At 35.0% G+C, this 288,358-nt stretch overlaps 10 protein-coding genes across 26 annotated transcripts in view; 5 read left to right on the top strand and 5 right to left on the bottom strand.

Moving 5' to 3' along the window:
- The window catches only part of muc5f (mucin 5f), a 3,152-nt gene extending 2,084 nt beyond the window's left edge, over positions 1 to 1,068 (bottom strand). Inside the window, exons 1-3 of the mRNA XM_051115258.1 lie at positions 954 to 1,068; positions 608 to 858; position 1 (exon numbers count right to left, since the gene is read on the bottom strand). The exon at position 1 is cut by the window's left edge and continues 183 nt beyond it. Of these exons, the coding sequence (XP_050971215.1) occupies position 1; positions 608 to 858; positions 954 to 1,068 (367 nt within the window). The remainder of the gene's footprint in view (positions 2 to 607; positions 859 to 953) is intronic.
- A 7,491-nt stretch (positions 1,069 to 8,559) lies between these two features.
- Positions 8,560 to 24,782, bottom strand: LOC127168407 (mucin-5AC-like). The gene is made up of 27 exons (XM_051115257.1): positions 24,752 to 24,782; positions 21,497 to 21,749; positions 21,295 to 21,409; positions 21,128 to 21,218; positions 20,795 to 20,898; positions 19,755 to 19,971; positions 19,538 to 19,666; positions 19,320 to 19,437; positions 19,003 to 19,141; positions 18,203 to 18,313; positions 17,984 to 18,053; positions 17,731 to 17,868; positions 16,358 to 16,522; positions 16,166 to 16,260; positions 15,962 to 16,088; positions 15,587 to 15,842; positions 14,497 to 14,549; positions 13,986 to 14,086; positions 13,743 to 13,894; positions 13,234 to 13,372; positions 11,491 to 11,601; positions 11,174 to 11,353; positions 10,804 to 11,043; positions 10,564 to 10,720; positions 10,340 to 10,468; positions 10,041 to 10,191; positions 8,560 to 8,677 (listed from the first exon to the last, which is right to left on the bottom strand). The coding sequence occupies exons 1-27, from the start codon at positions 24,780 to 24,782 to the stop codon at positions 8,560 to 8,562; spliced, it is 3,690 nt and encodes a 1,229-aa protein (XP_050971214.1).
- On the top strand, positions 24,781 to 25,179 carry LOC127168406 (PITH domain-containing protein 1). The gene has a single exon (XM_051115256.1). The coding sequence runs from the start codon at positions 24,781 to 24,783 to the stop codon at positions 25,177 to 25,179; it is 399 nt and encodes a 132-aa protein (XP_050971213.1).
- A 7,859-nt stretch (positions 25,180 to 33,038) lies between these two features.
- Positions 33,039 to 60,140, bottom strand: rph3ab (rabphilin 3A homolog (mouse), b). The gene is made up of 16 exons (XM_051115568.1): positions 59,947 to 60,140; positions 55,975 to 56,140; positions 55,358 to 55,487; positions 50,069 to 50,152; positions 49,836 to 49,986; positions 44,901 to 45,089; positions 44,467 to 44,652; positions 43,239 to 43,318; positions 42,782 to 42,856; positions 39,923 to 40,032; positions 39,257 to 39,383; positions 39,082 to 39,138; positions 37,733 to 37,887; positions 36,939 to 37,020; positions 36,165 to 36,261; positions 33,039 to 33,868 (listed from the first exon to the last, which is right to left on the bottom strand). Exons 2-16 carry the CDS (start codon positions 56,121 to 56,123, stop codon positions 33,738 to 33,740), a joined length of 1,803 nt encoding a protein of 600 aa, XP_050971525.1. The 5' UTR covers positions 56,124 to 56,140; positions 59,947 to 60,140; the 3' UTR covers positions 33,039 to 33,737.
- Positions 60,141 to 64,303: 4,163 nt separating this feature from the next.
- On the top strand, positions 64,304 to 71,360 carry LOC127168400 (group 3 secretory phospholipase A2). The gene is made up of 4 exons (XM_051115249.1): positions 64,304 to 65,028; positions 66,178 to 66,310; positions 67,724 to 67,858; positions 70,733 to 71,360. The coding sequence occupies exons 1-4, from the start codon at positions 64,524 to 64,526 to the stop codon at positions 71,358 to 71,360; spliced, it is 1,401 nt and encodes a 466-aa protein (XP_050971206.1). The 5' UTR covers positions 64,304 to 64,523.
- Positions 71,361 to 77,402: 6,042 nt separating this feature from the next.
- LOC127168051 (probable E3 ubiquitin-protein ligase HECTD4) lies at positions 77,403 to 154,045 on the top strand. Of its 4 annotated transcripts, none has more exons than XM_051114556.1 (76): positions 77,403 to 77,937; positions 82,524 to 83,122; positions 84,947 to 85,036; positions 85,606 to 85,733; positions 87,090 to 87,198; positions 88,066 to 88,204; positions 90,448 to 90,618; positions 90,849 to 91,041; positions 92,081 to 92,239; positions 92,488 to 92,601; positions 94,213 to 94,353; positions 95,274 to 95,503; positions 97,097 to 97,239; positions 97,339 to 97,409; positions 97,524 to 97,629; positions 97,915 to 98,035; positions 101,409 to 101,531; positions 102,075 to 102,199; positions 102,318 to 102,471; positions 103,017 to 103,105; positions 103,221 to 103,425; positions 103,522 to 103,641; positions 105,041 to 105,145; positions 105,412 to 105,575; positions 106,447 to 106,692; positions 107,915 to 108,107; positions 108,197 to 108,301; positions 108,425 to 108,513; positions 109,520 to 109,689; positions 109,781 to 109,916; positions 111,421 to 111,565; positions 111,647 to 111,813; positions 112,336 to 112,482; positions 113,965 to 114,149; positions 114,227 to 114,380; positions 114,831 to 115,111; positions 116,681 to 116,870; positions 116,963 to 117,044; positions 117,131 to 117,333; positions 119,671 to 119,806; positions 119,937 to 120,119; positions 120,225 to 120,389; positions 122,329 to 122,498; positions 122,616 to 122,731; positions 123,755 to 123,858; positions 124,083 to 124,244; positions 125,056 to 125,204; positions 125,338 to 125,417; positions 125,838 to 126,001; positions 127,241 to 127,478; positions 127,949 to 128,085; positions 128,203 to 128,329; positions 129,561 to 129,698; positions 130,687 to 130,823; positions 131,074 to 131,234; positions 131,355 to 131,536; positions 132,130 to 132,335; positions 133,606 to 133,736; positions 133,940 to 134,145; positions 135,803 to 135,982; positions 136,093 to 137,402; positions 139,623 to 139,830; positions 139,945 to 140,168; positions 140,435 to 140,580; positions 141,140 to 141,243; positions 141,741 to 141,864; positions 142,013 to 142,203; positions 142,284 to 142,430; positions 143,610 to 143,729; positions 143,806 to 143,961; positions 145,713 to 145,816; positions 145,925 to 146,146; positions 147,623 to 147,789; positions 147,918 to 148,113; positions 149,755 to 149,977; positions 152,225 to 154,045. In XM_051114556.1, the coding sequence occupies exons 1-76, from the start codon at positions 77,791 to 77,793 to the stop codon at positions 152,359 to 152,361; spliced, it is 13,290 nt and encodes a 4,429-aa protein (XP_050970513.1). In that variant the 5' UTR covers positions 77,403 to 77,790; the 3' UTR covers positions 152,362 to 154,045. The 4 variants fall into 4 exon arrangements, with proteins under 4 accessions (XP_050970513.1, XP_050970511.1, XP_050970512.1 ...); XM_051114554.1 differs by having other exon boundaries at positions 101,409 to 101,537; XM_051114555.1 differs by having other exon boundaries at positions 92,078 to 92,239.
- A 3,071-nt stretch (positions 154,046 to 157,116) lies between these two features.
- mrpl21 (mitochondrial ribosomal protein L21) lies at positions 157,117 to 161,685 on the top strand. Its single transcript, XM_051115281.1, has 7 exons — positions 157,117 to 157,293; positions 157,616 to 157,676; positions 158,847 to 158,932; positions 159,237 to 159,400; positions 160,914 to 160,966; positions 161,312 to 161,415; positions 161,505 to 161,685. The coding sequence occupies exons 1-7, from the start codon at positions 157,203 to 157,205 to the stop codon at positions 161,567 to 161,569; spliced, it is 624 nt and encodes a 207-aa protein (XP_050971238.1). The 5' UTR covers positions 157,117 to 157,202; the 3' UTR covers positions 161,570 to 161,685.
- Positions 161,686 to 161,740: 55 nt separating this feature from the next.
- On the bottom strand, positions 161,741 to 182,639 carry mapk8ip1b (mitogen-activated protein kinase 8 interacting protein 1b). Of its 3 annotated transcripts, none has more exons than XR_007828105.1 (12): positions 182,187 to 182,639; positions 178,981 to 179,092; positions 177,350 to 177,580; positions 174,781 to 174,862; positions 172,129 to 173,004; positions 167,917 to 167,992; positions 166,898 to 167,073; positions 166,459 to 166,562; positions 165,470 to 165,577; positions 165,199 to 165,264; positions 164,560 to 164,658; positions 161,741 to 164,446 (listed from the first exon to the last, which is right to left on the bottom strand). XR_007828105.1 is itself a non-coding variant. In XM_051115279.1 (12 exons), the coding sequence occupies exons 1-12, from the start codon at positions 182,240 to 182,242 to the stop codon at positions 164,374 to 164,376; spliced, it is 2,064 nt and encodes a 687-aa protein (XP_050971236.1). In that variant the 5' UTR covers positions 182,243 to 182,639; the 3' UTR covers positions 161,743 to 164,373. The 3 variants fall into 3 exon arrangements, 2 of the variants coding, with proteins under 2 accessions (XP_050971236.1, XP_050971237.1); XM_051115279.1 differs by having other exon boundaries at positions 161,743 to 164,446; positions 165,199 to 165,269; XM_051115280.1 differs by having other exon boundaries at positions 161,744 to 164,446; positions 165,199 to 165,269; positions 172,129 to 173,001.
- A 3,108-nt stretch (positions 182,640 to 185,747) lies between these two features.
- LOC127168803 (equilibrative nucleoside transporter 2) lies at positions 185,748 to 203,670 on the top strand. 4 transcript variants are annotated; one of them, XM_051115880.1, is made up of 14 exons: positions 185,748 to 185,903; positions 189,413 to 189,449; positions 194,596 to 194,647; positions 196,116 to 196,197; positions 196,702 to 196,847; positions 197,039 to 197,178; positions 197,713 to 197,847; positions 198,916 to 199,013; positions 199,109 to 199,184; positions 200,251 to 200,429; positions 200,522 to 200,624; positions 202,634 to 202,719; positions 203,027 to 203,226; positions 203,529 to 203,670. In XM_051115880.1, exons 3-14 carry the CDS (start codon positions 194,616 to 194,618, stop codon positions 203,638 to 203,640), a joined length of 1,389 nt encoding a protein of 462 aa, XP_050971837.1. In that variant the 5' UTR covers positions 185,748 to 185,903; positions 189,413 to 189,449; positions 194,596 to 194,615; the 3' UTR covers positions 203,641 to 203,670. The 4 variants fall into 4 exon arrangements, with proteins under 4 accessions (XP_050971837.1, XP_050971835.1, XP_050971836.1 ...); XM_051115878.1 differs by lacking the exon at positions 189,413 to 189,449; XM_051115879.1 differs by lacking the exons at positions 185,748 to 185,903; positions 189,413 to 189,449 and adding an exon at positions 194,205 to 194,361.
- A 3,414-nt stretch (positions 203,671 to 207,084) lies between these two features.
- Positions 207,085 to 286,970, bottom strand: LOC127167997 (multiple PDZ domain protein). 9 transcript variants are annotated; one of them, XM_051114452.1, is made up of 50 exons: positions 286,779 to 286,969; positions 283,149 to 283,223; positions 279,063 to 279,232; positions 275,131 to 275,241; positions 272,827 to 272,966; positions 272,073 to 272,286; positions 269,304 to 269,432; positions 267,839 to 268,027; positions 266,043 to 266,145; positions 262,987 to 263,075; positions 262,089 to 262,296; positions 258,846 to 258,932; positions 258,679 to 258,761; positions 256,444 to 256,590; positions 255,910 to 256,077; positions 254,923 to 255,096; positions 253,772 to 253,981; positions 251,085 to 251,198; positions 250,242 to 250,403; positions 248,912 to 248,977; positions 246,130 to 246,241; positions 242,247 to 242,445; positions 241,575 to 241,616; positions 239,109 to 239,204; positions 238,927 to 239,022; positions 237,336 to 237,513; positions 236,702 to 236,812; positions 234,783 to 234,872; positions 232,661 to 232,723; positions 226,786 to 226,857; positions 226,052 to 226,208; positions 224,216 to 224,412; positions 222,769 to 222,860; positions 222,610 to 222,682; positions 222,265 to 222,318; positions 222,080 to 222,172; positions 220,948 to 221,022; positions 219,800 to 219,962; positions 219,549 to 219,694; positions 218,027 to 218,110; positions 217,730 to 217,923; positions 216,023 to 216,170; positions 214,654 to 214,740; positions 213,064 to 213,145; positions 212,931 to 212,968; positions 212,672 to 212,794; positions 212,445 to 212,549; positions 210,812 to 210,900; positions 208,980 to 209,103; positions 207,085 to 208,888 (listed from the first exon to the last, which is right to left on the bottom strand). In XM_051114452.1, exons 2-50 carry the CDS (start codon positions 283,162 to 283,164, stop codon positions 208,742 to 208,744), a joined length of 5,910 nt encoding a protein of 1,969 aa, XP_050970409.1. In that variant the 5' UTR covers positions 283,165 to 283,223; positions 286,779 to 286,969; the 3' UTR covers positions 207,085 to 208,741. The 9 variants fall into 9 exon arrangements, with proteins under 9 accessions (XP_050970409.1, XP_050970413.1, XP_050970410.1 ...); XM_051114456.1 differs by having other exon boundaries at positions 219,800 to 219,875; positions 286,779 to 286,967; XM_051114453.1 differs by lacking the exon at positions 241,575 to 241,616 and having other exon boundaries at positions 286,779 to 286,970.
- Between the last annotated feature and the right edge of the window lie 1,388 nt (positions 286,971 to 288,358).

Here is a 288,358-nt window from a genome sequence, read left to right as displayed (position 1 = left end):
TCTAAACAAACAAACGAACAAACAAACAATCTTGTACATGATGAACATTCCACTTCATATAAAAATCCAACTAAATCAATCAATAAATAAGTTAATTAATTCTGGATGTAATTTTGAGTTCAAAGCCACATTTTGGAAGTGATAGCATAATTACAATAATGCAAATTTTGTGATTTACACTCTTAAAAATAAAGGTGCTTTGAAAATCTTCTTCACAGTGATGCCATAGAAGAACCATTTTTGGTTCTACAAAGAACCATTCAGTCAAAGGTTCTTTAAAGAACCATCTCTTTCTTACCTTTTTATAATGTTTTTATAATCTTTCAGATGTTAAAGGTTTGTTATGAAACCATTTAAACCAAAAAGGTTCTTCTATGGCATCGTGAAACACCTTTATTTTTAAAAGTGTAGAATAAAAGCTATTAACTTGGTTGGGGATGGTGGTATATGAGTCTGGAGAAGTCATCATGCATTTACAATGTAAACATCAAACTGCAAAATTGCCCAGATAATTTGAATGCACTATAAAGCATTTTAAAGTACTTCTTGAAAAGACAACTGTCACTCTTTTTCTGAAATTGTAATGTGAAAATTTTAGCTTATTTACCAAATTGATTACAGTTCCACCAGAAATCCTCTGAGACATGAAGATCTCAGAAGATTTGTAGCTAATCATCAGGGACTTAGGGCAGGGTCTTGAGGCATCTTCAGCATCACAGAAGACATTATCAACTACGACACTGAAATTATACTTAGGATCAATTTCTCGCACAAGCACATAAGTGAGGTTTCCTTTAAAAGGGTAATATAATCCATCAAATGTAATGTAATGTTGGTCGCGAAAGCCACTGCAGATACCTGAAACAACATGTACAATTCATTTTCAGTGCAAAAACATATTGTGAGACAGTAACTGATTATTGAAGAGAACAAAAGATATACATACAACTCACATTGGCACTCATATTTAAAACAGCATCCAGACTCGTCAGCAATTTTCAGTGGTGGAAATTTGTTCTTACACACAGGATACTGGACAGGATCACAATGTACTGCTTTACGCTCCATTGTACCATTTACGCATGTGCCTATAGAGCAGTTTCCCACATGGATAGATTCACCATTCTAAAAAATAAAAAACATATTCCCAATAAGAATTTACTCAAAGAAAACAAAATCTAGATTGAGACACCAAAAATGTATAATATGAGCCTCAATTATGAAAGTACTTACTTTAAGAGGAGGCATATGTTTATCACAGTTGCCTGTCAATGGCATGGAGGCTGAGGGCAACATTGTTGTTAAACAGGGTACTGATAATTTTATCACATTACAATTCTTATCTTTTGTTTTGACACATTTTGCAATGTAACACCATCCATCACCATCTGTTTTATTGTAAATTTCTGATTCTGTGGAATAAGAAAAATATGGCATCATTTACAAGAGGTGAAGCGAAAATAGAGATTTTTAATTCATTGTGACAACAGAAAAATTAATAAATGAAAACATAAACATAACCCAAAATCTTTAGAGAGGTAGACAAGTAAAGAATAAATAATTACCTGGCTTAAACGTATTGCCATCGATTTCACAGAAACAATCTTGATGTGAAGTGATGTGACCTCCTGTTGAACCTGTGGTAACTGGCAAACTTCTTGTGGTGATAATTGTGCTGTTTGAAAAATACTGATTTGTTTGTGTAATTTTGGATGATATTCCACACAATCCATGACAATGTAATATTTTAATCTCATAATCAAAACATTGTTGCGTAACACCTTGGTTCTTGTTTAAACAAACTAGTCCATCCTCAGAATTGCATGTTACTGCCTGGCCCAGCTGTGAAAGAAGTAATCCAGGGTAAAGTTTTGCGTGGCATTGAACCCCAGTTGGAGCAGAGGTAATGTTAAGATATGTGTTCGTTATTGCTTTTATAGGTATAATTTCACCACCTTCAGGCCCTGTTGTTGGGCTGCCAAAGTCCATCCAGTCTGACCACTGGCAAATACATTCAGAGGGGGATGTTTTTGAAATGGTTGTAGTCACAGCTCTTGTTGGGGCTACAGTGGTTGTGCTTACACTTGTGGAGGAATTGTATAAAGCTAGAGTCAATGCTGCTGGTAATGTTGCACTAACACAATCCCGATGACAACACAACAATCTCATTTCATAGTCAAAGCACTGCTGGGTAATATTTTGTTTTTTATTTAGGCAAACAAATCCATCTTTAAGATCACAATTCACTTCCTGTCCAAGCTTTGATACAGGAAGTCGGGGGATAATGTTTTGCACGGCATTCAATTCCCTGTGGTTTTGAGCAGGTGGTTGGATAGGTATCAGTGATGATTTTGACTGGTATAAGTTTACCGCCTTCAGGACCTGTTGTTGATTTACCAAAATCCAACCATTCTGACCACTGACAAATGCATGGAGGGGTGGGAGTAAGTGGGGATGGTTTTTTTGTCTTGGAAGGTGTAGAAGTTGCTGAAGGTGTTTTTGAAGAAATTGTGGGTGTTGTTGGTGCCTGTGTGGAGTTGTCACATTTTCCATGACAGCATAATACTCTGATATTATAATCAAAGCACTGCTGTGTAATATCTTGATTTTTGTTCAAACATAGGAGCCCATCTTTTGCATTACAAATAACAACCTGTCCAAGTTGTAAAAGAGAAAGTCGAGGATAATGTTTTGCATGGCATTCCACCTTCTTTGGAGCTGAACAGAGGGAAGGATAGGTATCTGTTATTTTTTTGATTGTTATTGTTTCCCCACCTTCAGGTCCTACTGTTGGGCCACCAAAGTCCAATGATTTTGACCAATGACAAGTACATTCAGGGGTAGAATTATCCGGTTGTATCTGCTGTACAGAAGTAATTTCTGAAGAAGCTTTTGCTGGCATGGTTGTTGTTGAAAGTGACAACCTGGTAGAGGTTGTTGCTGCCTGTGTGGAGCTGCTACATTGTCCACGACAGCACAATACTCTGATTTCATAATCAAAGCATTGCTGGGTAATATTTTGTTTTTTATTTAGGCAAACAAATCCATCTTTAAGATCACAATTCACTTCCTGGCCAAGCTTTGATAAAGGAAGTCGGGGATAATGTTTTGCACGGCATTCAATTCCCTGTGGTTTTGAGCAGGTGGTTGGATAGGTATCAGTGATGATTTTGACTGGTATAAGTTTACCGCCTTCAGGATCTGTTGTTGATTTACCAAAATCCAACCATTTTGACCACTGACAAATGCATGGAGGGGTCGGAGTAAGTGGGGATGGTTTTTTTGTCTTGGAAGGTGTAGAAGTTGCTGAAGGTGTTTTTGAAGAAATTGTGGGTGTTGTTGGTGCCTGTGTGGAGTTGTCACATTTTCCATGACAGCATAATACTCTGATGCTGTGTAATATCTTGATTTTTGTTCAAACATAAGCCCATCTTTTGCACTAACTGATATTATAATCAAAGCACTGCTGTGTAATATCTTGATTTTTGTTAAAACATATGAGTCCATCTTTTGCATTACATATCACAACCTGGCCAAGTTGTGAAAGAGAAAGTTCAGGATAAAGTTTTGCACGGCATTCTAATTGTTTTGGTGCTGAGCAGGTGCCAGTTATTTGTTTGATGGAAATTATTTCACCACCTTCAGGACCTGTTGTTAAGCTACCAAAGTCCATCCAGTCTGACCACTGGCAAACACATCCAAGGGTAGGAGTAAGCAAAGGGATTTTTGGTGTCAGTGTTGTGATACTGCCACAATTTTCATCACAGCAGGATACTCTGATCTCATAGTCAAAGCACTGATGCGTTATGTCTTGGTATTTGTTCAAGCATTCAAGGCCATCTTTGGCATTACATTTCACAACCTGGTTAAGCTGGGATAGAGACAATCTGGGGTAATTTTTTGCACGACATTCAACTTCCCTTGGTGCAGAGCAGACTGTAGGATAATTGTCCACAATTCTTTTGATTGATATATTTTCGCCACCTTCAGGACCTGTTGTTGGACCTCCAAAGTCCAACCATTCTGACCAGGGACAAATGCAGGTAGGGTTAGGAGTATGTGTGGCTGTTTTGGACAGTGGAGAAGTTGTTGAAGCAGTTGATGGAAATAATGAAGTTACTGGAGTCGTGTATAGGCTAGTACCACTGGAGAAACTTTGGATTGTTGGTGTTGTAGACAGCAGGACAGACATGATAGGAGTTGAAGCTGGTGTTGGAATTATGGATGTGACTGTACTTGTGGAGAAACTTTCATTTGTCTGTTTTGCATTTGGTGATACAGACATGGTAGCTGTTGAAACCATAGTGGTGGTTGGACATTGTGTTGTGTTGCTGCTACAGTTTCCAACACAACAGAATACTCTAATTTCATAGTCAAAGCACTGCTGTTCAAGGCCTTGGTTTTTATTCAAGCAAATCAGCCCATCTTTCACATTACATTTCACAACCTGTCCAAGCTTTGAAAGAGGAACTCCAGGGTAAAGTTTTGCACGGCATTCCACATCCTTTGGTGCTGAGCAGATGGTATGATTGGTGCCAGTTATTTGTTTAATAGGTACTATTTCACCACCATCAGGTCCTGTTGTTGGGCCACCAAAATTAGTCCATTCTGACCAATTACATATACAACCAGGGTTAGGAGAAAGGGTCACTGATTCTGCTGTTGTGGAAGTCGTTAAAGAAACTGTTGAAGAACTTGCAGTAGATGCTATTTTTAATGAAACTGTAGATATGCTTGAGCTAGTGGAGGAACCTTGGACCGTTGGCGATGTTGTTGTTCGTATATGCAAGCTTGTTGATGACATTCTAGAAGTAGTTGGAATTGGTAAGTTTGTTGAGAAATTGCCACAGTTTATGTCACAACAGAATACTCTAATTTCATAGTCAAAGCATTGTTGTGCATGGCCTTGGTTTTTGTTCAAGCAGACAAGTCCATGTTTTACATTACATTCTACAACCTGTCCAAGTTGTGAAAGAGGAACACCAGGGTATAGTTTAGCACGACACTCCACTTCTTTTGGCGCTGAGCAGATGGTAGAAAAGGTAGACATAGGTATTATTTCACCACCTTTAACACCTGTTGTTGGGCCACCAAAGTCATTCCAGTCTGACCAATGGCAAATACACAGAGGTGTAGAAATATAGGTGGTTGTTTTTAATGTTGTGAAAGTTGGAGAAGTTATTGAAGGAGTTGTAGAAGATGTAGTTGTCATTTGAGTTGGAGATATGCTTGTTACATTGTAGGAGATGATAGCCGATGAGGCTGATGAAGGTGAACCAGCAGAAATTGCTGGGAGAGTTGTGGATATACTTTTACTAGTTGGGGAACTCTGGACTGCTGGGGTTGTAACTTGTTGTGTAAGCCCAATTGTTGAAGGTATGGCAGAAAACTTTGTTGAAGATGTTGCTGTAGTTGTTGATTTGCTGATTTTAGTTGAGGAAGTAAGGCCTGTTGAATGTGTTGTTGGTGCTGAAAGCATGCTGGTTAAATATGTTGATGAAGGTATACTAGTAGAATTTATTTTATACAAATTTGTATATATGTTTGTAACGATGGAGGAATTTGGAACTATTGGTGTCAAAGTTGGTAGTATAGTGCTGCTTGTTGATGACATCCTTGTAGCTGTTGTAGTTAAAAATTGTGTTGTCATGCTTGTAGTTTTATGGGAATTCTGGACTGTTGGTTTTGTTGAAGTTGTTGCTGTAGTTTTCAATATGCTTGAGGAGGAATTAAGACTTGTTGATGCTGTAGGCATGGTGGTTGAATTTGATGTTGATGAATCTGTAGATGTGTTTGTAACGGCGGAAGAAGTATGTGTTGTTGATGGTGTAGTTGGTGATATATGCATGCTTATTGATGACATTCTTGTAGTTGTTTTAGTTAAGGATTGTGTTGTCATGCTTGTAGTATTGGAGGAATTCTGGACTGTATATGTTTTTGTCTGTGGTGTAGTCAAGCCCTTGGGTGAAAATTTAAGATGGTCTTTCATGTTACAGTTCAAACTGTTATTGATGTACCTGAGGTACTCTCGGATAATGTTTTGGAACTATGTACTCCTTTGGCACTGAACAAATTAGTGGTATAGGTGTGTATTGTTTTAATAGGTACATTTCTTGTAGCTGGGCCTTTTGTTGGTTAAAGAGTGCGTCCAATGCTTGAGTATTGGAGGAATTACATGGACTGTTGGTGTTTTAGTGATTGTTTTCAGTGTTGTGGAGTTGAAAACAATGGTGAACGTGTACTAGTAGAGATTGTGTTTTGGAGTTGTAAATAAGCTTTTACCAGTGGGGAATACTGGACTGTTGATGTTTAGTCTGTGGTGTAGTTATGCCACTTGAAAATGTTGGTGAAGATGTACCTGTAGACACTGTTGTTGGAGTTGTAGGTATGCTTTTAACAGTTGGGGAACTCTGGACTCTTAGTGTTGTAATTTGTTCTGAAAAGGTGCTTGTTGAAGAAATTGAAGGTGTAGCAGTCATCCTTGTTGAAGCTGTTGCTGCAGTTGTTGATAAGCTTTTACTTGTGGAGGAAGTTATGGTTGTTGATGAGGTAGTTGAAGCTGTAGGCATGCTGGTTGAAATAGTTGGCAAAGTTGTACCAGTAGAAATTGTTGTTGATGGACCTGTAGATATGCTTGTAATGGAGGAGGAATTATGTACTGTTGAAGTTGTAGTTAGTGGTATATGCACGCTTGTTGATGACATCCTTGTAGCTGATGTGGCTAAAGAATGCATTGTCATGCTTGTAGTATTGGAGGAATTCTGGACTGTAGTTGTTTTTGTCTGTGGTGTAGTCATGCCAGGTGAAAATGATGGTGAAGATGTACCAGTAGAAATTGTTGTTGATGTACCTGTAGGTATGCTTGTAACAGTGGAGGAACTATGTACTCTTGTCACTGAAGTAGTGGTATATGTCATGTTGGTTGATAACATCCTTGTAGCTATTGTCTTTAAAGATTGTGTTGTCATGCTTGTAATATTGGAGGAATTCTGGACTGTTGGTGTTTTAGTCGATAGTGTATTCATGCCAGTTGAAAATAATGGTGACCGTGTACTAGTAGAGATTGTTGTTGGAGTTGTGGATAAGCTTTTACCAGTGGGGGAATTCTGGACTGTTGATGTTGAAATCTGTGTGAACCTGCTGGTTGAGGAAACTGAAGATGCACCAGAAAACATTGTTGAAGGTGTTGCTGTAGTTCTCAATATGCTTGAGGAGGAAATAAGGCTTGTTGATGCCATAGTTGATGCTGTAGTCATGGTGGTTGAAAAAATGGTGAAGGTGTAGCAGTAGAAATTGTTGATAGATCTGTGAATATGCTTGTAACACTGGAAACTGTGGACCGTTGATGTTGTATTTTCTGGCAAAGGCACATTTGTGATGACATTGTTGTAGAAGCTGTAGTTGAAGACTGTGTTGTGATGTTGCCACAGTTTTCATCACAACAGAATATTCTAATTTCATAATCATAGCATTGCTGTGCAAGGCCTTGGTGTTTATTTAAGCAAACTAGTCCATCTTTCATATTACATTTCACAACCTGGCCCAGCTGTGAAAGAGGGACTCCAGGATAATGTTTTGCACGACATGCTACTTCCTTTGGCACTGAGCAAATGGTGTGATAGGTGTCAGTTATTCTTTCAATAGGTACTATTTCACCACCATCAGGACCTGTTGTTGGGCTCCCAAAGTCGTTCCAATCTGACCAATAACAATTACATCCAGGGGTAGGAGTAAGGGTGCTTGTTTTCAGTGTTGTGGATGTTGGAGACATTGTTGATGGAGCTGTAGATGTTTTTGTTGTTAGCGTTGTAGATACGCTTGTCATACTGGAGGAATTCTGAGCTGAAGTTGTTTTAGTCAGTGGTGTAGTGATGCCAGTTGAAAACACTGGTGAAGGTGTTGTCATTGTTGATGGAGTTGTGGGTATGCTTTTACCAGTGGGGGAACTCTGGACTGTTGGTGTGGTAACTTCTTGTGTAAATCTGCTTGTTGAAGAAACTGAAGGTGTGGCAGAAAACATTGTGGAAGTTGTTGCTGTATCCTTGTACTTGTGGAGGAAGTAAGGCTTGTTGATGTCTTAATTGCTGTTGTGGGCATGCTGGTTGAAAAAGTTGGTGAATATGTACCAGTAGAAATTGTTGTTGATGATCTGTGGATATGCTTGTAACAGTGGAGGAACTTTGGACCATTGATGTTGTACTTAGTGGTATGCGCATGCTTGTTGATGACACTGTTGTAGTAGCTGTACTTGATGACGGTGTTGTGATGTTGCTACAGTTTTCATCACAACAGAATGTTCTAATCTCATAGTCATAGCATTGCTGTGCAAGGCCTTGGTGTTTGTTCAAGCAAATTAGACCATCTTTCGTATTGCATTTCACAATCTGTCCAAGTTGTGAAAGAGGAACTCCAGGATAACGTTTTGCACGACACTGTATTTCCTTTAGTGCTGAGCATAAGGTTGGGTAGGTGTCAGTTATTCTTTTAATAGGTACTATTTCACCACCATCAGGACCTGTTGTTGGGCTCCCAAAGTCGTTCCAATCTGACCAATAACAATTACATCCAGGGGTAGGAGTAAGGGTGCTTGTTTTCAGTGTTGTGGATGTTGGAGATGTTGTTGATGGAGCTGTAGATGTTTTTGTTGTTGTAGGTAGTTGTCAGGAGAAATTCTGAACTGCTTGTCATAAAACACTGGTGAGGAATTCTTTTACTCGAACTGAAGTTGTTTTAGTCAGTGTGTATTAAATGCTATTGACAGAGTTGTTGAGTTACTTTTAATAGTCGAGGAAGTTTGGACTGTTGGTGTTATTGTAGGTCGTAAAGGCATGCTAGATGACAAACTTGGAGAAGGAGTAGAAGTGGATGTTATAGTTGGTTTTGGAGTTGTGTTTATGCTTGTATTAGTGGTAGATGTAGTGAATGAAAATACTGTATTTGTTGGAAAAGTTTCTGTAGTGTACTTGGCTGTCATTCCTGACAAAGTTGTCTCTACAATAAAATAATAAACATGAAATTCCTTACTGTGAGAAGAACATTTGATTATGCAAAGATAATCAAGTAATTACACGTTATCATACTTTAACAATTATTAAGCAATTTAATAAGCAATTTAGTATGGGTGAAATGTCAACATTTACAAATAGAAAAAAGAAGATATTTTTTCAGTGTCGGAAATCAGTGATAACTAGTAATCACATGAGCATTCACCAACACAATTTTTTTTTTCAGAAACCTGGTTACTTAGAAACAGGTTACATACAATCCTAACACTCAGTGATAAAACATTTCTATAATTTGTATACCCTCTTTTAAATAACTTTTTAATGCCACATATGACCCTCTTTCAAACTTACCTGAAGGATCAGCACATTTAATTCAGACTCAGAAAGATCAACAAATGTAAGTACTTGTTTTATCTTGGAGAAAAAAAATTATATATATATATATATATATATATATATATACACACATATACATATACATATACATATAGATACATATATATATATATATATATATATGTGTGTGTGTGTGTGTGTGTGTGTGTAAAAAACTAAAAACTTGTACTTGAGAAGATGAAATAAAGTAGAAAAACTGTTACCTGGGGTTTTACTGGCAAAGTCAAATATAGTAGTAGAAGTATAGGTTGTTGTTGGATGTGATGTTTGACAAGTGTATGAAGTCTTTTGAATTATTCCATGTTCCCCACAGACAGCTGTCATGCAGGTGCCAAGCCCATCTGTAGTATTATATATTGTATCTCCATACATATATTTGTTCCCTTTGAATGTACAGGTGCAAGCTGCAAATTGAGGAATAAAGACATGTTATTAATTAAGTGCCAGTGAAGGAAGGATGAAGTGCTGATAAAGTATCGATGAAGGAATATGTAAACATTTTTCTTACCAGTTGCATTGTATTTGCATTTGACCTCCATCGAACTGCAATAGCTGTAAGAACAAACAGTTTAAAACTAAACTAAAACTATAGAGGATATCATAGCAGCCTGTATTTGTTTACATGAAATGATAGCATACCATATTTGACAGTTTTCTATTGAAGGAACTCTTTCCTGATCACCATGATATTTCCCCTCTTTATCATAGCAGCCACACTGCTCCCTTTTAACACATTTCATTGTATCCTCATCAAAGTAAGGATGTCCAGCGGGGCATTTGGGGTAACAACCTTATACAATGAAAATAAAATTAGTTATAGCACCATCTAGAAACATAATTTGATCAGATTTGGCATGGTTACTCAGAATGTTCTGTTGTTTATGTGAACCAAATTTTGTGAAGTTTGGACATTGCGCTCATGAGATAAACCTTTTTACCTTCAAGTGCTAGTATCTGACTTGAGCAATGCCCGGTTGGATTTCTGCAGGTCTGCAGACAAGGAGCTCCGCAAGGTTTGTACTGCCACTCACATTTCCCAGGAGCATTGTAATAATCACAGAACAACGCTATGAGAGAAAAAAAAAAAGGTTTCGTGATGTCTCTTTTTCTATGGTCGCTTTCAGTGATTCAAATTAAACTAAGAAAATTAGCGGTGACTCACGGCATATTTTAGGTGTTCTCCAGGCAACGCAGGCTCCAGCCTCATTACAGGCTTGTGCATAGGCTGCTATAGCAGCACACAAACAGTCATGATCCCCGCCACTATCACAAGCACAAGAGTCTCTCACACAAGCATCATAAAAATGATTGGGATCCACCTCAATAAGAAAAATGCAATTCGATTATCTATACAAGAACAACAGGGTATTATACAAGCTCACCATGCTGCACGTTTACTTACTTGTGAATGACATGTTGTAAAAACTCCACTCATAATGATACTACATTGTTTCTGAGCCCATGATTGCCTGTAAGGGTTATCTGAGCAGGGACTTCTAATTTCCATAGTAACAGGACAGCTAGAAGACTCTTTCCAATCGTTTCCAAAGTCCAAGGGTTTAATTACCACCTCCTGACTTCTCAGCATGAAGTCATTGTTAGCGTTCCCATCATAGTTCCCGCAAAGACCACAAACTGCACCCTGTGATAGAACAAGATGCATGTTAACTGCATGCATATTAAACAAAAAGAGCCTTTCAGTCTAAATGATATACTGTAGTTGTCTCTGAGGCAGTTATTCAGTGATAGATCGCTGTACATTTATTTCTCACCTTAAAGTTTGGACTGAGTTTGATGAACATATTTGCCCTCTGGTCCCACATCGCAATTAGTCCATTATTTGCCTCAATGACCATGTAAATTCCTCTTATCAAAATTTGGTAAGGAATGTCCACTCCCTCATCTCTGTGAAGAATCTGATAACCTCCGTCTGTCAATTTGAGCTCCTTGTTCTAAAAGAAGAAAATGCAAAAAATAAAATAAAAAATGTATTTATCAGGCACCTCCGATCTTTTAAATTCAAGGTTTATATACATACACACACATATATATATAAAAAAAAAAATACAGCTGAAACAAGCACTCTCACCCCAAGGAAGAGTCTGACAGCCTTAGAGCAAGTGGTGCCAGTAGATCCACATGGTATGTTTTCAGTGAGAACTCGAAAAGTAGCACTGGTATTGGCATGTCCGCAAAAATCCTGTATAAATCACACAAATTTGTCTCTAAATTTATATGAAAACTGATTATCTTTTGTCTTACTAATTCATTTAGTCATTCAGTCTCTACAGTGGCAACAACAACTCAGTTGCAACTTTTTTATTATCATTAGGGGTTCAAAAACCTATTGTAATTGTTAGAATGACCAAGGATCAGCAATCTCCATGTAAAATTGATTGTGCAAACCATGTCGTAGAGACTTAAAACTTGGAGGGATAGTAGTACTCACACCGCCTACAACGCACCAAGGCTCACTCCAATCTGCCTGACAGGTGTGCTACAGCAATCGAAAGTACTTCTAAACCGTTTGTCGCAGGCTCAGGTGTCATATGTTTTTTGAATCCTTGGCTCACGCTGGACAAAATGCATGTCGGATTAATCCATCACCCTGCAAAATTTTTGTGTATTTTGTTTTGAAAAACCTACTTTTGTGATCTAGTCCTAAGTTTTTCACCTGATTGGAACTAAACCAGTGCAGAAGGATTCTCTGGAGAGTGAATATAAATAATTATTGAAAAAAGTTTAACTTTCGACTCTCTGTCACAAAGGGATGCCAAAACGTTTGAAAGGGGTAGGGCCGCCTGTACTAAAATGGCTATAACTTTTGATTCAAATGAGATATCTTCACCAAACTCACAATGTGTATGTAAGAGCAGAATCTGAGGTCACATGAAAAAAGTTACAGAGCTTGGCCACTTGGTGGTGATATAAGAGGGTAAAAACATAAAAATGGCCATAACTACGCAACCGTTTGTCCTATCGGCGTGAAAATCAGTACGCAAGGTCTTGGTCCAAAGTGCCACAACCTATTAGACAAGGTTAATAGAGGCTGATTGGAACGAAACTTGGTGGGCCTGTTCGTCTCACGGCCCTAAAGATCTGTGAGAAATTTAAAAGAAATCAGCCACTTGGGGTGTTAACGATTGTATATTGCACGTTTTTTCACACAAACGCACAATATTCATATCATGTGATATACCTCCTCGTTCTGAACAACTTTGCCCTTAGAACCATTGCTGTCAATCAAACCATTAGTTAAATGATTGAGAAGATGTGAAAAACATTTGCAAACTAGTCTTAGGTTTTTCGCTCAATCTGGAAAAAAACACTGCAGTACAATTCTCTGGACTCTCTAAGTCAACAATTATCGAAAAAATTGTTGAAATTTACCCTTTGGGAAGCTATAACGTGGTCGTTTAGAAAAAGGGCCTGTCCAAATATGCCTAGAAGCCTGTGAAGCCTAAATAAAAATTCAAAACTTCACAAAACCCGGTGAGGACATGCAACAGGTGATTCTAAACAGGCATGCAAAGTTTTAGCAAAATCAGACCACACCTGGTGCTATAACAGTCATAAATGTTAAAAAAAACATATTTCTATGGCAAATTACCTGTATTTGGCAAAAATGCTTTTTAAAAATCATTTATTTAGGTGGTTACAGGCTTGCTAATATGTAATGTCTTTTTTATACATGCTTAAATGCCTTAAAGTGCTTGAACCCCAGTAATCACTGCTTGCAGCTATATTCTTAATATTGTCATTAATTGTTTAATATGGTTTTATGTAAACAAATGAAATCAATGTGTATTATATAGATTTATTGTATACTTACTGTGATTAACGTGTATTCACATTCTCCATCAAAAGTGTATCGCTTTCCATCAAATGTAATGTAATGGCCATCTCCATGAACTAAACAGGTTCCATGGCACGGGTCTGTGGTACATTCCCATTTCCTGTCCTTACAGGTACTGCATACACAGATGTAAGTGTACATGTAAGTATTCATACAGTAAGTATGATCATACAGTAAGTTGGTCATTGTGTAAGAATTTGTATGCTCCAATTTAGCATGTGATTTAAACTTATGATTTGAAAGTAAAACGTTCCCATGATGGATTTACATCTAAACTTAACCCTTAGGTGGGCATAAACAAATCATACAAATTGAAAATAGACATGCTAGAAAAAATAAACCTAACCTCTTAAGACAATAGCATTTAGAGAATATATTTTATATTTACAATGTGCTGCCGCAGGATGCTATCCAACACAGTATATAATAATGATGAGCAGATGTGTCAGTGCAAATAATGGTTCTGAAGAATAATGAGATTTTACCAGCTATTGCAGTCCACTTTGATTGTATCTCCAGGTTGGTGTACAATGCCATTGTGAATGCAAGGACAAAAATCTTCTTTAATGCAGCCACCCCTGCCATCTGATACCAGTCCAGATGGACACATACAGCCTGAGATGCATTCAGTGCTAATCTGTTTTGGAGAGTTGCATTATAAAATGATCTCATGCACTTTTTTCTTTTTGCCTTAGGATAGCATTTAGAGACCAATTTTACACACTCACACAAGCCATATCTAGAGTGTCGCAGATCTTTTGGCACTCTGATCCTGTAGATCCAGGAGCAGCACTAGTGCAGTCAAAGAACACCATAGGTTTGGGACAAGCTGATGACAGAGACGAGACGTTTATTAGCGATATCAGGAGAAACAAAGGAACTGATTTCACTGGATGCAAAATGATAGTAAATATTGACTTAATTATTTGAACAGTTCCTCACTTAAAGCCATCAAATGGCACATTAATAAATGTTTATTATCACCTTCCAATGTATGGAAAACAGCAGACTGGCCATTTTATGTAACTCCATTTATGTTTCATGAGAAAATACAGATATGAACAAAATGAGGGTGACCAGATGATGACATAAATGTCATATTTTGGGTTTTACTAAAAACTCAGAATCATTTAGTTTTGTCCATCTCCAGTCATTGTTTATGTACAATTAGCTTCATGCATGCAATTAAATAGACAGCAACAGTGTTTAGTAAGTACAATAATTTGTGGGAGTACTCACATTGTTGACTAATTCTCTCTCCAATGCAGCTGAGTTTCCCGTCTTTGCAAGTGCTGAAACAGAAATCATTAAAATAAAAGTCAAACAAATCTGCAGGCTTTATAATGTAAGACATTTAAAGATCATGTAAAGGAATAAATTGAATGAAGTAAAAATACATCAGTATGGTCTCTAAATGTAAATGTATTTGCAACACTTTAAAATTTAAAAATACAACTTCCAAACCATTTTTCTCTTCTGTTCTCACTTCCTATCTTGTTTTCCAGTGCAAATGTATAAATCTTCTTAAATCAAAATACATTTACTTTGCAAAAGGCAAAATGACATCAGATAAGAAGTCTTGTTTTGTGAGAAACTAATAAAAATGAGTTTTTTCTTAACACAAGAACAAATATCTGCCAATGAATTCAGAAAAATCAACTTAATTTAAAAGGGAACACAAGATTTCACAAGATTTTTTGTAGTGCATGCAACATTAAATGCCATGACTTTATGAATTTAAGATTTCCTGCTCCAAATTAAGGTCTTGTTAAAGGAGAAGTTCACATCCAGGACAAAAATTTACAATTTACTCACCCCCATGTCATCCAAGATGTCCATGTCTTGCTCTCTTCAGTCATAAAGAAATTATTTCATAAATATTTCAGCATTTCTCTCCATATAGTGGAACTCTATGGTACCCCTGAGTTATTAAGACAATCGGTTAATTTAAAAAAAAAATTAAAAGTTATATACTTTTTACCCAGAGCTAGACAAGATGAGCATTTGAGCTTAAAATTATATAAATTGGGAATTGGGAATTGCATTTAAAATTCATTTTGGAAGCTCAAACTCAGGGGCACCATAAAAGTCCACTATATGGAGAGAAATCCTGAAATGTTTTCCTCAAAAAACATAATTTCTTTACGACTGAAGAGAGCAAGACATGAACATCTTGGATGACAAGGGTCAAATTATCTGTAAATTTTTGTTCTGGAAGCAAAAAAAAAATAAAAATGTACTCATGCAAAATGTGACCTTAATCATTTTAGATTCATTTTTTTAAAGTTATAAACGTCAGAGCTCTACTAACAGAGATTGGGACACATACCACATGGTGCCATCCCTGTTGATAACTTCTCCTGGTGGAATCACTGTGCCTTTGACGTAGCAAGAACAACTAGATAAGGGGACGCATTTTGCTTCTTCATCAAAGAACATTTCCTCAGCACAGATACAGCCATCTACAGGCTCAAATGTGACACCACAAGTGAAGTCTGGATCACTGTTGCAACGACAGGAACGGCTGTTGTTTTGAACTGTGTAAGAATAAACCATGTTGCCCGGACAGCTGGCTGAAAATTTACCTGTGAACAACAAAGCATTGATTTAATTATTTTAACAAGCACCAAAGCATGTGATATCTACATGTCTAGTACAGTTAATGTACTTGAATGCTTTTTAAAGGCATGAATTAATTACTTACCACATGCAGTGTTTCTCCAGTGAGGAAGATGAATCCCTTTTGCAGCACAGTTGTGTACATATGAAGACAAGGCGGCACACATGCAGTCCTCACTGTTCTCACAATTACAGGCATCATACATGCAGATCTGTTGGGATACAAAATGTTGGACCAATCTCAAAAGAAATGTATCCTTAAATTTGTCAGCAGAACTCTTAAACCTACCATTTGATAGAGATCAGGGCTGATCTCTTTGTGGCACGGAGCAAACACCCCATTAGGGTCTGACAGCAGAGAGCACCATTTCTTAGCATATCTCTCTGCAATAAAGAAGAACAATGAGGTATTACGTGACAGCACAGGAGCCATTATCCCATTACCATCTTCCACCAGTGCAAATAGTGAATCAAGACATACCATCATCTAAGCTGAGACTGCAGGGATCTTCAATGCTATTTTTAACATCAGGGCAGTTGGCTTGTGCTTTCCAGTCATTGGCAAAGTCTACTGCTGTAGCTTCAGGAGATCCACTAACAGTTATGAAGTCATCTGCTTGAATACTGTTGAAGTTCCCACACAAACCTAGCAAAAAAATGGACATAATTTTGGCTGTGCAAAAAGTAAAAAAAAAAAAAAAACTAGAATCTTCTTCTAATTTTTGAATGCACAAAGTCAGTGGAAAATGTACTGGCTATATATGGCATGTATATGCAAGTAGTGTTTGCCATTATTCGTTTATTAATGAAATACACAACTTTGATAGAAACATAGCTGTTAAAGGAGAAGTCCACTTCCAAAACAAAGATTCACAGATAATGTACTCACCCCCTTGTGATGTTCATGACTTTCTTTCTCCGGTCGTAAAGAAATTATGTTTTTTGAGGAAAATATTTCAGCATATTTCTCCCAAATTTCTCTAAAATTTCCAAAATGCAGTTTCAATGCATCTTCAAATGATCCCAAATGCTGTTGTAAACCGTCCCAGTCGAGAAAGAAGCGTCTTATCTAGCGTAGGTTATTTTAATAAAAATTAAAATAATACAATTACATATAAGAGATTTACAATTTATATACTTTTTAATGGCAAACACTCGTCTTGTCTCACTCTGCCTGGACTGTTGTTGTTCCGGTTCATGACAGTTAGGATACGTCGAAAAACTCCCATCTCATGTTCTCCCTCAACTTCAAAATTGTCTTATATCGCTGTTTTACCTTTTTTGTTAAGGGTGTTGGATCTTCCTTGCATTTTCACTTTGCAAAGCCTGGGTCAGTACTTCTGCAGCGATGTAGGATGTCGTTTTTCGACATACCCTAACTGTCTTGAGTCAGAATACACAGAGTTCAGGGAGAGCAAGACAAGACGAGTGTTTGAGATTAAAAAGTATTTAAATTGCATTTTTTAATGAAAATAACCAATCGTTTTGCTAGATAAGACCCTTCTTCCTCGGCTGGGATCATTTACAACCACATTTGGTATCTTTTGAAGCCACATTTAAACTGCATTTTGGAAGTTCAAAATCGGGGCACCATATCAGTCCATTATATGGGGAAAAATGCAGAAGTTTTTCCTCAAAAAACATAATTTCTTTACGAATGAAGAAAGAAAGATATGAACATCTTGGATGACAAGGGGGTGAGTACATTATATGTGAATCTTTGTTTTGCAAGTGGTCTTCTCCTTTAAATGAGCAATTAACTTATTCCATTGTAATTCAAATGAAGGAGCAATGCTGGTAATGTTGTAGTTTTATAATTGTAAAACTAAATGTGTAATATGCAAATTTTCTTACCAGTTGTTTTCTGCTTGTAAGTCGCATCAACTTTTATGTAAACCTGCATTATTGGTATAAGTTGGATCTCCAGCTCAAGCCCAAATGACGTCTGGACGATGATGAAAAATGTGGTGGGTCTGAACACCATTACATCAGCTACAGAAAAACAGTTCATTTTAGTCTGTTTGGTTATTTCATAATATTTCTATTAAGAACAAGGGGTGTTGTAAAATTATATATGCAAGAAAGTTAAACTTAATTGATAACCTACCTATGGAAAGAGGGAGCTGTGAATGCATTTTATTAACAAACACTTCTCCATCAGACTGGATGCTGAACACCTAAGATTCACAACACTCATTTAGAAGGAAAGATTAAAATGCAAAGAGAGTCTCTGAGACTGATAAAAAACATACTCTGAAAATAAATGAATTGTAATGATATCAATTAAAGTAAAAAGTTCAGTGTATTTGAACTTGCAATAACTTACTGTATTCCTCTTTGAGAGAAAAAGAGTTACTGCCTTAAGACATGCATCAGTGTCAGCAAAACCGCATTTCATCAGATCCCCCAAAACTGTAAACTCATTGTCGCTGGTCTGCTGAAATACAGATGTGACACCAGCACATGATGATGTGACATTTTGCCAGAAATGTTAATGCGTGCAAACATGGTTCAGGTCAATTTCTAAGGTCGACTTATTAATAATAACAAAATACTTTACAATGCCGCATTTTAAGCATCACAAGCTTTGCAGCAATAAAACGCTGTGTCAATTTAAAGTGCATAAAATAAATGCATACATTTTAGTGTACTTTGAAACTAGAGTTTGCTAATTTATATTTATCTGATGCAAACATTGATTATCAAAATTAATAGGTTAACATCAACACCTATTTGAATCTACGGAGGACAACTCTTTATAGGCCCCCAAAAATGAAAATTCATCATCCTCATAATTATATTTACTGTGCAAACCTGTTGTTTTTTCAGCAGAACACAAAATAGATATTTTTAAACAGCTGTTACACAGCTCTTGCCATACAGCCAGTGGCTTTCAGAGTCAAACGTGACTTTTTTTTTTGTTTTCACAAACCAAATTTTTACGTTCTGGATGGGTACACAGACGCTTGGTGGAGGGCAAGATTATTAGTAAGCCATGACAACAAACTGTGAAGTAAAGTACTTCATTGCATTGCATCTTTAGTATGCTTTGGTAAGTTTGGTAATGCAAACCAATTTACAAATTAATCTTAATAGGTACATGTTATACTGTCAGAAAAGACTGACCTTAGAAAGAATGTAAGTACAGTCTCCATGAAAACTGTATGTCCTCCCATCGTAAGTGGTAATGTGAGAACCACCTTCTACAGAGCAAGTCCCTGGGCAATCTCTGTCTTTGCAGCTCCATAGATTATCGACACAAGTGCTTCACGGTGAATAAAGTTTAAATAAAGTGTTACGTTTCTTTGTCCAGTACCAAAAAAAAAAAAAAGAAATACTTTTTCCACTATTACAGAAAGCAGTATATTTTCAGAGAAAAACAACCTGAAGGTAGTTAGGAGGTACAAATTACCAAAGTACAAAAATGTTTATTTTATACTCACCATTCTTTACAGTTACTTCTGTAAATTTCTCCAGGTTCATATATTTTTCCATTGTTGATGCAGGGACACTGATTCTTCGCAATACAACCTCTATCAGTGAGGTCATCAAACAGATATCCTATAACGCAGTATATCATGGCCATTTGAGTAATACCATTTGCATGAAAAAAAAAATGAAAGCAAGCTTTAAAATCTGAAAAATTTAAATCTGATTATACCTTCAGGACAAAAACAGCCATCTATGCAGTGGTCCTCACAAATATGACTTCTGTCAGGGTTTGAACAAGTGTTCATACAAGGGTTTCCACATTCTTGATGCACCATATTATGGTAAGGACACGATTTATCTAAAAATAGATAAATAATGTTAAAGCTATTGATATTTAAACTTATTTAAACAGATTAGGAACAGGTTGCTGAAAAGTTTTAACTTACCACAGAACTGCTCAGTCCTCCACGGATCAGGCTTTCCACCCGCCTGAATACACTGGCGAAAGTATTCTGAGATGGTTCTGCAAATACAAAAGGATCCGGTCCTGTTGGTGCAGTAGCACATATCCAATTCACAGGTTTTGATGAAGGACTCAAGAGGTACAAGGTCCTTACAACTGCTGAAAGACAGGCCTGAAAGCAGCTGCTCACATACTGATGTCTAGAAAAAGCATGAAGCAAGAAAACATGATGGAAGTACATAATGAACATAATGGGCTATAGTAAATACAGGGTATCAGAAATAGTGGTGCTCAACTTGAAGGTGGTGAAAAATAAGGTAATGTGCATTTACAGCACCAGTTCATGCTTTCATTTGCTGTGCTCATTCTATGCAAAACTCTTTTGCTGGTTTAAGCTGGTCCTTTGCTGGTTTATGCTGGTCTTAGCTGGTCATGTTGCTGGTCAAGGACCAGCATAAACCAGCAAAGGACCAGCTTAAACCAGTATACCTAACCAGCATCCCAGCATCAAAACATACCTACCAGCATATGCTGGTTTTTTCACCAGGGGTATCAGTCTTTCCTGAAATGTGAGATACTTTTGTAGTGATACTCTTTTTTTTTTTTTTTTTTTTTTTTTTTTTTTTTTTGTATTATTTTTGTTATTTTTGTTTGCAATCCTAAAGCAAGGCAAAAATCTAAATTTTGTTAAGTGTTTTCTGTGTGGATTGGTCTGGATATCATTTGAGTCGCTATAGACAAGATTAGTAGGAGGCAAAACATCAATGTCACATGGCCAGAGTTTGAATAAAATGGAATAAATTTAAATTTAACTTCTGGGTGACATTAATAAAATTATGATCTGAATAAAAGTGCTTTTTTTAGCCAGCGGTGATGGTGCACGGTCGTGGAATAATTGTGACGAATTTCATTACTTTCAAAAGTTAATGGTTAATACGGCTGCAAAGTCAAGACAATAATAAAACAAAAATAAAAGAAATATAGCATAGGATATCAAATAGTGAAGATACATTAGGAACTTACCATTTTTTTGCACGGCTTTGTTGAACTTATCTGTTCCATACAACTCTCTGTTGAACTCTCAGATTTGGCAAAGTACCCGTAGTCATATGGAGATCTGATCTGATCTTAATTAAAGATGAGTTTTATATAGTTATGCATATAAAACATGTTTTAGGATTGTTGTTTTATAAAATTCATATCGGCCACTGAGGTATCAGCAGCTCATTTTCACTAATTTTCTGCAGTTATTTAAATAGCTTTTTTTATGTGAAAATTAGTATCTATGGATATAACTCAGACATAATATATATAAGTATAAAAAAGAAGTATGTATTTATTTCATGTGTTATTTACCATCTGTGATGAACTCATTGTGTAACTGGGTGCCGTTGAAGTCTCCACACAGTCCGCAGGTCTTATTTTGGTACATCATGTCCAATTCAACCTAAAAAGACCAATTACAGCCTCTTACAGTTTCTTGCAAAAACATAAGGTATTTTGCATATTGATGACATACTCACTGTGAAAGCGTCATCCTCATTCCACATGGCCACCAGTCCGTGTTTAGCAGTGATTTTGACATAGGAGGAACTCTTATAGATAAGAATACCTGATTGGCTAAACGGCAGATTCATCCTAACAGGAAAAATATACATTGAATCACAGTATTTCAATTTAAAAAAGTTGCTATAACTCTGACCACCATAAATAACTTTCGCTTACTCTCTTCCGTCTACCCTGACAGAATTTTTGGTGAGCTCCACTACGGTGCTGTCCAACTTCACTGTGATGTTAGTGATGGTCGGTTGCTCATTTACTACTTGGCGTCTCATCTGAATGTTGAAGTCCTCGTAGCTGCTTCCACACATTGCGCACATGATATAATTGCAAGTGGATGGTAGATGGAAAATGTCTCCATCAAATTTCTTGAAGTGGTAGTTACCCCATGTGCTACAGACTTGTTTGTTATAGGCACCTATAGGTGGGTCAACAGTATTTGATATAAAATTATAAACAAATGGCTAGCTGAAAATAAATGCTTTGCAAAGTTTCATTGGCTAAACACCTTTCCTGAACTGTAAAATGAATAAATACAGAAAAAAAAAGCCAGTTGTGGCTGCCAGAATTTACCGTAAAGGATATGGCAGCAGCATTCTACTTATTAACAGACAACTGAAATTTACAGTTAAAAACCATTTAATATTTATTAATATTTAATATTAATCCATTTAATATTTAACACCTATTAATATCCCAAAATGCTAAAATTATTATTTTCATTATTTGCATTATAACATACTGACAACCATTATAAAATGGTGTTAAAACATTGTAAAAGGGTGTTAAAAAGACAGCTTTTCACAAGCTGTCATACACAAAAAAATAATACATTCGTGATAACATACATCGCACTACAATAGCACAATGCACATTAATCTGATAACATAAGATGTAATACAAATCTCTAAAACTAGGAAGAAGCAACAATTATTGGAATGGAAAAAGCATCAAATGTGTCATGTTCTGGAAATTTTTGCCTTTTTACTATAATTTATAAGACTTTTTTCTTCACAATTCCAAAAACTGTACATTTAACAATATTTTACTAAAAAATTACATGAAATGTCCCATAAGATCTATTACAGTTTTCACATAGAAAAGGAACTTGCCAGGTTTTTACTGTATATTTTTGTAGTCTTTTACTGTCATTTTAAACTTTTTTTTTACAGTACAAAAATATTTAAAGTTGTAAAAAACAAAAAGATTATTGGAGTATTATTACAAAAAATACTATTCTATTAAGTTTTCTGCTTGAAAAATTTCATATTCAATATAAATTCTTTGTTATTATTTGCAAAATTTCTTAGCAGTTTCTGACTGAAAAGTATATATATTAGAAATTTCTTCTAGTGACATATGCATTTTCTTTATTTTGTTAAACACTGGATAAATGATTAATTAAAAAATACAAAATGTATGTGTATTTAAATAATGAATAATATAATGAATAATCTTGAGACCATACTTATTGTGGTCGGTTAATGAATAATCACTGATCAATGTCAAACTGAGATTATCTAACACAATACCTTCTTACAATTTCATGTAAATACTACTGCCTTTCTCAAGGATTGCTTAACTATGAATTGTATTTCTGGCTTATGGTCACAATAGAAGGCGTGAAACTGTAAAAAGCAGGATCAAACAATCATGTTCACGTAACAGAATCTGCATTTTTTGATTTACTTCACTTAATATATAATATTCATTAAAGAAAATTAGTTTTTACCTGTCTGTGTAGCTCGTAATCCAAAGTATAGCACTATCCAGTCAAGCATCCATATGACTATTCTGTTGCGTCTCCCCATGCTTGCCCTGTGGATTTGTGAATCCTCCACAGGTGTTTGAGGATGGAAAGCGCTTATGTTTTCATTTTATACCACCCGCTTTTGTGTGAAGGCCTAGGTGGGGCTGAACGACGCTGTGCGTCAAAATGTCTGTAATCATCTGATCAAAGGAATGTATTATATTTGTAGTGAAATGACATTTTTAAGAAAACATTCCAAGTTTGCGTAAGTGCAGATTTTAATAATATGAAATTAAACATTTTCAAACACAGCTCATTTGTAATATCATAAAGTAATTACATTTATTATACTGTATTTATTTACTTTATTTATTATAATTTACTATATTTATACTTTAAAATGGCACATTTAACTGTTAAAGTATATCCCCTTTTTATTTGTCAAATTTACTAGCAATTTCTGAGTGATTTATTCACACTCATTTTGTTCCACATCTACATGTATGTGGCTTGCTTTCTTCTGCTGAACTCCAACAGACACAAAGTCAGTATGAAATTAATCCATGCAACTTGACTGACATATTTTTGAAGCAACAAAATCACTTTGTACTAAGAACAGATTAAATTAAATGCCACTGGTCAAACTAATCCTAGTTTGCTGTTCAGGGGTGCATTTCCCGTACAGCAACTTAACTTGCTGATTAAAGGAGAAGTCCACTTCCAAAACAAAGATTTACATATAATGTTTTCACCCCCTTGTCATCCAAGATGTCCATGTCTTTCTTTCTTCAGTCGTAAAGAAATTGTTTTTTGAGGAAAACATTTCAGCATTTTTCTCCATATAATGGACTGATATGGTGCCCTGAGTTTGAACTTCCAAAATGCAGTTTAAATGCGGCTTCAAACGATCTAAAATGTGGTTGTAAACGATCCCAGACGAGGAAAAAGGGTCTTATCTAGCAAAACTATTAGTTATTTTCATTAAAAAAAAAATACAATTCAAATACCTTTTAATCTCAAACGCTCGTCTTGTCTTGCACTCCTTGAACTCTGTGTATTCTGGCTCAAGACAGTTAGGGTATGTCGAAAAACTCCAATCGTATTTTCTCCCTCACCTTCAAAAATAATTTCAAAATCATCCTACATCGCTGCAGAAGTACCGACCCAGTCTTTGCAAAGTGAACATGCAAAGAAGATCAAACACCCTCAACAAAAAAGATAAAACGGTGATATAGGGTGATTTTGAAGTTGAGGGAGAACATGAGATGGGAGTCTTCGACATACCCTAACTGTCATGAACCGGAACAAAACAGTTCAGGCAGAATGAGACAAGACGAGTGTTTGACATTAAAAAGTATATAAATTGTATTATTTTTTGAAAATAACTGATCGTTTCGCTAGATAAGACCCTTCTTCCTCAGCTGGGATCGTTTACAACCGCATTTGGAATTGTTTGAAGCCGCATTTAAACTGCATTTTGGAAGTTCAAACTCGGGGCACCATATTAGTCCATTATATGGAGAAAAATGCTGAAATGTTTGTCTCAAAAAACATAATTTCTTTATGGCTGAAGAAAGAAAGACATGAACATTTTGGATGACAAGGGGGTGAATACATTATCTGTCAAGTTTTGATCTGGAAGCAGACTTCTCCTATAAGATTTTCAGCACTTTCAGTCTTGAACTGCAAGTTCCACGCCATGCCTGGACACGGTCATGGCCACGGCAATGGACACAGTCACGGTTGCTGTGAATGCAAACACGAGCCAGCAGAGCGAGGAGTGGAATATGAACTGTACAGACGCATTGATATCGAGAAGCTTCAGTGTTTGAACGAGAGCCGAGACGGAGACGGTAAACTGTTGTTTAAGCCTTGGGATCAATGCACTGACAGAGATAAGTTTGTTGAAAGCAATGCTGACGAAGAGCTTCTGTTCAACATACCGTTTACAGGTAGCGTGAAGCTGAAAGGAATCATTATTTCTGGAGAAGATGATGAGTCACACCCAGCTGAAATGAGATTGTACAAGAACATACCCCAAATGTCATTTGATGATACAAGCAGAGAGCCAGAGCAAGCATTTCTCAAGAAGTATTAAAGATATTGCAATATGATTTTAGATTCCCGTTGTTAATAAACTTTTCTTTTGAAATCTTCATTTCCAAGGTCCTACATCATTCAGTCCCTGAGATTTGGGGATCTTAGTTAGGCTCCATGTCCAGATTGCTTACTAATACACATTTTCACTGATCAAAAACCAAATGTTGGTCACTCTGTATACAACTGATACTTATTTTATTTAAAAAAACAATGTCTACAGAAGGAATAATGTTGAATTGAGAAATGTATTTTGTTGCTCTCTATCAAAACAACTGCATAGAACATAACTGTCTGAATGCTAAATTGCACTGTACTTGTCACACTGTAAAATCCTAATCCCTGGGTTACTGTTGTTTTTTGCGTATTTGCATTTGTAAACAGTAATGACTAGGTAAACACAAAACTACATTTGGTTTTGACACTGAAAATGGGTGAAAAATAAACTATACAGGGCCTTAAAAATGAAGATTCGAAAAGAAAAGTTTCCTAAGAACCATAAAATCGTATTAAAATAACTTGAATACTACTCAAGTTACAGGCACACAAATATTGGAAAAACAATATCTATGAGACTCAAACAGGTATGTTCTATGCAATTGTTTTGACAGAGGGAAACAAGATGCAATTATAATTTCAACATTATTTGTTCTTTGGACATTGTTCTTTAAATAAAATAAGAATCAGCTGTACACAAAGTGACCAGTATTTGGTTCTGAATGGGACTGAATGATATAGGGCCTTGAAAATTAAAATTCCGAAAGAAAAGTTAATGAAGAACTAGAATCTAAAATTATATTGTGATATCTTTAAAACTTGTTGAGTTATAGGCATGCAAACTTTGGAAAAAGAATATTTATGGCACTCAGACTGGTATGTTAAATGCAGTTGTCTTGACAAAAAAGAAAGAAGATTCATCTCTAGACATTACTCTTCAAATGAAAAGAAGTATCATATTTTTTCAAACTGACCAACATTTAGTTTTTGACCACTGAAAACGTGTACATTTTAATGATTACTCCTGAAGCTATATTGAAATTCCATTATCTCTGGAACGGAACCATACATGGCCTTAAAAATGAAGATACCAAAAGGAAAGTTTGTTAAGACCCAATATGTAAAAGGGCATTAAGTTACAGGCTAGTAAACTTTGGAGAAAACTTGAAAAGTGCTGTTTCCCCATTTTTGACGTACTGCAACAAAGATTGCTAAATTCAGCAGATTTTACCAATAGAACTAGCAATCTCTGTGTAAAAATAAGATAATGATGCTGCCATCTTTCTGAAGTCATTTTTACCTCCCTGTAACTTGACTCTGAATCTAAGGTGAAATTGCCATTTTGACCTCCTTCTACAAAACATTTAGGATTACTCAGTAAATATGTATCCATGACATTTAATATTTTGGCTTTCATCATTATACTATCTTTCTTTAGAAAAAATATTAGCAAAATCAAAAATTTGAGCCGGGGATGTTTCTGAAATTTTGTTGATTTGATACGGAATGACCCAACTATGAAGCAGCAGCCAACCCAGCAGATCACAAAGTGGAGACCATTACACCCCAGACACAGTTCATATCATGACAAATGGAGGAGAGGGAATCTCACGTGTGCTGTGTGAAACCATAAAAGTGTGCATGAGTTTTGATAAGGCTGAGATGATGAACTGAGAGAACCTGTGTGTTCCTTCATGTGTTCAACAGGGATTTCTTCACAAGGGTTTGTTTATCTACAATTCTCTGTCAAATGTGCCAATAAATCTTAGGCTGTGTAAGCATAAAAAATCAGCTATTTAACTGATTAGAGATCTCTAAAATGCAGCTATATTGAACATGGCACATGATGACTAATTTACAATTTTTGTTGTTCCCCAGTGCACCCCAGTATAGTTTCAGGGTAAAGTTTCTGCAGATCTTGAAATGTCTTTAATTCACCCTTCCATGAATTAAGGCAACATTATTTAACTACATTAGTTAACATGAACTAAGAATGAACAGCATTTATTAATCTTAGCATTTGCTAATCCATTAAAAAGTATTAGTTAACATTAGTTAATGCACTGTGAACGAACATAAAACAAACAATGAACGACTGTATTTTTATTTAACTAACATTAACATAGATTAATAAATACTGTAATAAATATATTGTTCATTGTTTGTTCATGTTAGTTAATAGATTAACTAATGTTAACAAATTACACTTCCTCAGTATTTTTGTCATGCTTTCCAATACAAATATCTGAACATACCTAAAAACATTTACTTGAGATGTAAAATAAAGATAGACATCTTGCTTTCTGATAAACTGAGCAAATATATGTCAATGGGGTTTTTAAACCCATTTGGTAGATATTTGTTATTTTTGATCATAAACTCACTAAATGTTGTTTCATTTCTCAGAAAACAAGGCTTCTCGTCTTAAGTCATTTTGCTTCACAATGTATCCTGATTTAAGAATCTTTAGATCTTTGCACTGCAAAAACCTTGAGAAAGAACAGCACTTTCTGCAGTCTGATAAAGTTATTTCCATATTCTAGTAATCTAGTTGTTTTGTTTTGTTTTGTTTTCTTTTTGAATTACAAGTAATGACATTCTGTTGGACGTTTTCAAACTTTGAAGTGTTGCTAATACAGTATGACTCATTTTGTGCTCTCTAGACATTTAATACCCTTCAATTTGGTTCTTAAATTTTCTTTAGCTGCTCTTAAAATCTTAAATTTACCTTCATAAAACCTGCAGAAAAATATTTTGCGGCTACACCTAAATGATGACCACTATGTTCATTATTACATCCAGCAACAGTGTTCGGAGACTCAGTCGGAGATATTCTTGTCTAACTTACATCCCTGCTCCGGCATCGAATCAATGGAGGTCAGATTGTTACAGCTGATTTAAGGCAGGTCTGAGGTAAGATGCTCTTGTCAATCAGCTATCGTGGGAGCGGCCTCTGTTGACGCGACTCTCTAGACATTTAGTACCCTTCAGTTTGGTTCTTAAATTTTCTTTGGCTCCTCTTAAAATCTTAAATTTACCTTTATAAAAGCTGCAGAAAAATATTTTGTGCCTATACCTTTAAAAATAAAGGTGCTTTACAATGCCATATAAGAACCTTTTTTGTCTCAAAATCTGAAGAACCTTTCTGTTTCACAAAAGGCAAAGGACGGTTCTTCAGATTATAAAAAGGTAAGAAAAAGATTGACTTTGACTGAATGGTTCGTTGCGGAACCAAAAATGGTTCTTTTATGGCATCGCTGTGAAGGACCTTTTAAGCACCTTTATTTTTAAGAGTGTATAAAGATGGATCTGCTGAGCTATACAAAGTTGTATTGTGTTAGTATTCGCTGTCTAACAGTAAAATGTCAACTGTCATCATAAAATACTGTGTTTAGAGGTTACAATTTAATCAAGAAGGCAGACAACATATTGCATCAGTGTGTGTGTATTTTACAAGTCAGGAAAACATTTATGTGGGAGCGTTTTTCAGTGGCAGGGTAGATATCCTTAGATATCCTTAATGAAAACCTGGCCCATTATTGTTCTGTTTTTTTTTTTTTTTTGTTTGTTTGTTTTTTTACAAAACAGTATTAAAGGCATCACATTTACAAACTTCAATTCACAGTTAATAAAGTGTAAATAATACTATAGTATTACTATCTTGTCAGTTTGTATAAGTCTCTATGGAAAACTACAAAAAATAAATAAATAAATAAAAGAATTGAAGAAAACTAAAACAATTCAGTCACTCAGAAAATACACTTGATATCACCTGTGTGCGATGATATTTTCCATAAAAGACAAATAAACTGGGTGTATGGATAATATACTTATGACATTCAGCGAATAATTAGAGATCTGCTTTTGAAATAAAATCAGTTGTCTTAGGCCACGGTTTGCTGAAGAAATATTGCATTTATTATTGAGAGAAACAATGTAATACCATATTCTAGAGATTGTTTAGTATTCTTATGACGTGGTAAATAAACCAAAAGGTGTAAATATAAAGATAAATGGATGAAAGAAAGATGAAGACAAAATGGTTCTATAAATAATAATGTCAACCATATGTTTTAATTAAATTATAAGGGTAATGAAAGAATTATTTTAATTATTCTGAAATTAGAAACAATTAAATATTTACAACATATTCTTACATTTATGGCATTTTCATATATAATGTTTAAAATAGTATTTAAATGTGATTGACAATGACATTTTGAACACAAAAGAGAACACTTTTATGAACAACGGGATTAAAAATGAATTTTATAAGGTTTTGTTGAAAATGTATCAGTTGAGGTCCGTTTCTATGTTCGTGTGCAGAGAATGGGTGGACTCTTGTCTATTATTGTATATCTGACAATTAATTGTCAAACATATGTGCCTTAAAATATTTGCCAACGTAATTAGACGTCAGTATGTCAATATTTATGCAGCCTTTTCTTTAGCAAATATTTGAAAACTCAACTAAATGAATTGCAAAAAAACAAAACAGAAGGTTCTGGTTTTCTCACACAATGTTTTCGTGAGTCCTTAAGCCAATTTAGATGTTGTGTCATAATCTAAAGAGGGCTTTGGTATCAAGGAATGGACTTTACTGCTGTTTAACAAAATACAGACTGTGCTGATGGAAAAAAAAAAAAAAAGTAGACAGTTTCATAAAACAGTTTTGAGAGTTGAGTTAATTCAACAAAATGAATTTAAGCCTGACTATCGTTTATACTGATAATCTAAAACAGGACTGTAGAAAATTATGGTCAGAAATTGGTCAGAAATCTAAAAGCAGCTACAGAAAATGTTTAGTAGACTTTTTTCCCTTTCAGTTAAGAAATGAATTGTGAAAAGTTACTGTTTTATGAATTAGTTTCATCAGACTGTCTATAATTGTCTAAAATCTATAATGAATTCAACTAAAATCATGGCAGAAACCACGTTTTCAAAGGGTTCACAAACTTATGCCACTCAAGATGGGACAAATAAAAAAATAACAAAAACAGTATATCAACATTTCATGATCAAAATAACAAGCTTAAAAAATAAATAATAAACTATTATAAAATGGAAGACTTCACAGAGCACATAAATGAAGTCAACAAATGCCTGCAGTTTATATCGACTTTTATTGGCCTCTGTGTTTTGAACTCCAAGTAAAATCTTTACATGCAAAGTTCAGACATACAGTAAACACTTCCCTGCTGTGCAAGTACATGCACTATATATATATACAATTGCATCATTAATGAAAGAAGAACAAATTTATACCCATAAACATTCACAAACTAAAATGGCAAATGTGGTGTTAAAGTTTCAGACTGGTGTGCTATATTTTGTTCATTTTTTGCCAGTGACACATATAGATAACTCTGTATGTGAATAATGTGTTGTGAAAAAATACAGCAAGATCACATTCATCATTTTAAAGACCTAAATGACTGATCTGGACTACAAAATATTATAGGGGTCGTGTCATGCATTTTTTAAAATTCTGATAGTCCTTAAGGTTCATTTATAATACTTGCAATGTTTTTTGTTCAATTAATATGTGAGCATTTTCCACCAGTCTTGACCAAATCGCTCCCTTTTGGGGATGCTTACCCTATGCTACTTCAATGCAAACCACTATAGCTGTCATTAAAAATAAATCATAATTTCAGGTTTTTCTTTTTTTTATAGTAGCAATAAATGCTCTTTTTGGAGGATATGTTTAATACAGTGATCTCTTATTTATGAAAATATGAAGGAAAATGTGATTCCTCTTGGCATGAAACCTTTAAAATTGTCTGTGATGTCAAACAACAGGCGACCACACTTCCGGGTTCTTCACATGAGCAGCTTTTAGTGACTGTAATGAGCTGTTTTAGCTTTTATTTAAATATATATTAATTGGAGACAGAAATGGTGCGAATAATATATAAACAACTGGCTATAGTCTGACTCTCACTTTTGGAAAAAACAAACCCCAGGTCCCTTTACCATATTCTTTATTCACAGATTTATAGATAGCTTTAGTCTTTTTTTTATATGTGCAAAACACATCCTCACACACTTCTAAAGCCTGAGAGATGACCTATGAAATTAAAAATGACGGTAAAAGCAGATAATCAGTGCATCTTTATTGCTTAAATACACATTTGAACACATATATTAATACTAATTATATAATAATACTAAATATATTAACATTAATTGCAATATTCAAAATACTTTTCCCCCCCAGCTTTACGTTTTCGTTCGAATATCCTTTCACAGTCAGTGATGGTAATTTGGTGTTATAGGAGCAAATATCATGCACAAATTGAAATATATTGTCACCACACTTATGGTTCAAAAGATATAGTTATTTGTAGCTTAAATATTTGCATGATGCCTTAGTAAAGCAAAAATCTACCAACAGCAGCTGTGGGTCAAATGGGTCCTATTACTTGTTTTATGAATTTAAATTTAAGACATTTTAAGACCAAGCAAAGACAATTATCTTGTAAGAAGAAGTCTTGTTTTCTGAGAAACTGATCAAAATGAAGTAAGCTTATGATTAAAACAAGACCAAATATCTTCCAACGGGCTCTTAATTCAGGTTATTTTTAGAAAAAACAAATTTTCATACCCCACTGACAGACATTTTTTTCTTGGTTTAAGCATAAACACTTCATTTGGTTAATTTTTTCAAAAAACAAGACTTAAAATGTTCAGTTTGAATCTCAGGTATTTATCCTGATTTAAGGATGTTTAGATATTTTAACTAAATAAATAAATAAATACTAAGTAAGATATAATTTTTCCCCCAATGCATGTAACATTTAATGCCATGACTTCATGAAATAAAGACTTTCTACTCTGAATTAAGGCCTTTTTAAGGCCTGTAGAAACCTTGTATTAGAGCAGATGGTTTTGCCCAGGATCAGTGAATTATCATAATTTGCACAACTAGATTTGCTAAATACTTCAAAGCTTTAAAAATCGATTGGAAATGTAGTGTAAAGTAATGTAAAGCAGCTCTGTTTTGGAGTTCCTGAAAGTGTCGCCGCCAAATGTTTGTTGGTAAACAGTAATTTCATCTACGGGGAGTAAATTATACAAAGCAAATGAATTGTATTCACTATGATCAAAGACACTCTCATGCATAAGAGCTGGTTATAATAACTGCAAAGAACAGAAATGTTGAGGTCATTCCATTGTAAATGTGCTTTCCTTTCAATGTTCACGTGATTGGACTGCAGTACTTTTACTTTTTACAGTAATCTTGGCTTGCGTCACAGCCACGATGCATTGGACTATTTTTAGTCTGTCCTATTTCATTTGTCTATGGATGTAGTTGTTAATGGTTGTCTTCACACAAGGCAATTGTATTTTCAGCATATTATAGACCATAAATAGGATGCATGTTTGAAGGGTTTAGTGGAATAGTGTGCTTACATATAGTAGTGTTGTTGTAAACCAGACGTACCAAGCAATGTGTTATAAAATCATATTCATTAGATTAGAAGACTATACCTAACCTAAGTCTAAATACATCTTTGCTGAACAAATAATGATTTAAAATGTTCTAGTTTGGACATTCTTTGGATTTAGTCTTATCTGTGCTGTGTAAACATCCCTACATGTTGCTTGCCTATTTGTTTGATATAACTACCCTTTTTTTTTCTTTTTTTTTTTTTGACCTCATGTCAGGGTTATTATAGCTAACTAAAACTAAAACCATTAAAAAAAATGTCACTTGTAAAAAAAAAAGTACTTTTAATTCACTTTAATTCACTAAACAAAATAAAACTATTAATTCAGTAAGATTTCTCATTTTCTTTTAGTTTAACTTGTAGTCCTAAAATAACTGAAACCAAAAAAAAAAAAAAAACTAAAACTAAAACTAAAATGTATAAAAACTATATAAGAAATAAGAAAAATGCCACAAAATTGTAACTAAAATTAAAATGTAAAATAATTTAAAATACAAAAATAAAATCTAATTCACAGATATTAACAAAAATATAATAGTATGTCAGTGAATCTAAAATAACACTGACTGAAGGTGTTTAAACAAGTCACTAAATATAATAATAAGTAATTTAACCTGACATTCTATATGGCCTGTAAACATTCTTAGACTGGTTAAAACTGCTTAAATTAGGGCTTGTACATTCTGTATCGGCCTCTTTTTTTTTTTTTTTAAGGAGAAAGACCTTCATAATGCTTCTTAATAAGACAGATTGCTAAGAGACGTGATATTAACGCATTCCCACAACAAGATAAATATTTTGAGTTTCTACAGTTGTTCTTAAACTATAACTTAAAACACAATGCTACTATGGCCAGATTGGAGAACATGACCTAATTGTGCAGTTCTTTTACACTTCAGTGCTAACCTATCGACGTTCGTGTAGGTCACAGTGAACAGAAGAGCTCCAGACATCACATTTTGTTTCTTGAAAGCATATCATGTGTCAGCCGGACAAGAGCGAGATCGGTATAGCCCAAGATATGCAGTTAGTGGAGGGGAATGGAGTCGCAAACTGGGCCGAGTACAACTTAAGGACGTGTTAAAGGCATGCAGAACGCTTAAAGAGCTTAATCACTGGAGACATGATTCTCGTTGAGCAGAGTATGCCAGCGCTCAATCTTCTTGTCTTTGTTCTTGAGGCATTCGTACCAGTGCTTCAAACGCTCACCTTTGGCAGTGATACCCAGCTGACAGCCTCCTGATTGTGAAATAGTAGTTGTATTAAAACATTTTACTAAAACATTATGAGCAGAGGAATAAAATGAAACTCAGTGATGAAAATATGGTTGGTTTGAAGCATAATGACAATCTAGACCATGTTTACACCTGATATCAATATCTTTTAAAAAAAAATACACTTGGACATTGCTAAATGAGTCAAACTCTGCTAAGGGATAATAATGGAACAACAGTTTGTGATTCTTCACTGTTATTTTTAAATAGACGATAACACTTTATTTTAAGGTGTCCCTGTTACATGTTACATGTACTTACTATTGTAATAACAATAATTGGTGCATAATTACATGCAAGTAACCCCATATCAAACCCTAATCCTAACTTTAACCACATTGTAGGTACATGTTATTAATTAATATTACTCAGTACTTAAATGTAAATTTTACAGTGTAACCAGAACACCCTAAAATAATAATAACTGATTTTTGGTATAAGAGACAATGAAAACAAATGTGCATCAAAGCAAATTTACGGCAACAAATTTACGACAGCTTAAAGTAGAATTTTGTTTGTCAAAAAATAATGTGCACAATGCATGGTACTAGTATTTATGAGAAGCCTGCAAAGGTCAATTTTCTTGAAAACCCACACTTTCAGATGTTTTGACTACATTATTTCTTTCCAAAAAATGAGAGAAAATGCCGTAACGTACACTGACGTTCAAAAGTTTGGGATCAGTACGATTTTTAATGTTTTTTATTAAGGAAGTCTGTTTTTCTTATCAAGGCTGCATTTATTTGATTAAAAATACAGAAGAAACAGTAATATTGTGAAATATTATTGCAATTTAAAATAGTGGGTTTCTATTTGAATATACTTTAAAATACAATTTATTCCTGTAATGCAAAGCTGAATTTTCAGCATAATTTCTCCAGTATTCAGTGTCACACAATCTTTCAGAAAACATTCTAATATGCTAATTTTTTATCAGTGTTGAAACTGTTGTGATACTTAATATTTTTTTGGAACTGATGATATGTTTTTCTAGTTTCTTTGATATATAAAACATTAAAAAGAGCAGCATTTAAAAAAAAATTAGAAATCTTTTGTAAGAATATACACTATCATTCAAGGTCTCGGGTCAGTCATTTTTTCCTTATTTCTTTCTTTGAAAGAAATTAATACTTTATTATTCAGCAGGATGTAATAGATTGATAAAAAGTGATAGTAAGGACTTGTTGAAAACATATTGATAGAATGATATTTTTAGAAAAGTTTTTTGTAAGCACCACAACAGCCTTAATACTGATAATAAATCAGCATATTAGAATGATTTCTCAAGGATCATATGACACTGAAGACTGGAACAATGGCTGATGAAAATTCATCTTTGCATCACAGAAATAAATTCTATTTTAGAAAACATTAAAATAGACAACCACTATTTTAAATTGCAATAATTTTCACAACATTACTGTTTCTTCTGTACTTTTAATTAAATAAATGCACCTTTGATAAGCAGAAAATTGAGTGCTGCAGGGATGACACATTTTTGTAGGGCAAAACCTAGAATGAGCATTTTAACACTTCCAGTTCCATCGTCCTGAAGTCAATGGATTTTTTTAATGGGTTTCTGATTAAATTCCAGAAATAAAGTCTGGTAACGTAAGCTCAAGATATTTTCACATTATATTCTATGACATAAAATACATAAGCAGTACCACCTTGTGTTATATAAGTTTTTACTTGTGTTGTAAAAGGCGGTTGGTAATAACTGGCTAAATGGGACTACAGATGTTGTCTGGAATATTTAGCAGTAGTTTGTTTATAGTCTACATTTAGCTTTCTAATTCTATCGATTGTATTTAAGGTTCAAAACTGATAACATTTTGTGTTGTGCAGACCAAACATGTAAGAATCGTAAACTTTTGTTGGTCCCAGAGCTTGTTTTCTGCAGTAATCTTAAAGTCAGTCAAAGAATTCTGTTGGGCTTTTGTTGAGGGAACAAGGTGATGCAAACTTCTGGGTTGGCCTACAAAAATATATCATCACTGCAGCGCTCTGTCACAAGGGACTGCCTACTTCTGTCAGTCATCCACTAACCACTATTATAAAACTTTTGGCTTTGAAAGAAAAATTGAGATATTTGGAGAAGTTCATACATATACATGCATTTGGGTGTAAACAGCAGTGTGTCTTATCTGACTAGATGTGATCAAATTAGTGGAGACAGATGTTTAAACAAGGTGTAAACATGGATTCAGGCTAGATAAAATGACGTATAATTATATATATTACAATATAAAAGTAAATACCTATATAATCATTGCATTTGCCTATGTCATAGTCCCATACTGAGATGTCAAGAGTCTTTTTGGCCAGCTCTGCATGCTTAATTTCATAGCTGAATTCCTGCAAAACAACAGTTCACATGGCAAAGCAAGAATAATCTAAGAAACTTGATAAAAAGATACAAAATAACAAGGATTCACGTTGCTACACTTTTGGACCAGATTATTTAAACACAGCTACAGGAAAGAGATTAGAAGTGGAAAGAAACATCAGCATTGCAGCGGAGTTGCACACTTATTTACAGTAAAATGAGATTTTAAGTTAATATTTGATCAACTTAACAACACATTTACATAATTTATGCCATCAAGCAGCTAACCCATTTTCGACTTTGGTCGAAGTGGTCATTACAATTGCTCATTACATTGAAAGCTCATTTTCTAAAACATGAAGCCTGTTTAAATGGTAGAAATATTGAAAATAATTGAAAATCATGCAACAACCTTTGATCTTAGAAAGTTCCAGAGGTCTTAATCAAATCTGCAAATATGTTTGCAAAACAATATTAATTATCACAGTTAGAAGATCTCGGATGTATTGAGCGAGGTACTTAGAATGGGATCCTGCTCCTGAACTTAAATAATTAGTAGTTGTGCATGAATAACCTGGTCAAACTCTTGTTCAGTCAAGCTGTTTGTGTTTGCATGTCTCGGTATCCCTGTACACACCTACAAATAAACAACTATTTGAGAAATTAATCAACAAATATGTGTCAGCATTACAAATTTACAACATACCTCATTAAACTCAGGATTGAGTGTCTTTTTCTTGATCTGCGTCTTGTTCTTCGCTTTCTTCCCCATATCAGGCTTCAGACATCTATATTCATAGAAATAATCAGACATTGTACTTCATTGAAATAATGACATTGTCAAGCATTTGTTTTTCTTTTTAGTACTTTTTAAAACAGATTTAGATTTGAATTGTACATATTTTTAAAAACAAGAATCTAATCTCCAGTCGAGAAAAAAACAATGCTTTTAAGTAACTAATGATTCATTAAAAACTATTTCAAATATTCATATTGTTTGTTAATAATTTAGAGTTGTTGACTTCAAGGAATAGTTCAGGCAAAACTGAAAATTTGCTGAAAATGTACTCATCGTCAAGTCATTCAAGATGTTTTCAAGTATGTTTCATATATTACTATTTCAGATTTTAGTCAAAAGTGACAAATGATAACTTGATAAATTTGTTTTTTTACAATTATGCAACTTTTGTCTTCTCAAGATGTTAACTGACGGACTACTCCAGTGTGAATTACTTGTGGATTATTGTTTTCATCAGCTGTTTGGACTCTCATTCTGACGGCACCCATTCACTGCAGAAGATCCATTTGTGAGCAAGTGATGTAATGCTACATTTCTCCAAATCTGATGAAAAAACAAACTTATCTACATCTTGGATGGTCTGAGGGTGAGCCCATTTTCAGAAAATTTGTGTGAGCTATCGCTTTAAATTATGTAAGTGTTTCCTAAGCATACAATAAATGTAATTATATAAATGTTGAGTTTGACAGACAAAAACTTACATTTTGACAAAAGGATCAGAATACCCATTCGCATCCATTGCTGCTAAGTGAACACAGCGTACAACACCTACAATGAGACGGCTCTGCTGACTGTTGTACATGAGGGATATCAGGATACGTCCTCTCTCTTCCAGCTCGGCGCCGTCCTTCCCAGTCTGTTCACAAAAACAAAGCAGTATGAATGATGATGACTTTTAAAAGAGTAGTTAAAGGAGAAGAAGGAGAAGTCCATTTCCAGAACAAAGATTTGCAGATAATGTACTCACCCCCTTGTCATCCAAGATGTTCATGTTTTTCTTTCTTCAGCCGTAAAGAAATTATGTTTTTTGAGGAAAATATTTCAGCATTTTTCTCCATATAATGGACTGATATGGTGCCCCGATTTTGAACTTCCAAAATGCAGTTTAAATGCAGCTTCAAACGATCACAAATGCAGTTGTAAACGATCCCAGCTGAGGAAGAAGGGTCTTATCTAGCAAAATGATTGGTTATTTTCATAAAAATAATACAATTTATATACTTTTTAATGTCAAACACTCGTCACGTCTCACTGTCCCTGAACTGTTTTTGTTCCGGTTCATGACAGTTAGGGTATGTCGAAAAACTCTCATCTCATGTTCTCCCTCAACTTCAAAATCATCCTATATCACTGTTTTACCTTTTTTGTTAAGGGTGTTTGATCTTCTTTGCATGTTCACTTTGCAAAGGCTGGGTCAATACTTCTGCAGCGATGTAGGATGATTTTGAAATGATTTTTGAAGTTGAGGGAGAAAATACGATTGGATTTTTTCGACATACCCTAACTGTCTTGAGCCAGAATACACAGAGCTCAGGCAGCGAAGACAAGACGAGTGTTTGAGATTAAAAAATATATAAACTGTATTATTTTTATGAAGATAACCAATCGCTTCGCTAGATAAGACCCTTCCTCCTCGGCTGGGATGTTTACAACCGCATTTGGGATCGTTTGAAGCCGCATTTAAACTGCATTTTGGAAGTTCAAACTCGGGGCACCATATCAGTCCATTATACGGAGAAAAATGCTGAAATCTTTTCCTCAAAAAACATAATTTCTTTACAGCTGAAGAAAGAAAGACATCTTGGATGACAAGGGGGTGAGTACATTATCTGTAAATTTTCTCCTTTAAGTTTACTTCTTTTTCACAAGGGTATATAATTAGCCTGTATGGTTATATCATATATAGAATAATGCAAATTATAATGCAGCCATGGGTGCATTACAGGTGCTGTAAGTCTACGTGACCTCAATCATAATCCTAATGCAAATGCATTATTAGGTGATGTTAATATTTTGATATACGCTTATAAATATGATTTTGAATATTCACCTCATCCTCATAGAGGGTGATTCCTCGTGCACCTCCTGCAGTTGATGTTCTTTTTGTCTGAAGAAAGATAGAGGCAACATTTTTTCCTTACATATTTGAAAGGAATATATATTCAGTGAATTCAGAGAGGTTTGTCAAAATCTCTGTGTGGTGTATGTGCGTATAAAATACTCACCTGGACAACTCTCTCTAGACACACATTAAAGTTTTTCTTCTGGTTGAACTTGAGTTTTTTCAGCGCAACTCTGGTTTCTCCAATGAACTCATTGTGACCAAACTTGTCTTCATCACAGACAGATATTCTGCACAAACAAAATCCCTTAAAAGTTTAAATATGCATTCATGATTACTGGATGTTCAATACATAAAACATATAATTTTCAATAGTTTCTGTAGTCTATGATTAGCTAATTAACTGGCAGTGTTGTTGTTGTTAACTAAAGCTAAAGCTTTCTGGAATTTACGTAAAGCTGAAATAAAATCAAATATAAATATTAGACAAAAAACAAACTTAAATACTTAAAAATTACAAACGATGCCTTGGCAACTAACTGAAATAACACAAGCTTAAGAAAGTAATAAAATTAAAACTAAAAGCTAAATAGAAATAAAATGACAAAAGCACAAAATCTGTGCTAAACTAAAGTTAAAATAAATTTAAAATAAAATCTAATTTGAAATATTAATAAATTATTATATAAACAATACTAAAATAACACTGTTAACTAGTAAACAGAGGTAGTAAAGCTTCACTAGTGTTATACTATCAAATTAATCTATAATATTTTAGCTGTGGGAACAATTTTCCGATGATGATGATTGTACTGAATCAGACTGAAACCTGAGCGTCTTGCGCTGCATGTCCTCATCTGTCAGCCCGTGGTACACCAGTGTCTCATTCCAGTTTGGGTTTCGAGTGTTGCGTAGGGTCTTGGTGCGCAGTTTAGTTGACTGCATTGACAGAAAAGATGTTTTTTGTTTTACCATCAATGCTTGACCAGAATAAAACAAGCTATAAAAAATATAACTTGTGCATAATTGAGGCCCGTCCCAAGAAGGTTACTGAAAGTTGATTTTTAGTTAACTAATTACGATAAGTGGTTTCAAAACTATGGAAGCCCGTTCCCACCACGGGATGAAAAATAAGTTTTATCTCATAATTCCGACGACTTCTCAGTTATAAAGTTACAAAGTCTGCTGAGGCAAAAAAGTCATAATTCTGACACTTGATCTGATAATTAGAAGTTTGTATCTCGCAATTCTGACTTCATAACTCACAATTGCAAAGGTAAATCACGTAATTCTGAGAAAAATGTCAGATAAGTGAGATATTGTGAGATAAAAAGTTGCAATTACCTTATTTATTATTTTATCCTGTGGCAGAAATGGGCTTCCACACAAAGTGCCACTATATACTATAAAGCTTTTGAGACAGTATTCATGACCTAATGTTCCATTATCTTACAATAAGAATAAAAATGTTAAAATTTATCATAGCATATGTTAACTAAAATTAATGACTATTAATGCTACTTGTTTGCTTTCTATTTGTTTTATTAATAAGTACAAGATGTAACTGCACCTGACGTTACTCTACTGACTAAACTCAGGACCTGGATTCTGTTTTGTAAACTGTTTCAGTCTAAAAGTAGTATTCGGGTACAAAAATGAAAAATTAAATAAACTGCAAATTAAAAACAGATTAAAGTTACCAAAGTTCAGTTCAAAGTTCAGTCAAAGAGCAGTGGGTGATTTTCTGTCTTTTGTTGTTTGATTACATTAACACGGCAGACGGCACAGCTTTATGATGCTGCTGTCACAAGACACTGATACACTAATACACATGCCTTTTCTTTCTCAACTGTTTACATTCACTTAAGACAAAACGACTGTGTTTACAAGGATATCTGCCAGAATGGCCAATGTGACATCAAGCTGCGAAAAAAAACTTAATGTGATACTCGCAAAATGGCTTTTTATGCACACGCTGTGACTGTGAGTGCACAGTAAACTGTCTCTGGAGCACACGAGTACTGAATGCCTTAAAAAGACTTGAAAAGATGTGCAAATGATACATTTTTGTAAGGATGCAACAATGACCCGATTAGGCAAGTGACAGTTCTGTCAGCTGTCCCGAAAGTCTTCAGCGTATCACAGCGTGAAGCAGCTCTTGCAGACAAAATGTGCCAATGTGAAGTCACTTTGAAAGAGTGAAAGAGAGATGCGGTACAGCTCAATCACTCACACGGTTTTCAAATGACTGATTTAACCTGACAGTCTGTGTGGATTTATTTACTCATCTAACCTACATGTTACATTGAATAAATGTGTGTAGGAATTTTCCTTAATTTATTTTATGCCAACCATGCAACATGCACAATCCCGCACCGAAATTCAGGACTTGATTAAATATAGTTCTATTAGCCTAGACAGACATTTGTAACTTTCAATGACTTTTCCAAAACTTTCTGGGTTTATTTATTTTTTTCAAAACTTTTCAAGGCATGGAAATTGCTGTTTTAAAATTCCATGATATTTTTTAGGTTTTTCATGACCGTACAAACCCTGCAGCTTAAATGTCAGAATATAATATAATATAAATAATATATGAATGTTATATAAAATATAACAAATAATCAGCGAGTTTTTACGAATTGTGCTTTTTTGGTGTGGCTTTAATCATTATCAGGGACGAGACTGGTTGGACTGGACCAGTTTTGGTTTATAATCTCTTACTTAGAACAAAACCTTCCATGTTTAGCCATGTGTGTTCATTACTGTGATGATGACACAGGAAAATTTATCTCCCTTCATGAGACTGTAAAACTAATGGTAACACTTTATTTTGATGGTCCACTTTAGACATTCTACTAACAGTAAGTAACTTTGCAACTGCATGTCAACTAGTTATAAGAGTATTAGTAGACTGTCTGCTTAATATTTTCTAACACTCTTTTGAACTTCGCAAGTATATGTCAACTTATTCTACTAACCCTGAACCTTGATTAGCTTGTTCAGGTGTGTTTGATTAGGGTTGAAGCAAAACTCTCCAGGACCGACGTTCGCCACCCCTGACCTAACCTAACAGTCTGCTCTGAGAGTTAGTAGACATGTAGTTGCAAATTAATGAGAATTAGTTGACATTTAGGTGCAAAGTTACTTATAGTTAGTAGAATGTCTAAAGTGGACTATCAAAATAAAGTGTAACCAAAAAAAGATCTATTTGGACCCTTTTCACATTTCCACAAAAGTCACCATAATTGGTAGAACTTGTATGTTGGTGAATAGAATCATTAAGAAGTATGAAATCTTTCCCCATTTGCCTAATAGGAAATGAAAAAAATCTGACAGCATTTCCATGACTTTTCCAAATCCAAAAATATTGAGATATTTATTACATTGGTTGGAAGAGAGAAAGATGTTAAATTTGCCATTACTCCCTCAGTCGTTGTATTTGAAATGCTTGCACATCAGCATTAACCAGTCTTCTGGTCATTTAATGCAATGGTAATAAAACACAAAATATAGTGTTATAAATGTGCATTAAATAATTTAAAAATGAAAACATAGATTTACAATGTTTTGTACAACATTAAAACATTACAACAGTAAAACATTATAGCTATCATTCAACGTTATTCATATTTGAGAATGCCCACCTCATAGGTCCAATATCACACTAAATGGCCCACTATCTCACCTTGCTTGCACCTGGTAACAGATGAAGCTTAACATAAGGATCTGCCAGTCCATTCGAATCCATCGGCTTCAAACCCTACAAGAAAATATTGCAATAACTTAAATTTCTGTCACAACACAAATCAAGCACAGTCCAATATTAATAATGTATCATTTAATTTTTTGCTTATTTAAGATTAGGCACAATTATACACATTTAATTTATGGCCTGTGAAGAAATTTAGACTCTTAAATGCATAAGAAAGACTGAATGAAATATTGAATATTGAATATTGAATACTGTAATTTAAACTCAGGACTTGGGTTCCGTTTTGGAAACTAAAAGTAGTATTCGGGTACAAATATGCTAAATTAAATGAACTGCAAAATAAATGCATACGAAAGAATCAATGAAGTTATTTTTGTCTGTGTGCAAGACTTTGACTTTTAATATTAGTATATGAAAACACTGAAGATACCTTTGCTCTAACAATGCTGCAGTGAAGGCTGCTGTTCCCTTGGTCATACAGTAAAGTGAACTCCAGTGATCCCAGAGTTGCTGAAACAAAAGCAATATATTGCATTAGACACAAGCATTTCATTATGTTTGAATGCATGAGTAGGAGAATCTAATTTCTCAGGTCTACATTTCAGTGTGTGCTATAAATAATTATGTTGCTGCTCCCTGTTGCACTTCATTTAACTGAACGTGCACACACACAGTGCTGTCTGGTTTGCTATCCTTGTGGGGACTCTCCTTAGGTGTAATGGTTTTTATACTGTACAAACCATATTTTCTGTCACTCTACCCTAAACCTACCCCTCATAGAAAACTTGATGCATTTTTACATTTTCCAAAAAATAAAAAATAAAAAACTCATTCTGTATGATTTATAAGCTTGTTTCCCCATGAGGACCTCAATTTAGGTCCCCGTGGGTCTGTGTACATTCAGGTTTAAGTCTCCACACACACACCCACTCACACATCATGTATTCAAAGGTTAATGCAACAGCATCATTTAATGGTGTTAAGACAAGTTGTTTTTCCAAGTCCAAAAGTTATAACATGGTGAAAATCTTTTAACTACACATATTTTTTATAATCAACCACACAACAAATTATATTTTTAATATGGTATAAACAGCACAGTTTAAGGGAATAGTCTGATTCTGCAAAAATAAAAAATGAGTAAATATAGAATATATAAGAAATGAAAATAAAATAAGGAACTGTATAATTAAATATACAAAGAAATATAAAGAAATATATACATAAAGAAATGCAAAACAAAATTAAATAAATGCATAAATACAAAATTTTTAAAAAAGAAAATACATATCTAAATATAAAAACAAATGTAAAACAAAAATAGTGCTGTGACATTTTCTCACATGACTTGCACAATGTCTTATCCAAGCAACAAAGTTACATTTAAGTTAGAACTTTGATCAACAAATTCTGCATTAACTCTAAACTCTTCTTAACTATTTTTGGGAACTACACATCCTTACTGATCAATGTGACCTATAAGTTAACTGTATAGTACTGATTATTGTACTTAACAACTTATTATAACAAAATCCCACAAGGCCAATAATGAAAAAATGGAAAGCAATTCTCACAATGATGATTATTTTATTTATCATAACGTTTAAACATGCTTCTTCCAGACACAAATAAGAACAAGTCGATGAGAAGCTGCTTACTTGCTTCATCGGAGTCATAGCTGTTGGCCTCCTCCTCGTCGTCCATTGACGGAGCTGCCTGATGCTGGACGGGTCGAGGGCCGACAGCAGGTTTCTGCTCCTCTCTCTCTGCGAGATGGGCTCTTTCCTGCATATGAGACGCAGTGCTAATGGACTGATAGGCTCCTCTCTCTGGCTCCTGAGCAGCTAGTAGGGACAAAAAAAATGTCTTTACATTGCAGTTTCTTAATTAATTTATAGTGTGCGTCAAATCTTAAACACATAGTTTTAAGAAACTGTAGTTGCGTATAATATAATAATAATTTTAAAAAAAAAGACCACTGAAGAGACTTGCACAAAATGAAATGAGACTTGTATGCTTGAGGCACATTCTTTTGCAATACTATAAAGAAATAATACTTTTTTTTTTTTTTTGTTTTGTGCATGTTTGTTACCTGGCTGAAATGTGCCTGATGGGACTGGTCTGGCTGCATGGACATTCACCGTCTTTTTCATCATCACTGGAGTATTCTGGGAGCTTCCTGCATCTCCATCCGCCTCTGAGTAACTGTGAGTTAGGTGGGCAGGTTTGGGAGCCACAGGTGGTTTTTGGGCGATTGGTGGATCCACTGTTGGCTCTGGAGCTTAAACAACAAACATACACAATTATGCAAATAAACTACCAGTCATAAGTTTTAAATAATTAGGATTTTTTAAATGTTTTTAAAGATGTCTCTTTTGCTCACCAAGGCTGCAATTATTTGATCAAAAATACAGTAAAAACAATAATATTGTGAATTATTATTGCTATTTAAAATAAGCATTATCTATTTGTATATATGCTAAAATGTAACTTATTCCAGGGATGCAACACTGAATTTTCAGCATCATTAGTCAAGTCCTATTATTGCTGAGTATCTTTTATATCTAACTGTTGCATAAAATGTCACATTTGCATTTTTGCTAAGAGTCAGGAAAACATATGATAATCCCTGCATCATATATTATAACTGTAAAAAAAAAAAAAAAAATTAATTTTAATTAATTTTGGTGGCATTACTGTCCTAGCTTAGTGTGACAAATTAAGAGTTCACCTAAAAATGGAAATTTAGCTTTATTTATATTTTAACTTCACACCATTGCTTCGAGCTAAAATAAGAGTCATCTATTCATAAAATTGCTTTTTCCAGTGAAAAAGTTGTCTGGACGAAGAGAAATCTGCACAGATCTAGCATGTTTAAAGTCCAAAACAGCTCTAAACAAATATATGGGTGGATTTTGATGTGAGAGACAACAGCAGATGGAGTTTTTCAATGGAGGAAGCATTATGAACTCATACTTTGGCCTGATTAAAAAATGATTAAAAATTTTAAAATATCTTAATGATGGATTTGTTTCTTACAAACATGCAGCTTTTGGCTTCACTAGATGCTAATTGTGTCACGTTGGATGTACTAGAGAAAAGGGGTCAGGGTCCAAAATGCAGGGAAAGAATAATTTAATAAAACAAAACACAAATAAACATAAACCAAAAGGCCAACACGGCACAACAAAACTGGAAACACAGAACAAAACCAAACCGAACCGAAACACACACGAAGACCATAGACAATGCAGACCTGAACAGGAGTGAGAAGTGAGAGTTCTTATACAATAGTCCAGAGTGTGAACAGCTGTGAGTGTAATCAGTGCAAATGACAAGACAGACGTGAACAATCAGGGGAGTGCAGTGCAAGGGGAACAGCGACCTCGAGAGGCTGAGGGAAGACCCACAGCCCCGATCATGACAGTACCCCCTCCCTACGGAACGGCTTCCAGACGTTCCCAAAGTCTGGAGGGAGGAGGTACGGAGGAAGGCAACTCAGGGGGAGGGACGGCGGGCCAGGCCCGTGCAGCGCAGCCACCGCCGTGTCAGGAACAGAGAGAGCGGCCACCGCCGCGCCCGGAACAGAAGGCACGGTGAGGGCCGCGTCCGGAACAGAGAGCGCGGTCACCGCCGCGTCAGGAACAGAGAAAGCGGTCACCGCCGTGTCAGGAACAGAGAGCGCGGTCGCCGCCGCGTCCGGAACAGAAGGCACGGTGAGGGCCGCGTCCGGAACAGAGAGCGCGGTCACCGCCGCGTCAGGAACAGAGAAAGCGGTCACCGCCGCGTCCGGAACAGAGAGCGCGGTCGCCGCCGCGTCCGGACAGGAGATAGCGGTCGCCGCCGCGTCCGGAACAGAGAGAGCGGTCACCGCCGCGTCCGGAACAGAGAGAGCGGTCGCCGCCGCGTCCGGAACAGAGAGAGCGGTGAGGGCCGCGTCCGGAACAGAGAGCGCGGTCACCGCCGCGTCAGGAACAGAGAGAGCGGTCGCCGCCGCGTCCGGACAGGAGATAGCGGTCGCCGCCGCGTCAGGAACAGAGAGCGCGGTCGCCGCCGCGTCCGGACAGGGAGATAGCGGTCGCCGCCGCGTCCGGAACAGAGATAGCGGTCACCGCCGCGTCTGGAACAGAGATAGCGGTCGCCGCCGCGTCAGGAACAGAGAGAGCGGTCGCCGCCGCGTCAGGAACAGAGAGCGCGGTCGCCGCCGCGTCAGGAACAGAGAGAGCGGTCGCCGCCGCGTCCGGACAGGAGATAGCGGTCGCCGCCGCGTCAGGAACAGAGAGCGCGGTCGCCGCCGCGTCCGGACAGGAGATAGCGGTCGCCGCCGCGTCCGGAACGGAGAGAGCGGTCGCCGCCGCGTCCGGAACGGGAGAGCGGGCCGCCGCGTCCGGAACGGAGAGAGCGGTCGCCGCCGCGCGTCGGAACGGAGATAGCGGCCGCCGCCGCGTCCGGAACGGAGAGAGCGGTCGCCGCCGCGTCAGGAACGGAGAGAGCGGTCGCCGCCGCGTCAGGGACAGAGAGAGCGGTCGCCGCCGCGTCAGGGACAGAGAGAGCGGTCGCCGCCGCGTCAGGAACAGAGAGAGCGGTCGCCGCCGCGTCAGGAACAGAGAGAGCGGTCGCCGCCGCGTCAGGAACAGAGAGAGCGGTCGCCGCCGCGTCAGGGACAGAGAGCGCGGTCGCCGCCGCGTCAGGAACGGAGAGAGCGGTCGCCGCCGCGTCAGGAACGGAGAGAGCGGTCGCCGCCGCGTCAGGAACGGAGAGAGCGGTCGCCGCCGCGTCAGGAACGGAGAGAGCGGTCGCCGCCGCGTCAGGAACGGAGATAGCGGTCGCCGCCGCGTCAGGAACGGAGATAGCGGATGCCGCCGCCTGCCCGCGGAAGAGCGTCTCCGCCCCCGCCAGAAAGCAGGGCCGCATCTGCGCAGCCTCGGCCCTACAGGTGTCCATCCCCGCCAGACAGGCGTAGATAAACTCAAAACGAGCGGCCGACGCCGCCAAAAGACATCCCCGCCGTATCTGGAACAGAGCGGGTGGTCGCCGCCCCAAGCGGGCGCTCGCCGCCGCTAAACGGGGGACGCCGCCTCCCGGAAAAAATTCCTCCCCGCTGGACCCATCTTTGAGGTCTGCATTCTGTCACGTTGGATGTACTAGAGAAAAGGGGTCAGGGTCCAAAATGCAGGGAAAGAATAATTTAATAAAACAAAACACAAATAAACATAAACCAAAAGGCCAACACGGCACAACAAAACTGGAAACACAGAACAAAACCAAACCGAACCGAAACACACACGAAGACCATAGACAATGCAGACCTGAACAGGAGTGAGAAGTGAGAGTTCTTATACAATAGTCCAGAGTGTGAACAGCTGTGAGTGTAATCAGTGCAAATGACAAGACAGACGTGAACAATCAGGGGAGTGCAGTGCAAGGGGAACAGCGACCTCGAGAGGCTGAGGGAAGACCCACAGCCCCGATCATGACAAATTGATGGAGTGGTGTGGATTACTTGTGGATTATTGTGATGTTTTTTTCAGTTGTTTGGACTCTCATTCTGACGGCACCCATTCACTGCAGAGGATCCATTGGTGAGCAACAGATGTAATGCCACATTTTTCCAAATCTGATGATAAAACAAACTCATCTACATCTTGGATGGCCTGAGGGTGAGCACATTTTCAGCAAATTTTCGTTTTGGGTGAACTGTTCTTTTAATTTATCTGGTGTTGCAACATGTGTCAGTAACCAATACAGGTGCATCTCAAAAAATTAGAATATCCTGAAAAAGTTCATTTTTTGTTTTTAATTTATTTCAAAAACAGAAACTTTCATATATTCTAGATTCATTATGTGTAAAGTAAAATATGTAAAGTTTTTATTTTATATTTTATGTTTTTATATTAAAGTTTTTTTTGTTTTAATTTTGATGATTAGAGCTTACAGTATCTTAAAATATTAGAATATTTCCTAAGATCAATCAGAAAGCGGATTTGCAAAACAGAAAAGTTTAGTTTCTTTAAAGTATGTTCATTTATGCACGCATTACTTGGTTGGCAGCACAAATTACAGCATCAGTGAAGTGTGGCATGGAAATCAGCATCTCCATAAAGCTTGTCAGCAGATGGAAGCATAAATTGCTCCAAAATCTCCTGGTAGATGACTGCATTGACACCAGCAGATGTCACAGCACCCCAGATCATCACTGACTTCAGAAACCTCACACTGGACTTCAAGCAGCTTGGATTCTGTGCCTCTCCAGTCTCCCTCCAGACTCTGGGACCATGATTTCAACATGAAATGCAAAATTTACTTTTATCTGAAAAGAGGACTTTGGACCACTAAGCAACAGTCCAGTTCTTTTTCTCCTTAGCCCAGGTAAAATACTTCTGACGTTGTTTCTGTTTCAGAAGTGGCTTGGTAGCCCTTTTCCTGAAGACGTCTGAGCGTGGTGACTCTTGATGCGCTAACTCTGGCTTCATTCTACTCCTTGTGAAGCTCTCCCAAGTGTTTGATTCGGCTTTGCTTGACAGTATTCTCAAGCTTGCGGTCATCCCTGTTGCTTGTGTACCTTTGCCTACCCAATTTCTTCCTTCCAGTCAACTTTTCATTTAATATGCTTTGATACAGCACTCTGTTAACAGCCACCCCTTTCAGTAATGACCTTCTGTGACTTACTTTCTTTGTGGAGGGTGTCAATGATTGTCGTCTGGACCATTGCCAAGTCAGCAGTCTTTCCCATTAGTGTGGTTTCAAAGAACAAGAGATACCCAGAGATATACTGTAGGGATGGTCATTTAATAAAACTCAAATGTAAATTTTCTTATATTTTAAGATACTGGATTTTTGACTTTCATGAGCTGTACGCCCTAATCATCAAAATGAAAACAAAAAAAAAAAACTTTTGAAATGTTTTACTTTACATGTAATGAATCTAGAAAATATGAAAGTTTCATTTTTTTTAAATAAGTTACAATACATTTTTGAGATGCACCTGTAGATGGATCACAGATGAATCACAGTTTGTCCAGCTCACCTGCGACCGGTGCTTGAGATTGCATAGCCACTGGAGCTGCTGCAGGGCTATGCTGAGGACTGGGATCTCTGGGTCTGGAAACAGGCATAGGTGAGGGTAAGAACTGCTTAGGGAGACCTTTGAAGAACCAGGCTCCAGATCGCTTCCATACCTTTAATGGCAAAATATAAAATCAACATTTACAGACAGTTAGACTTCAGATCACTTCCTTACGATACTTGTTATTCCCCCACCTCTCTCTGCTCACTGCAGATCTTGCAGAGCCACACAGACCGCGGACGAGCGTTCGTCTGCACTCCACACTTGGTGCACATGTTCTGAAGGGAATAACAGGACGCAGTTGAAATCAGCTCATTTAAAAACAGTATTATACTGTAAATAGAGAGCAAAATGAACGAAACAGCTGTGACACTTTCATGCAGTAGCAGGACGAATAGCGCTGACGATTCAAAATGTGCTTTCATGTTTCTGAATCAACGCTCTATTAGTTATTTATTCATGACTTTGCTGCATGTATAAAATGTATAGCATCTCGTAAGAATTCAAATGATCTAATCCAGGTTCCTTAAATCCAATGTGCTGCAGAGTTTAGCTCCAACCCTGATCAAACTCACCTCCCTGTGATTTTCTAGTGATCCTGAAGACATTGATTAGCATGCTCAGGTGTGTTTGATTAGGGTTCGGGCTAATTTTGTGGGCTAGATTTGAGCATCCCTGATCTAAATATAAGATCTCATTAGCCAGGTTTCCATCCAAGGATTTTTTTAGAAAAACATTTTAGCGCTTTAAAATTTTTACCGATATAGCTGATGGAAATGCCATTTATCCATAAAATTTCTCATGTGTCGACACAGTCTTTTTCCATTTAACTTTAGCGCATAAATTCTATATTGATAGTTCAAAAGTGCCAAAAATTAGTTAGGAAACACTTTTTTATAAAAAAAAGGGGCTTTAACGCAGATAAATGTGGTGTCACATGACAAAATTAGCCTATAGGCAGTGTCCGTGTGTCAGGATTGTGTTCTGTTTTGTCTTGGTTTTCCTAGTGTTTTTCCCTTGTGTTTCTTGTGTTTTTGGTTTAGTCCTGGTTTTCCCCCCTTAGGTTTTGTTCAATTGGTTCAGTCGTGCCCATATTTGTACTTCCCCTCATTATCTCGTTTGTGACCACTCCCCTGTTTTTGTATATTTAAGGTTTGTTTGTTCCACTTGGTTTTGTCGGTGATTATATTGTCATTCAGTTTAATGTCTATGCTGTGTCTGGTTTCCTGCCGTTTTCCTGCGTTTGTTTTATGTTCACTTTTGGATTACTTAATAAAACTACACCTGTTGGGATCTCCGCTCTCCTCCAGCTTATTCCCACGCACACCACGACGACGTACAGCGTGACAGAATCACAGACCCGGACAACAACATGAACGCCGAGGAGAGGATTATGAACATTCGGCGGGGATTGAGGCCGTTGGAGCGCTATGTGGAGGAATTTTTGGATGTTTGTCATCTGGTGAGTTGGAGCGATGCCATGGTTAATACGTGTTTTCTAATGGGGCTAAATGATTCCCAGTTGCTAAGTTCCATACCCTATGAGGATCGTTACAAACCGGTTGCTGAATTTATCAACCATGTCCTCACCCTTAGTCATTCCAATTTCTACGTTGATGTGAAAGATTCCGATCTTTCCCCCATTAGAGAACACGTTGCCGCTCCAGCTCACCACCAGCCAGCTTCCTCCACATGCCGTCCCAACCGGCCCGCTCCCTCTGGTCTTCCTGCGCTTCCTCCTGTTCGTTATTCCTCCTCTCTCATCGTCAGTCCGGAGATCGCGGCCAGCCCTCCGAGGTCACGGCCAACCTTGATGGCCAGTGTGCTGGACCCACCACTACGGTCCGTACGCAAGATGGCTGCCGCCACGCCAGAGTCTGCACGCAAGATGGCTGCCGCCACGCCAGAGTCTGCACGCAAGATGGCTGCCGCCACGCCAGAGTCTGCTCGCAAGAAGGCCGCCACGCCAGAGTCTGTCCGCAAGATGACAGTCACGCCCGAATCAGCACGCAAGATGGCCGCCACGCTAGAGTCTACACGTAAGATGGAATCCATTCCTGAGCCCCCGGCCAAGATGGCCGCCGTTCCTAAGCCCCCAGCCAAGATGGCCGCCGCACCCGAGCTCACAGTCCCGCCAGAGCGCTCTCAAGCGACCGCGCCGCCAGAGCGCCCTCAAGCGGCCGCACGCTTTGAGCCAAATCAAGACACCAAGTCACTTTCTGAGCCAAGTCAAGACACTACTTCACTACCCGACTCAAGCTGAAACACAGCCCCATTTCCGAAGACTCAGTTAAGTCACGTCACAACCACTGTTCCAGAAGAGTTTAGTCACATCACTACTGCTGTTCCTGCCCTGCCAAGTTACGTCACAGCTGCCGTTCTCGCAGAGTCAAGTCAAGCGGCTGAGTCAAGTCAAGCGGCTGAGTCAAGTCAAGCGGCTGAGTCAAGTCAAGCGGCTGAGTCAAGTCAAGCGGCTGAGTCAAGTCAAGCGGCTGAGTCAAGTCAAGCGGCTGAGTCAAGTCAAGCGGCTGAGTCAAGTCAAGCGGCTGAGTCAAGTCAAGCGGCTGAGTCAAGTCAAGCGGCTGAGTCAAGTCAAGCGGCGGCTGTGTTCCCCGAGTCAAGTCAAGCGGCGGCTGTGTTCCCCGAGTCAAGTCAAGCGGCGGCTGTGTTCCCCGAGTCAAGTCAAGCGGCGGCTGTGTTCCCCGAGTCTAGTCAAGCGGCGGCTGTGTTCCCCGAGTCTAGTCAAGCGGCGGCTGCCAACCCTGCTAAGTCTAGTCAAGACTCTACAACACCTCCTGAATCACGTCAAGCCGCAGCTGCTCCAGCAAGGTCAAGTCAACTCACAACTATCCCAGTTAAGCCAAGTCAAGTCACTACAGATCTTCACAAGCCAGGTCAAACTACAGCTGTTCTTCATGAGCCAAATCACGTCTCGTCTGACTGCCCAGAGCCTCGCTATGTCTCGTCCCCTACGATCATGATGGTCAGCAAAGAGACCCTGCCACCCGCTACTGCTCTTCCCTTAATGGCGGTTGCCATTTGGTGTGTGTGGGCTGCCCACTGTGCTCCTGATGTCACGTCAGTTCACGAACCTACTCAAGAGCTCACGTCTGTTCACAAGTCAGCTCCTGAAGTCACTGCTGTTCACAAGTCAGCTCCCGAGGTCACGTCAGCTCACAAGTCGGCTATAGAGGTCTCGTCTGCGCACAAGTTCGCCACTGAGATCCCGTCTGGTCTCAAGTCCGCTCTCGAAGCCTCTTCCACTAGAGAAGCCGCGCCCATGCCCCCAGAGGTGTCAGCTCCGGCTGTAGAGCCTCCTATGGGGGCGGCGTTAAACCATAAACTCTCTGCTTCTCCCTCTCTTCTGTCCACCTCCTCTATCCCTGCTCTCCCCAGGTCCCAGGCTGTGACGCAGTTGCCCGCGCTGCCCGGGAAGGCTCCAGCAGGCCCTCCAGAGCCGGAACTCTGTCCAGCGCGCCCTCCAGCGCCGGCTCGCCCTCCTGCGCGCCCTCCTGAGTCGGCTCATCCGCCAGCGCGCCCTCCTGCGCGCCCTCCTGAGTTGGCTCCTCCGCCAGCGCGCCCTCCTGAGTCGGCTCCTCCGTCTGCGCGCCCTCCTGCGCGCCCTCCTGAGTCGGCTCCTCCGTCTGCGCGCCCTCCTGCGCGCCCTCCTGAGTCGGCTTGGCCATGGCTCCCTGAATCCCCAGACCCGCCATGCCCAAATGAACTGTGTGCTCGGCCATGGCCCCCTGAGCTCCCTGATCCGCCCTGGAGGCCGTCCCTATATCCGGTGTCTCCTGTGTCCCTGCCTACCGGCCTCCAGAGCGCCCACCCTCCCACCCCAGTGTGTGTTACGGCGCGAGGCGCGCCTTGTAAGAGGGGGGGGTAATGTCAGGATTGTGTTCTGTTTTGTCTTGGTTTTCCTAGTGTTTTTCCCTTGTGTTTCTTGTGTTTTTGGTTTAGTCCTGGTTTTCCCCCCTTAGGTTTTGTTCAATTGGTTCAGTCGTGCCCATATTTGTACTTCCCCTCATTATCTCGTTTGTGACCACTCCCCTGTTTTTGTATATTTAAGGTTTGTTTGTTCCACTTGGTTTTGTCGGTGATTATATTGTCATTCAGTTTAATGTCTATGCTGTGTCTGGTTTCCTGCCGTTTTCCTGCGTTTGTTTTATGTTCACTTTTGGATTACTTAATAAAACTACACCTGTTGGGATCTCTGCTCTCCTCCAGCTTATTCCCACGCACACCACGACGACGTACAGCGTGACACTGTGTTCATGGTGTTGCTCACGTTACAGCAATGTTTCTCTGTAGTTCAAAAGCACATAAAGTCATATTTATATTATTAAATTGTATCTAAAATTATTTTATATATGGTAAGAAAACGACAAGTTACCTTTCAAACATGCATATCTTAATTTCATGTTCCTTTAGTATGTTGCGAGTTAAAATGTATTCATTTTGTACAAAAAGTAAAAAATTTTCATTAGTTTGTTTTGGCTTGTTAGCTTATATTTTCATTTTTGTTTTGTTCTGTTATTGATTTTTTTTTTTTTTTTTTTTTTTTCCCCTCTCTATAAAAGTGGAAACAACTTACTCCTTTTGTGGTCATAAGAGTAAGACATTATTTGAAACTATTTAAAAAAAAAAAAAAACATTGTGCTTTTGTAAAATAAAGGAAACAAACATGATGTGCTTTATGAAGAGCACTTCACAAAAATGAAACAAAATTCTGCGTATATAAATTCTGTGTTCGCAGAAGCGCTGCAGGTGCGTGATGTGACCATGATGTGAATTCTCACGTTCTGTTGTGCTGCTTTTTGCGTGTATAACATTAATGCCCAGAAAATAAATGTAAGTATTTTTAATGGGTTACAGCCACATAATTTAATTGTAATTTAACGGTATAACGACCGTGGGTTGTTGGTTAAGAGAAATAAAATAACTGAATGAACATTGCTATTTCCAATACAGTCTAATAAAATTTAATCAGAAAAATAATAATAATACAACTGCACCTCTTTATGAATATTGCTTGATGCTCAAGTATATAAATAGTCTATAGGCCTAAGTACAAAAAAAAACCTCATGACACTTGTTAATAAAAATAATTTTATGTAAGCCTTTAAAATTAAATAATAGCCTATATAATAAAGTGTTTCGAATGGAGGAAGAACAGGCTACTAGCCTATGTAATTTGCGCAATAGGTGAAATTATGTATGGAAACAGCTCAAGGGTGATTTTTTTTTTTTCTACACACCAAATTTTATGCAACAATTAATTTTTTGGAATGACGTCATCATGCACACCATTTTATCTGTAAAAAGCTAGTTGGATGGAAACAGACCAGAGACAGCAAATTTTGTAAAGTTGCACATTTTTACGCATATTCTCTTTGTTGATAACAAAACATTGCAAAAACCTGAATGGAAACTTGGCTACTGAGATTATTTTGGTTCATTTTTAATGTAGACTAGTTTCTCACCTTTTTACAGTCCTCACAAACCACTGATCTGTCACCTCCTGTACCCAGCTGCTCTCCACATAAAAGGCAGCGTGACACTCCGTCCCCACAGACGGCTTTTTTCATGTTGTCCAGACGATTCACCAGACGTCTGTCATAAAACGGAGAGCACATATTGGTCACTTATATTGACACTGTTAGTAAACATAAGCAAAAAAAGTTGCATGTCTTTGCTGTTGCTAATGATCATCATTTCAAAATATTCACAATAATGCAACATTTAATTAAAGAAAAACTACTGCATTATTATTTACCGGAAAAAGTCATTTAGCGTAATGATAGCTCATAAACCAAAAAATCTTGTCAGGCAAATTTAGAACCAGAATCATTAAATGATATGAAAGACTATTTAAGGATCAGTGCAGCCGCCAAAAACTAATTAATGGTAACTAATTGTTTCTTTCATTCATCAAATATATTAAACCTTAGATTTTTCTCAGGCTGGCCTCAAATGATGAACACTGAACTGCTCAAATTGAAAATATTCAAATGCAAATGCATGCTCTATTTAACTGTAATACATAAGTCATTACAAAGTGGCGATGACAATCAATAACCATCCATATTTTCTCTCCTACCCAATCCTCTCTTGCTCCATTGCTTCCATTTTTTCGGCCCGGGCGATGACGCTGTTGATGATCTCTTTCTCCTCATCAGTCAGCTCAGCACCAAGACACGGTCCAGACTGCACGTGGACACCTTTTGTGCCCATCACCGCGTCTGTCATTGTGAAATCACTGGAAACTGTGAAGCAAAAATAAATAACAGTGAATAACAAATAATGAACTAATCAAGAACTAAAAATAAATTAACAACCCAAAGTGACATTAACTGGGAATTGTTTGTCATTTAAAGTTACACTATGTAACTATAGCTATATTAATGAGAATGCAAAAAAATACATCTTCCAAGCCATGTCTTTCCCCAAATATACATTGATTACACCTATAATTATGACTTATATTTTAGAGGTGCCGGGAGGGATTTAGTGGAAAATCGCATAAATAGCCCATGCCATTTGCTGCACATCACGTCATTGTCTTGCAGTTTTATTTTTTTAACCACTAGAGACAAAACATAGTGTATATTTAAAAGGTTGAAAATTAGCATCTCTTAAAAAAAAGTCAAATATTTTTTTGTGTGTGTTTTAAAATAAATTCAATAAAATGACTTTTAAAAACAAAGAAAAATATGAAATGCATGTATTCTTTTAGGCCTGCATTGTTTATAGATGGTTGTACAAAGTGCATGATATTGTTATAGCTATAGTGTTGTCCTATCCTGATTATGGATTACATAAACTGATATCTAATATTACGAAATGACACATATCACTCCGTTTAGAACTTTCAAATATAGCAATCATAATAATTCCATTCTTAAGAACACTGCATGGGGACACTGTAAAGTTCAGGTCGTGGATGTCTCTTCTTGATGTGCAGACTACAGGTTTAACATTGGTAGGATTGACCTACTTCAAACCATCAATAGAGGGCACTACAATGAAACGGCTGTAACTCAAATCTGTACCACAAGTAATTCACAAGTAATTTATGTAACATGATAGACCTACTCACTCTGAACAACTTTGTTTCATCAAGATCAATTGCTATAAATAAAACGTTTAGTTTAGTGTTCTATGGAGGCCCAAACAGGAATTAAAGATACATAAATACAAGGAAAATAAATTAAGGAACATATGACTTGATAAGACAAATACAATGATTTTTGTTTTTATTAAATTTAGTCATTAAATTATTTTTGTATTATTATTATTTTTTAACATTTATTTATATTTATTTGTTCTCTGATGTATTTATTTCCATGTTAAAAATTTCCCTTATTTATTTATTTCAAAATTTAGTATTTATTTTTGTATTTATTTGTACATTTCTTTCTCTTTTATGATAATTAGGTGGGCTGGTCATGCTAACCATTACTCTTGACTTGTTTTGGATTCACATCAGGTCATAGCCATATCTTGTGTAAATGTCTGACGTCTTCTAATCGTCTTCTGAGTGTTTTGAAACTCTTCATAGTGGGTGTGGCAACTTTTATTAAATGGCAATAACTCTTGAACACAATGAGAGATTTTTACAAAATCTGGTATATCTATTCAAAGTGTCAGTTTGTGGACACAAGACACATTTGACACTGTAACAGTTACAAACATACAAAAATACACTCTATGATGATTAATAAATAACTAAGGATGAGAACAAATACTACAACAGCATAAAAAAATAAACAGTTATTCATGCCACTGTACAGTGGTGAATATTGAGTTTCTATTACTGTAATATTATCCACAGATTCTCATGTCTGTCAGAAATCCAGGAACTATTTGAGACGCTGTTTGTGCTGAAAGCACATTTGTCTGGCAGAAACAGCACTTCTTAGTGCATAAGGCTTATCTAGGCTTATCTATTTTCTAAAAATGAATTGCAGGCAGCAAATTCAAACACTGTCGATATAAACACACACACAAAACACATTAATTTAATTAACCTATCCAGAGATAGGAAATACAGTACAGTATGTGTATACAGTCATTGCTAATTTTTAATAAACTCTATATATTTTAGTTTAGGTTTATGAATTGTTTGGTTATTATATTACTGGATGCTGATAAATGTCAAAAACTAAAGCTTTAATCAATTTTCACATGTACATGGAGAAATTAATCTTTGAATTATTACTTAGAGGTCTATTCAGATATGAATAAGAACACATAAGATCACGTAGTATGTACAATATATCATGTAGATTATATTGCCAGAGATATAATTTCAACTCTTCAAACTCTATACAAACAACTTCACATTTGCACGCTCTGTTGGCATGGAAAACTTCAAGAGCATAGTGTACATGTCTTTTATTTAATGCCTTTATTAAGATAAGACAGTGTAGTTTGAAGCAAAGTGGGAGAGAGAGAACGGGGTGTGATCTGGAAAGGTCCACGAGCCGGGATTCGAACTCAGGTCGCCCGCAGTGCAATGTGTCAACGCACTAACAACGCTATTGGCGCCAATATAGTCTATGTTCCTGCAAATATATTCAATGAAACCTTTTGCGGTGTAACGTTTTTCATTTTCTTACTCAGTGTATTACTATACAGTGTATATCTGCCAACACAATAAAAAATATTTAAAAGCTAGAGTATAAAAGTGTCAGCATACTTCACTTACATGTTGGCCAAATACCAAAATTGGTTCATTTTGTTTTGTTATATGGACTTTCCAGGCTCACCAGATATGGGACCTGGGCTCTGGGGCAATGGAGAAGTCCCAAGTGTCCCAAATACATATAACAAATCAGGAGCACAAGGACAGAACCGTTACATTACACAGTACAGCAAAAAGCCAGAAAGCCCAAACTGTACTGGGTCTGCTCTTTAAGTAGCTTATACAGTCTGTATGCAAACAATCAGTCAATCAATAAATACAAATCTATAGCTACACATTCATTTTTAATAGCCTTTTCTCAGTGTCTTTCCACATCATTGCTCTACAGCAACATACAAGATCATTTCTGTTTTTTTCTGAAATGTACAAGCATAAAGGTTATTTTGTGAGTAAATAACTGAAAACGCCTTACATCTATTATCAACAGCAGCCAAATAACTGATATCTCATGAAACCACGGCAGTATTATTAAAACTGGCGTTTTACTCCGAGAATCCACGCCTTCATCAATTTCCGTTTGAGTTTTACTGCACATTAAATATTTTTCTCTGACATAAAATTGCAGCGGATCGATACAGAGAAATCCATTCCAAAACTCCACCCGCAAACAAGCAGAATGACTAAATATGTGATGAGTGGAACTAGGTCATATCTGCAGAAATATCTACTTGTGTGAATACCCCTGAAAGCAAGTGCCTGGTCATATACTCCCATTGAAAAAAAAAAAAAAAAAAAAAAAAAAAAAAAAAAAACTATGTTGTAGTCTAGTATTAATTACTGCAAAATGCACAAAGCAATCTTGACCGCTGCCTTGCTGCGCAATAAGAGCCGAACCACTCGCAATTTCGTCTTTATTACCATTAGAGCTGAACGCACCTTGCTTTTCTCAATGGAAAGCAGAAGCAAAACCCGCATTGAGATGACACACCTTACGCTTATCTTCCACAAGACAACAGCATGTTGGTTCTTACACTCCTACAGCACACTCGAATGCGAGCATCGATAGATATTCCTCACCTAAAGCTCACATAGATTTTCATTTTACAGCAACCATTGTTCAGCCATCATGTCGATATCATTTCATACAGCCTGTTTATGGATGACTGTGGGCAGAATGCATTGGTAGAGACTTCATATAGCTCAAATGCGATGTAAAATCAACAGACACCCTTCCTTTTATTCATGCAGGCTTTTTCTGTAATAAAAAATGGCAAAACTCATCAGGTTTGAAACCCAAATGCGTGCGTTATCCACAGAATTCATCACGCTTGTCGATTAGAAAATGATGCTTTACACACGCATTGCATTAATAAACATGTTTATAATAGACCTAGGTGAGGAAAATGTTATTTCGAATATTCTTACCTGATAACAACCGCCCACTTATGAAGAAGGCGACTGCAAACAATGCGGACTGTCGGAGTGAGGTCAGTAGTGAGCGGAATCAGCGACTGCGCATATGAGGAGAGCGACTGGCCGTGTTCATTCAAACGCTTGTGCACATCAAAATCCACTCACTCTTTTCCTCATTTTCATTTCAGCATACGCCTCTAAGCTGTGCATGAATCCCTCTTTACTGATCCACGCCCGTGTTACCTTGCTGTGGAAACCCCAGTACACTGTCTGTGGTGAGATGAGTTCAGAAGCAAAAGATTGAAGGAGCGTTTGTTTTCAGGACAGTTTCAGTCTGTTAACTCTCCTTAAAATCCTGTCACACGGTTCAGGATCTGTACTCCAGATAATGAACCACTTTTTCAAATGAAACCAGTGTGAGATGAAGGATGTAGCAGTCAGGTTGGGGGTTACAGAATGCACACGTTTTTCAATCATCCACTGTAAAACACATACTGATTAATCACTTTTCTGAATATTAAGGCCTCATTCAGAGGCCTGTTTTAAACAAGTTGAGCAAACTTGTTTATAAAGCTGGTTTGAAGACAAAACCAAACAAATCCAGCTCAATTTAGTGGTCTCACAATAAACGTTCTACGCCTAAAAAAAGGTACAAAGGTACAATGCCATTCATTGGGGCGCATCCTAAGGTAAAGCTAATGTACATCTTTGTGCCTTTTTACTCAGAATGGAACATATCAGTTCATTTGCAAAACAGATAACTCAGGGTTATCTCATCTCAATCAAAATGCAGCTGGGTCATTTTGAAATAAAGTAAAAATAATTTAAAAATACGAACGAACACAATAAAAACATGATAACATAAAATCATGATTTTTGAAAAAAAAAAAAAAACTTTTTGCAAATAAACACTTCATATTTAGTACCTTAAAAGTACAAATTAGTACTTTAAAAGTACACCAAAGTACCTAAAGTATTTTTTTAACGGGTGCCGCCCCAGTGTTTTGTTCCTTTTTTTTTCCTGAGTGTATCTTGAGTTATAAGCAACTCACTAGGTTTGTAAAACTTCACCAGATCTTCGTATGCTTTTAAAATTGCATATACATAACAGTATAGGTACTGAAAAAACAACACTGTTGTAATCTAATTTAAAATGTCTGCAAATGATGTACTTGTAACATGTAATCTGTAATAGTTGTCATCTGCACTTTAGTGGTTAAAATGTGCATTTGCAAGTATTTTTGTGTATATGATATATCAGCATGTTATGTGTGAATGTGAGTATTTATTGTATTAAGTAATTTTTTCTAGTGTTTAATATATAAAATACAGTCTTTTTCAATATCATTTTTTAAATGGTTTTGAGACTCTATATTTAGGAAATATAAATTTTCCATAGCTTTGGTGGACAATCAAGTGATCAAGCTTGATCAAAACAAGTCAAGACCTGTACAGTACTTCACACTGTGTCAGTTTTATATATGTTATATATATATATATATATATATATATATATATATATAAATAGACAAGTGGAAAATTCTGGCAAGTCTGCTAACAATGAGTCATTCCTTGCAGCATCTTGCACAGTGATGGGGAGGCTCTTCAAGTAGATTGTTTGAGAAGCATGAAGGCCTGTGGGAAAAAGCTGTTCTCGAGTGTTCTTGTCTTTGCATGGATGCTTCCGATGACATGAATTGTTCTTATGCTTTCTGCACTGAAGAACATTAACACCATACAAGAGATTGTTAGCATTCTGTGTTTGGTTACATGGTCATCAAATTGAATCTCCTGCTCATCACATTTTTCTCTTGAAGAAAAATACTCTTACATTTGTCTCCTAAAGTTTCGGGAAAGATCTCAACAACATCACAATGTACTCAGATTTTTCTCCATGTAGACTCTGTTCTCACATTTGTCTTCTCTAATGTTTTACAAATGTTTCAGTGTGACCCCAAACATTTCTTATATAATGTTGATCATTAAGCACATTTTTCCTGATTTATCAGAGGAAAACATGACCTATATTTAAATGCAAGCAAAATGGGGTTTGCAAGAGAAATTTTTGCATGTCAAACAAACAAAGGAAAAAGGTTATGCAACAACCATGAAGCACTGGTAAACTTGCGTTATAGTTGTTAAATAATTAAGTATTCTCATACACTTATCTAATACTTCTGTAGTGTTTGACTCACAAAAATGAAACTAACTACCAATACCTTTATGTCCTTTTCTTTCTTAAGAACCCAGTACTCATAACATTAATAATGTGTTTGTCTACTAATACCTGCCTACACATCATCACTTCCTCATTCTTCTCCTTAGGATGATCATACACTGTAAAAAACAATTTGTTGAGTCAACTTAAAATAATTTGTAACCTGGCTGCCTTCAAATTTTAAGTTCAGTCAACTAAAAAGAAGTTTATTCAACTTGAAATGTTAAATTATACTAAGTGACAACTTAGATATTTGATTTGAATCAACTTAAAATTTTAAGGCAGCTGGGTTACTTACCCATCTGTTAAGTTTAGCAAACACAAATATCTAAGTTGTTACTTAGTACAACTTAACATTAAAAGTTGACTAAACTTATTTTAGTTGACTGAACTTAAAATTTTAAGTCAGCAGGGTAACAAATTATTTTAAGCTGACTCAACAAATTGTTTTTTATTTTTTACAGTGTAGCGAGGTCTATCCGATCATCTATCGACCATAATACCTTTGGCAAGGATAGGGATGGACTCTAAATCTGTGAATTGTATTTTCCACAATTCCCTGATTTTTACAATTGAGAGACCAGTTAGTCTAAATATATTTATATATATCTCAAATGTATTCAGATTAGAATTGTTACTTATCTAAATTCAATAGTGACTATCTAAAATAATTATGAATACTCAAACCAAAGCTTTAAATGATAATACTACTTGCCATACAGTGCCTGCCAGATGTGAGAGAAACAGCATCACTCTATACTGTAAAAAACACAAAGCAATGAAGTCATACTTCATTGTGCTGTACCAAAATACTGTATTCTGGAAATAACCTGTCAAAAACTCAACCTGTAACCTGTAAAAAAAAAAGTTTGCAGTCATTTATATGACCTGGCAACAAAAACACATTTGGTTACAGTCTAGTAAACACTTCTGTAGTGTTTGTAAAATGTGCTGCATATACAATGCTAAGCATTTTTTGAGATTAATTGAATCTATTGCATAATATTCCTGATATGCATAACAATGTAATCAAAGACAAAAGCTTCTGAACAATGAAATGATTTGAAAGAAACTACTGCAAGACAATAAGGAAATTTCTCATGGTTCTCACTTCATTCTCAATTTTGACTCCTTTGCTGACATTTGACACCTTATTCATGGTCAAATTAGAGTCTTCTGAGCTTAGGAAAAGCAACCTTTGAGCAATACCTCTTCTCTGTAAGGGTTTGTATATGTGGACTGATGCTTTTTGGTGCAGAGTTTGCTTTATTGCAGATGTGTTTATTTTCCACAATCCCCTGATTTTTACAGTAGAGAGAACAGTTAGTCTAAATATATGTGTATATATATCTCAAATTTATTCAGATTAGAATTGTTACTTATCTAAATTCAATAGTGATTATCTAAAATAATTATAAATACTCAAACCAAAGCTTTAAATGATAATACTACTTGCCATACAGTGCCTGCCAGATGTGAGAGAAACATCATCACTCTATACTGTAAAAAACACAAAGCAATGAAGTCATACTTCATTGTGCTGTACCAAAATACTGTATTCTGGAAATAACCTGTCAAAAACTCAACCTGTAACCTGTAAAAAAAAGTTCACAGTCATTTATATGACCTGGCAACAAAAACAAATTTGGTTACAGTCTAGACTAAAATCATGTGCAGCACTGCAATGTAACAACCAGTTTTGGGTGTAATGCAATTAATGACTAATTAATTAGATGATTGATTACTTTTCTGTGAGAATGTAAAGTAAGGAAACACTCTAATTTTCTGCATTAAATTGCATTAAATACTGTTCAGACTGCATTAGATACTGTTAAAACAACAGTATATAAAACAATAGTGAATTTAACATCAACATTAACATCTAATGTTAACATGTATGTTTTTATTGCAAACTTCTCCCTTTAAATACTTAAGTTTGAATAATAAATACAAAGGTTGTTGAGGTTGATAGTGAACTTAGAAAGCAATTAGTAATAATGCAATACTTAGTATGAAGTAATTAGTACGGCTAGTGGTATAGTGGACTTTTTTGATTAACTTTCATTGCGTCTTTGGACAGCAAATCCTTTGGTTGATTTCGAGTCATGTGACTCCTGTCATTTCAAGTTTTAACATGCAGCTAAACCAAATTTCACTTCGACATCTGTGAACAGACCGTACAGAACTGGTAAAAATACTCATTCATTTTCATTTGACAAATCATTCAAGAAGCAAACTCCTTCTTCGTGCATGGACTGAAACAGACTGATGGGTTAAATTTGCGTTGTGCATCTGCGCCAATTATCAAAAATTATCTTAGTTAGGAAACAGAGCGGGACTCTTCAGCTTCCAAATACGCGTCTCTGCAGCAATGCCACTACATCTCCAACATACACGAATCGGAAGTCTGTTTCTTGCGGTGTTAGTAGTGGTACGCTGTTGCAATGGGGTAACAATTCAGAAACCGGCACCATTTTGCCTCCTCATCAAATCTGAACACGGGAGTTCACAGGTTAGTTTTCTCATTCACTCACCGGACACTTCAGCATCTCCTCTCTTTTACTGGAGCAAGTGGACAACAGAGAAACACGTTGAAGGTTGTTACATGAGTAGCGACGGGTCATTGGTTCAGCGTTATTGGTCACTCTGCAGGCAAAAGCGCGCATGGGACAACCATAAGTTACCAATGCACTTCAACTTGAGCGCACTACTGGACGATGCCAGTCTGTGTGAAATGAACACGTATATCAATTTCACTTTAAAGCAAGGCCAGCAGATGGATTCAAAAGCAAGAAGTCGGCATAAACGCGCATGGGTTTTACCGGGAACACTTTGGTGCGGACGCGGCACCAGCGCCAATGACTATGAACAGTTGGGTAGGTGTGCATCCATCAGTAAGCTGCCATTGGTCAGTTTACCCCACAGTTATAATTTGGTGAAGGCTATTATTTTTCAAAGTTGAACATATATGTATAAACTGATTTAGTAAAGTAATTTTGTTGTTCATGCTGGTACAAAATTAACCATGCTGGTCGTTTTTTAATATACTTTTTTTCGATAAAATTATGATGAAGCATTTGTTAAAAATACAGCAGAGACAAGTAGGCTAATATATAAAATAATTAATCATTTGAGCTGTTTGAAAGTTTATCAAATATTGAAATATTATTGAAATAGTAGCCTAAAACTACGTTGCTGGCACATGCAGAAAACAATTAAAGTTTTATTTTTATTTTAGTGCTGTCAAACGATTAATCGCAATTAATCGCTTCCAAAATATGTTTTGTTTAGATAATATATGTGTGTGTACTGTGTATATTCATTATGTATATAGAAATACACACACATGCATAATATATTTTGGAAATATTTACATGTATTTACATGTATATATTTTTATTCATATAATTAATATGATATATACATATATTTAATATATATAGGTAACATATTTTTATTATATATATGTGTGTGTGTGTGTGTGTGTGTGTGTGTGTGTGTGACTTTTATATACATAAATATACACTGTACACACACATATGTAAACGAAAACGTTTATTTTGTATTGACAGAGCTATTTTATCTTTTTGTTGATGCTGATGAAAGTTATCAGCGTGAAAATAAAAATCAAGGAGAACGATAAGACAGAAATTACAAACTTTATTAATAGCAATATCCGACTTTATTCACTACAATTTTCCTGAGGTCAATAAATCAAATTGCAGTTTTCGTGTCAACATGTGTGCGTATGGGTGGGCGTGGTCGACTGAAATTCTATGAATGTATGGAGTGTTCAGGAAAAGATGTGGGAGGTCCAGCACCATAGCCTGAAATTACAGTTAAATCAGTGCCCGTAAATCAATATTATTACAGAGTGTGCCATAAAGGTAGACACGGCAGTCAAGTTTCTGTGCAAAATATTTGCTCTGCGCTTTGCACTTACAATTTCAACAGTTTGTTTATTAAGAAAATGGCGAATGAATGATATTTGTTATTATTACAATTGATGTTCTTCTCTTATATAGGTATGTTTGTGAATGCAGACAGATGCTGTAGAGAGCACGACCACTGTGAGCACATCATACGCTCGTTCTCTGTCAATTTTGGTGTGTTCAATCCCACTCTGTTCACGCTCTCCCACTGTGACTGTGACGACAGGTGAGGACCATCTTTCACATTCCTCAGATGAGAGGCATTTTCAGGTCCTCAGGGGAGACTCTTTAAAGTCATAACTCATTCTTTTGTCGTAACTCATCTTTTCTGTTTAATCACCCTGTGCATTACTACACGTTTTAAGAAATCAAGAATATATTTTGCCCACATTTCAGTGGGACAGAATGACATTTATGTATAAAGGCCTTTCTTTTGATGTGGAACACTCTAAAGACAAATGTTCTGGCTCAAAAAAAGCAACACTTTGCATCAGTTATGACAAATTATATTCAAACAACAAACTATTGAGTTGAAGGAACTTAATTTTTACACACAAAGTGCAATGCTACAAAGGTGTTAAATTAAGTTGTTCCAAATAATTTTCCAATTATACATTTTCACTTCAAAATTAGCATAGCACTTATTTAGCTAAAACATATCTAGCATGTAAACTCCATTAAACGTAAACATAACAGAAACTCATTTAACCCTTTAACTGTCACCGTCCCCTCTGTGGGACGCCTAAGTTTACTTCACCATATTACAAATAAATCCTAATCTAATCATGACAAACTATATATCGTTGGAAAGGTCTAAGACTCCTAAATAAATATTTTACCACTCTTTTGTGTTACAAATTATATATAAAAAAGTAATAGATTAACTTATAGCAAGAGTGCACCTCAAAAATCTACAACATAACAGGAGTTCTGACCTTTTTTACAAAAATATTTTTTTCGTTGCCTTTTTCCCTATCACACAATAGACATCTTAAGAAATTAAATATCAACTGAAAACATAAAATCTCAAAATTCATCCTCTGACAACCATTTTAAAATCAGACATTGCATTACCATGGAAACTGTACATCAAATTCATATTCTAAAATGTTTTCGTTCACGAATTATAAAAATTTAACTTTGGATTGCATTTTTATGTCTATGTTCAATGACAGTTAAAGACAGTTAAAGAGTTAAATGTAAAATATAACAGCATTAAACAATCATTTTTTCCAGAAAAAGCATATAAAATAACATTAATATAAACATTTATTCAAGTTATCCAGTGCAAAGCACATGAACTAGAAATTCTCTACCAGATTTACATTATTACAGCTTTAGAAATGCTGTGGTAATGATCAACATTACTATGTCAACAGAACTATGCAAAATAATGTTTGCAACTTAAAGCTTTAATGAAATCAATATATGAGCTTTTTTTTTTCACTTGCAACTATGCACTTGTTTCAATTGTGGTAATTGATTTGATTCCATAAAAGTTCTGAATGCATGAATAGAAATGCATTGTGCTCAATGGAAAGTTTAGCTGCCATTGAGACACAAAAGGGACAGATATTTGGCATTATGATGCAAATCGTGTTTATTTCTGCCTTGTATCTTCCTGTCTTGTCTCTTTTAGATTTAAACAATGCCTTCTCAATGGAAATGACACCATCTCCAACATGGTGGGCTACAGTTTTTTCAACGTCCTTAAGCTCCGCTGCTTTGAGCTGATCCAGAGGAGGCAATGCACGCAGTACAACTGGTTTGGAATGTGAGTGCAAGAAATGAAATCATGCATTCCAGAAATTATGCTTCAAGGATTTTTCCATTCGCATCACAACTGTATATGATATAATTCACATAATTTGTAATAATGTAAGGTCTACATTGACATCAGTATTTCCATAGAATCATTTGCATGACATCATTATAAAGTAATAAGCTCATAGTCATAAAGCAGGTGCTTTCAACATTTACAGAATCAAGCCCACTACATAATAGTGTTCAGTTCTCACTCAGTGCCAGTTTCTGTATTAACTGTGCATCCTGTAACAGTTTTACTACATTCATTGTCATCTTATATTTGTTTGGACATTCGTTCATAATCATAGTTTTGCATTTTATTGCTGCTGGTAGGATGTGCTTCTCTATAATAACATTGTGCCAGGGGTGAGAGTAAGTTATCTATACACAAGTCATAAGAAAATAAATCCTTGAGTCAAGTCTTAAGTTGCAATGCACAAAATAAAACAAGACAAGTCAAGTCAAGGGTATGGTTCACCCCAAGCAAGTCGTGTTGAGTCCTGCGGAGAAAGTCACTGTCAAAGTACCATTCAGGTTACATTTCCCAAGAAATTATGAACTTGAACAGATCTGACAGACAACTGCTTTTTTACAAAAGTTAAACCTTTCTTAAGGCCCTGTTTGAGCTTTGCAGCATTTTATCAGACATTACTGAGGAGAAAATGAAGAATTAGGAACACAAGTCAATTTTGAGAAATACTGATAAATAAATTCTGTAAAATAAATAAATAAATTTTGTGGGATGAGAAGTTAAAAAATTACCTGTAAATGAGTGTTTGGATATTACAGTATGTGTGAACAAAGCATTTACATAATACATTTGACATTGTACATGACACAGTTACTCTCAGTGTGTCCAAAATCGCATACTGAGTAAGTACTACATTTTAAATTTGAACTTACTTTGTGACCGCTGAAAATGTATGATCATCCGGGCCTCGAAAACTATGAATTTATGGGTGTTCAAGTAAAATTACAAGAGGTCCAGTTTCTGTATCCCAGTTTTTGTATCCCAAGTCTAGACAAAACTTTTTTGGAATAGTTATGCATCTCCATGTGGACAGCAGTAGTACTTTGTAAAAGAAAAACAACATCCTGCACAGCTAAAATAGTTTTTATAAGAATCTACTAACAATAAATAACAATCAAATAATCAGTCTGATCATGAAAACAAAGTCACTAAGGCAACTAGTAAAAGTGTCTCTCCCTAAATCATTAGAACATTGTTTGTTATTAAATGCGGCTTCAAACGATCCCAAATGCGGTTGTAAACGATCCCAGCCAGGGAAGAAGGGTCTTATCTAGCAAAACGATCAGTTATTTTCCATAAAAATAATACATAATAATACATAATTCCATAATACAATTTATATACTTTTTAATCTCAAATGCTCATCTTGTCTTACTCTCCCTGAACTCTTTTTTTCCGGTTCATGACAGTTAGGGATATGTTGAAAAACTCCCATCTCATGTTCTCCCTCAACTTCACAATTGTCCAGTATCACTGTTTTACCTTTTTTGTTAAGGGTGTTTGATCTTCTTTGCATGTTCACTTTGCAAAGACTGGGTCGATACTTCTGCAGCGATGTAGGACCATTTTGAAAAGATTTTTGAAGTTGAGGGAAAAAATATGGAGTTTTTCAACATACCCTAACTGTCTTGAGCCAGAATACACAGAGTTCACGGAGAGAAATACTGAGATTAAAAGGTATTTAAATTGTTTAATTTTTATGAAAATAACCGGTTGTTTCGCTAGATAAGACCCTTCTTTCTCGTCTGGGATCGTTTACAACCGCTTTTGGGATCGTTTGAAGCCGCATCTAAACTGCATTTCAGAAGTTAAAATTCAGGGCACCATATCAGTCCATTATATGAAGAAAAAAACTGCAATGTTTTCCTCAAAAAACATAATTTCTTTACGACTGAAGAAGAAAGACATGAACATCTTGGATGACAAGGGGGTGAGTACATTATCTGTAAATTTTTGTTCTGGAAGTGGACTTCTCCTTCAAGATGCCAAAATAATCATTTAAAATGTAGGAGAAAAAAGTCTTGCACATCAGTGACATGTTTTTAAAAAACATGTTTTCAAAAATCCACTGCCCTCCATATTCCACTGTGCAGCTTTAAATAGTTTTTCTATATAAATAGGTGCTAGATAAATGTGTTTGATGCTGTGCTTGCATCTTGCAGTTTTTCCAGCATCTCATTCATGAGCACAGTGAATTTAAAAACACGTCTTGAAAATTAGCTTTCTTTTCCATTCATCAGCACTGCAGCTCTGCAGTTTATATTAATATCCAGCTATTGTGTGATGTCTTGCGATTTTGTTTTTGTGTGGTCGAGGCCTTACGCTTGTCACTCAGAAGTCAAAAAAACAGTGAAACTCATCCAAAAGTCAAAAGACGCTTCTCCTCATCTGGGTGGATGAAGAAAACAGTGCATTGTTTAAAGGTCATTTCAGATGATTGACGTCACATATAGGCTACTGGTATTTTGGTGCTGATGTGTGACTAGAATCTTTAAGAAAAACATTGGCGTAGCTTGTGTGAAGAGCAGATGAAGCATCTGACAATTTTATAGTATTTACCAAGTTGAATGTGTGAAGTGGCTGTTCTGTCTGGCAGAAAGGCAAAAAACAATCTTTAAACCATGGTTGAAAACCCTAGCCTTGTTACCCCATCCATTTTCTATTCACTCGGTTTTTTGTAGTGAATTTTTTTTTATCTTTATTTAATTTTTTTTTACAAAAATGCAATATGACAGCAATATGTTTTTTTGTCTGCTGGCCTCTAATTACATTTGTACTGGTGTAACTGAGTTCTTCATTCTCTTCCTGCAGGTGCACAATGGTCCAGACTGCACCTGTCGCAGTATTGAAAGATTCAACACCATATAATTCTACCAGTCTGACTAACGAGAACAGCGGCACCATTGACCTTTCATGCAATGAGGTGCCAATCAGACTGTCACACAGCGGCAAACGAAGAACCTCTAAATCAAAACAAATTCAACTGACAAAGGACCGAAAAACCTGCATTCCAGTGGACTATGCAAAAAGGGAAAAATTAAAAAAAAGGCCATTTCAAATTCAAAAAAGTCAAAAGTTGGGAAGCCAAATTGGAAAAAGAAAGAAACTACAAACAAATGGACATCAAAAAGGAAGGAAGGAAACTGTGCAGTCGCTCGCTCCACAAAGGAAGGCATCCAAAGAGAAGAAAGTGATAACTCAGAAGTTCAAAATGGAAACTATTCTTCAAAGCACCCATAGGACTCCAAAAGCAAGTGTCACTCGCTCCCCTTCAGCGTCATCTAAAACAAAATTACTTTTGGTGCAACAGACGATGGCCACTCAGTCTAAGCTAATGTCTGTAACTAAATCAGGAGCAAGGACACATCAAAATAAGAGAAAAAGGGGTAAAAAGAAAAAGACTCAGAAAGAAAAACAAATTAAAACCACAAAACAATGATGAGATAATATTTTAGAGATTCTGTTTTTTTTTTTTTTTAATGTGCATAAAGTCACAATTACAGAGATCCTTGCTCTTTTATACACATACTGTGGTGACTTTTACAATGTTGTTTAACCAGGTGCCAAATAATACAATAAAAAATATACTAAGCAATGATACCTCGTTTGTTTTTAAATGTACAGTTACCAACATCATTGTTGTATGTACATACACTTACTTGCATGTTCTAATGATTTGTTTAAAAAATGACTCAATGAATTGCAATTGCTTCTGGACTTAGTTAACCAATTAAATGTATTGTTAAAGTGAATGTAAGTTTTATTGTATCTGCACAGTTTAAACATTCCTAAAACAAGAAAAAGTCCAGATTGTGGTGGGCGACACTGGTAAACTTGTAGGGGCTGCATTTGAACCACGGCCCAGATTTGGGTGTCACTGACATACAGTATTTTAAAATTAGGTGTTTAAAAATATATTAGCTCAGTAATATTACCAGTATACCAATAATCTAACAACTGCTACAATAAAAGGCTTTTAGATAAACTGTGGAATTACAGTATATTAAAATAATAATAATAATAATAATGTACCGTACATAGTAGTACAAGACAAAAACTTGGCATGACATATATTGCAGGTAACTCTGACTGTCACACCAGCTAAATAAAGCATTCTGAGAGAAACACTGCAAACATTCTCTCAAAATGTATGATACTGAACAATGACACAAACAATAAAAAACACTGCAATTTACAGCTGAAAATACTTAACTAATAACTTAGCTGATAACATTATCAGATTATTTTAGTAGCTCAACTGTAAAAGATTACATGACTTAAAGGGGTCATCGGATGCAAAGTTCACTTTTACATGTTGTTTGAACATTAATGTGTGTTGGCAGTGTATGTACAAATCTACCCTATAATGATTAAAATCCATGTCGTGGTTTTTAATTAATCTATAAAAATAATGTCCCCTTATTCATTTGCATTTAAAGGAACAATCCCTCAGAATGGGATGATTTTTGCAGAGCTCATTTTGACAAGGTAAAAAGGGTGTTGTTTTACACAACCATTGAGAATTTTTAACCAAAGTATGTTATAGACTTTTCATTAAGACCCTAAAGAATCATATCAACATGTGGAAAATTGGCATCCGATGACCCCTTTATTGGAATAATTCATCCAAAAATTTAAATTTGCTAAAACCGTACACATCCTCAGGCCATCCAAGATGTAGATGAGTTTGTTTCTTCATCAGATTTGGTGAAAATTAGCATTACATCACTTGCTCACCAATGGATCCGATGGGTGCCGTCAGAAGGAGAGTCCAAACAGCTGATAAAAACATCACAATAATCCAAAAGTAATCCACACCACTCCAGTCCATCAGTTAACATCTTGTGAAGCCAAAAGCTGCATGTTTGTAAAAAACATATCTGTTGTTAAGAAATTTTTAACTTTAAATCAGGGGTGCTCAACCCTGTTCCTGGAGATCTGCCTTCCTGCAGAGTTCAGCTCCAACCCAACTAATTAGGATCTGAAAGAGCACTTGATAATTACAAACAGGTTTGTTTGATCAGGGTTGGAACTAAACTCTGCAGGAAGGTAGATCTCCAGGAACAGGGTTGGGCCCCCCATGCTTTTAAACCATCACTTCCATCTTAAATACCATAATCCATAATAACACTTCCTCCAGTGAAAAAGTTCATTTCTTGTTGTCCCTTACATCAAAAGCTACATAGCTATTTGTTTAGAGTTGTTTAGGACTGTTTTGGCTTATAAACTGTGCTTGATCTGTGCAGATTTCGCTCCTGATTCAGGCCAGATGATTTTTTCACTGGAGGAAGTGTTAGTATTGATTATGGTCTTGTATTTTAGCTGGAATAAGGCTAACAACAGTTAAAATGTCTTAATGATGGATTTGCTTTGTGCAAACATGCAGCTTCATAAGACATTAACTGATAGACTGGAGTGGTTTGGATTACTTGTGGATTTTTGTGATGTTTTTAACAGCTGTTTGGACTCTCATTCTGATGGCACCCATTCACTGCAGAAGATCCACTGGTGAGCAAGTAATGGAAAGCTACATTCCTCCAAATTTGTTTCCATGAAGAAACAAATCTTGAATGTCCTCAGTAAATTTTCAGCAAATTTAAATTTGTTGGGTGGGCTATTCCTTTAAATGACTTACAACCAATACAACTGTTAAAACTCTGCATGTATTTATTATGAACAAATATGGAAAGTTCTTATAATGAAGTGACACAAAACCTAATTTTGCTATTATTGAGAGAAAAAAGTTAATTGTGCATCATGTCCACATGAGAACCACGTCCATTCTTCTTTAGTCCATCTTAGTCCAGACTCTTCCAGCAGGTGCCATCAAAATACATGTTGTAAATCTAGAGTAAAAATGATTTAATTAGCCCTGTAAGTAATTTATCTTGAGCAGAAAGAGGAAAAAAAGGCATTTAAGTCCAGCTGCGTGCTTGTGTTCTCTAGAAGTGTTTTTGTTTGTTGGTTTCAAACCCAGAGGCACATGCATAATCCTAATTTAAAATAATAATTGTGTCCTCCTAAAATGTCAGTATCATTACCTTACTTTAATCGATCTTGGGTAAAAATAATAATGTAATAAAAGAGTCAAGTACATAATGAAGGTGATCTTAACTGAAGGGTGTGTTCTTATGAAAAGGGAATTTATAATAAATGTCAAGGGAAAGGACGTCATGTTTTCATTATATAGCTTACCAAGTACTAATCGATTACCATTTCTGCAGTGATTTGATAAAACTATGGTTTGATAAATGTATAAAGTACATGCAAGTGCTGGAACCACTTGATGTGAATGTTCAGTGCAATAATTTTATACATTTTAATAATGCCATTTGCTCATACTTACTGTTGATTTTGTCCTCATGAAAATTAAATGCACAGTATATTCTAACCAACAAAATACGCCTATGTTAAAAAAAAATGAAATTGATAGTAGTAATCAACACAATCAGCCAAGTAATATAGTTCCCAGGCCTAAAAACCTAGAACATTAATATACTGTAGAATTCAACTGATGTCAACATTTATCTAGCTGGGGTTTAGATCTCTTACACCAAAAGTGCTCATTTTTTATGAGTTATTGTTATATACAAGTTGATATGAAGCAAAAATAATTCCAGTTGGTTTTAACATCACACAGGGACAGACATTTGTAGAACATGCAAGACACTCATTGCTGTCACTTCTCCAAAAGGCAGCAGTCGAGGTAACATTTAACAGCCTTGCAGCAATTCCTTCTGCTAAAATATTTGATACTTTTGATATGCTGTCTGACAGAAACCTGGCGTGAACGAGACTACTATAAGCATAATCCTCGCCTGAAGTGTCAGGAAATAAGTGTTGCTGGAATTTACTGTGGTATGCTCGGTATTACTCATACAGCAGGATAAACACTTTATTCATTTGAAGTTCTGGCCAGATGGATTTTCTCAAAGACAGCAGCAGATGATAGCACATTCAATGATCAGCTTCATTCCTTTACTGCTGTAGAATGAGCTAACAAAATGCATTACAGCCCCAGAATCATCAACATCATCTTTTTCAGCTTTTAAACCACTTAAGCCTAATTTGATTTAGAAAACCCATTCCATTCATGTCAAAACATCCAAGAAAAAGCTGTCTAGTCGACCATGCTTCTTCTTTCAGAGATTTGATGACTTTAAATTAAGATTTATGTTGGTGGCTCTCCAATGGTTTTCTTCAGGACCCAGATTTTTCTTTAAATAGCAGATCAACACAGTTTGAACATTTATTTATTTATTTTACTTAGAAAATGTCAACAGAAACCTCTTTAAAATCAGACATATTAAACACAAAACGCAGATGAACAGTATTTATAATTATTCAAACGACTAAATGGCTGAACTTGAAATATGTCAGTTTTGGTGTCTAATGTTACTCACTAGATGCTCCTCTACAGGTTTCTGGCCTAAATTAAATAATACAAAGACTAAATGCCTGATTAAACCAAATAAGCATAAATTAGTAATTTAGTAAATAAATAATAACTCTTAAACAGTGCAATACCATAATTAGTAATAATGTATAGGGTAACAGTAATTTGTTATTTTCAAAATAACAATAAATGTATTTTTCACTATAGAAAGTGGGTCTTTATGCAAGAAACTATATAGAGATCTTCTAAATTTTAGGATGGGGGACTGACCTTTGTATCTAAAGGATTCATACTGGTACCTCAAAGGTACATATTAGTATGTAAAGTGCCCAGGTCATATCCCACTGCATCCCACTAGATGATAGCAATGTCTTAAGTTAAAAGTATGCACTGAGCTTCATGCAAATTGAAAAAAACAAGACATACGATACTTTGGGCTATACACGCACCATATACATACCTTAGCATTGCTTAAAACTGAAGTATCACATGCACTATACATATATCCTCGCACACGCATAAAATCGAAGTATACTTTGGGCTTCACATGCACTGTATGCATAAAACTGAAGTACCCTTTATACAATAGGCTTTATTCACACTGTATGGATGCCCTGGCCTAGTGAATGCACAATAAAACAAGTGTACTCTACACATGCCCTAGTGTTTGCTTAAAAACCAAAACATACTTTGAGTTTCAAGTACACGTATAAAACCAAATAGCGTACACATAAATACCAAAGTATGATTCCGGCTTTGCGTGTGCTGTATGCATGCTCTAGCATACATGTGAAAGTTGAAGTATACTTAAGGCTTCATGTGTAAAAGTATACTTTTAGATTTGCACTCTATGCATATCCTATCATATGCGTAAAAGTATACAGTATTTTTTGGGCTTCATGCACTCTGCAACCATATCCTAGCATGTGCATGAAAACAAAGTACATTTCTTTAAGCGCACTGTACATATGCCCTAGTATTGCATAAAAAAGTAACTTCGGACTTCATGCGCATTATGCGCATACTGTTGCATTACTGTAAAAGTGAAGTCTCCATTGAACTTTATGTGCACTGTACATGTGTAAAACCAAAATATACAGTACTGAGAGTGTGTACTGCACATGTGCCCTCGTACTGCATAAAAAACAAAGTTTATTTGGGCTTTGTGCATGCTGTAGGGTAAGCACACCCAAGTGTACATATAAAACAACAAAGTATGCAATACTTTGTCCACTGAAGTGCTTTGAAACATGCAGTGTCTATGTGTTCTATGTGTTAATGTCATTTCAACTGAAACAGGAAGACAGGGCAGGATATATCAAGTAGTCCTGCCCCCTTTTTCTTAAACAGCCAATAGCGTTTCAATGATATCACAGCTTGGTAAAGCCGCATTTGACAGTGTATGATTGCAACAATCTCATCCATATCGTTATAAAATATAGCATTCTGTGTAAAATTCGAATGGGTCCGAAACGTTGCTGTCGTGTCTCCGGACCTGTGTGCGTACTGTGGCGGTTCGCATAACAAATCGTGAAACCACATGTTATTTACCCAAATGGAAAGCATATTTACACAGTCTGAATCGTTCCCTATCCCCTACATAGTGCACTACGTGCCATTCACCGTATCACCATATAGAAAATACTAATTCTGTGAACAAGTGACCTACTTCAGCGTGTATTCATAGTGTAGGGGGCGGGACTCTTTGGATTCTAGAAAGCATTTGATTGGACAGAAAGTTTGATGAGAAGCTGAAGTGCAGGGTGATGTCATCAAAATTTAAGTTTTGAATGCTCATATCTTCTAAATCTTTTGTCATTATTTTGAAGCATACTATCTTACTGATAAGGGTAGGGCTAACATATTCATACTAAAAGCCAAAACCCTTCCTTTTTTTATGTCATGGGGACTTTAAAAAAAGGGGAGCACCTATTTAAACAACCAGATGGTGCCAAATGCTCTGGATTTTACCTGTTGGGTTTTAAAAATAATTCGAAATTAATTATAGAAAATTAAAAACACTCTATTAAATGCAGTGTTTATCTTACACTGCAGTGTAACTCTCAATTGGTTTAGTATGGCGTCTGAATGACAGCTGTTTATGCCGCTGAACGACCGTTAATTCGGTTGCAGTCAGCGCCGAGCGCGCGAGTGTCAGTTCAGAGAACTGCGCAATTGTGTCAAGTTTGGAAAGAGCGAAATTTGTCCCTGTGTCACGCCCACCTTTCCGAAAACACTGGAGCCTATTGAGCTGAGAGGCTGGCGAATCGATCCGCAGCGTTCCAGCGAAAGCCAGGAGGCCTCGCATGGGCGTCGTACATCTGCGCCCCACCGACCGAGCGACCGAGCGCTCAATGATGATGCGTTTTGCAGGGAGCAGGAGATCTGTCGCCGGCTGGAGCTGAATCAGATCCCGTCGTACGCTGCATTTCATGTTTGACCACTTTGCCTTTTTGCCTCGGAGGAGAAAGAGATGGGATCAGGTGCTGTGGATTCTTCCCAGTGGCTGTCAGTGAAGGAAGAGACTATTTTCCTTCACGATGGACTAATTCGGGTCACGGACCTGGCAGAGCTGCCCAGTGAAATCGGAGTGTCTGAACAAGGGGAATCCGAGCAGGAGGTGTGCAATTATTATATGTGTTTCATTCAGACGATCCTCTATACTGCGATTAGCGGCATTAGATGTGAACTTAATTAGCTTAACACCAAAGTTAACTAACTCGGCTCGCCTGGGACTGGATAATGTTCGGCCAAAACATGCGTGTCAGATAGCAGCATGCTAATAATAAAAGGTTCTTGTTGTGTTTATTCTAGTAAATGAAGCACTTAGTCGTTTTAACGAGTGTTCAGCCACATATCGTGTTTTTCCTGTCATTCTGCTGATGTTAGTGGATGTAAACATGCTCGGTCTGTTATGAAGCCCGTTATGAGCAGTATCAAATATTATTGCTACAAACAAGTCGATTTGCGTTGATGTTAACGAAGCGTATGAACCCCTCATTAAGGTTGTTACTGCAAATCTCTATATGTCATATATAAAGACAGACACACAGTTTTTGTGTCTCTGGTGTTTGACGCGTTAGCATAGCACAGACAGACAAGCTAGTAGGAGGAGTTGAATCTCTCACTGGCGTGTGGCAGCCTGCTATTGACCTGTCCGTAGGATTCATGTTACAATTTAAGGTGGAAACCACATACGTTTAAGACAATACATGTAAATCTGATGCAGAACGTCAAAATACGACAGTTATAATAGTGCCATTTACCTCAGTACGATAGGGGGTTTCCCCTAGCATTTATTATTCTAGTAACCTAACGCTCTCACTAATGTTGTCCTAACCGCACAATGTCATTTTCCTCCGTACTATTTTATTAGACTTATCAAATATGAATAGCCGTGTTAAACTGCGCTTATAGTCATATAGCCGGCTAAAGGGCGTTGTTAGGCGACATACTATCTATGTGTCCCATTTCGCATACTATCCACCCTAAATAATATCCGAGATTAGAATTAGTGTGCCCCAAATAGTATGCTGAAACGAGTATACCAAGGAAACCAGAATGGTTTAATGTTTCTGGTGCATTTGTGAGGACAGAGATTGTTTTATGATTCAGACACGTATGTTTCCTATAATATCTTGTGTATTATATGCATCTTATATTGGAGAAAATGTTATTGTAACTTGAGTCACTAGCTGTGTCCCAAATGATAGGCTAGTGCACACTATGCACTATGTACATCTTTGCAATGTTTTCTCTTTTAGATGTCACAGACCTCTAAATATGATCATCCTCGCACAAGAGTCCCCATCCTAAAAAATAGATCTCTATATAGTTTCTTGCATAAAGACCCATTTTCTATGGTGAAAAATACATTTATTGTTATTTTGAAAATAACAAATTACTGTTACCCTATACATTATTACTAATTATGGTATTGTACTGTTTAAGAGTTATTATTTATTTACTAAATTACTAATTTATGCTTATTTGGTTTAATCAGGCATTTAGTCTTTGTATTATTTAATTTATTTTAATTTTTTTACATTGTCTGAACCTGGGTTTGAAAATTGCTGCTCTACTGCATGGTGCACACTTTTTCAGTGTAAACACACTTACTTACTACAAAATAGCATAGAATTACGCAAACTAGGGTGCATCTGCTGTCAGGGTCCGTCCCAATACCACATTTGTGGTCTATGCACTTGACCACTTGTCTATTTACGTGACACATTTCATGTATTTCTGGCTGCCTGATGGAACACACTTACAGTGTTGTAAAAATGCAAGTAAAGTTTTTTTACAGCGCCATTTTTACACAGTTTTATGTTCAGAACTTTGCACGTTAAATTAAACTTCTAAATGTCTGTTCAGTAGTCATAATAGCGAATTTAATACTGCCTTCAAGTGCGAATGTTTATTATTATATTGTCCTTTCATGCATTCAAGGAAACTTAATATTGGAGTAGTCTAAACAGCCTAAATAGCTGAGTTGAAAATGATGGAAAATATTCATTTCTGTCACTTATCTATTTATGGTATCACAACTAAATGTGAATAAAACTGAAAATTAAATGATAAACAAAATTCGCTACACACTTGCTTTCCATTGACTGATCTTTATATATGAAGAGTTCAGACGCAAAACCAGCTAAAAGCCATCTTGGTCAAAAATGAGATAACGATACTGAGTGAATGCTCTCGACACATATTATACGTCCATCAAATACTTTTTCTTCAGACTCGCTAAATTCCAGCCTCAGCCCAGTCAGAAGTACCGGTACTTACATAGAATCCTATACAACTGAGCCTGATAAAAATGCATTTTTTAAAGAAAGACGTCAGATGGATTTAGCTGGTTTTGCATCTGAACTCTTCACATAGATTATATATTATTATCCATATTATATGTCAGTGCTTTCTCCATGTTTCACATGAATATGCCCCTCCTATGTCACAACTTTGTCTCTTGTATCAGTGTTTCATATTTGTAAGTTGGAAGAAGGGTTAGCACAGCTTTTTACCTGGTAGTTATTATTATTATTATTATTATTATTATTTTATTTTATTTATTTTTAATTTTTTGTGGCACTGAATACTGTAGCAAGACTACAAACCTCTCAGTTCAGGCCATCTGAGAAACATCTCCAGAAGCCCCATCTCCTCCTTTACATCCATCTGGTTGTTTTTCCTCTCATTTGTTGCCATCTTGCTGTTTCAGTGTTTGCCATACAAATGTCACTGTGCACTTCCAGTCTGTTATTTTGATCACATACAGCTTGATGAATACCAGTTATTTTTCGGAATTTTTAAAACGTCTGTCTGTTGAATCCTCAAGTGAAATTCTACAGGTGGAAAAACACTGAATCTAATCCACAGAGGTTCACTTTAAAAAAGAACAATGTGACATCAGTGAGCTTGAAGTTTGATGTATGAAAACAACGCAAACTGCAAGATTAGAAAGGGCAATTATATATTATGCAATTTCCTTCTGTTCAGACTTTTTTTTTTGGATGTCCAAACACTAAAACACAAACTTGTCACTAAAAAAATGTCTACACAATGAATCTTATAGTATACGGCGAAGTCAGTATAGACAAATATATTGTAATTGAGTTGAAAACATGAATATTAAGATGCTCTGTGTCGTCAGCCAGACGTATTCAGAATCATTTGTTGTGAATTGGACTAAACTGGATGCTTTTTGTGTGCAGCTTGCACATAAAAGAGCAAGACGTGTTATATTGTGCTGTGCATCACTGACAGTAATGAGTCAGATCTTTACTCTGTAACAGAAGAAACTTCTGATTCATTACTTTCAGTCAGGTCCATCTTGAAATGAAGCAAGTTTTGAGTAGTTCTTGTAACTTAATCCAGTGGAACCAGGCCTTGTTGTTGCGCACTGAGCAAATTATCTCAGCCTAATAACTAGATTAATTATGCATTTATATCAAGTAATTATATATAGTTAGTTACCAAAAGGTTTTCAGTGTGCGAGCCACAACCTGAAACTGGGTAAAATGGAGAATATACAGAAAGAAATGCACATCTAGAAAAGGAAGAGCCTCACTGACTGAATTAAAGAAATCATATATTAATAGCACATTACTGTTCAAATATGTGTAGAAATATGTATATTGTAAGATACATCATTATTGACCCAAATCTTAAGAATATTGTGGTATAATTTTCTATATATTACCCACCACAAGTGCAGGAGTATGATTAATAATTGCTTGTTTTTTCAAAATCTCTATTGCTTGTCATAATGTTAATTGAGATGGTTTATGCAATTTATGTTTTGCACTTCTGAATTTCTATTAAGGGAACATAGTGAGCATCTATTTACTTATTTACTAATGAGTGTCACATTTTCTGCTTTTTATGTATACTGATAAACTTAAAAAAAAATTGCAGGATATTTAAAATATTTTATGTATAAAAAATTATTATAATAATGGGAACTGAAAAATCTCTTATAAAAAATATTTCGTTTAGTTATCCAAACAAAGACTGTTATTTATATTTAAGACATTACAGTAGACATGTCTGGCAGAAAAATATAAAAATCGGCAAAACATACAAATGTTAAATTGTGTGTGTGTGTGTGATTTTATGTAATATATAAATATTTAACTGTTAAAATGTTTTAAAACACAAACACACACATATAGATATTTAGATATAAATTATATTAATTATAAAGAAATATATCAATGTTAAAATGTTTTAAAACACACATATAGATATTTAGATATGATTTATGTTAATTATAAATATAGATTACATATGTGTCTTAAATATATACTTGTATGCGTGTGTATTTTTATATACATATAAATACACACAGTACGCACACATATATTATGTAAAAATAAACTCTTATTTTGAATGTGATTAATCATGATTGATCAGTTTGACAGCCCTAGTATATACATATTATATTTGTTTCAGCCAAATATTAATTAAAAATTATTTAATAAATAACATGAATATTTCAGCTAATATTGGGAATGTGTTCCCATTATAGCTTTTAAAGAGGTGTACATTTTTAATCATTGAATTTTTGTTTCCTAAATTGTCCTCTTGACTTGTTAGGTACATTCCCTGAATTTGACAGCATTGAAGCAAGTAACTAATTTTAGATTAACCTGGCGAGGGTCTTGTGCCAAAATATGCTTCATGTTTTTTTCTGTGCTCTTCCAGATTTTGACATTCGAGACCAAGAACCCAGTGGAGCTTGCTGAGCGCCTGCGAGCCGTCTGCGGAAACCAGAGCAACGCTTACACAAGACTTTTGGAGTACCGTCTCAATGCGCTGCGTGGACTGTGGGGGGCTCAGCGACAGCTGGCCCTGGAGGAGCAGCAGGAGCACGACGGGGTCGTCCCGGGGAGCGCCGGAGGGGCAGACGATGAGACGCTGGCCCTGCTTAAGCGACAGGGCTTCCTGCAACCTCAACATCACCACCATCCTCACCACCCTTCGATGCCCGCCGGCACAGACCAGGCACCGTTTACCTCACGCGTCGGCCTACTGTTGGTCTTTCCACTATTGCAGTCGCAAACTCGGCACGACCCTGCGCTCTGTGGCGTCACTGCTGAGGTCCTGCTCACGTGTCTGCGTGACTGCCAGCCGCTTAGCCTAGGCAAGGAGCCTGCAGACTGCCTTAATGGCCTGGAGAGGTTACTTTGCTCCTGGTTGGAGGAGAAAAGTGAGCCAGAGGGTACGGCCCAGGCGAGACCACTACTGACCCAACAGCAGAGGCAGAACGCAGCTGCTGCACTTGTGGCTCTATCATGTGCAAGGTAAGCACAACAGCTGTTTGTTTTCAGCCTTTATGTACAGCCTTTAGTCACAAAATCATAGTTTCTTCCGGTCAGTTTTAACCATGTGGGCTATTTTTTTTATAATGCACCGGAATAATTTTTTACTGACCGAAATTAAAGTTTTGATGTAGTTGGACTAAAACTGAAAATAAATTGTATTTAATAATCAATTAATCAAATTTGTTTAATAAATCAACACTCAAATAGAAACTGAACATAATGCATTTTTATTAATGACAGAATTATGTTTCTACTCCAGTATGTTGTTAAAATATAAACATTTAAACAATACGTTAAAAAGCTTTTCATAACAGATTTATTCCAGCATATGTTACATAATAAAGACTACACGTTGAGTAATGAATAAATATAGTGCATATGTTTAGCAGAATGCTCCTCTAATTGTTTTATAGCAGACTAATAAGTTTATGGACACTGAATGTCTTTCATGAGATAGTTTACATGACATACTGTTTACAACCTATTTCAGACATGATACGTTTTGGCAAGTTGTACCTTATGCTTCAACACTTTCTGTTGTTCATTCATGTTTATTTTGTGCTATAACTAGCAGTAAAGAGGAAGAGATGATCAGTTCACATGCTGTTTGAATTGAGGCGCTACAGTGGTCTGTCATGCCACATTAAAGAGCATTAAAACCACATTGATGTTTTGTATTTCATGATAAAATGGACAGCATTTGAAAACTGAGACTCGGTAACAAAGCACAAAGCGTATTGCAATTACTGCATGGCAGATGATACAACAGAAAACAGTATAGACTAAAAGATTGATATTGAGATCTATATCAGTATTGAGTAAAAACAAAAAATCGATGTTGTTAAATTAGCACCAAGTTTACATGGTGTAGTTTATACATGTTGTGTGCATGAAATAGAAACTGAAACAGTCAAAATGAACCATCAGAGAAATGCTAATTAAAGTAACTGTTTCAGTCAATGATTTCAGCCAAAACTATGCCAAAAATGTTTTGGTCCGTCACTAGCTATTTTGCTTCCCTAACATGTCGTCTTTCACATTAGTGGAAAGGAAACATCCAAAATACACATTTAAGTGGTTATTTTTATTACACTTCATGTATTTGTGTATTTTGGATTTGATTTACAATTTGTATCTTTAAAGGCTGTCAGTTTTTCTCCACATCAGCAGCACTTACGTAAAACAAACTTCACTAAATTCTAAATTCTGAAGGTTTTTACAGAGAGGTTTCATATACATTATTTATATTATGTTTAATTTCTAAAAACAAGTTGATTTTTTTTTTCTGTTGACAGTATTTTCTGATTCATAGAGTGATTAAAAGTAGATCCAAAATCCCCTCTGTAAAAGCTTTTAACCCTAATGTGTCACCAAAATGATGCAAGATTTTTGAACCTGACTTCATCCAATGTTCTGATTTCCATTCATATTTAATTTTTAATGCCTCATTTTCATATTTAAACATAGCATTTCTGAAAATTTTGTCTGGAGGCCAAAACTGGAGAGTTTTGATATCTTTTAGTTAAATTTTTTATCTCTCTCAGCGCAGTTGCCCCAGTTGTTAACTATGGCACTCTCAGTGTATTTTTGGCCTTTCTGAACCATCAGTTTATCCAGTCTATCACGAGTGGTAAGCTGAGACACACGGCACTTTACTAAAGTGTCTCAGTGCCTCTGCTTAGTCCACTTTTGATCTGATGTGTCTATAGAAGAGTTTCTTGATTTCATTGCTATATGCATTACTATGCCAGTCAAAGAAGAAAGGAAACTCAGAAAACTCTGCTGTTCTGTCTGTGTTTGCAGGGGTTCCCTCAAAACGTTCATTCACACTGTTCACCTGCTGCAGAAACAGACAGACTTGGGTCAGCTTCCAGTGGCCGATGTACTCTATAGGTGAGATGTGACCTGCTGTTACTGTTTGTGAAGACATATTAAACTGCTTCTGTTAACTGTTAACTTTTATGAATGGTACAGAATAAACAGGGTGGAAATTATTAACCAGTTTTAAAACTGTAACTTTACTAGAATGAGTTGTATCTTCATGTTGTATCTGTTTGATAACAGGTTTTACTGGCTGTTTTTTCTGGAGCTTTATTGACATGAGTGGCAAACAGAATTAAAACTTTGGTCACGTGACTGTTTACACCTGCCATGTATACTGCCGGTCAAAAGTTTGGAATAATTACAGTTTTTTAAATGTTTTAGAAAAAAGTCTGTTCTGCTCACCAAGGCTGCATTTATTTGATCAAAAATACAGTACAACTTTAATATTGTGAAATCTTAGTACAATTTAGAATAGCTGTTTTCTGTATGAATATATAGTAAAATGTAATTTATTCCCATTATGCAAAGCTGAATTTTCAGCATCTATACTTCGGTCTTCAGTGTCACATGATCCTTCAGAAATCATTGTAATACGTGATTTGCTGCTCAAGCAATGCATAATATCCTCTCATTTGCAGACTGCTGCTTCTTGAGGGCGGTCCAGGCTCACCGTCCTGTTTGTTAGGGGGGAAACACAGTGTGTCGTGGGGCTTTGAGGACATGCTGCCCACACCAGAGAGCAGCGCTGCTGGAGCAGAGAGTAAAGGTGAGCGACAGATGACGAATGTTTCTACCTGTTCAACAAAGTTGAAAGCGCACAATTTTCTAAAATGTCACTTCATGCTGTAGCATTAATATTTATCATAATGGAAATTGCTAGAATTGCCAGACCCGTTTATTAGCAGGAGTGTCCACATACGTTTACTTTATTGATGCTATTTTACTCTAAATTTCTTACTGGGAATTAATAAAATATTTGTCAACCTCAATACTTTTAACACAGCTGACACAAAATCAACTGTTGAACACAGCATTTACTATAGGAGAAACCTTTTATTCAATTTCAGAAATGCTACAACACCCTATGATTTCCGTAATGCGGAAAACGTGCACAGAATTGCAGTATCCAGGCATAAAAATGGAATTTACAGTCTAACATGGAATGTCATGGAGTTTGACACAGTTTGGATGATTGAGTCACATAGATTGTGATATATGGACCGGTGCATATGAATAATAACCTGCAAACAGACTATTAAAATATGAAGACAACCCGTCAAAATAAAAGCTTGGTTTAAATTAAATAAATTGTTACAGAAATATATAACTATTGTACAGTAGAATTAATTTCTCGAAGTAATAATAATAGTTGTGATCAATGTGTTTTTATTTATTTTTGAAGGGATATCATGCAGTTTTATTTTTTGTTGTGAAGCAATGTGTTTGCCAAAAAATAAAAGAAATTGTTACATGAAAAAAACAACAACAACAACAACAACAAAAAAACAAAAACAATAAATGTCTGCATTTGATTACCACTGTCTGTGAAAATAAAGTTGTATTAAATCCTGATTCTTGAAAAATTAGGAGACAACACAGAATTTGCTGGGGAAAAAAGCCAACATTTTCTAGGGTCCTATTATTGCTCATTTTGTAATTAATATTTAAATATTAATACATTCTTAAAAAGTTAAACAACAACAACAAAAAAAAACTAAATTTGGGAAAATATAAAACACATTTCACAGGCTAATTTATTTTTTTTGGTTTAACTTTTAATAAATTGTTGTTAAATTGCATAAGTTTAATCATTTAAATGAATTAGACATTGTGTATAATTACTTTTTCGTTTACCATTAAAATGGAAACCAGTAATAATAATAATAATAATTATATTTTTAAATCTAGAAAAGTGAAAACAGACAGAAGTGGATTTTGGGAAAATATAAAATGGATTTCATAGGGCCCTAAGCATACCAGTAAAATCCTTTCTCCTATTTTGCTGTTGACTATAAGTAATTTTCCATTTCAAAAAGAATTTCCGGTGTGTCTTTCAGCGCTGCTGTCTTTTGCCTCTTCAGACACTGTCTGTCATCTTTTTCTCTCTGTTTGCCCGTCTCAGACACAGACCTGGGCCGCAGCCTGGCTACAGATGGTTTCTATCTCTACACGACAAACTCTTTTGGGAAGGGCTTAAGCAAGCTGGGCTCAGGGCAGCATGGGACGCTGAGGTAACTCTAAAACGACATAACCAGCACTTCACCTCCTGCCCTGCTCTTCTGTTTGTACCAGTAACCTCCAGGCTACTATTGTGCTCTTTTTACAGCTCCTGCTTTGTTCTGCAGTCTTTCTCATTTCTGCTCTGTGAGCAACTATATTTGTTAGACGTTCGGACCCTGTGAAATTTTGCTGTCATTAAACCTCAGTGTTTCATTCCTCTCTTAAATGTTGCACTTCCTCAATCTTATGGGTGAATCTCATGAAGAAGTGTCTTGGACATGTTCCAAACAAAATGTAAAAAATACTATATTATATTTTAAACTATATTTTGCTTAAAGGAAATTGTCAATATAATAGGGCAGACTGGGATGTTTGTAACAGTAAAATCACATAGAAATTGTTATCCTGCTGAATCCACAGTAGATGTTGTTTGTGTACAAATATCATTTATAAAGATTTCAGGACAAAAACTACTGTAAGGTATATGAATTATAATTAGATTAGTGATTAGATTAATACGTTAGCAAATAGTGTGCTATCTGAATCAATCTCTTGTAATTTGATATATAGCATTAATGTAATTTAATGTATAACATTTACTGAAACCTTTACAACTCTATTAAGGCTTTTCCCGAGCTTAGACACCAAATAGGAAAAGGGAGTGTATTTCGTGCATTAATACCTGACAAGGCATTTGCAAATGTAATGGACTGTAGCAGTAGGATCATTTCCATATTATTTATATACTATTATAGTGTTTATTAAAAATTTGAATAAGCTTTTATTTTTATATTTTCAGTTTTCATTTTATTAAAATTTTTAGTAGTGCGGGGAACTCCCTAAAACCTTAAACCTTTGTCCTTTGCTCTTCCTCTCAGGGGTTTTGTGTACTGTCGAAATGAGGAACTGGAGGCAGGGTGGGTTGCACACAGCAGTGGTTTTTTGCTCCACCGTCCGGCCTCTTTTGACACCAAACCTCATCAGCTGTGCCAGGTCATCGACCCCTTCACCCTGCAGGTACGACCCCTGCGTCTCAAACCATCAGCCTTCACGCTGCACTTTCAAATTGACATTATAAATATGTATTATAATATCTCTAAATCAAATAAAATGTAATAAGTGTACTATTTCTAGGGCTGCTCCCTAATAGTTGACTAACCATTAGCCAATAAGAAGAGACTTGGTTGACCAAAATTTTATTAGTCGCTTAGTTGTAGAAAAAAAAATTAAAAATGCACAGGAAGTGGCGAAATTACGCAGTCTGTAACACAGATAACGGCTGGTCTATGTGACATTGGGGAGGATATCCAAATGCTTGCCTATCATTCATCGACCTCAAATATGGCTTATCATCTAAAATATGTAGTAGCAAATTTAAATGGCTGCTCAATCAAATGTCAACCTAGAGAAATGTGCACTAGTTAAGTGTCAATGTGGAGTGTGGAAGCTGAATAGTAGCACACTTACTGCATGCCAGATAGCGGAAATCACTGACAGTATGTGCTGTTTGTTTAGACACGTGACTGCACGCTGCACAGTGCGGGACACTTCAAAAACATCAACAACGAAACGGTGTGTACAGTATACTGTAGTAAATAGTAGAGCACTTTATTTTCCGTTCAGTATCCGTTTTAAAAATTATCATTCGATTTATCAATGTCGGCCAGTGTGGTCCAACCTAGTTATCGGTATCAGTAAAATCCAATATCGGTCGACCTCTAATACAGATAAGAGTAATGCATCTTTCGAATCTGTAAAATGTTTATTTGTGTGAACTCACAATAGCAGCAAAACATTGCGCTTTTATAAAAGAATGAAAGCAAACAGGATTTGCATTCTGCTGTCTCGGTTTCTGTTTCTTGCATCCAAGAAAAAAAAAATTGACCAAAACTCTGTGTATAGTTCCCTTACAGACATGAAAAATCTGTTTGTAGAGAGCGAAATGTCTACTTTCAAATTAACCAGTTCAAATGGAAAACAAACATTCTCAGATTATGTAATCTGTGTAAAACATGTGTACAGGCACATCCACTACTACAGAGATGACGAGTTAGTGTCGCTGACTTCATCTCTTAAGCTGTAAACAAAGAAAGCACTAGTTTATCAATACATTTTTAAAACGTTAATTGCTGTTTTTCCGTGACACATTCATAATTATTGTATCTGCTGGTGCACTGTGGCAAGCTTTATGTGTGTGCTTGAGTGCTTATTAGGCTATGTAGGCAATTAAATGCTCATTATCATGATAATAAATGGTTTATTAATAAACGTGCGATTAGTCGACTAATCAGATTAAATGACTGCTAGTTGATCAGAAAAATCTTTAGTTGAGGGGAGCACTAATTATTTCTAAGTATGCATAATTTGTGAACATATTTGTTGCATTATTACTGATGCAATATGTATTTTGGAAAACATTTCATTTTCATTTGATGTTCAGCATAAGTTGGTTAAAAATGGATGCCTAATGTCAGCATTTTTGTTTGGAATTTTTTTTTTTTTCAGGTATGTACAACCTCTAGGTTGCAGTTTCAGTTTGTTAAGTTTGGACTTTAATAACACATGTCAACTAGTTGTTATGTAATACTCCTAAAATTTTAATTACAAAAAGGTTTTGAAGAATTAAAATACTTTTTACATTTTTGTCTGGAGGTTCCCTAGATGTTAGATTTCTTCTGAATTGAGCAATCACATTTATCACAGTTGCAAATTGTGGAAATTATGTGTGAATTCGTCATGTGTAGCAAGTTTTGTAACATTTAGATGTCAGTTAACCTAAAACAATACCATTACATGCTATTGTATGTAGACCTGCTTGAGAGTGTCTTTAGGGAAAAAAAAATTGTTAATCTAAATTTAATCAACATTTTTATCAGGTTATGGCAGTGCTGCACTGCAGATTGAAGACCTAAATCCTCACGTTTTTCATGCATTGCACTTTATTTGTACTTAGGTTGTCACAATAACTTAAAGGGACAGTTACCCAAAAATGAAAAGTTTGTCATCATTCACTCTCTAGACCTGTGTGAATTAGTTTCCTTTGTGTGCAGCACCTTATGGGACATAAAAATAATACATGTAATGAAAACAATCTAAAATAAAATGCAATACATATGGCATTTTCTGGCGCTGTACCTTTATTGAGTCATATCAGGTGTGTAACGTTTTTAATGAATCTCTGATATGATGTTATGTATTAACTAGGCCCTTAGAAATGCTTTATTTGTGGAAGCTTTTAATTCCGTTTCTCTCTGTTGAAGGTTTCCCAAGTAGTAGCGATGCCGCTTCATCATTTCCCAGTGGGCAGTTGCTTGACCAGTCTGCGTCTGTGTTCTGATGGTACGTACCTCTACTGGGTTTGGTCACCTGTCAGCATCAACGAGAAAACTCAGAAAGGCCACTCCGTCTTCATGGATGTCTTCCAGTTAACGGTATGAATTTGAAGTCACTTAAGTGGGAAATTTTATTAATATTATTTTATCTGCAAGTACAGTTTTTTTTTGGAATATACTTTTAAGATTTGAAATACACTACAAGTGCACATTCAGTACAGTTAAGTGCACTTCTTTTTCACAAGGGAATTATCATAAATGTAGCAAGTAAATAAGTGTTCATTGAACCCTCACTTCATGAGCTCCCATTATCTGTTTTATTTTTACAGACTGAGTCGGGTCTGTGTGTGGCCAGTCCTATACAGGATCGGGTAATCCTGTCGCGAAAGGAAGGCGAGTCGTCAAAGTGTTTGAATGAGCTGCTCCTGAGCCGTATGTCCCGCTTTCGTGCCTCGCACTCGTCCACACTGGCTGCTCTCACCGGCTCCGCCATCACCAACCCCGTCAAAGAGGAGCAGTCGGGTAATGCTGGCTTAGTTTTTGCAATGAGAGCCGTTGTGAAAAAGAAGTGCGCTTAATTTTACTGAATGTGCACATGTAGTGTGCTTCAAATATGAAAAGACTGTAAATATCAAAAACTGTACTAGTTGGTAAAATAATGTTAATGAATGAAAGACCGCATAAGTGACTTAAAGAGAGACACTTTCATGAGTTTATTTAACAGACTTAAAAAAAAGTGCACTTTGTCATAATGTCAAATTAGAAGTTTTGCTTTAAAATGTATTTTAAATAATTTTAATAATGTTTTGTCATGTTTTAATTTAGGACACTTATTTTGATGTGTTGACTAACATACTAAAGTACATGTAAAGTACTTGATTATCATTTTAACTGTAGTGTGTTATTTGATATTCCATTTAAAGTTAATATAGTTTAAGTGTCAAAATTGCAACTTCCTCATTACAGATGTGTAGTTTGTAGTACATATACATAATTACAAATGTACAAATATATAATTAAATGCAGAAGTTACAACTTTCAGAAGAAATTTGTAGCACCGGCAAAAAGATGTTTGGAATATCTTAAAAACTGTGCGCAAGTGTAGGCAAGAATTGGTGCTGTTTTTAAAGGAAAAGCATGATTGCAGATTTTGATTGGTTGTAGTCTACAATTAGCAGAGGTTCAAGTCGATGGCAATTCTATTTTCTATTTTCATTTTACTTGTTTTAGCAATTTTGTTGTGTGTCTAGAAATTATTAGAAATGTTTCCTTGGCTGCTGTCTGCAAATAAAATAAGTTTGTTTTTATTTATTTATTTATTTTTGTTCCGTTCATTTTAATAATGACTGATTTTTAAACTATTTTTATTTTAAAATATTTCAAGTAACGTTTTTTTTTTTTGTTTCAGTTAATTATAATAACACTGTCGAATGGAAGAATTAGAAAAAACAACCACAACTGCAAGTTTAGGTCTCTTCGGTGCTGTATTTCTTCAGTATATTTTTAATCGCAGTGTTGATCGTGGTTTGTTGTTGTTGTTGTTTTTTCCTCGTCCCAGTAGTCAACACAAGCTGTGGTCTGTCTATAAAAACACTGAGGAAGACGCCAATGTACGTGTGCGGGACGTATCTGGTGATGCTGGCGCCCGCTCCGGGTGTAGCTGGGAGCTCAGCCACACGCTCGCTGTTCGGTGGCTCCAGTGGCCTTTCTTCCCTTAAGAGTAAGATCTAACAAACATTTAACCTATTAATTTGGCATTAGTTCATAACTCTGTCATGGATAGTGTCAGAATGGTTATTAATCATTGAATGTTTTACATTTCTTTATGCCACTGTCATGTTGTTCCAAACCAAGTGAACTTTAATAAAGCATCAAACAGTAAATGCGTTATTTACTTTAGAACTTTTATTTAACATTCTCAAGTTCTTATTAACACTCTTATCCACTGTTTTGTGTTTTCTCTCCTAGTCTTGGCATCTAGTTTGGTGTTTAACCTGTCCGACGGTCAGTTTAGCAGTCGTGCTGATCTGGTGGATGCTCCAGGAAGTTCTCTGGGTCGTGGAGCTCAGGTTGCAGGACTGGGTAAGAATCAGACATTTCCACGCCTTAAGATCCGTTCACACTTGACATGATGCAAAATCAAAAAAAGCAATTCACATCTCAGCCTAATTCCAATATGCACTGGGACATTAATACATAGTTACTGATATATTTTGTTGCCCGTTTTCTTCATATAGGGCAGTAGAATATATGAAAAACATAATTTTAAAAAAGTAGAGGCTTTTTTGGATCACAAACAACAGAAAAAATGTAAAAGGCCTCTATACTTACTTTTCTTTTTAGGAGCACAGTCAAAATTTTAGGATCACCTTCTAGTCAATAATCAAAAAATCTGATCAAAAAATTTGCCTTCCCTTCACGAGGTGATATTTGACTCCTGAAAGTGATTTACAGGGGAATTTTGTTTTTACCCTTGTAATGGCATTTTTCTTACTTTATTAAAAGTATTTTTATGTCACTTTTTTATTATATTTTTTAAGCTTTTTAAAATTTCTAATTAAAACAACAGAATAAGATATAGGTATAATAAGTTACCAATCAAATGAAATCAGTATTAACAAAATTAATTTGTACTACAGAGGTGGCATAGAAGAACATAAAAGTGGCTTGTAGGTGTATTTTTATATGTTTAATGAGGCTCAGAGGTGGCAATCAGATTCATAAATTCATGTTGAGATTAATGTTTTAAATATAACATTTTGAATACAAAAATATTAAATGATTTAAATAACTGAACAGACACTTTTAAAATGAAACTAAATCTGGCAGTAAGTGGCGTCAAGTCACTGATTTAATTACTGAATCATTCATTCATTTGATTCTTTCGAACGGCTGATTCATTCAGGAATAAAGCAAGTGACTGTCTTTATGAATGGGAAATTGAATCATTGACTCTCTAGATTCGTTTAAAAACGCACGTTCATTCATAAACGAAACACTGCTGTGTTTGAACGGAGATGCGCAGCGGCTCAGTTGTGACTTGTTTCAGACTATTTTTGATGACGAAATAAAGCAAAATCAGGCAATAGTGTTATAGTCAGACAATGTAAGTCACTTAATATTATCTTCTTTTTCTATTTAACTGTTGTATTAAATCAATATTTCATTTACAAACTCCCTTAAAAATCATTAAAAGCTGTCACTCATCAGTTCATCGCAGTCTCACTAAGTTCTATTATAACCAACAAAGCTCTCTACACTGCACAATCCTTAGAAACCTCTGAAGCTCCCCTCAGTGCAAACACAAATATGCTGATTGGGTCATTTGCACTGGTGATCCTAAATATTTTTTCTTAGTCGCACCCTATGCTAAAACTAAAACTAAGATAAAAATCAATTAAATATACATAAAGTGACAAAAGCACAAGAAAAATTACTAAAATTTAAACTACAATAAAAAAAATGAAAATATAAAAATAAATGCTAATTAAAATGTTAGTACATACTGTAATAGTGTAAAATAACACTGCATCACATATTATTATTTTTGCATGTTTTATTTGTGTGTTTGATTATAGTTTAAATGTATGTTTTTGCTGTTGGGCTTGTTTTTCATTCTTCAGGTTTTCCTGGAATATCTCTCTTAAGTGTTATACAAGTACTGATGTAATGTTTTTATAATGACTGTTCCAGGGGCCTGTTACGATGCACTTAACAATTTAATCTGGACGTGCTCCAGTGACTACATGGACCAGTGGTGTAATCCTGGGAATCAGGCCTTCCATCATGTGTGTCAGCGTCTGGGCGTCAGTCACGTCATCAGTCAGCCTAAAGGTATTGAAACTATGTGCCTATGTAAGCAGAAAGTACAAAACCATTTGCCTGAATTGATTTTTGTATGGTGTAAGATTGTACAGCAAACATTTTCTGCTTTCAAAACACACCATGTAATAATACTTGATTTTGCTAAAAAGAAGGGCACTTTAGCTTACTTTTTAAAGAGCACTTATTATAGTAAAATACACTTTAAAAGAATGTATTTTGTAATGCTGTGTGTAATGTTTTCAGACACTTAATTGAATGTTAAATGCAGTTAAATTAAATTGTATTAACTTAAATTTATATTAAATGCAATTAGTGATATTTGAGAGTTCTTTTTGAACCACTCAAGTTGGACTTAAGCGCATACGGTATGTAATTTTATAATTACTCCTGTTGTCTTTGAAATATGCTTAAGGTACTGCTGAATATACTGGCAAGAATTTATGTCTTGTATGTCTTGTATTTTAAAAACTATTTGTAATTACGCATTTGTAATGATGAAGTTGCAATTTAGTAAAATTAAAATATATGAACTTTAAATGGAATATTGAATAACACATTACAGTTAAAATGATAATCAAGTAATGTGCAAGATTATTAAAACAATGATTTAAAATGTATTTTAAAGTAAAACTTTTAATTTGACATTATTACAGAGATCACTTTTTAGAAACAGTCATGAAAGTGTCTCTCTTTAAGTCACTTAAGTGGCCTTTTATTTCCTTAACATTATCAGTGTCATTGTTTTTTTAAAATATACTTTTAAGATTCAAATTATACTACAAGTATACATTCAGTACAATTACGTGCACATCTTTTTCGCAAAAAGGTCACTTTTCAGGGTACACTGGAGTGAGATTTTTTTTTTTAAGAAATGCAGATATTTTGTACAGAAATGATCTGTATTGTTATGTTTTCACTCTTTATAACAGAAGAAATGATAGACACATCCAAAGTGATAAACCAGCTGCTCCATCATGTTGGTGCCATGTGCATCCATCAGCTCAACTTGCTGGCAGCCAGCAGCAATCTGCACCTGGGAACCTTCATAGGAAAACAGCCCATGGAGGCCTGCCACTTCAGCTCCATATGTGACGTCATGGAGAAGGCCATGGTTAATGGAGACACATGCATCATCCGCTGCATTCTGGTTGTCTTTCAGGTGGGGTTTCACTAGAATATTTAAAGTGTAAAATATTTAAATGACGTTCAATCAGTTCTGATGAAACTGTTCAGTAGTACAGGGTTCCCACGGGTCCTTGAAATCTTTGAAAGTTTGTGAATCTGAAAAAAAAAAATGTCAAGGCCCTGGAAAGTTTTTGAAAATAAACATACATACATACAGGTCCTTGAAAGTGCTTGAATTTTTTTGTGCAAGACATTTTCTGAAAAAATCCATATTATTCCCTCTGGGCAGCTAATGTGTTATTTTGCCAACATTTTGTGGTCTATGCATACTACCTTGTTTGATTTACGTTAGTTAGGGTGACCATACGTTCTCTTTTCCCCGGACATGTCCTCTTTTTGAACCTAAAAAAAATGCATCCGACCGGGATTTCTATCACCCAAAATGTTGGGGATTCGGCTTTTGCTTTCTACAGTCGCCATTTATTGTGTGCTTTTTTTGTATTAAAGCCCTATGTGGGACTGTGTTCTTGATCCCGCTCCCGCTGACTTTCGGGCCATTACCACCTGCTCATGCAATCATTTTAATATTGAATATAATTTCGTGCATCAGGGAGCCGCTATTGTATGCAGAGTATTTAAGTCTCTTTTGAATGAGTGGCTGTTTACTTTCACTTTCAGTTTCGCAGTCGCACGTACTTTGTATAAAGGGAGCACAGTATACAAGATCAGAAATGAACACATTATCTGCTGAGCAGCACATCCTCCAGCATGATTTGTCAGTCATCTCTCCTTACTCTTGTCTTGACCCCTGATCAGTTAAATCTGATTCCTGCAGCTTGTGTTGGATTCATGGTTGCCAAATCCTTATTTTTTTGCACAGAATTGGATTTTGGATTGGACTGGATTTTAAACTGTTGCTAAAGGTTGATTTTCTCCCATGGGTAAAATGTTTGAAATATTGCATTAATTACATTTGACTGAAATGCTTGTATTGAAATATTTTGCATTCTACCTGTGATAAAACTGCAAGATATTAAGTTTTGTGATGGCCACTAGTAGAAAACATTTTAGGTGTGTTTATGTTCAGTCTGCACAAGGATAAAATCTAAATTTTGGGTACGGAAATGAAATATTTTGAGTTTTGAGGTGGTATATGGTCATTGCACGACTTTGGGGGATTTTTAATTATAATAATTAAGACAAAGAATGGCTTGCCAGAGATCAAAAGGACCATCACTTGGCCAGGTGCAGAGCCGAATATTCTTAAGTTTTATGCAAAACAGAAATACAACAAATAGAGTATCAGATCTCAGATGTCATATGACCAAAAATAAATGCAAAAAATTTTGCATAGTTGTATTTGACACATGAAAACTATAACAATGTATCTTACAAGGTAACACAATGTAACCTTGCTCTCACTTGAAATGTGTCCCACATTAAGTCCTTGAATTTGAGGGTATTGGACATGGAAAGTCCTTGAAAGGTCTTTGAATTTGAAGTTAACCAAGGTGTGGGAACCCTGGTAGTAGTGATGAATTTGTTAATGAAATCCATGCAGAAAAAATATTCATAAAATATTAGAAATTAAATAATATAGTAATATGTTATTTTTTTTTAAATCCAGGTTGTGTTCCAGTTTTTTAATCTAAATTCGGAGCAGAACCGAGACTGTGTGAAGCGTTCCGGCCTGTTGCTGTGGCAGTTACTTATGGCTCCTCATGATCAGATAGAGCCGGAAATACAAAGAGAAGTGTGTCTCGCCATCAGGTGAGCCTTAAAATGAAGTCAGAAAATGTAAAAAAAAGTCAAAGAGTATCTCAGTATCTGAAATAACTATGAACCGTTTTTTTCCCTTTTTCTCATTAGCTCAGGTTTAAACACCTTGTACCAGAGTGAATCTGAGTTGAACAACCTACTGAAATTTGTTTTCACAGAGGGTGAGAATCGCAAATCTTAAGTCAAGTTATCAATGGTTCACTGAGATTGCCCAGTTGCATATTGATAAGCAAAAGTGCCAGTAATAACTGTTTTTTTTTTCCCTCTCTCTGCAGGGGAGAAGAACAGTGGTTTGTCTCAATTACGTGATGTTATATTAAACAACCTTGCAAACCAGTTACAGAAGAACCGCTTTGGTAGTGAGGATGATGACCACTACAGGTAACAAGTTTCACTACCCTTCAGAAGGAAAGTGCTTGAGTTAAATTTAAAGCACTTGCTTTTCACTTCTTTTCACTTCTTTTCACTTCTGTATTTTACTCTACTAGAGCAAGTAACAAAAATACATTCATTTTCTTGTGTTCACAAGATAAGTTGATTCCATGTCAGCTCAACAAAAAAGTATTGAAAGGTTATTCACCTTGATGACCGATTGTAAATTACTGTAGATGTTTTTGTGGTTAATATCTGTCATTCACAAGCACTTTCTCCCATCTTCCCCTGCAGACTGAAAGATGAGCTGTTGCAGTGCATCTTGAAGACTGTTGTGCGTGAGTCATGTCTGCTCATCACCAAATGCCAAACTGTTTCCAAGGAAGACCTTCAGAAACTTCTCTCCACTGTACCTGTATGTGACATTTAAGAATTACTTTGTAAAGAAACTTTTTATTTTGACCTTTATTGTGATTTTTATTTTTTATATAACTTTTAAGTGAACTGAATTTATGTTGAAAGATGAAATTCCACAAGCTATTATCTATGGTATCATAACCCTTGTGAAAAAGAAGTGCACTTTAGCATACTTTAAAAAAAGTACTGTTACTGAAATAATATACTTAAAAATACATAATGTTTTCAGACACTTAGTGTGTTTTTTGACCCACTTATTTAGGACTTAGTACATCTTCATATGTCATTTCATAATGACTTCTATTGTCTTTGAAATGTAGTTAAAAGTACTGCTGAATGCACTGACAAGCATTTATGGCAAACTAAAGTATACTAATTACCATTTCTATTTAATTTGTATGTCAGTTGAAATGTAGTTAATTTAAAAGGTATTAACTTTAAATGTACACTGCAGTTAAAATACTAATTGAATATTTTACGTGTGCTTTAGTATGTTGGTCAAAACATCCAAATAAGTGCACTTCTTTAATGCACAACAAAAGATTATTAAAACAATGATTTAAAATGTACTTTAAATCTTTTAATTTGACATTACTAAGGCCACTTTTTAAAAGTGTACTTAAGTGTGTTAAGAAACAATCATGAAAGTGTCTTTTTAAGTCACATAAGTGGCCTTTATTTAATTAATATATTATCTCTAAGTACAGTTCTTTTTTGAGGTACACTACAAGTGCACATTCAGTACAATTAAAGGAGAAGTCCACTTCCAGAACAAACATTTACGAATAATGTACTCACCCCCTTGTCATCCAAGTGCATGTGTCTTTCTTCAGTCATGGAGAAATTGTTTTTTGAGGAAAACTTTTTAGGATTTCTCTACATGTAGTGGATTTCTATGGTGCCCTCAAATTTGAACTTCCAAAATGCATCTTAAAATGTAGCTTTAAAGGGTTTTAAACAATCCCAACCAAGGAATACGGGTCTTATCTAGCGAAACAATCGGTCAATTTCTAAAAAAAAAAACAAAAACTAAAAAAAACTATTTATATACTATTTAACCTCAAATGCTCGTCTTTTGTAGCTCTGTGTGAACTGGTTTTGTCCGGTCATGACGGTTATGTCTAAAAACTCCCATCTCAAAATCGTCGTACATCACTGTTTTTACCTTTTTGTAAGGGGTGTTTGATCTTGTTTACATGTTCACTTTGTAAACACTGGGTCAGTACTTCTGCAGCAATGTAGGATGATTTTGAAGTTGGAGGAGAAAATGAGATGGGAGTTTTTAGATGTACCCTAACTGTCATGACCGGAAAAAAACAGAGTTCACACAGAGCTAGACAAGAAAAGCGAGGTTAAAAAGTATAGCAATTGTAATTTAAAAACTATTAAAAAAGTTTGTCAAGACAAACTTTAAGTTGGCTTGGGAAAGCCGGACCAGAAAGTTTGCAATACACTCTGTAAGAGATAGACATATAGATAGATAGCATGTTGCTAAGATGTTTTTAGCATGATTAGCAAGTTGCTAGCATGTTTCTAGCATGATTAGCAAGTTGTTAGCATGTTGCTAGCGTGTTTCTAGCACGATTAGCAAATTGTTAACATGTTTCTAGCATGATTAACATGTTGCTAGCATGTTTCTAGCATGATTAGCAAGTGGCTGACATGTTTCTATCATGATTAGCATGTTTCTAGCGTGATTAGCAATTTGCTAGCATGTTTCTAGCATGATTAGCATGTTGCTAGCATGTTTCTAGTATGATTAGCAATTTGCTAGCATGTGTCTAGCATATTCAGCATGTTGCTAGCATGTTGGTAACATGTTTCTAACATGATTTGCATGTTGCTAGCATGTTTCTAGCATGATTAGCACGTGGCTGACATGTTTCTATCATGATTAGCATGTTTCTAGCGTGATTAGCATGTTGCTAGCATGTGTCTAGCATATTCAGCATGTTGCTAGCATGTTGGTAACATGTTTCTAACATGATTTGCATGTTGCTAGCATGTTTCTAGCATGATTAGCACGTGGCTGACATGTTTCTATCATGATTAGCATGTTTCTAGCGTGATTAGCATGTTGTTAGCATGTTTCTAGCATGATTAACAAGTGACTGACATGTTTCTGTCATGATTAGCATGTTGCTAGCATGTTTCTTGCATGATTAGCATGTTGCTAGCATGTTTCTAATATGATTAGCATGTTGCTAGCATGTGTCTAGCATATTCAACATGTTGCTAGCATGTTGGTAACATGTTTCTAACATGATTTGCATGTTGCTAGCATGTTTCTAGCGTGATTAACACGTGGCTGACATGTTTCTATCATGATTAGCATGTTTCTAGCATGATTAGCATGTTTCTAGCATGTTTCTAGCATGATTAGCACGTGGCTGACATGTTTCTATCGTGATTAGCATGTTTCTAGCATGATTAACAAGTGATTGACATGTTTCTGTCATGATTAGCATGTTGCTAGCATGTTTCTTGCATGATTAGCATGTTGCTAGCATGTTTCTAATATGATTAGCATGTTGCTAGCATGTGTCTAGCATATTCAGCATGTTGCTAGCATGTTTCTAATATGATTAGCATGTTGCTAGCATGTGTCTAGCATATTCAGCATGTTGGTAACATGTTTCTAACATGATTAGCATGTTGATAGCATGTTTCTAGCATGATTAACACGTGGCTGACATGTTTCTATCATGATTAGCATGTTTCTAGCGTGATTAGCATGTTGATAGCATGTTTCTAGCATGATTAACACGTGGCTGACATGTTTCTATCATGATTAGCATGTTTCTAGCGTGATTAGCATGTTGCTAGCATGTTTCTAGCATGATTAGCACGTGGCTGACATGTTTCTATTGTGATTAGCATGTTTCTAGCATGATTAACAAGTGACTGACATGTTTCTGTCATGATTAGCATGTTGTTAGCATGTTTCTAATCAAGCAAGCCAACTTAATAAATAAATAAATAAATAAATAACCGATCGTTTCGCTAGATAAGACCCTTTTTCCTCGGGCTGGGGTTGTTTAGAGCCCCTTGAAGCTGCATTTAAGCTGCATTTTGGAAGTTCAAATTTGGGGGCAGCATAGAAGTCTATTACACAGAGAGAAATCCTGAAATGTTTTCCTCAAAAAACATAATTTCTTGATGACTGAAGAAAAAAAGACATGAACATTTTAGATGACAAGGTGGTGAGTATATTATCTGTAAATGCTTGTTCTGGAAGTGAGCTAATCCTTTAAGCACACTTCTTTTTCACAAGGTAAAATACATCTATGATTTGGAATAACAGTTTTCTGTCTGTATAAATCATACAGTTTGTTGTGTGTGATTAACTGACAGCACTTCCACGTTAACAGGTTGCGTCACCAAGCTTGCGTTATTTAATGGCTGTGCAGAACCATTTGCTCAGCAACACCATCCTGCTTCACCCGGACGACATTGATGATAGTGACAGCTCCCTACAAGGGGAAACAATGAAGGTACAGGTAAACATCCCCTTTAAAAACCCTTCGGTCTCTCTGAACGGTTAGCGTGGACTGACGGCGGCTCCAGCCATAAAAGGTGGAACATACAGGAATTTGTTGCGTTGGTAATAAAACGTTCATTACAGTGTGCACTGTACTGTAATATGTACCAGATATTCAGTTTCAAGTACAGGTTCGGCATTGCAGCATCTGCATTATGAGTGTACAGTGAAGTAATTCAGTATTTCATTTCCTTTTCATGTATTATTTGGTAAATAGTGATGTAATAAGCACTGCATTGTAGTGTAGGTTTCTTTAGTAGAATAGGATGTCCACTTTTTGTTTTCCTCTCATTAACACATATAAGCTAAATGCATTTAATATGTATTTAAACTATAATGCATATAACACATTTTTCAGTTAAATGCACATGCAATTAAGTATGTTTTGTTTTGTTTTTTAATTATGCTGAAGTGTATTTATTATTCACAAGTGTTCTGTAGCACCTGTAGATGTTCTCTGAGAAATGTGTGTGTTGAATGAATGTGTTTCCCTCAGGAGCTGCAGGCGAGCATCCTGTCACTTGCCTCTAAGATCCTGGTAGGATGTGATGAGGTTCTGGAGACCCTTCAGCAAGTCACCAGCTCCCTCATCAACAGCAGCATCAGCGATCGAGAGGCCAGGTGCATTCACATATCAGCAACACTTTTTCGATGGTGCTTTATTTGTATTTTGTGCATGTACTGATGCACTTTCTTTTACTTATCGTCTTCTCTACACTCTACTTTTTTTAATATCAAGATTGAGGGGACTTGAACAGGTGACGAAGGCCACGATGTTGGGTCACCTGCTGCCGGTCCTGTTGACGTCACTGATGCACCCGAACCTACAAACCCTCACGCTCGCTGATGCTCTCATGCCACAGCTAGTCCAGCTGGTCCTCTATACTAGTCAGGTGTGGATATGTGGATATTTTTAGAATGATTTCTGAAGGATCATGTGACACTGAAGTCTGGAGTAATGATTCAGCTTTACATCAATGGAATAAATGGTATTTTAAAGTATATTAAAATAGACAACCATTAATTTTAATTGTAATAAAATATTCAAAATATTACAGTTTTTTTCTGTATTTTTGATCAAATAAATACAGCCTTGATGAGCATTAAAAATCTTGCTGATGCCATACTTTTGAATGACAGTGTATATATGCCAGTATTGTGCATTACCACCAGTAAAAACAGTAATGTTGTAAAATATAACTGCAATCTAAAACTGTCACTTTTGATAAACCTAATGCATGTTTGCTGAATAAAAGTATTATTAAAGAAAAGAAAAGAAAATGAAAAAAATTACTTACTCCAAATAGTAGTGTATTTCAAGATTTTTTTTAATTAAAATGTAATGATTGTGGTTTGTAAATATTTTAATTAAAATAATTCATTATAAACCGTTGATATTGTTAAGGTTGACTGCTCTGTGTCTCTGTCTATCCAACAGACTGCTTTGCTTCTAAAGACACATTCACCGTTATTTGTTGAAGATTCTCCACTAAATCAAGGCTCCAATCCACCCTCGTTAAATGACAGGTAATTTATTTTCCATTTTCTAAACTTTTTCAGTTTTATATATATTTTTTTATTATATCAAAAGAAAGATTTTGGACAAAATCATCTGGATTATTCAAAGTTGTTTTTATTTCAGTTTCCAGATTCTGGAGGAAAGAGAGGAGCCGGGTTTTCTGACCGGCCTGAAGATCCCTGCCCCGTGGGCTGCTGGGAAAACAGTGGAAACTGTTCATCCGGTGCGAGACAACTACAAATTTAAAGAAACAGTGCACATACCTGGAGCTCGGTGTCTCTACCTCCGCTTTGACCCTCGCTGCTCTTCCCAATATGACTATGACAAGGTTTCACTTTTCACTTCTCTGAAACCGTTGTTCTCATTCACAGAGGAATAAAAGTTTTAAATTGGATATTCATGCTCATAAACTTTTGTTATTCAGCTGGTGATTTACGCCGGGCCCAACACGAACAGTCGTAAAGTGAGTGAGTATGGAGGAAACACCATGGGTTATGGCAGCCGCAGCGTCTTAGGGACTGGATGGCCCAAAGATCTCGTCAAGGTGAGAAAAGCACAGTTTTTCATCAGATGGCACACGTTCAGTTGTCAAGAATAAAGGCAGGCAGGATAATAACAAAATTATGTTTTAATAATAATCATTTTTTTCATATTTGATACAAGGCTTTCTAAGTAAAAGCCTACTGTGCTTATAATGAAGTACAAGCACTTTTAATGTCATTCATTAAAAATACAGAATAGTGCAAATAGGCCACCTTGTTGGCAGAGGCAATTTACACTAACTCCGCCCACCTGAAGTTCATTTGAAATGACTGACCCGGGTTCGAACCCGCCTTTTTCACACTTTTTTTTCTTCTTTTTCAAATCTTGAATCACATTGGAAAGGCATTTATTTTCAAATCAAGGATATAATTGAAAAGTTGAAAATAAAGTATTGGGTAAGGTTAGGGTAGGTGTAGGGAGGGGTTCATATTGTCCCAATAAGGTGCGTCCATTTAATAATTTTAATTACAATTGTAATTTAAACTCAATACGTTATTATTGCATACTGTTTTATAATGTACTGCTATACTGAGGTGCACATAATTGCCACTATTTGCAATAAGTAGTATAAATAGCATAAAATCCTGCTGTTTTAACATACAGTGAAAATAAAATCCATTGCTATTTGCCCTATCATCTATCACTAAGAAAATATGCTATTCTTATTTAGTGTAAATAGCATCTATTGAACTCTTGAAACACTGTTTACTAAAATGGCAATGGCAGTAACGGCACACGTGACTTTTATATTTAAATAGATAAAAATGGAACTTTCATTGATTAAAATTTAAATGAATAGAAATGCTTTAATGTGAATGCTATAAAAGTACTTTTTTTAATTTTTTTTTGTTTTTTTTTTACTTTTGTGTTTGTTAGAAGCTGGCGTAGTCAATGTGCAACAAGAAAATAATAATAAAAAGTACATTTTTAAAAATATATGTTTGTAAGATTGCAAAAAATATTGTTGTGCTTAAAAAAAATATCAAAATCATCAGGACAACAGAGTGCACATTCACCATTTTTAATAGATCAATGTCCTTAAGATGTTTATGCAACCTGACGTTAGGTAATTATTTATTTATAATGTAAATATGTAATTCATTTCATACAGTATTTAAAGTATTTGCAATACTTAATGTAAATCTCTGTTAATTAAGCCTTCTGCTTAATCCATTTCAAAGTTGTTGTTTTTTTACCTTAATTCTACTCATTTAATTTTTTTATTTACTTCTACTGATATACCCCAGAGAATAGAGAAAAAGAATTAAATGTGTATGTAAGTACCTAGTGCTTCTACAAATCATATTCCTTTTGTGTTTGTGCACACTTGGTAAATATGACACGTTCTGATTCAAAAGCAGTTAACAGATGCTAATGCTTCAAATCTGATGTATTTTTAGGTGGAAGGAGATACTGTGACGTTCTCTTTTGAGATGAGAAGTGGACGTGAACACAACACCCCAGATAAAGCCATGTGGGGTTTCTCATGCACTGTCAGAGCGCAGGTACCGACGCAAGCCTTACATTAGCTTTTAAATACATTCCAATCATAAAATGTACATTGAAAAGTTTTAAATACTCATTAGATGTTCATTTACTATGCTCATCTAATGTGTTTTCCTACAAATGTCTTAGTTGCTGGGTTTCCGTTTTATAGTAAAACTATCGGCATTGTGCTACCATTGTTTTATTTTCATTTACAAAGGCACCTCCTAAAAATGGTCAAAATTTTAACCATGCTTGTTTGCACTGATTATGTTGCTTGTTTCAGGAGTCGTCTGAGGACGTGTCCGGCGGGCTGCCCTTCCTGGCTGATCTAGCTCTGGGTTTATCGGTGCTGGCCTGCGCCATGTTACGCATCCTCTATAACGGGCCTGATATCACACGAGAGGAGGAGGCCTGCCATGACCTGCTCTGCTCCAAACTGCTGCAGAGGTGTGCTGCTTCACCTATCCTGTTGATAAAACCCAGCAAATGCAAGCATCAGATGTTAGCTGCTTTTACAGGGTTTCTAGTTATTTAGATGCTTTTTTTTGTCCCTGTAGGGAAAGTAGTTTGCAAAATCGCTAATAGACAGACTTGTACACATCGCAACAAATCGAAACTACAAATCACAGGTCCCAGTCCAACAGATATGGAGTTATCAGCGTGGCTCCATGTCCTAAATGTTCAGTTTTGCCCATTTTAAATGACTGGAAACCAAATGTGGACCTCTTTGCATTGAGCTGATACTTTTTTCTTTTAAGAAGGAATGTCTGAAGAACAAATAATGTTAAAACTAGAAATCTGTTTTATTTTCTCTGTCAGAACAACTGCATAGAACATACCTGTCTGAATTCCAGAAATATGTTCTTTTTCCAAAGTTACGTGCTTGCAACTCAACAAATGATATTGTAATATTCTTTTAGATTCTGGTTCTTAACAAACACACAAGAAGTGCTTTTTCCCATTTTTAAACTGTTACCATTGGCACATAATGCTACAAAGATTGCTAAAGTCAACAGATTTCACTAATAGACCTACCAATCTCTAAAAATAACATAATTTGGCTCCAAATCTCAAGGGAAAAAAATCATTTTAACCACCCTCATCAAAATAGTGGATTAATCAATAAATATGAATCTATTACATTTAATATTTTGCCTTTCCTTGCTATTTGTTTATTTTTCTTCAGAAAAAATGCTAACAAAATTATTGCATTTTAAACGTCTGCATTGTCACTCTTGATCAGTTTTATGCATATTTGCTGTATAAAAGTATTTCTTTTTTGCTGTTTAATACATGGTTCTCATCTGTTCTCTGTAAGGTGTCAGTGGCAGGTGGAGGCTAATGGTGCGATCTCTCCCGCCCTCACGCCGTCTCCGTCTCCTCTGCCTTTGACCATTGATGAGGAGCGAGAGTTCACCTATCCTTCAGACATCCTCGTCCCTCCTCCAGGTCCGATGCCGGGGGCCTGCTGTGAGCTTCCCCGCATCCACTTACCCCCGGGCATTATGGGCCGCCTGAGAGAGCTGTCTGGAAGAGCCCGGCCTCAGTTTCGCCCCAGCATTAAGTAAGCACATGAGAGGGAGTCTACATATTAGGGGAATGTAATTTAATAATAGCTGAACACGTAACCATAATCAGAAAAGCATCTTTAAATGGATGGAGGACTGAAAATCACACTTACAAATGGAGGGAGTCAGTAATCAGTTTATACACTAAAAAAATAAAAATATGAATAAAGCAAATTGAGTAATAGTGTAACATATTTAATTTGTTTTTTTTTTATGTAGTTAATAAAAAGTACTCATATTTTATTAAAAGTCATATTTTATTGGTTGCTTCCATATGATCAGCTGTATAAATTGAATTGTAATTAACTGTATTGTTTGTTATTGTATGCAAATATATTACAAAATATATTGTAGCTCTACATATTTGAACATAAATAAAATACGTAATAAGGTCCCATTTTTTTAAGATTAGTTAATGCTATAAGTAACAAACTAATGTTTTTAGTATATTTTTATAAATAGCATACTATTGTTATTATTATTATTATTATTATTGTTTGTTTGTTTGTTTTTTGTTTGTTTGTTTGTTTTTCCATAATAAAACACTTTACAAATTGACTAATTACGGTTGCATATTTAGTTTAAATTTTTGTTATATAGTTAATAAAAAAAAACAAAACAAACATATTTCATTGGCTGCTTCCATATGATCAACTTCAAAATTTGAATTTGTAGATGGACAATAAAATGCAATAATAATAATAATAATAAAATGTATATATATTAATGTATTTAAAAATTTATTGTAACGCTGATCTACCTATTTGTTAAGATTAAATAATATTTTAGGCAATTTTTTTAACATTGATTAATTTTTGTTAATGTTATTTATTTCAAATACAGTTGTTTTTTGTTTGCTCATGTTAGTTTATTAACAAATGTTAAGAAATATAACTTTTATGTAATGTATTATAATGTAGAAATTATAAAAAAAAAATAAATGCATTGATTTAATGCAGCAATATTAATAATGCATTAGTGATGTTTACTAATAAACATTATTGTAAAGTATCACTGTAAAATCTTACGAACGTCTATTTGTGTAGTGCGTTTTATTTTATTTTACTTTATTCATACCTGCAAAAGCAAACCACAAAATTCTGAACTATTACATTATAAACATAGAACGATTATTTTCAATAACGTTATACTGCTATGCAAATAAATGTAAATTAAAAAACATGAAATGTGATTTATACCTCCTTAATTTTCACTCAGAGAGGTGATCCGTCCTGATGTGATGGAGGAAGTGATCGTGTCGTGTGTCATAAAGCACTTGGGTCTGGTGGATGCGCTGCAGTCGCTGGTGAACTTCCAGTACAGAGAGATGCACAGAGAGGAGCACAACCTGCTCTGCAAAATCATGGCCGAGACCTTCAAGAAGATCAATGCAATGGAAAGACAGTTGCAAGTATGTGTTACAGCAGTCACAGATGCAGTGCTATTCATATTCATATTGTGTGATGCTGTTAATATATGCTGTGTCTGTGGTTGTTTCAGAGTGTGGCTGAACTGGAGCAGAAGTGGCAGAATGAAGTAGAAGAAGCTCAGCAGGGCAAACTGGAGAACAACTCTCCCTTCTTCCACGACTATCACTTCTTTGAGGTCAGAAATCTGATACATATAATCCATTTTTCTTTGTGAAAAGAGTACTTATTACAGAAATAATACACTTTAAAAGAACATGCTTAGGTGATTGATTCTTTTGTTGTGCTTTGTGGTCCACAGAACAAAATGAAGGAGCTGGAGCTTCTGTGTTCACTGAAGGAGGTTCCTCTGGACTGCACAGATCCAGAAAATGCTGTGATGGCTTTGAGGTATGAAATAAATTTTGACTTCCTGTGGTGAATCTAATTTTTTTCAAAATTTTGCTCAATTTACACCTACACTGATGTTCAAAAGAAGAAGTTAAAAGAAATTAATGATTTTACTCAGCAAGGATACTTAAAATTCTTCAAATGTGACAGTCAAAACATTCGGAATGTTACAGAATGTTTCTGTTTCAAAAAATGTTTTTCCTTTTGATCTTTCTATCAAATAAAAAAAAAAACAATCGAATCAAAAAAAAAAAAAAAAAACACTGTAACACTGAAGACTGGAGTAATGATGCTGAAAATTCAGCTTTGCATCACAGGAATAAATTGCATTTTAAATTTGAATAATATTTTACAATTTTTCTGTATTTTTACTGTATTTTTTATCAAATCAGTGCAGCCTCTGTGAGCATAGGAGACCTGGGCTGTTGTAGTCAACTTCAACTAAAACAAATTAAAATGAAAACCATAAAAAAAATTTACTTTACTATAAATAAAATGGATTTTAACTGAAATAAGATATATATGTGACCCAGGACCAGTAAAGTAAAGTCTTAAGTAGTCTTAAGTAGTTTGGGTATATTTGTAGCAATAGCCCATAAATATCTCTTTTATGCCAAAAATAATTAGGATATTAAGTAAAGATCATGCTCCATGAAGATATTTAGTAAATTTCCTACCGTAAATGTATCAAAACTTAATTTTTTCGTAGTAATATGCATTGCTAAGAACTTCATTTGGACAACTTTTAAGGTGATTTTTCTCTGTATTTACCTTTTTGTTTTCACCCTCAGATAAGTTGTATCTCAAATATTGTCCTGTCCTAACAAACCATACATCAATGGAAAGCTTATTTATTCAGCTTTCAGATATCTAAATCTGAATCACAATTTCAAAAAAATTACCCTTATGACTGGTTTTGTGGTCCAGGGTCACATATATGAAAGTTTTTATTTCAGCTATTTCTCGTTTTAATTTAGTTGAACTTGTTTAATTTGTTTTTAAACAGAGAGAAGTTTTTCCATGAGGTGAACTCCACGCAGCAGCAAAGAAGCTCCGTTCCATTGGCGAAAACCAAAGCGCTCGTGAAGAGCCTGATCAACCGCTCTGAGCTGCTGCTGCATGTTACCATAGCACCGCAGTGCAAGAGTCTGTCTTCAACACCAACATGCACACCAGGTGACTCACATACACATTTACACACACACACACATGCCTGCAAAAACATACAAATGCGCTTAACGGCTCTTTGAACTTTTCCTGCTTACAGCCTGTAAGTCGGTTTCAGACACCAAATCAATGGTTCCCATCGTGAAGCAGCCTGTGTTCCTGCGCAGTATGTCCGCTCCCTCAGATTTGGAAATGATTGCCAACAGTGATGTGGAGTTCACACATGGAGCACAAAGGTAGCATCAAATCACAGTTAGAGAACAAATAGGTCTAATTACTGATTTGTAAAATAGCCAATATATGCACACCTGTAAGCACACATCACTTGATTTTTATATTAATCCACCAAGTGTCTATGTTGCTTGACAACCACAGATGGCCTATATTTAGAAAAATAAACTACATTACATAACATAAACAGCTAGTTTGTGTTTTTTAGAGTTGTTTATGATTGTTATCATTAAAGCTGAATTAGTTAACTTATGCGTTTTTTGTAGTTATGCATTTATTTATAAAAATATGCATTTATTTATACATTTATTAATTAATTTATTTATTAATACATTTACACATATTTATTTGTGCTTTTTTTTATTAATGTGCATATATGCCTTATTTATGCGTTATTTGTACATTTTCTTTGTATACAGATTTTTGCATTTCTTTATTTATATATTTATTCATGGATTTATTTATACATTTATTATTTTTTTTAAACTACTTTCTCCTTTGACAGTTTAATTTGCAGAGACATTTCCAAAATATGACTCTGTGTGTTCAGATGAGGCAGTGATCAGTAAATCAATAATTGGTTATAAAACATTAACTGACGTTTGTGACTCAAAAATTACAAATGTCAGTTTTAATGGTTTTAATGTTTTTTTTTAACTTGGCCTATTGTTGAAATGGGTAAATTGCGGTTTATGCATTCATTTTTTATTTATGTAATTTATTTATGCATTTGTTTCCTTATTTATACATTTGTTTATTTATTTATTAATGCATATATATATATATATATATTATTATGCATCTATTTATTTATACTTGTGTGCATTTATTCAAGCAATTATTTATAAATATGCATTATTTATACATTTATTCATGCATGTATTTATTAATTTATTTTATGCATGTTAAAATACTGTCTCCTATGCCAGCTGTCTGTTCAGATAAGGGAGTGGTCAATAAATAAAAGATTTGTTGGAAACCATTTAGTGACATTTATGGCTCAAAAATTGCACACATTTTTTAATGTTAATTTTTCAGTTTCTTTTTTTTTTTTTTGCTACTTTGCTTATTGCTTTAATAGGTATATTTTATTTTTAATAATAACAATATTATGTTAGTTTTATTTATTTATTTATTTTTATTTGTTTTAGAGTTAATCATTTGTTGTAAAACATTTAGTAACTTGTTTTTTACTTTATTAGTTAAATTGTAGCATTTATTTATGAATTTTATGTATGTATTTGTTTCTTTATTCATGCATTGTTTTATTTATGCTTTTATTTCTGTGTGCATTTTATTTTTGCATTTATGTTTTTATTGTATATAATGTAATAGAATATTAGTATTTATTTCTTTATTTATTAAATAATTAATAATTAAACCATTTAGTAAGATTTGTGGTTTAATTTTACATGTCAGTTTTATTTTTATTTGCTTATTGCTATAATAGGTAAATTCAAAGTGTTGCTACAATTTTTAAACTAACTATTTGCCTGTCTGTCTGTTTAGGAGGCGTCTCCATCCATCCAGTCACCGGAGCAGCTCTTTTACACTACTGCAGTCACTGGTCATTGAAGACAGCAAGGACAAACCCACATACAGTGTGCTGCTGGGACAGCTGTTCGCCTTTATAGGAACCACTCCTGATCAGACCGTAAGATCAGACTCATGCAGCAGGACAGTTGTGTTGCTCACTGACAAACATCAGCACTTAAAGTACATCTTCTGACTGCAGGTGTCCAGCACCAGCTTCCTGTGTGCGGCTCAGACGCGCTGGAGGAGAGGCCGCACCAGGAAACAGGCTCTGGTCCACATGAGGGAGCTGCTCACCGCCGCTGTACGGGTGGGAGGAGTCACACATCTGGTCGGCCCCGTTACCATGGTGCTGCAGGGCGGACCGCGGTATATTTAACCACAGATATTTGAACATACATTACCGTTCAACAGTTTGGGGTCAGTAAGAGTCGTTTTTTGAAGAAAGGAAGGATGCATTAAATTAATGAAAAATTACAGTAGAGACATTTAAAATGTCACAAGATGTCTGTATCAAATAAGTGCTGTTCTTTCAAACTTTCTATTCATCTGTGAATCATGAAAAATAAAATGCATCACAGGTTTCAACATTGATAATAAATTAAAAAATGTTTCTTAAGCATCAAATTCAGCTTTGATCACAGCAATCAATTACATTTTAACATATATTCACTTAGAAAATGGCTATATCAAAATTATAATGATATTTTACAATTTATCTGTTTTTTGTGCATTTTTCTTTAAATAAATCCAGCCTTAGTCACAGAAGAGACTTCTTACCAACCCCAAATTTTTGGTTTTTAGTTTAACATTGGTAGGTCAATCTGCAGATCATTGCATTTCTGCTTTGTAGCTTCAGTTGTTCATATGAATATGTGTGTGTTTGTGTAGGGTGGAGGAACTGACCTGCGGTGGCATGATGGAGCAGGTCCAGGAGGCCTTTGGAGAGACCATGACATCAGTGGTGTCTCTGTGTTCCCGTTACCCAATCGCCTGCGCCAACAGCATCGGCCTGCTGTGCACCATCCCGTACACCAGGCAAGAGCTCCGATTCGGCTCTTATTTCATATCAAATATGGAATTGTGTCCATATGGAATTATGTAACATGACCTAGATGACGTCAACAGAACAGGAAATTATTTCTTTTTAAAAATAATGTGCACTGATTACTGTTTCAGTAACAGTTGGAAGGTGTATTCAAAAACACATTTGTGCAATTTTAAAGTAAATGTTAAATTAAAATCCCAATTTGCTTTTACAGTAAAAAGTGCTATTTTAGTATAATTTATGCAGTATTAAAAATGCTGTAAAGTAGAATTTATTTAAATTTTAGTTTGTTTTAGTTATGTGCTTTTATGATTTGTTTTTCTGTTTAGCCAGTTCATTTTTATTTAGGTGATAAATGTCATTTTGATGATGAATAGGGTTAAATTTAAAATTCCAGCTTGCTATTACAGTAAAAAGTTTTATTTACATTTTAAATTAACTTTTTTTTCTTGTAATTTTATGGATTTTCATCATTTTTATTCATTTATTTCTTTATTTATTTAGCATTTTTTTGTTTCAGATAATGAATAATGTTGCATTTTACAATAGCAGTGTTATTTTAGTATTATTTACATGCTATAGTAGTATTTTATAACATTTTAAATTAACTTTTATTATTATGTTTTTTTATTATAATTTCATTATATTTTTAAGTTTTCATGTTCATTTTAGTTTTAGTAATTTTTGTTTTTGTTATTCTTATTAACTTTTTTGTCAACATTTCTGTTTAGCTAATTATTTTATTTTTTATTAGTTTTAGGTGATGAATAATGTCGTCATTATGATAATGAATAATAGTATTAGTTTTAGTATTACTGTTATTAGCATTATTTATATACTGTTATAATATTCGTTAATATTTAAATTAAATTAGCTTCTATATTTATATTTTCAGTTTTCATTTAATCTTAGTTTAAACATTAGTAATTTTGTTATACTTTGCCATTTGTATTTGTTTTTATTCCTCAATGTTTTAGTTTAGCTCATTTAATTTTATTTAAGCATTATGTGATGAAAATGTTGTAATTTTGATGTCAAATAACAGTAAATAGTTTTTATTTTATATTTACAGTTTTCATTTTAATTTTAGTTTAATCATTTTTTGTTATATTTTTATGTAGTTTTATCATATTGTTTTTAATTGGTGTTTTTCCTTCCTATTTATTTTCCTCAGCCTTTTTTTTTTTTTTTTTTTTTTTTTTTTCACAGTTTTAGCAATTCTAGTACGTTAATCTAAAATGTAGGGCAAGGCAACAGGGCAAAATTACATTACATTTTTTTGCCTAATATGTGGATTTTATTTAATCTTTACTAGTTAAAGCTAACAAAACCAACTTTGCACAATAGAAAATATGTCAGCACTAGTCAGAACATAACATTTTATTAGCACTGATCATACATAATAACATGACGTGGTGTTCCATCTGAAGTCGATCACGCTTTGTAATATGTTGTGTTGTTGTTGTGTTCAGGAGTGAGGAGCAGTGTCTGGTGCGCAGCGGTCTGGTTCAGCTGATGGACAGGCTGTGCAGTCTGAGCAGTCAGAGGGACAGCAGCTCCAATGAGAAACAAACCAAAAAACAGAAAGTGGCTACAATGGCGTGGGCTGCTTTCCAGGTGCTGGCCAACCGCTGCATTGAGTGGGAGAAAGTCGAAGGTGAGAAACATTCAAGGTTCGAGAAGTAACACAACAAGCCTGTTTAACATTAACTGATGCTCACTGTTGTTGAACAGGAGGCTCCACAGACGCAGTGCATTCTGGACTGGCACGACAGGTGTCTAGCTTGCTAACCAATCACCTGGCTCGTGCGACAGACTGCTGCGGGAACCAAGCGGCGGGAAACGACGCCCTGCAGGATGTGCTCAGTTTGCTTAACGATCTGTCCAGGTACTTCCTGTTCCACCTGAACTTCCTACTCAACCTCTCAATTCTTTTTTTTAAAATGGAAATTATATAGTTTAAAATAATATACTTAAGTGTAAACTGAATAATGTTTTCAGACACTTTATTTCATTTTAATTACAATTAAATGGAAATTTATTCTAGTTTAAATATATATTAAATGCAATTAGCTGAACATTAGTAGATGTAGAATTTAAGTACATCTTTATATGCAATTTCATAATTACTTTTATTGAAATATGGTTAAAAGTACATTTATGACATTTATGGCAGTCTAAAATAAACTGAAATGTAATTTCTAGTGAAGCTTGCATGTCATGTATTTAATTAAACTATCATAACTTTCAACTTTTTACATATTCTGAATAAGAATTAATGGATTTACCCAGTTTTACCCGGTTTGAACTGTTGCACCGCCCTTTCTTCTCTTCCCAGGAGTCACATAGGCAAAACCATCCTGAGCCAGCCGGCCTGTGTGTCTAAACTCCTGTCTCTGCTCCTGGACCAGCGGCCGTCACCCAAACTGGTGCTGATTATACTGCAGTTGTGCCGAGCCGCGCTGCCGCTCATGAGCGTGGAGGATTGTGGGAATGTAGCGCTGCCGTCCTGGAGCTACTCAACGAACGCGCTGGACGCAGAGCAGCAAGACGCCAGTGATCCTGCTTTCCGCATCGCATCGCTGCTGCTGGCCAAGTTGGCGGACTATGTGGTGCCAGGTACGAGAGAACATAGCTTGATTTTAATAAAAATAAAGGGTCTCTCAAATATATTTCATTTGTCGTTGTGTCCAGGCCAAAGATTTTGTAACCTTCACTCTAAATCTAGCTTAATAAGCTTAAATAAGTTGTGCCAAACTTTGAAGTTTTTTTTTTTTTTTTTTTTTACATTAAAGTCTCTTCTGCTCATCCAGACTGCGTTTATTTGATTAGAAATACAGTAAAAAGAGTAATATTGTGAAATATTATTACAGTTTAAAATAGTTGGTTTCTATGTGAATATATTCTAAAATGTAAGTTATTTCTGTGATCAAAGCTGCATTTTCAGCATCATTATTCCAGTGTCACATGCTCTTTCAGAAATCATTCTAATATTCTGATTTGCTGCTCAAGAAACATTTCTGATTATTAATGTTGAAAACAGTTGTGCTGCTTCATATTTTTTGCGTTTAACTGTATTTTTCGCAATTCTTTGATGAATAGCTCAAAGAACAGAATTATTTCAAATGGAAATTTTCTGTAACAATTTTTGCTACTAATTTTAATGTTTATTGTCGCATTTGGTCTATAAATACAATCCTTGAAAATTGATATTATAGTTAGCTAAAACTAAAACCAAAAAACATATTTCTGTTACTTGAAATATATTACACTTTAATATAAAAACCTTAAACTTATTTTATTTTAACATTTTCTCATTTTTATTTAGTTTAACTTAATAATAAAAAAAAAAACATTAAATTTAAAATATTATTAAAAGTGTAATAGTATCTCAGTGATACCAAAACACTTGCTAATTTTTTTTATTTAATATGTTCCTTGAGGTTCACTTATAATGTTAATCAAGTTTTTTTTGCATAAAAAAAGAAAGAAATATGTGGAAAAATGATTACTTTCAACCCTCTTTCTGAACCTTTACCGGAAACAAGCTGTTTTTAAGGCGCGGGACTTTTAAGGCTTCTCCATAATCTGCCGCTGTTATGATTGGCTAAAGCCATTGCAAAGGAAACAGTATCAACGCCCCCTCAGCCCTGTTTTGAGTGTTTTGACAACATAATCAAAATATAACAGTCATTTCCAGACAAAGCAATATGAAATCATTTACTGTTTGCAGCTGCAGTCAGATCTCGTACCGCTTCATCTTTCAACAAATGTTTCTTTTTGAACTCTCCATGACTCTAATCTCATAATTACAAAACAACATAATCTGAATGTTCCCTGACAAAATCCAGTGTGCCATTAAAAATAAACTGTTTGCTTGTTCCTCACGCTGGGATTCAAATTTCTACTTGCTTTTGATGCAATGTGACACTTGCATTCAGCGTGAACAATGCCATTGGGCGGGGCCTATGTCAATGTGTGATGTGTTGCTCTGGAGGCGGAGTTTATGCAAATGCACAGCTGACATCACCATGTCCCATCGGATCCAAAATGAGTCGTTTTCTGTTATTACGTAAATTACATGCTTTTTTATTGATGATGAGGACATTTTAATTTATGAAACTTGCATCAAAAGATCAAGGGAAATTTGGTTTCTCATGTCATCACCCCTTTAATATTCACTCTTAGGTTGCCAGACGTTGCTCTCCCCCAGCGCCTCTGAGCCCGACACCAGTCTGACGCGGGCCTGTCCGAAGAGCAGCGCTAAGACCGACAGAGACGCTAGCGAGGAGGGCGAAGCTGTGGATGGCAAGCTCTCGATTTTCATCCACAAAAGAGAAGACCAGTCGTCCCATGAGGTGCTTCAGCCGTTACTCAGGTAAAAACACATTCACCTCAATGGACACTTGAATTCAGACACAAAATTGAAGAACTTATGGCTGATGTCATTTTTTGCACGTCACCTTGCAGCAGCTCAGAGGGTCGTCCTTTCCGTCTCGGCACTGGAGCCAACATGGAAAAGGTGGTGAAGATGGATCGAGACATGACGAAGGTGAGCTCTGGTTTACAGTTGATGGTTCTGAGGAGCAGAAAGCAGTGCTAGATGTGTGAAATATGCTGTTTGTTTGCGTTTTGCAGAGCGGCTGCTGTGAGGTGATCACAGAGGAGGCTTCGTCTGCTCTGCGGAAAGCCAATAAGTGGGCTCAGTCTGGGCTTATTGTTAGCGTGGGTCCTCCAATAGAGAGCACGGGCCAGGAGAATGCTGGGATATCCACTACAGGTGACAAGAAGAAAACCGCACAGTCTACAGTGTGCAGAGAAAGGAACGCTGAGCTGGCTCGGTATGAATAATATACTTACCTAGTTCTTGGTGTGTACTGTTGCTTCAGAAAGTTTTATATTTATATGAGTTTTATATGCGTACCTGCAAACTCATTGTCTTTCAGTGAAATGTGCCGTTCTGATACTGAAATTCAAGTGATTCATGCAAATCAGAGGTGTTTTCATATCTGAAGGGATCTGACAGTCTTTCAATGTTTCAGTGGCATTTTCGTTTCATCTTACCTCTTTGTTATGCCAAATAAAGCAGGTTTATTTTAGTATTTGAGATACTATTAGTTTTTAATAATATTTAGAATATTTTTAACAATATACACTACCAGTCAAAAGTCAAAAGATTTTTAATGTTTTTTTTTTTAAGACGTCTCTTCTGCTCACCAGGCCTGCATTTATTTGATCCAAAGTACAGAAAAACAGTACAATTTTGAAATATTTTTTCCTATTTAAAATAACTGTTTTCTATTTGAATATATTTTAAAATGTAATTTATTCCTGTGATTTTTAAAGCTGAATTTTTAGCATCGTTACTCCAGTCACATGATCCTTCAGAAATCATTATAATATTCTGATTGCTGCTCAAAAAATTTAATTATATTATTATTATTATTGTTATGTTGAAAACAGCTGAGGAGAATTTTTTCAGGTTTCTTTTATGAGTAGAAAGTTCAGAAGAACAGCATTTATCTGAAATAGAAATCATTTGGAACATTATAAATGTCTTTATCATCACTTTTGATCAATTTAAAGCAATTCCTTGCTAAATAAAAGTATTAATTTCTATAATTTCTTTCTTGGAGAAAAATATACTGACTCCAAGCTTTTGAATGGTATGGTGTATCATGTTAAAAAAGCTTTTTATTTCAGATAAATGCTGATCTTTGCATCTTTCTATTCATCAAAGAATCCTGAAAAAATGTGCTCAGCTGTTTTAAATATTGATATAATGATAATAAAAAAAAAAGTATTTTGAACAGAAAATCAGCATATTATAATGACTTCTGGAGGATCATGTGACTGAAATTCAGCTTTGATCACACAAATAAATTACATTTTAAAATATATTCAAATGGAAAGCAGTTATTTTAAATAGTAAAACTATTTAAAAATTGTACTGTTTTTGCTGTACTTTGGATCAAGTAAATGCAGGCTTGGTGAGCAGAAGCAACATTAAAATCTCACTGTTCAAAAACTTTTGACTTGTAGTATATTCTGTTTTTTTTTTATTTTGGTTTTAGTAATTTTATGTGCTTTTGTAATTTTTTTTCTAATTAGTTTTAATTCATTTTTATTTCTATTGTAGTTTATGTAGTACATCATGTTTTTTTTTTTTTAATAAAAATTTATTTTATTTCTAGTAACAATTGTTTTATGGTTTTAGTTTCAGTTAACTATAATAACCAAGTAATATAATAATGTTTATTCATTAATATATTAAAAAATATAATATTAATAATAATAAGCCATAAATACCAACATCAGAGAATTCTGAACATGTGAATATGTCATTAAATTATTGAAATATTAACTTATAATCTTGAAGTGTACTTTAACTAAATATTTTAAGGGGTTCGGCTGACAAAAAAGTTTTGTGATTTCCTGACATGATCAATTATTAGGCTGAAATGTGAGGTCTGTCATTTATAAAACTTTATATTTTTGTCAAAAATGTTATTATTTGAACTGTGAAGTTGTTAAAATCATAGTTTTTACAGTCATTTTTTAGTTTAAGTTACTGTATTCATTGTGTCATTTCTAAACAACATTGCTACCTAAACTGACCATGTACACACTGCAGCTAAATTCGGATGTCAGTTTACTTTTTACTCTTTAATCACGTTGTGTACACACATAATTCACTGAAATATGGGAGTGACAACCTCATTTAACAACTGCATTAACTCACAAAAAATACAAGTAGTGACCACCACATTTACAGAAGTTCTACGCAGTATGTACTGAACTGAACTAAACAACTAGTTGTTAATGACGTATTTAAACACGCACCAGAAATGTGTCTTCGTCTGTATTTGAGATGCAAGAAAAGAAGTCTTAAACTTAGCACAATTTGACACGGGGCTAGTTGTGCTCATGAGCCCTGCGGTAAAGTGTCAGTGTTGCCAGATCTTCATAGAAAAAAACAACAAACAAGGACACACATGGAGCGATAGTTTACGGGACTCATTCCCGCATATAAATGTGGTTGTCAGTCCTGAAACTTGCAGTGTGTACGTGACAAAGAAGTAGTTGTAATATCAGAATTTTCCAAAATGATTTCAAATGCTCATTTCAAGAAATTTCTAGAAGGAAGGATGACTGAAACCCTTCTATTTCTAACACAGCTCAGATCCAGTGCGGCCCTTCATCAGCGGCCACGTGGCTAACAGCATGGCGGCGGAGGTCATCGCTCTGCTGCACAGTCTTCTGACCGCACCTGAATCCAACACGGCTCAAATATGGACCAGCACTGCAGAAAAGGTGAGCTGCGCTCTTTCATATCCTAACAAGGGCGCAATTACAGCTGGCCTTAAAATAAAATCTTCATTGAGCACTAAAACAGACACTAAAATCTTCCTGTGTAGTTCACTCAGTGCCTTCTCTCCCTCAGGTGTTGTCCAGGGCTTTGATGTACATCCCGCAGTTGGGCAAGTACGCTGAGAGTATCCTGGAGAGCGGCAACAGCAGCGGCAGGAAGTTAGCAAAACTGCAGGCCATTGGTCGACAGGCCGTAGCGGCTCTTTGCGCGTTGGGAGGATTCAAGGAGACCATTAAAATCGGTTCTGAAGTCCAGGTGTGCAATTGCTTCAGATGCATAATTTAGCAGATTAATTATTTGAGTTGTTCACATGAGTAGTATCTTGCTGAAGTATTTGTCTGTGTGTGTTTTGGGTGGCAGGTGGTGGGTAAAGGTGTGTTGGACAGTGTTGGGGTCGTCATCTCCATTAATGAGCAGGAGGGAATCGCCACGGTCAAGTTTCCCTCTTGCGAGTATCGGCGCACGAGCAAAGCATCTGATATCCTCACCGTACCCATATCACGCCTCTGCACCCCTCGCTCTGAGGTAACCACGCCTTAAATGTCTGTAAAACTGCAGAAATTCATAGATTTAGCATTGCTGTTTCCATTTGCACTGAGTAAAAAAATGTTTTCTGTCACTGTTTCATTGCCCAGTATTATCTACCTCATCCTCTTCAACTTTGAGATTGATTTATTCATTTTTACTCGTAATACTCCTTGTTATTCCTTGTGAAAATGAAGTGCACTTTAGCATAAAGAGTAATTATTACGAAATTATACACTTTAAAAGAATATACTAATGGTCAGTGTGATCTGAATGCAGTGTTTACATACAGTCAAGTGGCTGTTAATTAAAATTAAATGAAAATGTATTCTTTTTTTTCTATTTTTATTAAATGCAAATAGTAGAACTTTAGAGTGTTTTTGACTCACTTAAAGGAGAAGTCCACTTCCAGGACAACAGTTCACGTATAATTCATCCCTTTGTCATCCAAGATGTTCATGTCTTTCTTTCTTCAGTCATAAAGAATTGTTTTTTGAGGAAAATATTTCTGCATTTTTCTCCATATAATGGACTGATATGGTGCCCCGAGTTTGAACTTCCAAAATGCAGTTTAAATGCGGCTTCAAACGATCACAAATGTGGTTGTAAACAATCCCAGCCGAGGAAGAAGGGTCTTATCTAGTGAAATGAAGTTATTTTCATAAAAATAATACAATTTATATACTTTTTAATGTCAAATGATCGTGTTGTCTTGCTCTTTCCGACCTCTCCCATCTCATTTTCTCCCTCAATTTCAAAATCGTCCTATATCGCTGTTTTACCTTTTTTGTTAAGGGTGTTTGATTTTCTTTGCATGTTCACTTTGCAAAGGCTGGGTCGGTACTTCTGCAGTGATGTAGGATGATTTTGAAATGATTTTCGAACTTGAGGGAGAAAATACGATTGGAGTTTTTCGACATACCCTAACTGTCTTGAGTCAGAACACACAGAGTTCAGGCAGAGCAAGACAAGACAAGCGTTTGAGATTAAAAAGTATTTAAATTGTATTTTGTTTTAATGAAAATGACCGATCGTTGCACTAGATAAGACCCTTCTTCCTCGGCTGGGATCGTTTGCATCCTATATGCTTTAATATACTTTAATGTCATTTCTGTTAATTAAATGTGATATAATTGTAATTACACATTTGTAATGATTAAGTTGCAGTTTAGTATATTTAAAGTAGATTTCCAAATGTAATATACAGTATACAATTAACAGTTTAAAATTATAATCAAGTACTTTGCATGTGCTTAATGTTAGCCAGCACATCAAAATAAGAGTATTTCTTTAAATCCTGACAAGATTTTTAAAACATAATTTTAGGTTAAAAGTTTTACTTTAAAAGTACATTTTAAGTTATTATAACACAGTGCACTTCTTAAAAGTGTGATAAGAAACACATGAAAGTGTACTAAAATATCAAATTAAATAAGTTTAAATTAAAATGGGTTTTAGTAATTTTAGCACTTCAGTTTAAACTTCTAACTTTTAATTAGGTGCCAAGGCAACATTTCTAATTTTGATTTAAGTTTAGGTTTTCCATCAATTTTTATAATTTACTTAATTTTAACTATTTTTTAGACAAATGTATTTTAAATGGTTTTAGCTTTAGTTAACAAACTTTTAAAAAGCTAAAAAACTGTTCTTTTATTAATGATGAATGGTGAAATCGTCATAATTAGTTAATAGACAATTCATAAATATAGGATAACAACCCACTGTTTACTTACCACTTAAGTGACTAACGTACTGTTAGAAATAAATGCAACCTGGGCTAAAGCCAGAAAAACAGACACTTTGAATTATACCACTTTTTAATATGAATAAACTTGCCTTTACCTGTGGACTCTTCAAGTGATGTCGTCTTGCTGATTTGTGAAGCAGCTCAGATATCTGCTGTCATGTTTCTCACGGATCTCTGTGTGTTTGCCATCAGGCTCTGCCGCTGCATAAGCTGTCCATCACGGAGAAGGTCGTTCAGGCCGTGCAGTCCATGCTGTTGCCGCAGGAGGGCAGTCTGTCCATACACACGTCCCTGCCGGCGTCTGGAGACGGATCCAGTCCTGTGATGGCTGTGGTGCGTCTTCTGGCTGAGATCAGAACCAGGTCAGACCCCAAATTTAGAAGTCAAATATAGTGAGTTTTGACTCTTCTTGTATGTGCATTATTGTACAGTACTGTTTGGGATATGGGATGTTTATTCTGCATGTTTGACCCCGTCAGAGCGTGTTTGGTGATGGCGCAGCTGCTGGAGGACAGCTCGTTTTGTGAGGAGTTTATTCAGCAGTGTCCAGCAGCAGTGGAGGTGCTCAACCTGATCGCTCAGGAGTGCAGTCCTGGTGAGTGCCGACACCAGTATGATGTGAACCTGAATGCAGCGCCAGTGCAATTAGGTTTTTTTCGTACATCCAACAGCAATCAAAATGATTAAAAAAATCATATTTATACTGTTAATACAGTTCATATAATTTATATAAAATTCATATAAAATATCAATTATATATTCATAATAGTAAAATAATAATATAATCTTTATTTTTATTGTAGAAAATATTTTTTTTTACAATTCTGTTTATTAATTCTACTTAATTCTAAAACAATACATTAACTAACAGAGCAAACCTTATTGGTTCCTGAGCATCAAGCAAGCATTCTTGAGCTAAGCTAAAATCTAATGAAATATAAATACTAGATGAAAAACTTAATTTAAAAAAAATAATAATAATAATAAAAAAAATTGAAATTTAGAGTAGTAACTTACTAAGCTGAAGCTCTAAAAGTCCTAAAATTAGGACTTGTTGTGTTTGTCATTTTAATTAGTTTTATATATATATATATATATATATATATATTTTTTTTTTTTTTTTTATAGTTTTTATGTAATTTTAGTTTTTTATTTATGAAATACTATAATAGTGTATAAATAATACTAAATTAACACTGACAGTAGTATTTCCTTATTTTGTTAGAAAATTATTCATGTTTGTGAAATGTTGCCTGGGTTGAAGAACTTAAAATTACAACTGAAATAAAAATAAATTAAATCTAAATAGAAATCTAAAAAACTAAAACTTTATTCTGTATTTTTGGTCAATTACTAAAACCTAAGCAAAAATTAAACTGAAAACTATAAATAAATAAATAAATAAATAAATAAATAAATAAATAAAATGGATAGAGAAAAATGATGAGAATATTAAAAATATCTCCATTTGTGTTCTGAAGATAAACAAAGGTGTTATTGTGTGTGTGTTTCATACAATGAAGCATAGATGTGGTTCATAACTAATGCAGTATATATATTCCAAGTGAAACAGCATTTATAGGCAATTAGGCATCAGTGGTTGTGTGTGTGTTTGCAGGAGAGCGTTTAGTGATGGTTGAGGCTCAGTGTGAGAGGGTTCGGATGTTGTATCGAGACTGTGCTCGTCCTCCACCACCTCCAGTACAAACTGATCAGCGACAGGTGAGATGAGCCTCATTAATGCTTTATTTAATGTGATCGAGAAGAGCCTTTTGTTGTTGTGTGATATTATCATCAGCTTCCTGCTTGCCATATATGGGCTGCCCTGTAAACACACAGAATGACTGGCAGACATAAAGCCTGCTGATTGGCTGACTAAATAATCCGACTGGAGTTGTTAATAATACCTTGCTTAGCAAACACTGAACTTCTTCCTCTCTCCGCAGCCTAAGGAAATCACATGGTGTCCATCACGTGTCTTCCCTCCGGTTCGCGCCTGCATGTTTTCCTCACACTTGACCTCTGTGACCTTTCTGGCTGATCCGAGCGCAGGTGGAGGCCTTCCCAGAGGAACGTTCATCTACGCCACTTCACCTGTGCCTGTCCAGGTAACTACAGCCTGTTTTTTTAAGAAATTAAGACTTTTCTCAGAACTTTTGTTATTTTAGATTTTTAGAATTTAGATTTTACGAAAATATGTTGTAGTTTTCATTACAATTTTAGTAAATGTTTTTGTAATTTTGTTGTGTCTTTGTCATTTTTATTAGTTTTAGTTGTCTTTAATGTCTATATAGTTTTAAATGAAAATGAAAACACAACTTAAAATAGCAACTAGGTGAAATAAGTTTTTCTTGTTTTAATTTAATTTTTTTCTTTATTTCAACTAATTTTCAATTCAAGTAACTTTTTGTAAGGTTTAATTTTAGTTCACCGTAATAAACCAATAATAATTTGATCAAAAGTGACAGTAAAGATATTTATAATGGTACAAAATTTCAAATACATGCTGTTCTTTTGAACTTTCTATTTAATCAAATAATCCTGAAAAATAAAATGATCTCAGTTTCCACAAAAATACAAAGTAGTACAAATGTTTTCATAATTGCTTATAATTAGAAATGTTTCTTGAGCAGTAAGTCAGAATATTATGATGATTTCCGAAGGATCATGTGACACTGAAGACTGGAGTGATGATGCTGAAAATTCAGCTTTGATCACTGCAGTAAATTACATTATAACACATATTCCCATAGAGAACCGTTTTATTTAAATATGAGTATTATTTTACAATTTTACAGTTTTTACTGTATTTTAGATTAAATTAATGCAGCCATGGTGAGCAGAAGAGACTTCATTCAAAAACATTACAAAACCTTAGCAACTTTCTTGAACCAGCCTCAAACTCTTTCTGGTTTCCAGGCTCCTTCCTTTTACTGGGAGATCGAGATTGTTTCTTTCGGAGACTCAGAGGACGACAGCGGCCCTATAGTGTCGTTTGGTTTCTCCCCGGAGGCGGAGAAGCGAGACGGCGCCTGGACCAGTCCTGTCGGCACCTGTCTATTCCACAAGTACTGACCCTCTCGATTTAACACATTCACTTGACTTGTACTGACTATCAGCCTGTTCTTTCTGTTCCCCTCTGCTTCCCATCCTAACGCCTTTCTTTTTACGTGTCGTCCTTGTTGTTTCTCTCCCGCTCAGTAATGGGAGGGCCGTACACTATAATGGCTCCAGTTTGCTGCAGTGGAAGAGTGTGAGACTAGACGTGGCTCTACTTCCTGGTGAGACAGGAGCGACTTTAATCATTCAGCACATTATGTTGTTTAAGCCGACTGTTGGAAAAGCTACTTCTAAAACTGTTAAAGCACAGTTAAAGGCATAGTTCTTTCCCAACAACAGTGTGTTGCCTGTTCTTTTCTTTAACTCCTATAACTAACACTTTCTGTTTGCTCTTATAATGCTCTCTAATTGCTCTTTACTTATGTTACATTATTAAGTCTTAAAACTGAAATTTGTTTAAAGAGCTGAAATGGAGTGTTGTACATATTGAATATGTAAAGTTAGTAGGATTTCTAATGGCAACCAATGGCACCATTTCTCATCACTCACAAAGTTTAATTGATATTTCTTTGGTTCATGCATGTGTATACAGAGTTGTGGGGCTGCTCTAGTGATGGTCTGTGCTGTGTGTTTTGACACAGGTGATGTTGCAGGCATCGGTTGGGAGCGTTTGGAAGGCACTCCTCCTCCACCCGGTCAGCCTCCTAAAGGAAGAGTCTACTTCACGTACTGCGGTCAGCGTCTCGCTCCTTATTTGGAGGATGTGGCCGGAGGCATGTGGCCAGTAGTCCACATTCAGAAGAAGGTTTGCACACAAATGATAAATAATGTTTACTAATGGTTTTAGTTAATTTATTTTTTTTTTAAAAAGTCCCTGAAAGTGGTGTTAATCACTAATAATTTGCTAATTACATAAGGGTATGTTGTTATCAGTGTTATTGTAGTATTATTTGTATACTGTTATACTATTTATTAGTGTTTTGAATTAACTTTTATTCTTATATTTTTTATTTTAATTTTAGTTGTTTATTTTTTTAATGCTTAGCTTAAATTTATTTTTATTTTTATTATTTTTATTACAATTTATTTTTAATTTTAGTAATTTCTAAACTTTTAAAATTAGAAATGTTCCCTTGGCAGCTAACTTAAATAAATAAATGTAAGCTATATATAGATAGATAGATAGATAGATAGATAGATAGATAGATAGATAGATAGATAGATATACACACACATAAAAGTTAGTATTATAAAATATTATTTTAAAGAGAATTTAAAAACTGAAAATTATTTATTTCAGTTAGCTGCGAAGGGAACATTTCTAATTTTCAAGTTCTGAAATTACTAAAATGAAAAATCTACGTTTTTAAATTCTCTTTAAAACGCAACTAATTTTAATGTCTTAAAAAAAAAAAAAATTATGTGTAGTTTTCATTAAGAATAACAACACTGGCTGTTATACCCGATACAACTAATGAATAAAAAGGAGAGATGATAATTTAGATGGAAAATGATATATAAAACAAAAAGATGTTAAAGAGACCAAAGGTAAAATGGACAAACAAATTTCAGTTTGCAGAGTGTAAATAAAGAAATGAAACACACTACAAAGCATCATAATTATTTATCAATATTATTTATTTTTCTGGGTTCTGCGGTTGTGGGATATTCAGTGACAGACATTTTATGCACTGCAAAAAAGGCTTATATTACTTAGCATTTCTATCTTGTTTTTAGTCAATATCTAAAATTCTTAAATTAAGATGCATTTACCAGTTAAGCAAAATGACATAAGATATTAGGTCTTGGTGAGGGGAAAAAATCTAAATTAAGTGTGGTTTAAGCAAAATTCATTTTATTTAGTTGTTTTTTTTTTCCCCCGGGTCAAGACTGAATATTTTATGTCATTGTGCTTATCTAGTAAATGCATCCTAATTTAAGAAAAACAAGATGAAACGGCAGTGTGGGAGGTACATTGGTACCTTTATTTGCCATTTATCCCTGCATCTTAATTGTTCTTTATGATTCTGCTTTTTTTTTTCAGAATACGAAGATCCATGCAAATTTTGGCTGCCGGTTGTTTGCGTACGCAGAGGGACAGGCTCACCGAAATGCTGCTGATCTCTGCATGGACCTCTCAGAGGAGATCAGCGCTAACTTCGAGGCTCTGCCCTTTGCCATGGCCTCTGACAGCGACAATGATGCCGGCACCAGCGTGGCGTCTGACTCGGGGTCTCATGGCCCCCCGTGTCGCATTGCTGCGGTCGTCACAGCACAGCAACGTCAGTGTCACAAAAATATTTGGCACCACAACTGTTTTCAACATTTATAACAATTAGAAATGTGTTTTGACCAGCAAATCAGCATGTTAGAATGATTTCTGAAAGATCATGTGACACTGAAGACTGGAGTAATCATGCTGAAAATTCAGCTTTGATCACAGGAATAAATTACATTTTACAATATATTCAAATAGAAAACATCTATTTGAAATTGCAATAATATTTTACAAAATTACTGTTTTAATTGACTTTTGATCAAATAAATGTAGCCTTGATGAACAGAAAAGCCTTATTTCAAAAACATTTAAAAATCTTATTTATTCCAAACTTTTGGTTTATAATGTTTTGAATTTTTTCCTCATTCAACAGGATAAAATTAATTATCTGATCGAATCAGTAAGGCAGATGTTATTTAATGTTGATGCAGCTCATGTGGGTTAAAATTTCTTATTATCTTATTTTATTTACAGAGTACAATAGTGATGCCTCTTGCCACTATAAGGTGGAACTGAGTTATGAGAATCTGGTCCTCTCAGGCCCAAACGCTCATCCGCCACCGATTGCTGATGATGAGAGTGATGATGAAGATGATGAAGACATTCCTAGGGTATGAAGAGCTGAGAACTAGGCCCTTAATTTCATAAAAATACAGTTACACACATTATACACAGTGGTTTCAAACTGTCTTTTTGAAGAAAAGTTTCTTTCTCTTCTCTTTGTAAAGGAGGATCATTACGCTTTGCTCGTGAAAGCATGGGAAACCAAAGTTTTTCCAACCATTCGCCGTCGTTTCAGGAATGAGGCAGAGAGGAAGTCCGGCCTGGACCAGATCAAAGGAGCTCTTCAGCTGGGTGAATGATTTATTTATATGATTTTATTTGCAATGGCTAAGTACACTGTAGCACACTTTTAAAAAGGGTACATATTATGTGCTTAAAAAAATACTGTATGCAAACTGAATGTGATAATTCCACTTAATTGCCCTTTAATTGTAATAGATTATAAAATGCGTTTAGCTGAACTCTAAAGTGATTTTTGACTCATTTCAGTAGGACTTAAGTACATCTTTATATGTGACCATGGACCACTAAACCAGTCATAGAACCAGTCAATTTTTCAAAACTGAAATGTATACATCATCTGAAAGCTGAAATAAATAAGCTTTCCATTGATGCATGGTTTGTTAGGATAGGACAATATTTAGTTGAGATACAAGTACTTGAAAATCTGGAATCTGAGGGTGCAAAAAAATCACAATATTGAAAAAATCGCCTTTAAGGTTGTCCAAATTAAGTTCTTAGCAATGCATATTACTAATCAAAAATTAAGTTTTGATATATTTACGGTAGGACAAAATATCTTCATGGAGCATGATCTTAATGTCCTAATGATTTTTGGCATAAAAGAAAAATCGATAATTTTGACTACAACGTATTGTTGGCTGTTGCTACAAATATACCCATGCTACTTTTGACTGGTTTTGTGGTCCAGGGTCACATATGTAATTTCATAATTTCTTCTGTTGTCTTGGAAATACAGTATGGTTAAAGTACTACTGAGTGTACTGACAAGCTTTTATGATGAACTAAAATATACTTTTAATATCATTTCTAATAAAAGTTTTGTCATGTTTTTTAAAGTACATTTGTAACTACTTAATTAGTGCATAAAAAAATCTTAACTTTAAATGTAATATTGACAAAATTCTAATCAAGTGATTAACATGTGCTTTAGTATGTTAGTCAACACATCCAAATAAGTGCACTTCTTTAAAACACAATAAATTGTTATTTAAACAATAATATAAAATGTACTTTTAAAGCAAAATTTTTAATTTGACATTTATTACAAATGTCACTTTTTAAAAGTGCACTTAAAAAAAACAGTCATGAACAGTCAAGTGTTCTTTCTTAAGTGCCCTTTTATTTGATTAATTTTATTTTATCTGCAAGTACATTTTTTAAAAATATACTTTTAAGATTTGAAGTACACTACAAGCGCACGGTCAATACAATTAAGCACACTTCTTTTCCTCAAGGTTTTCTCTGTGTCTAATATGAATAATGCTTTAATGTGTGGCAGGAATGGTGGATATCGCACGTCAGACTGTTGAGTTCCTGTATGAAGAGAATGGAGGTATTCCTCGTGACCTCTACCTTCCAACCATTGAGGACATTAAAGATGAAGCAAATAAGTTCACCATCGACAAAGTCCGTAAAGGTATGTGTGAAACACACATTGTCTGAAGTTATCTGCACTTTCCTGTGTTTTGTGTATTCTTAGTTTTTACCATTTTAATCAGCATTTTAAGTTACTTTTAAAATAAAGCTTAAAGGGGTCATCGGATGCAAAGTTCACTTTTACATGTTGTTTGAACATTAATGTGTGTTGGCAGTGTATGTACAAATCTACCCTATAATGACAAAAATCCATGCAGTGGTTTTTAATTAATCTAAAAATAATATCCCCTTTTTCAAATCGAGCCGTTCTCAGATGCCTGTCGGTGTGCCGTCACACCCACAGAGGCCGCTCCCACGATAGTTGATTGACATGAGCGTCTTACCTCAGATCAGCTGTAACAGTCCAACCTCCATTGTTTCGATGCCGGAGCAGGGCTGTAAGTTAGACAAGATTATGTTTTGTTGCTGGATGTAATAATGAACGTAGTGGTCGTCATTTACTCCCGACATCTGAGCCGCTGAAGATGCAGTGGATTAAGTTTGTTTGTGAAGGAAATGCGCTTCCCGGTCTACATAAATGCGTCTATGTTCGCGTAACTAATTTATGATCCAGCTTCACCTACAGTAGAAGTGAGTAATTGTTTTTTTATGAATCTCTGCAATCACTTTTTCTAATAACGTGCTAGTTAACAACTTTTGCAGCTAAACGTGCTGAATGTTGGTAAACAATCTCTCAAAGCAGCAGAGAGAAGAGAGGGGTGGGGTGAGCAGAGCTCATTTGCATTTAAAGGAACAATCCATCAGAATGGGTTGATTTTTGCAGAGCTCATTTTGACATAGTAAAAAGGCTGTTGTTTTACACAACCATTGAGGATTTGTAATCAAAGTATATTAGAGACTTTTCATTAAGACACTAAAGAATCATATCAACTTGTGGAAAATGGGCATCCGATGACCCCTTTAAATAAATAATATTTAAACGTTTTTGCTACAGTAACAGGTTAACAGTGTCACTGTTCTTCTCTCAGGTTTGACAGTGGGCATCCGCTGCCCAGAGGGAAACAACACCAGCAGCAGCACAGGCGGCACAGCCCTACCAAAGTTTGCCATTCGGGGGATGCTGAAGACTTTTGGCCTGCATGGAGTCGTGCTCGATGTCGACTCTGTGAGTATCTGCATTGGTCATATAAAGGCTTCCAAACGAATCTGTTAACAGAACACAAAAAAGCCTTTTGATTTGATGTATAAATACTTCATATTTTAAACAATATGAACATAAACAATGAATTATTCTTTCTAATCGTTCTTTGCAGACTTTGTGGTATTTATTACATCCAGCAGCCTTTTAGCCATTTTTAAATGTACCTGTTTCAAATGCAGCAGATCTGAAACTTGACTGATTTGTATGTATTCAGGCCAATGAGCTGGTGCAGGTGGAGACGTATCTCCGCAGTGAGGGAGTGTTAGTTCGCTACTGGTACCCCATTGAGATGCTGGAGAGGCCGCCGGCAGGATCCCGCAGGGCTGCAGCGAACGGCCTGGTGTCTCTGGACAGCAGCAACATCCAGATTCACCGGTAATGCATTTAGAGACACATTTCTTATTGTAAATTCAAAAATGTCAGGGAGAGAGTTCTCCTTTTTAAGCTCTGCATTTTATTAACGTTCATTACTGTGTGTGTATATGTGTGTTTCAGAGAGCTGCTGCGATGTGAAAGTGCTCTCGCACGTCTGTACTGCCGCATGGCGTTGCTCAACATCTTTGCTCCCAAGAGCCCTCACACATTCACACGTCTTTTCCACATCCCTGCTGTGCGAGACATCACACTTGAGCACCTGCAGCTCCTGTCCAATCAGCTGCTGGCTCCGCCTCTGCCAGGTGATGTCATAGGAATATTTTAAGGAACACGGGTTGCCAACTTCTTTGGTCCAATTTCCAAATTTACATTTTAAAGAAATAGTTCATCCAAGATATAGAAGAGTTTGTTTCTTCATCCGGTTTGTAGAAATGTAGCATTCCATCGTTTGCTCACCAATGGATCCTCTGCAGTGAATGGGTGCCGTCAGAGTGAGAGTCCAAACAGCTGATAAAAACATTAATCCACAAATAATCCACACCACACCAGTCTATCAATTAACATCTTGTGAAGTCAAAAGCCGCTTGTTTGTAAGAAGCAAATCCATCAAGATGGATATCAGTTGTTTTGACCCTCATTTTGACGGCACCCATTCACTGCAGAGCATGTGTTGAGAATCCAGTGATGTTATGCTCAATTTCTCCAATTCTGTTCCCACTAAGAAACAAATTCTTCTATGTATTGGATGGCCTGAGGGTGGTTTAACAAATTTTCATTTTTGGGTGAAATATTCCTTTAATACATATAGGAAATAAAATTATAAAATGACTGAAGTGCATTTGTCAGAATAAAGCTCACTTTTCTGTATTTGTTCATTTCTCTTTCACATCTATAGATGGCAGAATCAGTTCAAACTCGATTCTGCTGGCTCAGTCTGTCCTCCACGAGCTGCAGGGCAAGAGCTGCTCCCCGACCGAGCTCTTCTATCAGGGAAACACTCAGGCCATCCGTGAGTGGCTGACGGTGGCCATCAGCAGAGCCCTGCATCAGGGCGAAGACAGCCTTCTCGAACTCACTAAACAGATCTGCTGTTTCCTTCAGGTACTAACGTCTCAAAACGTACTGGTGCCAACTTTTAATGCATTTTTCTCTACAGGGCATATATATTATTTAGGGATGCACCGAAATGAAAATTCTAGGCTGAAACCGAACATTCTGGATGCACTTGGCCAAAATACGAAACCAAATGCTTTGTAATAATTATTTATTAGTTTAATAAATAATATAAAGTAATTTTATAGGACTTTTAAATTTAACTCAACAATTTTAAAACATTTTCGGTTTAATGTCTCTTTTCTCTTTCAGCCGAAAAGCGAAAATGCTACTTTCCAAATTTGGTGCATCCTTAAAATTGTTATTCTAAAAATGCTTTTTTTTTTTTTTTTTTTTTTTTTTTTTTTGTAAAATAAAAGTGACTGAAATAATGAAGAGAAGTTTCACTGATATACTATTACATTTTTATTATTTTAAATGAAACTATTTTTTTTATATTTGCTGTTTTCATTTAAATTTTAGTCATTTTGCCTTTTTTAAAGTTATGTCTGTATGACATATAGACATAGATATTTATTGAGTTACAGTTTTTAGTGTTATTATAGCACTTCAACTTCAAACAAAAGTGAGAAATGTTGGCAGCTAGCTTTTAATATTATAATTTATTTCAGTGATTGCTTTTTTTTTCAAATAATGACAATGTTTTTGTTTAGTGGTTTTGGTTTTAGTTTTAGTTAACAATAATGAAAAAAAAAAACTTTTCTAAAGAAAAAATGACAGAAGAGCCTGCTTAATAATATTTTCTCTTTCTGTGTGATCAGAAAGACATCTTCAGTTTAGATATTAATCATTATTTGAGCTTTACTGAGTGCATAAAAAAATTCTTTGCAAATATTCATTGCGAATTAAACTCTCTATTCTATGATGTTTAAATTTACCCAACAGTCAAATTATTAGTTGTTAATAACCATTATTAAAACAAAGATTTAAAATTGAATCAACTTTAACCTGATTTGAGCTGAATAATGACACTATTGTCTTGTCTAGAGCTGCTATACAGCTGAAATTTAAATTATTTCTGTTTATTAATATAAAGCAGCTTTGAAACAATCTGTTTTGTATAAAGCACTGTTTGCATGTGTGTGTGCGTGACTTTAAAATCTTATTTAACATTGTTACAAAGAGCACTCTTTAAAAGTGTGTTGCACAGGTATGTTAAGAAACATAGTTACAGTATGAAAGTTAAATTATACTCTCTGTTAAATTATTATTAGTTTGTCATTGTGGTTACATGTTTTCATGTTTGCTGAACATTCAGAGTGCTCCGGAGCAGTTCACACTGGAAGAGTTTCCCATCACAGAATCGAAGGTCAGCATGGACGTGAACTTCCCTGGTGCTGCGTTTGTGGTCGTCTCATGCAAAGAGAGCCAGCTCAGCTGCCGCAAAGAGTGAGTTTATATTACACAACATTATGTGTGTTACCTCTGTCAAAAGTGCTCATATTTCTGAATGACCTGTTTTTGCATCTTACTTTCATTAAGCAGGAAGTTTTGCATAGTGTAAGGTTATGTTTTTCAGAAGAGCACAAAACTATTGTTTTGCATTTAATATCTAAATATTCTATATGTTCATAAGTGTATTTTTCTCTTAGTTCCTCTCTGTATAAGGCCCCTTGGACCCGCGTGATGGTGTACGGACTTGGTCATAAGGTGCGACGAAACGGCCAGCTGAATCTGATGGAGGCAGTTTGCTACCCACTGGACGCCTCCCCGTCCAACACAGGACTCACCCCTCCACCCACAGCCAACCAGTATCCCAGCATCATCATCCCTACTGACAAAGTGCACGTCAAACTAGGCATGTCAAAATATGTTACATTTTACATTGATGTTTTTTGTTTTTTATTTCAGCTACTCATAAGGTTCTACTCAGTATGAGCTTTGTCTTGGCTAATATACAATAGTAAGCAAAGTGGTCACTTAAATCAGCATCTGTATTTTTTCTTGCAGATAATATAATATTTTAAAATAAAAGGCCACTTAAGCATACTTAAAGAGAACACTTTCATGAAAAAGTTTTACTTTAATGTACGTTTAAATAATTGCATTTTAGTAATCTCTAAAGTATCACCCTTATTTTTTTGTTGACTAACATATTATAGCATATGTAAAGTACTTGATTATAGTTTTTCAGTATTCCATTTAAGTTCATATTTTTTAATGCAACAAATCACAACTTCATCATTACAAATGTGTCATTTACGATATATTAAAATACAAGACATAAAAGTTTTAATAAAAATAACTAGGACTGCCCTCAACTAAAGTTTTTCTGGTCGACTATTAGTCCTTCATTTTAAACATTAGTTGACTAATCACACGTAAACTATTTAAATGTTGATAATGAGACTTTAATTGCCTACATAGCCTGCACGCATAAAGCTTGCCACAGCACACCAGCGGAAGTAATGTTTATGAATGTCTCAGGGAAAAACAGTAAGGAGGCTGCATTAACATTTTAATAATTTATTGATAAACTAGTGCTTGTTTCGACACTGCACGTCATCTCTTCAGTAGTGCTGTATGCATGTTTCATATGGATTACATAATCTGAGAATGTTTGTTTTCCATTTGAATTAGTTCATTTGAAAGTGATATTTCACTATCTATATATATATTTTTGCATGACTGTAAGGCAAGTTTACTCAGAGTTTCTTGATGCGTTCAAGTTCACAGAGACCGAGACGGCAGAAAGCACATCCTGTTTGCCTTCATTTTACAAAAGTGCAATGTTTTGTTGTTATTGTGAATGCACACAAATAAATGTAGAGTCTTTACAGATTCGAAAGATGTATTACTCTTATGTGTGTCCAAGAATGACTAATGAGTATTTTAAGAGCAAGTGACCACAGCAGCGCCTCCATCTGTCATGCAGTGAGCGCGCTACTATTCAGCTTTCACACTCCGCACAGACACTTCAGTAGCACACATTTTTCCACGTTAACATTAGATTGAGCGGCCATGTAAAGTTGCCACTACTTAGATACAGTATTTTAGATAAAAAGCCATATTTCAGGTCGATGAATGATAGGTGAGCATTTCACTGTCCTGCCCGATGTACTGTAGTACCACATAGACCAGCTGTTAATGATCTGTCTGTCACAGACTGCGTAACTTCCTGTGGATTTGTATTTTTTTTTTTTCTGCGACTAATACAGTTTTGGTCGACCAAACCTCTTCTCGTCAACTAAGTTAGTCAACTATTAGGGGGCAGCCCTTAAAACAACATTAGGGTATATTTTAGTTTCTCAGAAAATGTTTCATATTTCAAAGACAATATAATTAATTATATAATTGCAAATACATTTTTTAAATTCCTACTTAAGTGGGTCAGAAAAAGCTCTCTAAAATTGCATTGTGACTGGAGCATAAGATCAGTAAAGTGCATTCAGAAAATAAAGAGTGAATTTCTATTTAATGCTGAATTTAACTCCTATTCTGGTCGTTGTCTGCAGGTGTTTCTCCCCCTCCTGGTGCAGTGCTGGTATTGCACTCATTGCCGCTCGAGTTTCCCTTGGCTATGGCCTTTGCTGAACAGCTGCTAACCTACACCATTGGTGAAACCATTGACCGCTCTGAGGATGAGCTGGACACTGTGCCTACTTCTGTGCTTATGCAGGTTGTAGAGTTGCTGGGTAAGAAATATTTATTTGTTTCCCCTGAGACTCAAATAAAACATACTAGTAAAACTTCCGGTGCAGTTTCTTCTTTTTTTTAGCATCATACTTGCTTTATCTGTGTTTAGGTGGGCTTCTGTGGACCACCGATCTTGCTCCGTGTATCAAGGAGCTGATCTTCCACTTGCTTGCAGAGCTTCTCCGCAAGATCCACGCTTTTGAGCGTCGCAAAACCCCTTCGGGTCTGTCCAGCCACATTACGTTGCTTCTCAACCCTTGCCTAACAGTCCTTATGGTTCTTCAAACCGAACTACGAAAACTTTACGATCATGAGACCCAAACTTGGGGGACAGTTAGTGGAGGTTCCTGCACTTCCGCAACGGGCAGCAGTGGAGCGCTTGCGCTCGCTGCAGAGCGGAGCCGCTTCTCGACCTACTTCCACGCCCTAATGGAGGTGTGCCTGGCAGTCGCCGAAGTGACTCTGCCACTTAGTACAGGTGCAGGGACGTCGGCGGTAGGCGTCCCCTCATCTACGAGCACCACCAACTGTAGTGATTCCTCGTCCTCTTCGTCATCCTCTCCAGGCCAGACGCCACAAAGTCCAAGCTTGCTTTCGAAACGCAAAAAGGTGAAGCTAAAGCGCGAACGGGCAGCGGTCACCGTTGCTTCGGCAGCTGCCGTCTCAGGGAAACATGGTTCTGGAAGTGGAGCGAGACCATCAGAATGTGACAGTGCTTTACTAAACATGGCCGGAGGGAAGCCAGAGGACATGTTGTGGTTTCACCGTGGGTTGACGTTACTCTTGATTTTACGGCACCTTGCTAACAAAGACCCGCAAGGTCTGGGCGTCACTGAAGATGCCGTTGCAGATGCTTGCCAAGCCTTGGTTGGCTCCACAGCTCACAGTCGTTTGCTCGTGCTCTCAGGAATCCCGACTCACTTGGAGGAATCCGTGGTGCGCAATGCAATCCGAAGGGCTTGCAACGCGCACGGTGGTCTCTTCAAGGATGAGATCTTTATTCCAGTTCAGGAGGAAGACCCTAAAAAAGCCAAAGCTGAAACTTCAGGTATTCCCCAAGATGCAAAGCGAGATTGCACAGCAGGAAGCCCAAATAGCAACAGCGCAACGCCAGCAATGAGTGCCTCAGCTTCAGCTTCCAGGGCTGCCGGTGAACTGCTGATGAACCAAGACCTGGTAACCCCTCAAACAGCACCTTCCCAGCCACAAGCACCACTGGATCCCCACACAGTGTCCAGTCAAGAGAGTCTGGATGTGTCTCTTTGTAGCACAGGAAGTCAGGGTAGTCTCGGCAGCATTGGGGAGCAGTTGGATAGTGGTGCGACGTCAGTCTCAGATGGGAGCTCCATGTACACAGTTGCCTCACCAGACGTCCATGCCAGTGTGACACGACCAATCAAAGGCTATGCTGTCATAGAGGTGCGTTGAAACCAGCAACAATAATATAAGTATTGTTCGCATCTTTAGAACTGTTGTCCGTACTTACGGTTAAATTGGAGTTGGACCATGCACTTTCGTTGTTTTTGCATATAACTACATCATATTGCAATTGCAACAGCAATTAAGTTGCAATTATCAGCATTGGCCATTAAGGTTTTACCAAGGCTGATATATTGGCCGATATTTTGATTATTGGCCGACTTTTTTAATTATTAGTATCAGTTTTTATGTTTTCTGCCAAAGCTGATATATTGACCAGTATTTCACAGTTTTTGTTAATTATTAGTATCGGCCATTAAATTTTTGCCAAGAAAGATAAATTGACTGATATTTTGCCTTTTTAAATGATCAGTATTAGCCATTAAGTTTTTGCCAAAGCTGATATGTTGACCAATATTTGGCAGTTTTTGTGAATTATCAGTATCAGCCATTAAATGTTTGCCAAGACCGATAAATCAGCCTATATTTAGCTTTTTTTAATTATCAATATCAGTTGTTAAGTTTTTGCCAAAACTGATATATTGACTGATATTTTGCATTTTTTAAATTATCAGTATCAGCTGTTATGTATTTGCCAAGGCCGATATATCGGCTGATGTTTAGCCTTTTTATATGATCAGTATCAGTTGTTATGTTTCTGCCAAAGCCGATATATAATGACTGATATGTGGCATTTTTTTTAATTATCAGCACAGGCTGTTAAGTTTTTGCCAAGGGCGATATATCGGCCGACATGTTGCCTTTTTTAATTATCAGTATCAGTTGTTAAGTTTTTGCCAAAGCCGATATATTAGCTGATATTTAGCCTTTCAGTTGTTAGGTTTTTGTCAAAACTGATATATTGATACAAATGTATTGATACAAATTTTTTTCAGTTATCTGCACTGGCTGTTAAGTTTTTGCCAAGGCCAATATATCGGCCAATATTTTGCCTTTTTAAATGATCAGTATCAGCTGTTAAGTTTTTGCCAAAGCTGATATATTGACCAGTATTTGCCAGTTTTTGTTAATTATCAGTATCTGCCATACATTTTTTTTGCCAAGGATGATATATCGGATGATATTTTGCCTTTTTTAATTATTAGTATCCAAGCTGATGTATTGACCTATATTTGGCATTTTTTTTATTATCAGTATTGGCCATTACCAAATTTGATATATCGGCTGATATTTAGCGTTTTTAAATTCTCAGTATCAGTTGTTAGGTTTTTGTCAAAACTGATATATATATATATATATATATATATATATATATATATTTGGCATTTTTTTAAATTATCAACACCAGCTGTTAAGTTTTTGCCAAGGCCGATATATTGGCTGATATTTAGCCTTTTTTAATTATCAGTATTGGCCATTAAGTTTTTGCCAAAGCTGATATGTTGAACAATATTTGGCAGTTTTTGTTAAATGTCAGTATTAGCCATTAAGTTTTTGCCAGGACCGATAAATCAGCTGATACTTAGCTTTTTTAATTATCAATATCAGTTATTAAGTTTTTGCTAAAACTGATATATTGATTTAATATTTGGCATTTTTAAAATGATCAGCACTGGCTGTTAAGTTTTTGCCAAGGCTGATATATCGGCCGATATTTAGCCTTTTTTAATTATCAGTATCATTTGTTAAGTTTTTGCCAAAGCTGATATGTTGACTGATATTTGGCATCTTTTGTTAATAATCAGTACTGGCCATTAAGTTTTTGCAGAGAACGATATATCAGTTTATATTTTACTTTTTTAAATGATCAGTATCAGTGGTTAAGTTTTTATATGTGTCAGAAGAGGGGCTTTTATTTTGACAGTGCTATGAATGAAAATATTTGTGTTTAAGCACTGGCATTGTCATTTTTCATTAGTTTACTTAAGTCTTTGTTAAATGGCTATGTTTAAGAAATTTGACATTCTTTAACAAGGTCTAATAAATATTAAATTGTGTTAGCAAATGTTATTCCCACCTAGTGGTACTAAATATTTTTACAAATGTGTAAATGTGCTTAGAACTTTTGATTAATTTGGTTAAAAACTTTTTCAGAACGTCTTACTGCGCCAGATTTTTGGACAATGATAAAACACATCTAGAGCACCCTAGCAACACACTAGCAACCACTCACAACATCTAAGGAACAGTAGTAGCACTAACCATTTTGGGAAAGAAATTAGATACCAAATAATGTTGTTTTTTGCTTTTGTCTTATAGGTAAGGGCACGGGCCCAAGTAGAGAAGATTCGGGCCAGTCTTTTTAACAGCAGTGATCTCATTGGCCTTTCCAATCTCGAAAGAGAGGAGGAGCTAATGGAGATGACCAATGAGGAGATCCTCACCGCCTCCAGTGTCAATCAGAGTTTATTCGACACACAAGGGAGTTCTGCCCTGGAGGAGTACTTCCTAGATAAATCAATCAGAGGTTGGTTGATTTCTCTATCACAGAATGTTACAAATACGCTGTTTTATTTTGTAATATTTTGCAAAGGTTTGCTTCAACTTGATATGAAAGTTAAATATTTTTTTGATCTTGTAGGAGATAAACTGGTTCCTGAAGCACGTGATGTGCTGACAGACATCTTTAAGAGCTGCATATACGCAGAGCAGGTGCTGAGCCCCGTACCAACAAAACCAGTGAAAGTGTCAGACATTTATCTCAGCAAAGAGCAGATCAACTCTCAGACACCTGGAAACCTGCTCCACGTGTTTTTTACACACGTACGGCCTCCCAAGAAGGTGCTTGATGACCAGCTCACACAGGTGAATTTAGCATGAAACATATTTATTTAATATAATAAAATCTACTTAATGCACATGATCGTTTTGAGTATTCCACATGCTTTTAGCAAAATGCTAATTGATTATTGTCAAGAAATTACTGAAAATTGACATGCCTAGTTGTAATCCACATGTATGTGTTACTATGTACTATTTCAATTTTTTAAGCGTCAGTTTAAAAACGTGTTTAAAAAGTATTTGACTGGACCAAAGCAGAAATGACTAACCTTTCCTTATTGTACATGCAGATTCTCCGTAAATATGGCACAGTAAAGCCCAACAAGAACAAGCACAGCAAGGCAGGCAAAGAGCAGCACCAAGGCAAAGTGGTCAGTACAAAAAGACCCATCACCAAACCTCCGGCCAAAGAGAAATCCATGCTTAACAGTGTTAGGTGAGTACTGATATTGCACTTTTCTTGGCATTCACTAGCATTTCAGTAGTCAGTTTTTTCTAAATACTGAGTATAAGCTATAAGAATATAAACTTTTTTAATAGTGAATTTATTTAAATGATTTAATATATTATATATTTAATTGAAAACAAACATCTCTTGCCTTGAAATACATTTTCCATTATTTTCCATTTGAAATATATAACAGTAGTTCATCTGCCCTGATGAGATGCGTGGTACCAGTGTTATTTTACTTTTATTTTAATTTTTTTTATGAATAAAAATATATTTTTTAAAATTATTTTTTAAATTTTTAGTTATCTTTTTAATTTTAGTTAAACTATATTTTTATTGTTTATGTCTGTATCATTTTATTAATTTCTATGTCAGGTTTAGTTGTTTGAAGTGAAATGAGAAATGTTGCCTTTGCAAGTTTATTTTTATGTTTTATTTATTTGTGTGTTTGTTTTTGTTTCAAGTTTAAAAAAAAAAAAAAAAAAAAGATTTTTATATTTTTCGTTTTTTTGGACTATAATATTTCTGCATGTTGTTTCTCCAGGACTGTACTAAGTGAGAAAAAAACGGTCCTTAAGCCAAAATCTCCAGAGAAGACCAAGCCTGATGAAAAAGATCCTGAAAAGTCTCCTGCCAAAAAGCTTGAAGGTTAATACTATAACATTGTTAATTTACGATTTTGTTTTCTGGTTTCTGTACAAATTATTATTGTATATGTATATGGTACCCTTGTGAAAAGGAAGTGCACTTAATTGTACTGAATGTGCAGTTGTAGTGTACTTCTTATCTTAAAAGAATATTTAAAAGCAAACTACTGGAAGATAATATAAATAATATAAAAATGCCACTTTAGCGACTTAATGAGGTACTTTCATAACTGTTTCTTAACATACTTAAGTACACTTTACCATATTATTTACATATAAATATGTACTTAAGACTTACTTAATCAGGAGCACTCTGAAGTTCAGTTAACATGCATTTAAGTGTCTGAAAACATTACATTAGTATATTCTTTTAATATTTTTAGTACTCTTTTTAAAAGATTGCTGACGTTAATTTTTTTCTAAAAGAAATTATTTGATAGAAGCTCCTTGTTTGTCTCTCGTGTGTGTTAACATCTCACCTTGCCTCTGTCCCATCAGTGCCAGAAGAGAAGTTTTTAACCCTGGAAGGTTTCCACAAGTTTACTCTAGACAGAGCCAAGCAGGATATTCGCAGTGTTTGGCGGGCGATCCTGGCGTGCGGTTATGACTTGCACTTTGAAAGGTTTGCACCTTCTCAAGACTCTTTTTTAGAAACCACACCTCCTTCCATGCTACTTCATGTTTCCGCAGCTCTCTCTTGTAGAAAACTAATGACTGGAATAATGAATGAAACTCTCTGAAGATCTTAATGGTGTGTTCTTTTGTTTTAGATGCACGTGCATCGACTCCCGACACGCTCAAAAAGCCAGTAGAAAATGGACCTTTGAGATGGACTTTGCGTTAGTCCAGTTCGTTAACCGTCTCTGCCGACACCTGGCCATCACTCCTGCTCGCTTACATCCCCATGAAGTTTACCTCGATGCCAAGGACATCGCCGACCCCCAAGTCGCATGCTTATTAGGCAAGGCCCTCTTTATATTATGCTGTTATCTTTAGATTATGAGATGTACAGTCACCAATTAATGTAATTTTATCACACAGGTGTTCCAGTGGAGAGTTTGCGGCTGCGGTTTGCTTTGCTGCAGTCCCTCAACAGCACGTTGGAGAGCTTCTTCCTGCCGTTAGTCGAGCTGAGGCTGACAGAAACCTATCAAAACAGCATCGCAACGCTTCTGTGCGAGGCCAAAGGTCAGACATTGCATAAACAGGCACACAAGTCATATGACATTCTTTAGTAGCTAAATAGAAAACCAAAAAGTACTATGTTTAATTGGATAGGCTGGGGAATGTATTGATTATTTTCAATATATTAAATATTTCTGATCAGTATTATTTTCTTGGCGGTATGAAATGAAACAGTGCTATGTTTGTCGTAGTGATTTTAATGCACTTTTTTAATTTGGAAATTCTATTTATTTGTGCAACCCAAAAATGCTCATTGATATTCTTGTGTGACATTTTACATGCTCTAGTAATGATATATGATATGATATGATATGATATGATATGATATGATATGATATGATATGAAAATGATATGATCTTTTGCATACTTGTTAATATTTATTACAGAATTATTAGCATTTATTACAGAAATAATACTCTTTAAAAGAATATACTTAAGTGTGAACTGTATGTAATGTTTTCAGACTCTTAACGAGTTAACTGCAATTAAATGAAAAGTTCTTATAGTTTCAGTTTATATTATATGCAATAATCTGAACTTTAGAATGTTTTAGACCCACTTAAGTAGGACTTAAGTACATCTTTACATGTAATTTCAAAACTACTTCTTTGTCTTTGAAATAAAATATGGTTAAAATTGAATCTACTGACAAGCATTTATGATAAAATAAAATATCCTTTAATGTTATTTCTATTGAAACTTATGTCAGGTATTTAAATGTTTGTAATTACACATTTGTAATGAAGTTGCAATTTTGTAGATTTAAAATATATTAACTTTAAATGTAATATTGAATAAGACATTACAGTTATAAAATGATAATCTAATACCTTGCATGTGCTTTAGTATGTTGGTCAACACATCAAAATGTATGTACTTTACAGCATGTCAAAATATTATTAGAACAATGATTTAAAAGTGTACTTTAAAAGAAAACTTTAAATTTGTCATTATTACCAAGGTCACTTTTTAAAAGTGTACTTAAGTGTGTTCAGTACAGTCACGTTAAGTGTCTCTCTTTAGGTTACTTAAGTGGCCTTTTATTTCATTAATATTATTATATTATATTATATTATATTTTATGATTTGTAACTTCACTGCAAGTGCATATTCAAAACACTTAAGTGCACATCTTTTTCACAAGGGTCAGTAAATCTTTTTTCTCTTGATTTTATTTTCAGGCCTGATTTTTTACGACACCAAAGTGACTTTCATGAACCGGGTGCTGAACGCAACCGTGCAGCGAACAGCAGATCACGCCGCTCCTGAGATCACACTCGACCCGCTGGAGATCGTAGGAGGTAAACAAATTAAACGTCGCTCACACAGACGAGGGTCTGTACTATCAGTTCTTCACTTTTACCATGTGTATCACAGGTGAGATGCGTGCAGCAGAGAACACGTACTTCTGCCAGGCTGCGCGTCAGCTGTCCTGCGTCCCGTCGTCTCAGCTGTGTGTTCGGATAGCCAGTGGAGGAGACCCCACCTATGCTTTCAACATCCGCTTCACCGGAGAGGAGGTCCACGGCACCAGTCAGTGTCACGCAGAGTTCATGCACTAAACACTAAATCCAAAATATTTGTAATACAGATGCACCGATACTGAATTTCTCCACCAATAGATAGCCGATTGTTCAGAATGATATTGGCCGATACGATACCGATAGTTTGATTTATCTTAAGGAAAACAAAATCTGTCCTAACCAATGCTGTTAAAGGAGAAGTCCACTTCCAAAACAACAATTTACAAATAATTTACTCACCCCCTTGACATCCAAGATGTTCATGTCTTTCTTTCTTCAGTCGTAAAGAAATTATAGTTTTTGAGGAAAGCATTTCAGGATTTTTCTCCATATAATGGACTTGATTGGTGCCCTGATTTTGAACTTCCGAAAGGCAGTTTAAATGCAGTTTCAAAGGGCTCTAAATGATCCCAGCTGAGGAAGAAGGGTCTTATCTAGCGAAACGATCGGCCATTTTTTTCGGAAAATAAAAATTTGTATACTTTTTAAGCACAAAAGCTTGCATAGCACAGGCTCTTGGATGCGCGTCCACAGGTCGTTCTTGAACGATTTGTTCATTTTGAACGAATCTTTAATGTGGTTCGTGAAGAACGAGTTCATTTTGCTGAACGAGACTCAAAGGTCTGAGTCAGTAAAATGATCTGAACTTCCCATCACTACCATGAATCACGTCTTCGAATCACCACAAGTTTATCGTCTGTGGACTCTGGCTCAAAAAGGTAGAGTAGGTCGAAAAACTCATTATTTGTTATTTTCTCCTACCTTTTTGTTTGTAAACAGCGTTTGACTTACTTGCACTTCCTTAGTATTTGCACGTTCGCTTTGTAAACACTGGGTCTGTAGTTCTGCCTACTTTCCACGTGACCTTTCAGCGTGATTCAATAGCACGTGAACGTGCATCCCAGAGCCTGTGCTACACCAGCTTTTGTGCTTAAGTATACAAATTTTTATTTTCCAAAAAAAATGACAGATCGTTTTGCTAGTTAAGACCCTTCTTCCTCGGCTGGGATCGTTTGAAGCTGCATTTAAACTACATTTTGGAAGTTCAAAATCGGGGCACCAATGAAGTCCATTATATGGAGTTAAAAATCCTGAAATGCTTTCCTCAAAAACCATAATTTCTTTACGACTGAAGACAGAAACACATGAACATCTTGGATGACAAGGGGGTGAGTAAATTATTTGTGCATTGTTGTTCTGGAAGTGGAGTTCACCTTTAAACTGAGGTGCAATAACGATCTGTCACGTCACATTTAAAAGTGTCAAAACGGCTTTCATTGTTTTTGCGATAAAATGGACAGGATTTGAAAGCTGATATGTTGTTTCTTATCAGAAGTAAGAAGGCACAGAGCTCTTTGTGATTATTGGATGTGATGCGCGCTACAAATGTTTGGTGTAGAGAAAAACTGCGGATCTGGCAATGCTGGCTTGAACTACGGGTGGTTCATATGGTCAAATGGCCTGCTTTAATGTCACTATTTTTAACTGTTAATGCCTAATTGTCACGTTAATTTTGACAGCCCTAAATTCAGAGATTTTCTTCACTCATTGACCCGCTGCCTTTTGATTGACAGGATACTATTGGCTTTGATCATTGGCTCATTTTGAACAATCGGGCGATAGTGAAATAAATTGCTTTTATCGGCCGATACCGATTGTTGGCTGATACATCGGTGCAGCTCTAATTTTTAAATGTTTTATTTAATAATAATAATAATGTTATGAATCCAGTTTATATGCTTCTTGCATATGTTTTCTCAGGTGGCTCATTCAGGCATTTCTTATGGCAAGTCTGTAAGGAGCTACAGAGTTCAGCGCTCTCTCTTCTCCTCCCTTGTCCCAGCGCTGCGGCAAATCGCAATAAGGTGCACTTCCGTGTTTGATTTGGATTTCACAGCTTTCTTTTCCTACGTTCTTTTACGAGCTACAGGATGTTCACACAGCTTGACTCATGTTGCGTGTGTGTGTTGCAGGGGAAGTACATCCTGACGCCGTGCCCCATCACTTACGCTGAAGAGCAGCTGCTGAACTTCTTCGGCCAGCTGCTCGGTATAGCCATCCGGGCGGATGTGCCTCTGCCTTTGGATCTGCTCGGCTCCTTCTGGAAGGGTCTGGTCGGTGAAGCACTCGACCCAGAATCTGACTTTCGAGAAGCTGACCTGCTCACATACAACTACATCAAGAAGTTTGACAATGTAAACTATAATTCATTTCATATAATGAAGCAAAATGTGATTTCTTTACTTTCTGTCTTTGGAGCGAGTGTAGTGTGACACATCTAATTGCTTTTATCATCCCAGGATCATCATTTCTGCATTTATCACTTCAAAAGTAAACAAGAAATGCACATATCTGTATTGTATTTACTCTTGTAGTGTACTTTAAATCTTATATAAAAAAAGAGATCAGGGTTATAGTAAAAAACTGAAAGTAAGCTTAAAAAAAAAATAATAATAATTTTCATTACTTGAAATAAAATAGAAGGTAACTGGCAACATTTGGTAAAAGGCAACATTTTACATTTTAATTTATTTTAACTTGGTTGTGGTTAGAATAACTAAAATTGAAATAATTAATTTAAAGACAAAAAAACAAAATACTAAAAATGTAATTGTAAACAAAATTACAAAAAATAAAATAAAAATGGAAAATATAAAAACTGATTCGAATAGTATTATAGTTTTTATCTCAATGACAGTAAAATAACACTGCTGCAGATAATAAAATACTAATAAAATAAAAGATCACTTAAGTGACTTAAAAAGAGACATTTTTAGGACTGTTCCAATACACTTGAGTACACTTAAAAAGTGTGAATAATTTCAAATTAAAAGCTGTAGTTTAAAATACATTTAAAATCATTGTTTTAATAATCTTTTGTTGTGCTTTAATAATGCACACTTCTTTTGATGTGTTGACTAACATACTAAAGCACATGCACTACTTGAAGTACTTGACAATCATTTTAATTGTATTGATTAATTGATATTACATTTACAGTTAATATATTTTAAATCTACTATCAGCCTCATCATTACAAAGATTATTTTTTTAAATACATCATATACAAGTTGCAATAGAAATTACATTACAATATATTTTAATTTATTATAAATGCTTGTCAGTACATTCAGCAGTACATTAAATATATTTTAAATAGAATAGAACAATAGAAGTAGTGAAATTAGATGTAAAGATGTACTAAAATCCTACTTAAGTGGGTCAAAAACACTGTAATGTTCAGCTAATTGCACTTAAAATAAATGTAAACTCTAAAATTTACAGTGACATTTAATGCATCTCACATGGATGTAAGTGTTTGAAAACATTACTTTCAGTTCACACTTAAAGCTGCAGCCTGTAACTTTTTTTCTGTTTAGAATTTATAAAATTTATATAGTAAGCGAGTGCATCATAAATCCATTTTCCAAATTGTGTTTTTGGCTTGTCCTGAATCCCTACGTACACCTATAATAAGTTTTTATATTTAGACTATTTCAGACTGGTACTGTGGAATAGCCCAGTACCTGTGTGATTTGAGAGAAGTAGCTCTGTGGCTACAATGTCCTTCCACAAGACACGTGCAGTTCTGTTTATTGAGTGACAAAAAGTTACAGACTGCAGCTTTAAGTGTATTATCTTAATGTTGTCTTGTTCTTGTATCTTCACAGTTGGCCGATGAGGCGGAGCTGGAAGCACTATGCGCTGAAGTCTCATCCCAGAGCCACATGGGCGAGAGCCCTGATTCACCCAGTCGCCCCTGCTGCACGTTCACCTACATCACCATGACTGGAGAGGAAGTGGAGCTGTGCCATGGAGGACGTGACATCGCTGTCAGGTAGGAGCCATCGACTGATTTATATGATACTGTTCATGAAGCTCAAAAAAAGATGTAGTATATGTATTGTAGAGATGTGTTGGAAAGTTAATAGATGAGATCTAATACCTGTGTGTGTGTTTCTTCAGCTGGGAGAATAAAGATGTGTATGTGCGAGCGGTGCGAGATCTACGCCTGCGGGAGCTGCAGAATGTGGAGTGTATGTCGGCTGTCCGCGCCGGTCTGGGCTCCATCATACCACTGCAGCTGCTGACATTATTGAGCCCCGCAGAGGTGGAGCTGCGCACCTGCGGCCTTCCAGACATCAACCTGGAGTTCCTCAAGGTCAGACAGTTAATTTACTCGCCATCAGGCCATTCAAGATGTAAGTGGCTTTTTTCTTCAATAGAACAGTAAAGAAGATTTTTAGCTGAAACCATGGTCCTTGATGATTTATATAAAATGCAAGTCAATGGCTGCCACTTTGAGAGTTAAGTCCTTGAATTTGAGGGTATTGGACCTGGAAAGTCCTTGAAAGGTCCTTGAATTTGAAGTTAACCAAGGACTGAGAACCCTGCAAATAGTTCAAAGTGATTTCCTGTTCACGAATGAATCATTCTTTTGAACTAATTCTTTTTAGTGAAATAGTTGAACCAGTTCACCAAATCAGACTGAAGCGTCTGAAACAGTTCATGGATTGAGTAGCACGGATCTACAAGTTATTCAGTCAAAACTCACTCACAGACACCTAACAGTCATTCTGACTCAAAATGAGGCAAAATAGCAGCGTATCTCATCCTATGAATCATTCAGCGCTCCAGTTCCTCCAACAGTCACTAAACTGAAGAAACAGTTTGACTCGAACCAAAGACGGATGAGCCACTGATATGAGCATGCATCAACCCGAACACTTGAATGAAGGGCCAAAAGAAAGTTTTTATGGTTTCTCATTGTTTAAAAATAGGTGAATTGGTTAAAACAGGGTTCCCACAGGTCCTTGAAGTCGCCATTCATTGTGTGTGTTTTTGTATTAAAGCCCTACGCAGGACTGTTTTATTGATCCTACTCCTGCTGAATTTTGGGCCATTACCGCCTGCTCACGCAATCATTTTAATATTGAATATAATTTTTCGTGCATCAGGGAGCTGCTATCGTACGCGGAGTGTTTAAATCTCTTTTGAATGAGCGCTGTTCACTTTCACTTTCAATTTCGTGATCACACGCACTCTGTATAAAGGGAGCACATCTTGCAAGATCAAATATGAGCACGATATCTGCTGAGCAGCAAATCCTCCAGTATGATTTGTTCATTTGTTTTAGGTATGGAAATGAAATACTTTGAGTTTTGATATAGGATATGGTCATTACGCTACTTTGGGGGCTTTTTAATTGTAATAATTAAGATTACAAAGAATGGCTTGCCAGAGATACAAAGGACCATCACTTAACTGTAACAATGTATCTTACAAGGTAACACGATGTAACCTTGCTCTCACTTGAAATGTGTTTCATGTGTCCCCACATTAAGTACTTGTACTTCATAATACTTCGTAAGACCTCAATATATTGTCAGGAGGCACCGGTATTAATTTTGTGTTGCCTGTATGTGTTTTTTCGACTCTCGAAGTGATCGTAGACATTGACTTGCATTTTATAAATCATCGAGGACCTTGATTACACCTAAAAAAAATTCTTTACTGTTAAACCAAAAGAAAAAAATTCATTAGGGTAAAATAAGTCCTATATCTTGGATGGTAAAGTCAATTACCAGCAAATTTTTCGTTATATTTTTGAACTATCCCTTTAGTCCTAACTAAGTTGGTCAAAGCACTGTAAAGTTTAGCTAATTGCTAATTTACATGCGATTGTATATTCTATAGACTGCCATTTTTTTAGATGGTTCCTTACCAAATAAACACTTCTGTACCAACAGCACCTGCGACTAGTTAACTAACCGAACCTGTTTTCCTGATCATGTTCATCCAGGCTCACACCATGTACCAAGTGGGACTGATGGAGACGGACCAGCACATTGAGTTTTTCTGGGCTGCACTCGAGATGTTCACGCAGGAGGAGCTCAGCAAGTTCATCAAGTTTGCCTGCAACCAGGAGCGAATTCCCTTCACCTGCCCCTGTAAAGATGGTGGTCCAGACACCGCTCACGTGCCCCCCTACCCCATGAAGATCGCCCCGCCAGATGGGGCGGTGGGTAAGTGTCATGAGTTCTTTGTTGCCATGAATGAGATCAGTAAAGATCTAGGCCAAAAATGAACAAAAATTAACACAACAAATTCTGCACGCGTGCGAGGACCCTATTGGAGTTGCTCAGTTTCTTCTTCTCCAAAATGAATCACATTTTTGAGGGCCTAAATGTGCTCAAACTCATGAAACTTTGCACACATGCCAAAACTGGTGAAAATTTGCATCTGATATGGGTTTCAGAAGTGGGTCAAAATGGCTCAATAGCGCCACCTATAACATTTCAAAGAAGTGCCCCTCAAACTATGTTTTACGCACATGTACGAAATTTGGCAGACACATGTAATACACCAATACCTACAAAAGTCCCTCTTTACAAACTCAGAAACCCAACAGGAAGTCTGTTATTTAGAATTTTCTCGTCAAGTGTTGTGCCGTTTTTGCCATTTAAATGAACTCCCCCTAGAGATTTAAACAGATCAACACCAGATTTGGTCAGCCTAATCTAAAGCCCTTTATGATGATAAAAATTGTGAAGATCATGAGTATTCGTTGAAGGGCGTGTCCGTGGTGGCCTGACAAACTTTGATGTTTCGCCATGAAACAGGATGTCATTGTAATTCAGGCATACGCCCCAGACTTCACATTTGATAAGTCCTGTCCTAAACACATGTCCATGACCATATTCAGTTATAGTCATAGCGCCACCTGCTGGCAGCAGGAAGTGGTATGTTTTACGCTCTAACAAACTTCTCATAGAGATTTAATCACATCAACATTATATTTGGTCAGTCTACACTAAAGGCATTTGTGATGTTAAAGGAGTCATCAGATGCTAAGTTCACTTTTTCATGTTGTTTGAACATTAATGTGTGTTGTCAGTGTATGTACAAATCTACCCTATAATGATAAAAATCCATGCAGTGGTTTTTAATTAATCTGTAAAAATAATATCCCCTTTTTCAAATTGAGCCGTTCTCAGATGCCTGTCGGTGTGCCGTCACACCCACAGAGGCCGCTCCCACGATAGTTGATTGACATGAGCTCTTACCTCAGACCAGCTGTCACAGTCCAGTAACTTTCCTTGTTTTGATGCCGAAGCAGGGATGTAAGTTAGACAAGAATATCTCCGATTGAGGTGTTGTGTTGCTGGATGTAATAATGAACGTAGTGGTTGTCATTTACTCCCGACATCTGAGCCGCTGAAGATGCAGTGGATTGCATTTGTTTGTGAAGGGAATGCGCCTCCCGATTTACATATATCCGTCTATGTTTGCGCGAATCATTCATGATCCAGCTTCACCTACAGCAGAAGTGAGTATAAGCGTTTTTTATGAATCTTTGCAATCGCCTTTCCTTATAACGTGGTAGTTAGGAAGTTTAGCGGCTAAACGCGGCTAAATGCAGCTAAAGTAAACAAGACCGTCATTCCACAGAGAGAACAGAGGGCATTTAAAGGAACAACCCCTTAGAATGAGATGATTTTTGCAGAACTCATCTTGACAAGGTAAAAAGGGTGTTCTTTTACAAAACCACTGAGAATTTTTAATCAAAGTATATTAGAGACTTTTCATTAAGACCCTAAAGAATCATATCAACTTGTGGAAAATGGGCATCCGATGACCCCTTTAAATTGCGAAGATCTTGAGTTTTCGTTAAAGGGTGTGTCTGTGACGGCCGGACAAAGTTTGATGTCTCGCCGCATAAAAGGAAGTTGTTGTAGCTCAGCCATACAATGTCCGATCTGCCTCAAACTTGACATGTTCAATAAGAGTCCTGGCCTTAACGCATCTAAGGGACAAGGTCCTGTTGTAATCATAGCTCCACCTTCTGGCAACAGGAAATGTCCTAACATGTTACCTAACATGTTTGGTGAGAGTCCTTGCTAAATGCCATGAAAAGCTATATTCATAGCACCATCTGTTGGCAACAGGATATGTCATGTTTTACACTAACTCAGTCTGCGCAAAACTTCATATGTTTGATCAAAGTCCTGGTCTGAAGACATCTACATGCCAATATTCAGTTATAGTCATAGCGCCACCAGCTGGCAGCAAGAAGTCTGGCACATATAAATGACTTTGACATGTTCCTCCTATATTTACCATTTTAAATGCATATTGCTCACCGTTCGCTGTTTTCCTGGCGGTGAGCCTGGGTGCAAGGGGTCTTTCAACACTGCTTGCAGCTTTAATGAAACTCCCATTGTATTTTTGAATTGTTTTGAAGCTATTAACTCTGTTTGCATGTGTTTCAGGCTCACCAGATCTGCGTTACATTCGCGTGGAGACCTGCATGTTCATGGTCAAGCTGCCACAGTACTCTTCCCTGGACGTGATGCTGGAGAAGCTGCGCTACGCTATCCACTATCGCGAGGATCCTCTCAGCGGTTAAACGTCATTTCTCCGATCCCCGTCGGCCACGTCTGAGACGGTCACCACACGACCTTAAGTGATTACATCCGTTCTCACTTCTTTTTTGAGAATAGTCATGAAGGAATTTGAACAGCCCAGACCAATTTGCCTTTACTAGACTAGCGCTTGCGTGTGTTTGACGGTGGGCAGCGAGTTTGACAGCGGCAAGAGTAAGCCACAATTTTATAAAATGATCTACATGTGCTGTTCATCAACAAATGCGAAGGAAATGGCACTGTAACTGCTTTTCTCCCTTTTTAAACATTTAATCTCTCTCTCTCTCTTCTTCTCATTTAATCAGTCTTTCATCTTTGCATTCCCAGTGTGCCTCAATCACTGCCGCCGCCTTCTCTCCATTAGTGACAGTGATTGTTGACGCACATTCATCTACAGAGATGACGATTTTAGCTTTGCAAAGGACTTTAACCTGCGGCTCAAAGTTATACTTGCATCTTTCAGTATACATTTGGGGTGAGTCTCACTAAATCAGTCAAGAACATGTCCAACAGATTAACCTTTTTTGTGCCATTTAATTTTTGTTTTCCTTTGTTTGCATTTTGACCCAAATCTCATTACCCTAAAACATGGATTTTCCCCTTTTAATTCATTTCATTTTTTTTTTTTTTTTTTGCATTTTCCCTCAATTCACATTACCCTAATGCACCTCTGAATTTTTTTGTTGCATTTTCCCTCAGTTCTCATTATCACAATGCACCAGATTTTTTTCTTATTTTGAATTTCCTCGAATTCTCATTACCCTAATGCAACTGATTTTTTTTCTTTGCATTTTCCCCAGTTCTCATTACCATAATGCACCTGATTTTTTTGTAATTTCCCTCAATTTTCATTACCCTAATGCACCTTAGAATTTTTTTTTTCTTTGCATTTTCCCCCAATTCTCATTACCATAATGCACCTGTTTTTTCCCCTCAGTTGTCAATACCCTAATGCCCCTCCGATTTTTGGGGGGCATTTTACTTTAATGCCTATTACCCTAATGCACCTGTAATTTTTTTTTTAGGCATTTTTTTCCTAATTCTCATTAAAGTAATGCAGCTGATATTGTTTCTTTTTGTTTGCATTTTCCCTAATTCTCATTACCCTAATGCATCTGATATTGTTCCTTTTTCTTTGCATTTTCCCCCCAGTTCTCATTACCATATTGCACCTGTTTTTTTTCTGCTCGAATGTCATTACCCTAATACATCTCAGATTTTGGGGGGGCATTTTACCTCAGTTCTCATTACCGTAATGCACCTGATATTTTTTTCTTCTTTTTTTTTTGCCATTTTCCTTCAATTTTCATTGCTTTAATGCACCTGATATTGTTTCTTTTTGTTTGCATTTTTTCCTAATTCTCATTACCCTAATGCATCTCAGATTTTTTCATTTTTCCCTTTTTTTTGCAATTTCTCGAATTCTCAGTACTGCAATACACCTGATATGTTTGGCTTTTTTTTTTGTTTTGTTTTTGGTTTGTGTTGTTGCTTTGTTCTAAATTGACCAGGCAATGCACCAGACATTTTGTTGTGTAATCAATTAATTGTCATGAATGTAATGTCAAACATCTCAATGGTCTTAAATTATACTTCATTTTCTTTACGCCTTTTCTTTAGTATGTTCTTGACAGGTTTTGTGAGATTTACCCATTTAGAGGCTTGAAAGGGTTTATGCCCTCAACGATTCAAACATTTCAAGGAACTGTTGAAGCTACAGGCTCTGTCCGGGAACTACAAGTACGCATGTCATCGAGCATATTTAGGAATTTGAACTATAAATGGCAAGATCGCTTTACGACATTAATATCTGCCTATATTATTAAAGGTACATATGCTGTTCAGGTCTGTAACTGAGGTAAGTCATGTACAGAAACAAGCTATAGTAACATAAAGAGCGCTGAACTGTATCCGTTTTCATTTCCGATGCGGAAAGACGTTTGCTGCAAACTGAATGCGAGATCCTCCCTGCCGCGCTCTTCAGTTTGGAGCGGTGCTACGTTTATGGTCTTGGTTGCCAAAATGACATTCATTCTTGAATACTTTTAGGTTGCCAACTGCATTACCTAATGGCACTGCTGCAGTCAACAAAGTTTTATCGCTTATGAGGGATGATTTTGCACCCGAAACTCTAGTGCATGAAAATCTCCTTTGGAGAACCCAACATTTACAGATCGCTTCGGTGTTTTGTTTTGTTTTTTAAAGGTCGTTATTTTAACCCTCTCCCTCCCAAAGAGAAAATGTTTTTAGAAAGCTATTTTAATTTTGTTGATTTTTAAATCACCTTTTCTGTGTCTATAAAGATGATACCGTTTTGAAATTGAAATATGAATTGGATGTTCTTTATAGGATTTCCGAATCTTTCCTGGAAATCGGTTGTAACATTTCTGGTGAAACATTTAATTGCGTTACGAGTTCTGTAATGTACAGCCATCATTACAAACGCACTTGATGCTACCATAGATGTACTTCATTGAAAATATCAGCATTTCAGCACTATAATAGGGTTTTGTGGGTGTGCGTGTGTGTTTTTATTTTATTTTATTTTTTTGATATGGTCAACTGCTGCTATCAAAGATAGTCCCTTCATGTTTTTTTCTTGCTGTCTCCTTGGAGAAGAGTAGGAGAAGTCTATGAAAAGACATCCGCACAAAAAGCTGAATGCAGTGAAATATGTGTTGTACATTTACTTGATATTTATTACAATTATTTATGACTGCATTAACTTAATCCAGTCTTACCTCTGCGCATCTGGAACAAAACACTGATGTGTGAATGAATCTACAGAGGTGTTGAAGTTCAGGAGTTTCTGTGTCACAAAAATAAAATATTGATGTACTACAGAACAGTGTTTTCCTTTGTCTTCTGTTAAACTGTGAGAAATGCATAGTATTCCGTGTTTATTGCTTTGATTCGAATCAGCCTGTTTATGCTTGTACTTTATTTTTGTTCAAGAATTCATTTATTCATAAAAATCACAATCCAGTAGGTAGAACAATTCAGTTCATCGTTAGTTTTCTGTCGAAGCTGTACCCTGTGCGAGACAGGTGTCCGTGGTTGCCAGGTTTTCATAATAAAACCTGCCCAATTGCTACTCAAAACTCGCGTTCGCGTTTTTTAGCGGGGTTCCCCTGGTAAAATTAGCGTTCCAGGTGCTAAATACTACGTTATTGGGGTCGCTTCAACCCGCGGACGTGAAAAACAACCCGCGGCAACAGTGTTAAGTAGCCCAATTCCCGCGGACTTGGCAACGCTGCCTTAAAGGAGAAGTCCACTTCCAAAACAAAGATTCACATATCATGACCCTATTGTCATCCATATTCATGTCTTTCTTTTCTTCAGTCGTAAAGAAATTGTTTTTTGAGGAAAACATTTCAGCATTTTCTTGGACTGATATGGTGCCCCGATTTTAAACTTCCAAAATACAGTTTAAATGTGGCTTCAAACGATCACAAATGCGGTTGTAAACGATCCCAGCCGAGAAAGAAGGGTCTTATCTAGCGAAACGGATGGTTTTCATAAAAAAAAAAAAACAATTTAAATACTTTTTATTTTCAAACGCTCGTCTTGTCTTGCTCTCCCTGAGCTCTGTGTATTCTGGCTCAAGACAGTTAGGGTATGTCAAAAAACTCCAATCGTATTTTCTCCTTCAAATCATTTTAAAATCATCCTACATCGCTGCAGAAGTACCGACCCAGTCTTTGCAAAGTGAGCATGCAAAGAAGATCAAACCCCCTTAACAAAAAAGGTGATATAGGGCAATTTTGAAGATGAGGGAGAACATGAAACGGGAGTTTTTTGACATACCCTAACTGTCATGAACCGGAAAAAAAAACTGTCCAGGCACAGTAAGACAAGACCAGCGTTTGACATTAAAAAGTATATAAGTTGTATTATTTTTATAAAAATAACTGATCGTTTTGCTAGATAAGACCATTTTTCCTTGGCTGGCATCGTTTACAACCGCATTTGGGATCGTTCAAAATTCAGAAGTTCAAAATCGAGGCACCACATCAGTCCATTATATGGAGAAAAATGCTGAAATTAAGAAAGACATGAACATCTTGGATGACAAGGGGGTGAGTACATTATATGTGAATCATTGTTATGGAAGTGGACTTCTCCTTTAACTGTGTCATTGGCCTCTAGTTAATTGTAGCTGTTCGAAAACAGTTCATTATGCTGTTTGACATCGCAAATTTGTATTTCTTATATTTCTTAATAATATTTTAATAATTATAAACACAGATAGTTTAACCGTCTAGTGTACTTTGTTGTACTTTTAATTATTAACTTATTAGCAGCTAATGAATCGGGAATCTCGCACATTTACAGAAATTAACTAACGCATTCCAGATATGACGGACAGAAGTTGTTCTCTTTTTGTCCTGCAACCTTCAACGAGTGGGAAAAGTACTTAATTTAAAAAAAAAAAAAAAAAAAAAAAAAAAAAAAAGAATAAAATAATAGCAACTGAGACAGTTTCACCAGAAACAGATTGATATTTTAATGGATAAAGATTTAAATACATGTATCAAGATGATTTGAAATCAACATTTCGCTTCAGGTTTTTTTAAGTAACCGCACAAAATCAGTCAGAATATATTAATGACGGGTTTGAACGCAGCGTGATGGATTGACTGTAGTTTCTTCAACTCCAGTCCAGCATGTGGCGGAAATGCAGCTTTGTACGCTGGTTTGTCAACCGCCATTAAAATGAAAGAAGAAGAAAGTTCAGCTAGGAACCATTGCATTGTGGTAATGTTTTCGTCGGAAAGTATTTCCCTCCCCATCTCTCACATTGTGCTTCCGGCACTCACTCACCATGGCGATGACTTTGAATCGAGGGAATATTACTGGGATGCTGCGGCTTCTCCGCACCGCAGGAGCGCATTTATCACAAAACACGCCGACACGTCTGTATAATTCTATATTTGTATGTAGATACATACGTGTAAACTGTCAGCACGAATCTGTTTGTTGTTAATGTTAATGCAGTGTGCCATGTGAAGGGTTCAGTTGGTGTCAGTTTCAATTCTTTGGAGAAAAAAAATATGTAAACATTTCGTTAAAAGTTAAAATATGAATTTTGTGGAGGTCGAGTTCAGTAAGTTATAATAATTTTACAGAATTAATATGGACAAATGTCACACAATAGTAATAATTTCATATGTCAGTATAGTTTTATATATGTATGACTGTATATCTAGATGAATATTCACTGTGAAATGTTTGCAGGTTGTTTGGTTCCTGCACTGACGCGCTTCCAAAGCTCCAGCAGCATCATTTATCCTGCGAGGTAAACATCTTGTAGTGTGCATGTGTGTTTTGGTCTCTTTTGAGATTCCTAAATGTATAACATTTAGCCTTTTCAGCTTTTGGTTTGCTGGAGAAATGCAGGCCATTCGAAATACATTTGCAGGTACATTAGAAAAGCATGGATTGATTATGGATTATGGGGGAAAAATAATAATAGTAAAATTAATAATTTTGTCCTGTCTTATATTGTTGGTATGGGTTAAAAAATAAAGGTAATTGTGACTTTTCACCTCACAATTCTGCCTTTTTTAAATCACTGTTCAGAATTGTAAGATATAAACCCAGAATTGCTAGAAATTCCTAAAAAGTTATGATTACCAGTTTTTATATTATTATTATTATTTTTTTTTTAATTTAGTGCTGGAAAACAAGATTTTATAGTTGTTTGAAAAAAGTAAGCCTCTTGTTTCAGGCTCAGTCTGTATACTAGAAAGACTATTTTTATTTTTCTGACTTGTTGATGAATTTTTTAATAGTTGCCTTGTTCTTGCATATCTTTAGTGTTAAGTAAGTAGTTTACTTCCAGAACAAAATTCAAGATGTTCATGTCTTTCTTTCTTAAGTCGTAAAGAAAGTGTTTTTTGAAGAAAACATTTCATGATTCCTCTCCATATAGTGGACTTTTATGGTGCCTGCAACTTTGAATGTCCAAAATGTAGTTGAAATGCAGCTTCAAAATGCTCTTAATAATCCCATCTGAGGAAGAAGGGTCCTATCTAGCAAAACAATCAGTTGTTTATATATTTTTTAATTTATATACTTTTTAACCTCAAATGCTCGTCTCGTCTAGGTCTGCATGAACAGTTTTTTCTGGTTTAAAACAGTGAGGGTATGTCAAAAAACTCCCATCTCATTTTCTCCTCCAATTTCAAAATCGTCCTACATCGCTGTTTTATTTCGAAGCTGCATTTAAACTGCATTTTGGAAGTACAAACTCATGGGCACCATTGAAGTCCACTATATGGAGAGGAATCCTGAAATGTTTTCCTCAAAAAACATTATTTCTTTACGACTGAAGACAGAAAGACATGAATGTCTTGGAAGAAAAGGGGGTGAGTACATTATCTTTAAATTTTTGTTCTGGAAGTGAACTAATCCTTGAAATCAAGTTGTGTGTTTATTATACTGACCTAGTTGAATGTGCTGTCAGTTATGTACCACAGACGTCCCTATCCAGACCGCCGTGGCCTGAATTGCCTGAATTTGATCCTGTAGAAGAGGAAAAACATCATCAAGGCAAGTGAGCGGCTGATCTGAGGTCAGCAGCAAGTCTTTAATAAGTTCTATAAAAGCATTACATATCTGAAATTGCATTTCAAAATGACCAATCTGGGGTCATTGTTAGAAGGTTGTAAACCAAAAACTTTTGAAGAGGATCTTGAATGGATTCATATTTGTTTAGTATTAAAAGTTTTACGTTTTATTCTGTCCAACCTGAAGATACTGTGATGAAGGCAGAGTGGGATGGTGATTTCCTGTCAGATTTTCTTGTATTTTACCGTGTTTTTTCATGACTGTCTCTTTCATCTGATTTTCACAGCTGTTGTGCAGAAGGTGAACGGCCTGATTGAGAAGGGAGAGTATGGACGCTTGTTTGCTGTAGTTCATTTTGCCAGCCGTCAGTGGAAAGTGACCAATGAAGACCTGATCCTCATCGAAAACCACATTGATGCAGCATGTGGCGACCGGATAAGAATGGAAAAGGTTTTTTTATTCGCTCATACACTACATTCAGATATTCACACAGATTACTGTACAGCAGTATTCCAGTTACCTGTCATTCATTATTTGGCTGATACTGAGAAATAATTTAAAGGAGAACTCCAGAACAACAATTTACAAATAATTTACTCACCCCCTTGTCATCCAAGATGCTCATGTCTTTCTTAAGTCGTAAAGAAATTATGGTTTTTGAAGAAAACGTTTCATGATTCCTCTCCATATAGTGGACTTCTATGGTGCCTGCAACTTTAAATGTCCAAAATGTATGTTCAAGATGTTCATGTCTTTCTGTCTTCAGTTGTAAAGAAATTTTTGAGGACAGCATTTCAGGATATTTCTCCATATAATGGACTTTATTGGTGCCCCGATTTTGAACTTCTTGAAATTTGTGTATACTTTTTAAGCACAAAAGCTGGTGTAGCACAGGCTCTGGGATGCGCATCCACGATGCTATGAATTAGTAATGGGTCGTTCTTGAACAATTAGTTCATTTTGAACAGATCTTTAATGTGACTTTGTTTTTGTTTCTTATAGCATTATAGTTTTGTCTTGTTTGTAGTATGATCAGCGTTTGTGTAAGCAGTACATATGTTACGGAAGTAACATGTAACATTTTAATTATATTTTGCTAAAATGAGCGAAATGACTTAAAAAGATTTGTTCATTTTGCTGAACGAGACTCAAAGGTCCGAGTCAGTAAAATGATCCGAACTTCCCATCACTACTACGAATAACGTCTAAGTTCATCATCTCTGTACTCCGGCTCAAAAAAGGAAGAGTATGGCGAAAAACGCCATCTTATTTTCTCCTTCAACTTAAGAATTGTCCGACATCGTTTGACTTACTTGCACTTCAATAGTCTTTGCGCGTTCACTTTGTAAACACTAGGTCTGTAGTTCCGCGTGACCTTTCGGCGTGATTCAGTAGTACGTGGCGTTGTGGACGCGCATCCCAGAGCCTGTGCTACACAAGCTTTTGTGCTTAAAAAGTATACACATTTTTATTTTCCCAAAGAAATGACAGATCGTTTTGCTAGATAAGACCCTTCTTCCTCTGCTGGGAGAACCCTTTGAAGCTGCATTTAAACTACATTTTGGAAGTTCAAAATGGGGGCACCAATAAAGTCCATTATATGGAGAAAAATCCTGAAATGTTTTCCTCAAAAAACATAATTTCTTCACAACTGAAGACAGAAAGACATGAACATCTTGGATGACAAGAGAGTGAGTAAATTATTTGTGAATTGTTGTTCTAGAAGTGGAATTCTCCTTTAACAGATATATTGTGTATAATATAAAAAGTTAATATGCAAAGTAATGCAAAAAATAAAAGGTATGCAAAAAAATACACATTCTCCATGGCATTACTCCTAAACTTAGTAAATGCTTGTTTTGCTTTCTAAATTTTGTTAGTTTTGTCACCTTCTATTTGCATGCAACACAGAATATAATATTTGTATAGTAATTCAAATTTTATGCTAATGCTTTTTTTGCAGGTGTTGTTAGTTGGAGGAAATGATTTCACTCTTATTGGAAAACCACTTCTTAGGTAAGTAAGAAGGCAAATGTAACTGTAAAGTACTATGAGGTTTACACAGTAATGATTTTTGACTATAATGAAATTTTGTATATTCTCTCATTTTATTTTCCTCATAATAAATCTGTTTCATAGGCTGACGATCCCAGGGATAGGTTTTTTGCATTGATCGGTTTAGTTAAATATATGATGACACTTTTTCTCAGCACTGTACAAGACTGACAACACGTTTTTTACAAACCGCTTCTTTAGTTACTGACTGCATGTTTCAGATGCTGTCAGTAGAGCTGATGTTTTATTAAACCTGTAATATTCATCTAATAACCGATTTGATCATGTCTGTTCTTTGATGCTCAGCCGTGATTTAGTACAAGTTCACGCTACAGTCATCGAGAAGACTGAATCCTGGCCAATGGTGCATATGAGATTCTGGAAGAGGCATCGATTCCAAAGAAAGAGAAGTATGAGGAATTATAAGTAAAAGCTAGATTTTAAATTTATTATTTGAGATTTTTCACCAGTGCATTAATTCAACTTTTTTTCTCCACAGTTATTATTCAGCCACAGACCGTATTAAGGATCAACAACATTGATGTTTCACCAAAACTGTTTTAATCTGCCGACAACCTGTTGCATTTGCAAGTAAAAACGTGCCATTTCTGTGAATCGGGAATGGTTTTTCAGGTTTCGTGTTTGAGACTGTGTAAATAAAGTTTTCAGATTGTCTATCATTTTTCTTGCCATCAGCAATGAGTTGCTGCGTATTATTGTACTGTATATAACTGTCTGTTGTATAAAATACAATAAATGTGTTTGTCACATACAGATGGAACAAATCCTTGAGTCTGTTGAGCTATTAAAACAGAATAATTCATAAGTGATGACAAAGTGAAGCAGTGAACTGATAATTCAACAGACCTTTGTCAGGTTAGATGCCAAATTGAATTTTTCACTTATAAAATGAGGCTGTGAATTCAGCTTTTATCATATTATATGCACCTTTTTCTTTAAAGCAGAAAATAAGATTATGGGTGAGACATCTCTATCGCTATAGGGAAATAACAAGAAGAATAACATGCAGTAAATGGTAAAACTGCAAGACGAGGTGTTTTGTACAGCTAAAAATAGCTGGACATAGATGAGGCCAGAAGCCAGACCCATAAAACTGACAAATGGCCGTGCCCACTCTTACTGGAAGAAGAGGAGAATTGGCACAGTTTACACTTTGTATTAAATTGCAGGACATCTGGATGTTGTCCACTTAAAAATTAAGAAGCCAAAGCATTAAACAAAACTGGCACTTTGAGCAAATCCTCTGCGTTGTAATTAATTGAAACGTGTCTGATTGGCCTTCACATTTAGGCGCTCAACTCTGATTGGCTAAAAGGCTCAACGCTTTGCTGCAGTGATAAATATAGCCTACTTAAAGTCTGCAACAGCAGGTAAAAATAAACTTTTGACGTGTTATAAGTATAATAAAATGCTGTGTAACTGACACATGTTTCCTGACTTTATAATCACAACGTTTATATCATTTATAATTATTTTTATGGTAAATGCACCATGTAATTTAAACGTGCAGGACTCTGGTATCATTTGCTTCAAGTTATTTTTAGTTGTACAAAAACAGCCTCATATGTTGCTTAATTGCAAAGTAGTGTTTGTTATCATATTTTCATATTTTACCATAAACACACAGGTTAGTGGTGCAAATAGTTTTACTGTTTACTGCGCTTTGGTATTCTTCTAGTTACTTACAGCTAATTATGAATGGAAGATTCACTCATTCACAGAAAACAGCTTACTTCTGCATTGCAATATAAAGCAAAGTCCCTTAAAGGGGTCATCGGATGCCCATTTTCCACAAGTTGATATGATTCTTTAGGGTCTTAATGAAAAGTCTCTAATATACTTTGATTAAAAATTCTCAGTGGTTGTGTAAAACAACACCCTATTTACCTTGTCAAAATGAGCTCTGCTCACCCCACCCCTCTCTTCTCTCTGTGGAATTATGATCTTGTTTACTTTAACCGCATTTAGCCGGCTTTTATTTAGATTAATAAAAAAACCACTGCATGGATTTTTATCATTATAGGGTAGATTTGTACATACACTCCCAACACAATGTTTAAACAACATGAAAAAGTCAAGTCTGCATCCGATGACCCCTTTAAGGCAAGTCATTTCACTCGGCGGCCATCTTTGCAACGTCTCTCGGGCAGGCAAGTGAATGAGGAAACATCAAATTCTCCAAAACTGTTCACGAAGCTTAGGATTACACGTCATATTTGAAATCACCAATGAAATCTGACAAGAACTGCCTCATAAATATTGTTCCATATGCTCCAATAGCGTTTAAAAAGCATTGATTTAAATTTGACAGGATTGTTTATAATGACTCATAAGGCTTACACAAATATAGAAAACATGAATATATTTATACTTGTATTATCTTCATTAACCCTACTTAGTTTGTAGTTTATTGGCATCTAAATAAAAGAAGTGATCTACAAGTGTTCCTTGCTGAACAAGCCTTTAATGAGCACATCATTTGTTCATACTGATGTAACAAGGTCCTGCTTTCACAAGAAATACCTCAGGAGTTTATTAAAACCAAGCCAAAAAGCAGCTCTTCCAAAGTCATTTACCTTCGACCTTAACTGGAACTCCATGGCACTAGTATTTTTTATTTGTATTATTTTGTTAACCATTTCCATTGCACTTATGAGGGAATGCCGTGATCCAAAAGGAATACTGAAAGTTCTAAAACATTTTTTGATCAACTGTTAATGGCTTCTATTAATACGGTAAAATTGCCCTATAACTCCTCCGTTGCTATTTATAGATCTCTTTCATTTGGTGACTAACTGCTAACAAAGGAGTCCTATTTTACCATTTCAAATGAATAACACTCACGAACGTCACTTTACAGGCAGGTTTTAGACATGGATTATGCTGGTATACCTGTAAAATGCAACAGACACCAAGACATCACAAACAGCTGAAATGGCAGATTTGTTCGTCTCATTAAGCTGGTTACTGTTAATACGTTTTACTAATATTTTATAAGATGTATGGTTTTGTGCTATGAAAAAATATCCTCTATGAAGCCTGAAGTGCAGCGCAGCAGCATAAGCACAGAAATGGATGAAAGCCTCATCCAAAGCATTCAAAATCCTCAACATCCTGGAAAATAATTTCAGCCTTTTAAACTGTACAATTTTTCATTCGGTTCTTCTTCCAATTCCAACACAAAATCAGCTCATGTGCATCACGTTACAACCCTCAATCAGTCACTCTTCATCTCGTTTGGTCCTTTTTGTCAGATATATTAGTCTTTGATTATATACACATATTATTATGTTTCATATATTCATGTAGCATAGTCGTAATATACACTGCTGTGTTGTAGTCAGAGATTATTCCAGGTAGATGTCTTCTGTTGGACACGAGACCTCCACAAACTCCTTATAGTACAAATGGAAAGCTTTTCTATAAAGAAGACAGAGAATATGCTATGACTATTAAATTTGAGCCAATAAAGAGCAGAGGAATTAAATGTCTTACAGTATATTATAGATGCATTATAGGAAAACCGGACTGACCTCACAGACTCTGCAAGCGGTTTGGTGGAGTTCTCAGACACAAAGACGTGACAGGCGAATCTCTCATCCGCTGGATGTTTGGTGATAAAGCCAAAATACCTGTGGAGGTACAGACGTTAAAATACTGACTGTTAAATAAAACAATGCAATGCAAACTACCATTCGGAAGTCTGAAATAATTAAGATTTATGATTTTGAATTGTAGTATTTTATTGCTCATCAGGGCTGCATTTATTTAATCAAAAATACAGTAAAAACAATAAAATTGTGAAATTTTCAAAGAGCTGTTTTCAATGTCATCAAAGCTGAATTTTTTTTAGCATCATTACTCAGTCTTCAGTGTCACATGATCCTTCAGAAATCATTCAGATATGCTGATTTGCTGTTTGAGAAACATTTCTCATTTTTAGCAGTGTTGAAAACAGTTATGCTGCCCAATATTTTTTTAAAAACCATAATAAGAAAAGAACAGCATTAACCTGAAATAGAAATCTTCTGTAACATTATGATGTTTTTACTGTCGCTTTTGACAATTTAATGCATTTGATGCTCTTTAAAAAACAAACTTTTGAACAGTAGTATATATTCAAAGTTAATAATAATAATAATAAAATCATCGCCAGTAAATGCTTGACCTACTTCTTGTTTCTGGGATGGTAGCCGCAGAACGAGACGTTTTTCAAATGGAAAAAGTGACTGTATTGGCTGCTCTGTGGAAACACAGAATTTAATAAATAAACAATAGTATTATCCTTCGTTCCTTACTTGAAAGTCTTATTTTTCAAGTTTCAAGGTTTGAAAATTAAAAAAAACAACATGGAGAGGAGATGCTTGATGCAAAAACATTCTTGAAGACGATTATAAAACAAGCATTTTAACGCAGTAGATGAATGTGTGTGTGTGGTTTTACCATGTCAAAATCATCCTGCACTGTGAGTTTCAGTCCCTTCACGTTGATCTCCAGGACGCAGGTTGAGGGAGGATTGTAATGTACAGTCAGTCTCCTGTTCATCGCAATCTGGAGTCAATCATAAACAACCATTATCAGTCTAATTAAGAATATATAAACACCATCATTCATACGTTGTTTCATCTTACATACACTTAACCCAAGTGTATGCGCTGATTCCCTCACAAATAGTATTCAGGGCCAAATGTAATATTTATGTATTGGAATTGCAACTTAAATGATTACACATTTAAACAAGCTAATAAACTTAACGTGATGCATATTTATCAGTTAAACATAAATGAAACATAAGAAACAGGTAAGATTAAAAAAAGAAGTATATGGCATAGTTTATTATTACCTAGTGCATTTGCATTTTATTTAAATAATAACATTTAAATAATTTTTGACATTTAAAATAAAGAGTTTTATAAAACATGGCATTTATTCAAATACCTTAGAATCAGAATAAATCTGCTCACTGTTCATTAATTAACTGCATTTATTAATAAAAAAATATGAACGGTAAAAATATGGCTAGCTGTGGAAACATCAATATTCAATTAAAATGTGTGAGTTCAGATGACAAATCAGATTTACTGATGATAAATATATAAAGTTGGCTATTGTGTATTTAAAACACATTCAGTTTATTACAGAAATCGGATCTGTTTCATTTAATTATGACTGACAAATATGCATCACATTAAGTATATTTATTTTAAAACTGTAATGTAATTATTTTTAAACCGATGGAAATTTTATATGCAATTCAGATACATAAATCTTTAATTTAGGCCTAAATACTTTTTGAGCGTACATTTATTTTCATGTAATCAACATTTTAAACAAAGAACAGTGAAGTTCACCAGTCAATCACATAAGTCATTACTTCAAGAAATGTATTTATAATATAAAACATGCAGTGAAATGTACAGTAAATCTCAAACCTTTTGCATAGCTGCACACAGAACATCATTGCCTTTGTGATTCAGCACTTGAACCGAGCCGAGAAATTTCATGGTATACTTCTCCAACCATTCAGTACTTTTTGCTAATGAGAACAAGACAGAGATATAGAGATCATAAAAAACGTTGGGGTTTAAGTTATTAAAGCCAAGTCATATTTGTTTTTATAGCACTTATGAAATGAATACAATTTCAGCTGTAAAGCAGCTCTATGAAGATGACAGCATTATTATTCAGCTCACTTTAGTCCAAAATTGATTCATTTTAGTTCAGTAACAGTGTTAATGTTGCAAAGTTCATTAGTTATGAAGCAAACTCATAAAGCAGCTCTACAGCAGACGATAGTGTCATTATTTAAAATACAGTGGAGTCATCTGAAAACAAAAATGAAATCATTTCAACTGAGTCTCCAGCTCTTACCGTTTAAAGTAAGTTCTTGCTCCTTGAAGACCTCAGTGGCGTAATAAGCAGGAAAGATGCCGCGTGCTCCGGTTCTCATGTTGTAGCCCTCGTACCAGTAATCCTCATCCTGCAGCTCCACCAGCAGAGGGTCGTTGACCTCCAGCTCCAGCTCATCATCATGACGTGGGACAAACCTAACAGAAACACATATATGAGCTGAGGACATCTTTGGTTTTCTATCTGGGATATTTTGAGATGATGACATTTGTGACCCTGGACCACAAAACCAGTCTTAAGTCGCTGGGGTTTATTTGTAGCTATAGCCAAAAATTCATTGTATGGGTCAAAATTACTGATTTTTATTTTATGCCAAAAATCATTAGGAAATTAAGTAAAAATCATGTTCCATAAAGATATTTAGAAAATTTCCTACTGTAAATATATCAAAACTTAATTTTTGATTAGTAATATGCATTGCTAAGAACTTAATTTTGTATCTCGGCCAAATATTATCATGTCATAACAAACCATACATCGATGGAAAGCTTATTTATTCCGCTTTCAGATTATGTATAAATCTCAATTTCGAAAAATTGACCCTTATGACTGGTTTTGTGGTCCATGGTCACATCTGTGTCCCAGTAACACTACTGCATTACTTTTTATTTTGGCTAATCACTGATACATTTAGGTTGTAAAGTAGCATTGCTGAATAATTTCCCCATTTCCACCATTTAAAAATAGTGGTTTGATTTTTCCGGCATCATATTTAAAGAAGTGACATCATTAAAAATAATAATAATATTTTGCCTACAAACTGAGTATCTTTATCTTATGATGAAACGTTCCTCAAAAATCTATATTTATTTAAGTATATGAATTTCTTATCCTGAAATCCAAGTCAGTGGTGCCATCTCCTGGGAATGACCCAGTATCCACTGGCTGTTTATTCAGTTGGGATGTTGATTAATAGCATGATCATCTAAATATATATGAATGCATTTAACAGTAACACATGTGTTCCAGTCTGTTTTTACCTGTAGACGGCTCTGTGTGTCTGTTCTCTCTCTTCTCCATTAATTATGCAGGAAAACAAGCCAAACGATTCTGTACCTAAAAACCAAAGCAAAGAGTACTGAATATTTCAGCCTGTCATGCAACCACTTGTATTGACCATATCAATACAGTGCATTCTAGTTGTGGTCATATGTTGGTCTGTTCTTACACACCAGCTCCCCATCACTGTCAGTACTAATTGGCATAATTGGAGTTTCAAAACAATTACATATTATTACTCTCTACTGTCCTATCACAATAAAAGGCATAAAAAGCCCAATAAAAAGCCCAAATATTAAAGCTTAATTCAATATTATGTGTACAATTTCTTAATTCTGTCATCCTGGTGTCGTGGACTTGCTCTATTGTTTCATACAAACGCAGCTGCTGCCGTTTTTTTTTTTTTTTTGGGTACATTGTAATGAATTATAAGATAACTAACAAACTAGTACTACTACTAAATTATTTATGTGGTGAAATGTTGTGTAAGAAAAGTGGTATGACTGCTCTGTGTCCCTAAAATGTCTAGTTTCAACTTGCAGTTTGCTAGCAACTGATTTCTTCATGGAAGCTTTGCGTTCAAATATTTCAACTCAGATCAGTGTTTCATGTCTAATAATTTTGACACAAAACATCTAATAATCTATCAAGCAGCTGTGTAATAAGAGGGATAATGTACATTCAGCCAGTTGTTATTGCAAAATAAAGATGTATATTATCCCTTACTTATTATAATCTTAATTCAGGTGATAAAGGATTTTGAAAGTCTGACAGTATTCAGTGTTGAACACTACTGTAAGGTTAACTCTGCCTGGTTTATATGTTTCAAAATGATTAACAGTTGAAAAAATTAGAAATTTAGAAAAAAAAAAGTAATTAAAAGTAATAAGTTACATTAATAAAGTAATTGAAAAGTTACACTACTTGTTACATTTTAAATCAAGTAACTTGTAATCTGTAACCTATTACATTTCCAAAGTAACATTCCCAACACTGATTACACCTACCAATCTACTACCAATCTACACTGAACCAATTGAACTAAAAGCTAAAGGTTCTTTAGGACTAAATAAAACAAACTGTTTCTAATTAATTATGAAAACTGCACAAGGGCAGTGGGGTGAATCCACTTTTATTTTAGTTATACAAAACAGGCTACAATAAAAGCAAACAAAAACATAGGATTTCTTTATTTACCAGCTTATAGCAAAACCCCTTTAGCAAATAAGTTAAGCTCTTGGTTGAATGTCACATAACTCATAGCTCATTCATCAGCAAAGCCTTCATCTAATAGCAGTTACAGTATGCTCTTTATAAAAGTTACACTGTTTATGCTTCAGAATAATACATTATATATATATATATATATATATATATATATATATATATATATATATAACACAATATGTTTTTTTTAAATAAAAGATTTATTCATTAAGACCAGTGTTTTTGTTTATAGTCATATGAATAGTGTACACGCAAAAGAGATAAACACTGTACAGATAATTTTCTAATAAACGTATTTTAATTATATATGGCGCGGGTCTCCCGCCTCAGTGTTTTTTTTTTTTTTTTTAATATATGAGTTCTCCCGCCGTTTTAAAGGACGCGCGAAAAGAATCCTCGCGCTCATTGGCTGACGCCTCTGTAGCCAATAGCGTAATGTTGTTTACTAACGAGAGGAGCGGAGCAGCACACTTATTATCGTTGTTTACTGGAGAATCTGTACATGTAAATACTAAGAACAGAAGCAGCAAAGATGTGAAGCCGGAAGACAGAAAGACCGACAAAGACAAAACACGAGTGTAAACATCGGAACGCTAAACAGAAGCGGAAAAGCTGATGAAAAAGAAAATCCCGAGACGCACAAGTTGCTTCTTTTTGTCGGACAGGTGAATTAATTATTTATTCTGTAGATTGTTCTCTAAAACTCACTGTATCAGTGTCATTTCTATACAACTCGTCAATAGATAAAGCAACACCATCGTTACTTAAGTCATTAGTTAAATGTAAATGTATTAAAATTCAATACACTCTCATTCTTGCATATTCATATTTGAACGTTTATAAATGACTGTTTTTTTTTTTTTTTTTTATTATGTTTGTTACTGAAGTTTTGAAGTGTTTTTTGTTCATAAATAATACAGCCTGTCAGTATATCTAGGTCTAATGTTTCCATTATTATTATTATTTTTTTTTTTGTTAATTCTGAAAAAAAAAATGTTATATCCACTACACCAGCATTATCAAACTATGAATGCCATACTTTATAGTTATCACAGCATATTATAACACATTATAATTATCATAAATTCCAAAATCACTTTGATGTTTACTTTGTTTCCAGATTAAAGACACATGGAACGGCATTTACCTTACACTATCAAGAAGCAACCAATACAATGATGTGAGTAATGTAATATTTTTAAATGTAACTTTCTTTTTTTAGAAATTGTACACCTAATAACACACCTACTAGTCTATTATTATTAATACTCACCTTTTTTTCAGACCATAAATCACATTTCTGCATGCAAAAATCAAACATCTGCACAATAATGTAGACTGATTCACACTGGCACTGAAGAAAGTTTCAGAAGTAAAGAAAATATAATATAATAATATAATTTATATTATTTAATATAATAGATAAAACAAAACTTTTAAGAATTATTTGGAGTTGTTTCAGTTCATTGTTCTCAGTTGTTCCATTTAAACATCAGAGTTTATAAAATGTGTGCTACTTTGGACTTTTTAAAGCCAGATTTGCTTGAAAATATGTATATTGTGATGGTATATTGTTATTGACCACATTTTTGAAGCATTGTGATATAAATTTTTGTTTAGAACACAACATCTGCTGATGTGGTTGCTGGACAGTGTGGCTTGTGCAAAAAGAGTGATTTTGTAATATTTTGAGCTCATAATTTGTAAAATTAATGTTTTTTTTTGTACTTTAGATTATTTTCTCATCCAAAGCGTTTCGAGACGGCAGTGTCCCCTTGATTCTAATGACAAAACACTCCTAAAATCCAGTAATCCCAGGACTACATAAACAAACTGTGAACTGACGAACCCATGGTATGCCACGTCACATCACGCCTGACAAAAACAACTGCAACCACAGTACAGAACAAACATGCTCACTCATCATCATTCAGTGTCAGCAAAACATGCAGAAAACCCTTTCAAATGAAGAAAAGAAAAAGAGTTTTAATTTCTAGAGATTTCATTGAAAATACGAATGCTACAGGTCAAAAGATTGGAATACTTACGATTTTTTAATTTTTTGAAAAAACGTCTTTTATGCTCAAAAAGTCTGTATTTATTAGAAAAATACAGTAAAAACATAAAATATTATTAAAATATAAAATAACTATTTTCTATGTAAAATGTAATTTATTCCAGTGATGTAAAGCTGAATTTTTATTTTAGCATCATTACTTCAATCTTCAATGTCACACAATCTTTCAGAAATCATTCTAATATGCTGATTTGCTGCTGAAGTATTATCAATTATTACTGGCACTCAAGTATCAATAATGATTCTTATCAATGTTGAAAACAGTTTTTCTGCTTAATAATCTGGTGGAAACCATTATTTTTTTAGGTTAAAAAAACAGCATTTATTTCATATAAATCTTTTTTAACAATATACTAGTCTTTACCGTCACTTTTGATCAATTTAATGCATTCTTGCTAAAAAAAAAAGAATAATTTCTGTCTTTTGAATGGCAATGTATTACAGTTCACTTTCCACAAAAAAAATAATAATTAGAAATAAATAAATGAATAAATAATCAGCAAAAACTGTTTTCAACATTGATGATAATAATAATAATAATAATTAATTGCTTCTTGAACAGCAAATCAGCATATTAGAATGATTTCTGAAATATCAAATGACACTGAAGACTGGTGTAATGATGCTGAAAATTTGGCTTTACATCACAGGAATAAATTAAATTTTACAATATATTCACATAGAAAACAGTTTTTTAAATGTTAATAATATTTCACAATTTTACTGTTTTTACTTTTTTTTTTTTTACTGTTTTTATTTTTGATCAAATAACAGCATCAAATAGCCATGGTGAGCAGATGACATTTTTTCTTTTTAAAAACATTTTAAAAATCCAAACTTTTGACTGGTTGTGTACAATTGATAAAAAGTATAAAAGCATAACACTTACTGGAGGAGCGTGAGCAGCCATTCATGAAAACATTAACAAATTTCCGAGAGAACTGCATGTCGGCCTCAGGGGTCGAGTCCTCTGACAGACACGTCGAAGCGTCCTGTTTGATCCCGCTTTGTTTTCTTCCCTTGTCTTCATTCTCGTTCTCATCCTCCTCATACTCTTTGTCAAGAGCCGACTCGTATGGAGAGGAGACGCAGTTATCGTAGATGGTGGGCGAATCGCTTTCATCGCTGTAGCCGCGATAACACTCCTTCAAGCTGACGAGTTCCAGCTGATCGTGTTCGTCCACGACCAGCGTGTATTTGACCGAATCGTACGAAAGTCCGCTCGCATCTGAGTTGCTCATGGAAGTCTGCAGCATTCCCGACAAACTCTCACGACGAGCATGAGCCTCGCCAGCGCCGCAGTCTCTGTAACACAGATCTTCCGCTCCAGTTACTTCTTCACCGCTACTCTCAGGGTCCACAGTGGCCAAAGCTTCCACACAGGAGAAATAGGAAGGCGGCTGCAGATCCTGTTCACTGTACGGAGGGGGAGCTTCGTTGTCAGAGCTGTCTAGGATTACTTGGGAAAGCGCTGGCGTTCTCTCGTGCTCCAGAGCCTCGGTGCAACGCTGTATCGGCGTTAGAAAAATCTCCTCTGTGGGCTCGAGCCGGACGTCCGTGTGATAACGGATCCGCTCGCAGTGGCCTGGTTCTCTGTGCACGTCTCTGGCTTTGTATGGTGGGGCAGGAGCTTGAGTGTGTTTGGAGAGGCAGCTGTTGGGTTTGTCAGTAGAGGTGCCGCAGTCTTTCATTTGAGTCCGACTCTGTCCCGGCTGGTGCTTCTCCTCATCGCTCAAACACGAGTGTTCACGAGGTGGTTCACCTGCTTGCAGGAGGATTGTGCACAAAAAAGTGAACTGACAGAGTACCAATCAAGTCAATGCACACACAAATATTGCAGTGCAATTTAATTCATTTAAAATTAAGTTTTGAGATCAATAGTCTACTAACATTCTTGTTTTGCTTTTGAAACGAACAGACTAACAAGTTAGGTATGCCTGTGTGACCCATTGTTTGACTAGACTGCACATGCAATCATGTTTTTGTAGATGACTCGACTAAAACGAATTCACATGACCACAGTTGGCAGCAAAACATGACTGGCTTTTGTCATTGAGACAACAGAACAAGGAAAGTTTGGCATAGGGTGAGTTAGGTCAAAAACTGTCAAATTACCTACAAAACTGACTATAAAAAGGACACATTATGCACCAAAAATCACACCTTTTAAAAGTACTATTTTGAGAAAAAAGAAATGCGCTTAATCATACTGATTGTGCACTTGTGGTGTACTTCAAATCATGAAAGTATATTTTTAAAAACAAAATGAACAGATAATATAATATTAATGAAATAAAAGACCACTTAAGTGACTTAACGGGAGACACTTTCATGAAGCTTTTCTAAGCACACTTAAGTACACTTAAAAAAAGTGCACTTGTAATGTTAAATTAAGAACCACAACCTGGACCACAAAATCAGTCATAAGGATACATTTTTTGAAATTGAGATTTATACATCATCTGAAAGCTGAATAAATAATTTTCCATTGATGTATGAGTTTGTACTGATAGGAAAATATTTGGCTGAGATATGCCTATTTAAAAATCTGTAACCTGAGGTTGCAAAAAAAAATCTTAATATTGAGAAAATCGCCTTTAAAGTTGTCTAAATGAAGGTCTTAGCAATGGTAGGAAATTTACAAAATATCTTCATGGAACATGATCTTTACTTCGTATTGATTTTTAACATAAAAGAAAAATGGATAATTTTAACCCATTTAATGTATTTTTGGCTATTGCTACAAATATACTAATATGCTACTTATGACTGGTTTTGTGGTTCAGGGTCACAAATGTTTTACTTAATTATGTTTAAAATGGTGTTTTTAATAGTTTTTGATGTGCTTTAAAAAAAATGTTATTTGACTAACATACTAAAGCACATGTAAAGTACTTAATTATAATTTATTGCATTTAATTTATTTTACATTTAAGCTTAGTATATTTTAAATGTACTAAATTTGCAACTTTGTGTAATTACAAATATATTTAAATGCATTACATACAAGTTACACAATAGAAATGAAGTATATTTTAGTTTAGTGTAAATGCTTGTCAGTACATTTAGCAATACCTTAACCATATTTCAAAGTCAATAGAAGTTATTGTGAAATACATATAAAGATGTACTTAAGTCCAACTTAAGTGGGTTAAAAATGGAATCTAAAATTCAGCTAACTGTATTTATTATAAATATAAACTACAATATATTTTCATATAATTGAAGTTAACATGCAATTAAGTGTCTGAAAACATTACATTCAGTTCACACTTAAATATATTATTTTAAAGTTTATTATATCCATAATAAGTACTCTTTTTGAAAGCGTGCTGAAGTGTACTTATTGCATGTAAATACTAACTATACTAAAAATATTATACTGTATACACAATAATACTGAATGCATAATAACTACAAACAGACAAAATCTTGCTTGTTTTAAGTAGAGAACACTATTGTAGCTGCTGTGACATCATGCCAACTTCCCAAATAAGACTTATTAAGCACTTACAATATAAACAAAGATCTCTACACTCACCTGTTTTGAGGGGCGGCAAGGTCTGAGAGATTTTCTGCTGCCAGCTGTACTTCTTCGCAAATGAGTTGTTGTTTAAAGTGTCCTGTTGATGCGATACAACAGACAGGCTTTAGCATACTAACGTAGAGCTCCGCAATATACAGTATGCAAACCGCGCATACCATTTTTTATATACATGGAATAGCCAGAAGCACTGAGTATTGTAGTCTACAACTTGGTCAAAACAAAAGTGATATCAAACTTTTCTTTTAATCTTTCACATTATATAATCAGACCCAGGGGTTCTCTGAGTTTTCATACCATAAACAGACAAATAAGTCCAAATCTGATTTGGTGGTGCAAGATGATTTCAGTCAGAGATCTTATATTTGCCACCAGGAATTTTTAGACTCAAATTTTCTCAGGGTTGAAGTCATAGGCAGTACCCTAAACACTTAAAGTAGAACTCCATTTCCAGAACAACAATTTACAAATAATTTACTCACCTCCTTGTCATCCAAGATGTTCATGTCTTTCTGTCTTCAGTCGTAAATAAAATATGGTTTTTGAAGAAAACATTTCAGGATTTTTCTCCATATAATGAACTTCATTGGTGCCTCGATTTTGAACTTCCAAAATATAGTTGAAATGCAGCTTCAAAGGGCTCTAAACAATCCCAGCCAAGGAAGAAGGGTCTTATCTAGTGAAACGATCAGTCATTTAAAAAAAAAAAAAAATTGTATACTTTTTAAGCACAAAAGCTCGTGTAGCACTAGCTCTGGGATGCACGTCCACGACGTTACGAATCACGTCTAAGTTCATCATCTGTGTACTCAAAAAGGTAAAGTATGGCGAAAAACTCCATCTTATTTTCTCCTACAACTTGAGAGGAGGACATCGTTGTACCTTTTTGTTTGTAAACAGCGTTTGACTTACTTGCACTTCCTTAGTCTTTGCGCGTTCACTTTGTAAACACTGGGTCTGTAGTTCCGCGTGACCTTTCGACGTGATTGAATAGTATGTAGTGTCGTGGACGCACATCCCAGAGCCTGTGCTACACAAGCTTTTGTTTAAAAAGTAAACAATTTTTTATTTTCCGTGAAAAATGACCGATTGTTTTGCTAGATAAGACCCTTCTTCCTCGCTGGGATCATTTAGAGCCCTTTGAAGCTGCACCAATGAAGTCCATTATATGGAGAAAAATCCAAAAATGCTTTCCTCAAAAACCATAATTTCTTTACGACTGAAGACAGAAAGACATGAACATTTGGATGACAAGGGGCTTGAGTAAATTATTTGTGAATTGTTGTTCTGGAAGTGGAATTCTCCTTTAAAAGAATTACAAAAAAAATAAAAAATCTGGACATAAACTCAAGCACTCAATGAATAATACAAGAGTATTCAGTAAACTAGGTGCATTTAAAAGTCCAAAAGACTTTCCTCTCTTTCTCAGATTCTCTTTCACTCTCAGTACCTCTTACAATGCTTACAATACAGTCCGCTCTTTTGGTTCATACTGACCCATATTAACATTCCCCACACAAACCATCAGCTTTAAATCATTCCAGAGGTGTAAAGTAACTACCCATTTTCTTACCAACTGCACTCGCTGCTTATCTTCCTAATAAACAAAACCGACTGGTTCTGACAAAACAGAATAAGCAACTGCATTCATTGTTGTGTGGAATAGGCGCTATTTCTCCATTGAATGAATGCAGAACATGTGAGAGGTGAATGCTGTCGCTTTCAGCGCTTCTGCTCGTGTTCAGTTGAGAGCGCTCGCCTCGACTCCCCACTCCCAGCGTTCATTCAAACAGATAATGACAACCAAATATCAACCCACTGAATAAGTGCTTATACTTTATGTGCACTGGGGGCCAAACCACAGACAAGCTCAGATACAGAACTGGGTTCTAGAAATAAGACCTTTGTGTCACTTCTGATATGCTTACTATATTTTTAATATTTTATCTGACAAAAGGCATTGTGAATTACAGTATATTACCTATATTTTTTAAATTGCATTGTGCAGTTACAACTACATTTTTTGGGACGTAATAGTACTTTTATGTAAATATGATTTTTTTTAGTACTCTCTCAATCTATGAATAAAAGTAGTCTTTAATAGGCTCTTCAATAAATATAATTTCCATAATAATGACTCTTTTTAAAGATAGCTAAAATATACTTCTTTATAATTAGCCATAATTAAATCATTAAATCCATTTACGCCAGTTTGACTGATTTGGGCTTTTTTGCAAAACTTTTGCTAGCTTGATAGACAAGCGTTATTGCATATAGAGAGTATTAAAGAGGCATCGCCTTCGCTCATGTGACTTTTTGGACATATCAGGCGCTGCTTTATTCGCAAAAGTAAAAGACACTATCGCCTGGTGTCGCTGTTGGACGGTATTACTTCAGAAAATTGAGTGCTTTACGCAATATTTACATATTTTACTTCATGATATTTCATTTTGCACCATCAATTATTTCCTTTTCTGAAATGTTAGGATGCACTGCTTCCCTTGCCTCATCAGAGGAAATGCACCTGCCGTATTTCTATAGTATTTTTATATCTTCATCACATTACCTGAGTCCGTGGCACCTGTGGGAACAGGTTGAGAGTGGTGGGTCTTTTTGGACGGTAGGTATCCATGCTGACAGAAACGGCAGAATCCATAGACGCTTTGCCGTCGTGTCGACAAGCCACTCTATCAGCAGCATCAGTAAGATGTAAAGGATGCGTCTCTGCCTGGATCTGACCCGCTGCGCCTGCCTCCACCTTGTCCGGGCCGCTATTGGGTGCCTGGATCACATGATCCTGCAGGGATTGGAAAGATTGTCTGTCAGTCAGAGAAGAGAGTGAATGAAAAAGCAAGAGAGGGGAGATGAGGGCCACTGACCGGACCAGCACAGCAGGCAATGACATCAGACTTTGGCATTTTCAGTGCCGGCTAAGCCAAGAGGACAAGAGACGGGGAGGGGTTTGGTACAAAGACTATTCATATCGGTGTTTACTCACTGCATTACAATGAGACTCATTAACACGTACAGCTCGGCCTGCTCTCAGCTGCAGTTCTGTGCAAAACTTTGCCAGATTTGTACAGATTTTGATTTAGATTAAGTTGAAAGAAAGTGCTTTGAAGAAGACAAAAATACTGCGGAGTGGAAATCTGAAAAGAAGTAAAAAATAAAGTACAGATTTCATCTGTTTATTATGTATTTTAGTGTCATTTACCAGTAGTTTTCATCAGTGTCCTGGGAAACATGACTTTAGTGCCACAATGTAATGAAGCCCATAAGATGGCTGCTGAAAATTCAGCCTTGCATCACAGGAATAAATTACATTTTAAAACATATTAACATATAAAATCATTCTTTTAAATTGTAATAATATGTCTGTTTTTACTGTATTCCTAATCAAATAAATTGCAGCCTTGATATGCATAAAAGAATTATTTCAAAAATATTGAAACTCTAGAACAGTAGTTTATGCAAAAGTATAGTTTGAAAAACAAACAACGATGCAGAGTAATCAAATAAATGAATTAATTACACTTACACACAAATAAATAAACCTGCAAGCCAACAGCCCTTTTCATTCTATAATAAGGAAAAATAACTAAATCTACCTCATTCCATCATGCAATTAGAAGAATTAACTTACTTTATTTTAAAAGTAATGCAATAACATAGTGTGCTACTTTAGCTACTTTTAGCTACTACTGATAAGGATAAATTAAACATCCACTGCATGCCAGTGTGATCTAATAACCATCCATTAAGGACTTCACTATACTGCTGAATGCCTTTTTTATTTGGTCTGAATAAAATGTTTTGTGGACTGTGCTATTTTATGCATGGCTTTACAATCCATTTTCATTCATTATTTGTTTCCTGGCTATAATTTTTTCTAGTTGAAACGCTTACTGTCAGACTAGACCATTTTAATTAGACCCCATTAATGAACATGACTATAAGTCACTCACTCGGCGCCGCCTAGAGGTGTAATGACGCAGTGCACAGGAAGGTCACTTCCTGAACAACGAATTAGTAATAAATGATTAATAAATTATGATTATTAACAGAAAAAAACAAAAGCACAAAAGAAGAAACAAGTCAAATTTCAAACAAAAGTACATAAAGAGATAGATGTAACTGGCAGTGTCTGTTAAATGATGTTCTGTAATATTTTACATGTTAAGCAGGATCATTTCTCACCTTGATGTCAGAGTCCTTGCGTCTGGACCTCAGTGAAAATTCATCAGAGATTTCTGTGATTTCAGACAGATCCTCATCTTCAAATTCATCCAAGCCTATGTCATGGGTCAGCCTATAAGAACCAAACCAGTTATTGATCAAGGGGGCGCTAGAGAACTGTTCGTTTTTTGTTTTTAAATCTGCACAATAAACTATTGAGAAAAATAAGTGTGGTAAATTGTATTGAACGTGCACTTGTACTGTACTTCAAATTAAAGTATATCTGAAAGAAAAAAACTAAACACAGACAATATAATATTAATGAAATAAGAGACAACATAAGTAAAAGAGAGTTTCTAACACACTTAAGTGCACTTCTAAAAAGTGAACTTTGTAATATCAAATTAAATGTTTTAATTTGAAGCACATTAAAACATTATGTCTTTATAATAATTTGTTGAATGTAGTGTGTTATTCAATATTGCATTTAAAGTACTCTGCATTTAAAGTACTATCAAATCTAATAATAATGTGTGTATTTGTATTGTGACGAGTCGACTGCCTCCCCCCTTATTGTCAGCTGCACCCCGTCGGTAATCGCCGCCCTTCACCAGGCTCCCGACGGGAGTGGGCGTGTGGGAGGAGGAGGGGCGCTGAAACATCCAGGTCTGGCGGCGTGTGATGGGGCACACCTGATGTGAATGAAGCCTCATCACCGCCGCTGTTAAAATGCCGAGCGCGCCTCTCCTCAGGAGACCGGTCTCTTCCCCGTGCATGCACGCTGGTGTCCTCGTGGGTCCAGGAAGGGGTGAAGAGGGAACCAGCGCCGCAGGACGAGTTGCCGGACCCCGCGGGTTCGGATGAGGACCGCACCCGTGACGGCTGACGGGCCAAGATGCCGGGCCGTGTTATCCCCCAGAAGCGCCACGTAGGTGGAGGAGGACGATGCCGCTAGAGAAGCCGCCGCCCCTCGCACCCCGGACCTGAGTGGGGAGCGCGTGCGGCCGCCGGACTCCGCCCCTTACCTGGACCCTTCCCTTCGGAACACTACCCCTCCTTCACGGAACCCCGTCACATCGAGGACACCAGATCCCCCTTTTTCTTTTGGACACTTTTTCCCCCTTTTTGGACACTTTCTGTTTTATTGTTTAATAAAAGCCTCTCCGAGGCCTGACGTCACACCCACTGTGTCTGTCGCTTTGCTCCGCCCCCGTGACAAGTGGTGGAGAATGCGGGCATGGGCGGAGCTTAGACAGCGCAGTGGGAATCACCTGATGACGTCATCCCCTCTCCCTCGCAAAAGTCAAGGAAGAGTCGGACCCGGAGGGACGGAGAAACAACGGTGACAGCCTCCCAGCCGCTAAAGGGGTAAGTGACTTCTCATTTAGTAACACTTACCCTGCGGTTGGTTGAGGCTGTCGACTAAATTCCGGTTTCTCTGTCCCCGGTCCGGTGGCGTTGCGAGAGGGAGTCGCCCGGAGAGGAATCCCCACCCACTCCGACTGCTGGAGCCTGGTTGAGGAAGGTAGCACTCCTGCGTGGGCGGCGACCGGATGACGGGAATGTCGCTTGGGGGGGGGGAATGTGACGAGTCGACTGCCTCCCCCCTTATTGTCAGCTGCACCCCGTCGGTAATCGCCGCCCTTCACCAGGCTCCCGACGGGAGTGGGCGTGTGGGAGGAGGAGGAGGGGCGCTGAAACATCCAGGTCTGGCGGCGTGTGATGGGGCACACCTGATGTGAATGAAGCCTCGTCACCGCCGCTGTTAAAATGCCGAGCGCGCCTCTCCTCAGGAGACCGGTCTCTTCCCCGTGCATGCACGCTGGTGTCCTCGTGGGTCCAGGAAGGGGTGAAGAGGGAACCAGCGCCGCAGGACGAGTTGCCGGACCCCGCGGGTTCGGATGAGGACCGCACCCGTGACGGCTGACGGGCCGTGATATCCCCCAGAAGCGCCACGTAGGTGGAGGAGGACGATGCCGCTAGAGAAGCCGCCGCCCCTCGCACCCCGGACCTGAGTGGGGAGCGCGTGCGGCCGCCGGACTCCGCCCCTTACCTGGACCCTTCCCTTCGGAACACTACCCCTCCTTCACGGAACCCCGTCACATCGAGGACACCAGATCCCCCTTTTTCTTTTGGACACTTTTTTCCCCCTTTTTGGACACTTTCTGTTTTATTGTTTAATAAAAGCCTCTCCGAGGCCTGACGTCACACCCACTGTGTCTGTTGCTTTGCTCCGCCCCCGTGACAGTATATACATATAAATATACACAGAACACACACATTGTATAAACACAAATTTTTATTTAATTTAATTTTATTTTATTTAAATCAGTTTGATAGCACTAATTTAAATCTTCTAAATTGGAACTTCATCATTGCAAATTTTAGTTTACCATAAACGCTTGTCAGTACAGCAGTACTTTAACCATATTTCAAAGGCAATAGAATTATGAAATTGCATATAAATAGGTAAAAAAGTTAATTGCATGTAATTTAAATTTAAACTCTAATACATTTTCATTTAATTGAAATTAATGTGCAGTTTAATGTCCCAAAACATTACATGCAGTTCACACTTAAACATTCTGAAGTATATTCTATGTCAATATAGGGGTTTGAAAATAAATGATATGGTGTATATCTTGTGGAAATTTTCTGAATGCATTCATGACTGGAAGCAGTGACTTGGCAAACGTCACAGGTCACATGACAATGTCACCATGATGGATGTAGTTTTTCTGCATTGTGTTTGGACTCCACACAAGCATGCTTATTTTAGTAACAGCTCTCATCAAATGCAACACCTACACGATTTCACAACAGCTTGTGTCTCTATGTGAGATGAAAGAGCTCATGGTGTGTAACATGCATATTCCCAGACTCTTTCAAAATAAAAGTCTTTTGTCACAGGACCACTCTGACACTCCAATGAATAGAACCTGAATTATAAAAGACAATATATTGTGCCTTTACATATTTATATAATAATGTCAGTATATGAAAAACCATTGGCAAAGGACAGGGATTCTACTGCAATACTAGAAATAATATTGCATAAAACTTTAATAGAAACTCCCTGGCATAACAAAGTGTTGCTATGCAACAAAAATGATGATCTGCTATGGATGCTGCATCTGCTGCTCATCAAAACACATGCACTAACACAGCAATAATTTATATATTCTCCCACTAAAAACACATGCTTGAAAAGTAAAATAACCTCATACCATTTCTCCCATTGCTCCTCTGTCCATTCCTCTTTGCCATCACCGTTTGAGTCCATTCTGTGAGCAGTGCAGCATGGGACTGTGTTGACATCTGGTCAAAGCTGAGCGCCTGCCGTTCGAGCCTCTGTATTTGATGTCAGTTCAGAGTGATTTCAAATGACAACAACGCATGCTGCTCCAGCATCCTCCTTTCACTGGAACATCTGCTGTAGAATCATGACGGCTTGATGAATGCTGCATTTTTCTCACTGTATCTCTCTGCCCTTGCTCATGTGTTTACCTGCATCCTCGCTGGCCGATCTACAACCGGAGTCACAGAAAAATAAAAGCAGAAATGGCAAAATAAAAGCTTTGCAGAGTCAGAGCTGAGAGAGATGCTGCATGACAGTGTCCTTCTGCTTATTCTTAATAATTATGCAGTCCATCCAATAGCAGTCGTGTGTTTTACAACATCACCCCTCCTCTCTGCTTCTTGTCTCCAATGTCGCCCATCCCCCACATCTCTCTCTCTCTCTTTCTCTCTCTCTCTCAGTATTTGAGAGGTGTTATATTGTATGTGTGTGGGTGCAGCCAATTCATTATCTCTCTCCAAGGCCAAATAGTAACACGCTGTGAAAAGAAACAGAAAGAACATTTAAAATATTTGGAAACAATAAGAAAGTAAACTATATAACGTTACACATTATGAAAAATAAAGGTTCCAAAAAGGAGTTTTCAAAGTGATTCCATAGCAGTAACATTTTGGAATCTTTAGAACAGTGATCAGTTCTTTTAAAGAAATATTTCACCCAAATAAGAACATTTGCTGAAAATGTTTTCACCCTCAGGCCACCCAAGATGTAAACGAGATTGTTCACTTGGCATTCCATTACTTGCTCACCAATGCATCCTCTGCAGTGAATGGGTGCCGTCAGAATGAGAGTCCAAAACAGGTGATAAAAACATCCACACCACTCCAGTCTATCAATTTCTGTCACTTCTGATCAAGTCCATAATGCATAATAATACTTCCTCCAAAGAAAAAGTCTCTCACATCAAAATCCACCTATTTGTTTAGAGCTGTTTTAGATTCTAATCTGTGCAGATTTCTCTCCTTATTCAAATGAAATTAAGTTTTCATTGGAAAAAGTGGTATTATGGATTATGGACATGCAAATTAGTTTGATTTTAAAACATCTTAGTGATGGATTTGTTTGGACCCTCATTCTGACGGCACCCATTCACTTCAGAGGATCCGGTTAGATCGCTGTCTCCATGCCTAGACAATTAAGATCCAGCCCCGGACACCAGATCCCATCAGAAAATATCAGTTTGTCCGGTATCAGAACAACTCGTCAGCAGAGTAGTCAAATACCCAAACCCTGTTAACAGTAGGTCTTGTCTGGTACCCAAAAATACCCAAAACACTATTACCAGTCTTCTATCAGCCAAGAAGTTGACTGAGGAAAAAGTCAATGAAAGTGAAGAGCAGACGGAGGAGACGAAGTAAAGATGGTAAAAAGGAGCAGAGTTTATTTAGTCTTAGTTGTGTATGTCTCAATGCTCAGACTTCGTCTGAAGAACACAAATCCAACAAGTATTGTTATACCAGTCTGATTCACAACAACATCCCATAAAGAGTTTCCGTAAACATTCCATTGTATCTCTTATTCATGAAGACAAACAGCCCTTGAAACCACATAGTCATAAGACTAAACAACAATGGAAAAAATATACAAAAAAACAACTATAACATAATATAAATGATTAATTTATTAATGGATCAATGAAATTAATATATAAATTACTATAATGATGATTATATGATTAAATGGAGTAATAAAATGATTAATGATTATAAATGATTAAATGAATGAAGAATAAATTAAGTATATAAAAAGAAAACAAAACACAACACAAACATATGTTTGCTCTCAAGGCAAAACACACAGTTTGCATTTGAGGACCATCCAATCCCTCAGTCCATTGGTGAGAAAGTAATGTAATGCTATATTTCTCCAAATCTGATGAAGAAACAAACTCATCTGCATCTTGGATGGCCTGAGGGTGAGGATAATTTCAGCAAATTTTCATTTTTGGGTGAACTATTCTTTTAAATTGTATTATTATTATTATTACACTCTTAAAAATAAATGCTCTTTATTGTTATTGAATATTGATGGTTCACTGAAGTACCTTTAACATACATGAAAACTTTCTATTGCACACAAGGTTCTTTAAGATGGAAAAAAGTTATTTTGATAAATAAAATGTTCTTTACAATAAGGAAAAAAAGAGATTCTTTTAAGAACTGTTCACGAAAAGGTTCTTTGAAGAACCCACAATGGTTCTTCAAGTGCTTTTGGAACCTTTATGTTTATGCTATGAACATTTTAATATAGTAGAACCTTCTACTACTACAAAGAACCATTCTGTTCAATGGGAAGGTTCCATGAATCTCAAAGGGTATTTATGGAACCATATGCAAATAAATATTGTTTGTGTTTAAGGGTGTACAGGATATGGACGCATGACTTATTTTGCATAGGCCTACTCAAGGGAAACTACACATGAAGTTTAAATTAGTGAAGCAGGTGGGTTAAATGTATCATTTAAAATACACTGATGTGTTAAAAAAAAAAACCTAGCCCATATCCATGAAGAAAAAAAAACATGCGTTATCTTCATCCTGGAGAGACAGATCTAAATGAATGAATCCGTATTAGGGAGAGTTTAGTTGATACTATGCGTTTGATTTACGGAGATCAATTTAAAACATCATTGCTAAATAAAAGAATTAATTTTCATAATTTCTCCCCCTAACTCCATACTGATTTCAAGCTTTTGAATGGTATAATGTTACAAAAGCTTTGTATTTCCGATAAATGCTGAAATTTGGATCTTTCTGTTTATTAAAGAATCCTAAAAACACTTGATAATAATTATAATAATAAAAATGTTTCTTGAGCAGCAAATCAGCATATTAGAATGATTTCTGAAGGATCATGTGACACTGAAGACTGGAGTAATGATGCTGAAAATTCAGCTTTGATCACAGGAATAAAATATATTTTAAAATATATTTAAGTAGAAAACAGTTATTTTAAGTAGTAAAAATATTTTCAATGTTTTTCTGTACTTTGTTAAAATTAATGCAGGCTTGGTGAGCAGAAGAGACTTCTTAAAAACATAAAAAAAATCTTACTGTTTAAAAACTTTTGTCTGGTAGTGTAGCTCAATGTTTATGGATGGGTCTCTTGACATACTTAAGATTTTTTTGACAGTAGTTCCTATATCACTCATCCAATCATATAAATTATATTTAACCAGATGTTGTTTTTTTTTGTTTGTTTTTTTTTAATCGCAGTGAGAATCCTACTGAAGCTTTTAGAGGCCTTTTAAATGTAAGTACTAGAGCAGTCACTAAATTATCAAAATAATTCTGCAGGAACTTTTTTTTTTTTTCACGGAAATTGTTTGCGTCAAATATTGTTCACTAGAGGCCTCGGGCGGTGCAGTTGCAGGTGCACACTCCAGTCCAGTTGGTAGCGGTAATTCACCAAAAGCTGGTTTGCCAATCTCAAATACTACAAAAGAAAAAAACCATGCGGCATCTTCATCCTTCTGGAGAGACGCGGATCTAAATGAGTGAATCCGTATTTGGGAGAGTTTAGTGGATACTGTGCGTTTGATTTACGGAGATGAAATGAGGAAATAACGAAAAACATCGTGAAACAGGTGAGTACATAAACGACACGATGACTTTCCTCCGAGTGACCTTTCTTTCTTCGTTTAGGTGTAAAAACTTTATAATGTAAACTCGTTTAATTATGACGACAGAGCGGTCTGAAGAGAGAATAAAATCAATCATCATCATCATCATCATCATCATCATCGTCGTTCTCGCTCTTCCTCTGTCTCTCTCAGTGAATTGAATTTGCTTGTGTTTATTCTAGTAATTTATGGCATTACCGCCCAGCTGGGTGGAAACAGAGCAGCTTTTGTCTGTGAAGTGCCAAGCAGACAGACACACACTTTATATGAGTCAAAGCAGTTGTTGTTTGAAAACGTCTTTCACACACGATACGAGAAAGAAAAACAGATATCTGTCGGTCCGAATCAAAAACGCCCGTACAGTAAATGGGGTGAGCTGGTCTAACATCCGCATTTTAAGCATTTATACACTCACCCACCTTAAACTGTGTAACAAGTCATTATTTAAATGTGTATTTGTTAAACAGAAAAATCACACACGCGCACACACAAATTCGTCATCGTTTGAGTGACGCCATGCACTTCCACTGACATCAAACAACTATTTGTGACACTGGAGCACAAAACCTGTCTTAAATCGCTGGGGAATATTTGTAGCAATAGCCAAAAATACATCGTATGGGTCAAAATTATTGATTTTCATTTTATGCCAAAAATCATTAGGATATTAAGTAAAGATCATGTGCCATGCAGATATTTTGTAAAATTCCTACTGTTAATATATCAAAACTTAATTTTTGATTAGTAATATGCATTAAGAACTTCATTTGGACAACTTTAAAGGTGATTTTCTCAATATTTTGATTTTTTTGCACCCTCAGATGACAGGTTTTAAATAGTTTTATCTCGACCAAATATTGTTCTATCATAGCAAACCATACATCAATGGAAAGCTTATTTATTCCACTTTCAGATGATGTATAAATCTCAATTTGAGAAAATTGACCTTTATGACTGGTTTTGTGGTCCAGGGTCACATTTAACAATAAATCTTTATTTTGTTAACAATTTTATATACATAAATGTAAACAAAAAAATCGTAATTTTTCATGTCAGAAGCCACTGTTTCATGTTTTGCTTGTTGAAATACAACATTACTTTGAGACTATTTCTAACTCATGTAATAAGAAGGCTTTAAAAACTAAAAAAACAAAAAACTAACAATAACAATAATAAAAAAAAATCAAACTTTTTGTCAGCATTTGTCCCTAATATGTACACAAGTGCAAAGAATATTTCTTACTTTCTTTCTTTTAATAACTTTTCTTGCTACAAATTCACCAAGCCACTAGAGAATAGACTTCTCGTAAATTGCAGTGACTGATATTACTAGTGTACCCGGCTGTGTATTTGAATGCGCTCCCTTGTATTTTAATATGCAAACGGGTTATTCACTACATGCCTGAAGGTGTTTTGAAAGAAACTAGTGAAGCAAACAGAAAAGAGAGGCTGTGGAATGAAGCAGTGTTGTGTTTAGATTGAGACAAAAATCAAAAGCTCTGCGTTTATTTCTGAAGAAGGGGTGGACAGGCTGAAGATGGAGAGATGTTTTTGTTAAATCTGTTCATTGGGTTTGTTGTCCACAGATTTGTTTATGCTCAACGGAGAATCAGACAGAATATAAATGGGTCGAACAAGAGCTTCTTCGACAAAGAAAATAACAAATCTTTCTGATTTATTGATTGCGATTATGTTTGCAATACACTCAAGAAGATTTGTTGGACAATATAAAATCAAGCAGCATGATGAATATCAAGATTATTTGAATGCACTTTTCATAATCTGTTAGCGTTACCAGCGGTGCGCTGTTTAGTTCATTTTACAGAAATGCTAAAGGAGGTAAAAAGCCTGATTTGTTTTGTGATCCTTTCTTGTCTTTGTGCACAGAAGTATGAAAAAGTACTGATACACACTGAAATCACTTCAGGTTTCTAACTGCAAACCACTCATCCAAAAAGAAAAAAAAAGCAGATTTCCCTAGTGCAGGTTTTATTTAGCACAATATTGAGTAAGCAAATCAAATGTGCATTTAAAATCAACAAGTAAAGCAATGTGCATGTAAGATCAATACAGCTGTGTTAGGGAGGAGTGTTCTTGGCATTTCGAGAATTTGTTAAGTCAGTAAAACGTAGTGTCTGCCTGCAAGCGTTAATTAATTAATGAATTAAATTATTTGAGTTTAATTAAAACGCACTGTTGACAGAAATTTGGTTTCATTGCTTAATTATTTGTAATGATAGCTGAGTCATCAGTGTTTTTTGTGTATTTGCTAGATTGGCATTTTGGACTTGACAGTGTTTACCGTTAGTTTTTTAAGATTTGGTAATCAAACGTGTTTGTAATGATAATTGAAATGTGAAATGGTAATACTTATGGTCTTATCTCTAGTTCATGGAAGTCTTCGTCGGACACTTTTTCAGTTTTTTAAATGTTAAGGTTTTAGTAGGAAACAGCATGATTTACAAACATATTTTTAGTGAAATGCCTTGTGTTCAGTTTAGGATGCTTTTTAAGTTTAGGATTTTGAATCTGCTGCCATTTTTAAGAAAGTCCATAAATATTGAGATATACACTACCAGTCAAGTTTTTGAAGAAGTCTCTTCTGCTCACCAAGCCTGATCCAAAGTACAGCAAAAACAGTAAAATGATGAATATTTTTACTATTTAAAACAACTGTTTTATATTTGAATATATTTTAAAATGTAATTTATTCCTGTGATTTCAAAGCTGAATTTTAGCATCATTACTCCTGTCATATGATCTTTCAGAATTCATTATAATTTTCTGATTTGCTGTTCAAAAAAACTTTTATGTTGACAACAGCTGAATAGAATATTTTTCAGTTTTTTTATGAATAGAAAATTCAGAAGAACATCATTTAGAAATCTTTGTAACATTATAAATGTCTTTATCATCACTTTTGATCAATTTAAAACATCATTGCTAAATAAAAGAATTAATTTTTTATAATTTCTCCCCCTGACTCCATACTGATTTCAAGCTTTTGAATGGTATAATGTTACAAAAGCTTTGTATTTCCGATAAATGCTGAAATTGGGATCTTTCTATTTATCAAAGAATCCTGAAAAAACTTGATAATAATAATAATAATAATAATAATAAAAATGTTTCTTGAGCAGCAAATCAGCATATTAGAATGATTTCTGAAGGATCATGTGACACTGAAGACTGGAGTAATGATGCTGAAAATTCAGCTTTGATCACAGGAATAAAATATATTTTAAAATATATTTAAGAAAACAGTTATTTTAAATAGTAAAAATACTTTAAATGTTTTTCTGTACTTTGTTAAAATGAATGCAGGCTTGGTGAGCAGAGGAGACTTCTTAAAAACATATAAAAAAAAATCTTACTGTTCAAAAACTTTTGTCTGGTAGTGTAGCTCAATGTTTATGGATGGGTATCTTGACATACTTATTCTATTTAACCAGATGTTTTTTTTTGAATCGCAGTGAGAATCCTGCTGAAGCTCTTAGAGGCCTTTTAAATGTAAGTACTAGAGCAGTCACTAAATAGTTAACTCCATTGGCATTCTCTGCACATCTGTCACCTAAATTCCCAGAGTCACCTCCCCACATGCCCTGTAACGATTTGTGGTTAAACTATTTGTTTTTTACTCAGTTTCTTAGATGAGATAATTTGTGAGCTGCTGTGCTGTAGGGAATAAACTGCTTGATTTTCTCAGTGGCTCTTTGTTTGCATGCATTACTGAGATAAATGGGAAGAAAACCCCTCCAGGGTGCTTTCTGCTTTTTGAAGTCAGGCTTCTCTTTGTGAAAAAGTACACTTTAGCATACTTTTAAAAATAGTATCATATATTTTAAGTGAGAAGTTTTTGGACACTTAACTGCATGTTCACTGCAATTAAATGAACACGTGTTTCAGTTTACTAAGAATTTACTAGCAATTTATATGAAATGCGTTTAGCTGAACTTCAAAGTGTTTTTGACCCACTTAAGTAGGACTTAAGTACATCTTTATATCTAATTTCCTAAGTGTTTGTCATCAAATGTAGTTAAAGTACTGCTTAATGTACTGATAAGCATTTATGGTAGCCTTAAATGTACTTTAATGTCTTTTCTATTGATTTTAATGTTGTAAGTACACATTTGTAATAATTCTGCAATTTAGCACATTTTAAAAATATATTAACTTTAATGTCATGTAACATGTATAAAGTATCTTACTAAATGTACTTTGAGGCATGATAAAATATTAAAACATGATTTTAAAAGTACTATAAAGTAAATTTGAATTTGACATTACAAAATGCACACTTAAGTGTGCTTAAGTGTGTTAAGTCATGAAAGTGTCTCTCTTTGTCACGTAAGTGACCTTTTATTGCATTAATATTACATTATTTGCAAGTTTTTTTTTTTTTTTATTAAATATATAAGATTTGAAGTAGACTACAAGTGCATGTTCAGTACAGTTAAGCGCACTACTTTTATTTCGTCTTCATACAATTGTTGATGAAGTACCCATTCGCTGCTTTTCAAAGTTGTCAGAGTTGTTTCCTCATGATTCAGGCATGCTAAGCATGTTGTTATTGGAATTCATTAAGTAGAGGTGCTGTTGGATACTGTCATGGGCTGTGGTCATGATTCATCATCAAACTCATTTGGCTTGTCTCATCAAGGGTTTGGTGAAGTTATGTTCACCTGAACAAAGCAGATGTTACAGCGTCACGTTGTGCTTTGCAAAGTTTCATTGGCCACAGGTTAAACCGCAGCACTAGTCCAAACCCATTGGACATTAAAATAAAGCTGTGTTACAGGTTTTGTTGTTGCTGGTAAAATGTATAAAATGTAGAGTCTTCAAAGTGCTGGTTTAAAATGCAGTACCAGTGATACAGTGCATTGGATCATTTTGTAGGCAAAACCAAGAGAAATGTAAGTATAATGTAGATTTGAAGAAACCATAGAGGTAAGAAGATAAAGAAGGGGTTAAATGAAAATGATTTTTTTTTTTGGAAAAAGTAAACTTTACTAACAATTTACTAGCAATTTATATGAAATGCGTTTAGCTGAACTTCAGTGTTTTTGATCTACTTAAGTAGGACTTAAGTACATCTTTATATCTAATTTCCTAAGTGATTGTCATCTGTGAAATATGGTTAAAGTACTGCTGAATGTACTGACAAGCATTTATGATGTCCTAAAATGTACTTTAATGTAATTTCTATTGAAACTTGTATTTTAATGTTGTAAGTACACATTTGTAATAATTCTTTAATTTAGCACAATTTAAAAATATATTAACTTTAATGTCATGTAACGTATAAAGTAGCTTACTAAATGTACTTTGAGGCATGATAAAATATTAAAACATTATTTTAAAATACTATAAAGTACATTTTAATTTGACATTATTACAAAATGTACACTTAAGTGTGCTTAAGTGTATTAAGAAACAGTCATGAAAGCGTCTCTCTTTAAGTCACGTAAGTGACCTTTTATTGCATTAATATTACATTATTAATGCAATGAAGTTACTTTTTCCAAAAATTCTGACATTTTTGGAAAAGTAAACTTTAGCAAATGTACTTTTTGCTAAATTTTCAAAATAATATGCTTTTAAATAAAAGCATGTTATTTTTAAAGCATATTCTTTTTTTATTTGCTTTTTAAATAAATAAATTTCTTTTTTAAGAAATATTACATTAATTAATAATAATATTTAAATTTGGTGTAACACTACATCAAAATAAGTACTTTAAAACATGACAAGATTAAAACATACTGGTAACAACTACATTAGTTAACACGAACTAAGACTGACCAATACTTCTACAGCATTTATTAATCTTAAAGGAGAAGTCCACTTCCAAAACAAAGATTCACATATAATGTACTCACCCCTTTGTCATCCAAGATGTTCATGTCTTTCTTTCTTCAGTTGTAAAGTAGTTTTTTTTTTTTTAAAGGGGTCATCGGATGCTAAGTTCACTTTTTCATGTTGTTTGAACATTAATGTGTGTTGGCAGTGTATGTACAAATCTACCCTTATAATGATAAAAATCCATGCAGCGGTTTTTAATTAATCTGTAAAAATAATATCCCCTTTTTCAAATCGAGCCGTTCTCAGATGCCTGTCGGTGTGCCGTCACACCCACAGAGGCCGCTCCCACAATAGTTGATTGACATGAGCGACTTACCTTGAATCAGCTGTCACAGTCCGCCCTCTTTGTTTCGATGCCGGAGCAGGGATGTAAGTTAGACAAGAATATCTCCGATTGAGCGACTGAGGTGTTGTGTTGCTGCATGTAATAATGAACATAGTAGTCGTCATTTACTCCCGACATCTGAGCCGCTGAAGATGCAGTAGATTACATTTGTTTGTGAAGGGAATGCGCCTCCCAATCTACATATATCCGTCTATGTTCGTGCAAATCATTCGTGATCCAGCTTCACCTACAGCAGAAGTGAGTATAAGGTTTTTTTTATGAGTCTTTGCGATCGCCTTTCCTTATAACGTGGTAGTTAGGAAGTTTAGCGGCTAATGTAAACAAGACCGTCTTTCCACAGAGAGAAGAGGGGTTGGGATGAGCAGAACTCATTTGCATTTAAAGGAACAACCCCTTAGAATGAGATGATTTTTGCTGATCTGATTTTGACAAGGTAAAAAGGGTGTTGTTTTACAAAACCATTGAGAATTTTTAATCAAAGTATATTAGAGACTTTTCATTAAGAGACTAAAGAATCATATCAACTTGTGGAAAATGGGCATCCGATGACCCCTTTAAGGAAAACATTTCAGCATTTTTCTCCATATAATGGACTGATATGGTGCCTTGAGTTTGAACTTCCAAAATGCAGTTTAAATGCGGCTTCAAACGATCCGAAATGTGGTTGTAAACGATCCCAGCTGAGAGAGAAGGGTCTTATCTAGCGAAACGATCGGTTATTTTCATAAAAATAATACAATTTATATACTTTTTAATGTCAAACGCTCATCTTGTCTTGCTCTGCCTGGACTGTTTTTGTTCCGGTTCATGACAGTTAGTGTATGTCAAAAAACTCCCATCTCTTGTTCTCCCTCAACTTCAAAATCACACTATATCACCGTTTTACCTTTTTTGTTGAGGGTGTTTGATCTTCTTTGCATGTTCACTTTGCAAAGACTGGGTCGTTACTTCTGCAGTGATATAGGATGATTTTGAAATGATTTTTGTTGAGGGAGAAAGTACGACTGGCGTTTTTCAACATACCCTAACTGTCTTGAGTCAGAATACACAGAGTTCAAGACAAGATGAGTGTTTGAAAATAAAAAGTATATAAATTGTGTTATTTTTATGAAAATAACTGATCGTTTTGCTAGATAAGACCCTTCTTCCTCGGCTGGGATCATTTGAAGCCGCATTTAAACTGCATTTTGGAAGTTCAAACTCGGGGCACCATATCAGTCCATTATATGGAGAAAAATCCTGAAATGTTTTCCTCAAAAAACACAATTTCTTTATGACTGAAGAAAGAAAGATATGAACATCTTGGATGACAAGAGGGTGAGTACATGTGAATCTTTGAATCTTTAAGAGGGATGAGGTGTATTTTGCAGCGATGTGCATTAAACTAAAGGCAAAATTTTTTTTTTTTTTTTTTTTTTTGCACGCACTGGCCAAATTTTAAGAGTTTTGTTGTGTTTTTATTATTATTTTATTATTGTGCATTCATTATTAAATTAAATGACTGTATTTTTATTTACTAACATTAACAAAGACAAATAAATAGTGTAATGTATTATTCATCGTTTGTTGATGTTAGTTAATACATTAGGTAATGTTATAAAATGGCACCTTATTGTAAAGTGTTACGAGCGCAAAATTAATTAATAACATTATGAAGGTCACTTTTTTAAAGTGTGTTAGTAAACCGTAATGAAAGTGTCTCTCTTGAAGTAAACTTAATTAGCCTTTAATTTCTTTAATATGTTATCTGCAAGTACAGTTTGTGTTTTTAAAATATGTACTTTTAACAGTGCACCAGTGCGCATTCAATACACTTAGGTGCATTTCCTTTTAAAAAAGGCTTATTGCTACACCGCTCGTTTCGGTCCATATATTTAGTAGGCTGCTGTCATTTGCCTTTGCATTAGTTTCAATTTAACACCATTGCAGCCTAAACATCCTCAGAGCTCAGACAGCACAGGTGTCTGCTGGGTAATTCAAGTCCTTTTTTTGGGCTTGTGTGTTGGAGTAATCCTGCCCTGACGTGAAAGCCCCTCCCTGTTCTCTTCTTTCACAGAAACGCCATGTTTGTCCAAACAAACACTCACGTTTAGTGTAGTTGAACAGTTTAGCTTGGATACGCCGTAGCTAAAGCAGTCATGTACAAACGTCTTGGTGTTTTGCGGAGGGACTGCAGTGTTACCTAGATCTTTTCTGTACTCGAGGTAAATGAAGGTAAAGATGTATTTTTCTCAGTCTTTTCTACTGTATAGTCGAGCTTTGAGTTGGTGAAAATCTGCTTTTAAACCAGTGTTTGGATTGTTTCAGTGTGAAGGACTGATGCTTTAGGGAAATGCGACTGTTTAAAGAGCCAACACTGCGGGAATTCATTCGTGTATTGAATGAGAGACGTGCCGTTTGTGGTTGAAAGCTTGAATCGAGTTTTAATGATTTTGTTTTTTTGAACAGCTGCCTGCCACCTGGACAAAATGAGTACAAGAGAGGACGCCCCTGCAGACCGGTATGTTTTTTTTTTTTTTTTTTTTTTTTTTTTTTTGTGGATTTCACCGTTCTCTCAAACTAAGGGACTGATGTGTACTCAGTGAACCACAGTGATATGTGGCTTTGAACAAGGGCTGGGATTGAGTTTAATTGCTCTGAAAGCACTCAAGTGAGTCAACAAAACAGAATGTAATCAGGCTAATAGCTTTCCGTCTTCACCTGAATTCACATTCTGCATGTTTGTTGTTTAGTTTACTTATAAGTCATAATTTATTTATTTCTCTTGATATTAAAATCTGGTTATTATTTGAGGTTATTTACATAAGGATATTTTTGTCAAGGTAGTCTAAAGTGTCTGAAGTTCACTTTTCCCAAAAAAAAAGAAAAAAAAAAAGGCTTAAATAGTGTTTAAAAAAATAAAGTAATTTGCAGCTGTCTAAAATTTGGCAGTAGATACTTAGGAGTCAATTAACAAGATAGGTTAAATCAGAGTAGATTAAGCAAGTGAAGATTTTAATAAAAATAACAATGTAACCACTCTTTAAATAGTTAACTAGTATTGTTATTGTTAACTAAAACTACTACAAAAGTTACAACCTAAAATTGAGGGAAAAAAACTTTTTGGTAATTGTGATTGAAGAAAAAACAAATGTTTTGTCTCAGCTTTTTTGAGCTTTCTTTTTTTTTTTTTTTATTAGATGGAAAAACAAAAACAAAGTTAGAAATGTGGCAACTACCTGAAATAAAATGACTTAAATGACAAAATTTTAAAGTAAACTAAATTTATTTAAATTTTTAAAACGGAAACAAAATAATGCAAAATAGAGATATCAAAAAATAAAATAACATTAACAAAAACGCATAACAAAATTATGTAAATTATTATATAAAACTATTAAAATCTCATCAAAAATATATGAATGAAATTTATGAAAATATATAAATAAAAGCTAATTCAAAATATAATGTAGATACTATAATTGTATGTAAAACTAAAAAAAAACCCCACTGTAACAAGGGATGCAGAGATATCATTCATTCGTTCTTTCTATATTTGAATGCAAGTTGATTTCTGAATGTAACTTTAGAAGAGCTGAGTGTAACTCTTTGAAAACTAATCATTATATTAATGCAAAGTTCAAAAAACATTTTAAAATTTAAATGATATGCATGTATACGTGTTTTGTTTTTTTTTGTTTTTTTTTTATAACATACTAATAATGTTGTGTTTTTGTAGTCTGACTCATAGGAATATTAATGCAAGATTTTAGGATTAGGCAATAGCATGGATGCATAAAAATAAAAGTATCTCCTATTGTTAAAAGTTCCCTTTTAATTTCACAAAAGCATGTACTTATATTTATAAAAAAAAAAAAAAAAGAAAGAGTGAGAGAACTAAACTAAACTACTAACTAAAGTTCCCTAAAATGTGCTGATCTGACATGAACAGACATCCTGTTTACTGTGTTCTTCTCTCTTCTGTCTAGTGGCTTTCTCGTTGCGATCATATTCTTTATCCTTGGCCTGGGAACGCTATTGCCATGGAACTTCTTCATGACGGCATCTATGGTAACAGAATGTGGAAAACATTCCAAATATGGGAAATAAACACAGTGCATAGTAAAAACAGGATGTTGTCAGGATGGCTTTTAGCCAGATTTGCTGGAACAACACAGTTGTTTCCATTTTAAAGGCACTCAAATATGCAGCCCTTCAAGGGCATTGATCTTCTTTCGATCGGAATTTTCCAAAAAGTTCACTAATTAGTTTGCTGGCTGGCTAACAGCCAGGATTGAACTGATTAGCCCGGAGTTTTGTTTTATATTTCTTTACTCAATATAAGTGTAATGTTATTACTGAGTTACAGTTCAGTTTTATTGTTTTAATTGTTTGCAGTGTATGCTGTTTTTAATAAGCAGTGGTAGTTAGAAAAACGGTCTGATTTGAGACAAAACAGTTGTAAATTGCACATTTGTACTTTTCACATTAGGTCTAGTGAAAAACAAAATTTCATATATTGCAGTGTTAAAAGTAATTGTTTATTGTCTCTAAATTCATGTTTTCTTTTCAAAGTATTTCAACAACAGACTCAACACATCTGAGTGGAGTAATGGTACAGTTACGACCAGGAAAGAGTATTATTTCAATAATTGGATGACTCTGCTATCCCAGCTGCCTTTGCTGGTCTTCACTTTTCTCAACTCTTTTCTCTATCAGCGGTGAGGAAGTTTCTTTTGCAATGTCTTACACGTGGACTTGACACGAATGCTTAATGCAGTTATCAAATGCACTCTAAGTTTGTACTTCATAATTCAAAGAACAACAACGGTGCAATAATGTAATGAATGATAAAACGGTGAGGAATAAAACAACTGACATTTACTGAAACACCTGACCATTTGTGTTTCAGGATCTCAGAGAAGATGAGGATAGCTGGCAGTCTAGTCTTCATCCTGATCCTCTTCATCCTCACTGCTGTCCTGGTGAAGATCCCGATGGAGGAGGACCGCTTCTTCTCTGTCACCATGGCAACAATCTGGTTTATCAATTGTTAGTGACTTTAAACACTCTTTGGCATCATTGAGGTGCACGTGCATATATAATGTTTGCAATGACAGTCTAAAGTAACAGCAAAGACATTTATAATGTTATAAAGATTTAATTGTCTTCATCAAAGAATCCTGAAAAATAAAATGTATGAAGCAGCACAGCTGTTTTCAACATTGATAATAATCAGAAAAGTGTCTTGAACAGCAAATCAGCATATTAGAATGATTTCTGAAGGATCACGTGACACTGAAGACTGGAGTAATGATGCAGAAATTTCAGCTTTGATCAGAAATAAGTTACATTTTACTATATATTCATATAGAAAACACTTATTTTAGATTGTAATAATATTTCAATATTCATACTGCATTTTTGATTAAATAAATGTAGCCTTTGTGAGCAAAAGAGGCTTAGTGACCCCAAACCAACTGACAAACACCTAACCTATTTTAGTGTAAATGCATAAAGTCTTTTAACAGTATGTGATATTTGGTGTGTGCTCTTGGTAATTGTGATTGTGTGTGTCTCTTTCAGCGTTTGGGGCCGTGTTACAGGGAAGTCTGTTTGGTTTGGTGGGTTTGTTGCCACAGAAGTACAGCGCCATCTTTATGAGCGGACAGGGACTCGCTGGGACGTTTGCTGCTCTTGCAATGATCTTTGCCATTGCAAGTATGTTGTTTTTTTTTGTGTGTTGTTTAAATAATAATCTAAAGCTAGTTTTTGCTTTTTTTGTTTTTGTTTTAGTTTTAATTTTAGTTAATGTTTTTTTTGGTAATTTTAGTTTTGTGTTTAAATCGTTATTATTATTATTATTATTATTTTATTTTTATTTTATTACTATTTTTTTATATATATATTTCTAAGTAGTTTGTTATTCTAGTATATCAAGTTAAGCTTGGCAACGCATAAAAAGTTTTTTTTTTTTTTTTTGTAAAATGTATTTTATTTTTGATAATTAACTTATTTTATTTTAAGTAACGAAAATGATCTTATGGTTTTGGTTTTATTTAACCATAATGACCCTGGTGAGACACACAAGTTGATTTTAACGTTACACTATATTTGTAAAGAAAAAAACAGTCGCTCACAAGTACACCTAAAAATCACACAATAATAAAGTAATTGTAGTAGAAAATAATAGATGTCAGCGCAGGTGGCCTTGTGGGCAGTGCATCAACATATGGTGCAGTTGCGCCCTGGGTGTCCCGAGGTCAAGTCCTGCCTCGTGGACCTTTCCCAACCCTTCCCACTCACTTCCTGTCTAATCTCCACTGTCCTGTCAAAGAAAAAAATACAATAAAAATAAATAATAAAGGGAAAAAGGAAAAGTGGACCCACTTTACATTAAGTGTCCTTAACTGCTGTATACTTAAATTTAAATGAATCAATTAATACAATGCACTTTTTATGTAAACATGTTTTTAAATTGTACTTGTATTTGAAAATACTGTCCTGTAATTAATTTGTCCTGTAAGTTTAGGTATGGGGTTTAAGGATTAAGGGATCTAAAATATGCTCATGCAGAATAAGATATTAATATGTGCTTTTTTAGGTACTAATAAACAGCCATTATGCTAGTAATATAAATGCTGATAAGCAACTAGTTAACAGTGAGAATTGACCTCCAGTGCTTATTAAACTCAACTGTTGATGAATAAACAATTAGGATGTGAGGAACCTCTCATGCATTTCTGTATAGATCTGTTCACTGAGTGTGTGTGTGTGTGTGTGTTACAGGTGAAGCTGATAGTGAATCTGCAGCTCTGGGTTATTTCATCACTCCGTGTGCCGGGACCCTCCTCACGCTCATCAGTTACATGCTGCTGCCGAAGCTGGTGAGTGTGTGTGCAAATGTGACAGGATTACATCTAAATGAAGTTCCTTAGCTGAAACTGATCTCTGAAATGTGTGTGTGTGTGTGTGTATGCAGGAGTTTGCTAGATTTTACCTGGACCCCAAAAGCAAGAGTTACGAGCTTGAGACGTCCAGCCAGCTGCTGTCTACAGGTGAAAAGGTCTATGAACTCAGAGGATCACCATTTCATAGATTAAAACGCAACATAACTTGTTCAGTGTTCAATTCTAAGAGTCATTTACATATGAAAAAGTAAACTTTACTACACTTTTAAAAAGTGCACTTATTAGGGAGAAAAAAAAAAAAAAAAAAAAAAAAAAAAAAAAAAATATAATATATATATATATATATATATATATATATATATATATATATATATATATATATATATATATATAAGTATGAATTATTTGTGTAATGTTTTCTTACGCTTATTTATGTTAATTGCAACTAAATGAAAATTAATTATAGTTTGTTTATTTTAAATGCAATTTGTTGAAATTAAGACATTTTTTTTGAAAAATTAACTTTTTTTTTGACCCACTTCAGTAAGACTTAAGTACATCTTTATATGTAATTTCACAATTACTGCTATAGTCTTCTAAAAATATTTTAATTAAATTTCTGTTGAAACTTGTATGTCATGTTTTTAATTTGCATATTACACACTTGTAATGATGAAGCTGCAATATGTTACATTTAAATTTAATTGTAATATTGAGTGCTTTACATGTGCTTTAGTATGTCAACACATAAAAAGTAGTGCACTTCTTTAAAACAATAAAAGATTATTAAAACATAATGATTTGAAGTAAACTTTAGAGTAAAACTCCCCTTGTGAAAAAGTGCATGTAATTGCACTGAGGTGAACCAAATCTTGAGTGTATTCTTAAAAAACTGTACTTGCAGATAATATAATATTGATAAAATAACTTAACACATTTTAACATGTTAATGTTTTTAACACAAGTAAAAAGTGCACTTTGTAGTAACTTAAAATTGTAATTTAACTTTATTACAAAGTGTACTTAAGTGTGTTAAAAACAGTCATGAAACTGTATCTTTAGTCACTTACGTGGTTTTTATTTCATTAATTTGATATCTGCTAGTGCTATTTTTTTTTTCTTTTTTTCTTTAAATACACACATTTAAATACAATTAAGCACACTTCTTTTTCAGAAGTTGAGACTTTATTTTAAAGCGACTGTTCTCCTTCAGATGCTGTTGAAGTCACTGAGAAGTCCAGAGATGCGTCTAATGGCTCTGTGGCAAACGGGAATCCTAATAAAGGTGATAACGATGCAAGTGAAGAGGAGGGTGTCAAACAGGCCTTCATCATGCTGCCATCAGAAAATGCATCAACTCAGAAGAGCTCCGTTCTGGAAGTCTTCAAAAAGGTCCATCAATTTGAGAAACTATTACAGCCTGTGCTCTGTTCTTGATGGTATAACAGTGGCTTACTCTCATCTTCATCTCTCTCTGTCTCCAGATTTGGGTTATGGCGTTTTGTGTGACGTTTGTGTTCGTAGTTACACTGTCAGTTTTTCCTGCGGTTACTGTGGATGTGAAAACAGTGTACAGAGGAAAATGGGGTAGGAACACACATTTGTTTTATATAATATCATTTATATATTAGGGATGTCAACATTAGCACCTTAATTGCGATTTTATTTTCTTAGTTTAATTCTTTAATGTAGCATGCTTTTTTTTTTTTTTTCTCTTCCCTGGCATCCTTTGGCTAGCATTACTGTAGACTATGTAAACCATGCTAATAAGATGCAAAAGAAAAGCTACTTGGGCACTGGTGCCCTCCATCTGTAAAGCAGCTTTTTAAAGCATATTAAATGTTACAAAATAATAGCTTTAAATTACACCATAATGGTGAACTGCTATAATTATGGGCTAAAATGACTATTGGTATCAATGATATCCGGCCTTCATTAATAATAGGCTACTTATAGTAAAAATATGCTGTTAATTTAAAATATACCAACTTCATGTTATTTGTACATTAATTTGGAGATTTTATGTGAATTTATGACCATTAATTAATAACAATTAAAGAAAAATGTTTTTTATTTTTTATTATTTATTTTTACTGATTGACAGCATTAATATATTTTAATTTAATTAATTTATTTAATTATAATGTATCCCTAAGACTAATTCATTTAAACCTTGTACCTATTTTTTTTTTTTTTTTATTTATTTATTATGTCTAAAATCAATGGGAGATGAAATATTGATATGTTTTGATTTATGAATTAGGGCTCTCTATTTATTGTTCTGCTTTTTTATAGTTTAATGCACATCACTGCAAAATACACCTCATCCCTCTTAAAGGAGAAGTCCACTTCCAAAATGAAGATTCAAATATAATGTACTTACCCCTTGTCATCCAAGATGTTCATGTCTTTCTTTCTTCAGTCGTAAAGAAATTGTTTTTTGAGGGAAAACATTTCAGCATTTTTCTCCATATAATGGACTGATATGGTGCCCCGAGTTTGAACTTCCAAAATGCAGTTTAAGTGCGGCTTCAAACGATCCCAAATGCGGTCGTAAACAATCCCATCCGAGGAAGAAGGGTCTTATCTAGCGAAACAATCAGTTTTTTTTCATTTAAAAAAAATACAATTTAAATACTTTTTAATCTCAAACGCTCGTCTTGTCTTGCTCTCCCTGAACTCTGTGTATTCTGGCTCAAGACAGTTAGGGTATGTCGAAAAACTCCAATTGTATTTTCTCCCTCAACTTCAAAAATCATTTCAAAATCATCCGACATCGCTGCAGAAGTACCGACCCAGTCTTTGCAAAGTGAACATGCAAAGAAGATCAAACACCCTCAACAAAAAATGTAAAACAGTGATATAGGACGATATATTGCAGTTGAGGGAGAACATGAGATGGGAGTTTTTTGACATACACTAACTGTCATGAACCAGAACAAAAACAGTTAAGGGAGAGCAAGACAAGCAGTTGACATTGAAAAAGTATATAAATTATATAATTTTTATGAAAATATACAATCGTTTTGCTAGATAAGACCCTTCTTTCTCGGCTGGGGTCGTTTGAAACCGCATTGAAACTGCATTTTGGAAGTTCAAACTCTGGGCACCATATCAGTCTATTATATGGAGAAAAATCCAAATTATATCAAATTAAAATCAAATTATATGGCTGAAATATTTTCCTCAAAAAACTTAATTTCTTTATGACTGACACGAACATCTTGGATGACAAGAGGGTGAGTAAATTATATGTAAATCTTTGTTTTGGAAGTGTTTGTTTGGAAGACTTCTCCTTTAATCATTAAACTAAATGATGAACAAAGCAAATGCACACTCATCACTTTAAGATATGCACTCATGCTTGAAGTAGTATCAGATGTGATCCATGAACTGACATCCATAATAGTTTTCTGTTCGATTCTGCTTAATTGTTTTTAAACCTGATTAACTGATAAATGCCGCCATCTGGTGGATCTCTAAAGAAATGGCACGCGAAGCCAAAACAAACCTTAGCATTTTCACACTTTGAACACTTGCACAGCCTTTTATTTCAGTATGTACATCACCTTTTTGTCTCTCTCCCTTTCTTTCAGAACGATACTTCATTCCTGTTTGCTGTTTTCTCATGTTTAACACGATTGACTGGTTTGGCAGATCTGTCACGTCAGTACTTCGATGGGTCAGTAAATTATTTTCAAATTTTTTTTATTTGTCTTCATGAGCACATTTGTGTTCAAGGCCATGCAAATATCCAGCTGTTCACAACCAGTGATACATGTTGCTTTCATAGAAATAGAGCAATCTACTCTTCTTTATCCACAGTCTTTCAAGTGTAACCATTAATTGCAGTGAAATAATACAAAGGAGAAATTCTTTTGCTGAACAAATATACAATAAATGATTTTTCTTTTGTTTCGTTATCTTTTTTTATGATTTCATAGCAAACATGTTAAACAATTCTTCTCTGTATTCTGTCTCTCCCACAGCCCTCTAAAGAGAGTCGTTTGTTCCCGGCGTTGGTCGTTTGTCGAGTGATCTTCATTCCGTTGCTCATGATGTATAACGTGCAGGAGAGGCACTATATGCCTGTGCTCTTCTCAAATGATTTTATGTTTGCTGCTGTCATGATGTTTTTCTCCATGTCCAGCGGATACTTTGTGTGTCTGTCCATGACGTACGCGCCGCAGTGAGTGCACGCACATTTTAACACGCATTTATTTGATTAAAAATACAGTAAAATGAGTAATATTGTGAAATATTATTACAATTTAAAATAAGTTTACTATTGTAATATATTGTAAAATGTAATTTATTCTTGTGATGCAAAGCTGAATTTTCAGCATCATTATTCCAGTCTTCAGTGTCACATGATCACGCTTTTTTTTGGTAAAACTAATCTTTTAAAACATGCAACATCATGAATCTCACATACTGTTTTTGTTTTTTTTAATCTTTTTTTTTTTTTTTTTTTTTTTTTCCTCTTTCTAGGCTTGTGGAGCCTAAAGATGGCGAGACGGCTGGCGCGCTGATGACGTTTTTTCTGGCTCTTGGTTTGTCGTTGGGAGCACTGTTTTCTTTTCCTCTGCGTTTTCTTGTCTGATGCTTACAAGCTCACTCTCAATCACGAATCGTCGGCTCTCAGGGCGTCTGCAGCAATGGTTGTGTGTCAGTCTGTTCTCATGCTGTTCACACAAATCACACAAATTCATAAAGGGAAGCAGCGGCATTGCACCGTTTTATTTCGGCAGCTTTAAAACACGTGTACAGAATCAGCATGCTGTACTAAAGGGAGAAATTAAACGTACTAACTCGACAGTCAGTTTAAAGGGACACACACAAAAAAAGGGATATGTTTTTCTGTGATAATTGCAATGTAACAATAATTTTCACTGATGCCATAGTTGGATGAGATATCAAAAATTCATGATGTTTTCTCTAATATTTTTGATGGCTATTTTTTCGCTATTTATTTGTTTAAGACTGGTCTGTTCGCTGGTATAAAATACAAATTTGAATAAGAAATTTATTGTTAATACTGTAAATTAATAGTTTTTTTTTTTTTATACAGTGGGAAAAAAAAAAACACTGGTGGAAACTGTTGTTACAGTTAACAAAAGAAAATGGGATGAAGGGTAATTTTTTTTTGTTTTTGCGTGTTATTTAAGAGGAAACGAGTGCATTCAGGTTTTTTTTTTTTTTTTTTTTTTTTTTTTTTAGGGACATTATTTCGATTTCTTATAAACATGAAATATTTATTACTTATATTTACGTTTTATATATATAAAGTGGAGTCCAAAAGTCTGAGACCACACTGAAAATCTAATTTAAACCTTTGAATGCAGTTTTGAGATTTTGGAAAAACATGTATTGCATAAAACATCTCTGATTCTGCACTATTTCTGGGTCACTAATCGCATAAGCAAAAAATGTATCACTCCTTCGTACAAAAGGTCAGCTTTTCTTGCATTAAAGCACACAGCATGCTCTTTGCCCATGTCATCCTGTGATAACATGGATCGCCAGGTTTTAGTTTCTTCAGCTTTTCGAATTATGCTGATAATGGGGAAAAAATAAATGTATTAAAATGCAGAGTAGTGCATTTACACCAGTAGTTTCAGTTGCGTGGACTGTGTGCTGTAATGCATATGACGTCAAACATGCATAGACAGGTGTTGCTGACAGACATTTTGAAGTTACTGTAGTATTTTTAGGGTCCCGCAGGTGAGACGTGATGTAAAAAGCGTTCCCGAATGTTCTCGTTTTTTTACAACAGCAAGTTTAATCTTGACTGTTAGTTTTCATTCTGTTAAAACTAAGTAATAATGGGTAGAAAATATGCTGCTTTAATACACAGTACAAAGAAAAAGACGTTCTCCTTTTTTTTTTTTGTGTGTCATATATTAATTAAAGTATTTTGATTTTTTTTAATATTAATTTTTTTTTTTTTTTGTGTGTCATAACTATAAAAGCCTATTTTGTTGTCTTTATAATAATAATCATATTATTTGGTTGTCCTTGGCATCAACCGCTGTAAAAGTCTACAGTGTGACCAACATTTTCTAAAAGCTTTATGTAACGGTCTGTGAAACTAGTTTGTAAACTCATGGCTTGAGTTCAGAGCTCCTCAATGCGTGCCTACATTTGAAATAACGAACTCGAGCGTGCAAAAGAAGCGATATGTGAACGGCTCCGTCACGTGAGCACTAAACAGCGCTGTGAGATCCAGTGTGAAACACTTAAATTCAGTGATGAACAAAAATGACTCTGTGACTCAAACAAGTTTTAAGCTGTGTGCAACAATACAGAAGGCTTTTCAATCTACACATCGCCATCATTTACCATGGATTTACTGTAGTAACACTCACTGCATCATGGTATTGTGGCAGCAATGTGGGATATTCACACTGAATTTTATTTACAGCAATGGTATATAATTATAGTATGTATGTATTTGTGATTAAGCTGTAGCATGTGTACATTTGTACTGAATGTTTTTAGACAGGTACTGAGTATTGAGGTATAGTATTGAGGTACTATTATGTGTGGTTTAAACTGTTTATCATGATTTAAAATGTATGCTTGCTACTATGGGAGACCAATGCTTAAAAAAAACTGGGTCAGAATAAATTTAACCATGTAAAACTGAGGTTGCTACAATTTTTACAGATGTCACTGATTGATAATGAACAAAAATGTACCTCTGCATCCTCAAGCTACTATCAAATGTGCATTTCTGAGAGACAAAAAAAAGTGTTGTTGTTGTTGTTGTTGTTATTATTATTATTATCATTATAAGACAACCTAAACCTGTTTCTTGATTTGAAACAGTATAACTCATTAGAACATGCAAAAATTAAATTCTCTATTTAGATATTTCTTTTGTTTTTGAAAATTGATGGTCTAGTTTCTACAACTTTCAGTTTGGAGCAAAAGTCTGACTTTAAGCTTGAAAGAAATAAAGATTTGATTGATTTACCGTCATAATTATCAATATCGACTGATTTGTTTTGCCCATATCGCCCAGCCCTATTTTCATGCATATGGAATATGAAGCAAAAAAAAAGGAGTTTGAGAAATTTCCTGAATGTATGATATGCTGGAGTGTACGAAGTGCCATATGAATGTAAGAGGTTAATGTTTTTATAGAACCAACAAAAATGTTACAGAATTTTTTGAAAATGCTGATTGTTTTGTAGTGGTTTCAGTGTTTAGTGTTGCTTTATAGTGATACTTTTGATTAAATAACCATGTTTTACTTTGAGTATTCCATTCTATATTTTCATTCCTCCAAGAAAACAAGTTTCTTTTACAGCTGTGTGTTTAACAGATGCAATTGTATCAAACAATCATAATGTCTTGAAAACTAGAGTCAAATGACGTTTGAACAGAATGAATGTAATCTTGGTCATCTGTGCTGACAGAATTTTTTTCTGAATCTTGAAAAATTAACAGTCTTTGGGAAGAAAGAAGCCTTTGAAGAACAGATATGCTTGACTATTGATGTCCATTCATATTTGTAATTTTTACTTTAAACATTTTTTTGAAGTGATTTGCTTTTTTTGAAAACAAAAACAAAGTTGTGCAGTGAAAGTATAAATCTGATCAATAAACAGAGATGAAATGAAACTGATATTTGTGTGCTGAAGGTCACTTTAATTTGTGTTTGTAGTGAAATCCAATATTGTATCAGAGGAAAGTGACAATATAACAAAATATAATCACAGTAGTTTGTTCTACATCCAGCAGCAAATGTCTCAGATGAAGGCAAAACTTCAGAAATGTCATTAAATGCACTGATGCTCATTTTTCTTTTGAAAGAAATCTTCAACATCAGCACATTTCTCACACACAGTTTCTACAGTATCAAACAGTCTGTTCAGTCTATATAAAATAAGTTTTCTTTTTTTAAGACGCAGAGGTGGTTACTCAAATATTTTGAGTTTATAATCAGGATAAATTGTCTTATTAAAATCCTCTAACAGCATGTGCATGTACACATTCTGGATTGTCTTCCTATTGTCCCGTCAGTATATTTTTTGCAGTGTAAAACTAGGAGTATTGCTTACTTTTTTTTTTTTACATTTTGTTCTAGAATTTTTACATTTGGTTTTTTAAAACCAAACATACTGAGATCCTTCAATTGTAAGAAGCTCTGCATTTTTGAAAAAGTCGTGCTCAAAAAACTTTTTCAAATAATACCACAACTGCTATAGAAAATATTCTATTCAGTAATTTTTTTTTCCCCAAGACTAATTGCACAAAAATTCACTGACATTTTCCCAACATGACTAATGTTGGAAGCAAATAGAGTTTTGAACCCTCCTGTTGAATTGTGGGTCAATTTGATTTTCTGAAACACTGGTCAAGCTATTTATTTCTCTTTTTAAATTTGGTAAATATTTCTCATTTACGGTTATAACTGTGCATGCAAAGTTTCAATGCACATAAGTGTTTTGTAAAGGCTGTGCAAATGCATTGGGGTCAATATGAACCTCACTGGTTTCCATGCAGTTTGTCAAAAATCGATGCAAAAAAGAAATTTACGACTTTTTGAGTTTAGTCAAAATTGAAGATGTCTTCTAAATGCACAATTTACTTTCAAATTACAAAAACAATGCAGAAGGCGTACAATCAGCAATAATTAGTACACTAGATACAAATACTGTTAGATACTATTTATACTTTTAATTACTTGCACCTGTGTGTGCAAATATTCACTACAAGTAGTCATGTTACACGCACACATATACATACATATATAACTCAGCTCATTTTGAACATAAAAATATGTCATATTGACCTCTAACACAACAGAAACAGATGGGAATTATTACGTTTATTTACTTTCAAATACATTTTAGTCAATATACTGAAATGTATTTGAAATGCATTTATTTCATGCTAAGTATACTACAAATACATGTACTGTACATATTATGTACTTAAAAACACCCTCCAGTTGTACTTTTAATATACAAAAACTGGTATATTTAAAGTCTGCTAAATGTAAACAACTATTTTGTACTTAATGCACTTTAATTGTACGGAAGTAGTGCTGAAGTCCAACTAAAGATATACTTAAGTATATTTGACTGTGCTAAAGTGGAGCTATTGCAAGTATACTTTAGGTACACTTTTTAAAGATTTAAAGACCAATAATATTTAAAGATCATACAATCCTCATCAATAGTGGCATTAAAACATTTTAGACTACATTGTGCACAAGTAGTTTTCCAGATAGAAGTTTAATTACAATATTTATATCTGTAAGTCTCGAGCGATGTGTTAGTAATCATGTAAATAGATTTGAACTATACTTAGTATAAAATAAATGTATTTTAAATCTATTACTTTTTTACTAGGGTTTTTACATAAATTTTTAGTGTTTTACACATTTTTAGCAAAATGCATGGAAACCAAAGAGGGTCAATTTGCAACAGAAAAGAGCTTTTTGAGCACTTTCTAATTATCAAATGACGGAAAAGTATGTTGTAACCAGAGATGTCATGCAGCTATGTGCACTTTTTTCATTTTAAAGCACATATGCATGCGTGGATTGCAGCAGCGCTGAGTTTTTACACTCCCAGCGTAGTATGGCAGATTGTAGTAGTCTGCTGGTTTCTCCACAAACTAGCAGTAAACAGCTGTATCATTCATAGTGTGTAATCCAGTGTTTAAACAACTACAGGAGCTGTGTGTGTTCATGACAACACAGTGAGTGTGACGGTTCCTTTGGTTTTCTTCAGAATACAGACGGCCTCCTCATGAGTGACTCCCTCCAAACTCTGGCCGTTGACGGCGATGATTTGATCCCCACGCTTCAGACGGCCGTCCTCTGCCGCGGCGCCCTGAACACAAACACATATACGTCAGATAATAATGCATCTATCTGTATTACGGCATCTGTGGAGTCACACGCTTACTGTGTGAAAGCGTTACCTTGCTGAAGACGGTTTTAACGTAGATGGGAAGGTCACCGTGAGGACTGCCGAATCCACCCACGATACTGAAGCCGAGTCCGTCAGGCCCTCTCTCCAAACTAATGCTCTTACACTGCGGAGGACTGGACAAAAGACAGATAAAGAGAATGACATTTATACAGTTTTGATTCAGCTTTTTTAATTAAATTATTTTATATCCATGAAACAGGGTCATGATTAGAAGAGAAGTAGCACGGGTATATTTGTAGCAATAACCAACAATACATTGTATGGGTCAAAACAATTTTTCTTTCATGCCAAAACTCATGAGGATATTAAGTAAAGATCATGTTCCATGAAGATATTTTGTAAATTGTAAGTATATCAAAACGTAATTTTTATTAGTAATATGAATTGCTAAGAACTTCATTTGGACAACTTTAAAGGTGATTTTCTCAATATTTTAATTTTATGCACGCTCAGATTCCAGATTTTCAAATAGTTGTATCTCGGCCAAATATTGTCATAATAATCTATGCATCAATGGAAAGCTTATTTATTCAGCTTTCAGATGTATAAATCTCAATTTTTATTTATGTGGTGTTGGGTTTGTTTATTTATTTATTTAAAATGAAAATGATTATTTCGCAGTATATTTTTTCTATATTTTTTAATAAAACAACAGGTAACACGGTATGATATTGTGAAGGAGTTGTGCTGAAATTCAGCTGAAGTTTGGCTGCAATTATTTTTGCTAATGAGGGTGTAACCAGTTATTGACTCTGTTCTCATGCAATGACATGGGGTGTTATATAGCCTTCTTTAATTAATAGATTAAATATGTGACCCTGGATCACAAAACCAGTCATAAGGGTCATTTTGTCAAAACTGAGATTTATACATCATATGAAAGCTGAATAAATTGTTGTATGGTTTGTTAGGATAGGACAATATTTGGCCGAGATACAACTATTTAAAAATCAGGAATCTGAGGGTGCAAAAAAATCTAAATATTTAGAAAACTGCCTTTAAAGTTCTTTAAATAATGTTCTTAACAATGTATATGACTAATCAAAATATAAGTTTTCATACACTTACAGTAGGAATTTTACAAAATATCTTAATGGAACACGATCTTTACTTAATTTCCTGATGATTTTTGCCATACAAGAAGAATCAATAATTTTGACCCATACAATGTATTTTTGGCTATTGCTACAAATATACCCCAGCGACTTAAGACTGGTTTTGTGGTCCAGGGTCACATATGTTCTTGTGACCCTTCATGAACTAAAAAAAGTATGTGTTCATTCTTAAAAATCAAAACAGTTTTGGCTGAAATCTAATGATATTCTTAGTAAAAATGTGCACAAGTACAAACACTGTATGAGTGTATATTTCATGGAGATTCTGCCAACCGCAACCATTAAAGCATGTGGAGGCTTGTTACCAATGCAAGGTAACAAACGACAAATTAAAATGAAACATTTTTAGGAATAAATAATCAACAGGCAAACATTGCAGATGATAATTCATAGTTAGAAAAATATGATTTATAATGACACCGTTGTCTTTTAGAGCTGCTTTCCAGCAGAATCTGAATCATTTCCTAGTTGAGTTTCTGTATTTGGTTCTGCTGTTTTCCTGTTTTGCTCTGTGAAGCTGCTTTGACATGATCTGTATTGTATAAAACACTACAGAAATAAAAGTGACTTAAATACAGAAAGGAACAGATTATCATTGTTAAAATTCAGTATAAAACAGTATTTCGTGGTTTACTAACTAAAGCCAGTTTTAGCCACATTTGGCACGTTGAGTGTTATTTTATGACTGTTGAAAATGTGTACGAACCCCAGGTCATCGTGGAAAATGCTGCTGGCTGTGAGTCCTGCTGTCTGCTCCGCTGACGGTCCAGTTACTGTTGTATCGCCAGCAACAACCTACAAACACACACATACACACACGTCATATCTGCACAAAACCATAACACGCCGCATGACTTCAGAATGTGTAGTGCGTCTGCAAATAGCAATATGCTTACACTATTTTACATCACTTGAGAAAAAGTGTGCTTAATTGTATTTAATGTGCACTTGCAGTATACTTCAAATGTTTAAAAAAACTGTACTTACATATAACATTAATGACATAAAAGGCCACCTAAGTGACTTAAAGAGACACTTTCGTGACTGATTCTAAACACACTTAAGTACACTTTTAAAAAGTGACCTTTGTAATAATGTCAAATTAAAAGTTTTACTACAAAGTACACTTTAAAATTACTGCTTTAATAACCTTTTGTCATGTTTAAAGGAGTACACTTATTTTGATGTTTTGACTAACATTCTAAAGCACATGTAAAGCACTTCATTATTATTTAATCTGTAATGTGTTATACAGTATTGCATTTAAAGTTAATATTTTAAACATACTAATTTGCAAATTCATCATTACTAATGTGAAATTACAAATATATTTAAACACAAGACATAGAAGTTTCACTAGGAATGATATTAAAAGTATATTGTAGTTCATCATAAATGCTTGTCAGTACATTCAACAGTACTTTAACCAGACAATAGATGCAATTACATTACAATTAAACTACATATTAAGAAGTACTTAAGTGCTACTTAAGTGGGTCAAAAACACTCAAAAGTTTATTGGGTAATGCTTTATTTGAAGTTGTCATAATACAGAGTAATTACCTAATTAAGTACTTAATAGTAGCCGTAGTACTTACACGAAACAAAATGTACTTATCATGTAACTAAGTTATAGAACAGTTTTACAGTTTGTAATTATGTAGATGTAATAGGCAGCTACTGTTACACATATGTTACAGACACAGCTACTTATGTAGCCAAAAGACTGTTGTGTTGCACACTTTATACAACATAATTAAAAATGTAAGTAAACAGACACAAGCTACTTAAAATAAAGTGTATCAAGATTGTACTTAAGTGTACTTCATGTGTACCTATACTGTACACCTTATCCAGCTGCACCTTAGTTTGATTTAACCCATCAAAACACAGCTTAAATACATGAAATACCTTTCTAATTACACTAAAATTACAGAAATAAAATAAAGTGTATCAAGATTGTACTTAAGTGTACAAGTAGCTGTGTAACAGACTCGGCCTGTTACATATGTGCAACAGTAGCTGCCTATTACATCTACATAATTACAAACTGTAATTACAGGCAAGTACAACGGCTACTACTAATGACTTAATTAGGTAATTACTCTGTATTATGGACACCTTAAAATAAAGTGTTACTGTTTACTGCATTTCATAGAAATGTAAACTGTAATACATTTTCATTTAATTGCAATTAACATGCAATTAAGAGTCAGTAAACATGACATTCAGTTTGCAATTAAGAACACTATTTCATATTCATAATTTTAAGAGTATGCTGAAGTGAACACTTCTATTCACAGTGGATCTAATGGCTGCTGTGTCGTGTTGTTTTGTACCTGTAGTTGTATGATGCCTATCGTGTTCTTCAGCAGTGAAACGGCTTTATTATGAGTCATTCCTTCAGTCGAGTTCCCACAGATAGACACAATCCTGTCTCCAATCTAACACAGATTATAAACATGAGACTTTGATTCACAAATACGAACCAGCTTCAGTGTGTCAGACCTTCTACTGGACAAAAAATCTTTTGTAACTGTGGTTCAAATGTTAAACACGCACGTACCCAGAGTTTCTGTGTCTGTGCTGCCAGGCCGCTGGGGTTCATCATGGCGATGAATATGGGCACGTCACCCAGAGGACTGCCCACCCCTCCTGCTATACTGATGCCCAGAGAGTCTGATGGGCCCTGAGACACACACAAACACATCATCAGTTGAAAAGCATTGCACTAAACAATGCATGGGCAAAAAGCAAAGCTCTCTTTGTCAAATTTATTTTCTCTCTATGTGAACAGGCCTTAAGACTGAATCAGTGCAACCGACCTTTGTGAATTCAACCGTCCTGACGTCTTTATCCAGCACTGCAAAGCAAGAAAGGAAAAGGTGGAAAGTCAAGAATCAAGAATGAATGATAATGTTTAGCTGTTTTACCGGATGGACTGATGTTTGTTCTTACATTCGTGTGTTTTCTCTGCGTCTCCCAGTAAAACTGCAGAGCTGGAGTGAGGAGTGATTTTACCGCTGCCCGTCTCACTTATCTGAAAACACAGAGATATTTCACACATCTGAGCACAAACACACTAAACACACACTGCATGACTCGAACTCATCTAATTTTGTGCTTTCAGTTGTTGAGTAATCTGCACATGTCTGTCAGGTGCACACCAGTGTTGCTATTGTTAACTAAAACTAAAACCTATTCAAATTGTTGATTCTTATTTTATTTATTTGTTTATTTTTGTAATTGAAATAAAGCTGAAATAAAACATAAATATAGTATTAGATGAAAAAAATAAACTTATTAAAATAAGAACAGAATTAAATTAATTTATTAATTGATTAAAATAAGAATCAGAAAAGTTGCATTGCCAAATACATTTAAGTTGAAACTAGAATGACTAAAAATGAAATAAAGTATAAAGCTACATAGAATTATATATATATATATATATATATATATATATATATATATACAAATTATAATATAAATTTAAACTAATAAGAATGACAAAATCACATTGATAATTGACTAAAACTTAATCTGAAATGTAAATGAAAATTAAAAACAGAAAAACAAAAGCCAATTCAAAATATCAACATACTATAATAGCATAAATATAAAACAAAATCAATATAAAAGCATACTTAAAAGTTCTATTGCAATTTTATTTTGTACATATTGTTTCTATTTGCACTATTTATTTTTTCATTTAATTAGTTATTCTATTTAGTATATTATTTTTGTATATTACAATTGTAATTTTGCATGATATGTAAAGTCTTTTATTCCTATATTCTAGTTCTATTCCGTAACATTTATTGCAATTTTTTTTTTTCATTTTTATGTAAGAAGTGGTCTAAAAGTATTTCACTGCAAATAAAAATAAAAACAAATAAAAAATTGATTAATTGATTAAAAATAAAATAAATATAGCAATAATAAATATAAAACATTACATATAAAACAGTAAATATAAAAGTATAAACAGTTAAGTTAACACTTTACAATAAGGTTTCATTTATTAACATTAGTTAACTATATTAGTTAAAACGAACAATACTTCTACAGCATTTATTAATCTTAGTTCAGGTTCAGCATTTACTAATACATCATTAAAATCAAAAGCTGTATCTGTTAACATTAGATAATGCATTGTGATTAAAATGAACCTTTTTAACTGACATTAACAAAGGTTAACGAATGCTGCAAAAATATTATGTTCATTGCTGATTCACTTTAGTTAATGCATTAACTAATGTTAACAACTGAGACCTTAAATAATACTAAAATAACTGATGTGCACAAGACCTGCTCCTACTAGTCACAGATATCGAACCTGCTTAAAATCTGGCTAACAAAGTCTTCAAGAACAACCTTGCTCACTGTGTGAGAATGTGTTTTGGGATATTATATTGTAGCTATCAGATCAATAGTGATGGATAGATGTGTTCATCAACACAACAAAACACAAGAGTCTGTGAGTCTCTAACTGTGTGTTGATCTTCAGGTTTGTAGAGCCTGACTGTAGATCAGGATGAGTCTAACCTGACTGCTCTGAGACAGACGGCGCTCGGAGTGGAACGGCCCCGCCTTAAAACGACCCAGCTCCAATCTGATTGGTCCGGCACAACTCTGAGGAAAAACAAAACCAGTTGTGTATTCGTTTTCACATTCACAGCAGATCAATCACATTTACCGTTACATATAAAAACCGTCTCTTTAAACAACATAAGAAGGAGCCAAATTCAAAAGTTCTTCTCTCATTTAACATATGTTAGTAAATTACATCAAATGTGTTAATTGAACACTTAGCTTTAGATTTTTAGTTAACGAGTGTTTGGTTTCTCTATTTTAGATGCTATGTTGGAGACATTATTAAACATCTGGTTGTTATTGCTTCACAGCTCATAAACATATGGCGACTTGGTTAAATGTAAATGGTAATTGCAGTTTGTTAACTTTACATGCTCTGCAAAATGTTTAATCATAAATGAACAATTCTCAAATCTCATCGCACATTCCTTCTTCTGCTTTTCACCAAGGTTACTACTGCTAACGAAAAAAACAAAACTTCTTGGCATTTAAAACAAAATTTAAATGTTAAAGGAAAATTTTAAACTTTTTTTAACAAATGTTTAACATTGACTGAAAATGCATTTATTTTATATGTTTTATAAGTATAGTTAAAGTCTATTAAAAATTGTAATCAAACTTTAGTTAGAGTTCTACTTGCGCACAAAGCACATTTCTTAATATTAAGCCTAAAATATGTTTTAATGCCACTATTGATGAGGATTGTATGACCTTTAAATAATATCTGTCTTTAAATGCAAAAGTGTACCTAAAGTATACTTGCAATAGTCCCACATTAGCACAATCAAATATACTCAAGTATATCTTTAGTTGGACTTCAGCACTACTTCCACACAATTAAAGTGCATTAAATGCAAAATTAGACTTTAAATATACCAGTTTAATATATTAAAAGTACAATATCAGAGTATTTGTAGTATACTTAGCATTAAATAAATGTATTTTAAATACATTTTAGTATATTTATTTTTCACTAGGGTATACAGATGTTTAAAAATGAATAACAAATAAATAAAAGAAAACAACTGCAACAATATTACCAAAACTTTCAGTTTTCTAGAGTGGAAGTGAAATCAGAAAATATAAAAACAAAGTTTCTTTTAAAAATATAATAACAAATCTATAATAACATATCAGTGATACTAAAATAACATTGCTTTTCACAATGTTTAAGCCAAAAACTATACACATTTATATACAAAAACAGAGATTATCAGTCTCTTCTCTCTCGATCACCCAGTGGTGTATCTGATATGTCAGAATGTTCGATAATAATCTGCTGTAAAAGGCGGTGGTTTAACAGACCAACGCTGACATTCACCTTGAGCAGCGCGGCCACGTACTCCTGTGTGGCTGAACGAACGTCCTCGCCGTTAACTGAGAGGATCTGATCTCCCTGCATCAGCCGTCCGTCAGTCTCCACCACTCCACCCTTCACAATGTCCGACACGAACACTCCTGTGTCGTTCCTGAGACAGAGACACAAATTGCAGGAGATAAAGAGCTGAACATGCATTTATAGACCCATGTGAAAAAAAGGAGAAATATATATATAAAAGAAAAGTATGAAAAAGAATTGTTGAATAAAGTCATTATTTTTACTTTCTTTGCATACAAAAAATATTCTCTTCGCTTCATAAAATTCAGATTGATCTACTGATGGCAGATGGACTATTTTGATGACGTCTTTCATACTTTTCTGGACCTTGACAGTGGTATTTACCTGGCAGTCAATGGAACAGTCATTTTGGGGTGGAGTAACCCTTTAACTGTGGTGTGTTATTAGATATTACACTTAAAAAAAAAAAAAAGATATTACACTTAAAGTATTTTAAATGTTGTGTTGTACTATATGTACTATCAAATATATAGACGTTATTACATTAGTACTATATATTAAATATAACACTTTATTGCTATTGAATATATGAGTTAGAAACTTAAGCTACACAACTTAAAATGTGCTTGATTTGAATTATTTATAAGATTTTCATCAGTTTCACCTGTTCTATGAATTGATCGACAATAATATAACTTTTGTACATAGCATTTTTGATTTAAGCTGACAACTGGGAGACTTTTCTTAAAATATCTAAAGAAATTATATATTGCCACAGTGCATTTGGCAGTGCAAGTAATTATATTACATATTAAAATGTACTTAAGTCCAATAAGTTCAGCTAATTGCATTTAATATAAATTTAAACTATAAAACACATAAAATCAATTGCAATTAACAAGCATTTTAGTGTCTGAAAACATTGCATTCAGTACACACTTATATTCTTTTAACACTTTAACTGTCATTCCCATTTTTTAACATTTTTACAAATTTGAACAAATTTTTATAATTCATGAACAAAAACATTTTGCAATATGACTTTGATGCGCATTTTCCATGGTAATGGAATGTCTGATTTTAAAATGGCTTTCAAAGGATGAATTTTGAGATTTTAAGTTTTCAATTGATATATAATTTATTTTGATATCTAAAGCGTGATAGGGAAAAATGCAACAAAGAAAGTCTTGTCATGATTAGATTAAATTTCTTAGATTAAATAGGCGTCCCTCTGAGGGGACGGGTGACAGTTAAGAGGATGAAGTATACAATTTTGGTACCAAGTATTCTTTTTTAAAAAAACATGCTACAGTAAAGTGTACTTCTTTTTCCCAAATGGAGTTATATCTGTTATATGGCAAATCTAGAACATAGGCTGTAAACACAACTTCATTTAAAAGTGAGGTTTTAGTGATGTTTGAATTTCACACTCATGCACCATTACACACATAGTAATTTAGAAACAGCCAATGTCTCTGAGACAATTCACGCCCAAGCCGCATCCGTCTGTCATTATTTATTTTCATTTCTAATCTGCAACTGCATCCTGAACTTATTTAAATGCAAGACATACTGAAGCATTTTTAGCTGTTTAGATAAAAGATGCTAAAATAACTGTGTCCCATATGGACAATCTGCAAAACTTAACTTCAATTTACTGTCTAGTACCTTTTACTAGCATTCTAGTACCTTCTCCCGATGATGCTGAGTCCGAGGCCGCGGCCGGGTTTCTTCTGAAGCTCGACGCTCAGCGAGTCCCACAGCTCCTCCTCCTTATACTGACCCTCGTCTCTGAAGACCGACAGTCGGACGCGCTGCGGAGTCTGCCGCAAAACATTGATGGCCTCGTCGTGCGTCGCCACGCGCAGGTCTATACCGTTCACCTGAGAGAGACGATGAGTTACGACAGGGAGGAAGAGAACCGATGAAATGAAGCTGACGTGAAATCAAAGCATTGGTCAGAAGAGCGTCTGATGATAATTTTACCTCCAGAATCTGATCTCCTGCCCACAGTCGGCCGTCTTTAGACGCAGCTCCCTCCTCATACACCTCATGAATTATTATAGTGCCCTGAACACAGACAAAAACAGTCTTTAAAAATGTTCTTACAAAGTTTTCAAAACCTTGTCAAAAAGAATCATGATTAATTGTATTGAATGTGCACTTGTAGTTTACTGCAAATTTTAAAAGTACAGTTAAAACAAACTGTACCTGCAAATAATATAATATAAATGACATAAAAGGCCACTTAAGTGACTTAAAGAGAGACACTTTCATGACGGTTTCTGAACACACTTAAGTACACTTTTTAAAAAAAGTTGCCTTTGTAATAATGTAAAACTAAAGGTTTTACATGAAAGTACATTTTAAATCATTATATTTTAATAATAGTTTACACTTATTTTGATGTGCTGACAAGGCCATTATAGGCTATTATAAGGCTATTATAGTCTATTTTAATACTTTGAATTAGCTTTTATTTTTTATATTTTCATTTTTTATTTTATAATATACTTTTGTCATTTTATTACTTTTTAATATATATTTCTATTTAGTGTTTATTAATATCTAGAATTAGCCTTTATTTTTATATTTTTTAGTATTATTTTAATTTTAGTTTGCTTGTGTTTTTGTAATTTTGATTAGTTATATTTATATTTAGCTTTTGAATTAATAATATTTAATAATACTTTTACATTTTCAGTTTCTGTTTTAATATATTTAGTTCATTTATTTTAAGCTTTAGTAATTTTGTAATGTGCATTTGCCATTTTTTGCCATTTATATTATTTTTAATATTTGTTTCTATTTAGTTTTTTATTAATAACTTGAATTAGCTTTTATTTTTTTAGATTATTAGTTCTCATTTTAATGTACTTTTAGTAATTTTGTTTTTGGTCATTTTTATCAGTCTTTTATATTTCTATTAAGCTTTTTTTAATATCTGGAATTCACTTTACTATTGCCTTTTTATTTTCAGTTTTCATTTTAATATATTTTGTTTAGTTCCTTATTTTTTTTTTAAGTTTTATTAATTTAGCTGTGTGCTTTTTGTTATTTTTGATTATTTTTTCCCCAATATTTCTGTTTAGCTATTTATTTTTATTCCAGTTTTAGTTTGAGTCATTGTAATACTTTAACTTAAACTAAGCCTCATTTGAGTTAGTTGCCAAGGCAACATTTCTAATTTATGTGCTAATTAAAAAGTTTAAGCTTTTCATCTAATATAAATATTTTATTTCAGCTTCATTTCCATAACAAAAATAGTTTAAAAATAGCTTTAGTTTTAATTAACAATAACAACAAATGGATTTTCTTTGAGTCCCAACTTTTTGAGTTGAAGACCACATAAATTAAAAATTCATGGTTGAAAGTTGTAGTGGTCATGAAATAAATGTACAACACGTTTGTGCTTATTTTGCTACACATTTAGGTCATTTCCAGTGTTAGAGTGCACAAGTTTTTGTCAGTCCAGTGTGAAATCTCACAGGTCAGTGAGTTTATTCACCAGTAACGTGTCACAGCCGCCCACGATGCTCAGCCCCAATCCTGTTCTGCCTTTGCAGATCTCTATAGTGGTCTCACAGCCGGGGATGATGGGACACGTCGCCGGATCAGACGCTAAAGTCGCCGGTGTGGAACATCTGCTCGAATCTGCAGCACACAATCATCATGACGACAAAGATCAGTTTCTGATCTATTCACCAACAAACTTGTTACGTTTTTTCTCTAGTAAAACCCAGACCCCTCCCCTCTTACTCCTGATTGGCTCTGTCTCTGATGATGTCAGAGAAACTGGCGGCAGGCTGCTTCCAGTGTCTGATCCTGAGCAAATCTGATTGGAAAAGGAGGGTTGGGAGGTGGAGTCAGCACAGATAGTGAGTTTCACTGATTGTTGGGCTTTCTGCAGTAATGACATCACCTATAACACACATTTCATCAGACAAATAATAATAACGAAATAATAAATCCTATTTACACTATTGTTCAAACATTTTGGGCAAGGTTTTCAAAAGAAGTTTCTTTTGCTCAAAAAGGCTGCATTTATTTGATCAAAACTACAGCAAAAACAGACAAACTGTGAAATATGATGATTTAAAATAGCTGTTTTCTATGTGAATATATTGTGAAATGTAATTTATTTCTGTAATCAAAGCTGAATTTTCAGCATCATTACTCCAGTCTTAAGTGTCACATGATCCTTCAGAAATCATTCTAATATGCTGATTCGCTGCTCAAGAAATATTTCTGATTATTATCAATGTTGAAAACAGCTTCGCTGCCCAATATTTTTGTGGAAACTACTACATTTTATTTTTCTGGATTCTTTGATGAATATAAAGTTCTAAAGAACAGCATTTATTTGAAATATTTTGTAACATTATAAATGTCTTTACTGTCACTTTTGATAAATTTAATGCATCCTTGCTGAATAAAAGTATTAATTTCTTTGAAAACTGACCTTAAACTTTTCAATGTTAGTGTACATTCATAAAAATCTTAACAGAATATTTACAGAATATTGGTTTGTGTGTTTCTGTAATATGATAACAAAACAAATACAGAGAACACAAGACCAGAGAATATTTTGGTCTTGGAATTTTGAATTTTAAAATTAGAAAGTTTTTCACATTTAGTCTGTTGCTCACAAAGCTACCATATGACACCAAAAGAACTAGAATATAGTTGAAAAAGACAATTTTATGACACATTTACATCACATTTTGTGAGCCTTACAGCTCCTGGTCACTACATGCTTTTGCTTCACTAAAAAGAGCAGCTTGGATATTCTGCTCTTCTCACCTATTGTGTTACAAATAAGACAGAAAAGTCAAAAGGGTTTAGAAGGTGAGGTACTGACACAACTGACTGTTGCTTCAAAAATTCACAGTTGTAAAGAGTTCTACCTGTTCCACAGAGAGTCCCAGCACCATCTCATCATCTACTGCGAGCAGCCGGTGTCCCGCTGCCATCCTCCCGTCCTGAAACACACACACACTAGGTTCTGAGACACAGTTGAACAGTACGGAAACTTGCAAGATGCACAGATTAGAACTGACTGATAATAAGCAGCTGAGGTTTACTAAAGATTATATATCACCCTCTGTGAATATACTGTATGCATGCAGATGAAGTTGAGCTGGGAAATAATATAGTTACATTTTGTGAAGAAAAAAAATGGCTTTTGATATTTGCAGTGTCTCTCAAAAGCCTTATTAAAACTAAAAACACAGACACATTGACATTAAGTATGATTTCTTTTTATGAATTATTTATATCCACAAAATGTCCTTGAAATGTATTAACCAATTTTTCAGGCATGCTTGGTTGTGATTAGTTAATCATGGCATTTTGAGTTATTTTATAGATTTTTTTATATAATGATCCCAGCAGACAATGATCCCATCTTTCTGTGGGGTGTCTTGAACATTAAATAGGGTTTTAATCAACTAATAAAAAAGTGGAATAAAAGTGAAATAAAATAAACATTAACTGAAATAAAATAAAACTTAAAAAAACATTAACTTATTTTATTTCAGCTAGCTGTGAAAGCAAAAATTCTCATTTTTCAGTTGAAGTACTAAAATGACTAAAACTAAAATTATTAAATAAAAAAGTAAATAATAGATAGAAATATAGACTTATTTAAAAATAACAGAAATGACAAAAGACTACTAAATTACTAACTATTAAAAGTAAAAACAGAAAATATATAAATAATAAAAATAAAATCTTTCAAAAAAGTAACAAAAATATAATAATACCAATTATTCTAAAATTATTGACGTTAACATGAAATCCAAACCAACCCTGTTTACTTTCCTAAAACATTTCGCCGGTCTTCTTGTGCACAATTCAGCAGTGCAAAAACGTTTGTCTTTGTAATCATCAAAATGTCATACAGGCGTCACTTTTCCCTGTTTTTCAACCCTATATTTTTCTCTGGCTGAATATCAGAAATATGCCACATTAGAAAAGTAAAAAGGGTTGTGAACATGGTTTCTGTTGCTTTTAATTTTGCAGCACAGTGATTCATACCCTTCCAGCTGCTCCGTTCTCATCCACACTCTGAATGATGCATCCGCTCCTGCTGTCATCCTCCTTCAAGAGCAAACCCAGCCCTCCATCCTCCTTCAGAGAGAAACAAAACACTGAACATCACTGGTACAGAGAGAGAAAACACACAAACTCTGAGTCAAAAGAGAGCTGAAACTGTGTCGTACCACAGGAAGAGTAATATGCTGAATCACGTCTAGTGTTGAACTGGGCGTCTCTGTCTGTGGAGGAGAAAAACATGTTCATGACTAAACAAATGAATAGATAAACATATGAATGAATGCACGATTGAACCAGAGGGTGGTTTGGCTGCTTAGCTTCAAAATTTGGCCACTTTAAATCTCTTAAAACCATAAAATGGACTTCCTGAGATGAATGCTAATGGACACCTCTATGTTTTAGAATATAGAACTTCTTATAGCACTTCTTTTTTAAAAGTGTCCAAAGTTGACTTGATCCATAAAACTGATTCAGAAATTAAGCAAATAAAGTCTTTTAGAGTCTGGGTTCACCTCTGTGTGTGCATCCGGTGAGTCCGTCTCCTTCATCGGCCCGACAGCCATCTGACTCAAAGCATCTCTGTTTCTGAAACACACACCTCATGTGTCAGTCTGCAACAGGCTTTGAAATTTCTTCAGATCAACATCTACACACCACAACCTTAGACCTACCGGATGAAGATGATCTTGACCTTTGAAGGTGCGCTTTTAATGATGGCAGAGGCGTTCTGATGACTGCGGCCGTACAGAACCTGACCGTTGATCTGCGAAGACAACGAGACAAATTAGAAAATGTCCAGATGTGTTGAACATCCACATATTAAAAAGAAAGGCACTTACTTGTATTGAATGGGCACTTGTAGGCCTGGTTTCACAGACAGGGCTTAGAGTGAGCCAGCATTAGGCCGTAGTTCAGTTAAGACATTTAAGTCATTTTTAGAAACATGCCTTAGAAAAAAACTTTACTGGTGTCCATCTTGAGACAAAACTAAGGAACTGATATATTTTAAGATCAATCAGTACAAGCTTCTTTCAGCTCAGACTTATGTTTTAGTCTGGGACTAGGCTTAAGCCTCGTCTGTGAAACTTCAAATCTTTAAAGTATATTTTCATAAATCTGTACTTACAGAGGATATAATATTAATGAAATAAAAGACCACTTAAGTGGCTTAAGAGAGACACATTTATGTTTTTTTCTTAACACACTTAAGTACATTTAAAAAAGCTTTACTTTAAAGTACATTTTAAATCATTGTTTTAATGATGATTTGTCATGTTTCTGAGACACTTTCATGACTGTTTCTGAACACACTTAAGTACACTTTTAAATCATCATGTTTTAACAATCTTTTATCATATTTTAAAGAAGTACACTTATTTTAATGTGTTGACCAAATGCTAAAGCACAATAAGTACTTGATTCTCATTTTAACTGTAGTCTGTTATTTGATATTACATTTGTAGTTGATAGATTTTATTAAATCAAAACTTAATCATTACTAATGTGTAATTACAAATATATTTAAAAACATACAAGTTTCAATAGAAATGACTTTGAAGTGTATTTTAGCGCATCATAAATGTTTGTTAGTACATTCAGCAGTACTTTAACGACAACAGAAATAATTATAAAATGACGTATGAAGATGTCCTACTCAAGTGGTTAAAAACACTTTAACGTTTCATCTAATTGCATTTATTATAAATTACTCATAAAACTATAATATTTTAATTTATTTTATTTATTATAACATTCTTATTTAACCGCAAATGCATGCAATAAAGGGTCCAGGAACATTTTACACTTAAGTATATTCAGTAACACTTTAATTTAAGGTGTCCTTGTTACACGTTACATGTACTTACTATTATAATAAAAATTACGCATAATTGCATGCAAGTAACCCTAATTCTAACCATAACCATACAGTAAGTACATGTAGTTAATTACTATCAGTACTTAAATATAATTACACTGTAACATATATTCTTTCCAACTAAATTATTTCAGTAATAAGTACTCTTTTAAAAAGTATGATAAAGTGTATTTATTTCAAACAGTTTATTTCAAACTGTATTTAGTGTCAAACAGCTGTTTTGAAGTTTTACACACACTCACCTCCAGCAGTTCATCTCCCACCACGATGTGTCCGTCTTGGCCAGTGGCGCCGTTGGGATCGATGCCCACCACAAACACACTCATGCGTGAACGATCGCGGTTCCCTGCCAGACTCAAACCCAAACCCGTGCGACCCTTCTCCAACTCGATCATGTGCAGCTCACCCGGTAAACGACCGTACCGCTCCGTTACCTTCTCTTCTCACACACAGACACACACACACACACACACACACACACATTAATATGTTAGAGCAACTAAATGCAACTTAATCTAAGGGTATTTCTAAAGTTGTGCGCAGCTGCTGAGGTCTGCAGTTAAACGCTAAATTACACTTGCAATTTGTAGTAATACTGCAGCATATCGAAACCCTTGAGAAAAAGAAGTGTGCATAACTGTATTGAATGTGCACTTGTAGTGTATTTAAATGTTTTTTTTTTTGAAGCCACTTAAGTGACTTAAAGTGAGACACTTTTAGGACAGTTTCTTAACACACTTAAGTGCACTTTTAAAAAGTGACCTTTGTAATAATGTCAAATTAAAAGTTTTACTTTCATTTTAAATCATTGTTTTAATATTTTTTTTTTTTTTTTAAAAAGTACACATTTTGATGTGTTGACTAACATACTAAAGCATACGTACAGTACTTGATTATCATTTTAACTGTAGTGTGCTATTTGACATCACATTTTAAAGTGAATATATTTTAAATGCCTTAAATCACTTCATTATTACATATATATAATTACAAATATATTTAAACACACATTAAGTATATTTTAGCTTATCATAAATGCTTGTCAGTATATTCAGCAGTACTTTAAATATTTCAAAGACAACAGAATTACAAAATTACATATGAAGATGTACTTAAGTAGGTCAAAACACGTTAAAGAAAAAATAATTGCAATTAACATAAATCTGAATTACAATACATTTTTATTTCTTTAAAATTAACAAGCAGTTAATGTAAGTTATGTAAGTCATTATGTAAGTTCACACTTAAGTAGTGAAAAATATACTAAAATGTATTTAAAATACATTTATTTCATGCTAAGTATACTACAAATACATTTACATATTATGCACTTAATAAAAATACCCTGCAATTGTACTTTTAGTATATTAAACTGGTATACTTCAATTCTGCTAAATTGGAGCAACTAATTTTGTACTTAATTCACTTTAATTGTGCAGAAGTAGTGCTGAAGTCCAACTAAAGATATACTTAAGTATATTTGATTGTGCTAAAGTGGAACTATTGCAAGTATACTTTAGGTACACTTGAAATATTTTGCATTTAAAGACCGATATTATTTAAAGATCATGCAATCCTCATCATCAGTGACATTAAAACATATTTTGCTCTTAATATTAAGAGCAAAGTAGTACTCCAAATAAAGTTTAATTACAAATTTTATATCTGTAAGTCTCAAACGATATATCAGCATGTCAGTAAACTTGGTATAAAATAAATGGATTTTAAATCTATTACTTTTTACTAGAGTATAGTCGTGACATTTATCACTTTACATGTACTTACAATAGTAATAACGATAAATTACGCATAATTACATGCAACTAACCCTAACCATATAGTAAGTACATGCAATAAATTAATATTCCTCAGAACATTAAATGTATAATTGCACTTTAACAAAGACACTGTAAAATAAAGTGCAACCGTATATTATTTTCACATTAAGTACTCCTTAAAAGTATACTACAGTGGATTTCTTTTTCATAAGGGTCTGTTTCTGAATCTAGTCCAGTGTGAATGACAGTGTTCGACGCCCTCTGCTGGCAGCCGTGTGTTATAGCACATGAGAGACTCACTCCAGCTGTATCCGTACTCATCCTCCTCTTCCTCATCAGGGCCGTCGTTATGCAGAACGAGTCTGTCGGGGATCTCAGTCAGCGTATCTGAATCTGTTTCCCCGACATGTGGAACGACGGGCAGTGACAGGAAGCTTTTTCCCTCCTCCCGATTCAGCTGCCACAGTTTTAAAAAATAAAACACATTAAACACAATATAATTTCCATCCAATTAGCATGTCATCTTTTGAAATAAAGCTGAAATAATTAGCACGTCATCTGTCAGCACGGCATCCTCCATTAAACCCATGAAATATGAAGCGTAATATAATCAGAATCACATTTAACACATTAATCTGTTCTTCATTTCTCAGCATGAAGAACCAACAAAACACGACATGCCACTGTTCTTTAAAAACCTTACAAATCATTCATTAGTCTACTAAATGTATGTTTAATGAATGAAAAATATTATATCATAGATACAGTGTACAATTAAGGTTACTCAACACACAATAACAATATTGTTAATAGTTTCTTATGAGGAACAAAAATAGAGATGCTTCACAGAATGTTCATGCTGCTCTTACATTTTACTCTATATATATATATAATTTTACATAAGATAAACAAAGAGAGTGAGAAAGGGTTTTAGGGCTGTATATATGCAAATGTTATGAAATCAGATCCATAACTGCATATACATGGGATATAAAACACACACACACACACACATGCACACACAAGACACAAACCTTAAACGGTGTAGGAGTGAAAGGATTAGTCGGACACAGACGGAGGAAAGGTCTACTGTGAGTGTCAACAGCCTACAGAAAACAGAGAATAACCAGCACCAGTGAGACACAGAAAGAGAGAGAAAGAGAGAAAGTGAAGGACAGAGGGAGAGCAAGTGCTTGTTCAGACTAACTACAGCGGAGAACAAATAAAACATCATCTACAGTACAAAATCTGTTCCTGAGTCAGCTGAGAGCAGGGCAAGTGACGGCTGGCCCGAAACTTTGCTGGTTGTCCTTACTGTTGATCTCTGACAGCACACATGCTTTCTGTCACTGATGGAACAGGATACTAGCTTACTATGTACTGAATACTGAGTATGCCTGATTGCATAAATGAACATTGTTTCATCACACTTTATATGTGTGGCATATAGTCATGATTTTGGAAATGAAAAATGGCTACTAAAAAAAACTTTTTGCATTAAAAAAATAAATAATATTACACAAGTGTTCTACTGCTGTATATTTGGTAAAATATATTATGTTACAGTGTTGTTATTGTTAAATAATACTAAATGAAACTATAATACAGTGGCATGCGAACGTTTGGGAACCCCTTGCAGAACCTGTGAATCATTTTAACAAAATAACAGAGATCATACAAAATGCATGTTATTTTTTATTTAGTACTGTCCTGAGTAAGATATTTTACATTAAATATGTTTACATATAGTTCACAAGACCAAAAAATAGGTGAAATTATTAAAATAACCCCCTTCAAATGTTTGGGAACCCTTGGCTCTTAAAAGAGAAGTCCACTTCCAGAACAACAATTTACAAATAATTTACTCACCCCCTTGTTCATGTCTTTCTGTCTTCAGTCATAAAGAAATTATGGTTTTTGAGGAAAACATTTATTTTTCTTCATATAATGGACTTCATTGGTGCCCCGATTTTGAATTTCTAAAATGTAGTTTAAATGCAGCTTCAAAGCGCTCTAAACGATCTCAGCCGAGGAAGAAGGGTCTTATCTAGCGAAAATAAAAATTTGTTTACTTTTTAAGCACAGAAGCTCATGCAGCACAGGCTCTGGGATGCGTGTTCACGATGCTACGAATTAGTGATGGGTCGTTCTTGAACAATTTGTTCATTTTTAATGAATCTTTAATGTGACTCGGGAAGAACGAGTCGTCTCGGGGAGTGATTCGTTCAGTCGCGCATGTGCAACATCCTATTAGGTTCTGTACTGAAATTAGTTTTTCGAACGACTCGAACCCGAAGACTCGAGAGATGAACTAATCAATTCTTTTTCCGGCTCACGCTGCATTGGTTGAGCTTATGGGGCTGTCACGTAATGAACGAACGACTCACACCTGAAAACTTGTCAGATAAGAGGTGAGGTGAGCTAATCATAGACTAAAGACCCAGGTAAACAATGAATCAATCTTTTCTGTTTCTTATAGCATTATAGTTTTGTCTTGTTTCTAGTGTGATCAATGTTTGTGTAAGCAGTAGATGTGTTAGGGAAGTAACGTAACATTTTAATTATATTTTGCTAAAATGAACGAAATGACTCAAAAAAGATTCGTTCATTTTGCTGAACGAGACTCAAAGGTCTGAGTCTATAAAATGATCCAAACTTCCCATCAGTACTACAAATCACGTCTAAGTTCATCGTCTGTGCACTCCGGCGCAAAAAGGTAGAGTATGGCGAAAAAAATCCATCTTATATTCTCCTACAACTTCAGAATCGTCTGACATTGTTGTACCTTTTTGTTTGTAAACAGCGTTTTGACTTTCACTTTTTGACTTGCACTTCCTTAGTCTTTGCAAGTTCGCTTTGTAAAAACACTGGGTCTGTATTCCGCCTATGTTTCACATGATTTTGATGTGATTCAATAGTACGTAGCGTCGTGGACGTGCATCCCAGAACCTGTGCTACACAAGCTTTTGTGCTTAAAAAGTATACAAATTTTTATTTTCCGAAAAGAATGACCAATTGTTTCGCTAAGACCAACTGCATTTAAACTACATTTTGGAAGTTCAAAATCGGGGCACCAATGAAGTCCATTATATGCAGAAAAACCTGGGAAAAAGGGGACCTGGAAGGCCTGGAGAGCAGTGCTCAGTTTAACTGTTCAGAAGAAACAAGGGACTCATGAATAACCATCACAAAACAAACAAACAAACAAACAAAAAAAAAACAATCGTAGATCATCCAGGTAACCACACACAGTATTAAGAATCAAAGGTTCTCAAACCTTTGAAGGGGGTTATTTTAATAATTTTGGCTATTTTTTTTTTTTTTTTAACATGTAAACATCTTTTATGTAAAACTTCTTACTCAAGTCAGTACTAAATAAAAAATAACATGCATTTTGTGCATTTTGTAATGATCTCTCTGATTTTGTTAAAATTATTCACATTTTCACAGATTATGGAAGGGGTTCCCAAACTTCCACATGCCACTGTATATATATCATTTTTGTTAATTGAAATAATGTTAAAATAAAATAAAACAAATATTAGATGAAAACCTGAACTAAAACAAAGCTAAATGAAAATTAGAAATGTTGCATTGGCAACTAAATAAAAAAAAACAGGATGCATTTGAAGAACTGAAATCACTAAAACAGAAATAAAATAAAGCAAAATATAAATATTTAATAAAATAAAAACTGATAAAAATGATAAAATCTCCTAACTAAAACCTAATATAAAAAATAAAAATAATTTAAAATACTAATAAATACTATAACATATCACAATAATGTCGACCTTGATTATAAGATGACCGGTCGACCCCCCCTTTTTAAAGATTTTGGAAAAAGGCTTTTTGAAAACCAAATCTTGTGTTTTATTAAGAAAAAAACTTTTTTTTCTTAAATTATTTTCATATTGAATATTTTTCCTATTCTTGTTTTCAAAATATGGTAAATACTGGTAAAATGTACCAACAATCACATTTAAAATGGTGTCATTCGATTTAAAAAATTAACTAATTAATCACATTTTTTTTTTTAATTAATCACGATTAATCCCACCTGACATTCAAGTTTTTAATTAAATTTTTATATTGCAATAATTTCACATTAAATCTTCAAATTAATGTAGAAACAACATAAAGTATATTAAAAATATACACTTTTTGATATACCTTAAAAAGGCTATCCATCTCACAGTAACCTACCAAAATTTAATTGACGGTAAAAGTGAAATCTTATGCTTTTAATTTTTTTTTTGGTTTTCACTTGCAATGTTCCACCATTACAACACACATTACATTATGTATTTATTGGCACACTCGTTTTATGCATATTTGCGCCACCTATTGTTGTGGGCGTATTATTGACATGTCAAAGTCTAGACCAGGGGTCACCAGATCCGGTCCTGGAGGGCCGGTGTCCCTGCAGTGTTTAGCTCCAACCCTAATCAAACACACCTGAACCAGCCAATCAAGGTCTAGGTATACTTGAAACTTCCAGGCAGGTGTGTTGAACTCCAGGAACAAGTTTGGTGACCCCTGGTCTAGACCCTGAATATAAGACGACCACATTTTTTCAGAGGAATTTCCAAGAAAAAAAAAACTATGTCTTATATTCGGGTCAATACGATACATAAATAATACTAAAAAAACATTAGTATGTCATCCTATTACATGCAAATATAAGTTCACATACTATGCATACAGTATTGATAATACTTTGTGCAGACATTATAATGGTAGTTGTTAGTATGCTATTGTCAACACTGATTATCAGATGGCACCGCTAGGGAGCATTCACACAGCGCCTGAAGCATAATGCATGCAAAAACCATACTGGCTGGTGTAAATATGCATTGCTAATCAGACTGGCTGCCTTTTTAGGGTTTTAGCAATTCGTTAGCAGATAAAGTTTTGTTTACAGTGTAGTGGACTGCTATAATGAGCCTGTCTAAAGAAGATCCGAAACCTCTGGAAGTTTCTCAGGTTCATGACCTTAAAGATTTTCACGTCTGTATGAGGCACTAGTGTAGACTCTACCACTTTTTACCAATTAATTTGGAGGCCTTATTAATTTGTAGGTGTTTGTGATTAGCTACTGGATAAAATCACATTATAATTATATTATAGTTAACAAAAAGGCCATTTCCTTAGCGCAGCTAAGAAACTGCTATTAGCCAGTAACATGCATAACAGAGGCGTTTACATTCAAAAGACTTGCTCTGAAAAGCATAACTAGAGAAATCATATTACAGACATTTGCATGATTTCTCCAAGCCTGAAAATCACAATTGTAAAACTCACTGGTATTTCCAGGTTTTTCATGATTATGGAAACTCTGCCTCAAGCACAACTTCATATTCCACTTTCTTGCAAAATTACATCAGGACAGACTATTAGTGAACACTGTGCTTCTGAGATGGAGGAAAATGAAAATTGTCATTATTTCCTCACTTGACGACTTTCCTAGCCATTTTTTGAATTCTCACATAGCTTTTTGCCTTATAAATTCTTACAAACCCTATTAAATTTTCCCTATAAACTATAAACTCTTAAATAACTCAAACTGTTAAATAAATACCGCACCACAATTTTTTTTTACAGATACACTACCAGTATCTGGTACAAGATTTTTAGTTGTTTTTTTTTTAAGTCTCTTCTGCTCACAGCAAAAACAGTAAAATTGTGAAATATTTTTACTATTTAAAATAACTGTTTTCTATATTAATATATTTTAAAATGTAATTTATTCCTATGATTTTAAAGCTGAATTTTAGCATCATTACTCCAGTCACAAGATCCTTCAGAAATCATTCTAATATTCTGATTTGGTCCTCAAAAAACATTTATTATTATGATGTTGAAAACAGCTGCAAAACTGCCTTGCAGTAGAAGTCTTTTGTAACATTATAAATGTCTTTATCATCACTTCTGATCAATTTAAAGCATCCTTGCTAAATAAAAGTAATTATTTCTAAAATTTAATAATTTAAAACAAACAAAAAAAAAAAAAACCTGACTTCAAGCTTTTGAATGGTATAGTGATAAATATTTTCAAAAAGATTCCTGAAAAAAAATGTCCTCAACTGTTTATAAATATTATAAATATTGATAATAATACTAAGAAAAAAAAAATTCTTGAGCAGCAAATCAACATATTACAATGATTCCTGAAGGATCATGTGATGCTGAAGACTGAAATAATGATGCTGAAAATTCAACTTTGATCACAGGAATTAATTACATTTTAAAATATATTCAAATAGAAAGCAGTTATTTTAAATAGTAAAATTATTTCACTGTTTTCACTGTATTTTGGATCAAATAATTGCAGGCTTGGTGAGCAGAAGAGACTTCTTTAAAAAACATTACAAATCTTACTGTTCAAAAACTTTTGACTGGTAGTGTATTGCTAATGACTTAACAGTTCACTGGAGGAAAATATTATCAGTCATTAAAAAAAAAAAAAGAAATAATGCATAAAATAAAATATAAATATTAGATGGAAAAACTTAAAAAAAATGAGAAAAGTTATTTTGCCAGCTGAAATAAAATAAGTTTAAAATGACTAAAACGAAAACTGAAATAAAATAAAAAAACAATTATGCTGTATTAAAAATAAATAAGTGATGAAAAAAATATGAAAAGTAACAGAAAAATTTAAAACCCCCTGAAATAATGTGTAATGTGTTGTTTTTCCTAACACAGCTCTTTGTTGTAATGAAAAGAGCTGCATAAGTTCTTCACAATATTTAGTTTCACTGAAGACAGTCATACAGATTTATAACAACCTGAGAATAAGAAAACAATGACAAAGAATTGATTTTTGGTGAGCTACATCAAATCTAGAGCAGTAATGAAGTCATATCTGCGATGAAGGAGCAGATTCACTGGTGTTTGTTCGCTCACCTTCTCGCTGCTGCTCTTCAGATTGAAGGCTGAAACGTCTTCCACTGCATCCAGAGCAGATGTCTGCCATTATTAAAAATTAAAGAACAGCGCTCGTCAAACACAGTCCAACAAAAACCTCTCTACATGACCTCGATAACATCATTAAACTCTAATGCCACTGACAGGCTCTCTGTTGGTCTAGAAGATCTGAACTAAAGTCCTGCACAGTAATGAATGTCTCTCTTTATGGCTGCGGATCCCCCTCGTGTTTTGTGCTTGTTGTTCGGTGCCATTGAAACAAAGCTACTTTTAAGAGCCATCTGCAGAGAGACATCTGCTGGGCGGGAATGAGGCATGGATCATTACCGCACATCTGGACACAGAGACTTTATAAAGGTCTGATGAAGACAAGGACAGTCCGCAGAGAGCCGGACTTCAGAGGTGCCTCGATACAAGGGCTTCAGTCAGCGCAGATAGTTAACAGCCAGTTAGAAATATAGCAGAAATCAGACATGTTTCACAAATCCAACAATATTACAACACACTGAATCCTATATGGAGCGATAAAAAGATTCATGCTGTAGTTTTTGGGTTTTTTGCAGGTTGAGATTTCAGCCTCATGATGTGTGATTGCATGATTAAGAACTGTTTTGAGTCGGATCATAAAAATCCCTTGTGAAAATGATTTACACTTATATTTAATGAGTACGTACTACAAAAATAAGTGCACTTAAGTGCTTTCGGACGCTTACTTTTGCATGTTAATTACAATGAAATCAAAATGTTGTATAGTTTAAAATTATATTAAATGCAATTTGCACTTTTTTGACTCACTTAAGTAGGACTTCAGTACGTCTTGTAATAATATGTAATTTCATAATTACTTCTATTGTCTTTGAAATACGGTTAAAGTAGTGCTGAACGTAGTGAAAAGCATCTATGATAAACTAAAATATACTTTAATGCCATTTCTGTTGAAACTTTTATCTCATGCATTTAAATCTATTTTTAATTAAATATTTGTAATGATGACGTTTCACTTTTTTGTGATATCAACTTCAAATTTGAAACATAATTTATTTAGACAAATGGATTTGATTTTATTGCAATTTTAGATTCCATACTATTTTGTAGAATTATTATTTTATATAAAATACAGTATTTTTAGTACAGTGCATTTTCTTTACAGTAAACCTAAATGTGTATAAAACAAAGCAATAAGCCCCAAGAAGCCGTTGTCAGGCACAACGTGAAGCGGAGTTAATAAAACCCCCTTAGCTGTTATAAATTTACTGTAAACCACGGCGTCACAGGGCTTATTGCTTTTATAAAATGGTTATTCCATATGCAAAGTAAGGTTTCACTAAATAAAACAGAGCAAATAAAGTGTAATGATATTAATAAAAACAGTATTCTTCCGCCAAACAATGTAGTTCCTCAGAAACAGTTGTGGTTCTAACAAAGTGGTTGCTGAGCAACACTCAGAAGTAAACAAAGGAGTGTGTTTGTGGAGTAATTTACAACGGCTTCCAATGTGGCACAACCAATCAGAATCAAGGATTGGAACTATCTGTTTTATAATACTAAATTTACTACAACACTTTTCTAATTCATGGCAAAAGTAACTTCAATTTTTGTGATAACTTCAAATTTGAAACATAATTTATTTAGACAAATGGATTTGATTTTATTGCAATTTTAGATTTCAAAATATTTTGTAAAACAATGCCTAAAAGCTAAAAGCTAAAATAAACCTAAAGTCATGAAAGTGTCTCTCTTTAAGTCACTTAAGTGGCCTTTTATTTCATTAATATTATATTATCTGCTAAGGCAGTTTTGGAAAAGCATACTTGTAAGCTCAGAAGTGCACTACAAGTGCACATTGAATAAGATTAAGCATATTTCTTTTTCACAAGGAATGTTTTCATTCGACAGAGCATTTTATTGCACTAAAAGTAATATATTTTCGGTTTGTTTTTCCTGAAGAACACTAATGTATATTTAAACTAAAACCCACAAAACTTTCAAAATGAAACATAAGCATCAAAAACCTTGAGGAACAAGGAAGAGTTTTCTAGAATGTACCACCTGATAATCATAAAACACACCACACACACACACAGAGACGTCTCCGTCTAACCTGTAGCGGTTTGTATGTAAAGCAGGATTCGGGGTAGGGATGGAGGGGTTGCTCTGAGCGCTTCAGCTGTAGCAGGGCTATGGGAGGTTTCTACAAGCACAACACAGGAGGTTAGCAAGCCAGCATCACCCTGCGCCAGTACATCAGCTTAAACACATTTCATCCTGAGAGACGAGTCATTAAAACATCTAATACCTAAACTACAAGTGGCGTTATTTAAAAAGGAGGCCTGCGGGTAAATCAAACTAAGTGGAGGACGTGGCTCGGGACATTGCAAACGAAACAGTTGAACTTTGAAGAGCCATAACAGGAGTGTTGCTTATTTAATCGCATTTGATTGCATTCATAAATGTGTTTAAGTTGACTTTCTGGCAAATCTCAAGGCTAAGCCGAGCTGAATGAGGGATGCTGGGAGCAGAGATAAGAGGGCCAGACAGAAATTACCTGACACTTTGGCACAGGGACGCATTTTAAAGCCGTCCCGTATTTCTCTATGACAGGAGGTGAATCAAAACTATACAGAGAGTCAGACTGAGAGACAGACAGACAGAGAGATGAAGTGGAGAGCGAGAGACAGATGCAAAGCGCTCCAGTCCTGTCTCTCTGAGCACTTACAGTTACAAAAGCAGTTTGTTAGTATTAGTGCTGGGCGATATATATTAAAAGATTCCCGATATATACATAGGAATTCTGCTGGCAATATCAAAATAAGCAACAGTGATGATTTTAACATGCTTCATATTTGGTCATTAGGTTTCTCAAAGACTAAGAAAACCAAATAGACTTTCTGATTAAAACTTCAGTAGCCAAACTGGTGTTACAATTGGAAAGCTTGAACTGATTTAAAACTTATTCAGTTATGTGCTCTGCATGGCATGTTTACATGAAAAATGTATTTTATATAACCCTTGTGAAAAAAACAAGTGTGCTTTATTGTATTGATTGTGCACTAGTAGTGTACTTCAAGTATTTTTTTCATGTATTTTTAAATACTGTACTTGCAGATAATACATATTAATGAAATAAAACATCACTTACGTGTTTAGAGATATACTTTCATGCGTTTCTTAACACACTTTTAAAAAGTGCAATTAAAATGTCAGATTAGTTTTAAAGTACATTTTATATGTTTATGTGCGATATTACATTTAAAGCGGATATATTTTAAATATATATTTAAATACATAAGTTATATTTTAGTTTATCAGAACTGCTTGTCAGTACATTCAGCAGTACTTTAATGATATTTTGAAGGGGGAAAAAATAGAAGTAATTATAAAATTAGTATAAAGAGACGTATTTGGGTAAAAAAGCACTTTAAAGTTCAGCTAATTGCATTTAATATAAATTTTAAGTACAATCCATTTGAATTTTATTGCAGTATATTATTCAAAACAAATTATTTCCAGAGTAAGTTTATTAAAGTGCACTTCTTCTTTTTTTACAAGGGTATTGTTATATTGGTGCATTTTATTGAAAATCATTAAATATAATTCTGTGTATTCCCCTAGCAAAAATAAATAAAATAAAATAATAATAATTTCTATTTAGTTTTTTTTTTTTTAATTGTATTTTACTTTTTGCATGATTTTTTTTTTTAAATATTTGGCAACAGTGGCTGTTCGCTTTACAAGTAGATTCCTCTACTTAAACATACACATACATAAACACTGAGCTATACAGCAACAAATATCCTTAAAAGGCTAATTAAATTAAACTAAATTAAATTTAAATTCATATGAACATCTAACTTTTAGATAAAAGAATGTGTTTTATAAAGTTTGATATTCAATTAAAGCTATATCGCCCAGCTATAGTTAGTATGCAGCATTTATAAACATGTTATAAACACCCACACGTGTTAAACGGCACAAATAAATGGATCACTTCAGTAGGTGTTTGTATTGTGTGATACTGACTCTGTCTTTGTGAACAATGCTCTGCACCAGGAACACCACAGGGTTTGCAGCATTCCGGATGGCCTCCACAGCCTGCTCATGACTGGCATCACGTAGATCCACTCCGCCCACCTGTCTCACACACATACACACACACACACAGTGCTTGAGGTCATTACTGGACTCTGTGAGCAGGTGTGTGGCCCAAAACCTGCCAGAAAGATGCCACTCTGTTTACAGACAGTATACATGCCTAAGTAAAAATGCATTAACTGAATTTGTTGTATCATTTATAAGACATAATGATTTTAAAAAATCAAGCTGAAAGCAGAAAATTGCCCAAACTGTGCAGTGAATGGTCACTTCCAGTGTAGACAGCTTCATTGAATACAAAAATCAATTTAGTGTGTCGCAACAATGCAAAAAACATTGCAACATGCTGCATATATAGAATTTGTAGCAAAAACAAATATTTTGTAAGTAATATGTACTGTTGTACCATGATGAACTGAAATACAACCTCATAATCACTGATTTGAAACTCTCTGCATTGTGCTCCACACAAATTGCACTTTATACATGAAGTGCACAGGTGAACCAATTCACAGTTGAATCCAATAGAGTTAGACGCTAGTAAGTGTGTTTGTGTGTGTACCTCTAAAATCCTGTCTCCTGTCTTTAGTGTGCCGTTGCGTCCCGCTGGACTGTCCTCCAGGATGTGTTTAATAAAGATGCCCCGCATCACTTCCCCGTTGCTAAGGCGACTGCCCATGCCCCGCCCACCAACAATGCTGATGCCCAGTGATTTCCCAGCTTCCCTGTGCAACTCCACTCTGAACAAACACACACTCAGTTACCATCCAGTAACATCAATTTGCCAATTTAATCAATGTATTTTCATTATTTTTCCAAGATTGTCCCAGCTGTTCTCATCAATAAGTTGACCAATTAATTAAAAAAAAAATAAATAAATAAATTCAAGGTCAACAGATAATGCAGGTTATTTTTTTTAATATTATTTTACCAGTACTCTTTATGGTACTGTTTATACACAGTGAACACATTCATTCAATGCAGTCATGGATTTTTCATGTTTTATGTTTTCATGTTTCATGCATTGTCATGATCCCATCTTCTGACCAAACACCATCAAACTTTGCAAGCCTTGAATATATTTTCCAAGATTTGTTAAAAACAAAAATATTCTACTAGAGGTACAAATTCAGCACCACGTAGGATTTGACTCAAAACCTTTTGATCCAGCCATTAAGTGTAAAGTGCGTGTTCAATAACTTCGGTCTGGCATGGTGTAAAATGGCACGCTGAGAAAAAAATATGAAAGTATAAGGTGCCATCTGATGGACATTTTCAGCTGCTTTTTTTTTTTTTGGCCAGGCCAGCTAGGTCTCAAGATTATCAGCCTAAAATCTGGGGAAGATCTGTTGAAAGACAGAGGTTTGAAACGACAAAAGGCAATGAAAATTCAAATGGCAGATATGCAGTGTGGTAGACTTTAGAAAGATGGGTACCTGTATAAAGTATAATGGGTTCTGCAGAATTTTACATTTGGGCCAAGTTAAAATTAGTTTTTAAATAATTTTTAATAAATACTTGGCAAATACCCATTTAGCAATGTTTTTCTGAGCAAAATATACTTCAAATATATGCTAAATATATGTTGTAAACCAAGCAGGTGAATGACAAATATATTTTATCTAAATATATTTTGTGTAAACCTTCAAATTATATAATATATTTAAGGAAAATGCATTTCCAATCTTAAAATACATATTGGACAAATGCAAAATGTACATGACCCTACATAGAACAAGCAGTGTGGAGAATGGATGAACATTATATATTATATACAGTATAAGCAATATATTTTAGACTGTTTCAATATGACGAAGAGTTCATAACATATAACACATTTCATCAAAAATCTGAAGACTTAAGACAATGTATGTTAAAAAGGTCATATGGTTCAAACGTTATATGAAAAGCCCAATTTTAAACTTACAGTGGCGCTAGAGAGTTCGAGTGAGAGAGCCCAAAATTGGTCAGATTGATGTTCAGACCTTTCCTAATGAACGCACCAAATTTTGCTCCAATAGCTTTAAGGACTGCCAGACTTCCAGAGGAGCAATAATAAGAATGCCAACAGAAACCAGTTTCTAATACATATCCATTCCTAATAGATATGTCTATGGTTTTCAGTCACTTGTGTCTTATTTATCTATTCTCACCTCCGTGGCAGATTCCAGTTGTTAGAAGCTGCTGTCTGTCGTTCACTCTCCTGTCCCTCTCCATCTTCTCTCTCTGGAAGATCTGAGACTGTCTGACTAAACGCACAAACACAAAGCTCTTATTGTTTTGACTCTACGAGTCAATGAGAGCTGACAGGATGAAGTGTGAGTGGAGTACGTACTGTTGAGTGCTGATTTTGCCATCAGAGAGATCTTCACTCTGGAGCTGCTGGCTTGCTCTGTATTCCTCTAAATATTCTGCAGGAACATACGTGATTCTGCACACACACAATCACATGATTCACAAGCTTGTGATGACATTTGACTCATCAGACCTGTCATCAACACTCCCGGAATCAAACTTCAAAGGAGTCTTCCAAATTAAGTCCAATCCACAGCATTTGTGACTTAATGGCCACAGAAAATAGTTCCACTTGTTCTTCAATTTTTAACAACATTATGGATTGAAGCACATCTTGATTTTTTTCAACTTTATGGGTAATATCTAATATATTTTTGCCTATCTCTGCCCAAGGTGAAACCATTAATCAGTCAAGATTGTTAACAACAGCCGGTGTTAGTCCCACAACAAGACATTTATCTTTTTCTTTTGCATTACACCCAAAAATTCAAACCAAAAAAAAATCTGACTCAGCAGCGAGCCTGATAATTTAGCTTGAATTTTCATGTTTCCGGATCAGGAATCAAAACAGAAATCGTTTATTTGCTTCACCAATTGATTGTAAGTGAAGATGACAGATCTAATGGAGGAAAATCAAACCTTGTTTTGAACAATTCATGCATGCAGGCGCGAAATCAAGACATTAGGAGTCACGGCACATCGATGTGAATCAAATATTCATTATCCACACATTCAGTGGAAACGCTTCGTTAATGAACGAGAATCGATGGCTGGAAATCAAATCACTGACATGAGAGAGAGAGAGATGTTAGTCAAAGATGAACAACACAATACACACGATGTTAGGAGGAAATGACGGCCTGGAATGTTAACGATGAACGACAGCCTCTTGAGAACACGAATGCATGTTACCAAGGAAACAACGAGCTGCTCAAACGCTGCTTGATGAGGAAACGCAGCATCCTTGAGTTTGTCTGGAATGTGAGTGTTTAGCATTAGTAGGGTCAAACCTACTTTGCAGTACAAATAAAATCTGCCTTAAAATATTGGTTGAAATACCACAATTAAAACTGAAGTACTCTCCTATCCCAGGTTAATACAAAGATAAAACTATAAGTAAGACATTTGTAGGTTGACTTTCTCAAAAAGTGTAATCACTCTGGCAACAATCATTATTTTTGCAATTCTGTACTGTAGACCTCACACACTTCAGCTTTAAGCGAACACGGGGTGACTTCTGAGTCATTCACTACTTTGGTGTGAATAAATGTTGCCTTTTTTGCCATGTCCACTTCTTCTGAAATTAAAACCCAGCAATATATTGAGAAATATTGCATGTTTCTTCATTTTGTTTTTTAATTTTCCTGCTAAAATGTTCTAAAGAAAATATGCTTTCTGCCATTTATAATTTTTTTTCAGAAGTTAAGTCATTATAAATCACATTTCAAGAACAAATGTGTCCTGTGTGAATGGTTCCTTATGCATCATGTTAATTTCGTACAATTGTGCAACTAATAATAAAGCAATAAAGTTTACATTTCTGAGCTTGACTAGAGCATATTTCCAAAATGCTATACTTTTATGATCATAATGTCATCACAGAAATACACTATCATTCAAAGATTTTTAATGTTTTTGGAAGAAGTCTCTTCTGCTTATTAAGACTGCATTTATTTGATCAAAAATAAAGTAAAACAGTGAATTTGTGAAATATTATTACTAAATAAATAATTATAAATAACTGTTATATTTCAACATTTTAAAATACATTTAAATGTTAAAATATTTAAAATTTAGAATATTTTAAAAACTCATTTATTCCTGAATTTTCAGGATCCATAACCCCAGGCTTCAGTGTACTATCAATGTTCAAACCAACTGTGCTGCTTAATATTTTACCAATAATAGTTTAATAATTGTAACAGCATTTATATGTGAAATAGAAATCTTCTGTAATTAAATGTCCTTACTGCCACTTTTAATAAATTTAATGTATCCTTGTGGAATAAAAGCATGAATTTATTTCAATCAATCAACCCCAAACTTTTGAATGTCAGTGTAACTATGATCTTTGAGTTAGTTGTGTATTTGTTAATTTCTGCACTGGAATGCACATTTCCTGACATTTCTATATTTGCATAAAATTCTCTTTTAATTACAGCAATAGTTATTTCATATAACTGTGACAGGCCGGGTTATACCCTTTTATAGCAATATTTACTTTAATCCAATATATTAAATAGAATAAAATATAAACAATTACAAAAAGGTACTGCATAACAGAGATGACCCAATAATGCATTCAGCTGAAGAAAGAAACTCATGCAGGTTTGGATGAGTAAACGATGACAGAAGTGTTTCCAGTCTTTGCGATTAGAAGAGAATGGAAGCAGGGCTGCGGGCGGCCCGAACAATCAGATTCTTTTGGATAAACCTCCGCAGCGACAGAACCGAATGAGCGCAAGCAGGGAGTGAGGACAGACAGCGTGATGAAGGCAGTACTCACACAGAGACGGGGCTCAGCTCTTCCCCCGCGGCACCTGTGGATCTGGAAATGTGAAGAGCAGTTTACGGACACAGACGCCGCTGGCAGCGGGATGCAAAATAAAGCGACTTACTGCAGCTAGAACAAGCTTTCTGCTGCCAGACGGCGTCTGGATCACCGTTGGGCACTGATAAGCCTTGTTTTATGAAGGTCTGTTTATCCTTTTATTGTGAATGTAAATTCTGAGTTCTGCTGAGGTTGATGGCTCTATTAAATTGGCAGCACTCTTAAAATACACCCTGACCATACATAAAATCCATTATAACAGATTTTTCTTCCATTGGAAGGACTCCAGCTTAAAGCACCACCAAAATGTAATCGGGCTGACAAGCTAGATGCACTGTAACATCCAAATATGTTTGGGGTCGGCAAGATTTTTTAATGTTTTTGAGGAGTCTCTTCTATTTATTTGATTTAAAATTTGATTTTTTACAGTTCAAAACAACTGTTATATATGTGAACATCTGTTAAAACGTAATTTTTTCCTGTGATCAAACCTGAATTTTCAGCAATATTACTCCAGCCTTCAGTGGCTGTAATTATCCATGTGTCAACACAAACAAACAATAACAGACCATCTGATTTGTGTGTGAGAAGTTAAATCACACGTGTGTGTTTGTATGCGCATCTCACCCTAAGTCTGGTCCGATCAGAGAGTGTCTGCGCAGCATGGCTCGCGCCTGAGCGTTGGTCAGATTCCCTGTTGGTTCTCCATTGATGGCCAGAATCAGGTCCCCGACCCCGAGCCGGCCGTCCCGGCTGATGGAGCCACCGTGAATGATGCTGCGGATCAGCATACCGGGCCCGTCCTTCAGCGCGCACACCGTCATACCTGAAACACAAACAATGGGAGACGTTTGTCTCTGTTTTAATGCAATGCCAGCTTCATTGGCTGTTTTCATGGCAAGAAATCTACATTTAAAAACCTACATCAAGTTTTTAAAATTTACTTTAGATAAAAATTCTAAAGTGATTTCAGGGCTGATTCTGTTAAAAATTGATGCAGTGTGTTTGTAGAGTAATATCATTACTTAAGTGACCATAAACCAGCAAAATGTAATAAAATATGTTTGAGAGATATTGGAACTTATTATTGGACATTGTATATATGTGAACCCCATCGACTACTAAAAATAAAGACTTTTCATGTGATGTGATTACGTCACTGGAAAAATCACATTCTGTCCTTACAAACAAAGCAGCATGAATTAAATTAGCTTTTGATAATTTAATCCAGTGTTATTTTAGCATTATTTAAATAGTATTAAAGTATTTATTAATATTTTGAATGGGCTTTATGTCTATACTTTTCGTTTTCATTTTACATAAAATAAATGATTTAACTAAAATTTACACTGATTGATATAACTAATGTTAATACACCAAATTACTAAAAATCTCTTCTGTACCTTAATTCACTTATAATCACCATAAAAACTCATGTGGTAAAGCTTTTTCAAAATATATTTATTTATTTATTTATTTAAAGCTTTTTCACAATTTATTTATTTGTTTGTTTTAATGCCATATCAGCAGCAATGGCTATATTCATGCCAAAATCAACAACATTAAAGCCTATTAATATGTAAAAGGTGCACAGTGTTTTTAGGTACAAATACAAAACACTATCGTATTAACAAATATGACACTAAATAATGCATATTAAAAAAACATTAATTTAACAATATTTGATGTGATATAAAACAATGTACATACCTAAAAAAGACCAATTATTTAAATTAAGTGAAGTGTCCAATTTTGTTTTTTTTTTTAACTGTAAATTATTGCTGACTTTTTTTACTTCCAAAACCTGTACATTTAATAGTATTTTACTATAAAATTATATAGTGATATATTACTAAAAATAAGTATATAGACTGTATTTTTAGTAATTCAAAATAAATGTTTTTGTCATTTTTATTAGTTCCTTTATTTATTACTAAGCTTTAATTTATTTCAGTTTTAGCCATTTTAGTACTTAAACTTAAGCAGCATTTCTAATTTTCATTTAAGTTTTTTAAGTTTCATATAAAAATATTAAATATTTCATATAATCATATAAAATTTAACTGATTTAAGCTTTATTTCAACTAGCAAAATCATTGTAGATTTAGTTATCAATAACACCATTGATAGTTGTTTTTTTTTTTTTTTTTTGGTTTAAAATTCAAAGAAACTCAACACAGAAACAATTTTATGGCTATACATTACATTTTCACCTATGACACCTATTTATTCCCAGACAAATGTATTGTTTTTTTGTTTTTTTTTTTACAATTATTTTAGAGTTGATATTTGAGCATATTTCATTTTTAAATTAAATACAAAATTCGACAGGTGCCGTTTCAAAAATCTATTTTTAATATACTTTATGTTGTGCTGTATGCATGAGAACACATTTACAGGTTATTCATGCTAAAAAATAAAAAGTATCACTAAATATAAATTAAGTAAAATGCAGACACAGACATTATAGTAAGAATAATGAACATATACTCTGCTCCTATAGAGGTGGCACTGTAGTTAAAGTTTAAAATGGATTTTTCCCAGATATATATGTGTGTGTTGTGTATTTTTATGTGTATTAGAGTATTGCATGGTTATCTTGGTCTCCCATGAGGAGCACTTAGTAGTGGACGTTAAGTCAGCGTTGTAAAAAATCATCTGCCAGGAACTTAAATGCACTTTAATTTGCAATTTTCTAGATCAAGAATGGGAGTCCATTAACACCTGTGACAGTAAAGATGAGTCCGGATCTAAAGCAGTGTTAAGCAGTCTCAAATGAATGCCAGATTTCCCTCTGCTGAAATTTTAATATCCTAATAGCGTATATTGGCAAAGCAGACTGCGTTCAATTGCTGCTCCGGGATAAAGTCGGCCCTAACTGCTGCTGTACAGTCCCACGGCCAAATCCACATCTTAATCATTAGTGAAATGCAAAACAGCAGCTGGGGAAAACCTCTCATTCCATCATGTACCACATTTATGCAGCAAGAAATGTTCCCTTCATACTGTCCAATTTTAAAGTGAGGTCACATTCACTTTTGCACAAAACTGTACTTGCAGATAATATAATATTAATGAAATAAAAGGCCAGTTAAGTGACTTAAAAAGACACTTTTATGACTGTTACTTACCATTTTTAAAGTACAATACTTGAGTATTATACTTAAGTATAATGTTTAATTTAAACTTTTATTTTAGTAATTATGAAATTACTCATGTTTCAACTGATAAAAATACTTAGATATAATACTTACGTATTGTACTTAAGCATAATGTTTAATTTAAACTTTCATTTTAAGGTGCACTCTAAATAACCACATTAAAGCGTATTTTAGTGAATAAATGCTTGTCAGTAAATTCAGCAGTACACAAAGTAATTATGAAATTACTAATGTTGTCAGTTGATAAAAGTACTTAAGTACAGAACTTAAGTATAATACTTAAGTATAATGTTTAATTGAAACTTTTATTTTAAGGTGCACTTTAAATAACAGGTTTAAATTTTTTAAATTAAAAATCACATTAAAGTGTATTTTAGTGAATTAAAGCTTGTCAATAAATTCAGCAGTACACCAAGTAATTATGAAATTGTTACTCATGTTTCAACTGATAAAAATACTTAGATATAATACTTAAGTATTGTACTTAAGTACAATGTTTAATTTAAACTTTTATTTCAAGGTGCACTTTAAATAATAGTTTTAAATTTTTTTATTGAAAATCACATTAAAGTGTATTTTAGTGAACAAGTGCTTGTCCGTAAATTTAGCAGTACACCAAGTAATTATGAAATTACTCATGTTGTCAATTGATAAAAAAAATAACTAATTAATAAAACGAATTAATCATAATTTAATTGCATCTAACATTAAAATGTGCAATCACATACATTTTTACACAAAATCTCAAAATTAATGCAGAATAAAAACATAAAAAGGTTATATTTTACACATTTGTTTAAATGTGCCTTAATGCTAAGTAATATAAATGAAGGTAAAAATGACAGATAACAATACTGATACTGATACTTCACTTAAACTGATTATTTTTTAACTATATTTTTTATTCTGTTTTGAAATCAACACATAAAATGGATAAATATTAACACTATAGTAAAGTTTGTGCCAAAATATACAACCTAACCTATTACAGAACATTAAAAAATATTAAGACTTTTTATTTAAGTGAGCTTAAAACAATCTTCACATGAATTCATTATAATTGTGTTAAACAATATATAAATCACAAAAACTAATGTCATTTTTGACAGCCCTTGAAATGACATATAAAATGTACCTAAGTCCTACTTCAGTGGGTCAGCTAATTGCATTTAATATAAATTTAAACTGTAATACGTTCATTTAAATTGCAGTTAACATGCACTTAAGTGTCTAAAAAAAACATAACATTCAGTTCAGACTTAAGTATATTCTTTTAAAGTATATATTAGCTACTATTTTTTAAAAACATGCTGTACTTCTGTTTCTCGAACACATTCCCTTTGTCATACCTAGACTGGCATTGCCCTTGACCACAGTGATGGTCCTCTCGAAGCTGCTCCCCGCGGCGGCATTCAGCTGCTGCGCCTCATCTGCGGGTTTATCTGGAAGAACATCCTCCTCCTGTGAGGAAAACAGGTCAGAATCCGCATCAAAACGACATCAAAGACTGAAGTCAAGGACACAGAGTGATGAAAGAGGTCAGCAGGATGAAGCGGGATTTTGAGGGTCTATGGGGAAGCAGGAAGGATGGGAACAGATGAGTGATACTACAGGAAATTAGTCATACTATGTGAGAGCTGCTTGACTGAGAAAAACTTGGTCTGATGACTTACTGCTAGTAAGATATTTTGAGCGGGTTCAACTGTAAACTTATAATTCCAATATTTGAAAATGCACATTACAAGTGACCCAAACCCAAAAAATGGAGTTCGTTTAGCAGTATTTAAAGCGAATTGACACCACGATCATAAGCTGCTGATGTGTAATACTGCATAATGCAATTTCGGAACAGACAATACATGAAAGATAATGTTCAAATGTCCTGTGGGTAGGACGAACATCTGCAGTTTCCCTTTCACAATGTGTAAGCTGATTTATATCCACAATAAGAGTCAAATCAGACGCAGATAATCTCCTGATAAACAGCTCCGTTAATGACCTGCTGAAGTGCAATAATGGGAGAGCGGTTCCTGACGAGAGGCAGGGGAACGTGTTTGTGAATGTAGCCGTGATTCATACAGCTGTAATTGAGTTCGCTCGCGCAGAATGATTCAAGAGGGACCGAATCGCTCGCCTATGAATCTGAGCAGAGACCTCCCAGAGCAGCAGCCATAAAAACGCAAATAAACGCACAACTGATGGGACTCCAAACAATATAGCCGCAAATTACAGCACAGAGAGCAGTCGGGCCTGTGGCACGCCGGTCTGGAACAGTGGGAGTGAATGAGGCTGTTCAGCAAATGACATGTATCAGACGTTTATTTAGGACACAAACTGGTAAGATTTTTCTAGGATCAGTTTTTTCCTTTTATTATCACTTTTACTGTTTTCCCTCATTATTACACCTTATTATTTAAAATGCCACAGGGTAAAAATACATGTTTTTTATTTTTAAAATTATGCATTATGGTAAATTCACCTGCTATTGGCGGAAGTAGCAAATTTAGGAAAATTTGGACTTTTTATAAGCAGCTTCAGATGACAACACTCAGTTTGGCGTATTTGTTCATTTTCATTATTTTATTAGTTTATTATAACTCATTATCACTATATTATTTTTCTTTCTTTCTCAAGACTTCTAAAACTTACAGCAGTGAAAAAGAAGTGCACCAATTGTACTGAATGTGCACTTGTAGGGTATTTAACATATTACAAGTATACTTTTACCAAAACTGCAGGTGCAGATAATATAATATTAATAAAATAAAGGGCTTGAGCACAAAAGTGACTTTTGTAATAATGTCAAAAAAGCTTTAATTTAAGTTACATATTAAAGCTGTCATACCCCTGTGGACTGTTTTTGTGCTTTTCCCCTTGTATGCCCTTATTTGGTCCTTCCTGTTCCGTTTTTCAATTCTTACGTCACTGTTTGATCGTTCGCACCTGTCTCCCCCTGATTGGTCTGTGTATTTAAGTTCGGTTGTTTTCACAGTTTGGTTGTCGGTTATTGTTATTGTCATGCTCAGTCTGTTTATGTCACTCCCGTTTATTCTAAGTCTTGTCGTGTCTGTTTACATTGGATTCCCTGCTGTTCCTGTCCATTCCTGCTCGATGTGTGGATTATTTAATAAATGTGCATGTTCTGTATCCCCCTCGTCATACTCCTCATTCCCCGCACACCACGCTGTGACAAAAGCATGTTTTAAAAAAATACACTTGTTTTGATATGTTGACTAACATGCTAAAGCACATGTAAAGTACTTGATTATCATTTAACTTTAATGTGTTATTCAGTATTACACATTTTTACAACAGTTCATCCCTTTAACTGTCATCACTATTTCTGAACATAGATGTGAAAGTGCACTATCCAAACCTAAATTGTTATAATTCATAAACAAATACATTTTCTAATATGATTTTGAAGTACCATTTCCATGCCAACGCAATGTCAGATTTTAAAATGTGTTTCAAAGGATGAATTTTGAGGTTTTAAACTTTCAGTTGATATATAATTTGACATGACAGAAAAAAGGCAACGAAAAGAGACGTTTGGTGACAAAGGTCAGAACTCCTGTTATGATGTAGATTTTTGAGGCGCCCCCTTGTCATAAATTAACCTATTAGTGTTCCTAAATAATTTGTACCAAAAAACAGTGGTAAAATATCTATTTAGGAGTCTTAGACCTTTCCAACAACATATAGTTTGTCATGATTAGATTAGGACTGAACTGTGATATGTGACCCAGGACCAGAAAACCAGCCATAAGGGTCAGTTTTTTGAAATTGAGATTTATACGTTGTCTGAAAGTTGAATAAATAAGCTTTCCATTGATGTATGGTTTGTTAGGATAGGGCAATATTTGGTCGAAATGCAAATATTTGAAAATCTAGACTCTGAGGGTGAAAAAAATCGAAATATTGAGAAAATCGCCTTTAAAGTTGTCCAAATTAAGTTCTTAGAAATGCATATTAATAATCAAAAATTACTTTTTGACATATTTGCGGAAGGAAATTTACAAAATATCTTCATGGAACATGATCTTCTTTACTATCCTAATGAGTTTTGGCATAAAAAAAAAGATAATTTTGAAACATACAATGTATTTTTAGCTATTGCTACAAATATACCTGTGGTACTTCAGACTGGTTTTGTGATTCAGGGTCACGTATAGTAACGTAAACGTAGGCATCCCTCTGAGAAGACAGGTTAACAGGGTTAGACAGTTAAAAGGTTATCATAAATGCTTGTCAGTACATTCAGCAGTACTTTAACCATATTTCAAAGACAGAAGTAATTATGAAATGACATATAAAGATGTACTACTTGGGTCAAAAACACTCTAAAATTCAACTAAATGCCTTTAATATAGATTTAAACTATTACACATTTTCATTCAATTGCAATTAACATGCATTTAAAAAGTGTCTGAAAAATGACATTCAGTTCACAATTAAGTATATTCTTTTAAAGTATGTTATTCCTGTAATAAGTACTGTTATTACTGCTAAAGTGTACTTCTTTTTCACAAAGCTATTTAGAAACATTAAGTTACTTTTAAAAGTAACGCATTACAATATTACATTACTTCCTAAAAAGAACCTAATTATGTTAGTTACTTTTTATGTAAAGTAATGTGTTATGTTACTTTTGTGTTACTTTTTAAATCTGGGCAGGGCTTGCTGGTTTGTTTTTAAAATAAAATGTTCTATTTTGGGCAAATGTAAAAGCCCTTTCACACCAAAAGTGAAAGGCTGAAGTACAGTAGAACGCAGAAGAAAAAAGTTCAATACTCTTTAGCAATAAAAAAAGAAGAGCAAATGTTAGTTTATTTTGAGTATTTTTTGCTTATTAGTGTGGTTGAATTGGATCATCGAAGGTCAGCGGGAAAGACACTGGTTAATAAAATAGCATTAAACACATAAAGGATATCTGTATTATTTAACATGTTAAATTATTGCAGGTTTGCATCATATTCTAAATTGCATTTCACTGTTTTTCATTTTGAAGAATAGTGAATCTGTTTTTTGTGTGTGTGAGTGAGTGAGATGAATTAATGCATGTTCACATTTAGTCTAGAACTAAAGAAACATCTTACTCCTGATTTCTCTCAACATGGGGACAGGAGAGTTTTCAATCAATAAATGGAGGGGAAAAAAGTAACTGGTGTTACTTATTTGAAAAAGTAACTCTAAAATATTTTCTTGTAAATTAAAAAGTAACAAGTTACTTTACTAGTTACTAAAAATTAATCTGATTAATTTTTTATTAACTCACTTTACTAATAATGCGTTACCCCCAACACTGGTTTTGATAAAACAGTCTCAAAGGTGATTAAATCTGGGTAAGTGTACTAAATGATTTAAAGATTGTATTTGATTAGTCCGTGCAAAGCCAAAATGTAATTTGATTGCTTGAAATGTGCATGTTTAAATGTGACTGGTTGCTGACTCTGTTTACCTTCGGTGTGGAGGCGGGTCTGTTCATCTGATAGGTCAGATCAGCACTGCAGATACTGCCGTGTTCAGCGATCATCGACTGCAGCATCTCGTCCTCTTCCTCCTCCAGAAAATGACGATCAAACGCCTTTTCGTCAGACAGGTCTAAATCACTAGAGTCGATCTGAAAGAAATATTGTGTAGGTGAGAATAATAATAAAGTCAGAGAATGATCTTTTTTTGTCTTCAAAAGGCCACAATAAATGTGCTACACTTTAAATAATTTGTTAGGATAACCCCCACAAAAATCATCATGGACTTCGAAATATTCGTTCTGAATTTCACTTTCATTAAATTTTCAGTGATGCCGTGTGTGTCTTGCTAACTTTGGACTAAAATGTTTTTTATTCATCTAAAAAAAATGGTACCTATAAACGAGGAAAAAATAGGTGCCACAACAGATTCATATGGAAAATATATAGAATATATTTTTAGGAAAATAATTTTATGGTAAAGAGATGCATAATTATTCTTCAAAAAGTGTCTTTTTGAGTTCCACAAAAATAAATAATTAAATAAGTTCTTTGCAAAATGTGGAGTCATATGTATGAATATGAATTTCTTCATTTTGGAGAATTTCTTTATGTAAAAGAGTTGCATAAATGAAATACCCTTCAAAATTGATTTTGCAATATTCTTTCTGAACAGTTGATTTTCAATGATGCCACTTGCTAAGCTTGGACTAAAATATTCAAAAGGTTGTCTGTCTCCAATAAACGCTTAACATATCATTGCTCCTATAGAACGTTGCACTAATAACATGCTTTGCACAGGAAAGCTTTGCTTGTGTTTTATGAGCACTGACCACTGCAGGCTCAGCGCGGAACACAACTTGATCCTCCTCATCCTCACCATCACAGCCCTCCATCAGCAGCAGAGCCGAGAAGATGAAGGACGAAGAGCCATCCTCATCCTCAGTCTGTGAAGACAGGGAAGTGTCACCTCTCTAAACATGTGACCATCCATTCTCTGATCATGAGCAGATCACACTGGGTGTTATGACCACAATCTGGTACGACTAACTGTATTTCATTAGTAACTGAATATACTCTAATAAAATTGGCCTTTTTCAGTAAAAAAAATAAAAATAAATGACTGAAAATAAATGCCAGCATCCATAAATATTAAATAAAGTTACAATTTTTCAGTTAATTATTCCTTAAATCTTTGTTAAATTAAAGTAATATATATGAATCAGGGTTTCTGCAGGTTTTATGAAGGTAAATTTGAGATTTTTTAAAGACCTTTTTAAGACCAACTAAAGAAAAGGTAAGGAAAAAAAATGAAGGGAAAACAATACAGCAATATGTTCTCTAAGTATAGTTCGAGTTTTACTTTTTACTTTCAAAATAGCAGCAATTCAGCGTCTAGCAATTGTTTGTTTTTCGTTCATTTCAGTTTTCCCTCTTTTCTCTGCTTTCCTTTGGTAAAAGCGGCGTGCACATTTTACTTTCACTTTCAAATTAGCGGCAATTCAGCGTCTAGCGATTGTTTGTTTTTGGTTAATTTTGGTTTTCCCTCTTTTCTTTGCTTTCCTTTGGTAAAAGCGATGTGCACATTTTACTTTCACTTTCAAATCAGCGGCAATTCAGCGTCAAGCAGTTGTTCGTTTTTGGTTTCTTTGAGTTTTCCCTCTTTTCTTCACTTTCCTTCAGTTTTAAGTAGCTGTAAAAGCGCTGTGCGCATTTTTACTTTCACTTTTAAATTTTAAATTAAATTAATGTAACATAAACTTTTATTAACAAAACGAATAAAAATACACCATGTTATATATGGCTAATATAAAATAATAACTTACACAAAGTTTAAATAGGTATACAAAACTGAAAATCAGTAAACACTGTGTAACCAAATAAATAAGAAACATAGAATGTTTATTAGCAAAACGAATAAGAAAGCTTGGAAGCACGGCATACACCTTTATGTTTTATATACATATATATATATAAAAATACACAGTTTAAATAAATAAAAATTAGCCAAATAACCAAATAAATATGAAACTTCCACTATCACGTCAGATAAATGGCAGAAGTCAGCAGGCTTTTAAAAATCCAAAATATTTTTACAACGGGCGCTTTTGCATTTTGTTTTGAAACTCTTCCGCATGGTCTTGTCTTTCTCTTTTCTTGTCAGTCAGCTCAACTCTCTTCAGGTGATAAATGAAATCTGATCTGTGATGTGACTGTCGTTCAGCACACTGCACTGAGCAGCAGCATTCCGTTTTAATTGTATTTTCTGTTCTCTAACTGAACTAAATGATTTTTATTACTAAAAAAAACATAACGACAAGTTCTTCTTCGAGTGACTGACAGATGAAGCAGCACATGTCGCCATCTACCGCGTATTGTTTAATGAATATTGAGAGACCTAAGCCATGTAGCACAGAAATTATGCTTTCGCTTCACTTTAAAATGAAACACGAGGAAACAATCCCTCACTAAAATGAATGCCACGATCATATGAATTTAAGACTTGCTGCTCTGATTTAACTCCTTTTCAAGGCCTTAAAAGTGATTTAAGACTTTTTAAGTCTTTTTTAAGACCCGCAGAAACTCTAATGAATTGCTAATTTTTATTTTGAATTGCTTATTATTCAGTTTGTTGAAATGTATAAAGAGTAACATAAATATCTTGAACTGTTTGAGACAAGTCTACTGTTTTTTTTTTTTTTTTTTTTATGATGCTTTATGCAATAATGTAAAGCAGTACTGCATACTGATGCTGTGCAGATATACAGTGTATATTTTCTGTGCTACAGCAGAATCTCATTTCATCATAATACCCAGCCCAGGATCAAAATAAAAGACTGATTTGATTTGATTTGGTTAGAATAATCATTTTGCATGTTAGTAGTGCAAGGTTGGTTAGCGAGCTGATTCGTTTGTTTGTCATTTTTGGCATCATTAAAAATCGTTGATTGCATCAAAGATTTGACATGTAATGGTAAACAGGAAAAAATGCTTTGTCTGTTCTTTATTCCGCTTCTTGGAAGTGAGTCATTTGAACCACATTAAAAGGTGATGTTACCCTATCGCACTTGAGAGGGCAGAACAAAAGCGTTCGGCACGCTCATGCAGTCTAAAGGCCTCTCGTGAGATTAAATCTTCAGAAAAAAGGGCCTGATCAGATGACCTGCAGTGCACTTGACAACCCACCACACACGCTCCAAACCTCAAGGCCTCAGAGGAGAAAAAGAAGGAAAAATGCCAAAATGTGCACACAATCCCAGAATAATGGAGCCGAGATAACAGCCTAGGAAAGTTGAAGAGGTTAAGATAAACTACAGCCCCTGAGAGCTCTTCACAAAGATACAGACACGCTCCTCCAAGAAGATTTCATTTCCTGAGGCCTTAAAGGACTACAGACCCGCGTCATGAAATATTCAAAGAACCTGCGAAGGAATCCCGTTACTGCAGCCACGGGTTTCAGTAACACAAAATCGTGCAAAGAAAAAAGCTGCTTTAGAAAGTAGAGGCTAGTATTTCTTACGGGCAGTGGTTTGGCCACCCCGATGCGGACGGCACCCATGTTCGCTCCCTTCAGAGCCTGCACAGCTTCCTCCAAACTGGCGCTCTCCAGGTTGATGTTGTTGACATACATGAGACGGTCTCCTGGCAACAAGCGTCCGTCTCGCTCTGCTACGCCGCCGGGAACTAACGACCTAATCACAATCACAGTCTTAAGCGGGTCCATTGGGTCCTGTACACATATAAACACACATACACACACACATGCAAAGTGAGTATAACATTATCAACATTATCAGTTTTTACTTTATTTCAATGGGCCTCATTAGACATTCTACTAGCTACAATTACTTTCCAACTAAATCTCATTATTTTGCAACTACATCAAATAACTTCCATTAACTTGCAACTATGTCACCTAACTCACATCAGTTTTTAAATTGTCAACTAACTCACATTATTTGCAACTACATGTGAACTAACTTGGTTAATTTGCAACTACATGTCAACAAACTCTCATTAATTTGGAACTACATATGAACTAACTTATTTATTTGCAACTACATGTCAACAAACTCTCATTAATTTGCAACTACGTGTCAACTAACCTGCGTTCATTTGCAATTACATATCAACACACTCTCATTATTTTGCAACTACATGTGAACTACCTTGCGTTAATTTGCAACTACATGTCAACAAACTCTCATTAATTTGCAACTACATGTCAACTAACCTGCGTTAATTTGCAACTACGTCAACTAACTTGCGTTAATTTGCAACTACATATCAACAAACTCTCATTAATTTGCAACTACATGTCAACAAACTTGCGCTAATTTGCAACTACATGTGAAATAACTTGTGTGAATATGTAACGTCAAAAACTCCCATTTGCAACTACATGTCAACTAACTCTCATTAATTTGCAACTACATGTCAACAAACTCTCATTAATTTGCAACTACATGTGAACTAAATTGTAAAAATAAACTCCAATTAATTATTTTTTTTTGCACACAACGACAACAAACATTCAGCACAACCAGTGTAGTCTGATTAACAAATAGACAACTTTATCTTTCATCTGCCAGTTCTGTCAATCAGTAAAAAAGTGCTCCTCCCATTCTCATGTGATGCTCTAAATTTAGAAAGGTCCTCCCACTTTCTCACCTGATAATCCAGAATGCTAAAGCCCAGTCCGCTCTCTCCTTTCTCTAGTTCGATATCCTGAATCTCTGTTTCCCACATCGCTAACGGCGTTCCGGTGGGCTCCTCAGTCACATGATCTTTCAAGATGTCCTCTGATTCGCCAGAGATCAGGAAATCCTCAAACTCACCCGGCACCTACACAAACAAGATAAATATAACATTTCATTCTTATAAAATCCCTAATAATTGTTCCGAAGCATAAACCTTAATTTAACGTATGTAACACGGCGGATGCAAAACGTACAGCTTTTATTGATGGCTAAACCATGTCATGCATTTGAGCATGAAGGTCTGTCCTCTGAGAGCCACTCGATGTGTTCAGAGATTATAATGTGCACTGTAATCTGATATAATCCCAACAAAGGAAAGTCTGACTGAACTACTCAGGCTCGTTTAACTCGCTCATGGAAAACAAGAACTTTATCACTACAAACGAATAATTATAAGCATTTGGGGAAATCAAGTGTCCTTCCAACAAAAGTTATTTAAATGAATGTTCATTTATATTTATTGTAAATTATTTAATTATTTAATTTACATTGAATAATAATTACATTTCCTATTATTTTTATTTAATTAAATAAGGTTACTATTTAAATTATTTATTATTATGTAATTTATAAATAAACTTAAATATTATAAATAGAGATTCCTATAGGAGTTATTTCAACCATTGATTATTATTGTCATTTAACATTTCTAGAAATACTCTATATTGTCTACTGATAACAATATGATAACATAATAATTATTGTTATAATTAAATGTATGAAAGAAACTATACTTAGAGCAGTTATACAAAATTATATACATTTTACTGTATTTGAATTTCATTGGTATAGATAAATTCATATTAATAAAAGACTGATTGCACATTAACCTTTACATATTTTATTGTACATATTAAATCTAAACAAGATTTGATATTTAGTGAACAATTTAATGTACCTGAACTTTGGAATTGGCGGCCACATCCTCTAGCTGTGATTGGTCAGTCTGGCTGTCAGTCATTAGAGGGGCGGATCTACAGCAGACCATGGTCACAGAAACAGGAAGTTCTTTCAGAATGTCAACAACCTCTTTATGAGTCTCTCCTCTGAGGGGAATGCCATTCACCTGAACAAACACACGCAAACGTATAAATATATGAAAATAATGAAGAGATACTGTTTTCAACAACGATAATAATCAGAAATGTTTCTTGAGCAGCAAAACAACATGTTAAAATGATTTCGGAAGGATCATGTGACACTAAAGACTGGAGTAATGATGCTAAAAATTCAGCGTTGATAACAGGAACAAATTTTTTACCATAGTAAACAGCAATTTAAATTTAAATTTATAAGAATATTTCATGATATTACTGTTTGTCCTGTATGTTTGATCAAATAAATCCAGCTTTGGTGGGCATTAGAGACTTCTTATTGGGGCACATTTTATATGCACATTGGTGGTGGGTTGTTTCCGATGGATGTGTTTTACCTCTAGCAGTTCGTCTCCACTACAGATTTTTCCCGATCGCCCAACAGGTCCCTCAGGAAGCACTGAGCGGAGGATGTGACTGCCAGCGCACACGTCCAGACTGATCCCTAAACCGCTGTTCTCACTGAACTTCTCAACTTGAGCCACCTGAACACACGTCAACACAGAATCACATCACAAACTTTGAAAATCCCTCATTCACTTGCTGTAGCATGAAACACATGTCGTCTCCTTCAAACAAATTCAATCTATTCATTCCACATATACAAATAGATTTTGATGTTAGTAGGAATAATCATTCGGTAGTAGCAGTAATCAAATTATGATACAAAAAATATTTAAACAAACATGCTTGGTATATTGTGCACTGAAAATACACCCAGTAAACCAGGAAAATGATTTAAGAAAGTAAGTCGATAAATTATTGTTGACATAAAGTGTTTCTGTGATTTTCCTCTAACAAGGTCAGCTGCAATATTCTTAAAAATCACAGAAATAGAAAAGTCTTTATAGATCATTAACAAACTATGTTTGCTTTTAGAATTTAACTGAAAAGGAAATAGTTTTGTATTCACTTTGAATACAGCTTTGTGAAAGAAATGTGCTTAAATGTGCACATGTCGTGCACTTCAAATCTTAAAAGTACATTTAAAAAGCTGTACTTATAGATCATGTAATATTAATGAAATAAAAGGTCACTTAAGTGAATTAAAGAGAGATACTTTCATGACTATATTCCTTAACACAATATTTTCAATATTATATTTAAAGTTAATATGCTTAAATATTACTAATGTGTTATTAGAAATATAAACACTTGAAATACAATTCCCAGTACAAATGCATTAAAATATATTTTATTTTAGCATAAATGCTTGACAGTACATTCACCAGTACTTTAACCATATTTCAAAGACAATAAAAGTAATTATGAAATTACATATAAAGGTGTACTTAAGTCCTATTTAAGTTCAAACTTAAGTTCAAATAACTGTAGTTAATATAAATTTAAACTTTGATACATTTTCATTTAACTGCCGCTACTATGCAAATAAGTATCTGAAAACACTACACGTTACACTTAAGTTGATTCTTTTAGAATATATTATTTCTGTAAGTTTGCTAAAGTTGAATTGGTTTTGTTTTATTGTGTAATTGTGTGAATTTTTGTGCGTGACTGTGATGATATTATTTAAAATGTTAAATACAAAACATTAGTCTTGCTAACACAACAAGGAAGCTGGCAGAGATTTAACTCCAAATCTATAAAAAAGAGAAAGACATGAACCGTTTCTGAATTCAATTTCATAAGTGCTGACCGGTTAACTACACATAATAAAAATCTACATATAAAAATCAGTCACATTTCTGATCTTTGAACTGCAATGACAGAGACGTGACCTGTCACTTCTTATTTACATTCTAACAAAATATAGATATTTTTTGGAAAACTCTTTTTTTTTTTTTTAAGTGTTTGTCTTGATGGCAAAATTGGGGACAGCAAATGAATGACAAATTGTACATATGAAAAGTTTATTTGCAAAAACTGCTAAAATTTTTTTTTTTTTATTTTTATGGTGTTCGTTAGCTGTATTTTTTAGTTATTTTTTAGTTTAATCAAAATGACCCAACTGCAGTTAGTGAAAAATGTAATCACTTATTTGATCTGTATAGGGAACAAGCCCAACAACATTAATTATGAAAAGTTCATTGCAGAGAGTAATAAAAAGTACAAATGCATTATTTTTTTTTTCTTTTAAATCACTGAAAAACTGAAAAAAGAGTGTAAACAGTAAAAACGATTTGTAAATGTTTCAATATTCAAATACTTTTTAATATAAAGCATTTTTAAATAGTATTTAAAATTTTATTTACAATTTGGAAAAAAAAAAAAACACATTTACTTGTAAACAAAACAAAGATTCCCGGAGTATGTTTTACAAGAAAATACTCTAGTATTTCAGTATACACCGCTTCAGTGTAGGATTTACTTTTCACTCGGAAAGATAGCTAGTGAAATTCAGAAATTATAACAAAGAAACTGCAAATGACATTAAATTAAACATGAAATTTTGAAGAAGTTTGTTCTAGTAGTTTGAAGAAATTAGTATTTTCTTGTAAAACATACCCCAATAATTTTTGCTTTATTCACAATTAAAAAAAAATCTTTTACAGTGTACTTGGTTTTAAAAAAGATCTTCTAATTAAAAGGTGAAGCATAAAGGAGTTACTCACAATGACTTCACTGCAGACGCCGAGCTCATTCTGCCACTTCTGCATTAGCTGGTGTTCCTCCTCAGAGCTCAGCTTCACAGCACCTGAGAGAGACATGACAGCATTACCCGCCGCTCTCTGCGAGTCGATTCTCTGATATCAGTTGTGAAATGACAAACGTCTCTCACCGTCGCGTCTTTCTGCAGCTCTGATGGGCGAAACGGTGACAGACTGAGGTTTGGCGTTTTCCTCTGGAGTGAGAAACACTCTCTCATCTAGACATGAAAACACAGGGGCATCAGTGATGTGCACGTCCGCTGGATTGAACTCTCCTCATATAATAACAGGCTTCATGGGACTGTGATGAAAGGATGAGTGAGGATTTTGACTCTAAATATGGTGCAGCGGTTTTGGGACTGACACACACACACAAAGGATCCACCAAACTTTCTCACTGTCTCTCTTATTGAGTTAAACTCAGATTTCAGCTCTGGCTTTACATTTATCTTCAAGTATTCTCTCTATCTTAAGGTATTTATTAGGAAAAGATTTTAAAAACACCCCAGGATTTGCACAAACGTGTAGCAAACAACACTGTATGGAATATCATATCCCACAAAGTAGTGTGTTCAGCTTGAGCTTGCATTTCAAGTGTGATGAATGAATAACAGAGCTCTCTTTTGTCATCATTATGTGAGCAGATTGCCAAAGTTATTATTACACATATAGTTATACAAAAATGAATGCAAAATAACCGTTTTAGCTAGTTCCAGGTTGATAAGGGAACACCGATTTTGTTTGAAAGTTTTATTGCCTAATGTTTAAGCAAGTGTTATAGTTAAAACTTCTAAAATAAACTAAAAATTTATTAATTGAAATAAAGCTAAAATAAAATAATAAAATATTATATAAAAAAGAAATCTTGCCTTTGCAACTAACTAAAATAAATTCAATTAAGTTTAAAAAAAAATAAAAAAATCAAATAAAGTTAAATAGAAATATAAAAAACTGATAAAAATGATTTTACATTACAAAATTAATCACACTCAAATTGAAATAAAAATCAAAAGTGAAAATCTAAAAATAAAAGCTACTACTATAAAATATGACTTAAAATACGATTATTTCAATGAACAAATTTCAGAAATGTAAGACTTTTTAAGACCACCTTAAAGGGAATAAGTAATGCAGATATTATTATTATTATTATTATTATTATCTATATACACTGACCAAATTATAAACGCAACACTTTTGTTTTTGCCCCCATTTTTCATGAGCTGAACTCAGAGATCTAAGACTTTTTCTATGTACACAAAAGGCCTATTTCTCTCAAATATTGTTCACAAATCTGTCTAAATCTGTGTTAGTGAGCACTTCTCCTTTGCCGAGATAATCCATCCACCTCACAGGTGTGGCATATTAAGATGCTGATTAGACAGCATGATTATTGCACAGGTGTGCCTTAGGCTGGCCACAATAAAAGCCCACTCTAAAATGTGCAGTTTTATCACACAGCACAATGACACAGATGTCGCAAGTTTTGAGGGAGCGTGCAATTGGCATGCTGACTGCAGGAATGTCCACCAGAGCTGTTGCCCATGAATTGACTGTTCATTTCTCTATCATAAGCCGTCTCCAAAGGCGTTTCAGAGAATTTGGCAGTACATCCAAACGGCCTCACAACCGCAGACCACGTGTAACCACACCAGCCCAGGACCTCCACATCCAGCGTCTTCACCTCCAAGATCATCTGAGACCAGCCACCAGGACAGCTGCTGCAACAATTGGTTTTCATAACCAAAGAATTTCTGCACAAACTGTCAGAAACAGTCTCAGGGAAGCTCATCTGCATGCTCGTCGTCCTCATCAGGGTCTCGAACCTGACTGCAGTTCGTCATCATAACCGACTTGAGTGAGCAAATTTTCACATTCTATGGCACTGTGGAGAGGTGTTCTCTTCACGGATAAATCCAGGTTTTCACTGTACAGGGCAGATGGCAGACAGCGTGTATGGCGTTGTGTGGGTGAGCGGTTTGCTATTGTCAATGTTGTGGATCGAGTGGCCCATGGTGGCGGTGGGGTTATGGTATGGGCAGGCGTATGTTAGGGACAACGAACACAGGTGCATTTTATTGATGCCATTTTGAGTGCACAGAGATATCGTGACGAGATCCTGAGGCCCACTGTTGTGCCATTCATCCACGACAATCACCTCATGTTGCAGCATGATAATGCACGGCCCCATGTTGCAAGGATCTGTACACAATTCCTGGAAGCTGAAAACATCCCAGTTCTTGCATGGCCAGCATACTCACAGCATACTTGAGCATGTTTGAGATGCTCTGGATTGGCGTATATGACAGCATGTTCCAGTTCCTGCCAATATCCAGCAACTTCGTACAGCCATTGAAGATGAGTGGATCAACATTCCACAGGCCACAATCAACAACCTGATCAACTCTATGCGAAGGAGATGTGTTGCACTGCGTGAGGCAAATGGTGGTCACGCCAGATACTGACTGGTTCTTGGACCCCCGCAATACAGTAAAACTGCACATTTTAGAGTGGCCTTTTATTGTGGCCAGCCTAAGGCACACCTGTGCAGTAATCATGCTGTCTAATCAGCATCTTGATATGCCACACCTGTGAGGTGGATGGATTATCTCGGCAAAGGAGAAGTGCTCACTAACACAGATTTAGACAGATTTGCGAACAATATTTGAGAGAAATATGCCTTTTGTGTACATAGAAAAAGTCTTTGATCTTTGAGTTCAGCTCATGAAAAATGGGGGTAAAAACAAAAGTGTTGTGTTTATAATTTTGGTCAGTGTATGTTTAGCTCTTAAACAGTCCGTATGTTTTTATGGCTGTTAGAGATATTATATTCGCATTAATGTTATTAATTAATAACATCAATATGGAAATCAGCGTAGGAGTTGTAGTTTTGGGGCAAAACAAAGTTTTTTGATAAATATGTATGAAATATTAAGTCTGTAAAGTGTGGGTTTATTTTTTACATCACTAAATTTGCACTGAGCTCAGTGTTTGCATGTTTTTGTCTCTATTTCTTTACTTTCATATAAAAAGTCTCTGCTTTTGCAGTTTTCAATACACTTCTCACTATAAAACTGGTGAAGTGTAGTAAACCCCACAAAAATTTATGAAAAAGGTTTACAGGTTTAAGGCCACTCTGATTCACACTGAAGCACATGACTCATGCAGATTACACATTTATTTAATTAAATTACAGCCTTTTGCAGTTCAGTAATCGCACTAGGCCATATGATGGTGTGGATTTGATTGTACAACCCTACTATTAGCTACTTAAAATGGACAAGCCTATTTCTTTCTGCATTTGTCAAATCATTTCATGGAGTATTTAAACAGATGTGAGGCAGCTTCATTCGCAAATGCAAATTGTTTGTTACCATGCTTGGTGTTTGTTCGCTCTATTGTTGAGTTTTGGGATGCGCTGAGGGTGGGTGTGGCCTCCACGGTGACAGGTATGATTGGCGGACATGCATCCTCTGGTTTGAAACCGCGTCGGACGAGCTTCAGGTTCACAGTTTGACTCGTGTGTCGCAGAACTTCCACAGCCTGCTGGTTAGTGTAACCCTGGATATTCACACCGTCTACCTGCTCAAACACACATACACGCGAGTTTAGCCTTCAGTACACACTTCATTCTCATGCTGAGGTCATATACAACCCTTGACCCTTGACCCTTGACCCTTGAAGTCACTTTTGTGTTTGAAAGGATTACATTGTCATTCATTTTCAATGACCACGAATTTTGAATTTCAAGAATCAAGGATGTTACCTGGCAGGCAAATATTGGCAAAAATATAAAGTATTGTTGTAAAGAGCAAAAACAAAGTGCACATTTATAAAACAAAATAAAATAAATAAAATAAAATAAAATAAAATAAAACCTGAAGTAAATAAAAAATACTATATAATATTTGGGCAGTTACATACATTTGAAAAGCTTGTAAAGAGCAAAAACAAAAACTTAAAGTACACATGCAAATGATTAGCAATCTGATATGGAAACCATCAATTAGACTGAAATCAGTAGAGATTTCATTATCTGTCTTCTGTTGTTGAAATTCAGAGAAAAAACACTTCGTGATATCTAACTTTACCAATATACTTAATTTTGAACATTTCTCTTATGGGTCTCTCTAAAGACCCATAACATATATTTACACATGCACAATAACAATAATAGAAACACTTTCCCTGTCAGACTTTTGATTAGCGCTGCAACACAAAACATGTATAAACAAGAGTTTCATCTGACACTTTCTTTGTGAAATAACTCACAGCTATGATCTGATCCCCAACATGAATTCGGCCGTCTTGCTCCACGGCGCTGTCCCTCGAAATGCTCTTCACGAAGATCCCAGAGGGATCTGCAACAGGAAATTACAGTCAGCAAAGGTTAAACGCTGCCTAAAACGAATCACGCTAGAATGAGAATACGCTTCTGAGATGAAATCGGCCCAGAGTGAGAAAGAGAAACAACGTAAACAACAAGCCAATGTTGGTCAGGGATGGAAACAGGTTACAATTTCCTGTACATGAAGGCTTTACATTATAAAATCTCTGTTTAACAGAGCACTTTCCAGCTCGAAACACAAAACATCCCAACTTACACTGACTGAAACCCCTTATGAAAAAGAAGTACACTCAATTAGTTGTATTGAATATGCACTTGTAGTGTACTTCAGCTCATAAAAGTATAGTTTATTCATATTAAAATTAATTGTATTATATACTGTTTACATTAATCATGTTAGCAATGTGTTAATTCATGCTAGAAACATGCTAAAACATACTAAAGTCATGTTAAAACATGCTAAAAATGTGCTAAACCATGCTACCAACATGTTAAAACATGCTAGCAACACATTAAATCATGCAAAAGCATGCTAGCAACATGTTAGAAACATGCTAACAACATGCTATTCATGCTTACATCATGGTAGCAACATGCTAATGTTAAAAACATGCTAGCAACATGTTGAAAAATATGCTAATTATGTTAGAAACACGATAGTATTGTTAATCATGCTTACAATGGGCTATAAACAAGCTAATCATGTTAGAAACATGCTAGCAGTGTGTTAAAATGTTAAATGCTATAATTATGTTAAAACTAGCTATAATCTATCTAAAATTAACTGTACTACATAATATTTATATAATGTAATTAATCGGTTAAATCATGCCAGAAACATGGTAAAACATACTAGCAATGTGTACAATCATGTTAAAGCATGTCAGAAATGTGCTTAACCATGCTACAAACATGTTAAAACATGCTAGCAACACATTAAATTATGCAAAAGCATGCTAGTAGCATGTTAGAAACATGCTTACAACTTGCTAATCATGTTAACATCATGGTAGCAACATGCTACAATTATATTATAAACACGGTAATCAAGCTAACAATGAGCTAGACACAAGCTAATCATGTTAGAAGCATGCTAACATTGTGTTAAACCATGTTAGAAACATGTTAGCAATATTCTACATCATGTTAGAAACATGCTAGCAGTGTGTTAAAATGTAAAAAACATGTTATTAATCAGTTAAATCATGCCAGAAACATACTAAAACCTACTAGCAATGTGTAAAATCATGTTAAAACATGCTAGAAATGTGCTAAACCATGCTACCAACATGTTAAAACATGCTAGCAACACTTTAAATCATCTAAAAGCATGCTAGCAGCATGTTAGAAACATGCTAATCATGCAAACACATGCTAATGTAAGAAACATGCTAGTAACATGTTGAAGAACATGTTAATTATGTAAGCAATATGTTAATTATGTTAGAAACACAATAGTAACATGCTAACAATGTGCTATAAACATGCTAGCAGTGTGTTAAAATGTTAAAATATGCTATAATTATGTTAAAACATGCTAGCTATAATCCATCTAAAATTAACTGTACTACATAATATTTATATAATGTAATTAATCGGTTAAATCATGCCAGAAACATGGTAAAACGTACTAGCAATGTGTACAATCATGTTAAAGCATGTTAGAAATGTGCTTAACCATGCTAAAAACATGTTAAAACATGCTAGCAACACATGAAATTATGCAAAAGCATGCTAGTAGCATGTTAGAAACATGCTAACAACATGCTATTCATGCTAGCATCATGGTAGCAACATGCTAATCATGCAAACACTTGCTAATGTAAGAAACATGCTAGCAGCATGTTGAAAAACATACTAATTATGTTAACAATATGTTAATTATGTTAGAAACACAATTGTAGCGTGCTAATTATGCTAACAATTTGCTAGAAACAAGCTAATCATGTTAGAAACATGCTAGCAGTGTGTTAAAATGCTAAAATATGCTATAATTATGTTAAAACATGCTAGCTGTAATCTGACTATCTAAAATTAACTGTACTATATAATATTTCTATTAAACATATTAGCAATGGGTTAAATCATGTCAGAAACATGCTAAAACATACTAGCAATGTGTGAAATCATGTTAAAACATGCTAGAAATGTGCTAAACCATGCTACCAACATGTTAAAACATGCTAGCAACACTTTAAATCATCTAAAAGCATGCTAGCAGCATGTTAGAAACATGCTAACAACATGCTAATCATGCTAACATCATGGTAGAAACACGTTAATCATGCAAACACATGCTAATGTTAGAAAACATGCTAGCAACATGTTGAAAAACATGCTAATTATGTTAGCAATATGCTATGATTAACATACTAATCATGCTAACAACGTGCTAGAAACAAGCTAGTCATGTTTGAAACATGCTAGCATTATGGTCAATCATGTTAGAAACATGCTAGCAGTGTGTTAAAACACGCTAAAACATGCAAGCTATAATATGACTTCATCTATCTATATCTATCTATCGATCTATCTAAACTTCAAACTTTAAAACTGTTTCAAACTTCAAGCTTTTACAACTACTTCAAACTTTCTGGCTAGGTTTTCTCAAGCCAACCTAAAGTTTGTCTTGACTTTAAAAAGTATTATCTCTGTAATAAATACTCTTTTTCACAAGAGACTATGCACTAAAATAAAGAAAACTTTATTTATACAACACAGACAGGTTTTGTGACTACAGCAAATCATAAAACTAAAAGCATATTTAACAAGCCGCATTTGAGGTATGAATCTTATCCAGCACAAACATTAAATGCTGAAGTTTAAGAGTTCAGGATCTGGGCATGAGCAATAATTATAGTGATGCTTGCATTCGGAAAAACCATTAATAAAACTAAATATAATAATCAGTATTTGTTCAGTTCAGCACAACAGCTTATTCTGCTTATTATTATAATTCAGTGTATGATTTACAGCTCACCTGATGTTTTGTCCCCCACATATCCCGCAATGGTGATGCCTAAACCCTGAGCGTTCTTCGTCAAGCTCACATCGAAAGCGCCCTGTTCCTCTTCCTCAAAACCCTGCCAGCAGACACAATCAGCAGTGAGAACAGAACGTGAAAGAAAGAAAGGTATCTGTGAAAGTATTCAATATTCTTTACATACAAACACACAGTCAAGAGCCATTCCTGTAGAGTGTAACTTTAATGAATATGCTTATTTAGCAATTTAAGAAAGTATTTCTATAAATGGCATGTCCGAGTCTTAGACATGAGCTCTGGTCATACTCAGGCACTTTTAACTAATATTACTTGATTATTACACAATAACAAAAACATTAACAGTAACAGTGAGCTTACATGAGGGTGTCGACCTGAAGTTTATTCTGATATTTTGAAAAAGCAAAATGAACTAATACCACAAAGCATAATTTGTCATATCTTTTGCTAATTCTCATGTTTGTGCTGTTGCTTTCCTGCAGGATGATGTCATTAAAGATCAGCAGCCAGTTGCAACAAACTCATTAGGTGAAGAAAACACTCGCTTGTAATTATTATTACTAACTTAATGGGTTTGTTGCACTGGCCTCAGGCTTTTGTTAGTTACAGAGAACAGACGAACAGAATGAGAAGTGATTTGAGGACTTAATACAATGATAAGCAATTAAAACAATATTCTCAAGAAAACATTTCATGTTCTTAGAGAAAGGAAATATTAAGAAATGCATGAAATATTTCCTAATAAATGCTGTAAAAGTGGTCTTGTCTGAATCAGGTGAGAAATCTGCACAGATCAAGCACTGTTTACAAAACAGCTCTAAACAAATATGTGTGTGGATTTTGATGTGAAAGACAATGGGAGATGAAGTTTTTCACTGGAAGAAGCGTTATTATGGAAGCGATGGTTCAAAGTTTAAAATTTCTTAACAATGGATTTGTTTCTTACAAATACACAGCTTTTGGCTTCTCAAGACATTAATTGATGGACTGGAGTGGTGTAGATTACTTGCAGGTTATTGTGATGTTTTTTATCAGCTCTCAGTCTGATGGCACCCATTCACTGATGCTACATTTCTCCAAAACTGATGAAGAAACAAATTCATCTACTTGGCGTGAGGGTGACTTAAGTTTGAACTGAACTGTTTCTTTAAGATGATATGCCGTGCTGGGGAAAGTTACTTAGGAAAAGTACTGCATTACAATATTCCCTTAAAAAAAGGAACTAATTACATTACTTACTTTTTATGGAAAGTAATGTGTTACGTTACTTTTGCATTACTTTTTAAAACAGCTTGCTTGTTGTTTTTAATATAAAAAGGTCTATTTTTGGCTAATGTCAAAGCCCTTTGACACCGAAAGTGAAACGAATAAGCCTCAGGTTGAAGGAAAAGCACATTCACATCTGTACAGTAAAACACAGGAAAAGGAAGTTCGACAAATGTTGGTTTATCTAAAGTAAGTTTTTGAAGGTCAGCAGCAAAGACATTAGTTAATAAAATGGGATTAAATACAGAGAGATGGGTAAATGCATTTTCACAGTCAGTACAGAACTCCAGTAAGCATCGTGTTTACACTGTGCACACAATGCCTTATTTCTTATTTCTCTCAACATGGGGACAGGAGAGCTGACAAAGTAACTTGCATTACTTATTTGAAAAAGTAACATACATATTTTTTTGTTAAATGATGGTACTGTTATCAATCCATGCAGTCAATTTCAAAACAGCAAAATACAGCAGTATGTATACAGCTGTATGGCAGATGTGCAGCTGTACCTGTTGCTCAGTGACGGTCGGCAGGACGACAGGAGCGGGTGGAGCATCGTCCGCCGTCCCGCGGCTGATGAGGAGTCGGACTCTGTTTCCGCATTGTTTCAAAACTTGAGCAACCTGCTCGCTGCTCAGACCAAACAGATCCGTATCACCGATCCGCAGGACGTGATCCCCACTTCGCAAGCGACCGTCCTAGATCCAGTGAGAGAGACGGTGAACTTCTGTATTTTTCATAAACAGATTTTATGACATTCTTCACTGTTTTTATTCCTGGCTTGAATTCACTGGACCCCTCACAGGGTTATTAGACAATCATTGTTGACTTTGGTTTTGTTTGTTAGGGCTGTCAAGCAATTATTTTTTTTATCTAATTAATTTGATTATATGCAGATTTTTTTATTTATTCTAATTAATTCCAAATTAATTTTGGCTTTAAATTACCCCACAAAGGATCATTTAAGTGTTAAATCAGAAAAGCAATGAATAGACATTAGGCCTGCAGAAAGTAGCTTTAGAAAGAAACATTTTGATTCAACATTGCATAAATATTGATAGTAAATGGGTATGAATGTTTGCTAACACTTTAGAATATGTAACACTTATTCACTATTAACTACGACTTTTCCCTTAATAAAGTCCTAATTTGCTGCTTATTAATAGTTAGTAGGGTAGTTGTTAAGTTTAGGTATTGGGTAGGATTATGGATGTAGAATAAGGTCATGTAGAATAAGGCATTAATAAGTGCTTAATTAGCATTAATAAATGGCTAATATTCTAGTAATATGCATGCTAATAAGCAACCAGTTAAGAAACCATAAAACAATGTTTTTTTAAATGAATATTGAAATATTAAATTAATTTTAAAAAGTCATACTCTCAGTAGGTGGCAGCATTTCACTGTCTTAATGAGTGAGTCAATCAACCAATTCATTCAAATAGCTGACACATTCAGAAAGGACACAAGTGACTGCCTTTATGAATGAGTCACTGAATCATTCACTCACTTGATGCATTCAGAATTGCGGACAAATATTTTCTTTTTGTGCAAAACAAACAATACCGACAATGTTATGTCTAAAATGTAACACAATATTAACCAATTGTGTACAGAACTGTTATATAAAATCAAAAACAGTCCTCTTGCTTGTGTGATATTGTTAAAATATAACATATAATAGAAATATAAAGACCAAATTCAGGGCATTTTTAAACTTCATATCTTGAATTTTAGGGGCATATAACCGCATTGATAGGCTACATTACACAGACATCCTGCAACATGTTCATTTTTATAGAATTAATTGCACTAAATTACATTGACAGCCCTGGATTGTTTTTCTTTAATTGCTTGAAAAGAAAACAGAGTTTAAGGTTGAGGAGAGGAAAACAGGTCAGAGAGAGGTGCATATAGACAGACAGAAACACCATTGATTGTAATAGTTTATAAAAATGTCAAAAGTGCATTTACCTGGTCGGCGATGCCTCCAGGCAGGATGGTTTTGACAATAACGCCAGTGGTTTTGCCACCAACAATCCCAAAGCCCAATCCGGTTCCGTCATTCACCAGCTCGATCGTCTCCACATGAGTCCAGTGGGTCTGAAAACACACAAGCATACAAAAAAGGGGGTCAATAACAAATAAGGTTGGCCATCATGATGATAATAAACAGGTAAATAGTTTAAAATGCATGCGCAAGTTTATAATGTTTGTATTTTATTTGTTTTTGAAAAATACAATTATTATTGCCAGCTAACAAAAATATGTTCTCGGAATAATTTCGCTAACATTCTGAAGAATGTTACTTTTGAATGTTCTTTGAACATTCCGAAACAAGTAGTAACATTTAAAAATGAATGTTCTATTAACATTGCTAGAAGAATATTTGTTGCTAACTGTGAGAGAACATTCTGAAAATGTTCCTTGTTTGCTGGGTAACGGGGATCAAAATACAATTCTAACAGAAGAGATGTGACACAGCCAGCCCTATAAGAGTACGACCCCTGTTCTCCCTCTTTGGACAACATCTCACGAATAATACATGTTGTTCAAGTGACCATAAAATGCCAGTCAGTTGACTGTTGTATTCGTCACTCAAGTCCTAATTCATGGTTTCTGATCGTCTAAGCCAGTGGATGACCAATATCAATAGTGTCCCGAAGGCAACTCACCCACATGAAGGCAGACGGCCACATTTCTGCTGCAAAGATGTCTGTGAAAGAGACTCCTTTAGGAGCGGCTCATGACACAGTTACGCTCCTGATGGAATGACACACCAGTGGACACGATTGAAGACTATCACGTATCACACAGGCACTACAGATCACCTCCCGTTTTTCCACACTAGTTGATGGTGCTATGTCAATTTGCACCATAGAGCCTGTCTCAGTATTCATTTCCCAAAGTGCAGCCATTAAAAACCTCCAAATTAGACAAAAATTAGTGTTTCTCTGATAGTATGTTTTGACTGTCAGTGTCTAGTTTGTGCACAAAACATGGAAAAACCTCAGTAGGTAAACACAGCGCTGAGTGCATCCTGATTTTGTTGTTGTTGTTGTTTCAGTGCACAGTTTTCATTTACAGTACAAAAATATCAGAAAAACAAACTTGTGTGATGACAAAATCAGGCCAAAACAAAGTTCTTTTGGAGTTCAAAACAGCTTGCCAATGCAAACTTTACGGAAATGTTGGCTCCAGCTGGTAAACACCTTTCAACTTCCATTACTCTGTGGTGATCAAATAATAGGTAGGTTTGCTTGGGGCCTTATTAGTCCAATTTTTGCACATTTTTACAGTTTGCAGGGTGAGTAAAAATAACTTTGAAGTTCAGACAAACTGCAAGATCTCCAGTCCCAAAAGGAAAACAGCAGGGGGTCGTATCCTTTCATAAAGGGGCTGTGTCACATCTCTATTATGTCTTGCTCCCCACTATGCGCAGCAGGAATATTCACAGGCTAAGCCATCCCTGGGTGCTTAGGAGACATGAAACAGAACTTTTATATCACTTTCAACAATTTTTTTGTTATTCAAGTGGCATAATCTTCCAAAAAATGTAAAAGAATATTTCCCTTATTTACCATGAATAAAATCAGCCCCTACTGCTTTTAACAAAAAACACATTTCCCATCATGAATTATGATAAAGCTTGGGTTTTGGTCCATCGGTTCAGACTGCTTTCTCATCACAAGCGAGTTAATTTTTCAATTGGGTTGGGACCACCTTGTTTAGGCTATCATGGACCAATTATTTTGTTTTTTTGTAAGAAGTCACTTCTGCTCACCATGGATACATGAATTTAATTATATATATACACTACCGTTCAAAAGTTTGGGCTCAGTAAGACTTGTAATAGTCTTTAAAGAAGTCTCTTATGCTCATCAAGGCTGCATTTATTTGATTAAAAATATACAAAAAAAACCAGTAATATTGCAAAATGTTTTTACAATATAAAATAATGTTTTTTATCCACTGGCTTATCCTTTTTATCCTTCAGAAATCATTCTAATATGCTGATTTGCCACTCAAGAAACATTTCTGATTATTATCAATGTTGAAAACATCTGTGTTGTGCAATATTTTTGTGGAAACCGTGATCCATCCAGAGTTTTGGGCAAGTTTTAAAAAAACAAAACAAAAAAAAGACTACATTTTAAATCAGCAAACTGACCATAAGTGACATTAAAGGCATTTATAATGGTACAAAAGATTTATATTTCAAATAAAATCTGTTCTTTTGAACTTTCTATTTATTAAAGATCAATAATAATAAAATTTTATTTTTTATTTTTTAATTTTAATAATTGAGAATCAATAATTTAGCAAATCAGCATATTAGAATTATTTCTGAAGGATCATGTGACACTAAAGACTGGAGTAATGATGCTGAAAATTCAGCTTTGATCACAGCAATAAATTACATTTCACAATATATTCACATAGAAAACACTTATTTTAAATGGTAATAACACTTCACTGTTTTTACCATATTTGGGATCAAATAAATTAGCTTTGGTGAGCAGAAGAAGCTTCTTTCAAAAATATTTAAATAAAACTTAATTATTACATTCTTTTGACCTGTAGTGTATGTTCAAATTTGCCTAAACAAATCAAATTCAGTAAAAAAAACACACCTCTGAAACATAAGTTTGAGTAATAGTAACAGTGACACATGTCTTATTAAACACCCCTAACAGTAACTCCGTTTAGGTACAATAGTCTATACATGTATGTGTGTCTCACCGCACTGGAGTGAGCTGAAAGTGTGCTCGCAGCGCTGGGAGTCCTGGACACAACGGGGCTGGAGAGCTGCGGGACGGGCCCACGGGCAACAGTGAGGCTCACGTGGTCCGACGCTCGCTGCAGGAGAGTAATGGCCTGTTGGTGACTGACGCTCTGATCCAACGGCTGACCGTTAATTGCCAATATCTGATCACCCTCCTTTAGTTTTCCATCACTAGAATAGAGAACATATGTTTAACAACTAAAACTGTTCTAAGATCAGCTCACAATCACTACAGAGCAGGAACACTTATTTTGATGTGTTAAAAACCTTTAAAATTCTTATAAGGTTTAATTCTTTTTCATAAGGATAGGAAAAAATGATCTATAAAATAAATACATGGCAATGTGAATGGTGACCTAATGGCTAAACTAAGAATACCTGTTTTTGTAGTACAATGTGAGATATATATATATCTATATTTCTATGGGACGCTTAATGGGCAGGCAGAAATTTGCTCTCATAAAGAGACACCAAACTGCTAAAATTCTCCTAAAAACTCTCCTAAAACATGTCAGCAAACTAGTGACTTTGAGCTGAAAAATGCTGACGTGACATAAACTGGTGACAAATTTGTGATTAGGAGGGAAGAAATGAGTATTGCAGCAAATCTTTAAAATATGAGTAATCTTTATTTTTAAAATGGGAACAAACTAGAACAGATGTGTGTGCAAATCACTGATCATCTGACAGGATGTATGTGTGTATTCTGACCTGAATGCCACACTTCCAGCCTGAATCTCTTGAATGAAGATGCCAAGTTCTCCGCGGTTCTCACTACACAAGCCAACAACACTAAAGCCTAAACCACCCGATAGCGGCTTCAGCAGGTCGATTTGAGTCACGTACCGACCCTACACACACACACACACACACACACACACACACACAACACACAACACACAACACACAACACACACACAAAGAGTCATGTAATCACACAGCTGTTTGGTTTTGCTCTCAGAAAGTAAATGACTTAAATGTGTGGTCTCTTATTGCCTATTCAAGAAGCATATGACAGTGAAAAGCAAAAATTTTAATGATCTAGATAGATCAGAGATGCCCAAACAAGGGCCAATGGGACAAAGTTGGCCCCTGATGCCCTTTTGATTTGGCCCACGATGCCACATCATAGGACCGGGAAAAAGGGGGGAAAATGCCACTGAAGAATACTTTCATTTCCGTTTTATCTTCTTAACACTAATTTTATTTTTGCATTGAAATGTAGAGACTACAACTGAATCTGATTTTCAAAAATAAAATGAAAATTTAAATATAATATAGTTGGATATAACGCAACATTTACTGTCAGCTCTCAGTCAAGTTCGATTTTTGGCGCTTAGTAAATAGTTTGAACTCCTCAGATGATCAATGTACTGGAACGACAGATAAAACAATGAATGGATGGATGGATGGAACAATAGAATAACAGATGGATGGATGGATGGATGGATGGATGGATGGATGGATGGATGGATGGATGGATGGATGGACAGACAGAGACAGACAGACAGATAGTTAGATGGAAGGAATTACAGAATGATAGAAGGACAGATGGACGGATAGATGTTTGGATGGATGGAACAATAGAATGATAGACAGATTGATAGATAGATGGAAGATGGATGGATGCATGGATGGGTGGGTAGAATGATAGAATGACAGAAAGATGGATGGAACAATGGATCAACAGAAGGATAGATGTATAGAAGAATGGACTGATACATCGATGGAACAATAGATAGAATGATGACTGAATGGCTGGATGGATGTAACAGACAGACAGACAGACAGACAGACAGACAAACAGACAGACAGATAGACAGATAGATGATAGATAGATAGATAGATAGATAGATAGATAGATAGATAGATAGATAGAATAACAGAATGATAGATAGAAGGATGGATGGATGGAATGATAGAATGATCAATAGTATGACGGATGGATGGAACAATAGAATGATAGATGGATGGACGGAAGGATGGACAGACAGAGACAGACTGATTGACAGATAGATGGAAAGAATAACTGAATAATAGGGACAGATAGATGAATGATAGAACAGTAGATGGATGGATGGTTGGATGGAACGATAGAATGATAGATGGATGGATGGACGAACGGACAAAGACAGACAGATAGATAGATGGAAAGACTAACAGAATGATGGATGGATGGATGGATAGATGGATGGAACGATAGAACGATCAATAGTATGATGGATGGACAGATGGATGGAACAATAGAATGATAGATGGATGGATCGATGGAACAATAGAATGACAGACAGATGGACAGATGGACAGACAGACTGATTAACAGAAAGATAGACAGAAGAACACATGGATGGATGGATGGAACAATAGAATGATGGATGGATGGATGGATGGATGGACGGACGGACAGACGGACAGATGGACAGACAGATAGATAGACAGATGGAAAGAATAACTGAATAATAGACATAAGGATGGATGGAATGATAGAACGGTAGATGGATGGACGGTTAGATGGAACAACAGAATAATAGATGGATGGACGGACGGATGGACGGATGGATGGAAAGACATAGACAGACAGACGGACAGATGGAAAGACTAACAGAATGATAAATAGAAGGATGGATGGATGGAATGATAGAACGATCGATAGTATGATGGATGGACGGATGGATGGAACAATAGAATGAAGGATGGACGGACAGATGGACAGACAGATTAACAAAAAGATAGTCAAAAGGACACATGGATGGATGGAACAACAGAAAGATGGCTGGATGGACGGATGGAACAATAGAATGATAGATGGATGGACGGACGGACAGAGACAGACAGATAGATAGACAGATGGAAGGAATAACAGAATGATAGATGGATGGAAAGAATCACAGAATGATAGAATGATAGAAAGATGGATGCAACAATGGATCAACAGAAAGAATGATAGATGTATAGAAGGATATAGATAGATAGATAGATGGATGAATGGACAGATCTATGGATGTTATGTGTTACCTGAGCCATGGAGCGGATGATGTGTTTGTACTCTTCAGCTGAAGGTTGTCCATTGAGCTGAGCTGAAAATCCTTCACTGCTGCCCTTCAGATCAGAGTTAATATATGGAGTCTGAGAGAAAGAACGATAGAAAAACATCCTAAATTACTCCTCACTTTGTGTGTTCCAAGTATTCAGCCTCGTTCACTGAGCATCTAAAAATATAAATAGCCTTGAAAGAGCATGGAAAACTCATTTGTTTTGATAATTTCTGGTGATAATTTGTCCTCCCAGCCATCTGTGCACACATGTTTTTCATTACATTCAGGAGCTGCTTAATTAACTTTTTATTTCCCTCCCCGACTCCACCGCACACTCCTGATGAAGTACAAACCATTTCACATCAATTACGCGACAAAACGTGCCCCAAAAAAGCATCTCTCTCCGAGAAAAATAACAAGCACTTCACATCGCAATGTGTTAAGTCATTTCCTTAAAACATTTGCTGTTTGTTTGAATGTAATTGCTTATTAAACCATTGTCTTTCCGGCTCGGTTTCACAGATCCGCACTCCAGTGATTTACAGCTCTGTCCTTGCTGTTTTATCAATGTTTGTGAGTCTATTCCCCATGAACATCTCATGTTGCTGATTTATTAAAAGAACAGTTCACCTAAAAATGAAAATTCTGTCATTTATTATTTACCCATTTTGTTAAAAAAGAACTTGACGGTACCCATTCACTTCCATAGTATTTTTTTTCCATACTATGGAAGTCAATGGCTACTGTCAACTGTTTGATTACCAACATTCTTCAAAATAGAAGACAGAAACTCATACAGGTTTGGAACAACACGAGGGAGAGTAAATGTCGACACAATTTAAATTTTTGGGTGAACTGTCTCTTTAACAAACTATGTCAGGTTTTTTACGGCTCTTCTGTGCATGAACGGCCGCACTTCAGTCTGCTGCAGTAAACATTAATGTTCATAAACGTCTCCCAGAGGCCCTTCAGATTAAGCGCCGCAGACTCCCGGCTCGGTTGCTGATCGTGCACAAGCTTTGAACGCGCTCTAAACTATGTCAGCTCTGCGAGAGCGTGTATTTGTTAGTCTTCCCGTGTAAGAGGATTAGGCCTCCAGTTTGGCTCGTCCACGTTTCAGAAATTACTTCTGCTCCACTTCACACATGAACTCATGTCTCTCTCTCCCTGCGTTCTGGTAACCATAGTAACACAGACAAAGCCAGACGCACCAGTTGGCATAAACAACCCTGCAGGTTAGTGCGAAAAAACACCAACAGACCGAAAGAAACTCTTCTCAGGTTATTAAAGGTGTTTGCTAAAGCAATCATGATGTTTACGTTTGCCTAAGTAACAAACTTCCCACAGCAACTGCATAGAAAAATCGATCTAAAGCTAAATGCTAAAGCATTTATGGTAAACTAAAATATACTTTAATGTCATTTCTGTTGAAACTGTTTGTTGCAATTTAGTGCATATAAAAAATATTAACTTGTAATATCAAACAAAACACTGAAGTTAAAATGATAATCAAGTACTTATGTGCTTTTTAAAATGTTTAATTTAACATTATTATAAGGTCACTTTTTAAAAGTGTAAAGTGTGTTCAGAAACAGTCGTGAAAGCGTCTTTCTTTGAGTCACTTAAGTGGCCTTTTTATTTCATTAATATTATATCTGCAAGTACAGTTTTATAAAAATATACTCTTCAGATGTGAAGTATACTACAAGTGCATAATAAAGGTCATTTTTTCAAAGTCTACTTAAGTGTATTCAGAAACAGTCGTGAAAGCGTCTTTCTTTAAGTCACTTAAGTGGCCTTTTTATTTCATTAATATTATATCTGCAAGTACAGTTTTATAAAAATATACTCTATAGATGTGAAGTACACTACAAGTACATTATAAAGGTCACTTTTTCAAAGTCTACTTAAGTGTGTTCAGAAACAGTCATGAAAGCATCTTTCTTTAAGTCACTTAAGTGGCCTTTTTATTTCATTAATATTATATCTGCAAGTACAGTTTTATAAAAATATACTCTTCGGATGTGAAGTACACTACAAGTGCATTATAAAGGTCACTTTTTTAAAAGTATACTTAAGTGTGTTCAGAAACAGTCATGAAAGCATCTCTCGTTCACTTAAGTGGCCTTTTATTTCATGAATATTATATCTGCAAGTACAGTTTTATAAAAATATATTCTACAGATGTGAAGTACACTACAAGTGCATAATAAAGGTCACTTTTTCAAAGTGTACTTAAGTGCATTTAGAAACAGTCATGAAAGCGTCTCTTGTCACTTAAGTGGCCTATAATTTCATTAATATTATATCTGCAAGTACAGTTTTATATCAATACACTCTTCAGATGTGAAGTACACTACAAGTGCATTATAAAGGTCACTTTTTTAAAGTGTACTTAAGTGTCTTCAGAAACAGTCATGAAATATAAAGTACACTACAAGTGCACATGCAATTAAGTGCACTTCTTTTTCCCAAGAGTCATCAGCTCTGTCTATAACTTTCAGACTGACATTAGATGGTTTTCATATTCCACACAGGCTGTTAACAGTGTTCCGCTCTGCGGTTCATAAGTATGTGAGTGAAGAGAGCGAGAGGGAATGCCACTGGGGATTTGATAATCTCCATTCCTCTGTTCCAGCATAACTCGCATACTTCAGACCGAACGGCTGCCGGTGCCAAACTCTCCACGAACACACAGGGCTCCAAAACCTCCAAATCTGCCCAAAGGGTGAAGCTTCTCCCTAAATAATCAGGCTGTTTCTTACTCATGAATATTTTTTTAGTGTTTGCATTGTTTGTGATTTGAATAATCATGTAATCTTAATCAGCTCAGATCAGGGGAGCAAAGATTCAAAACAGACTGTCAAAACAAATCATCGAATAATTAATTTAGACACAAATCTTAAGATTAGCTGTGACTACAGCATGTCTGAAACGACTGAAAAGACAAAAGGCAGCATACGACACTAAATACAGTTAACAAAAATGTGTTTCTTTCTTTCTTTGTGTTCAAAGGTTTGGGGTCGTTAAGACTGTTTTATGTTTTTGAAATAAGTCTCTTCTGCTCACCAAGGCTGTATTTATTTAATCAAAAATACAGTACAAACAGGAAAATTGTGAAATATTATAATTTCAAATAACTGCTTTCTATGTGAATATGCTGTAAAATGTAATTTATTTCTGTGATCAAAGCTGAATTTTCATCTTCATTCCTCCAGTCTTCAGTGTCACACGATCCTTCAGAAATCATTCTAATATGCTGATTTGCTTCTCAAGTATTATCACATATTATTGGTGCTCAGTTAATAATGATACTTCATCAATCAATGCTGAAAACATTCAAAGCGTTCAAAAGAACAGAATTTATTTGAAATAGAAACCGTCTGTAACACTACAAAATCTTTACTGTCACTTTTGATCAGTGTAATGCATCCTCAATGAATAAAAATATTAATTTCTCAAACTAAAAAGTACTTTTGAAAAGTAGTATATGTAATATATGTTGTCAAAATGCAAGTGTGTTGAACTCTAATTCATGAACCATTTGATTTTTGAATAAATCATTCAGTTTGATTTGTGAACAGCAATAAACTTTAAAAAGATTCATTTACAAAATGACCCATTCCACAAACGAGCAGTTCTCCAACTAGAAGCTCTTTTAAAAGCCTTTAGTGTTTTTTGCGCCGTCCTTATATCAAAAAGAGCCATATGAAACTTCTTTGAAATGTTTAATTCAATTCGTATGGGTTTGTAACAACATGAGGGTAAATAAATAACGTCAGGATTTCATTTTGGGTCAAACTACTCTTTTACTGATGTAGATTCTCTCTGTTTGAAATGTTTTACTGTTTGTCTAACAAAATAGAAGTATATATGGATTTTTTCCCAGTGTTTCCCAGTGTTTTTTCTTACATGTTCCTTCAGATGCTGCACTGATTTCTGCAGGGCGAGGATCTGGTGAAACAGAGGACTCTGCAGGACCGCCTTCAGAAGATTCAGCTTCTCCTCAGCAGGAACATCTGCTCCCTTTTCTTTCAAGCGAGACTGTAATCTCTCCACCGCTTGCAGACAACGCTGGGTATCTGCCACACACAAAATAATACAAAAAACTCAGGAGACCACCATCAGAAATGATATCTAATCACAGAAACTATTCCAGCTTTGACAGCCTTTCATTTCTGTTTATTCGCTAAAGTTACTATAGTGTCAAAAACGACGATAGATCTGTCATTCTGTGATGAGCTGCGGTAGAAATGTTTTATATAATTCACTTTCTTTCTCACACAGGTACATTATGCACTTAAATATTCAGGGAATATCTAAATAATTGAGGGGAGAGTGGGTACGCATCCATTCATCTTTAGAGCGGCGTGGAATGTTTTCTGTGGAGGATTTCATTGCCGTGAGGAGGTGCTTTGTCTTCTAATCGCACAGCCTGATGCCTCATGGGTATGAATGCTATGGCACACATTCCTCTCACTGAACAAGAGCGAGAGAGAAGTCAATAATTCACTGCGAAAAAGCTGAAAAAACTTGCACATATCTTTCTTAAAAAGCGGTCAGGACAATTTAATGGGTAGAGCTTATTAATTAGTCTATGCTCATATAATATAATATGATCTTTGACTGTTGTGCACTAATTTAAGAGATCTGGGCTGCATTTCATCAATATTGTATGTATTTGAATTGCATTGAAAATTTACATCTGTTTGAATTAAGCAGTTTTAACAAACTAACAATCTTAAGTTGATGCATTTTTGTCAGTCATACATAAATAGGTCAGATTTCTGTAATAATAACGTCAAGGTTTTTAAGGCTTTATAAACTGTATTTATCCACAAATTTTTTTTTTTTCAATCTCATACATTTTAACTAATTAAACGTTGCTTGTTACACAGCTAGTCATTTTTTATGTTTGTATCTTATTGAATTTAATTGTTTTGACAATTAACAGCTTTTTAGGGGAGCCTGTTTTCACCACTGAATTAAAAGTAAAACATGGTAATTGCAACATTTTATCTCAAAGTTTTGAGATAAATTTTCAAAAAACTTTAAAAGGCTTTTTCTTCAAATCTCAGATTTTTTTTTGAGAATTCTGAGATACAAAGTCAGAATTGTAATTGCAATAAATAAAGTCAGAATTGTAAGATAATAACTCTTGCAATTCTGACTTCTTTTCTCAGTATAGTAAGATATAAACTCTCAATTTAAAAAAATGAAAACAGTTTAAAAAGACTATTTTCTAACTATTGTGTTTCTGTCTCTCAATTCTGAATTTATAACACACAATTGCAATTTTTATATCTTGCAATACTGAATACTCTGTGAGAAACGCAACCCATGTCTGTATTACAGCACCGAATCAAAGCTTAAAGTACAACTCGAAGTGTCCAAAAATGATTGCATATTTTATGACTGATAATTGTAGCTTCTGTTTGAGCTGACTATTATTTTGTTTTTCCATGTATTGTTTTTTTTGTGTATATACCAGTGCTGCTGCCTATCTTGGCCAGAATGCTCTTGTAAAAGGGATTTTAAATCTCCAGAATTTTTATTTTCCTGCTCAAATAAGGTTGAGTGAATGAAAATAAACAACTCTCTCCTGCCAGCTACAGTCACTGAATGTTCAGCACCTTGTTGTTCCTTCACAATGAGGCACAATGTGGCTTTCCAGGACCTTCACTGTCTCTGCTCCTCTCTGGTGAGCTGCTTTGGATAAAATCATCTGCTAAATGCATAAATGTAACAAACAATTTATAAATATATATATATAAAAAACATATTTCTGATGAACCACTAACAGGTCTGCAGTGTGTATGTGGGGGATTGAGTTGTTGTGTGTGGCTGGTTTGTGCAGCCATGCCTGGCTAACGCCTGGATAAGCCCCAGAATCCTGCCACTGGGACCCAGGCGTTGCGCTCCTGCCGAGGGCATAAGAGAGCAGCTCTAGCCTCCAGGTTTGTCTGCAGCAGTCTTGGTCATTTCCATTCTCACAGAGTGTGACTAAACCAGTGTGTGTGGAGTGTGTGCAGCTCTGAACCGCTTCAGAAACCACTGACTGTAAGCAATCCCACAACAAGCAGTCCGAGCAAACTCTCACAACTTTCTTTGTCTTTCTGCTGTGTATTTTTGGTACCACCATGGTTTTTGGACACATCAATGACATGGAATTTTATGAAGGACAGGAAACTCCAGCATCAGCTTTATGTGTGCGAAAAAGTTTGGGGTTAGTAAGTTTTTGATTAAAAAAACAGTAACGTTGAGAAATATTATAAATTCAGATAACTGGTTTCTATTATAATATATTTTTTAAAAAGTTATTTATTTCTGTGATCACAGATGAATTTTCAGGATCATTAATATGTTTAAAATAACATCAGTTATTTGAAATAGAAATATTTTGTAACATTATAAAGTTTTTTCTTTTGCTCAATTTAAAAGTATCATTTCCTAAAAAAGTAATAAAATATTTTTGATCGGCAGTGTATACTAGCTCAAATCTCCCATATGTAATAATCTGGAGGTTTGGTCTAAAGTATTATAGTAACAGTTATACATTAAACATTGCCAACAGCAGACTTAATAACTACTTTTCTACAAACCTTTCTACATAAAATTCCAAATCACCATTTAATAAAGGATTACATAATTTTATCTTGCATAACAAGTAAAGAACTTGTCCAGATCATATTTCAGTCCAACTGAATTATTATTTTTTAATAATTTCTAATTATGTTTTTGTAAGTTTTATGTTTTAAAAAAAAAAATTTGGTTGGTTTTGGTTAAATAATGGCTGAACTTTCCAAAACCTTTACTCTCTGTGCTCCTCTCTGGTAGTAGAACAATTTGTTTTGGATGAAAGCACCTGCTAAATGCAAAAATAATTGTACTTAAAAATAATAATAATAATAATAAAATGACAAAACATGTAAAGAACTTGTCCAGGTCATATTTCACTCCAAAATCAAATTATTATTAGTAGTAGTAGTAGTAGTAGTAGTAGTAGTAGTACTAGTAGTAGTACTAGTAGTAGTATTTAATAATTATAACTTTAAATTACATTTTGCATAAAGGACACAATTTTGTCTTTTGATTTTAGGGTGGAATATAACTCTGACATGTTCTTGATAGGATCCGAGAGATTCAGCTCATTTGTGACTCATGGCAGTCTTAACACCTGCATTACATAATGAAAATCAGCACAAAATAATGAATTACTCCAAATAATTTCAAGAACATCAAGATGATGACATACAGACCCTGTTAACACAATTAATGTTAGAAATTATTTATAATATCCAGAACTACACAAATCTCCAAAAAAAACAAAAAAAAAAAAACAAACAACTTGCATACTGGAAATTTGAAAACGCATGGTTCATTTGAAATTGAGATTTATGCATCATCTGAAAGATAAATAAATAAACTTTCCACTGATGTATGTCATTTGTTAGGATAGGACAATATTTGGCTGAGATACAGCTATTAGAATCTAAGGGTGCACAACAATCTAAATATTGAGAAAATCACTTTTAAAGTTGTCCAAATGAAGTTCTTAGCAATGCACATTACTAATCAGAAATTAAGTTTTGATACATTTATGGTAGGAAATTTACAAAATATCTTCATGGAACATGATCTTTACTTAATATCCTAATGATTTTTGGCATAAAAGTAAGAAATTGATAATTTTGAACCATACAATGTATTTTTGGCTATTGCTACAAATATAAAGTGCTACTTAAGATTGGTATCTTTCACTGTAAACCTATTCAACTTTTTGTACAATAAATCAAACTGAACCAGTGATAACAGGGATTATAAATGCAATATGCAGTTTGAGTTTCAGAGATGCAGAGAGACTGTTCCTGTCATTGTGTTTCTGTGGAATGAGACGGCGAGACATAACTGTCTCCTGTTCACAACCAATTATCCACATTCCTGTACAGACCAATCAGAAATAGGAGGCCATTTTTCCACAGAAATAAATGGACTTACCCATTGTTTCGATCATCTTGTTGTGTCCTTGCTCTCTCTGTTGTCTTTCCTCATTACCTGAGTTTCACGTCATGCCTGAAATCAACAAAGTTACATTTAGCTTCAAATGCATTCGACTAAAGGGTCAATGACATGACTTTTACATTTTTTTTGTATATATTAATTTAGTTACAAATGCGGTCAAATTACAATTCATACAATGCCTTGCAGTGTTAATTATTATTAACAAAAACTATTCAAATCGTTTTTTGGTAACTGTAATAAATCAGAAATAAATGAAACTATAAATATTAGATGAAAAACGAAAACTTAAAAAACTTCAGTTAAGAATTGTAATGTTTTCCTTGGCAACTAACTGAAATAAATTACACTGAAATGACTAAAACTAAAATAAAAATACATTAAAGCTATACTAATAATTTGACAAAAGGACACAACAAAATTAATAAAACCTAAACTAAAATTAAAATGAAACTAATAATATAAAAATAAAATCCTTAAATTAATTAAAAAAAAAAAGCAAGTAAATAAATAAATAAATGAATAAATAAAAATTTAAAAATTAAAACTTGAAATGTTGCTTGGCAACTAACTAAAATAATTTAAGTTATATATTAATAATAATAATATATATAATAATTTAAGTATATAATTCAAGTTGAAATTCTACGTTGAAATTATTAAAACTAAAATAAAAATAGAAGTTAATTCAAAAAATTAATGAACACTACAATAGTATCTTAAATTAACATTGATACAAAAAGGAAGCAAATTTAAATTTAATTCACAAAAACAAACATTTGCACACTGCACTGGTTTATATTGTCATAAATGAATGTAGCGCACCAGTTTGTATCTTTGGAAAGGACAATAAGGTTTGAGAGCTTCAGTGGAGAGAAATTTCCAGTGAATAACAACTTAAATTTCACTATATTCCTCAAATAAAGCTACTGTATGACCTGGAGTGACATAGAAGCTGAGTAAGTAATGACAACTTTCATTTAGGACGAGCTATATCTTTATAATTTCACTTGACTCTGAAGATTTATCAAAACTTGTCTCAGAGAGCAGCCAAACGCAGTCTGTGTTCAGTCACTTGGAGGACCTGCAAATTCCAGTCTCAGATCTCAGAGGTCACGTGACTCGTGGGCAGACGAGCTTTCATCCGACCACCCCGTGGTTCCCATGACGATGGGACACAGAGGCTGGCTCTGGTTTCTTTAGAGACGCCTGTGAGCAACAGGTCTGCATTGAATAGCGGCCATTGTGGGTTTAAACACACACTAATGTGAGTTTTTAACATCGCTGACTACAATGAGAGGAGCACGAGATTTACCGGAGACCCAGTGCTGATGTAAAACAGAACAGTGTGCGTTAGTTCCTATCAGAGGTCATCCAGAGACTGAATTCTTGCCCTATCAAGCGGTCTGGACAGCGTCTGTAGCACTTTTCTTGACAGAATACTGCTATCTAAATGTTTGACTGATTCTGATAACACAGTCAAGACATTTACAATGTTACACAAGATTCTATTTCAAAAAAATACTTTCTATTCATCTGTGATCCTGAAAAATAAAATGTATCACAGTTTCCACAAAAATATTGTTTTTTTTTTAAATTGATAATTAATCAGAAATGTTTCACTTTAGAATGATTTCTGAAGGATCATGTGACACTGAAGACTGGATTAATGATGCTGAAAATTCAACTTTGACCACAGGAATAAATTACATTTTACAATATGTTCACACAGAAAACAGCTAATTTAAATTATACATTTTACTATTTTTACAATATTCTTTAATCAAAGTCAAGCAGCTTTGGTGAGCAGAAGATTTTTAAAACACATTTTAAAAAATCTTACCAACACCAAATTTTTGAACAAGAACGCACACAGAAGAAATAACTCTGTTAAATGCAGGCTGATTTGCAATAACATGGTTTACTACTTTTTGTTTCGTCCTTTGAATTATTGGCTACCAAGAGCATTAACCATTGACATTTAGAATCCAAATTTGTAAATTTCCCTATTCAATTGGCCTATTTTAACATTTGAACGTAGAGAACAATTTGTAAACTTTTGCATCATAAACCAGTCCTCTGAAGCTGAATACTGACGCAAAACCACTTCATTAGAATATCAGTAACAGTCAACGCTGACCAGCATAGTATCCGCTCGACTAAATGTCCTCTATATGTCAGCCTTACCGCTGTGGTCGTATGGACTAATGCTCTTACGTGAGGATTAACTTCTTCCTCCCTCCCATCACGCTTCCCACGGTTTTAATTAACGCTGACGGTGACATCTACTGCAAGATGCTACAGAAGAAGATAAAGTCTTTTTCCTCCTACACACAATCCTGTTTTACAAGAGTGATACAAAGTGCAGCCACGACGACACAAAAAGCCCTTTCAAACAGATGCATATGCCATTTCTGCAACTAAGTTAGTAAAAAAACCTAGTGTTTATTACTCTTTAATTACAAAGTGATGAAGTAATGAATGAAACATGATTATTTGATGTTACACAGATGTAGCTGGCATGTTATCTGCATATTAAAGACACTCAGATCCACAGCAGCTGCTGCAACATTGAAAATGGTTGCCAGACTGTTTCAAATACCCATTATTTGGGTTACGAAATTTCAGATATAGATTAAATAAAGATAAACAGGTTCAGAAATAAATCACTTGGGGTGTTTTTTGGCCCTAAACTCCCTTAAAACACTCTTCACAATCTCACTAGCTCAGTTTGCCTACTAACAATGTCCAAAAACATGCAGCACAGCAGAACTGTGTCAATTTTTATGCTTAAGGACGCATAAATAAATAATATCCCCATAATTTTGCACTATTTGGTAGTTTAGTTGGTAATGACATCCAATGAAAATGCTCACGTTGTCTCACGCCTCACGTTTTAAGGCATGCTCGTCTCCTTGGTAACTAAGTACACTAACTTTAAGGACACAACTGTTGCTGCTAGTGGAAATGATGTCACAACCGAGGGACAAAAATGAATCTACAATAGCTAAATATCTAAAACGCGTTGTTTATTTCACGCCTTGTTTAGATCGTCGCCTTTTTAAAGACTTAAACATTATTTTGTGATTGATTTCTAAGCTTTAAGGATGCAAATCTAGGATTTAGGACAAAGGTAAAACATTAAAATATGTTTTATTAAAATAAAATGTTTCCGAATTAGCCAACATAGTAGCTGTAATGTGACCTTCATACATCAACAAAATCAAGGCTTGGCAGATAGAAGTGTCTGTTTTGGGACAGTGTGTCAGATAACGCGCGTCCCGTTACTCGCTGATCTCTTTGTGTCCACAGGCCTGTCGGGAATAAAATCCGCTTTTCGTACCGAGCACGGATGAAGCAACAGGCTGCTGGCGTGACGAACGACGAGAAAAGTTGACACAACGGAGCAAATCAAGTAGGGAAACGGCATTAAAACAACGTCGCACGGCGACGGTCATCAAAGAATCGATGATGCGAGCGCGACACTGTTTCATTCTAACAAAAGCGCGTTTGTTACAATGTATCTCAAGCTGATCACATCAAAGCCCGCCGCGCCATTCACACACACGCACTGACAGAGAATAAGGAGTTTTGTTGAGAATAACTTACATGAACGGCGGTATCTCGCTACGGGACGGAGTCTGTCCGGTTGTGTTGTGTTGCGTTAAAGATGGGCGCTGTGTTTGAAACTGGAGCCGCCCCGCGCACGCACACACACACGCACACACACTCCTGCGCCGCTCCGTGGCTGCCGCGACCACTGAACCCCTCTAACCCTCACAAACATCTGAAGAAAACTGCACTGGAATAGAAAAGAGAGCCCGCTTGGTTAGGAATGTCTTATTACCAGACACAGAGAATCATATAGTCAGCTGATTTAACTGGGGCTAGTTGTCACATGGGAACTTGTCCTTCCAAAAGCTTGCACTGAAGAACATTAACAGGGAAAGAACAACCCACAGTGCTTTCACATTCCACTGGGCAAAGATTGCAGACATACCTGTCCCGCTCTCCTCTTTCTCTTCTCCTCCAACAGACTCAGGTCACCAAAAGTTCACTTAGAGCCTTTATATATGTCATATGAACTCTGTGACTTAATTGTGTCCCATTGTCACGTTTGGTAATATAATAGTCCCAGTGCGATCAGTCTCATTTTGGCTAAACTAAAGACTTGTCACACATTTTTGATGTGATTGTGGTACTGAAGGGAACACTCTTCAAAATAAATTTTCCAGAAGGAGGTTTTCGCAGCGATGCAATAGAAGAACCATTTTGGGTTCCCCAAAGGACCTTTGTGTGACCAGTTCTTAAAATAAAACCATAATTTAATATGGTGAAGAACATTTTAATAATGTAAACTACATTTTTTTTTTTTTTGCAATGAAAGAATGGATGATGTTAAAGACTCTTCATGGAACCATCAATGCCAATAAAGAACTTTTATTTTTAAGAATGAAGTTTAAAAAAGTCCCAGACCGACTTTCAGTCTTAAACTATTAAAATCTATTATGCAAATGTGATTACAACTGTAATGCTATGATAATGTAAACTAATGAAAAAAGAAAGGCTAATATATATGATTTCTATAAAACTACAGCATTTGTTAAACAAAACGCATATGCATGGTTTTATTTTGCTCAATATTTCATTTTATTTGTCAGTTTTAATCAACAATTCAATCTATGTGATTTTTTTTTTTTAAATAGTCTATTTTCAGAGTGTAATAACAATACTAAAATTTTGAATCAAATGTAATTTTGTTAACACTTTATTTTATGGTGTCCTTGTTACAGTGCAATTATACTTTTAAGTATTGAGTAATATTAATTAACTACATGTACATGTACTGTATGGTTAGGGTTAGGATTTGGCTTAGGGTTACTTGCATGTAATTATGCATAATTTATTGTTATTATAATGGTAGGTACATGTAACGTGTAACAATTTTTACCTTCATTTATCAGTAAAGCATTTTGGTTTATTTATTTTCATTCTAAAACTTACTTTACTCTGGAGTTGCATATAAACACTATGTTAAGACAGTGTCTTGAGAACTAAGTCTAACTAGCAAAGGAGTAACAGATTTACTTCTTCAAATTATGCTAATCTACATGTTTTTTTTGTTTGTTTTTTTTTCCTGTAACTGATTTATCTCCAGTCTTAAAGAAAGAAATTGCATGACTGTAAGA

Source organism: Labeo rohita, chromosome 7, assembly GCF_022985175.1.
Source record: "Labeo rohita strain BAU-BD-2019 chromosome 7, IGBB_LRoh.1.0, whole genome shotgun sequence".
In the NCBI taxonomy this organism is placed as follows: Eukaryota; Metazoa; Chordata; class Actinopteri; order Cypriniformes; family Cyprinidae; genus Labeo; species Labeo rohita.
The sequence above is the reverse complement of the archived record's forward strand: the minus strand, read 5'-3'. Positions and strand labels throughout refer to the sequence as shown.

Bases quoted from the DNA above. Each gene is read 5' to 3' on its own strand.
- LOC127168803 (XM_051115878.1), top strand. From the start codon at position 194,616: ATGAGTACAAGAGAGGACGCCCCTGCAGACCG. The intron at 194,648-196,115 runs GTATGTTTTTTT...TCTTCTGTCTAG, and splicing joins GAGGACGCCCCTGCAGACCG to TGGCTTTCTCGTTGCGATCA. The intron at 199,185-200,250 runs GTGAAAAGGTCT...GTTCTCCTTCAG, and splicing joins CAGCCAGCTGCTGTCTACAG to ATGCTGTTGAAGTCACTGAG.
- LOC127168400 (XM_051115249.1), top strand. From the start codon at position 64,524: ATGCCACTACATCTCCAACATACACGAATCGGAAGTCTGTTTCTTGCG. The intron at 65,029-66,177 runs GTAGGTGTGCAT...TCTCTTATATAG, and splicing joins CAATGACTATGAACAGTTGG to GTATGTTTGTGAATGCAGAC. The intron at 66,311-67,723 runs GTGAGGACCATC...TGTCTCTTTTAG, and splicing joins CACTGTGACTGTGACGACAG to ATTTAAACAATGCCTTCTCA.
- LOC127168407 (XM_051115257.1), bottom strand. From the start codon at position 24,782: ATGGCGTGGAACTTGCAGTTCAAGACTGAAA. The intron at 18,054-18,202 runs GTAAGTTATTGC...TGTGAATCTTAG, and splicing joins TTCTCTCAAAGAGGAATACA to GTGTTCAGCATCCAGTCTGA. The intron at 10,721-10,803 runs GTAAGTAAACGT...TTTCTTATTGAG, and splicing joins TTACAACATGTCATTCACAA to GTGGATCCCAATCATTTTTA.
- LOC127168051 (XM_051114553.1), top strand. From the start codon at position 77,791: ATGGGATCAGGTGCTGTGGATTCTTCCCAGTGGCTGTCAGTGAAGGAA. The intron at 114,381-114,830 runs GTACTTCCTGTT...TTCTCTTCCCAG, and splicing joins TTGCTTAACGATCTGTCCAG to GAGTCACATAGGCAAAACCA. The intron at 124,245-125,055 runs GTAACTACAGCC...TCTGGTTTCCAG, and splicing joins CTTCACCTGTGCCTGTCCAG to GCTCCTTCCTTTTACTGGGA.
- LOC127168406 (XM_051115256.1), top strand. From the start codon at position 24,781: ATGCCTGGACACGGTCATGGCCACGGCAATGGACACAGTCACGGTTGC.
- mapk8ip1b (XM_051115279.1), bottom strand. From the start codon at position 182,242: ATGGACTCAAACGGTGATGGCAAAGAGGAATGGACAGAGGAGCAATGG. The intron at 174,863-177,349 runs GTAATGTGATGA...TCGCATCAACAG, and splicing joins CACAGGTGCCACGGACTCAG to GACACTTTAAACAACAACTC. The intron at 164,659-165,198 runs GTAGGTCAAGCA...GTACCTCCACAG, and splicing joins TACCATCCCAGAAACAAGAA to GTATTTTGGCTTTATCACCA.
- rph3ab (XM_051115568.1), bottom strand. From the start codon at position 56,123: ATGACAGACGCGGTGATGGGCACAAAAGGTGTCCACGTGCAGTCTGGA. The intron at 49,987-50,068 runs GTGGGGGAATAA...TTGCCATTAAAG, and splicing joins TCTGCAGTGAGCAGAGAGAG to GTATGGAAGCGATCTGGAGC. The intron at 36,262-36,938 runs GTATGTTGTAAA...GTTGTTTTGCAG, and splicing joins TCAATCCTGAGTTTAATGAG to GAATTCAGCTATGAAATTAA.
- LOC127167997 (XM_051114452.1), bottom strand. The intron at 262,297-262,986 runs GTGAGTTATTTC...GTGTTTGAGCAG, and splicing joins TTGGGGATCAGATCATAGCT to GTAGACGGTGTGAATATCCA. The intron at 222,173-222,264 runs GTACGACACAGT...TTCTCTCTGAAG, and splicing joins AGCATATTACTCTTCCTGTG to GAGGATGGAGGGCTGGGTTT.
- mrpl21 (XM_051115281.1), top strand. From the start codon at position 157,203: ATGGCGATGACTTTGAATCGAGGGAATATTACTGGGATGCTGCGGCTT. The intron at 157,294-157,615 runs GTCTGTATAATT...AAATGTTTGCAG, and splicing joins ATCACAAAACACGCCGACAC to GTTGTTTGGTTCCTGCACTG. The intron at 161,416-161,504 runs GTATGAGGAATT...TTTTCTCCACAG, and splicing joins TCGATTCCAAAGAAAGAGAA to TTATTATTCAGCCACAGACC.